Below are 203,652 nucleotides of genomic sequence, written 5' to 3' on the forward strand. Positions count from 1 at the left end.
ATATTGAAAACTCATTGGCAGAACCACTAACCACAGACTTATATATATGAGTATTGTAACTCATAATGATTTGATTAAGTCTATGTTATTTTGGGTTAGTGGGAGTTTGTTACAGCATTTTTTAAAATGCTTGGGCTATTTAGTGACATATTCTTTTTAATTCAAACGTGTCACTATAGATTCATCATTTGTTAGAAAAGTGAGTCTTTGATCTGTATGATTTGTTTTCCCTATCAGATTCAATTTCTGCAGCATTAAAGCTTACTTCTCTTTTGAATGATTAGTGCTTTGACCATACATGTAATTTTAAATTTTAAATTCTTTATGACAAGTGAATTTTTATTCTTTTAGTAATTGAGTATTGTCATCCAAGTGGGAGATTGTTGGATTAATTATTTAATTAATCAATTATGGATTGGCAATAATCAATTATTATAAGTCGGTGTCATAATATAAATTATGGTCTATTGTGTTAAGCACTAATTATATGATGAATTTGAGTGATTGGGCTTTTGTAACTAAATGGACCGTGATGGGTTGGACCATTTAGATAAGCCCAATGAGAGGTCCCTGCCCTCAGCCGTTTAGCTATTTAAACGTCATCCCATTAGACGGTTAATTATTTTGAATGTCATGGTGAAAACCTAGAGCTAGACGGAATGAGGGTAGTTACCCTCTCATAGTTGTCAGCGTTGTCTACGGTTATCCTCATCAACCTAATTCAAAGGTACACAATCTCTTGTTCTTTCTTTGTTATTGATGATATGCTATAATTTGTATCTATTGATCCATGACTAAGCACTAAAACTTTCATCAAAAACTAGATAGAACTTGCAAATGCAGAAAAGAAATGTGTGCCTCATGAAACGATGAGTGTGAGTGTGAGTGTGAGTGTGAGTGTGTGTGTGTGAGACGCAAAAATATCAATTTCAAAATATTAAAAATACGAATATAAATTTTCATTTAAGTGAATAACAATATTTTTGATTCTTAATCAATTAAGTGATTAGAAATTCACTCATTAAGGTGAGTAAGTGAGAAATTCAGATTTAAATTCGGAATGACATTGTTAATTGATTTATCTTCACAGACATTGTGAATAACAATTTCAATCTAAAGATAAAAACCTTGAGATCAGATTTATTATTTAAAACACTATAATGAAGTCGCTTGTCAATAGCACAACAATTTTTTGTTAATCAATTAAGTGATTAGAAATTCACTCATTAAGGTGAGTAAGTGAGAAATTCAGATTTAAATTCGGAATGACATTGTTAATTGATTTATCTTCACAGACATTGTGAATAACAATTTCAATCTAAAGATAAAAACCTTGAGATCAGATTTATTATTTAAAACACTATAATGAAGTCGCTTGTCAATAGCACAACAATTTTTTGTTATAAAGACAAATTCTTCGTCTGATTGTTTGCTTAAACATTTCCTTAATTGGTGTCTTTATTTTAAATGTTGCTAAGGCTTTAATGACCTCCTGAAAATTAGCTTCTCTTTTCCTTTTAACAATTTCACCTCCATCGTCGTCTTCGGGAGCTTAACTCAGTTGGTAGGGACAATGCATAATATATACAAGGTCTGGGCTTCAAACCCCGGCCACCACCAAAAATTTCACCTCCATCATCGGTATCTCATTGTCATCATTTATCCCCGTCGAGTTTTCACCACTTTCTGCCAACCTGGCATCTTCCAGTTTTCTAAGTTCCTGTTGTTTTAATAGAACCTCCTCTTTGAACTTTCAGTAAAACAAGATCTTTCTCCAAAGTTGCCACAAGGGAATAGTTACTTCAACATCCTTCAAGATATCTATATTAGTTGCAATTTTTTTTATCATTATTCACTCCCTTGTTTGGTAACTTAGATGAGTATTGTTACCTCCAGAACAATTCTTAATCGGTTTACCATCATTTTCCAACCTGTCCTTAATCTATAACACACAATGAGACCAACTCAAGGAAATTTTAGTAAAGTAGAAGAAATATTAGAAATTTTTTAATATATACGTAACTTTTCTAATCCAAACAAGACTATCCTAAATTAAAAAGCTATCACACTAACCTTATCTAACATAATATTGTGAACATAGCAGGAAACCTAAAAGAAAATCAATAGTTACCCTAATATATAACAACTACGCTAAGAAAGAGTTAAACGATAAAATAACAACTAACCTAGAAGGTAGAAACTAGCCTAATCTAATTTTTTTTTTTGAAAATAAAAAAAAAGAAAATTGAAATCTAATCCTAGTAATAAAGAAAATTAAATAAACTAAATAGGTAGAGAGATTTGCCTCATTGAAAATACCAACAATCTCTGGCAACGACACCAAAAACTTGACGACTAAATATGGTAAGCGCATCAAACTGTTTCCCACTAATAAAGTAATACGTAAAATCGTCTTCACAGGGACATTTTTTTTTTTTTTTGGGGGGGGGGGGGGGGGGGGGGGGGGGGGGCGGGGGGGGCGGGGGGGTTGGATTTTGCAAGTTTTATTTGATTGTTCAAAAAATCAGTTGGATTGATTGCAAAAAAAAAAAAAAAGGTTTGATTTCAGAGTTTAGTGACGATTAGGATTCTTTGAATCCCCTCTACCTATTTGTTGAGATTAATGTAAATACGATTGCCAGTTATGAAAGGACGGTTCTTATTTAAGTGGTTAGTTCGGTGTGATCTACCATCCCTCAAGTTGTAATGTTGCTCCTCAATCAACTTAAAGGTCATACGTGCAATACGGGGTACATGGTCATTAATCCTCTAGAGTTCCATACATGGTCGAACATTTATTAAGGTGGAGATTACCCTCTCAAAGGTGATTGACATGTAGCATAGTTGGAATTTATAAATTGTCTTCCTCTTTAACCGCCAAGTTCTGAATGAATCATAAAGTGTGCGATCCTTCGGCACTGATGTAGGTTTCTAAACTAAAGTAGCGAACTTAGCAGTCCCTACCCGAGTCAAGCTTCACCCTTAGAAGAATATAATTGTGAATGAGAGGTGTTGTAATGATACGCATATTTCCAGGTGAGGTTGGGTTGGAAAACTTGGCTTTTTCTGAAAACCCGTAGAGAAAGTAAAACAAAAAGTTGTATTTTCCTAGAATCGTACGTGAGTCGCGGGTAGAGGGGGAGCGAGGTGCGTGGCAGCACACATAGATAAAAAAAAGCTCTCTGTCCCACACGCTTGGGGCACGTGGTCTCAGCCTCCAGTGCTAATTTCACCTTTTTCTTTGTCTTTTTGAGTGTTTTCCTTCTCTGATTTAGTCTTCAGACTTGAGACAGAATTTTCCCAACTTGTAATTGAAGATGAGAAAAACACAAGAAGATGGGTTGAATTGTGTTAGCTTTTTCTTATTTTTAAACTAAGTCCAGAGTTCAAAGTCTGAAATAATGTTCAGAGTTCAAAGTCTGAAATAATGTTCAGAGTTTAATGCAGCGGATAAAGTAAAGATAGAGAGAGAGAGAGGGGGAGAGAGAAGAGAAAGACACAAAGCAATTATGCAGGTTCCTTCCACAATCTGGAAGTAATCATGTCCCTCTTGTACTTCCAAGGAAAGTTCACTAAAATCAAAATCTGATTACAAAAATGCTCAAGCACACAAGCAAGAGACTTCCAATACTCAAACACACAAGCAAGAGATTTCCTATGCTCAAGCACAAAATCAAGAGACTTCTAAACAACCAAAATTACACAGAAAAATGTTTGGTTTGAACACTTGATATACAATCAATGGTGTTTACAATACAAATCAGATACAAACTCTTAAGACACTAGAATTTCTAAAATATGAAAGTTGTTAAGAAATTCTAAGTGTTTGATGCGCAACAATTTCAGCAGAGTTTTGGCACAATTAAAATGTTGTTGAGTCTCTGCAAATCTTCAAGTCTTCATTTCTTGATATAGAGGTATGAAAGATATGTTGTAGAGGTGCCATCACATCAAAAGAGTCGTTATAGAAGCTTGATCATCACCAATGATCTGTTGCTTGATTTGGTTAATGTCCTACGAGGGGAATAAATTGAAATCCATACTTTGATTAGAAAATTAACCAGCGTAGACACAGTTGTAGCAGTACTATGTGCAGACAAGAGTGAAGTAGTGGTTGTACAATTGCGTTCTTCAAGTGATAAGCATCCAATGTCTTCTAATTCATCTGAAATAGTCGTTGCTCCAGGCTTCTATCCCCTCTGCAAACTTGTGTCTTTAAATAACCAAATTTAACTAACTTCAGGTTCAGACTCTGAAGGTTTTAGACTCTGGTGGCTTCAAACTTTGGTTGTAAGCTTCTGATGGTCTTCAGACTCTGACTTGCAACATAAGATTCCCTTGTAAATTCCTTTGCTCTCATTTGTTATTTCAGAACCAATACTTTGTTTAAAGAATTATAAATTTTAGTCTAAGGTCATGCACACTTGAACAAATATTAGCATATCCAATTGAATTTTTAATACATTGTTATCATCAAAACTTAAGGTGACAATGTTAAACACATTTTGTTCCAACAATAATGTTTTGATAGGATTCTTGAACTTTGTTATATGTCTTCCAAAACTTCCATGAGGCGTCTTGATTTACTGAATTATATGATTTTTCAATAAAATACTAAAAAACACCTATGAAATTTTATTTGTAGATGTGGAATAACTAACATATCAAATATTCATATTTTTAAAATTCTTTGAAAACACACATTCTCAAAATGAATTGATCGAAAGTAATGCCCAATCCCATTAGCAAAAAACATTTAAATAGTCAATATAAATATAAGTCATTTAAAAATATATGAAGCAATAAAAAAAAGTTTAAAATGCATACATGATCAGAAAGATGGATGAAACACTACTCATAGAAAGAATTTGTCCATCAAGATCATAAACACTTCATATATTTAGCCAATTTTAAAAAAATCTCACATGTAAATAATTAAACTCTAAATCTTGAATGATCAAAACAACAATTCTTTAAAACATTACTTACACAAGAAGGAAAATTTTCACATTACCCGCACTGTTTAGAAATCTCACACAAATAAAAGGAATAAAATTCAAAAGAAAAATAAGAGATTAAGCAACATAAACTAATACAAATGAAGCGTACATGTTGACATGAAACTTATAACATATGATATCGAGAAATCTTGTGGAGTGATATTAAGAAAAAAAATCTTTTCTTACTAATTGATTTACTAAGTGGGGTGTCCGGGATTCGAACCCCAACCCCTGCATATAATAATACATGTCCCTGCCAACTGAGCTATGCACACGGGGACGTAGATCTTTTTTAATGAGTGTCATAATGCATATCATTAATTAAATACATACATGGATGAAAAAGCATTAGTTAGGGAGAGCAACCATTGGCAAATATGGATGTTATTAGATGTATCGAGTCACATATTAAGTTGATACATTTATCATTTATTGTGTATTAAAGCATGACAATAAAATCATATCACGTGCCAATGAGGGTATTATGTAAATAAAGGCAGGATAAGGGTCTTGAGAAGACACATTTGATTGGTTTAGAGCCTTAGGGTTAGGGTTTGTGGTAACAAAACTATGTAGAATTTATAGATATAGATAGATAGATATAGAGATAGATAGATAGATAGGTAGATAGATTTCACTGTACTTTTTCCATTAATTTATCTAGTCAAACAATTAATAAAATTTGAGAATGAATTTAATATTTAATTCTGCATTAATTAAGTAAATGATCTCTAAATATTTATAATTTTGTTTTTAGTCTCTACGGAAAAAATTAATTTTTAGTCTCTGTAACATTTTCCTTTAGCATTTTTAAGGACCAAAAGTGCTAACGAAAAATATCACAACGGCTAAAAATGATGATCAAAAATTTTATAGGAACTAAAAATGCTCATGGAAATTGTTACAAGGATTGAAAAGTGCAATTATCTTTCGTAGGGATTAAAAATGAAATTCTGAATACTTATAGAAAAAAAATAATTAGGCTAAAACAAGCCTCTAATTTTAACGGAGGAACTGATGAGACTTTGATTGGCCCAAAAAAAACTTTCAAGATTACTTCACCACCTCAATATGCATAAGTTTTAGAGTTTAACAATTGTTCACAACACAGGATGTCAAATGAGGGAGACCACATTTTAAATCTACGTTATGCACAAAACCTAAATATCTCATTGTTCTTTTAAATTTGAATATGATGAAGTAAAAAACAACTATATCAAAGACTTTAAATAATTCATTAATGTAACGATCTGACCATAAGGTTGAACATCCATCAAAGGGTCAAAGCAAAAGAACCCCATAATCAATAATAATACATTTAAATTTATTAACACAACCGAACAACATGTTTAAACTCAAAGTAATTGTTAGGTGTATTGGTGTTTCAAACCCAATAACAGGTACAAGACATATCATTTTCTTGATAATGATGACCCTACAATATCATCAATTCATCCTCTACCTGCTTCTAAAGGAACTCGGTTCACCCCAACATTCTCATGTAACAACAGTACCAACCTCATAGTTTTTGGATCATCCTGAAATTGAAACAATATCTAGTATTAATAAATGTAAACAAACTAACAATTGAATTCTCTCTTTACAAAGGCAATTGAAATTTCTCTAGATATGAAACTGAGTATTTAAGAGACTAAAATCCTATAGTTAGTATCCACTTTGAAAATACCATAAATGTGTCACAAAACTTACTAAAGAGGTATCTCTTCTTAAATACAAATCATTTAATTAGTTAATAATAAATCAATGGTCATCTTCACATATGTGTATGATACACACATTCAATAGGTTGTGTACCTAAAAGCCACCCTAATAGCATGTCTTGTAATATTTATTTTGTTGATAAATAGAAGATCTTATAATATTAAATTATATCATATCAGGTGTATCAAAAAAATTCTAAATCAAATTTATATTTATATCACAAAAAGTACTTACACGAAAAAAATTGATGAGATTGGCATCTTTGAGCCTGTTTGGAAGATAAGTTGTTAATGCAACTCTAGCCCTGTTTTAAGATTAAAAGTTTAATCAGGACGTTTGAAACAAGAGAAAAAGCATATTCAACAATTCTTAAGATCATGTAACTTCTCAAGATCTTCCAACCAACCTGCAATTTTGAGATAAGCGAGAATAACATGAAATCAAAAGCCTCAACAAACGAAGTGAGGGTGGATTCTCAAGATCTTCCAACATCATGTTCAAAACTCGACATACTCCAAAAAAATTCTCTGTTGTAGCACAAACACGAGCCAAACCATCGTCGTCTAATATAATTTTCAGAATTATAAATGTTGCAACCTGTGGAGATATACAACTTTCATTAGCAGGTATTGGTAACAAAAATGGATGTCAAAATACTCTATAATAATAAATTGGCAAAACAATAAGAATAGAGAAACTAACATTTTTTGTCAATTCATTGCCGTTTTGCATATTAGACAAACATAGTGAAATTATCTCACTTGAGAGATAGAAACCTATGACTTCTTTGGTGTTAACCTGTGAATATCAAATACCACAAAACGAAATAAATAAGCACGGTATACATGTAATAAAAAATCAAACATAAAGTGAATTTAAGCAATCGTTTAAAAAGAATAAATAGTTGTGACATTTTAGTTCCCTTCGTGATGTAGATGAACTAATCCTAACAAGTTGGGTTTGTAAGTCCCAAATACCTAATATCAATTTTCATATAATTAGTTGTGCAACTTAAACAGATGTAGTTGAAAACATAACAAGAGTATGATAAGATTGAAATTAAACAAAATATTTCACTACAATAATATCTAATTTTAGGGATAATACAAGTGACCGTTAAAATTTTTACCGACAATTAATTTATTATAACTGGTGAATCCAATGTTAGTAAAAGTTTTAAGGACAGTTATAAGGAATGTTGGTAAAAACATGTTTAATTACCGCTAAAATATATATCTTTTAAAATAACTAGATATTTGCCATACAGTTTTTTTTTTTTTGGAAGAAAGATAATTGCCATAAAGTTTAGAGAATCCTTAATTAGTTTATTGTGTGAATATAATCAATAAATAATTACTATACAACTTCAATTTAATGACATATATAATTCATTGCAAAATATATTTTCACATTGCAAGGTTTTTTACATTATTTTTAGTAACTATACTCTCTTAAAAACTTATTAAATTTGTAGTCAGCTGCATTAAAAAACAAAGGCTAAAATATGGTTTTAGTCCCTGCAAATATGTCTTGTTTTGGTTTTAGTCTCTGTAATATTTCTTTTTGTAGTTTTTGGTCCCTGCAAAATATTTTGTTTTTGAAAATAGTCCCTCCACTATTTCCAAAAACAAAATATTTTGCAGAGACTATTTTTCTACCGAATAGGTTCAATCATCATGTGCCACGTGTGCAAATCATCACAAAAGTGGGACCAAGGACCAAAACCAAAACGAGACATATTTGCAGGGACCAAAAACTACAAAAAAAAATTACTGGGACTAAAACAAAACGAGGCATATTTACAGGGACAAAAACCATATTTTAGCCAAAAACAAAAGTTAGAAGGATGGAATACCTTCATCGAGCCACCAATGACTCCAAGACTAGCAACCCTCAAATTCTCAAACTGTGTTAACTTGCTTGTTGTTTTAAGGAATGGATATAAATATAAAGGCATATTAGCTGCATATAATAACAAAAAAGGTATGTATAAATAATAAAAAGAGTAATACTTTTTCTTCTATAACTTTCCCATTTTTAACATAATGGCCTGCAAGTTATTGCAACCAAAAGCTGGTCATAGAGAATCCAAATTCATCCCTCTTATTCAAAACACTTTTCACGTTATTATTACTCATATGACATCAAACAAATCTCACCAAATAGTTATATATCTCCATAGTATTTTCACAAAAGAACTATTATTCTAACATTAGTTCTATCATTGTCAGATTAAATATTGTCAACTTGTTACATACAACCTTGGATTGTAATTCAGAATAATATAATTAAGATTAATAATAAACTTAACATTACCATTGAGAAATGAGATCCTTGTATCAGGGTGAGATGCCACACACTATAAAAAAAACATTAGAAAAGAGTGTTAGAAGAATTAGTTTCATATATATTTTTTACATTAAGGAAAAAAGTATAATGTTTACATATGTATTCATTTTAACATGATTGATTTTCATGTATTTTGGGGGTATAATCAAAGTTTCGATATGCTAAAATAATATTCAAAACTTGTAGCGACAAACTTGTCTCACCTGAAGTAGTGCAAGAACATTGCACACTCGAGTTGATTGTGAGGGAGAGAGATTCGGTGGTGAAAGAGTAGGATATATTGAAAGTATTTCCTGAAAAAAAAAACAGCACAACTCAATAAGTGTATGAAAATCAATAGACGTCTTTGTAAAATACTCTTGAACCTTAAACAAAAAAAAAATATTCATAAGAGTCACACTAATGGTCATTTTACAGTTGTTTGAGGAGATTTGAACGTCTTTCCTAGAGGTTTAAAAACTAAATTTTTATCGTTGAGCTAATATTCCCTAAAAAAAATCCTTGAGCTAACATCTCTTGAAAAATTATTTTAAAAAATATCTAAATTGAATCATACCATCACCATATATTTTCTAAGTCTCCCTCGTAAAAGTTGGAAAAATAAAAACATAAATTTGGAGAAAGATATACATGGTAGGAAAATATATATTATAGATTCATAATCTAAAAATGGTGAAATGATGATTGTTCTGAAGGATTGTAATACGACAAAGGACAATGACTAAATTTTCACCCAATACCATTGTGTGTTTCATCAAATATATAATAACTATTTTTTATCCACAAGTAAGATACATGCACAATATTTTTTTCATTAAATCTTGTTTGTAACAAATAGTAAAGCTCTAAAAAAATATTACGAACAAAAGAAGATGTTTGCTAGAGTTGCTAAAGAAAAGAAATCCAGCTAGAAAATAATATGTAATGACAGTCACATGTAACATACCTGTAAAAATACTGCAATAGTACCAACAGTATTCCATAATAAAGGTCCAAGTTCCTCAAATAACTTGGTGCTCTGAAATATAATAAATGCAACATAATGTATTGATTGTATGAGTTTCAGCAACATTAACGAATACTACCGAAATTTTAGTATAAAAGTTCCAAAATAAAACAAACATGGTAATTAACTATGCTTCAAATTATATAAGTAATTATTTTATATAAAAAATCTAATGAAAGTTTTTGTTTTTCTCACTGATATTCTAAACAATGAAGCTTTAAGAGCACACATAAATCATCATAAATCATTTTGTTTGAGATCGATACGCTTGATGATAAAATCTTGTGATACACCTGTGCGATAGTAATCTTGATTTTACCATAAATGGATTAGATGTCGTCAAACAATGATTATTTCAGTCAATCATCTCAACCATTAAAAAAAATCACACTATCAAATGTCGGTGGATTAATTCATACAAAACTTTACTTTGACTTTAAATGAGGCTACACACAAGCTTCTAAATTTTTTCAATGGTATTCCGGTCCTATGACCGAATACCAAGTTTTCGACAAAAATTGATCCAGATGCATTAAAATTGAAAAGAAAAAAAAAACTTCAAATTATACATGAAAAATATTGATTATTTATATAAAAAAAGCTAATTAAAGTTTTCTCCCATGATACACTAAACAGTGAACCCTTTCAATAACGAAACAATTAGGCTCTAGTGGTTAATGTGCTCCACCAAAGACAAATTATTCTAGAGAACCTAGGTTCAATTTCTGGGTGGACTAATTCTGAGCCAGATTTTATTGACCTACCAGACGAACTCCAAATTATCAGGTCTCATTTCCCCTAAGAAGTGAAGCGTAAACACACAAAAAAATTGAACCCTTTCAATTCAATTATAAAAAAAATCAAAAAAATGAGAACAAAGATGTTATTAGGTCTAGCAAAAGGGTTTAATGTTGGTAGAGGAGCACGCAGACAATTTAAATCACAGTATAAGAGTATCACAACGCCTCCAAGATTTGTATTACTTGTGAATCCCATGAAAGACATTAAAAATGAACAAAAAATGAGAGATAGATATGTAAGAACCTTGGAGAGCACATAGAGAGCATTTTCTCTAAGATCCGGATTGCTGAGTTCAATAACAAGGCTTTGCATGTAAGCCATCCTATGATCAGTGGTGTTAGAATCACCAGGAAAAGCTATAAACGATGCATTGTTCTTTGTTGAGAGCGATTGAGGAGTAAAGTGTGCCATCGATCAGGTAGGATGAGATTATAGGATAAGCATTCGATTTTATCACTTTGATTTCGGTTTTATGTGATGATGTTATTTGTTTTGGCTTGAATACTTTATAAAATACTTTTTTTCCTATAAAAAAAATATATGAAAACTTCAAAAGATACATGAACCTTGACCAAAGTTAATTTATTTATTTTTTTGTTCTTTTTACATTTTAGGAAACATTTGACATTTTTTATGGCGTAAAAAAATTAACTTGACTTTTTATTAATTTAAAATATATTTTAATTTTTAGGTTTAATAGGTCATTTGGTCCCCCAATTAATTTCCACTTTTTATTTTGGTTCCATAATTAATAAAATTCACGTTCGTCCCTCAATTATACGTCTGTCAGTTAAATTGGTCCCCTCTGTTAGTTTTTTAATGTCTAATATTTTTTATATGATTTTAACTGTTTAATTGCATGTCTATTGTATCTCTAGTGAACCATCAACACCTAATGTTTTTCACTTTTGATCATCTTCCCTCCCTCGTCTTCTTCCTCATATCTTCATCATGTTCAAAAGGTTCAGCCTTTTCTAGAATTTTTTTTTTCCAAAACAATTTATTGAAACTCAATTTTCTCCACTACAAAATCAAACACACAGTAACTCATTTCTCAAGCACAATTTTTTCATCTTTAACGAACCTTCCTTCATTTGTTCCCTTCCACTTGGAAAAGTTAATACTCACCTTTGATCACTTTCACCAAACTCAGTAACTCAGAAGAAATTGGAATTCATGTTTTGGGGAATCTGAATCTAAAAAATATGGAATGTGAAATTTGAATTCGTGTGAAAGGGTTTTGAGGAAGAGAGAGACAAGAGAGAAGAAAACTTAAAACTGAATTAGGGAAAATGAATCTTAATGAATCTTGGTGTGTGTTGTTTTTTCTAAGCTTGGATAGAGAGAAAGAGATGAGTAGTGTGAGCCAAGAGAAGATAGAGAGATTGATATGAGCAGTGTGTGTTGTTTTTTTTCTCTCTTAAATAATAGTAATAAGTTTGTGTTGTTTGATGATGGGATGATGAAAAGTTGTGTAATGAATTTTTAGATGATTATAAATTTCAGTTTTTTTTTGGGGTATGTTGATGAAGATGTATGAAGAATATGATGAATTTGATGAAGAAGATGAAGAAAGGGGAAAATAATTAGTTGTTGATGGTTCACTGTATGATACAATAGACCTCTGTGATCCAACAGTTCATGTTCTGAAAAATAGATCAAATGGTTAAAATTAAAAAGTTAATAAGGTCTATGGTAGACCACCTACAATGTTGGTCCATCTTAAACCATTTGTTGTTAAAATTAACGGAACGGGACCAATTTGACTAACGTACGTATAATTGGGGGACCAAAACGTAAGTTTTATTAGTTATAGGACCAAAATGAAAACTGAAAATTAATTGGGGCACTAAATGACCTATTAAGCATAATTTTTAAACGTGAACCACTTATATAAAGTTAAATATGCTTTTCTTTTCGATGAACTAAGAGAAAGGACGAACATCAAGAAAAAACTCAGACATTCCAACTAGGTTGACACCTCTGAGAAACCCCGTCCTATACCGCCTTACTCATAAATTTTATTAAAAAAATGGAAAAGTATATACAAGAAGGGGAACCAAATCAAAATCCTTGAAAGGCCATAGGAAAGCGTGGAAAAGAAAAGAATCTAAGGGAAGCAAAAATTCGGCAAACCACAACGGTCCCTAAGAAAAACATCACAATTATTAGAGGCCAAAGCATCAAACCAAACATATCCCTGAAGAGTATGACCCATATTGCTGAGCTTGTCGGCACAACCATTGCCTTTACGATAGATGTGTGAATATACAACCTATAGGCCTATGCGAAGGCAGTTGGGCCACCGGTTTGAATGACAGATATGGATGATAGCAGGATTCTTGAATGCCAAAATAACACTGAACAATAATTCTCTAACCATAAATTCCACCAGCCATGTTGAGTTGTATACTCCATAACCCAAATGTATCCGTAAATTCCCGATTCAAAAACATTTAGGCTACCCAAATTGCAAGGAAATCATCCTAAAAAAGTGCCCAAGTGATCTTAGAAAATGCCCCCACAAGAAGCATGCTTACTAATGACTGAACCATCCGAATTAACCTTGACCCAAGGCGTCGTAGGGGTTTTCCAATGAACTGTGATAATATTCATGTACCTCCGGTGATGGGGAGACACCGAGAAAGGATGATACCAGCAACAAAAAATCTGATACCACACAGAAGGGATGCATGAAAGCAGAGCTGAGAGAGATGGCAAATCCACCACACAATGCAGTTTAGCGCCTGCCATAACGCCACCACAAACGGGCACATAAGAAAATATCGCGGAGTCTAATAACCCTTCATACAAAGAATACAAACAAAAACAACATTACAACCACGATTTTTGAGATTCTCATCCGTGGGTATTTTATTGTGCATGAACCGCCAAAAGAAGAATAAATGGGAAGACTTCTAAATGCTGTGTTTAAGGTCCTATAAAATTACTAAATTTTTCTTTTCCACCAAAGAACATACCTTTTAGTCATTCAAGAATTATCATGCTTACACTTTTACTCCTTATTTTTTCAGTTAAACATATATTTTACATTATTTTTCGTAGGTATATTTAGAACATTAAAAAAAAATCTTCCACAAAAAACAAGCTTTATATAACACTAGACTCTTGACGCGTGCTACCACACGGGTCCTACCGAGTAGAAGTTAAACAAATAATTCGCAACAATTTAAACATATATAGTTAGCAACATCAACCTATAATTTATATTATTTTCACGATTTTCTTTGCTTTATAACATCTGTTTTTTTAAAAACAATCTCAACCTATAATTCCTCTGAAAATTTTAATTTAACAATATCAACCTATAATAACTTCTATTAGTTTCACGATTTTGAGTGCTCGCCAACTTTTGTTTGTCAAATAACAAACTAAACCTATAATTCCCTCTGGAAATTTTAATTTATAATTTCTATTAGTTTGACGATTTTGAATGTTGGAACTACATCTGTTTTTCTAATAACAATATAAACTTATAATTTCTCAGTTGAAAACTAACTTGCTTAAAAAATGGAGCCCCCCTTAAGAAATAGTAACCTATCACTTAGAATATGTTATTGTTTAACGATATCAATTAACGTATTATGTGTTGTACATCATACCTCGTCTGGATGTGGTACTGGACATGATAGGTGCGCCATTTTAGTTTCAACAGCATCATATATGTCGGGTCTTCAACGTGATATTCCCACAATGCAACATCTGCAGAAGAATGATTTAAATAAAATTGTGAATAATTGCTGTCAACAAATTATAACACAAACACATATAAAAAATGAACTTACCTCTGCATGAGTAAAGAGCGAAATCAGTAAGATTTTTGGCAGACTTAAGATATAACATTCTTGATTGACAGTTTGACTACTGTATTTTTTGTTGATATGAAAATCTACCACTAAGGTAGAAGAAAAAAGACATCAATATATAAAAACCTCTTAAATAGCAATGATCATTCACTTCATGAAGCAATAAATCCTCTTCATTGCAGAGATAAATTGCATTAATGTTAATTGCATAGATGAAGGTTGTACCGTTAATATACATGAAAGGTTATGAGATCTACGATTGAGATGTAGGGATGGTTGACTGAGTTGATTAACATTAATCGATGAAAGGTTATGAGATCTACGGCTGAGATGAAGGGAGTGGTTGACTAAGTTGATTAGCATTAATTACGTATTAAGGAGGGAAAATGAGTATGATTAACACTGTTACCAATTGCCATTATGACGTTTCTGTATGAGAAAGAAAGTGAGGAGTTTGAAAATAGAGTTTGAATTAACGGCTGCGATTAAGTGATTAAGTGTGTGGTTGGGAGATTAGGTTAGCAATAATTACATGCTTGGGAGGGAAAAACGAAAGGGATTAGGGCAAACATGCTAGCTCATCAAGTCTAGCTTTTATAATAAAGGATAAAAACGATAGTAGGAGAGGATAATAGTTGACTGATTTGATTAGCATTAACTACGTTTTCAATTGCCATAACTACGTTTTCAATTGTCATTATGACGTATCTGTATGAGAGACGAAATGAGGAGTTTGAAAATAGAGTTTGAATCAACGGCTCAGATTAGATTAACAATGAATTTGAATCAACGGCTGAGATTAGATTAGCAATAAATACATGCTTAGGAGGGAAAAAAGCTAGGGATTAGGGCAAACATGCTAGCTAATCAACTCTAACTTTTATAATAAAGGATGACCCCTCGTTTCATTTAATTTAGTATATTTTTATGATTGTTTATTTTGTTAATAAAAAAAACTTATTTAATAAAAATAATGATTAATATATTAAATACAAAGTATAAAGTATTAAATGAATATTTTTTTTGAACAAGCCAAAATAGTATTAAATGAAATTATGGAATTGTTTAAAGGAATATTTATAAAATTAAAATAAAAGGTTATTATGCATGAATGTAAAGACTTGTCGTGAGCTTGACTCAGGTGGTAAGGACAACACATAATATATGCAATCCGGAGTTCGAACCCTGGACGCCAAAAAAATAAAATAATAAAGACTTCAAAACATTAAACTTTAGTAAATTTTAATTTACAGTTGCAAATAATTTATTTTTTAAAAATTGTTCATAAACACTTTTTTTTTTACACAAGGTAGTCTCTATCTCGCAAATTATATCCTCCTCGCGAAATTTCATGAATGCAGTTCTACCATTTATTTTTAAAGATATTTTACCTTTCTAAGACTAGGCATGACAATGGGGCGGGGTGGGGACGGGTTTTACATTCCCCGTCCCCATACCTAATTCTCGTATACTTACCCGTTACCCTACCCATTCCCAACGGGGATGAGAAATTGAACCTCATCCCCGCCCCCGACGGGTTCGGGTATCCCCGCCCCATCCCCGTCCCCGCATTGAATATTTTTTTTAATAAAAAATAGAAGTTTTTTTGCAACCCATAGAGAAATATTGTAATACATTATCCATCAATATGATCACTTTAACATTTGTTAGACCGATTGATTTAGTTGCTCCTTTAAATATCAATGGTATTTTTTACAACACGGCAATTATCAAATAAAATAACATGGCATATTAACATAAAGTATTTTTCTGCATTCGGGACGGGTTTGGGTATGGGTTCGGGGTGGGTACCTATATACCCGTTACCCGTCCCATACCCGTGTTTTGAAATCGGGGAAAACCCAAACCCATACCCAAACCCATTCAAAACGGGGAAAACCCGTCAAATTGGATTTGGTTCGGGTGGGTAACCACGGGTATGGGTTTTGTTGCCATGCCTATCTAAGACCCAAAAGCTTGTAATTTTCCTCCCATTAATCTAAAAAATACCCCTCACTCTCAAATTGAAATCGAACCAGGAAACTCTCCGAAGGTTAACCAGTGACTTCAACATCTATTTTTTCTTTTCTTTTATAACTAGGTGAACCACTTAATTTTAAATCTTAAGAAATTAATAAGTTCAATTGAGTGAACTGTGAAGCATATGTCCAGTTTGCTATTAAGGAAGACAAACAGGAAAGGAATATGAAACGATGGCCCTGCCTTGAGGTGCAGGAAAAGATGTTGTCTCTAATTTTAAGAATCTCGCCGACCTCGAAAACGACTCCAGCGACACTTAAACCGAGTTCCTTAACTCGCATTCCAAATCTGAGATCGTCGACGTCCTCGGGAAATACACATGAGGTTGAGGGGCTTCTTGGCCGCTTGATTTAGCATAAAAACATAAATGTTTCAGATTCTTGCTGTGGTTGATGGCGCGCAACAATAGAAGCGGCAATCATGGATTCGACACAAAGAAAATGCCATGGAAATTGCAGACGAATGAGGATGAGGCTGGTTTGTGTTTTGCATTGGAGAATGTTTGTTTTCTTTGGAGATGTATAATGCTGCTGGAGAGAGCAACCAAAAACGCGGGAATTGTCATTGAGCATTATCCTATGCAAAATTTTAGACAAATTATTTTATAACATGATACCAAGATTCAATGGTTACATTCACATTTCACAAAATATACATGTTAATGAAAGTCCAAGTAATCTAAAATCTTAGAAGGATAACCATGATTTAATGGCTAAAGGTTTAAGTATACCAATTTTGATACCTAATGCAAAGGGATCCTCGACTCCCCACACACACACACCCGTCATCCATGTTCACAGTTTACTTACATTTTCCTATTTCCTAATAAAAATTATGTTCCAAACTCTTGACCATTCTCCTCACGGCTTTCATTGTCATCGTCCATCAACTATTGACAGTCTTCAAGGTCACACAGAAAACGCAGCATCAACTTCAACCATAATCCTAGACTATTTATGGATTAAAGATATGATTATTTAGCCCTATTAATTTCATAGGCTGTGGGCGGGGTCGAAAACAACTTAATGAACACTTATTTTTCAAACATTATCGGAAATGCCCTCAATGTACCTCCAAAATCATGCCAAGTATTGACTTGAAATGCAATCAATGTGAAATGAGGTGACAGACCGAGTAAACTCCCCCTATAAGAATGACAGTCACCCTGAAAATTCAAGTAATTGATATGAAGGCAAATATTGGTTGAAACCAAAGAGTCATGTGACTTTCTTTAAATGGTTAATTAACATTTAATCTCAATCATCTCACTTTCATAAAAACTAATACTCTTATTAGATATATTTCCCATACTTAAATCCAAAATAAAAATCATAGGTTTATGACTTTATCTCTAATGGTAACGCATAAATCATTGTTGCATAATAAGGACAAGCATGTAAAGTAGAACATAGAGAAATATGACACAAACTTTAAAGCATGGTCTAAGTCAGGCAGTGCAGACATGCTTAATTTGACATATGAGTGGCTTTGCTGCACATATTTAATGTAGTTATGATTAAAACAGCTTATCACTTGCGACCTTAAGTATGGTCAGATAGACATACACCAATATACATATCGTTTAAAACATAAGAAACACAAATATTACTGATAACATGCAAGCATGAAACTGGTTCTCAGGATTCTACATGGATACTTGAGCTTGGTTATGATCCAGAAGGCTGACAATAAAATAAAACATTTGAATTACCATTAAATTCATATATAAAATTGAATAAAGAAGCACGGCAATGAGCATGGAAGGAATAAGGTAGGAATTACCTTCGTGTTCTGCAGAACATCTTTCTTCATTGAGAGGCTTCAAGCTCCAGTGGGTTAGATGCATTTTCTGAAGTACCTATGCTGAGACTGTTCTTAGTCTGATCCATAGGTTGGACCTCAAAAGATGGACAAGGATTCTCTAACCCAATGTGAGAAAGTTGTTGATTACTTCTCAAGTTCTCCTCTTGTAAGCACCTCACGGGAAAGTTCACATGGTTAGCAGCTTTGCTTTCACATTGCAACTTAGTTGAAATGTGCGACTCCAGTTTGTCAGAATAATTTCCTGTTAACTCCACAGGTCTATGAAAGAGTAAACGGGCGACAGTTCGATCAATGGAATTCGTCTCTGTTTCAACATCAGGCATCCTGGCATATCTGTGTGATACCAGCATGGTACGTACGGGAAAACTAGTTATTAGGTTAACATGTTGACAGCGCAATCAAGGTAATATACATCACAAAAATTGTTTTTGCAAGACAAACACACTTAACAGTTTTACTGGAGAAGATACAGTCCTCTCAAATAAGATAACTAGGACACCGAAGTCCTACTTTAGTCACAAAATGTGATCATTTAAACAACAAAGGCTGTGTCCATTCTGCACAGCCCGAACCAACAGTTTACTTAGCCTAGCTAACGGTAAATCATCTAAGTAAAACTGAATCTGATGTAAATGTAAGGGGTAGTGAATTTGAACAGTATTTGTGTTGTGAGATTATCAAATAAATTTTATGGATATCAAATAAATTTTATGGACATGTATATTCAAATGACTTTTTAGCCCCTATAGTAAAACCCATTTTCAGTTTAGTCCCTATGAAAACCTAGTCAGTTTAATTCCAATAATATACACTGTTTTGGTTTAGTCCCAAACGTACTTTGATCCTTGTTGTTTTGACTTTAGTCCTTATTCCACGTACTAAAATCAATATGTTCCATGTATTACCAGGATTGATTCAATATGAGCAAATATTACGACACTGAAATATTATGAATCACTCTTGGTTCTCCAATGTCTTATACTCTTATTTAGCCTTTAAAATTATCAACCATAGATAAAGTAATCATACTGAATTTACAATAATAAGTGCTTTACTTATAAACAAAAAGCAAGCAGTCACAGTAATTGAAGTAGTAGGTAGTATTTTACTGTAGGTTTTCTAACCTGTTTTGGCTACTGCTTTCTTCTCTTGCAAAAACGGCATATTCTTCTTTGTTATTTTTGTTTGTACTGCTTGTGTCACTAGCATAATGCCGTTGCGTTGCACTTTGTGCCAGCCGGAACAAGCTATCTCTGATGCAGAGTCTTGTTGTGACATCTAACTGTAAAAAAAGTTTGCCTCGGGATTGAAGCCGTGCCCAAATTAGTATGCAAGGAAACAATTACACTGTAAAGCATATATTAGCAAGTAGCAACTCAACAATACCTTTGATATAACATCCTGAAGCCTGCACAATATGGTTTCTTCAACAAAATCATCATCAGTTGCAAGAGATATTGTATTAGAATCATCTTGTTCAATTAGAGGAAGAGTACTAAGATCTTCAATTTTAGGATCAGTCCCATCACTAGAATGACTTTGAATTTGTGGGTGGCATATTTGAGCGACGGGTTTACTAGTGCAAGGAACTTGGTGGCCCAGTACTTGCTGTTGTTTCTGAATAGCAAGCATTGCCTGCATTTGCTGCCGCCGCCTCAATTTTTCAATTTTCTCCTGAGGAGTCATAGTTTGAGGCACGGCTGAGCCCGCATAACTTTTCAAAGGACTCAACGGACCAGCAGATGTTTCATACCCAGAGAGCACATGCTGATGCCTAAGATTTCCTGACTGAAACTGTGTTAGCATTGGCATAGCAGGGAGGTTACCATAAAACGAAGGTGCCACATATGGATTTATGATGTTCTGATATGTTTCAGGTCCTAGGAGTTGATTTGGTTGCCCAAGAATTGAAGAGGGAGATGATTGTAACACAGAAGGTGTCAATTGACTCTCAAATTGTCTTGCCGATGTTGCTGAAGAAGACCAATTACCATAAAAATCCTGCAAATCTTTCCCCTCTTGTTTTATCTTTGACTTTTTCCGTGTTTTCAACTGGTACTTTTGGCTAAAACTCTGCATATACATAAAATAACAGAATAAATTCTTGGATGGCTTTGAGAAGGAAACAGATGAAATCCTTGACACAATATTATGTCAAGGGTGTGCAATCATGTAGAGAAAATCATGAAAAGTTAATCAAACAGATTGCACACAGAAGGATACAATACAACATAATCAATGCTTCCATAAGATGCTGAAATGCAATTAGAAGGTTGAAAATACAACACAATCAAAATTCTTACTCTTGCATGAGAGGGCATGTTAGATACAAAACCACTCATAATCTATTGAGAAAAACACAAGTCTCACACATTGACTATAAAGAAGGCTTGGAAAGAGTATATAGAGAATAAGCATCCCTCACCTACAAGTCGGTTTCGTGGGTTTGAGTAAGATCCTAAATTTAAAATGGTATCAGAGTCTATCCTAGATTCATAAAGCCCTCACCAATAGTGTTGGACATGAACGGGTGTATTGAGAAAACAACTCAAGTCTCACGCTAACTAGAGATAATGCCTGAAAAGAGCTTATAAAGTATGAGCTTCTCTTATCTAGTTATCTTACAAGGCGGTTTTGTGGGATTGAGTTAAGCCCAAAATCTAAGATAACCCAATAAGTTTATCTTTTGGAAAATTTGGTTCATGACAAGATTGATAAACTAGATAGCATAAACTAGGAAGCAATTATAGAAGGTAGCAAAGTGAGCAAAATAGACAGGTTCCTAACATATCTGGATCATACAACTTCCTAACATATCTGAATCATACAGTCTAAAGGACAAAATAAAAAAAGTTATTTGCTCCACTATACAAATAGAGAACTGAATAATAGACAGGTGGTTGAAAATTACTTGACATACCTGCTGCTCGTGACCAATAGGCTTACTTCTATCTCCAGCACATTCCACATTATCAGCGGTTGTGTGTGAATTTTCTATACTCTGACAAGCAGGACCAGAAATCTTTTCGTAGTTAAGAGAAAATGATTGATCACTACAGTGAACATGTTCTTCTTTGATTTCCAAAGGCCCTGATCTATTCCTTAAAGCATCAGTGGGACTTGGTGTGTTCAATGGCACTGATGCTTGATTGCTACTCACATCTTTAGCAGACCAGAGGTCATCAGAATTATCAAGACTTGCATGGCCAAATATAGGGTCATCATTGCTGCAAAATCATAACTTGTGAGAATATTCAATCAGATAGATGCCGTTGTAAGAGACAAAGACTAACTATAAGATAGATGCATGTCTACAATTGTTTACTCTTTACTCCGGAACTTTTATTTATTTTTTTCCAATGTTACCCATCATGGGCACATATAATGAAAGTCAAGGGGAAGGAAAACTACCCACTGACAATCATAACTTTTAAAAATTAGAAACATGAAGCCCCGTTTCCTAGTTTAAGTAGTAAAGGTCTTGCAAAATTTCACATCATAATCATTCCTTTTTCACTTTGAATGATTTTACTTTATTGTTGCAGCTACAACGGCATAGCTGCACATAGGTTTCACAGGAATAAATTTGAAGGAACTTAAACTAAGATGGAGCAGTCTGTAAACAGTTGTAGAAAGTGATGAATACAACAGTTAGGACGGCAGAGTTTGGTCCATTTTAGACTTCGGAAATTCAGATAGAAATGAATCCAAATAAATCCAAGACTTTTATGATCATAATGCGACCATGCTATCAGACATATGCTTATATTAGATATAGAATAATATAGGCAATCTTCTTTACCTGAAAATCCGATCAAGGTCATCAAAACTTCCTATGTTAGCCCAGTCATAATCAGTAAAATCACCCTGTTCTTTACCTTCATCGGCATTTTGATAAAATTCAGCATCCCTTCCATTCTGTGTGGTCTCTTCTGTCAAACATTTATACAATTAGGAATGGAAAAATATAGCTAATATCATGCATGTTCATTATTTTTCATATTATGACGGTGGGATGCAAGCACAAAAAAACATCAGCAGACAGACGCCTGCACAAACAAAAACGCATAGGCAAATATGAGACATGCTATCTACTAATCATTCCAGTAATTAGCAATTTTATCACCTCCTGATGTACCGAGTTTGCTAAGTTCACCTCGATATTTAGAAAGTTCAGTACTCAGAGAATCCTGATCAATTTTAGCTGCACTGGATAAAGACAAGTCAGAGCATGAGTTTGCCACATATCCTGAGGTGAGTTGTCCTCCATTATTGTTAAGGTTCGAACTGCTTCCTAGTTTTCCATCAAAATCAGCTTTCGTCTCGGGTTGCTTCCGCTTATTAAGCTTACACACAGCTGGTTCCTGATTCACTTCTTTCTTGTTTTTAAGATCTTCACTTGCCTCTGGAAACGGCACAATATGATCATCGCCCTCACCTCCCTCATCCCATATTATATTAGCAAGCTGAAAATTTTCCATTATTAAACAATGATATTATTGACGGTAAGTAAAAAATAAGAGTACTCTTTAGATGCTGATAGTAGCAACATAAGTAGGCACAAGGAAGAAGGGAAATACATGAAGAATGAGGATTAGACAATAGAAAATTCTATTTCCGTTTTATTACCAGGTTTGACATATACTGAGAAGGAAAAGACATTATGGGTTTGTGTGTCTGAAATATAAAATCAGATAATATTACATATACACCTAACATGACAGTAAGGGAAGCCTTTCCTTCAAAAGTCCAAACTCTCTAAACAAACATAGACAAGGTCGAAACTAAAGATCCCATAATACTTTGTAACAGACATATTTCCTAGTTTAGTGTTGAAATTTTTGTTTTCATGTCATAGCCAGTAGAAAATCCTACTTCATGGAGAAAGATTGCTAAAGATTATCAGTCATGAGTTCCAAAGTCCATCACAAAAATGAGTCTTCATCATCCAAACGCGCAGATTCTGGGTTCTTCTTCTTTGGAACACTAATTCTATTATTATATGAACTAATCCTATGAAGTGATAATCCCAAAGTACGAATAAAATATGGGTTAAATATGTCTTTAGTCCCTATAAATACACCAACTTTTCGTAGCCCTCTAAAATTTTCCTTCAACTTTTAGTCCCTATAAAATTTTCAATCACTACTTTTAGTCCCTATTTTGAAGTCAATATTTTTATTTTTTAATGAAATTGTGCAGAAATGTGTAGAATATTGTAAAAATCACTCCCAAAATTTTTTAGAATTAACCCATAAAATACTGTTCCAATAATTACAGGCTAACGCGATGATATGTACATAAAAGGAAAAAAGCGAAGAAAGAAATATTATATCATAAAATAGTGTTATTTACATATTAACAATAAAAATGGCAAAAGTGTATATTACAAACTTACATATTTACAACAAAAATGGCAAATGTGTATATTACAAACTCAAATGGCACACTGACTAAATATAAGAACCCACAAACAATATATTGGATATAGTAGTGTATATAATAGTGTACCAACAGCCATACATATAAAAAAAGTATTGCATATAAGGTAATATGAGCTGGACTCTCCCTGAGTAAATCTTTTCATAGAACACTTGCTTACTAACTTTTTTGTTCGCTGTTTGTTATTTCCTATCAACTATGATTAATTTCCTGAGGATGACCCCTTATATATTTTCTCCTGTCAATTACAATTCATTATCTGTGGGATGGTCCTTATTTTTTCTCTACTGGTTACTACAATTAATTTAATTATCTATGTATTGAGCAATTTCTATTTATTCGCTCACTTACCTGTTTACTCACTACATATTCCTTCAATTGGCTGCTAGTAACAGCTTTGATTCCTAATCCAGTAATCCTCTACTTCAATCCCTGCTCCTCTCAACATAGACCTAGCTTGCTAACAGGATGCTTTTTCCCATCTTTGTATTTGGCCTCCTACTTTCTCACTTCTGATAGGAAATGATAGCAACGAAATATTTTCAATTTGACTCCATGCATGAACTTTAAACATTTCCCTCCCAAAAAAAAAATAGAGCTGCACATTAAATTTCAACTGACAAGAAAATGCTGGTTGTAGAAGCCTTGACTGCCAATGGGAACAACGGAAGGATAACAATGCTCAAAAATCATGGAATCAGATGTAAGGATGAGCAATAAAAATCTATCCGTACTTTTTTTTTAGGGAATAAAAAATTAAAATCCATCAGTACTTGCCGCTTATGTCCATGTTTTATAAAAGGACTGATTCTAGTTTTTAAGCATGCAACTTTACTATATGTAATAAACAAAGGTGACAAATCTAACAGCACCTCTGATAAAGTCCCCCCCCCCCCCCCCCCCCCCCCCCAAAAAAAAAAAGATGTATATCATCACATGACACACTGTTGATTTTTCTCATCTTTCTTTGGACTCCCTAACAATTATGATAACCTCCGATCTCCATTACACTCCATGACTACAAAACTTGATTTAGGGCATCTAGTAGTGACTATAGTCATGAGATACTAACCATCTTGTATGCTCTTTTATTACCATTCCCACATCAGAAACAAAGCTCACAAATTTAGCATAAACCTTCAGTCCTTCACTCAGAAGTCTACTGTCTGAAACCCCATTCTTAACCTACTGTCTGGCGCAATAGTAAGATATAGGAAAATCAGTTCCCACGATATTGCTTATTGGATAAGTCTAGTCTATTGTATATCCCCGTCTCTTTTCACCATATAAACCTATATCAACTATATTCAACTTCGGAAAATTCTGAACTATCACAAACAGAATGGCAAATGCAGAAACTGAATAACATGATTTTCCACATCTGAAAAAATACTTTCAAATAATTTCCTAACTGAGAGGAACCAAATTCAAATTCAAGACCTTCTCAATTATTTCCCCTTTGACTTTCTGTACTTCGTCATTAACAAATATAAGCCTAAATAATGCTATTACCATAAAAAAAAAAAAAAGGCGGCTTTTAGGACAAGGAATTATAAGAGTTGTTAAATGGCGGCGCAATACCACTATAGCATAGTGAAATTCGGACAAACCGCTATAGATCCACGATATGCTATTTAGTATAAAATGTTGCCAAATAGTTGCTATAGCACCATTGTGTCGCAGATTTTATCAATCCTATATTTTCCGCTATCCGTGATTGACAACATTCGAAAGTATCACATAAGAAGAAGCACCTCGTATTATTCATCCTAACAACCAAATGAGACGGTAACCTAGTCGGTGCTGGTTCGGCAAAAAAAAAAAACAAACAAAATACTAATGCCTCAAAAATCAAATTATAATTGAATCGACACTAATCACTCAGGCCACTATGTACTGAAGTGATGATATCAACCGACATCAAAGTTTCAAGCGATTATCAATCATTGGTCCACGGTAGACCTCATAGAAACTTGCCCACTAGCAATCACCTCAAAACTAATTAAGAACTATCCAAACTCTCTCTCTAGCTCAGAGGTTTGTTATACCTCCCAAAAATTGCTCCTTAACTATACAGCTCAGATACTCTTCGGATTAGGCGTGTCCCCGTGTCAGATACTTATCTTGTCTGACACTGACACGACACTAATGATTACGTTAAATTGTCATTTTCTCAAACTATTATCGGTGTCGACGTGTACGAATCTATGCTTCATAGCTCCTTAAGATCTTTAATTACCAAAAACATAATAATTATTTTACAAAAAAGTAAACCAATCATCAAATTTTCCAACTACACAACAACACTTCAATCACATAATTTCATGTTTAAACCAAAAACAGATAAACACGCTACAAATTTATATCAATAACACCGAACAAAACACAAAAAAAAAAAAAAAATAGACATAATGAAAAAAATTCCAAGATTAAATACAAAAAAAAAAAAAAAACTTAAAAAATGTACTAACCTCTTCGTCGTTCCAATCAAACATTTCTTAAAAATTGAGCAAAGCAATCCACAAATAAAAAACCAGAATCAAACTGTAGACGTAGAATTAGCTCAATCATCGCCGGATTCAGCACAAGCTCAGAGAGAAACGCACACCATGAAACAAAACAGCGTCGTTTCACAGTTTTTACACAGTGAGAGAAGTAGAATGAGAAAGAGAAAGAATAATACGGTAATTGATTGAAAGAAAACAGAGAGAAGAAGAACAAGAAGAAGAAGAAGAAGCAGCAGCAGCTTTCAGTTGCAAAATCGACAAAGAAAACGGTAACGGAGTTTCTAGAGGGAGAAAGAGAGGAAAGCCTTACACGTGGAGAATTCCAAATAATATTATTTTTTTTCTAATAAATTAGTTTAAATTAGTTTGATAGGATTAATTTATTGACTTATTTTGTCAAGTAGCTTATGCATTGTTTGCGAGATTGGAGGGGAAGAGAGGGGGATCTTGGAAAAAATGAAGACGCAAGTGGAAGAAATAAAATACATTTGGATATGAGGGTTTCGGGGTTAATTTTTCTTTATAATTTATAATACAAAACTTTACTCATTTGAGAAACTAAAATGTTGTATTGGAGGAGGGTTTTCGAGGGATTTTGAAGGGTTTATATGAATTCTTCAAATTTATTATATGTTGCTAAAATATTCTTAAAATTAAACATATATGAATCATAAGCATTAGTTTATTAATCTCTAAAAAACACTCTTTTAAAAAAATGTGAAAGATTTCTCCATATCCTTATATATTTCTCACCCTCCAAAGTATTTCCTTCCCCTCCCCTCCAAACTCTCAAACAAAGTCTTAGTGGTCGGAGCTTACACATTTTAATTTTAAAATGTGAAGAAGTGGGTGTTTGAGGTTCGAACCCCGACTCCTGAATATATTATGCAATGTTCATACCAATTGAGTTAAGCTCGTGGTAACATTGATATTTTTTTCTAATAAGTAATATAACTTTTTTAGAGAGTAAGTGATATAATTTAAATTCAAATTTATTTATTTACTAATTAAATACAATTTTACAATTTTTTTAAAGGAAAATAAATACAAATTTATCAGTAGGTAATATAATTCGAAATCTAATTTAATTAAGATAGAAGATGTTTTTTATTATCTCATCCGAATGCATTTGATCTTGTAAAATCAAAATGTTTTTTAATTTTTTTATTAATACAATTTTTGTTTTTTTAAGAAAAGATTATTATTTATTTATTTATTTGAAGAAGGAAAAATTATCTTTGTTTATTTGCAAATTTGAGGTTATAATGTTTGAGTATTATTATAATTGGAGGGGATTTATGATTTCCTAGAGAGAGAAAATAAACGAAGCGAGTGTGAAGTGTGACTGGGGTCAAGCTCAAGTGACGCCACGTGGCACGTGAATGGTGGAGAAACGGAGAGTAGGACCCACACGTGAGGAACGTTTGCGTATCTAAAGTAGTGGCTTGAAATTGCTCTATCAAATGATGAAATTTCATTGGTTCGTTTTTTGCGTTTAGGGTTTTTTGGATGTCGTTTTGGAATTGTTTTAGTTGGTTGCTCATGAGCTGTGTGGGGTCCATTACGGACGTGTTTGGTGGCTCTAATCGTTTTTTAGGTCACTTTCGTGGCTGCAAAGCCTTTTAATTTGAGGCTGTGATTATTCGATGACTAATAGACAAAATTCAACTTGCACATTTTGGTCTACAATGGGAAAATTCATCCTACTCTTTAAGATTTTGAACATAAAAACAAAAAAAAAACCAATTTCCAATTCAATAAATTTAAATAAAAATAAGTACTTTCAAATGTGTGATTTTTTAAGCTTGTTTTATAAGAATCAAAAAGTTATTCCAAGATAAAGTTTATATTAATTTAAGAGAATTTTATGATAGACATCATCAATATTTTTTTGGAGTTTAATTCTTCAGATGAATGGCAGTAGAGGTTTGATCCAAACAACGATTATTCGGTGTGTATACTTTGTTAACTAGTCAGGAGTCTTAACACTTAGATGATACTTCAGATTTAATTTGGTAGGTTCTCCTGAAAGTATCTATTTTGGCATGAAGACTTTTGCAGAATAGGTTGTCGACAAAGGATAATTTGGTTACTCGATGCATCATTCCTCAAGACTCGCTATTTTGTGTGACTGCGTGTGGAGCCACTGAGACGGCTCATCATGTGCTCCTATCTTGTCCCTCCTTTGATTCCCTTTGGTGTCTTGTTGGGTTGTGGATTGGTGTGGCATCAGCTGATCCAAATCATTTACAAGCTCATTTTGTTCAATTTGTTCATTCGTCAGGTGGTTTTCGAGCTCGCCACTCCTTTATGCAGCTTATTTGGCTATGTTGTATTTTGGTTATATAGACCGAACGCAACAATAGGTTATTCAAGAATATGGACATCTATGCTCACCAACTGTTAGATAAAGTTAAACTGCATTCTTTTTGGTGGTTGAAGGCATATAATACAAATATCGGTTTAAACTTTCATATGCGGTGGTCGAACCCTTTTGTTTGTTTAGGCATCGACTAATTGGTTTTGGTTTTCTTTTGTTTCAACTAGGTTGTTTGTAAACTTTTGAGGTCCTTGTTGACATAACTTGTGCTTATAAGGACTCTTTGTTGGTGTTATATTCCATTTTCACTTGTTAAAAAAATAAGAATAGTGAAAGTATATATGTGTGTTTTTTATGAATCTAAGTTATATGCTTATATTTGGCAGGAAAAAATATGAATTGTTGTTGAATTCGAGACTATAGTAATGAGTAATATATATTTTTAAAAATTTGTGGGATTAGGGGTCGGGCTTTTATAGTAGGACAGACAACTCTAAAAGTTGTGCTAAGGAAAGTGGTCAAATATGAAAAAGATGAAGGTGAGAAAAACACAAGAAGGGGGGTTGAATTGTGTTTTGAAAAATTCTTCGTTTCTCCTAAAAACTGAACACACTGATCAGAAGCTAAGTGAGACAGCTTCTGAAGTGATGATCAGAATCTAAATGCAGCGGAATAAAACAGAGAGAGAGAAGAAGAACGACACAAAGCAATTATATTGGTTCCTTCCACAATCCGGAAGTAGTCCAGTCCCCCTTGCACTTCCAAGGAGATTTCACTAAGAGTAATATCTGATTACAATTGCTCAAGCACACAAGCAAGAGACTTCCTTTGCTCAAGCACACAAGCTAGAGACTTCCTTTGCTCAAGAACACAATCAAGAGACTTCCTGCTCAAGCACAACTGCAAGAGACTTCCTAACTAAACAAAATTACACAGAAAATTGTTTAAGGTTGAACACTTGATATACAATCAGAGGTGCTCGCAATATAAATCAGATACAGACTCAATGGACTTAAGAATTTCTAAGATATGACTTTGAGACACAGAAATTCTAAGTGAATGCAGAACAATTTCAGCAGAGGTTTGGCACTTGTAAAAATGTATGAGTCTTTCGTTCAGCGTTCTTGCATTGCCAAAACTCTAAGTCTTCACTCCTTTATATAGAGGTGTGAAAGAGACGTTGTGAAATTGCCAGCACACCAAAGAGTCGTTGTTGAAGCTTGATCTTTCACCAATGATCTTTTGCCTGATTTGGTTGTTGTCCTATGAAGAACCAATTTGAAATCCATTCCTTATCCAAAGGAACATATATGCAGGCGAGACCGTATTCTGGAGCTGTTTTCTTGTCTTGTAGCGTGGACACAAAACAGAGTAGTGGAGAACGTGGTTGTACAATTCGTACAAAGTACAATGTCAACGCTTTCGTCCAAATTGCAAGCACATGCCTTCAAACACCTTTGAAATGACCGTTGCAATGTTCCACTAATTTTCTGCTGTGTTTTCGAATCCAATAGACAGCTTTTGCAATGTAGATTCTTCAATCTTTGAATGTTTTGCAAATCCAGTTGATCTTCAGCTTCTGGTGAAATGACTTCTGATGAGGCAGCTTCTGATGATGCAGCTTCTGATGGTGTAGCTTCTGCAGCTTCTGATGGTGCAGCTTCTGATGATGTGGCTTCTGGACCTCTTGTCTTCAGGAGCACTATTCTTCAGGAGCAGCTTGACTTCAGGAGCGCTTTTACTTTCAGGAGCGTATTGCCTTCAGAATCATCTAAGCTTCATTTTCTTTTGCTCTTTATTTGCTCATTCAGAACCAATTAATGATGTAACTTTTTTAACTGTGGTCCTGTACACTTGAGCAAATATTAGGTAGTCCAATTTACAATTTTTAATACCTTGTTATCATCAAAACTTTCTAAGGTTCATTGTTAAACACATTTTGTTCCAACAATCTCCCCCTTTTTGATGATGACAAACAATAGTATTTAAAAATTGATCAATTGTTGTTAATCTAATTAACAAGTTGACCTTGGGGTTCTGAGGTTTGTAAGCTCAGAGTCTGATGTTTGTAAGCTCTAACTCCCCCTGAGTCTGATAGTCTTCAAGGTGAGGTTTGTAAGCTCCCCCTAAGTTCTATCCAGGTTAATTAAATTCATTTTTCGCACAATAATATCAGAGCTATAAAAAATTGAAAGAATTGACTTATAGATAAGAAGAATGGTTCAATTAATTGTTATTTGAAATTTGATACTCCCCCTTTTTGATACACCGATAAAAAAGATAGAAATTTTCAAAATTTTCAAACTTCAATTAATGGGGTTCAGAGCCTTTAAATACTATCACATATACTCCCCCTTTTGTCATTAGCAAAAAGACATAAACAAAAAGAAGAGATGAGAAAAACGTAAGATTAAAGGTTCAGATCATAATTCAATATAAATTAAAAGCATTGTAACCATCTTCAAAGATTAAATAAACAGTCATAGTAAGCATTATTATCAAAGCAAATAATGACATACAAGGTATAAACAGTTAAAGATTTTCAGAAACAGGAAAAATTCAGAAGCTTATAATATCAGAAGCAAAAAGAACTAATTCAGAAGCAGAAATGAACAAAGAATATCAAAAGCCTAAAAAGACAGAAAAATAAGCTAAAAGTGTGCAACTATGGGTTTGGCTTATTTCTCTAAAATCTTCTTCAGAAGCTCTTGAACATCAGCATACTTCTTGTCCATATCTTTTCTGTAGTTGTCTTCTCTGATCTTGGCTTCTTGCATATTAGCTTCCAACTGTGATATCTTCAGCTTCTGCTCTAGTAGCTCTGTTTCCAGCCTGTCATTTTCTTCTTTGAGCACCTTGTTCTCCTGAGCTAGAGCCAGGTTAGGTGCATCAATCTTTTCCAGAATCTCAGAAGGAATGATCAGATTCAGCTCCTTAGGCAGGAATTCATCAGGTTTTCTGCCTCTGATACTGAGTGGATTCTTCACCCAAGTACCAAGAATTTCTACATCTCCATCATTCTCTTCAATGCCATTCAACCAATCTTCCAGCTTCTGCTTGGCTTGCTCTTGAGCCTCAATGCAGGAATCATGCAGAGCTGAAATCAAGTTGATGACTCTTTCTTTGATCCTTCTCCATTGCTTCTGATAGCTTATTGTATGACCCAGATCATTTCTACTTGCTATCAGTCTGAGAACTTCAGAAGCAATATCTTCCCACACATCCTTTAGTACTTGAGAATCCAGGTAAATGGTGGGAGGTGAAGGTTGTTTAGAGGGTTTTGGAGGGGCTAGGGGAACAATTGGTAGGTTTGGTGATGATTGGTCATTTGTAGTTGATGATTGGCTGGTTGATGGTTGGTCAGGAGTGGGGTCAACTACCATATCAGAGGCATGATCATATTGATCATCCTCAGAGTCTATGTCCATATCACATACACCAGTATGGTGGATGATCTTGATGACTTGAACTGGTGAAGAAGATATGGAAGCAGAGGTTAGCTCAGGAACAATGTGTTCAGGAGCGGTAGTTTCAGGTTCAGGTTCAGGAGTGGGTTTAGTAACTGGTTGTTCAGGAACAGAATGTTCAAGAACGGTCTTTTGAGGAGAGACTTGTTCAGGAACAGATAGTTCAGGAACAATTGGGGGTGATGAAGTTGTAGGGGGTGAAGAGGCTTTTTCTGGTGAAGGTTTTTGTTGTGGGGGGTCTTCTGAAACAACTTTATCAGAAGCAGCTGCTTCTGAAGTTGTCTCAGAGGCTTTCTCTGAGGTTGTGGTAAAGCCGGATTGGGGTAGTTCACCTAGGTAATGACTTTCTAGGTGATCTAAAAGAGATGTGTCTTCAGAAGGAATAGAGTATGTGCTATAAGATGTGTGAGAAACTTGAGATACCTTAGATAACATTGCTGAGTTATCTACTGCTTCTGAAGTTCCAAGATTCTGAACTTGCTCCACATTTTCAGCAACAGCTTCATCCACTATTAGAGTCCTTTCTCTTTCCTGTTCTTTTTCATGTTCTTTCATGGCTTTCCGTTCTTTCCTATTTGCCAAATAGTCATCAGAAAGTTCCTTAGCCATTCTCTTCATGGCTGGAGTCATTTCAACCATGGAACTTTTCTTGTCAACAGGAGCCTTCTTCCTTTTCAGCTTTGGCTCAGCCTCTTCTTCTTCTATTTCTTCAAGAGCTTCCTCTAGATGCTCTTCGGTGATTACCAAATCTGCCTTACCTTTTCTTCTTTTCTGAGGAATAGAAGCAGCATCAACCTTCTGTATCTTTCCTTTATCCTTGGCAGAAACAGATTCATCTTCAGACTTAGCAACTTTTTGCTTTTTGGTTTTAGCAACAGCAGCTTCTGACTCAGTGCTAGTTCTGGCCCTCTTTCCTTTAGTAGGAGCAGCATCAGATTATGAACTAGTTCTGGCTCTCTTCCCTTTAGGTGCATCAGAAACAGCTTCTGACACAGCAACTGCCTTGGCCTTCTTGCCTTTCCCTTTAGCAACAGCAGCTTCCTCCTGAGAGCTCGCATTTTCCTCCAAGACGTACTCAGCTACTAATTTAGCTAAGTGTTCAGGATTACTTTCCTTAAAGATGGAAGGAAAGTCCCTGATAATCTCAGTTTCTTCTGTGGTCATCTCCAACCACTTTTCATCTTTAGGGGCTGTCTTGAAAACATGCATAGAATGCAATGTCTTGCTACTGATAGTGTTCTCAGCAGTAGAAACTTCGAAGCATTTATCAGAAGCATCACTTGTCTTTTTCAAGAAATCCAGCACTCTTCCTTGATAAAAGATTTCTGATAACAATCTTCCACAGGGCACTTGTTTCCTTCCTTTGACAGTGCATTCATTAATATCCCAGCAGAGATAATCCATGACATATCTGGGGAAATTAATCTTCTCAAGCATGGCCATGAAGTAGATTGCCAGTTTCTGTTGATGATTTGGTTGGTCAGACCCTCCTGCTCTTAGAAAGAAGCAATCAGTACAGAATTTCACCAACATCCTGTGATGAATCTCCATTTCAGAAGGCTTAGCATCTTTGTTACCACCCAGAAGAGTGTTGTAGTAGCTTTGCAGCAGGACATCATCCTTCTTAACTATTTCTTGAAACCTTCCTTCTGCATTCATTCTACAAGCTTTAGCTATTATCTCCTCTGTGATGGTTACGGGAATACCCATCACTTCAGACCTTATCTCAAGGCTACTGAAGGAAGTGGGATTCAACTCTATCTCCATCTTTCCTTTCTTCGACCCAGCTTGTTTACCTGCTACCTTCACAGGCTTTTCATTGTACACTTCAGCTTTTAACCAAAAGTCCTTGACCAAGTTCACATAAGTTGGTCCATTTAGCATCTTGAAATACTCAGACAGCTTCTGAGTTTCTATCAATCCTTCCATGTTCACTTTGTACTTCTTAAGTGAAGTGAAATCCACCGGTGATTCTATTTGAACTATTAAAGATTTCCATGGAATATCCATAGTCTTCTCTTTGTAGACTGACCCAGATCCTGATGCGCCTTGCTTGCTTGATGATGCCATTTGATGATGATTGAAGAAGATTTAGAGAATTTAGGGTTCTAATGTTTTTGCGCTTACTTCGCAAGAGGTTTAAGAGCAAAATGTGTTTGTTGTGAGTGAGAAGTGTGTGAATTGACAAAGTGTTAAAAGTAAAACGATTGCAATTCAAAAGAGACAAACAAACATAACATTAATGACAAAATTGGGGGCGCGTGAAAAGTACTTTCAAAGCTATTAAATCATCATTGCCCTTTTAGTTATACACCAACACATACAGGCCACGTAAGAAGTTCACAGAGTAACTACCAAGTTAGTGGGCCAGAAGTTACTTTTAAAAAGTAACTCCCAACGTTTCCACTAATTCAACTATTCGAAAGCAATAAATCCAGCTTCTGGACTTCAGATGCTGACGTTATCATCAGAAGCGAGTTTTCCTCAGAACCTCAATAAAGAGCTTCTGATGGACTACTGCTTCTGAACTAACTTCAGAACCTAAAATCCTATTCAGGAGCAAGCAAACATCTAATCAGACACGTAGTGCATGTTCAAATTTTTCTTTATAAAATCATATCTTTCAACAGTTAAAGGCTTAGTAAATATATCAGCCCATTGATTTTCAGTATCAATGAATTGTATATCTAAAATTCCTTTTTGAACATAATCTCTGATAAAATGGTGTTTGATTTCAATGTGCTTAGCTCTTGAATGCAAAATTGGATTTTTAGACAAACAAATAGCAGCAGTATTATCACAATAAATGGGAATACTGTTAGCAGTTATCTGATAGTCTTCCAACTGATGTTTCATCCAAAGTAGTTGTGTACAACAACTTGCAGCTGAGATGTATTCTGCTTCTGCTGTAGACATAGCAATAGTTGTTTGTCTTTTGCTAGCCCAGGATATAAGATTATCACCCAGAAATTGACAATTGCCACTGGTTGACTTTCTTTCAATCCTATCACCAGCATAATCAGCATCACAGAATCCAATTAGCTTATAATCTAAGGATTTCCTATAAATGAGTCTAAGATTAGTTGTTCCTTTCAAATACCTGAAGATTCTCTTGACAGCAGTCATATGAGATTCTCTAGGATCTGATTGGAATCTTGCACACAAGCATACACTGAATAAAATATCTGGTCTAGATGCAGTAAGGTATAACGAAGAACCAATCATACCTCTATACAGCTTCTGATCTACTTTAGCTCCTTCATCTTCTTTGCTTAAGGTGCACGTAGGGTGCATTGGAGTGTTCATCACTTTACAATCTTCAAGTTTGAACTTCTTCAGAAGCTCCTTTGTGTACTTTGATTGATGAACATAGACTCCATCTTTGCATTGATTGATTTGAATGCCAAGGAAGAACTTCAGCTCTCCCATCATGCTCATTTCAAATTCATCCTGCATTAACTCAGAAAATTCCTTGCAAAGAGATGCATTAGTAGAACCAAATATTATATCATCAACATATATTTGCACAACAAGAATATCTTTCCCAAGGGTCCTTCTGAAGAGTGTAGTATCAACCTGTCCTCTTTTAAAATCATTCTTGATTAAGAAATTACTTAGTCTATCATACCAAGCTCTGGGAGCTTGTTTCAAGCCATATAGTGATTTCTTCAGTTTAAAAACATGGTCAGGATATTTAATATCCTCAAATCCAGGAGGTTGCTTGACATACACTTCTTCTTCTATGACACCATTTAGAAATGCACTCTTGACATCCATTTGATATAATATTATGCCATGATTGACTGCATAGGAAAGAAGTAACCTGATTGCTTCCAATCTTGCAACTGGAGCAAACGTTTCAGTGTAATCAATGCCTTCTTGTTGACTATACCTTTGTGCAACAAGCCTGGCTTTGTTTCTTGTTACTTCACCTTGCTCATTCAGCTTGTTTCTGAATACCCATTTTGTTCCAATAATGTTCTTGTGCTGAGGTTTGGGTACCAGATTCCACACATCATTTCTTTGAAATTGATTCAACTCTTCTTGCATAGCTAGGATCCATCCATCATCTGAAAGTGCTTCATCAACTGTTGTAGGTTCAATCATTGAGATTAGTCCAATCATTGACTCTACTTGTCTGAAATGTGATCTTGTTCTTCTTGGACTATCTTTGTTTCCAATGATTAGCTCCTCAGGATGTGAAGACTTGTGTTTGAATGTGTTTCTGGGAGGATCTTCTTGATGTGAGCCATCTTGTGCTTCATCAGAAGCAGCTTCATCCTGCGCTTCTGATGTGGGTTCAGCTTCTGGACTATCTTCAGATTCAGCTATCTGATCAGGTTCTGGAGTAACTTCAGGAACCTGTATCTCTGCAAAACTTTCATCTTGCTTTGAAGTTTTATCTTAAAGCTCCTTGTCATCAAATTTAACGTGCATAGATTCTTCAACACAGAGTGTTTCTGAATTATACACTCTGTATGCCTTTGACCTTTCAGAGTAACCTAAGAAGATTCCTCTTTGGGCCTTGGCATCAAATTTCTTTAGGTAGAGCTTGTTGTTCAGAATGTAACATGTACATCCAAATTGATGAAAGTAAGAGATATTGGGTTTTCTTCCTTTAAAGAGTTCATATGCTGTTTTCTCCAAAATAGGTCTGATATAGATCATGTTTTGAACATAGCATGCCGTATTCACTGCTTCTGCCCAAAAATGTTTTGGTAAATTGTTTTCATGAATCATGGTTCTGGCCATTTCTTGTAAAGTTCTATTCTTTCTCTCTACAACCCCATTTTGTTGTGGTGTTCTAGGAGAAGAGAATTCATGGAAAATTCCATGTTTTTCACAAAAAGCTTCAAATGGCTCATTTTCAAATTCTCCACCATGATCACTTCTGACTTTCAAAATTTTTGATTCTTTTTCAGATTGAATTTGAGTGCAGAAGCTACTGAATACATCACACGCAACATCTTTACTCTTTATGAATTTTACCCAAGTACATCTGCTGTAATCATCAACAATGACTAATCCATATTTACTTCCATATAAGGATGCAGTACTCACTGGTCCAAATAAATCAATATGGAGTAATTCTAAAGGTCTTGAGGTTGAAACAATGTCTTTGGTTTTAAAAGATGATTTCACAATTTTCCCTCTCTGACATGCACCACAGAGTGCATCTGAATGATAGTCAATGTCTGGTAGCCCTTTCACAAGTTGTAACTTACTAAGCTTAGAGATTAACCTCCAGTTAGCATGTCCCAACCTTCTGTGCCACATCCATTTCTTATCATTCACTGATAGTAGGCAAATTACCTTCTGATCAGCCAGTTCAGAAAAATTGATTTTATAGACATTGTCAACTCTCTTTCCTCTGAACACAATGGATTTGTCTTCCTTGATGATTACTGTACAGTTGGGTTTTTCAAAAAGCACATCATAACCATTATCACAAAATTGACTAATGCTCAAAAGGTTATGTTCAAGACCATCTACCAACCATACATTATTAATTGAGGTAGAGGAATTACCAATAGTTCCTGTACCTATGATCTTGCCTGACTGGTTGCCTCCAAATTTCACATTTCCTCCCTCTTTCATTGTTAGGCTGAGGAACATGGACTTGTCTCCTGTCATGTGTCTTGAGCAACCGCTGTCTAGGTACCATGATCTTTGCTTTGGCACTGCTCTTAGACATACCTGCATCATTGACATTTTTAGATTTAGGTACCCATTGTTCTATGGGTCCTGGAAGGTTAGTACTTAAGGCTTTACTCTTCACTTCTTGTACCTTATGCTGTAAGTTGGGTTGCTTCTGATTAACCATCACCTTAGGTTTTGGTACTTCAGAAGCAGTAACTGTCTTCTTCTGAAACTTAGACTTCAGAACCCCAGATTTTGGTTTCACCAGACTCTGAGGAATAGGTTCTGATCTTTTCAGGATCATAACCTTTGAAGTCCTGGAATCAGATTTGATCATAGCCTTTGACTTAGAGTTCTTTGGCTTTGAAGTGATCTTAGCCTTAGAACTAGAAGCTTCAGGTTCTGATTGAACAACAGTTTCCAACTCAGCCCCTTCTGGTACAAAGAAGGTTTTCAGACCTTCCTTGATGCATTCACAACAAGATTTTAGATTGGTTTTCTCAAGTTTCACTTCTGGAAAACCAATTCCTCTGCCATTGTTCTTGTAAATGCTATAAATCATAGAAGCTACTCTGCTTCTGTCAATGCCAGATATAATAAAATCTTCAAGAGCAATTTCATGGTTACTTAAAGGTTTTTCATTACACTTTTCTTGTAGCTTCTGACATAAGAACCTGAGCTGATCTTCATATGTTTTACACATGAAGTCAAAGCCCCTAAGTCCTTGTTCAGAAGCTTTCAGATCCAATAGAGTTGATTTTTGCTGTTGTACCAACTCAGCATATTTTTCTTTTAAATCCTTCAACTCATTGGTTCTTACTTCAAAATGTGTAAGAAGTTCTTTAAGTGACTCAACAAGTTCATCTCTGGGAATTTTGGAATATACCTCGTTTTCATCTTCTGAGTCTGAATCTGATTCAGCTTCTGAAGTTGCTGTTGCTACCAACCCAACAGCTACCTTTGCATCTTCATCAGCTTCCTCTTTATCAGATCCAGATTCACTACCCAAATCATCCCAGGTTGCCATTAAACTCTGCTTAATCTGCTTCTTGAATTTGCTTGGTTTGAATGTAGACCTCTTTGACTTGTCCATTGACTTTTCTCTTTGAAGATCAGGGCATTCAGCAATGAAGTGTCCCGGCTTCTTGCAGTTGAAGCATCCCTTCTGATCTTCTTTCTTTGAGCTTCTGGAGTTACCCCTTCTGGAAAGAAACTTTCTGTTCTTCTTGGCCAGATATTGAAGTCTGTTTGAGAGCATGGCCATTTCAGCAGCATCTGGTTCAGAATCTGAACTTGACTGTGAAGGTGAGAAAAAACACAAGAAGGGGGGTTGAATTCTGTTTTGAAAAATTCTTCGTTTCTCCTAAAAACTGAACACACTGATAAGAAGCTAAGTGAGACAGCTTCTGAAGTGATAATCAGAATCTAAATGCAGCGGAATAAAACAGAGAGAGAGAAGAAGAACGACACAAAGCAATTATACTGGTTCCTTCCACAATCCGGAAGTAGTCCAGTCCCCCTTGCACTTCCAAGGAGATTTCACTATGAGTAATATCTGATTACAAATGCTCAAGCACACAAGCAAGAGACTTCCAATGCTCAAGCACACAAGCAAGAGACTTCCTTTGCTCAAGAACACAATCAAGAGACTTCCTGCTCAAGCACAACTGCAAGAGACTTCCTAACTAAACAAAATTACACAGAAAATTGTTTAAGGTTGAACACTTGATATACAATCAGAGGTGCTCACAATACAAATCAGATACAGACTCAATGAACTTAAGAATTTCTAAGATATGACTTTGAGACACAGAAATTCTAAGTGAATGCAGAACAATTTCAGCAGAGATTTGGCACTTGTAAAAATGTTATGAGTCTTTCGTTCAGCGTTCATGCATTACCAAATCTCTAGGTCTTCACTCCTTTATATAGAGGTGTGAAAGAGACGTTGTGAAATTGCCAGCACACCAAAGAGTCGTTGTTGAAGCTTGATCTTTCACCAATGATCTTTTGCCTGATTTGGTTGTTGTCCAATGAAAAACCAATTTGAAATCCATTCCTTATCCAAAGGAACATCTATGCAGGCGAAGCCGTATTCTGGAGCTGTTTTCTTGTCTTGTAGCGTGGACACAAAACAGAGTAGTGGAGAAGGTGGTTGTACAGTTTGTACAATAGTACAATGTCAACGTTTCGTCCAAATTGCAAGCACAGGCCTTCAAACACCTTTGAAATGACCGTTGCAATGTTCCACTAATTTTCTGCTATGTTTTCGAATCCAATAGACTGCTTTTGCAATGTAGATCCTTCAATCTTTGAATGTTTTGCAAATCCAGTTGATCTTCAGCTTCTGGTGAAATAGCTTCTGATGAGGCAGCTTCTGATGATGCAGCTTCTGATGATGTGGCTTCTGGACCTCTTGTCTTCAGAAGCACTATTCTTCAGGAGCGCTATCCTTACTTCAGAAGCGACTTAACTTCAGGAGCGCTTTTTCTCTTCAGTAACAAGTTGCCTTCAGGAGCGTCCAAGCTTCAAATTTTTGTTGTTTCCTTTGCTCTTTATTTGCTCATTCAGAACCAATAATTATGATCCTGTACACTTGAACAAATATTAGCTAGTCCAATTTACAATTTTTAATACCTTGTTATCATCAAAACTCTTTAAGGTTCATTATTAAACACATTTTGTTCCAACAATCTCCCCCTTTTTGATGATGACAAACAAAAGTATTTAAAATTGATCAATTGTTGTTAATCTAATTAACAAGTTGACTTTGGGGTTCTGAGGTTTGTAAGCTCAGAGTCTGAGGTTTGTAAGCTCAAACTCCCCCTGAGTCTGATAGTCTTTAAGGTGAGGTTTGTAAGCTCCCCCTAAGTTCTATCCAGGTTAATTAAATTCATTTTTCGCACAATAACAATTATCAGAGCTTTAAAAACTTGAATCATTGAAAGAATTAACTTATAGATAAGAAGAATGGTTCAATTAATTTTACTTGAATTTTGATACTTCTTCGTTCATTCATAGCTTATACCAATAAGGTAAAAATGATAGAATTTTTTCAAAAATTTCAAATGCCATTAATGGGGCTCAGAGCCTTTAAATACTCGTCACATATACTCCCCCTTTTGTCATTATCAAAAAAATAATAAAAAAACATAAAAGACAAAAAGATTTGAGAAAAACTCAAACAGGAGAGAGTATACAAGAAATTAATTAATTCAATCAGATCAAAATATATGAGCATGAATATCCAATTATCAGAAGCAGCTAAGCAGTCAGAAGCAGTAAGCATTCAGAAGCATAAAAATAAAACAAGATGGTTTCAGAAGGAAGGACTAAGAATTTTAAAACAAACAACAAACAAAAATAACACAAAGGTGTGCAACTAAGGGTTGGTTTGTTGTTGTTTCTTCATCTCCTCCATTTCTTCAGTTTTCTTTTGCAACAGTTCTTCAAGCTGTTGTTGCCTCTGGAGAAGAGCCTGTTCCCTTTCTCTAGCTTCTTGCTGCTGCTGTGCCATCTGTTTCTTCAGAAGCTTACACAACCTTGCTTCTCTGGTCAAGTAATCCGTTTCTAAGAAGAAAGGCTGGTTTGCCAGGAGCAGTGTAGAACTTCGTACTCTGAGACTCTGATTCAAATGCTCCATTAGCCTTCTGACTGAAGCTTGCTTGACTCTGATGCATTTAGCCTTTATATTTTCAATAAGCTCAGCTGCCCGGTTCTGAAGAGATGCCCAGGAGTCTTCATATGCGTTGGTGAGATCAATTGACCTTCTTTGATTCACCAGATTATGCATTTGACTAAGGATTGTCAGAAGCTCAGCATTGATATATCCAGATTCCAGGATGTTTGTGGGTGGTTGTTCAAGAGTTTCAAGATCAGAATCACTGATCTCCAAATCTTGAACAGGGTTAGGAACTGGAATGGTAAAGTGTGTTTGTGTGTTTGAAGATGAAGGCTGGTCAGAAGCAATGTGTGTGGTTGAGGTTGAGGCTCGAACATTGACTTGAGATATGTCAACATCCATAGGAGTTGGTTCTGGGGAGTGTTCAATTTCAGTTAGTGGTTGTTGTGGTGAAGTTGATGTTTGAGTGTTGAGTTGGGGGTCAATGGTAGCTATTGGTGATTGTGGGGGTGTTGTGGGTTTATGTGGTTCAGGTGTTTGTTGATGGGGGCTTTCTGAAACAACATTTTCAGAAGCAGCTGCTTCTGGAGTTGTTTCAGAGGCTTTTTCTGAGGTAGATTCAACATTTTCTGGAGGAATCATGTTGAGAGGTTGAATGTTAAGGGGTTGAGGGTTAAGGCGAAAGATAGTATCAATGACTCTTTCTCTCTGCTCAGCCATTTCGGCCAACTTGTCATTAATTATGTGACCAACTGGTTCATAAGTAGTTGACTGAGAGGGCTTTGTGTTGGTTTTGGTTGATGTTGACTGGCTTTTTACTGGTTTTTGAAAAAGTTGGGCTAAGGGTATATCATCATCAGAATCTGAAGATGATGATGAGGATTTTGAAGAAGGTGAAAGAGAGTCACTGGATATCTCTTGTACTACAGGTTCTGAGTGTGTGAAAATATTACCTGTAGTAGAGGGTTCTGAGCAATCATTTTTAGTAGTGTCAGGGATTTTAAGAAGTTGTGATGCTTCTGTTATTACCCTCTCTTGAAGCTCAGAAGCAATCTCCATAGCTTTTTCAATAGCTTCTGACACATTAGTAGCAGCTTCAGTCTTCTTAGAAACATGAGGAAAGTTCTTGGTTCTCCTTACTGCTTGCTTTCTTTTCTTCTTTGGTATAGCAGGTTGATCAAGAGTAATGCCAACATCCATGATCATCCTGGAATCCATGTCTTTAATGGCTTCTTCAATTGAAGGTACTGATGAACTACCAATCTTGAGCTTGTCAGTAGCAACTTTTGCCTTTTTAGCAGATTGTTCAACCTCTAGATATTGCTCTGCAGTCATCTTCCTTTTTGACTTTCTGCCTCTGGCTCGTGGCAGAGCACCACCATACATTTCCTCTGGAATATCTTCCAATCTGATTCTCTCATTGGTTGCCTCAAAATGTTCCTTGATATAGTACATTTGCACTTCAATGGGATCCTTCTTGCAGATGGGTGGAAAGTCCTTCATAAGATCAGACTTAACAAGTGATTCACTCAAATCTGTATGAAGCTTGGTGACAGCAGGGATCAACTTCATATTCTTGAGGGTTTGTGCATTAATGAACTTTCCAGTTTTAGTATCAAGCAGCTCATCTGTGAAGGCTTCAGCACTGCTTAGCTTGTCCAAGACTCCTCCTTGATAGAATATTTCTGACAAGAGTCTTCCATAAGGTACCCAGGTTCTATTCTGCAGCTGACTCTGTTTCAGACACTCTATCAAGTATTTGAACATATATTTTGGCACGTTCACTTTCTCCTTCTTAATGAAGTGTTGAAGAAAGACCTTTTGTGCCAAATTGGGTTTCTCACTACCACCACATGGAAGTAAGTCCTCATTCTGAATCTTCAGAAGCAGCTTCTTATCCATGCTTAGATCAGCATACTTTCCTGCTTGTGTTGAGTTGTACAGGGCCAAGTTTACTTTCTCTTTCCAGAGGCGTTCTTCAGCTGTACTTGAGAGATCAATTCCAGAGTATTTTCCAGAGGCCTCTCTACAGAGTACAGCTTCTATCTGCCATTCCGCAATTCTTACTGGAATACCACAAATACTTGACCTGATTTCAATACCTGTAAATGGCTCAAGTCCCATTTCTTCTCTGGTCTTCCCTTCCAGTTCAGGATAAATCAACACCATCTGACTTTCTTCAGTTATAGACGCAGCTTTGTCATAAACCTTAGCCCTCACCCAGAAGTGTCTTACCAATGCTTCGTATGTTGGTCCATTCAACATCTTGAAGTAATGCATAAGTTCCTGCTTTTCATAGTAGCTTCTGATCCAACACTCATGGAAGGCGAGTGATTCAAAATCCACCGGATTTTCTATTTGAACCTGTAGTTCCCATTCTTCCAATTTCATGCTTCTTCCTTTGTAGTCAAATTCAGGGACCATCCGTGAAGTAGATACTGAAACTTCTCGTTGCGAGCTTGATGATGCCATTTGATGATGATTGACGAAGATTTGAAGAAGATGAAGATTTTAGGGTTCTAAGGTTGAGAGAATGCGCTTACTTCGCAAGAGGTTTGAGAGCAAATGTGTTTGTTGTGAGTGAGTAGTGTGTGAATTGTCAAAGTGTTAAAAGTAAAACGATTGCAATTCAAAAGAGACAAACAAACGTAACATTAATGACAAAATTGGGGGCGCGTGAAAAGTACTTTCAAAGCTTTTAAATCATCATTGCCCTTTTAGTTATACACCAACACATACAGGCCACGTAAGAAGTTCACAGAGTAACTACCAAGTTAGTGGGCCAGAAGTTACTTTTTAAAAGGTAACTTCCAACGTTTCCACTAATTCAACTATTCAGAAGCAACAAATCCAGCTTCTGGACTTCAGATGCTGACGTCATCATCAGAAGCGAGTTTTCCTCAGAACCTCAATAAAGAGCTTCTGATGGACTACCGCTTCTGAACTGACTTCAGAACCTAAAACCCTATTCAGGAGCAAGCAAGCATTTAATCAGATACAAAGTGCATGTTCAAATTTTTCTTTATAAAATCAAATCTTTCAACAGTTAAAGGCTTAGTAAATATATCAGCCCATTGATTTTCAGTATCAATGAATTGTATATCTAAAATTCCTTTTTGAACATAATCTCTGATAAAATGGTGTTTGATTTCAATGTGCTTAGCTCTTGAATGCAAAATTGGATTTTTAGACAAACAAATAGCAGCAGTATTATCACAATAAATGGAAATACTGTTAGCAGTTATCTGATAATCTTCCAACTGATGTTTCATCCAGAGTAGTTGTGTACAACAACTTGCAGCTGAAATGTATTCTGCTTCTGCTGTAGACATAGCAATAGTTGTTTGTCTTTTGCTAGCCCAGGATATAAGATTATCACCCAGAAATTGACAATTGCCACTGGTTGACTTTCTTTCAATCTTATCACCAGCATAATCAGCATCACAGAATCCAATTAGCTTATAATCTAAGGATTTCCTATAAAGGAGTCCAAGATTAGTTGTTCCTTTCAAATACCTGAAGATTCTCTTGACAGCAGTCATATGAGATTCTCTAGGATCTGATTGGAATCTTGCACACAAGCATACACTGAATAAAATATCTGGCCTAGATGCAGTGAGGTATAACAAAGAACCAATCATACCTCTATACAGCTTCTGATCTACTTTAGCTCCTTCATCTTCTTTGCTTAAGTTGCACGTAGGGTGCATTGGAGTGTTCATCACTTTACAATCTTCAAGTTTGAACTTCTTCAGAAGCTCCTTTGTGTACTTTGATTGATGAACATAGACTCCATCTTTGCATTGATTGATTTGAATGCCCAGGAAGAACTTCAGCTCTCCCATCATGCTCATTTCAAATTCATCCTGCATTAACTCAGAAAATTCCTTGCAAAGAGATGCATTAGTAGAACCAAATATTATATCATCAACATATATTTGCACAACAAGAATATCTTTCTCAAGGGTCCTTCTGAAGAGTGTAGTATCAACCTGTCCTCTTTTAAAATCATTTTTGATTAAGAAATTACTTAGTCTATCATACCAAGCTCTGGGAGCTTGTTTCAAGCCATATAGTGATTTCTTCAGTTTAAAAACATGGTCAGGATATTTAATATCCTCAAATCCAGGAGGTTGCTTGACATACACTTCTTCTTCTATGACACCATTTAGAAATGCACTCTTGACATCCATTTGATATAATATTATGCCATGATTAACTGCATAGGAAAGAAGTAACCTGATTGCTTCCAATCTTGCAACTGGAGCAAACGTTTCAGTGTAATCAATGCCTTCTTGTTGACTATACCCTTGTGCAACAAGCCTGGCTTTGTTTCTTGTTACTTCACCTTGCTCATTCAGCTTGTTTCTGAATACCCATTTTGTTCCAATAATGTTCTTGTGCTGAGGTTTGGGTACCAGATCCCACACATCATTTCTTTGAAATTGATTCAACTCTTCTTGCATAGCTAGGATCCATCCATCATCTGAAAGTGCTTCATCAACTGTTGTAGGTTCAATCATTGAGATTAGTCCAATCATTGACTCTTCTTGTCTGAAATGTGATCTTGTTCTTCTTGGACTATCTTTGTTTCCAATGATTAGCTCCTCAGGATGTGAAGACTTGTGTTTGAATGTGTTTTTGGGAGGATCTGCTTGATGTGAGCCATCTTGTGCTTCATCAGAAGCAGTTTCATCTTGCGCTTCTGATGTGGGTTCAGCTTCTGGACTATCTTCAGACTCAGCTATCTGATCAGGTTCTGGAGTAGCTTCAGGAACTTGTATCTCTGCAAAACTTTCACCTTGCTTTGAAGTTTTATCTTCAAGCTCCTTGTCATCAAATTTAACGTGCATAGATTCTTCAACACAGAGTGTTTCTGAATTATACACTCTGTATGCCTTTGACCTTTCAGAGTAACCTAAAAAGATTCCTTTTTGATTCTTGGCATCAAATTTCTTTAGGTAGAGCTTGTTGTTCAGAATGTAACATGTACATCCAAATTGATGAAAGTAAGAGATATTGGGTTTTCTTCCTTTAAAGAGTTCATATGCTGTTTTCTCCAAAATAGGTCTGATATAGATCATGTTTTGAACATAGCATGCCGTATTCACTGCTTCTGCCCAAAAATGTTTTGGTAAATTGTTTTCATGAATCATGGTTCTGGCCATTTCTTGTAAAGTTCTATTCTTTCTCTCTACAACCCCATTTTGTTGTGGTGTTCTAGGAGAAGAGAATTCATGGAAAATTCCATGTTTTTCACAAAAAGCTTCAAATGGCTCATTTTCAAATTCTCCACCATGATCACTTCTGACTTTCAAAATTTTTGATTCTTTTTCAGATTGAATTTGAGTGCAGAAGCTACTGAATACATCACACGCAACATCTTTACTCTTTATGAATTTTACCCAAGTACATCTGCTGTAATCATCAACAATGACTAATCCATATTTACTTCCATATAAGGATGCAGTACTCACTGGTCCAAATAAATCAATATGGAGTAATTCTAAAGGTCTTGAGGTTGAAACAATGTCTTTGGTTTTAAAAGATGATTTCACAATTTTCCCTCTCTGACATGCACCACAGAGTGCATCTGAATGATAGTCAATGTCTGGTAGCCCTTTCACAAGTTGTAACTTACTAAGCTTAGAGATTAACCTCCAGTTAGCATGTCCCAACCTTCTGTGCCACATCCATTTCTTATCATTCACTGATAGTAGGCACATCACCTTCTGATCAGCCAGTTCAGAAAAATTGATTTTATAGACATTGTCAACTCTCTTTCCTTTGAACACAATGGATTTGTCTTCCTTGTTGATTACTGTACAGTTGGGTTTTTCAAAAAGCACATCATAACCATTATCACAAAATTGACTAATGCTCAAAAGGTTATGTTCAAGACCATCTACCAACCATACATTATTAATTGAGGTAGAGGAATTACCAATAGTTCCTGTACCTATGATCTTGCCTGACTGGTTGCCTCCAAATTTCACATTTCCTCCCTCTTTCATTGTTAGGCTGAGGAACATGGACTTGTCTCCTGTCATGTGTCTTGAGCAACCGCTGTCTAGGTACCATGATCTTTGCTTTGGCACTGCTTTTAGACATACCTGCATCATTGACATTTTTAGATTTAGGTACCCATTGTTCTATGGGTCCTGGAAGTTTAGTACTTAAGGCTTTACTCTTCACTTCTTGTACCTTGTGCTGTGAGTTAGGTTGCTTCTGATTAACCATCACCTTAGGTTTTGGTACTTCAGAAGCAGTAACTGTCTTCTTCTGAAACTTAGACTTCAGAACCCCAGATTTTGGTTTCACCAGACTCTGAGGAATAGGTTCTGATCTTTTCAGGATCCTAACCTTTGAAGTCTTGGAATCAGATTTGATCATAACCTTTGACTTAGAGTTCTTTGGCTTTGAAGTAATCTTAGCCTTAGAACTAGAAGCTTCAGGTTCTGATTGAACAACAGTTTCCAACTCAGCCCCTTCTGGTACAAAGAAGGTTTTCAGTCCTTCCTTGATGCATTCACAACAAGATTTTAGATTGGTTTTCTCAAGTTTCACTTCTGGAAAACCAATTCCTCTGCCATTGTTCTTGTAAATGCTATAAATCATAGAAGCTACTCTGCTTCTGTCAATGCCAGATATAATAAAATCTTCAAGAGCAATTTCATGGTTACTTAAAGGTTTTTCATTACACTTTTCTTGTAGCTTCTGACATAAGAACCTGAGCTGATCTTCATATGTTTTACACATGAAGTCAAAGCCCCTAAGTCCTTGTTCAGAAGCTTTCAGATCCAATAGAGTTGATTTTTGCTGTTGTACCAAATCAGCATATTTTTCTTTTAAATCCTTCAACTCATTGGTTCTTACTTCAAAATGTGTAAGAAGTTCTTTAAGTGACTCAACAAGTTCATCTCTGGGAATTTTGGAATATACCTCGTTTTCATCTTCTGAGTCTGAATCTGATCCAGCTTCTGAAGTTGCTGTTGCTACCAACCCAACAGCTACCTTTGCATCTTCATCAGCTTCCTCTTTATCAGATCCAGATTCACTACCCAAATCATCCCAGGTTGCCATTAAACTCTGCTTAATCTGCTTCTTGAGTTTGCTTGGTTTGAATGTAGACCTCTTTGACTTGTCCATTGACTTTTCTCTTTGAAGATCAGGGCATTCAGCAATGAAGTGTCCCGGCTTCTTGCAGTTGAAGCATCCCTTCTGATCTTCTTTCTTTGAGCTTCTGGAGTTACCCCTTCTGGAGAGAAACTTTCTGTTCTTCTTGGCCAGATATTGAAGTCTGTTTGAGAGCATGGCCATTTCAGCAGCATCTGGTTCAGAATCTGAACTTGACTGTTCTTCCTCTTCAGATTCAACTACTTTGAGAGCTTTTGATGACTTGCCTTTGGATGGAAGAGCTATTGATTTACTCTTCTTAGTAGTCTCATGTTCATTAAGACTTAACTCATGAACTTTGAGAGAACTAACAAGATCTTCGACACTTAAAGTGTTTAAATCTTTAGCTTCCTCAATGGCAGTCACTTTTGGTCTCCATCTTGCAGGTAAGCTTCTGAGTATCTTGCTTACATGATCAGAAGCAACATAGCTCTTCTTTAGAATCTGTAGCCCAGAAACTAAGGTTTGAAACCTTGAGTACATCTCCTCACTAGTTTCATCATCCTTCATCTTGAATAACTCATACTGATGTACAAGCAGAAGAGCCTTTGCTTCTTTGACCTTCTTGCTCCCTTCATAATTTGAACAGAGAGAAGCAAACATAGCTTTAGCAGTGGATTTGTCACTCATTTTCATGTACTCTGCTTTGGGTATGGCAGTGACAAGAGCTCCTCTGATAATATGATGCTTCTTGTAGAGTTTCCTCAGTTCTGGAGTATGTTTCTTTCTATCCACAGCAGCTCATTCTTCATCAAGGACTAAATCACCAACACCATCTTCCAGAATATCCCATAATTCTTCATCTAGGCTCATGATGTAACTGTAAAAGTTGGTCTTCCACCAAGAGAACTCTTCAGCATCTCCATTGAACTTTGGAACTTTTCCAACGCTGGTTTTCTTACTATCACTATAATCATGTGAGACATTCTTATAGCTAGTATCACTAGGACCAGTAGGAGGAGGAGTAGACATGTTTTTCTCAGATGTTTGACTGTTGCACGGTTAAGTGTTACACAACAGACCAAGGCTCTAGATACCAATTGAAGGTGAGAAAAAACACAAGAAGGGGGGTTGAATTGTGTTTTGAAAAATTCTTCGTTTCTCCTAAAAACTGAACACACTGATCAGAAGCTAAGTGAGACAGCTTCTGAAGTGATAATCAGAATCTAAATGCAGCGGAATAAAACAGAGAGAGAGAAGAAGAACGACACAAAGCAATTATACTGGTTCCTTCCACAATCCGGAAGTAGTCCAGTCCCCCTTGCACTTCCAAGGAGATTTCACTATGAGTAATATCTGATTACAAATGCTCAAGCACACAAGCAAGAGACTTCCAATGCTCAAGCACACAAGCAAGAGACTTCCTTTGCTCAAGAACACAATTAAGAGACTTCCTGCTCAAGCACAACTGCAAGAGACTTCCTAACTAAACAAAATTACACAGAAAATTGTTTAAGGTTGAACACTTGATATACAATCAGAGGTGCTCACAATACAAATCAGATACAGACTCAATGAACTTAAGAATTTCTAAGATATGACTTTGAGACACAGAAATTCTAAGTGAATGCAGAACAATTTCAGCAGAGATTTGGCACTTGTAAAAATGTTATGAGTCTTTCGTTCAGCGTTCATGCATTACCAAATCTCTAGGTCTTCACTCCTTTATATAGAGGTGTGAAAGAGACGTTGTGAAATTGCCAGCACACCAAAGAGTCGTTGTTGAAGTTTGATCTTTCACCAATGATCTTTTGCCTGATTTGGTTGTTGTCCTATGAAAAACCAATTTGAAATCCATTCCTTATCCAAAGGAACATCTATGCAGGCGAAGCCGTATTCTGGAGCTGTTTTCTTGTCTTGTAGCGTGGACACAAAACAGAGTAGTGGAGAAGGTGGTTGTACAGTTCGTACAATAGTACAATGTCAACGCTTTCGTCCAAATTGCAAGCACAGGCCTTCAAACACCTTTGAAATGACCGTTGCAATGTTCCACTAATTTTCTGCTATGTTTTCGAATCCAATAGACAGCTTTTGCAATGTAGATCCTTCAATCTTTGAATGTTTTGCAAATCCAGTTGATCTTCAGCTTCTGGTGAAATAGCTTCTGATGAGGCAGCTTCTGATGATGCAGCTTCTGATGATGTGGCTTCTGGACCTCTTGTCTTCAGAAGCACTATTCTTCAGGAGCGCTATCCTTACTTCAGAAGCGACTTAACTTCAGGAGCGCTTTTTCTCTTCAGTAACAAGTTGCCTTCAGGAGCGTCCAAGCTTCAAATTTTTGTTGTTTCCTTTGCTCTTTATTTGCTCATTCAGAACCAATAATTATGATCTTGTACACTTGAACAAATATTAGCTAGTCCAATTTACAATTTTTAATACCTTGTTATCATCAAAACTCTTTAAGGTTCATTGTTAAACACATTTTGTTCCAACAGACTGTTCTTCCTCTTAAGATTCAACCACTTTGAGAGCTTTTGATGACTTGCCTTTGGATGGAAGAGCTATTGATTTACTCTTCTTAGTAGACTCATGTTCATTAAGACTTAACTCATGAACTTTGAGAGAACTAACAAGATCTTCGACACTTAAAGTGTTTAAATCTTTAGCTTCCTCAATGGCAGTCACCTTTGGTCTCCATCTGGCAGGTAAGCTTCTGAGTATCTTGCTTACATGATCAGAAGCAACATAGCTTTTCTTTAGAATCTATAGCCCAGAAACTAAGGTTTGAAACCTTGAGTACATCTCCTCAATAGTTTCATCATCCTTCATCTTGAATAACTCGTACTGATGTACAAGCAGGAGAGCCTTTGCTTCTTTGACCTTCTTGCTCCCTTCATAATTTGAACAGAGAGAAGCAAACATAGCTTTAGCAGTGGATTTGTCACTCATCTTCATGTATTCTGCTTTGGGTATGGCAGTGACAAGGGCTCCTCTGATAATATGATGCTTCTTGTAGAGTTTCCTCAGTTCTGGAGTATGTTTCTTTCTATCCACAGCAGCTCCTTCTCCATCAAGGACTAAATCACCAACACCATCTTCCAGAATATCCCATAATTCTTCATCTAGGCTCATGATGTAACTGTAAAAGTTGGTCTTCCACCAAGAGAACTCTTCAGCATCTCCATTGAACTTTGGAACTTTTCCAACACTGGATTTCTTACTATCACTATAATCATGTGAGACATGTTTATAGCTAGTATCACCAGAACCAGCAGGAGGAGGAGTAGACATGTTTTTCTCAGATCTTTGACTGTTGCACGGTTAAGTGTTACATAACAGACCAAGGCTCTGGATACCAATTGAAGGTGAGAAAAACACAAGAAGGGGGGTTGAATTGTGTTTTGAAAAATTCTTCGTTTCTCCTAAAAACTGAACACACTGATCAGAAGCTAAGTGAGACAGCTTCTGAAGTGATGATCAGAATCTAAATGCAGCGGAATAAAACAGAGAGAGAGAAGAAGAACGACACAAAGCAATTATACTGGTTCCTTCCACAATCCGGAAGTAGTCCAATCCCCCTTGCACTTCCAAGGAGATTTCACTAAGAGTAATATCTGATTACAATTGCTCAAGCACACAAGCTAGAGACTTCCTTTGCTCAAGAACATAATCAAGAGACTTCCTGCTCAAGCACAACTGCAAGAGACTTCCTAACTAAACAAAATTACACAGAAAATTGTTTAAAGTTGAACACTTGATATACAATCAGAGGTGCTCACAATATAAATCAGATACAGACTCAATGGACTTAAGAATTTCTAAGATATGACTTTGAGACACATAAATTCTAAGTGAATGCAGAACAATTTCAGCAGAGGTTTGGCACTTGTAAAAATGTTATGAGTCTTTCGTTCAGTGTTCTTGCATTGCCAAAACTCTAAGTCTTCACTCCTTTATATAGAGGTGTGAAAGAGACGTTGTGAAATTGCCAGCACACCAAAGAGTCGTTGTTGAAGCTTGATCTTTCACCAATGATCTTTTGCCTGATTTGGTTGTTGTCCTATGAAGAACCAATTTGAAATCCATTCCTTATCCAAAGGAACATATATGCAGGCGAGACCGTATTCTGGAGCTGTTTTCTTGTCTTGTAGCGTGGACACAAAACAGAGTAGTGGAGAACGTGGTTGTACAATTCGTACAAAGTACAATGTCAACGCTTTCGTCCAAATTGCAAGCACATGCCTTCAAACACCTTTGAAATGACCGTTGCAATGTTCCACTAATTTTCTGCTGTGTTTTCGAATCCAATAGACAGCTTTTGCAATGTAGATTCTTCAATCTTTGAATGTTTTGCAAATCCAGTTGATCTTCATCTTCTGGTGAAATGACTTCTGATGAGGCAGCTTCTGATGATGCAGCTTCTGCAGCTTCTGATGGTGCAGCTTCTGCAGCTTCTGATGGTGCAGCTTCTGATGATGTGGCTTTTGGACCTCTTGTCTTCAGGAGCAGCTTGACTTCAGGAGCGCTTTTACTTTCAGGAGCGTATTGCCTTCAGAATCATCTAAGCTTCATTTTCTTTTGCTCTTTATTTGCTCATTCAGAACCAATTAATGATGTAACTTTTTTAACTGTGGTCCCGTACACTTGAACAAATATTAGGTAGTCCAATTTACAATTTTTAATACCTTGTTATCATCAAAACTTTCTAAGGTTCATTGTTAAACACATTTTGTTCCAACAAAAGAGTGTTCTGACAATCGACACGCTTTTATACCATTTGTTTTTACACTTTTGGCTCTATAACACTGGAGGTTGTTGATCTTCTATATAGAGATCAAAGGGTCATGCGTAACAATGTCATATTTTCTAGGTCCATAAATGTTATGTTTACGAGAATTAGTTTTGTTCTCCAAAAAGGTCTAACGACGCAGCTTATTGTTCGTTTTTCTTCTATTCATGTTAAGTAATCATTTCATATCTATTTAAAAACAAATCTTGTTTATGATGATTTTTGTTAAAAAAATTGAAATAATCAATGTTAGAAATTGTTGATACTACGTGGGAGTGAGAATCCTTGATCTCCTTGTGACTTCTTTTTTTAAATCTCCTTATCACTGTACTTTTTACCCCTCTTAATCACAAAATCAACTTTATATCTCTAATTTTAGTTAGGGTTAATTAAGTAAATGGTCCTTGTAAATATTCAGAATTTTCTTTTTAGTCCCTATAAAATAAAATCACACTTTTTAGTCTCTATAAAATTTTCCATCAGCATTTTTAGTCCCTACAAAAATTTTCCATCAACATTTTTAGTCCCTGTCAAAAATTTCCATCAACATTTTTGGTCCCTAAAATGCTTAAGGAAAATGTCTAAGGGACTAAAAAGTGTGATTTTATTTTGTAGGGACTAAAAACAAAATTGTGAATATTTATAGGGACTAAAAACTTAATTAATCCTTTTATTTAATATTGTAATAGTTTCATACTTGAATTAACATTTTAAAAATCGAACAAATGAAATTTCTAAATTATGTTTCAGCTATTTTAAAGTGTTGAAACTAAGATGAAACTATGATAAAATCATTCAAACATTCAAATGATAAACAATACTGATGTTGATTCACAATTCAATTGATTAGATTGTAAGATTTGGTTCAATTTTGAGCGATGGTTCAATTTTAATAGATGAATATATTTTTTTTTTTAGCAAAATAGATGAATATATTTTTTTTAAAGGATAGATGAGTATTTATATTAACTCATATTTCCCTCAAAAAGAAAATTAATAAATAAATCAAGATCAAACCAAATTTATTTTATCCATAAGTGTTTCAAGTTCAATTTGGACATGCAACAACATTTAAACTCTTAGAAGGAGTTTTGTTGGTCATTTATGCTTAACAAGATTCAGCGGATTTATCTCTAAAACTAGTACTTTTACCCGTGCTACCGCCCGGGACATTAACAATGAGAAGCTGATATATTGCAATTTTACATCGAAAACAAAATGTTTCAATATTTTATGTCCTTAGATCACACATCCGTGCATCGTACGGGCGAGATATATGTAAAATATATTACTGTAATGAATTGATATAGATAAAATTATCATTAAGAAGAATCCAATTCAAAGACAATGTATAGTAAATAACACATAAAACACTATTAAGATAACTAACATGATCCATAATTGGATAGAAGTTCAGATTGTGAAATCTCACTCTAAATTTGTATCTAACTGAGTATGAAGAGTTGGAAGGTTTGGATAGAAGCTAGCGTTAAACCTTTTTGTTTTATAAAAAAATTTACTTTTTATCATCAAGTTAGTAGATCCAACTTTTAGAGTTATCTTGGTAGAGTGGATGTTGGATTCAAGAATATCAAATCCCAAAAATCATACACTTTAGAGATTTCTTATGAAGCTTTCTGTTTACCTCATCCTTGCAACTATATCAGTTTGTTTGATTGTAAAAAAATAATCAAGTTTGCATTCAAACGTGGCTATTTAATGAAAAATTAACATTAGTAATGAAAGAAGCATGGAGACAGCATAATTGTGCCAACACTACCAATTACAATACTCATTACAACTTTTCACAAATTGCCATACTACAAACCTTTGTCATAGTAAATATCAACATAAGTCCCCTAAGTTGTTTTAACGATCATCAAATCTCTACCACTTCCATCAACATATGCCATAAAGTGTACTTTATTGTCTGTTGAAGTGTTTAGCGCTTCCAATTCCTTTATGCATATTCTTGGTTGAGATACCTATAATTTTGAAGGCATGTTGGCTCCACACCAGTCCGGAATCGATATAAATACACGCCACATCTACCAAATTATGTGCAACAAAAGAATAGCTCTATCAACGATTCGATATACAAAATCAATCTAAATTAGCTACACAAAGTAATGCTCCTTGAAAAATCATAAAACCAAGCAAAGAAAGAACTTTCAAACAGTGGTTGATACCTTACAAATTGATCAAAATGGCCAAAATAGACTCAAAATCCCAATATTTACTTTTTACTTACAACTCAAAACAAACTGATATAGTTGCAACTTGCAATCAACATACATTTATAGCGCACTGCAGAATATGTGATCCTTGATTTTACAAAGACTTTAATTGTTAGATTGATAAATTGTCTTCTTGCTGGTCAATTTCACATTTCTACAACATTTAAAATAACTACCAGCAGGGTCACATTTATTTCAATTAAGCATAGAAAAATTGTAGACTTTTAAAAACATAACACAATGATCTATATAATATATGTAAATTATTTGATAAAGCACTATGAATGAGTTAAATTTAATCTCTTATAAACGGCGAATGGCTATGAATACGTTAACAATGCGCTTAGCAATAGTAAACATACACAATCACTATTGGAGCATATAATAATGTCTCAACAATGTCATAAAACATATAATCAAAAAACATATTGACGGAAAGGTCCCTTAACGATATTAGTCATAAACAGTCTCAAATAAGTTGCATACTTAGTGAATAGAAATTATTTTGTTATCGGTGGGACAACCCTTTTAGTGGCTGATATGAACCTGATCACACATCCATAGGATTTAGCAATGTTTCATTTATAGACTATAAAGCTTAAATATGATATCTTTCACATATCCCTCATCTACACACCAGCACATAACTTATTGTTATTACACCTGGTTCGCATTCATTATGAATGTAATTCTTACTCCAATATCTTGTCTGAATTAATAGGCTTATAATCAAATCCTCAAAGCACTAATTCTCAAACACAAATGACTTTGCATATAGGTAAAACCGAAATCAGCAAAAGTATTAATATCAGAAAAAACTTTGATTCATTCAGACAAATTATTTGACAGCAACATGAAAGGATAGTATATGAGACACTTGGGTCTTAGGTTCAAAAAAGAGTACACCGAAAACAGCAATAGTTTCAAGAAAATAAACTAAACATCATGATCCGGAACAGAGACAAAATCTGGTATCAGATAAAACAGAAATAAAAAACATGGTCTTTTATCATCCTAGTCAAGCATCCTTCTCAATCTTGACGTATTTCATCTTATGTGGTTTGTTAATAGATCTTTCTCCAAGGTTATTACATAAGAAACAATTAAACAAAAATCACCATGTTGTTCACAATTCAATTTCTACTATCAACCTTAGAACACAAAGAGGACTGTTGAAAACACAAATTATAGATTATTACTAACATTGACACAAAATCAAACTTTCAACCCCCAAAATATATAAATCAAGATCGGTGGGCATATAAAATCAAACTCAAAATAAAAAAATTTCATAAGCTTTCAAAATATCATGATTATCCCCTCAAAATCCCTAAAAACAAATAGAAAAATGAAATTCAAGAGATACCGTTTAGCTTGCAATCACGACGATACACCGTCATCAATGAATCCAGTCTTCCTAATATAGTTATCTGGATGCACCTATATTGAATTCATTCAATCATGTTCTTCCTTTTCACTGAACACAGAGGGTCGTGACTCTAGGGTCCTTTCCTTGATGTAGTCTCTACATGTACACTTTTACGGTAAAACCCTTGAAAACCAAATTGCAAAATCATATTCTAAAACTAAAAGAAAAAACCAAGGTTTCAATTGCTTGAAATAAAAATCCATATATGAATAGGATAAAAAAAAAATAATAATTGAAGATGGAATTTAATCATGCAAAGAAACAAAGGAAGAGAAACGGCATCGTGGGGAAAAAGAAAAGGCAAACCCAAAATTCAGACGGTCCCTGCAAATCCCATTTTCAGATTAAACAACAATAATACCTAATATATACTATTTTGATTTAAAACCTAGTTTTACTAAATATTTTTGAAAAGTTCTCTTGAAGCCATTCATTCATTACCGTATAGCTCTACAAAAAAAAAATTGGATTATTAGCAAAACACATTATTTTTATGTCAAGTTATAATTACCAAATTCACAATGATCAAGTCCATCGAGAAATGTTTGCTCCACATCCTAAGGTAGTAAATAAAGATAAGGACCTGTCACAAAAAAGAACAAAAATAATCACATATACACAACCCGACTTCCTTTCTTTGTTTGTCAAGTGAAGATCTTGAAAATCATTGAACTACACTCTCAAGCTTGTCTTAAAGAATTATGCTATATTAGCTAAAAAAAAGTTTGCCAAATCAGTTTCTATAGGCAAATGGAATTGAGGACGTCATGTGAGATCCTTACACATTGCTAGGCAATTATAATGAAATCCACCACACATGTGTGAAAGCCCTCATCAAATCAACCAAAAACATCTTACAGGTGATTCTCAAAAACAAATTATGGTACCAATTTCTCAAATCACGTCATAATATCAAATATTGTATATCATCATTTTCTAGCATACCTATAATTTTCTATCACCGTTAACAAATACTTCATTCTAGTTGTTAGTGATGTATACACATAAAACAATGAGAGTTTAATATTTGTAGCATACAAACAAACATGAAGGAAAGATGTGTTATTATAAGAAAAGCAAACTGAAATTATCTCTGTATCACAATAATTTTAAGCCTTGAGTCAGAATATTATACAAACACCTTGTGGGTAGAACAACCCAGCAATACATTTACAATATTAGAAAGAATAGAACAAAGAGCATTTGAAAGAAAAAATATTTCAGAGATTGAAATAAATGTTGAGAAAAAAATCAATTACCTGAATAAAACCTAAGGGTGTTGAAGACGTCATCATCCGCCAAAACTTCACATTCCCTTAAAATGGTGGATGAAACTGCTCAATGGGATCATAGGAATGGTCTCGACTCAGAGTGTGTCTGAAAATTGAACCTTACTTTCAAATTTTGAATTTCAATTATTGAGGATGTGTAGCAAAGATGGATTTAGAAAGTTGAAAAGGGGAAATTTTGATAGAGGATGGAAAAGTTACTGAAAGAGGCAGACAATAGGGATTGGAAATTTGGAATGATGTTAGAGAGAGAAAGTGTGGAATATGAGTATGAGTAGGGGTGTGCAAAAAAACTGGATCATGTGAACTATATCTGGAAATCCAGTAAACTGTTTTGGAAAAACCATTTTCTCTTGAACCAAAACTGACCCAGTCCATTTCATTGGAAACAGTTATAAACTGTATCCACTTAAAAAAACCATATTCAATTCTTTAACTGCATCCTGCATTTCAGAGAACAAGAGTTACTTCTCTGTTGTAACAAAAAAGGTGAGATTGAAAAAACAAAAAAAGTCGCTCAATAATTGTAGAAAGAGAAGGAGAAATTGAAAGAGAAAAGCAGTATTTTCACAAGGCTGCAACAACCACGATGGAGACAGAGAAACGGAGACGGCAACCGCTACGACGGCGGTGGAGACAACGACTGCAAAGACGGCAATAGAGACAACGACCGCAACAACGGCGGAGACGACAACCACATTGAATCGACGATACACTTTGGTGAAAACTGGAATCGGAGAAGAGTATCAATTGAATGAAAACTGGAATCGGAGAAGAGTACCAATTCAGTACCAATTGAATCGGAGAAGAGTACCAATTCGACGATACCCTTTTATCATTCTCTAACTTTGGTTTTTATCAATTGAATGAAAAACTATTCAGTACCAATTCAATAAAAGTTGTTTCAAACTAAATTCAAGAAAAAAAAAATCAGATTTTGTAACTAATCCATTGTAAACCAGCAGTTTTTAATCAAATCCAGTTTAAACCGGTTTTGAGCCATATGGGAACCGGTCTGTTCATGAACCAGAAAAATGGTTTGGATCTCAAACTAGAACCATTTAAGTGGATTGGTTCTTATATTTGGTTAACCATGCACACCCCTAAGTATGAGAATGGAGCCTTTACTGTTCATTGGAAATTTAATACAGTTAAATGCTACCTCCACGTTGAGCAGTGTGTTGTTATTAAGGCTTTGGAAACCAACTACTCTAGTTGAGAAGTCTTCATAGGAAAATAGCAATTAAATGGTAAGACACTTTGAATGAAATAATAATCTCAGGGAGCAGCTCAATAGCTTGGAAATCAACCGTTGAGATGTGTTTGGTGCCTTAATCAACGGTCAGCATTCATTCCCGCCCAAAACATTAGGTTTAGGGTTGTGGAGGGTTATTTGGAGTGTTAACTAGGATTAGGAATAAGTTAGATTAGATTAGATTACCAATTCAATAAAAGTTGTTTCAAACTAAATTCAAGAAAAAAAAAATCAGATTTTGTAACTAATCCATTGTAAACCAGCAGTTTTTAATCAAATCCAGTTTAAACCGGTTTTGAGCCATATGGGAACCGGTCTGTTCATGAACCAGAAAAATGGTTTGGATCTCAAACTAGAACCATTTAAGTGGATTGGTTCTTATATTTGGTTAACCATGCACACCCCTAAGTATGAGAATGGAGCCTTTACTGTTCATTGGAAATTTAATACAGTTAAATGCTACCTCCACGTTGAGCAGTGTGTTGTTATTAAGGCTTTGGAAACCAACTACTCTAGTTGAGAAGTCTTCATAGGAAAATAGCAATTAAATGGTAAGACACTTTGAATGAAATAATAATCTCAGGGAGCAGCTCAATAGCTTGGAAATCAACCGTTGAGATGTGTTTGGTGCCTTAATCAACGGTCAGCATTCATTCCCGCCCAAAACATTAGGTTTAGGGTTGTGGAGGGTTATTTGGAGTGTTAACTAGGATTAGGAATAAGTTAGATTAGATTAGATTACCAATTCAATAAAAGTTGTTTCAAACTAAATTCAAGAAAAAAAAAATCAGATTTTGTAACTAATCCATTGTAAACCAGCAGTTTTTAATCAAATCCAGTTTAAACCGGTTTTGAGCCATATGGGAACCGGTCTGTTCATGAACCAGAAAAATGGTTTGGATCTCAAACTAGAACCATTTAAGTGGATTGGTTCTTATATTTGGTTAACCATGCACACCCCTAAGTATGAGAATGGAGCCTTTACTGTTCATTGGAAATTTAATACAGTTAAATGCTACCTCCACGTTGAGCAGTGTGTTGTTATTAAGGCTTTGGAAACCAACTACTCTAGTTGAGAAGTCTTCATAGGAAAATAGCAATTAAATGGTAAGACACTTTGAATGAAATAATAATCTCAGGGAGCAGCTCAATAGCTTGGAAATCAACCGTTGAGATGTGTTTGGTGCCTTAATCAACGGTCAGCATTCATTCCCGCCCAAAACATTAGGTTTAGGGTTGTGGAGGGTTATTTGGAGTGTTAACTAGGATTAGGAATAAGTTAGATTAGATTAGATTACTCAAAGATGATATTCAATTTTATTTTTTTTATAAAAAAAAATACTTTTTTTAAGTGTAGAAGTCAAAGAGGCAAAACATATGAGTATCAACTATCAATTGCTATTAGTATTGGCATTGATTAGTTTCTTTGGTCATAGTCAAATTATTGAACATTTTTTTTTTGAAGGGATTGAACATTTTTTTTTGAAGGGATTGATCATTTCTTTATTTCTAGTCAATTTTTAAGACAATATATACAAAGTCATATTGCTTTCAGAAATTCATTTTCATAATTTTTCGTGTTTATTAACGGTTTCGATTTGATTGGCAAATTGATTTGTTGGATCATACAAATAAACTTGTGGTGTTTTAAGACAACCAGATAATTCAATTTTGTTCACGTGTCGCTGGATTTTTTATTTTTGACCAAAACGTATCACTAGATTTTATAAACGGGTTTATCGGGTCTGATAGGTCATAAATTATTATCTAACTCAACGTCCAATAAGTATTTCCAACCATTGTCAAATGTGTATATATACATATATATCAATATCAATCAACATATAATTAAAAATGAACTTGTTCCTCGTTTCGATTGATAAGTCTATGTTGTGCTGTGTATGCGTAAAAAAAATGATAAAACTGTGCTTTTCGCCCCCTAATTTTCAAAATGTTGTGATTTTAGCCTCCTATTAAAAAAAATGAAAATTTTGCCCCTCTATATTTAGCGAAATATGCACTTTTGACCCTCTAAATGTATGGAAATATGCTCTTTTAACCCTCTATCTTTAAGAAATAAACTATTTTTTTTGAACAAACTAAAATGATATATAATATTAACAAAGTGGAGTGCCCCGCACAAGGTATGCAAAAAGCAAACCACCCAAAAGTATTTACACAAACAAGGTGTCAATCACGGATCAGCACCACTAGCGAGACAAAACAGAGAAAACTAAATTACAAGTGAACACCCATACAAAGAAGGGGATGTTTCCACCAGTCATGGTAACTGTAACTAAATAGCCCCTGTTTTGATTTCAACCATAAGAAAGAGTTTAGTTTCACCTTTACCATTAGAGTTGAAAAATCAGAAGCCGTGTTTTGGAAAACACGGTCGTTCCTTTCCTTCCAAAGAACCCAAACAGCAGCACACCAAATAATTCTAAAGTATAAGTGTGTTGATCTAGGCATCCCCGCCAAATTAGTAAACTGGATGAAATGTTGGCGAAGATCACCTGCATACACGAAATCAATGCCCAACCAAGTCTTGACATGATACCATAGAGAGCTAAATATGTCACATAATAAAAACAGATGAGTTGCTGTCTCCAAGTGCCCACACCCAGACACACAAGCCGCCCCATCAATATGAATAATGCGTCTTCTCACCAAATTGTCCCTTGTGGGGAGTCTGTCACGAAGAAGGCGCCACACAAGCATAGACACTTTTTAAGGAATTTTCTTATGCCAAACGTCAGCTACTAAGGACCTATCCACCAACTCACCTGAAGTAGTGAGAAAGTGATAAGGTCCCCGCACCGAGTTACCGTGGTAAGGATTTAACAACCAGCGCCAAGTATCATCGATGTTTTCCTGCAAAACAATATTATGTAATAACATAGAACACTCCCTCACTTTCTCCTCCTCCCAAGCCAATAAACGACGATGCCATAAGCACTCCCTCCCACCATTCGCCCCCATAACCCTCACCATCTCCTCCACCGAACACTCCTTATTGACAGACAACGCAAATAGGCGGGGAAATTTTATTTTCAGAGGAATTTCCCCCATCCAAATATCATGCCAAAATAAAGTCCCTTTCCCATCACCAACCACCCTACGAGTATTGTTTTCAAACCAGCTCCCGACTCCCTCACCCATCCCTTCTCTAATCCTACACAGAAACTGCCACTAAGCTGAACTATGCCTACCTCCCTCTTTCAACCGCCCTCCCTCCTCACCATAACTGGCTTTCAATACACGGTACCACATTTTACCATAAACTATTTTGACCCATGATCTTTACAAAAAGTTGCAATTTTTGCCTTCTGTTTTGGGACACATGGCGTTTTCTCATTGGCTTTGCAACATTCTGTAAAATAGAGGGGCAAAAATTTTAATTTTTTAATAGGAGCCAAAATCACAACATTTTGAAACTTAGGGGGCGAATAATGCAGTTTAGCCTAAAAAAATAATCCCTCCGTTTCAAAATGAGTGTCGTTGTAGGTTTTTACACATGATAAGTGTTTAAAAGTGATATATTTCATATAGGAGTTTAGGCATTTTAGTGACTTGTTTTGCAAGATTCTCTATGGAAAACTCCAAATATTGTGTTAATATGTCATTTATGCTTTTGAGCCTTATTCTACCCTTTTTGTGCAGGAAAATACAAGCAAGGAGCAAGAAAAGTCAAAATTCAAGGAAGCCACGCCATTAGCGTGTCCTACGCTATTAGCGTGAGGAAGAAAAGCCCAAGGTTAGAAAGGTACGCCAATGGCGCACCTGGAGCGTGAATCTGGAGCACTTGTGAAGCAACACGCTATTAGCGTAAGCTACGCTATTAGCGTAATCACTCCCGAAAGATACGCTAATAGCGTACCTGGAGCGTAGCAGGCCATGAAGAAACACGCCATTAGCGTGAGACACGCTATTAGCGTAAAGAGTCCAGAAAGCCACGCCATTAGCGTGGCTGGAGCGTAGAAGCAGGGCAAGGCCAACGTGGCAACAGCCCATTGGCCAGATTATAGGCCAACATACCACGCTATTAGCGTAAATGGCGCCATTAGCGTAGGTACAAAAACACAGGCCCATATAAATAGCATTCTTACCTCTCTTTTATTGACTCACTGTTTTATTAAGATATTTTCATACATTCTAAGAGAGAGGTTAGAGCTATTTCAAGAGAGAAACACAAAGCAAGTTGTTGAGGAGTAGATTCAACTCAAGATCACTTTGGACACGAAGGATCTTGACATGGAATCTTCATCTTTCCTTCATCTTTTGCATAGTTTACATGTCTATGTGTAGCTATTATCTACTCTTGTAGTATTGAGGTAACTAAACAAGCTATTATGTAATCTTTTGATCTTTTAATACATAAGGTTCTAGCTTAATGATTCAATATTGTTGTTATTATTATGTTTAATGCTTTCAAAGAGATTCAAGATGATTTGGACACAAACTCTTGAATCTAGAACTATAATAACAATCTATCTTATGTTATAACACTCTTGACAAATTTGTAAACCTTTGATAATTGCTTTTAATCAAGAACTTAATGCTTTCGGATACTTAATCAGGCTGGACACGGTCGATTAAATTATCCGATCGACTTTGTTATCGTTTAAGGAATTTAGACACGAATGTTTAAACGCTAACTTAGAAATAACGATGTCGCTTTGGACACGAAGGATGTTGTAGAAATGATTGTGATAATATTGGTTCTAAAGCTAGAGTCTGTTAATCGATCGAGAGATTGCTGCTGTTATGCTTGGTTGTTATCTTATACCGCAAACGAAATAGTTCAATCTCCTCTCGTTTTTACTTTTATGTCATGTAGGAATATAGTTTTACAAACAAACAATTTATATCCAAACCCTTAATGTGAACTATTGTGAAAATGCTTATGATTAACGTAACTCCCTGTGGAAACGATCCTATACTATATTAATGTATATATAGATTTATGACATGTATAAAACAAACTACATCAACACACATATTAAGAAATGCAATAATGTTGTCCATAGACATGACACTTTTACTAAAATAACCTTGTTAACTATTGGTGCATTTCCCATCATTATAAATTAAAGTAAAATGTGATACTTTGGAAGTAGTGTGCATAGTAGTAATTAAGGGGTAATATTGAGAAAAAGTAATTAATAGTGCATTGGAAACTGAAAGTGACATTCATTTTGAAACAATTTTTTTAGCTAAAACGACACTCATTTTGAAACGGAGGGAGTAGTTCATAGTAAAAGATCATCTCCATTTGATTCCTTACGATATACTTGCTTTCTAATTTTAACTAAAAACAAAAAGGGAGTGATCTAATCAATGACTATGTGGGGCATTGTTTGTCTTTCTCGTTTGTAAAATTAACTTTGAATTAGTGTTTATTCAATCAATGACTTTGGTGTCGTCAACGTTGCAGATTCGGATGACTGGGTATTTGAAGACTTGAATATAATCATATTTGTAAATAGAATTAAGTATTTTATTGTTCTATGCTATTAACATGAATGTTATGAGTTTGTTCGTAGATTCACCATTTTTAATTTTAGCAAATTTGTATTGTATTGATGTACTTTGTCAATTTGAATGAATGAATATCGTTTAATTTTAGAAAAAATGAAAAGAAAAAAATGGAGTGATATTTTATCTTATATATAAAAGTTGTGTTTTTGACAAAGATATATAAAAGTTGTTAAATCTCATGAAAACCTTGGAAACCAAAAACAGAGTTAATATTGTAATTATATATATATATATATTAAGTAAATGGTCCCTATAAATATTCAGAATTTTGTTTTTAGTTCCTACAAAATAAAATCACACTTTTTAGTCGTTGTGACATTTTCTTTTAGCATTTCAGTCACAAGGGTTCCACGTGTTAATGGGAGGAAGCCCTGCCTGTTACAAAATTTCTTCATCCTCACCTTCTCCTCCTCGATCTCCATCTCCTCCCTCGCGACCTTCCTCTCCAGAACAACCACCAACCTCACCAGCATGCTCAGCTTCATCCAATAACCAAACCTTTGTCAAATCACCACCATAAACAACACCTCACTCCTCACCACAATCTAAACCCAAAGATGACTTTTGACCTCAATCGACACCAAAAACAAAAACATTCAAGTCTAAAACCACATAGAAAATTTCAAAACCTATCACGAAATCACTTCCTCCAAAAAACCCTAAACCTAAACTACCTCTGACAAGAAGTGAAAGGGGAAAAGAAAAGGCAAGCCTTGGTCTAGAAGGTTCACCTGTCAAAAAAATCAGTTTTAAAAAGGGTAAGTTGCAAAAATCTTTCTGTGAAAAAAATACCTGGTTGCTCTTGTTTGGGTTCCTTTTTTTAAAATCAGAGAAATACATTATCCAAAAGTTGTTCAAGCCTTGTATTTTATGGCTGAACGTTTTCGTAAATGAATCTAATTGTATCCAATATTAAGGGGTTGAAATTCGTCTTACTCCGGATGATATTTTAAAAATCCTCAAAATACCTCTTGATGGTCCTTCTGTGTTTGGTGATAACTCGAATGTTGATCTCAAACTTGATCATGATATTGTGTGCAAATCCATTTTTAAGCCTGACTCGCAAGGCCTAAATGCTTCAAACCTTCTACCCATTGAAATATAGAACTACCTTCCTATGAGTTTTTATTTTTTAGGTAATCCAATTAAAATGTCCAAATAAGTCTATGTGTAATAGTTCAAGGGGTCTTTCCGTTGAAATAAAATCTTTTGGATGAAAACTACTTTTAACTTGTTTTCCCTTGACACATCCTTCACATATCTTATCCTTCTCAAAATTAATCTTAGGTAGCCCTCTTACTAGATCAAGTTTTGATATTTTAGAAATGGTTTCCATGCTTGTATGTCCAACCCTCTTGTGCCAAATCCATTTATCTTTTTCGAGATATAAAACAAGATTCGACAGAGAGTTCATCTAAGTATAAAACATAAACATTTTTGTTCCTTGATCCGGTAAACAAGATATTTCCTGAAGATTCTTATATTACTTCTCATGTGTGAGGTTTGAATGTTACTTCAAAACCACTATCACACAATTGACTGATGCTAATCAAGTTGTGTTTTAAACCTTCTACATATTGAACATTTTCAATTTTTGCATAATTTATCTTACCAATAATATCTTTGCCCTTAATTCGAGCATGTTCATTATCACCAAAAGTTACTAAGCCTCATTCTTTTTCGATGAAAGATAGAAAATTTTGTTTATCTCCAGTCAGATGTCTTGAGCATCCTCTGTCCAAGTACCAAGGCCTTTTCTTGACTCTTGGTTATCTGAATTTGCCATTAGGAATAAATTTTCTTGTTGATCTTCATTTGTTGGTTCTTCTGATTCATCCCACGTGGTTGAGAAGGATTTTTTATTTGACTGAAAGTTGTTTGATTTTCTTTTGTTTAGTGGACATTCAAATTTGTAATGTCCCAATTTGTAGCATCCATGACAGACAATTTGACTTTTGTCAACTTCAGCTTTTGAGTTTTATTTTCTTGCTGGAAAGTTTCTTTTGTATTGATCTCTTCTTTGTATCATGCTGTGAAGTTTTCGAGTGAGAAGAATGGTTTGATCTTGACTGTCTTCTTCGTCAATTTCTTATTGTTGGTTATCAAGATTTATTTCTTATTCATGATTTGTTTTGAACGCAATCAATTTACTTTTGTTTGAGGATTTGTCCTCTTGTAGAAGAACTTCATGAGCTTTTAGAGATCCAACTAGATCTTCTAATCTGAGTTTACTCTGATCTTTTGCTTCTGTTATAGCAATTATAATGTGTCTCCATGATTTTGGAAGACATCTTCGAATTTTTCTTACTCTTTCATGAGTAGTGAAATTCTTTTCAAGAGAGCGCAACTCATTCATAATGATAGTAAGCCTTCCATGCATTTCATCTATGGTGTCGGTTTCCTTCATTTCGAATAGTTCAAATTTGCGTACAATTATATCAATTCTTGTTTCTTTCACATGAATTGTACCTTCATGGTGTATTTTTAGCTATCCCAAATTTCTTTGGCAGTTTTGCATTCTTGAACTCTAACGTATTCTTCCCTGCTTAAAGCCATGGTTAGAAATAATTTAGCTTTAAAGTTTAATAAAACACGTTTACCTTCCTCTTCTGACCAATCTTCTTGTTTTTTTTTTAATATTTAGATCTTCATCATATGGAATATAGTTTCCGCATTCTATCACAGACCACGTGTGGTTATATTGTGATTGTAGGAATAGTTCAATTTTTCCTTTTGAGTAGTAGTAGTCAGCATTCTCAAAGGGAGGTGGTCTAGTTAAAGATCCTCCTTAGGACTTGAACTTTACTTTACAAATTTTTTATTTTTCCTGGATTTTTTTCCTAGTGCACTGTTAAGTGCTCAAACCTTAAAACCAGTCTCTGATGCCAATTAAAGTAAAATAATATCATTAGAAAGGGGGTTTGAATTGTGATCTAATAAAAATTACCGCTAAAAATTTCTCAAGTGAAAACTTGGATTAGGTTAGTTAGTCAATTTATAAAACAATAATAATTGTGTAGTGCGTGATATTGCTAAAATGAAAAGAGACAGAGACAGAGAGAAATCACACGCAAAAAGTTATCCTGTTTAACCCACACAATAATGTGAGATTTTCCAATATGTAGTTGGGGTATTAACTATATCTGAACTATGCCTTTTTCTTAGATCACTTCCTTGATCTATACAATTTCTTTCTTTTCACCTCTTTGGGCTTTACACCAGCTTCACTCACTAGCTTTTACAAACAACTATCACTAAACACTATTAATGGTTCATTTGAAATCTTTTGCTATTGATTTACAATGTTTTTACCTTTGTAAAGAACTCAAGTAAAAGAGTTGCTGCTGGATTTTGAGGTGGTGCACACAATGAAAGAGTCTTTTGAGTGTTCTTGATGTATTGAAAATCAAGTAAGAAAATTTATGTTTAATAACTCAATGCCTTTCCTCTTTGCAAGCCCTTGTATTTATAGATGAAAGGATTCCCTTGTTGTGGTAAATAAAACACACTCCTGAAGGCAAAAGTGGATGAGAAAAGTTTGCCAACTCATCTATGTGAAATACTCTTGTGTAAAAATACTTGGCAGAATGTTTTGGTTGTTATGAGAATGTTTTCACAATTCTGCTTGGACAACTTGCAATAAAGTGTGACATCATGAATAATATCACGCAAATTTTGTATGCAAGTTGGCAGGCAAGAAAGAAGGTACAAAGAGATTTGATTTTATCCCATTCTTTTAGCTTGATGTGTTGTCCATTTCTTATTGGCTTTGTACTTCATTCTCGATGTGTGGTCTAATGTTCATGGGTTCCTTTTTGTTTCTTCATAGGATTTATATTTATTTAATTATTTTTATTCCTTTGAAGGTGCATCATAATAAATACGTTCCTTTTGTAGCATAGAACTCTTGATGCTTTTGGTACCACATTTTCAAAAAGATCCTTGACAAATAAATTATTCTTTAAAAACCAAAATCTTTGTACCGATGATTAATAATAACTTCTAAATGTGCTTTGTTTTGAAAATGTTCTTGAAAATATTTGCTTGCTTTGTAACCTATATTTAAAATTCACTCAAGAACAAATGTTAAATAACAAATAATCTCATAATTCATTAAATATAGTTTAAATGTTTAGTTACCATTAAAACAATTGAAAGGGATTTTTTTGAATTTATGTCAACAATCTCCCCTTTTATGATGATGACAAACATTTGAATTATATTTTGATATTTATTTCGAATTCTGAGTTTTTTAGAGCTTTGTGATTAGTGCAATTTTTATCATAAGCTCCCCCTCAAGTTAACATTCATTTTCAATGATGATTTGAAGTAAGCATTAATAATAATAATAATAATAATAATAATAATAATAATAATAATAATAATAATAATAATATGAATAATAATAATAATAATTAATTGCTCCCCCTTAATTTTCGAAAACAATATTAAGGTATAAAAAAGAAACAGAATTTGTTTGAACCAAAATATTTTCCATTCATTTCTAATTCAGAGTACATGATGATATTTCAATGGTTCAACAAAAAAAAAATCCTAAAAACTTAAAACATGAAAATGAAACATAAGGCCAGAGCCTTTGAACAACAGACAAACATAACTTAAAACATAAGCATAAATTAAATGCATTTTTGCCAACAACAAAATATCATTCAATTCTCCCCCTTTGGCACATCAAAAAGGAGGGAGGTGACCTAATTCACTGGAATGTAGCTCAGACACGATCTGCAGGAGCCCTGAAGTCTGGAACAGAAGGGAGATCTTCAACTATGGTTGCATGAGGACGGACCAAACCATAAGGGGTCTTGGGACAATATTCCTCAGCTACCCATTTGCGAAACTTTGTCATATCAAACTTGATGTAGGAATTCATAGTTTGCAGAGTCTAATTAAAGATGTTCCAGAATGAAAGAGAGAGTTGGAACAGATTAAATTGTATGGGAGACATTTTGTGGTGTAGAGAAGGGATCAAAAGCAGGAGCACCAAAAGCTTGGAATGTTTGAAACGGTGGTGGTTTTGGAGTGGCACCAATGGATCCAAAAGATTCGAAGGAGCCAAAGTTGGAATTAAATGAATACAAGGAGGTATCAAAATTTAGATTTGGACCAGATGGAACAAAGCTAGGGGTTGGAGTCTTGAGCAGATTATTGATGAAATCCGAGCAAGTTAAAATCTATAAAAAAAAAAAGGAGATTTTGCCAATTATACCATAAAACAAATTTCATATAAAATACCGTTATTAACTTACACGCATTAGCGTAATAATAACATGTGTCCGTCTTTTCACTAGTAAAAATCTATAAAGAAAATAGGAGATTTTGCCAATTATACCATAAAACAAAATTTTTTTCTATAATAATGTTATATTGTTGGTGTCATTCAAAAGGATAAGTGTTTATTTTATATTTACTATATTGTTATGTGATTGAAAAAGATAAACATAATTTGTTACAAGAAGTCACAAATATATCTTTCGTAATTTACGGGCGTGAGCGTAATAAAAAAGAGCGGTAAGATGAGCACGAAATATCTGAACATTAGTATAGTGTAAAATAGATTAATCTATATTATCTATACTATATATAAAGAATATAACCCCTTTCGAGAGGATGTTGTGGGCTGTCATTTTTGTTATTCTAATTATACCTTTAAATGAATTGGTGTTATTAAAAAATATAAGAATTTTTATTATATTTGTTATATTATTGCTGACATTGAAAAAGAAAAATGTGGTTTGTTGAGTTTGTTACATTTTTTTTTTGAGAAAGAGTTTGTTACATTTGAAAATCACGAATATCTATATCTATACTTATAATTTTAATATATATATATATATATATATATATATATATATATATATATATATATATATATATATATATATATATATATATATATATAGGGGGCTGCTAACTTACACCCACCTAAAAACACTAAGGTGCAAGTTAGCAAGTTACACTCACCTAAAATTATTAAGGTGCAAGTTAGCAACCTACACCCACTTGATTATTTACTTTCATTTTTATAAGTATTATTAAGGTGCAAGTTAGCAGCCTTCACTAATTTACACCCACTTTCATCATTCCAAATATTGTTTCCTTAAAAGTTTGTCTTTATTAATGTTTTGTACCTTAAGCATGTAATTGTCTTTTTTGTTTCTTTTTTTAAGGATCTTTTTTAAGCTAGTTACAAAATTGCCCTTCTATTTAAAATTAATTAGAATATAAACAAAAGGGTGCTTTAGTAAATTATAAGTGGGTGCAGCTTGCTAACTTGCACCTTAGTATTTTTAGGTGGGTGTAAGTTACCAGCCCTATATATATATATATATATATATATATATATATATATATATATATATATATATATATATATATATATATATATATATATATAACTACACGCGTTAGTACAATAAAAAGAGCGAAAAGATGGACATGTGAGTGCCCGTGATTTCGCAAGTATATAACAAAGAAAATAGACTGTTTTGGGCTATTTTTTCTTTTCTAATTATACACTTAAACAAATTTGGCCATAAGAATACTTTTTTTTTTTAATAAACCATAAGAATACTATATTTAAGGTCTCATTCAAAAAATGTTTTTTTTTTAATTATATTTGTTATATTTTTTTTTGAAAGATATTATATTTGTTATATTGTTGGTATCGAAAAAGATAAGTATAGTTTTTTTTTTTGTCGTTAAAGACAATTTCACAAAAGTCTGACAATAAATCAAATGCCGAGACTGCAGAAATACAAGACGGAGTTTCTTCAATCCATATGCAATCTAAATTCTTAAGAGCATATGTTGCTAAATAATGAGCAGGTCGGTTGGCTTCATGCCTAACATGCGAAAAATTTAAACAACAAAAACTACCCTTAAAACTAATACAATCTCGAATAATTATTTTTTTTTGTGGTGGCCTGAGTTCGAACCCCGGACCTTGCATATTTTATGCATTGTCCATACCAACTGAGCTAATCTCACGAGGACACAATCTCGAATAATTGATCCAACATAGCAAAATATTTATACCTATAATTTTAATCAAAATTAAAATAAATTTAATGAAATTTTCATAAAAACGATCGTAATTTATATGCATTATCGCAATAAGAAGCCTAGGTGTCATTGTCAAAAAATTAAAATATCTTTTGAAGTTTTATTTTTGATTTTTTTTCACATAATATTTTTAAGTTAAACCTAATTCCTATAAGGCTTTAATGGTATCTGATTTCTTGATAAGGCTTTAATGGTATTTGATTTCTTGCGGCACAAGGCATTCAAACCCCTATTTAAAGAAGGCAAGACGGTTGCAGTATTGTATTGCACACAATACGATTGCAAAAGATGGGAAGAAACAAAAGAAGAGCAACGATTCTCCACGAATCAATCACCAACCAAACAAATGTTTCCCTCGGCATGGCCAAACATCTGTTCTCGAAAGAATCAGACAAGAACATCGTGTTTTCGCCATTGTTGCTCCAAGTTGTGCTAAGTATCATTGCGGCTGGCTCTGAGGGTCCCACACAACAACAGCTTCTCGACTTCCTCCGTTCCAAATCCACCGATGATCTCAACAACCTCGCCTCTCACCTTGTTTCTATCGTCCTCTCAGACGCCGCTTTCACTGGCGGGCCTCGCCTCTCTTTTGTTGATGGTGTATGGGTTGAACAAACCCTTTCTCTTCAACCTTCCTTCAAAAGAATCTTGTCTTCCAATTATAAATCTACTTTGTCCTCTGTTGATTTCATAACCAAGGTTTGTGTTACACAGCTCCCTTTTTTTTTTGTTTTTTTCACAGCAATCTGTCTTGTTTTTTCCATCAAAAATAAAATAAAAACAAATGTCCTGTTTTTATTTCATGTAAATTAATTTAAGGGTTCTACTTTCAAAAACAATCCTAGTATACCAATTCTACATTGATTAAAGAAATTCCATGTATGTGCCATGTGACGAAACACTTTGTTAGATGCCTCTTCAAAAAAATCTATAGTACTAAGGAGAAATAAACTTACCTCCCTTTATTGTTTTCTAGCATCAAACTAATTTTACAACGTATTATGTGAAAATTTAATTAAACCAATAAAAGGTTTTCTTATGTTGAAATTACTTGTGAAAAGAATTTATCTGTTCTATTCACATGACTGATTTTTAAATTTGATATGGTTTTATAGTCTGCTGAAGTGATTAAAGAAGTGAATTTATGGGCTGAAAAAGAGACGAATGGCCTTATTAAAGAACTTCTTCCTCCAAGATCGGTTGATAGCTTAACCCGCCTCATCTTTGCTAATGCACTCTACTTTAAAGGAGCATGGAATCAGACGTTTGATGTATGGAAAACGGAAGACTATGATTTTCACCTTTTGAATGGAAGCTCAGTCAAGGTTCCCTTCATGACTACCGAGGGGATGCAGTTTATTCATGAATACTATGATTATAAAGTTCTTCGTCTTCTTTATAAGAAAGGCGTAGACAAACGTCAATTTTCTATGTACATTTTTCTTCCAGATGCCAAAGATGGACTGTTAGCATTGGTGGAGAAGTTGGCATCTGAACCTGACTTACTACACTATAGTCTTCGTCCTGCTGAAGTAGAAGTAGATGAATTCAGAATTCCAAGATTCAAAATTTCATATGAGCTTGAAACTTCTCATATGTTGAAGGAGTTAGGAGTGGTTTTACCTTTCACTCCTGGAGGTTTAACAAAAATGGTGGACTCTTCTCTTGTGAGTGATAGCCTTTCTGTTTCTAATATATTTCACAAATCTTTCATTGAAGTAAATGAAGAAGGCACTGAAGCTGCTGCAGCTAGTGCTGTATACTGTGACGCTGAGTGTGTCGCGATAGACTTTGTAGCTGACCACCCTTTCTTATTTCTGATTAGAGAAGATTCGACTGGAACCATTCTCTTTGTTGGACAAGTGCTCAATCCTCTTGATCAGTGATCTTAGCAGTAGATTGGATTGCCACTAGATAAATAGGGAACCTGTTTTCTAATAGAAATTCATTTATGATGAAAGTTTGGATTTATGTGTTCATACACCGTAATGGATACGATGCGTGAGTGGCATGTAAGGAAGGAGAAGTGTTTATTTGGATTTATTATATAACATATAATTACTTTTGCAATTTTTTTAAGCTATGATATTTTCGATGAGTTTATTAACCGCCACTTGATCCCATGTTTATGTATTTTAAAAAGATTCAATGAGTTCATATATATATATATATATATATATATATATATATATATATATATATATATATATATATATATATATATATATATATATATATTTGTGCATTCTACAAGTTGTTGACAGACATCATCTAATTTCTTCAACAAACTCATGATATCTCAAAGAGCCACCAAGAGCTAGTCAATTCGTAAAATAAGAGCCCTAACAATATCACAATCACAAGGAATACATTTAATCAAAAGTTTCTTATGTATTGTATCCAAGCCTAACTAAACTATTTAAACTAGTGAAAACCGTTTAAGATGGTTCAAAACATGGAAGTGAAGGGACCTACACATAACAAAACTTTAGGTTCATAGCAACTAGTAACCTTAAGTAGTAGTTCTTAATGGAGGCCTAACTAAACCATAGATGGAACGAAGTGGTGACTCAGTTGCATTATAGAATTAAGTTTTTTAAAATTTTATTATTACTCTGTAACTAATTCTGTTATGGAATGTTCTTAGTATAAAATCTTGTACTCGCTAAACTAATTCCAAAGACTGTGATGTCAACAAACTTTCTTTTCTTGATATTTGTTGTGAATTCGATGAGAAAACACACCAATAACAAACTTGATGTGTGGAGCAAGGGATAATTAAGCAACTAAAATCAAAGTGTATGGAACAATTATAAACACAAGCCAAAAGTAGAAAACAGCGAGAGAGAAAAGAAGAGAGAACACAAAAGAATTTGTTGACCCAGTTCGGTCCAAATTGACCTAGTCTGGGGGAGAGAGCAGCCCTCCGTTGCACTATATGATGAGTAACGTTACAAAAGAGATATCAATGGGTTACAAGAATAAGTCTCCCGCCTAATTCTACTCAAATCCCAGCCTCTTCCCGTAACCAAGAGACTCAATCCTAATAGTGTTTCCCAAGGTGAATCAACCGTCAAACCCTAGTTTGTTGCCAAGAGACAAACTCTATATAAACCCTAGTTTGATTTCTAAACCCTTGTTTCAGCCCCCTCTATCTCCCGGTTTACACTGATACAATGCCTATATTTATAGTAAAAGTAACTCCCATAAAATTGTAACAAATCTGGCCCAAAATTAATACGTTTTCGGAAAAAACCTGCACGCAAAATCGGGCCCCGATTTTACCAAATCGGGCGCTGATTTTTCCAGCACCAAACTGCTCCAACCTGCAGCCAAAATTGGGCCCCAATTTCTCAAATCGGCCACCGATTTCCACTTCCATCAAACATCAATTTTGGCCTCCAAACTCCAATTTTGAGTCACTTTCACAACAATATTTAGGATATAAATTTTGCAATTTCTATCAAGGGTCATAGCTGAGTATATGGAGCAACAAGTAAAGGCCTCGAGAATTCCCCCAATTTGAGGAGGACCATTTCAAATACAGTGGATATTGGAAAGGCTTTGCAAGCCACAAACACGCTGAATTGTGAGGGTGTTCATGCTCAATTTTCTGCACCATACAAAGAACCTTTCTTCCTAAATTTGCAAGCCAATAAAATCCCCATAGGCCTTTCACGAGGAGGTACAACTAGTATCTCCAACATAGGAAGACTAGTAGAAAACAAGGATCATATAAGAAAGAAGAAAATACGACAAGTTGCGTTGAATACGGGAAAATATGGCTTGGATTCCTTGATAGCGGTTGATTTCAGTTGATGATCTTTTATTTTTCATAAGTCAGCCACAAACACACTGAATTTTCAGGGTGTTCATGCTCAATTTTCTGCACAAGACAAGGGAGCTCAACACAGTGATAGATATCTAATCAAGTACTTTAGGAGGATTGTAGAAAACAAGGATCGTATAAGAAAGAATGAAATACATCAAGTTGCTTTGAATACGAGAAATCAAGCTTGGATTCCTTGATAGCGGTTTGATGAACCTTACGGTATTTTTTGTATGTTTTTGAGCCAGTTTAGTAGACAGTTGAGTCATTGTAGAGGAGTATTAGAGAAGTAGTTCATTGTTTAAGATACATTTTGTATCATTTTGAATTGAGTCATGTAATTCAATATTTTTTCCTAACCTAGACAATTTCATAGGTGTTGAGTCTGTTATTGATAAAATCATATAATGAAACTTTTGCAAGACATGGAATGAAGATGATCAAGGTTTAATAAGGCTTTAAATATATTACAAGTTGGAAATAGAAGTACCCACCCCGAACTCATACTCAAACATGTCCCGAATGTAGAAAATTAATTTATTATCCCTTTTGTATAAATAGAAACTCAAATCCTATATCATTTCATTCACACAATCAAAGTCTCAGTTTGTCTGACGACACTCACTTATATGAGTTCTCTCTTATTCATTCATATCTCGTAGGTATGGCAACAAAACCCATATCCGCGGCTACCCACACGAACCAAACCCAATTTGACATGTTTTACCCGTTTTGATTGAGTTTGGGTATGAGTTTGGGTTTTCTTCGATTTCAAAACACGGGTACGGGACGGGTAACGGGAATATAGGTACCCACTCCGAACTCATACCCAAACCCAACCCGAATGTAGAAAATCAATTTATTACCCCTTTATATAAATATAAGAAATCAAAACCCTAAATCATTTCACTCACACAGTCAGAGTTTCGGTCTTTTAGATTACAAAATCAATTTATTACCCCTTTATATAAATAGAAATCAAAACCCTAAATCATTTCACTCACACAGTCAGAGTTTCAGTCTTTTAGATTACCCTCACTTATCATAATTCTCTCTTTTCTCCTTCCATATGTCACACTCTCGTCCTCTCTCTTCTCTATCACCATATACATCGATCGCCATCATCTCTTTGTTGGATAATGCATTACAACATTGTACTCGGAGCTGAAAAATATTTTTATTTTTATTAAAAAAATTATCCACTGCTGGGATGGCCGGGGATGGGGCGGGGAAGGGTAACGGGTAAGTATATGAGAGTAGGGTATGGGAACGGGGAAGATAAAGCCCGTCCCCACCCCGCCCCACTGCCATTCCTCAGTCTCTCTCTTCATCATCACCATAAGCATCAATCAAATATCATGTCTTTGTTGGATAATGCATTATAACATTGCGTCGTGACTGAAAAATACTTCTTTTTTTATTAAAATAATTATCCACTGCAGTGATGGGGATGAGACAGGTATACCCGAACCCGTCGAGGACGGAGATGAGATTCGATTTCTCATCCCCATTAGGTATGGGTAGGGTAACAGGTAAATATTTAGGAATAGGGTATGGGGACGGGTTGCCATGCCTATTCATGACGAATTTAAAACAGTTTGGCGAATACAATCCAAAAGGCGGTTCGGATTATATTTACCAAGCAAAAGGTAATTTGAATAAGAAAAAAAATAGGACGTGTGACTAATACATACAGTTTAGAAAAGTAATAACCATTTTTTAATAGGACATTTTACCTTGCACCCTACAATTATACCTTCACCCATACAATTTATTAAAAAATCCAATTTTACCCCTTTTGCCAAAATTTCCATATTCCTAGTTCACCCCCACATAGCATTTAAACACTTTTTTTTTTTTTTGGAAAACTTTAATATACATTTCTGGTTAGCTATTTAAGTTCGGAAAACTCATATTGACATTTTCGATTTTTTTTTATCAAAAGCAAAAAAACCTACCTAATCACTCCCATCTAATCTTGGCCGATTCTCACCCAAATCTTAGAAAAAGGTTTCATGTGCCACCATCAATTCTCTTGATTTTTTGTATTTGTTTCAAAAGAATCAAAGATTTGGGTGTTAAGATAGTAAATCCAGATTATGAGTAATCCAACGAAAACCATGGCATGAATCAAATAATTAGGTAGTTTTTTTGTTATTTTTCAGATTTTGGGTTTGGCATGCTTCTCGATCCTTCTTGCAATTCCCAATTCACTTATCTCCTCTTTTAATTTGATTGTATTTATTTTAATTAAATTTACTTTTAATCCAACAATGTGCAGAGAAGGGTTGCAAGAATTGATGCATGTTAAAGAAAAAATCAAATCGAACGTTTTGAGTAAAGAAGGGTTCTTACTGTTTGCTATGCGAAAAGGTGGGGGTGAACACTTGTGCGCTTTCCGGAAAAAAGGTGGGGTGTGATTGGGTTTTATTTTATATAAAGGGTAAATTTGGTACTTTAAGTTAATTGTTGGGGTGAAGGTATAACTGTAGGGGTGTAGGGTATAACTTCCTTTTTAATATCGTGACGGATGAAGTTGGAACTTAACAAGTATAAAAGCCCATTCACAAAAAGTATAGACAAAAAAAAAAAGAAATATATTAGTATAAAAGAGAAGTTTCCCTCTCTCGTTTCGCTTACATTCACTCACATACTCTGGTTCTCTCTCACAGCAGGAGTCGCCACCACTCTAAGCCCTGCCTACTTCTCTATTCACCGCACAATCTGTTCTTCCGTCATACTTCTCCTCATAATCACTGGTTAGTTACTATTGTTCTCTTTTTAGGGTTTTGTTCTCTATTTAGGGTTTTTCTTCTATGTTGTTAGGGTTTTGTTCGTAGGGTTTTTCATCTATGTTGTTAAACATTGTTCTCTTTTTAGGGTTTTGTTCTCTATTTAGGTTTCTTGTTCTATGTTGCTAGGGTTTTGTTCTTAGTGTTTCTCTTCTATGTTGTTAAACATTGTTCTCTTTTTAGGGTCTTGTTCTTTATTTAGGGTTTTTCTTCTATGCTGCTAGGGTTTTGTTCATAGGGTTTTTCTTCTTTGTTGTTAAATATTGTTCTCTTTTTAGGGTTTTGTTCTCTTTTTCCATAATTAACTATCGTTTCTGTGATTCCACCTCAAATCTCTTACTTATTTAAAGCTTCGTTTGCCATATTCATAAAGGAAGATGCTAAGTTAACTAATATGTATATAACATAATTAGCCTATAATAATTCTACTTGTTTAATGCATCTGGAAATTGATTTAGCGATAAATTATGTTCAAGAGAGTAAATTGTTGTAATTTATTTGAAATATAGTTGTTATTTAAATCTATCTTGTGATTTTATTTTATCTTTTACATCTAGTGAACTCCTTCACTAAGCTTTCTCTAAGAAAGATGTTGCAGTCGTAAATTACGTGATTATGTCTTGATTTATTTATTTTTATAACCAAATCAATATTTAATTTGATTTGAAAAAACCAAGGTATAGTTTTTTTTTTTTTTTATATATAAAACGAACCATCGCAATAGATTATAAGGGTTTAACGATATCTGATTTCTTGCAGCACAGGGCATTCAAAACTCTTATTAAAGTCATAGTCTTTGGTCTTAGTCAGTTGAAAAATCAGAGGAAGCAAAAGAACAATGGCTCTCCGTGAATCAATCACCAACCAAACGAACGTTTCTCTATGCATTGCCAAACATCTGTTCTTGAAAGAATCAGACAAGAACATCGTGTTTTCACCACTGTCTCTTCAAGTTGTACTAAGCATCATCGCTGCTGGCTCTGAGGGTCCAGCACAACAACAACTTCTCGACTTCCTCCGGTCCAAATCCACCGATCATCTTAACTGTCTCGCCTCTCAACTTGTTTCTGTCGTGCTCTCGGACGCTGCTCCCACAGGTGGACCTCGACTCTCCTTTGTCAATGGTGTATGGGTTGAACAAACCCTTTCTCTTCAATCTTCCTTCAAAGAAATCGTGTCTTCTAATTACAAGGCCACTATGGCTTTTGTTGATTTCAAAACCAAGGTATGTTTGTATATCCCCCCACTTTTTGCTGCAATCCATGCCTTGCTTTTATATTTCATCAACAATTAATGGATCTACCTTCACAAACAGTTTATTTTGTTTTATTTCATATCCTAATTTATAGCAAATGTTATTTTACTTTTGAAGCATTGATAACTTTTGTGTGCTCTTCACTTATAAGTATAATGCTCTTGGAATTTATTTGATGGTGCTCTGATTCTAGTGTAGAAAGTAGGTTCTTCTTTTAAAGGATGAAGTGTGTGATTCATGGAAATATCAAATCACTCAACTACCTTCAATCATATAGTTATGATATATTTGGATTGGTGGTATATAGTATAATGGAGTGGAATGAAGTGATTTGGGATAACATAAATTTTCTGAAAACATGCTCCTTTTACTCAATAACACCAATCCAAGTATACCAAAGCTTCTAAATACTAATTGTTTATTTCAGCACAAAGTAGAGTCGTAGTTATAATGTATGTCCATCTTGTATATTTGGAGGTATGAATTACTTTATATTTTGATAGTACAACTTCATGACTTCGATAATTACCAAAGCTAATTGATTTTTAAATTTTATATGGTTTTAAAGGCTGTTGAAGTGACTAAAGAAGTGAATTTATGGGCTGAAAAAGAGACAAATGGCCTTATTAAAGAACTTCTTCCTCCAAGATCAGTTGATAGCTTAACCAGACTCATCTTTGCTAATGCACTCTACTTTAAAGGAGCATGGAGTGAGAAGTTTGATGTTTCGAAAACGAAAGACTATGATTTTCACCTTTTGAATGGCAGCTCGGTCAAGGTTCCCTTCATGACTAGCGAGGAGATGCAGTTTATTGAAGCTTATGATGACTTTAAAGTTCTTCGTCTTCCGTATAAGAAAGGCAAAGATAAGCGTCGATTCTCTATGTACATTTTTCTTCCAAATGCTAAAGATGGACTGTCAGCATTGGTTGATGAGTTGGCTTCTGAACCTGACTTACTACACTATTGTCTTCGTCCTGCTGAAGCAGAAGTAGGTGAATTCAGAATTCCAAGATTCAAAATTTCATATGAGCTTGAAACTTCTCATATGTTGAAGGAGTTAGGAGTGGTTTTACCTTTCACTCCTGGAGGTTTGACAAAAATGGTGGACTCTTCTCTTGTGAGTGATAGCCTTTCTGTTTCTAATATATTTCACAAATCTTTCATTGAAGTAAATGAAAAAGGCACTGAAGCTGCTGCAGCTAGTGCTGGAGACTGTGACGCTGAGTGTGTCGCGATAGACTTTGTAGCTGACCACCCTTTCTTATTTCTGATTAGAGAAGATTCGACTGGAACCATTCTCTTTGTTGGACAAGTGCTCAATCCTCTTGATCAGTGATCTTAGCAGTAGATTGGAATTGGATTGCCACTAGATAAATAGGGAACCTGTTTTGTCATAGAAATGCATTTCTGATAAAAATGTTATACTGTTATGGATATGAACCATGTGTGAGTGGCATGGGTTAAGGGCGGAGTCTATAAGTTTTTATATGGATTTATTTTATAACATATAAGTACTTTTGATATTTTCAGCTCTTTTTTAATCAAATGATATTTCAGCATATCTTTTCTAATAATATAATGTTAAGAATATATGAATTAAACCTGTAAAAAAATATAAAATGTGAATTGAAGGAGTTGATTCACCTACGTTTTCAGCATATCTTTTGTATTTTAATAATGTTTTCTATGAATGATGTATATTTGTATTTTAATACCACAACAATTATGACTCTCATGACCTATTGTGTTTGAATGTGTATGATCATTGTGTTTGAATTTGCTTAAATCTAACAAATTTTATTTCATTTTGAATGTGTTCTTTTTTAATAAATTTTGCGTGTTTGGATGTGTTTTGTTTTGAATTTGGGTCTTGTTAACCAGTGCCCCCGGGGCACTGGTTAAGGAAGCAAATGTAGTAATATTTGCCTTGAAAGCTGTGTAATCAATGCATTAAAAGATTAAAAAGTGTCTTTTTTGACTTTCACTTTCTTCTTTTAGCTTCCTTAACGGGTGCTCCCGGGGCACTCGTTAACATTTTCCTTTGAATTTTGAGTGTTGAATGTTGCTTTTGTCATGCACCCATTATGTGTTCTACTTATAGTTATGTGTTCAACACATATCAGTTCACAACTCTTGATTTTGGATAATGAGTTGATTCCCGAACCTAGATCGGTTTTAACTCCTGAACCCCAACGGTTTGGAGTTACAAACTGAGGAGGGTATTTTGGATAGTTTGAAGGGCTTGTGAGCAAATGAAGAGGTAAATGAACAATTTTCAAAGGCTATTACTTTTTCCAAAATACCCTTTGATTTTTTTGGATCATATTTTGCGAACTATCCCAGAGTTTTGCAAAATGCATGATATGATTTCTTGTATGTATGGTTTCAACAATTTTTCAATATATAAAATAATATAAAAGACAATGGGCTTATAAATATGTCAAAAAATCATCAAATATATCATTATATAAAAAAAGTGGAATTTATATCATTACACATTTAAACTAATGATATACATTTCAGCTAGTCTCTTCAGGATCAAGGTTTCCAACAATTTATAAATCATCATCTCATACTACCTCATAACCCGTCGTCCGACTTAGTTCATTAAAGGCAATCATCCTACCGACATATCCTTCATCCCATTTTTCTTAGTCTTGTCAACGGTGTTGTCTCCATATCAAGGAAGTGAGAGGAATCAGACAACCATCCTTCAAATATACCATCATAAAATGGTTGTCGTTCACATGTGCTAAACATGTCATTTGGTTTCTATGAGACGGTGCACCACATAGAGGGAAAAGGTTTCTGATTGCTCTTTCTCGATGGACATTAGAACAACAACAAGTTTGTATCTTTGTACACTGAGGAAACTCATATCCGACATGATCATCCATTTATTTGGTGGTGCAGAACAAATACCATCACCGATCAGACCATATAAGACCTCGCTGTATCGATTATCTAACCCAATCAACCACTGATAACACTCATTTTCTTCACTGATAAGATCTTGTTGAAGTTGGCAACTGATCATCTGATAATTATCAACATACATGTTTCGTAGGCCATCAACTACACTAAACCCACAATGACCATCACCATATACATCCACCACATTATCGATAATTTCATGTGTTAACGACGAGATTTGGTGTTTGTGTGGGATGTTGGCTTTAACCTAAAGTGAGTTAGGGGGATTAGGAGATTTATTAATTTTATGTGCACTTTTTCTACTTGTCCCTTTTGACTTGGTCTGCGAAGCATGTGTTTGTGGAACTCGTGAGTCAACAAGTTCCTAGAGTGAAGGTGATCGCTTTGTTGATCATACTATATGTTTATCCTTTTTTGGTGCGCCCTTTGTATTGACCTTTCTTTGAGGCGGACGCATAGAGGTGGTCTTCGGTAAACTGCCAAAACAGTTCTTTAATATGTACGTTCAATTTGTAGTCAGCAACATTGAATCGGGCCTGCATTTTTTAACAATTTGTTAGTTGGAATGCAAAAATTTATGCATTATGTTCTGATACTCACTAGCTTGGATTATATTTTCCGGAAACTTATTGCATATTTCATAAATTATAATCCGAACAACCCCCTTTCACCATACATCCGTGCAATGGAAGTACGTCTGTATGGGGCGAGGGACCACACTTTTCAGATTATATAAAGCAAAACATTTATATGTTGCTTGACTTATTAATTTGAAGTGCACAAATTTTTTCTATAATAATGTTATATTGTTGGTGTCATTCAAAAGTATAAGAGTTTATTTTATATTTACTATATTGTTATGTGGTTGAAAAAGATAAAACATAATTTGTTACAAGAAGTCACAAATATCTATACATATAATTTTAATCAAAATCTAAATTTAATAAAAAAAATGGCTAAACTGCACTTTCGCCCCCTAAATTTCAAAATTTTGCGATTTTGTACCCCTATTAAAAAAAATGGCAAAAGTGACCCCCATGTTTAGGAAAGTATGCTCTTTTGAGCGCTAACATAAGAGAAATATGATCTTTTGACTCCTTATCTTCTAAATAAGTTGTGATTATGGCCACTGTTTTGGGACACGTGGTGTCTTCTCAGCAATTTTGGGACGAAAGGGGCCAAAATCGCAACATTTTAAAACTTAGGGGGCGAAAAGTGCAGTGTAGCCTAAAAAAATATCTTTCGTAATTTACGGGCGTGAGCGCAATAAAAAGAGCAGACAAATGAGCATGGAATACATGAACGCTAGTATAGTACATAATAGATGAATCTATACTGTATCTATACTATATATAAAGAAAATAGCCTCTTTTAGGCTAACTTTTTCTCCTTCCAAATTACCCTCAACTTTCAATGCAAATAACACATATAACAAATAGATAAGAGTAAATTCAAATATTAAAACAAAATGTAACAAATTGTATATGTCCGATTTTTTTGTCTTATCATTTAAAAAAGATAATAGATGAAGTGAATTAAAATATTAAAAAAATGTAACAAACACAATTTTTTTTGTTACCACACAAAATATATCGTGTAACAAACACGATATGAATGCATGTTCAGTTTTTTTCTTTAACCTTAAAAAAGTGTAACAAATTATATCAAGTATTTGTCACTATAAATAAAATCAATAATAAAATGATCGTTATTTTATTTTTATTTTATATACAGACAAACTAAAATATGTCGAGTTGATAAATAATTTCGTTATATGCTTTGACAATAATTTGTAGATAAATCGATGTACGAATAATTTCCACTAATATTTAAAAATTTAAAAACTGTAATCAAAATTATACAAACAAACATAATAAAATATACACACGTTAGCAAGGTAAAAAGAGTGGACAGATAGGCACAGCAGTGTCCGTCTTTCCGCTGTATATAATAAAGAAAATAGACTGTTTTGGCTGACTTTTTCTCCTTCTAGTTATACCCTTAAAAAATTGACCATAAGAATTCTTTTTTTTAATAAACCATAAGAATACTATTTTGTAGGTCTCATTCAAAAAAAAATTATATTTGTTATGAAACTATTAGAATAAGAACATGAATAAAGAGAAATAGAGAAGAAGAGAGAAAAGGAGAGAAGAAAGATGGTTCTATTATTCTCTTGTCGTGTACAATATGTTACATGTGGTCTCTATTTATAGAGAAGTACAATGATATGACTTAAGAGTTAAGTACTTAAGGGATAAGTACAAATAGGTGTGACTTAGCGGATAAGTAATATGGTGTCACTAAAGAGATAAGTACAAGGGTTTGTGGACATCCACTTATTATATTCATAACACTCCCCCTTGGATGTCCATCAAGGATATGCCTCATTAAAACCTTACTAGAGAAAAACCCAGTGGGAAAAAAATTCTAGTGAAGGAAAAAGAGTACAACATCCTTTTGTGTCATAATCTGCCTCGTTAAAAACCTTACTAGGAAAACCCAATGGGATAAAACCATGGTTAAGGGAAAAAGAGTGCAGAACACATTTGTGTCTCCCCCTCATAAAGCCAATTATATATGAGATGAAGAATGACATATAATCTTTTATGCTGGTTATCCAAAATCTTTACTTGACAGTGACTATGTAGAAAGATATGTTATATCTCCATGCTCTTCTCCAAATTAGCAATTCTTGAGATATTGTCTTCATATTGAGTTGTAGAAAGAGTCTCCTTATAAATTTAGAAAACCAAAAGTTTCTTCTATGTGCGAAATCATAATCCTTAATAAATAACATTCTCCACTTGATGTAGTGCAAACATTTTCAAATGATCGGATGATATTGTTGTTTCTCTAATATACAAATTGTATGCTTGACTTTGTTGCAACATCTGTATTTACTAATATTGACAAAAAAATACCATGATATATATATATATATATATATATATATATTATAAGCAAAATACATTCGTGCCCTCACCTGACCAATTCAAATTGTTCATAATTTTCTTGAGGACGTGATCTTTACTCACATCAAGTGACATCACAATCATTCTAGTACATAATCAATTAGATTTGTCTAATGATAGATATCTGCAAGTGTACCAAAAACTATCGAAGTAGTAATAAATATCGATCCACAAGGACTGTGTTAATTCCAATTCTAGCAAGCGCATTATACGTTAGGATATAAAGTTTGTATTTGGTTGCCCTAGGCAGAAAAGTTTGGTTTTATCAGACTTAATTAAAATAGAAAAAGTGCGAGAGAAAATTATATTGAGATGAATGGTTAAGCCGGTGAATCCGCTATTGCTCTATATGAAAAGTCTACCTCTCTCTACTCTCAATTACTACTCAGTTTTTACGATAAATTGACTAAGTGGTTTTGATCAATCTCTTGACTCAAAACCCTTTCCTAAGTTATAACCCTATTAATCTCTTAACGTGATTGAATAACCTGGAAGCGATGTTGGAACGTTAATTCATGTATCATAACTCTCAATTTCCTATCTCTAGGTTCCTAGTGTTGAGTTAAACAAAACTACTATTTCAGGATTAAAAGCTAGGGCTAGTAGTCATTCAATTCCTAAGATCAATTCATGTGATTGCAATAAGCTAGGGCTAGTAGTCATACAAAACAATAACATGAAGAGAAATAAACACAAGTAATTCTGAATAAAAACTGAATAGCATTGATTATAGAGAGAGTTCAACTACAAAATCATATATTACAAGAGTTTCATCATGGCTTAACCAAACTAAAGGTTTAGCTACTCATAACTAAACAATCATAAGCAATAACAAGAGAAAACATACATAAATCTAACCAACGGAGTGTTGGTATGAGATTCAGAGCGTGTTCCTTGGTCTCCTACCGTCCTTAGTGCTCAAAATTGCAATAATAATCAGTACCCTAACCCTTGCTAGCAGCTGGATATTTATAGAAAGAAATTAGGGTTTCAAAAAAAAGCCCATCATCGTGCCACGTTATGGGCTGGTCGTGGAACGATGGTTCATTAATCCTACGTGGCAGCAGACAAAATCAACCATCGTGGCACGTTGCATATTGCTTCGTGCCACGAAATTTCCAGAACTGAATCCTTTGTCCCACGTTCATTAATTGTGCCACGAAACTCCTCAACGTGGCACGATGCTTCATTCTTAGGCAATTTCTTCTTGTTTTCTCAAAGTTTCTTCTCTTGAGCTCTTGTTCCTGTTTTGGTTTGATTACACCATGAATTCGTTGCAGTTGACTCTCTAAATGCTATTTATAAGGCATAAATGCACCTAAAAACTAATGTTGATGCACCGTCATCATCTAACAATATATATACGATTATCATAAAATCGATTATAACAAATTTATTTTAATTCCTTAAAATGGACAAATGATGTCATCTTTTCAATAGTTTTGATGGTGAGTCTCACTCAAATGAAATTCTTCAAGGAGTTTCATATAATCACCACTATCAAGTGACTCATACAAATAAATTGTAGCACATCTTTCATATAATTTGAGCCTTTCATGTGCTACTGAACTTAATCAAGTATGAAAAAGTTCTTAAATTCACTTCTGGTGAATATGTCTTTTATGGTAGACATATATCAATTCACTTCTGGTGAACATACCAAACTCTATATATGTATTTTGTCATTCTAATTCTCTTTTCGCGCGAAAAATCATATATATCCATTTAACTTCACACCTTCAAGTGTGCGGACTACAAGTCCAAACAAATTTTGCTTTATGAAGCGAGTTTGATTTCAATGGAATTGTCTCTTTCCACTTGTAGATATTTTCTTTATCTATAATCTTTAATAGACTTTAACTCATGATCTTCATTATTGTCAAGAGTATTGATTAGGCTTGTAATATTCTGCTATTGTGGCATTAAATTAGTTTAACACATAGTTTAGCTATAGCCTATAAGGCAGTGACATGTGTCACCTATTCTTTGCACTTAGCATGTGCCTATAAATACTTGTATACTCTGTTATTCATCATAATGAGAATTCACAATTTACATCTCTTATCTCTACTCTCTTCTCTCTACTCTCTTCTCTCTCTCTCCTCTAACTGAATACAGTTACAACCTTCAAGGTTTAACAATGGCGGTTTCAACTTCTAATATGGTATCATAGAGCGAATTTTTTTTTCTGATCCAGATCCATGGCTTCCGCTTCGTCTTCGTCTTCCTCACCTACGAACAACACCGCAACTCAGATGCACACCAACGGCGCTCCACACGTCACTGCGGCGGCTTCGCGCACCTTCAAACAAGTCGTATCCGTCAATCTCGACGATACGAACTATCTCCAGTGGAAACAACAGGTTGAAGGCGTTCTGCGCGGTACAAAAATGGTTCGCTACGTCGTTTCGTCGCAGATTCCTCCGGTTTTCCTTTCTGATGCGGCGCGTGAAGCCGGTACAGAGAATCCGGCGTACACCACTTGGGAGGAACAGGATTCTCTACTGTGTACGTGGATCCTACACTACAAGAAAAAGGCCCATTTGCCAGGGATTTTGACAGGGGCATGAAACCCCTGGCAAATTTGCCACGGAAAATGCCAAGGAAAACCCCTCACAAAACGAATTAAGGAAAGCTGGGACCACTTACAATTACACAGGGGTTTACCCCTGGCAAAAATACATAACCCCTGGCTTTGGAGAGACCGCGAAATTCAAATTCAAACAAGCTGATAAGGAACAGCTTTTTCAGACCAAAACCGAGGGAATTAAACAGGGACTGCCCCTCAAAGCAGAGAATCTCTGGCCAAAGTCCAGTTGAAATGACCATGCACTGCACCAATCTGAAAAAGCTGTCGTGACAGGGGTTTAACCCCTCGGATTTGTGTATAGGCCCTGGCAAATGGGCACCAATGTTACTGTTCTGCCACACCTATCTGCCACCTAACCTAGCTAGGATTTGACTATTTTTGAGAGGGGTAGCCCCTCGGTTTACCCCTGGGTTTATTTCTTTGCATATATATATATATATATGTGAACCGTAGGCATCATGAAGAAGTGTTTAAGACTTGGAAATATTTTTTCTCCATATATATTTTACTCCTCCATTCCTTTATACACTCTACTCTTATTCAACATCAATTAACTTCTATAATTTGATAGATCTCCCATCACTTCTTTTATTTTGTGTTTTTATGTTTTACTACTTGTTATTCATATTTTGTATTGCATATCAGTGTCCAAGAACTTGCCTCCTCTTGTGGTTCCTTGCTAAGTTTGGTTTCTGGATTTGTTATTATCAAGCTTCAAGAGGTTAGTGTTTTTTAGTAGTTTGAAATTTATGATGTTTGTTTTTTTTGGATATATATGATGCTAAATTTTTTCATGATCTGTTTTAATTTTGTGCAAAGATATTTCGAATTTTAAATTTTTTTATTTTCAGATTTTTTTTTTATATTTCGAATTTTTTTTAAATTTTAAATATATTTCGAATTTTAAGTTTGGTTTCGATTTTTTTTGGATATATATGATGCTAAATTTTTATTTATACCTTTTATTTTGTTATTATCAAGCTTCAAGAGCTAATTTTTTTTTTTATTTTATGGAAATTCGTTTTTTAAATTTCTGTAGTAAAAAATCTGACTTTTTTTTCTGTTTGTTAAACTAAATCTATTTTGAAATTAAAAAGATGGTTTTAAAAAAAAAAATCATAAAAAAACAATATACTAAAAAGGTTTATTGTTGGAAAACAGTTTTTTAAATTAGTGTATTCAAAATTAAAATCTGTTTTTCAATTTACTATGATGGACAGCAAAATGTGAGAGCTCCTATCTATGATGATAATGTCGACCTGTTTGAAGTGTTTGGTGAAGACGATGACGATGTCGGGACCGAGGAGGACGAGGAAGAGGATAGATTATTATGATGGTTGTTATATTGTGTGTTCTAATTATTTTCTTTTCACTAATGGTTTGTAATATTTTGGGAGGTTTTCGATGCTTCCCGAAACAATTTTTTTCCCCTCACGGTTTGTAATATTACTTAAGGACTCTTTTAATTTCATGCCTATTAGAATTATTATTGTATGTGTGATGTTGCTTTAATTATATGCCTTTTAATTATATTTTAAAAGCAATTTTGGTTATTATCTAAATGAAATTTTATTAATTAAAATGATTTTTGAGCCATTTATTTGTATTTAAAAAACAACTTTTAAAAAAACGATTTTTTTAATTAATTTAAATACATTTTATTAATTAAAATTATTTTTAAAATATTTAATTAATTAATAAAAAATACGTTTTTATAAATAAAACATTTTAAAAAAAAAATAAAATGGACGTTTGCCAGGGGTTAAACCCCTCGCATGTCCCTGCTATTTTTCGAATTGACTTGAGTCAGTCAGAGTCAGTCAGAGTCAAAGTCAGTCTGGTTGCAGAATAAAGTGAGGGAAAATACCAGGGCTTATGTCAGGGAAAATGCCAGGGCTTTTACCAGGGATTATGGCCCTCGTTTTTTTCCCAGGGGTGGAACCCCTGGCAAAAGGTTTGCGATGAGCGGTTTTGCGATGGCTTATGCCCCTGGGAAATTCCCTCACAAACGTCCAGTTTGCCAGGGATTCCGCCCTTTTGCCAGGGATTTTGCCCCTGGCAAAATGTAATGTTTCTTGTAGTGCTATCTATTGTTTCTCCTTCTATGCTCTCGTGATTTGTTCATCTGCGACATTCACATCAGGTATGGGATGAGATTCATACTTACTTTTCTACGCAAATGCGAACACGCTCACGACAACTTCGCTCTGAGCTCCGTGGAATTACTAAAGGCACACGTTCAATTTCTGAATTTATTGCTCGTGTGCGTACAATTTCTGAGTCACTAATGTCTATTGGAGAACCAATTTCACACTGTGACCTAATTGAAGTGGTTTTAGAGGCTTTGCCTGAAGAATTCAATGTTGTTGTTGCAACTGTGAACAGTCAAGTTGCTATAATTTCACTAGATGAACTGGAATCTCAGTTACTTTCACAAGAAGCTCGTAATGATAAGTTCAAGAAAGCCTTGACTGGAGATTCTATTTCTGCTCATCTCACTCAATCTGCTATTCCTGATGGAAAATTTGGTAACAATCAGGCTCAGGTTGATCCCTATTATGATCAGAATCAAATTGTTCCTTCAAATCCACATGGAAATGGTGCTTCTCAGTACTTTAACTCTAACTATGGAGGTAGAAATGGACCTAGAGGTAGAGGTTTTCGTGGAGGACGCTTCAGAGGAAGGGGAGGACGCAACTTTGGAAGAGGAAACTCAGTCCAGTGCCAGATATGCTATAAAGTTGGTCATGATGCTAGTATCTGCTACCACAGACTGTCTGTTCCACCTCAATATGAAGGTTATGGTGCTTATGGTGGTAACTTTGGTGGTCCTGGCTCTTCGGGTGGATACACTCCTCACCCTAATATGTGGATGCAAGGTGCTCCACCTCAATCTCATGTTTGGATGCAAGGTGCCAATCAGAGGGTTCAATCTGGTGCTGCACCTAGATCTCCTTTCCCTACCCAGTTTGGCAACATCAGGCCCTCACCTCCACAGGCTTATTTGACTGGTAATGAGTCTATTAACTCCAACTCCTTTAACACTGGGTGGTACCCTAATTCTGGTGCCACTCATCACGTTACACCTGATGCCACCAACCTCATGGATGCAGTTTCCCTGTCAGGTTCTGACCAAGTTCACATTGGTAATGGTCAAGGTCTGCCTATTAACTCTATTGGCTCACTGAAATTTACTTCTCCCTTTTCTCCTCATACTACTCTTAAGCTTCATAATTTGCTTCATGTCCCTTCCATTACTAAAAATCTTGTCAGTGTAAGTCAATTTACTAAAGACAACAATGTCTTTTTTGAATTTCATCCTAACATCTGTTATGTAAAATCCCAGGATTCTTCTAAAGTCCTTCTAACAGGGCATCTTGGTGATGATGGGCTCTACTAATTTGACTCTCATTCTGTGCCCAGGGTTGTTGCTGACTCTTTCTGCTCCAGTTATCCTCACAAATCTCAGTGTCATGCTAATCATTGCTTTTCCTATTCTAGTTTCCCTTTGTCTCAAATTCAATGTAATAATGTTGAAAGTGTGCCCACTTCAACCAGTAGCAATAGTGTTAGCAGTAGCAATCCTAGTTTGTACAAAGTTTGGCATAGCAGACTTGGTCATCCTCATCATGAGGCTCTCAAATATGTAATGCACCTTTGTAATCAACATTTATCAAATAAAACTGTCTTTGCTTAGGAAAGTCTCATAGACTTCCATCTGTTTCTTCTACTACAACCTATAGTAAGCCTCTTGAACTTGTCTTTTGTGACTTGTGGGGTCCTGCCTCTGTTGAGTCTCATGAAGGCTACTCTTACTTCTTAACTTGTGTTGATGCCTATTCTAGATATACCTGGATTTTCCCACTTAAACTAAAATCCCATACTCTTATCACATTTCAAAAATTCAGAAGTATGGTTGAGCTTCAATATAATCATCCTATTAAATCTGTTCAAACAGATGGAGGTGGTGAATTTCGCCCCTTAACTCAATTTTTGAATACTTTAGGCATCACTCATAGACTGACATGCCCTCATACTCACCATCAAAATGGAACAGTTGAAAGAAAACACAGGCACATTGTTGAAACTGGCCTAACTTTATTAGCTCATGCTAAAATGCCTTTCTAACTGCCACCTATCTCATTAATAGGCTACCTTCCCCTGTTCTTGGTAACAAATCACCCTTCTTTATGCTTCACTTCCAGATTCCTGATTATAAATTTTTGAAATGTTTTGGTTGTGCCTGTTTCCCCTATACCAGACCTTACAATTGTCATAAGCTGGAATTTCGCTCAAAAGAGTGTATTTTCATAGGGTATTCACCAACTCATAAAGGATACAAGTGTCTTGATTCTTCCGGCAGAGTTTTTATTTCAAAGGATGTCATCTTCAATGAGCATAAATTTCCTTATGCTAATTATTTTCTGATGGTGTTTCTCCTGCAACCCAAAATGTCAGTCCCACTTTTACCACCTTCCTTCCCACTATGATGTCTCCTTCTACAACATCACCTACTGCTACCTTTCAGCCACTTTCTAGTGTCACAATGCCCTCATCTGCTACTGGTTCACACACTCAGTCTTCTCATCCCTCACCTCATCAGTCTGTTACCAGTCAGCAACATCACAACTCTGTGACTCCTTCTGTTTCTCATAATTCTCAGTCTTCATCCCATCATCATCTTCCACCTGGACCAATTTTGAATCCCATTCCTATTACTACTTTATCTCCCTCTACTTCAGGCCATCAAACTGTATCCATGGAGTCTCATCATAGCAGTCATCACAGTGCATCTTCTGCATCTGTTCGTAGTCATCCCTTACCATATGCTCCTCCTCATCGCATTCATCCTCGTAACACTCACACTATGGCCACTAGAGGAAAGAATGGGATTGTTCAAAAGCGAATTCAACCTACTCTTTTACTCACTCGTATAGAGCCTACCAGTCATAAGCAAGCCATGCAAAGCCCTGAATGGTTGAAGGCTATGCAAGCTGAGTATGATGCTCTTCTGAACAATCATACCTGGACCCTTGTCTCCCTTCCTGCTCATAGACAGGCAGTGGGATGTAAATGGGTTTTTAGAATCAAGCAAAACCCTGATGGGAGCATCAACAAATACAAGGCCAGACTTGTGGCCAAAGGATTTCACCAACATCATGGGTTTGATTATAATGAAACATTCTCCCCTGTTGTAAAACCTGTAACTGTGAGGACCATTCTTACTTTGGCTGTCACTAAGAAATGGGCTATTCAACAACTGGATATCGATAATGCCTTCCTTAATGGTCTTCTCACTGAAGAGGTATACATGAGCCAACCTCCTGGTTTTGAATCAACTGACAAACAACTGGTTTGCAAGCTTCATAAAGCTCTATATGGACTAAAGCAAGCCCCTAGAGCTTGGTTTGAGAAATTACAAGCTACTGTGCTTAGTTTTGGGTTCAAGCCTAGCAAATGTGACCCTTCTTTGTTCACTCTTCATACCACAACTCACTGCATATATTTGTTAGTGTATGTTGATGATATAATCATCACAGGGAGCTCAAAAACTGTCATTCAGAATCTGGTGTCCCAACTCTACTCGAAGTTTTCTTTAAAAGACTTGGGAACACTTAACTATTTTCTTGGCATAGAGGTTAAGCACTCTCCCAATGGCTCCCTTCATCTTTCTCAATCCAAATATATAAAGGATCTGCTGGCTAAAGCCAACATGGAAAATGCAAATGGCATGGCCTCTCCTATGGCATCCAGTACTAAACTCTCAAAGTTTGGTTCAAATCAGGTGCATGATGCTACTTACTTCAGGTCAATAGTTGGTGCTCTGTCAATTTCTCTCTAATCCTTTGGAAGATCACTTGAAGGCTGTTAAGAGGATTCTAAGATACTTAAAAGGAACTATCAATCATGGCCTGGTTATTGAAGCAGCCAAATCCTCAGCCCCAATTGCAATCACTGGTTTTTGTGATGCAGATTGGGCTTATGATCCAGATGATAGAAGAAGCACTTCTGGTGCTTGTATATATTTGGGACCCAACCTTATTTCTTGGTGGGCAAAGAAGCAAACACTTGTTGCCAGATCAAGTGCTGAGGCTGAATACAGAAGCTTGGCTCAAGCTGCTGCAGAAATTTTATGGATACAGTCCCTTCTTCAAGAGTTGAAGGTTCCTACCAGGGTTCCTCAGATTTATTGTGACAACTTGAGTGATGTTTCTCTAGCTCACAATCCTGTTCTACATTCTAGTACTAAACACATGGAGTTAGACATCTTCTTTGTGATGGAAAAAGTTTTGAACAAAACCCTTGTGGTCTCACATGTGCCAGCTCATGATCAGTGGGCAGATGTTTTAACAAAGCCCTTGTCTACATCCAGGTTCACCTATCTCAGAGACAAACTCAGAGTGTTTGACAACACCCTCAGTTTGAGGGGGGACTGTCAAGAGTATTGATTAGGCTTGTAATATTCTGCTATTGTGGCATTATCTTAGTTTAACACATAGTTTAGCTATAGCCTATAAGGCAGTGACATGTGTCACCTATTCTTTGCACTTAGCATGTGCCTATAAATACTTGTATACTCTGTTATTCATCATAATGAGAATTCACAATTTACATCTCTTATCTCTACTCTCTTCTCTCTACTCTCTTCTCTCTCTCTCCTCTAACTGAATACAGTTACAACCTTCAAGGTTTAACAATGGCGGTTTCAACTTCTAATAATTATTACTTATAACATATAGCGCTGTATTATATATATCCAAAAATACGTCGACGTTGACCTCATTTCGGTTCCATCTCGTTCCATTGAGATCTTTCATTCATGACATAATTTATCGATATTTTATAAGTTTCAGGTACCTGGTCAGTTCTTCTGGAATCGAAAAAAAAATCAATTATGTCATAAAACTGTTTTAGAGTTTCTATATCCTTGTTTGGGTTATCATTCCTTTAAGCTCCTTTTCTTATTCGATATTTTTTATATTTGGAACCAAATTTTCTACCATGCTTCAGGCACGGTTAAGATTCATTTGCAATACTAGATTATCCTACATGGATATCTATTTCATTTGGAGCATTAGCAGCTGATATTCAAATTTTTTAATTTTGCAAATGAGTTATATTTTGAGGATCAAGATGAGACAATAATATTCCTTTCAAATAATTTATTTGAACATCAGGTTCACAATTTTTAGCTGCTTATCATCTCCCCCTAATATTGGGAAAAGTAATCTATCAATTGATAATTAGCCTACCAGGCAATAAACAGATTGGCTTAATATAATATATGATAGATGGAAATTCATATCAAATATATTTTCCCAATATTCTTTCAAGATTTATCATAGTGCATTATATTGGAGCAATTATGACATACACAACACATCCAAAAATTCACTTAGATGAGAAATATCAGGTTGTTAACCTTAAACCAATGATAAATTAAGGGGAGGATTTATATATAGTTATGTGTTGGCTTGATGCAAATCAATGTCTCAACATACAAGATTATTTCCCAAAATAGAGTTTATAAGACATAACCAAACTAGAGTTTATAAGGTATGATTTCATAAGTATCAATCATACAATTAACTTTAGACGTCTAAAGAATGGATCTTCAAGTCCGTTTTTATGAGCATATGCTACCGGTTGCTCAATATCAATTTTCATCGACAAATGATACTTATCAAATGTTTTCTGAAAAGTTCAGAAAATAAACTCTTAGTCAAATTTGTTGACAAAATAATCTCACAAACTTCTGGTTGTGAGTTGACAATAATCATACATGCGATCATTTAATTGATGCATTGTATTGTTTTACAAATATCACCTCATATAAGTGAAAGGCTCATTCCTTAAATTGTCAACTTTCTCTGGGAAATAGTAACACACAATAGTTACTAGATTGAAGAATCTTCTAGCTCTTCAATATATATATCCATTTTTTTCCAACTAGTTTCTGCATCATAATAGATCCGCGATAACCCGACCGGTCTTGCCAATAATTTGTAAACTTCAGGTTTACAATAATAAGTGCTTCCATTGCACTAATAATATAAATTGTAAACTTCAGGTTTACAATAATATATGCTTCCATTGCACTAATGTAAGTGTAGTATAAATCAGAGATAATTTTTTTTCTAACTACACTTATTTTCTCCAGAATATATCTCGTAATATAGAGATATTTAACATTTCTTTCTTTCTTTCAATATGTTATCAATTTAGATGGATATCTTAAATCTCATTAAAATTTTCAAGAGAATGCAATCTCATTGTGTGACTTTGTTCCTCAATGTAACAATAAGTTATAGCTCTTAAGGAGCCTTCATTGATCTTGTAGTTCTTCAGGAACTATATCATAAATGAACAAGATGAATCATTATTTAAGCAATCCTTCGGGGATTGTTTAATACACTTGTAATTCAAGCCTTCTAGAAGTCTTATGCAATAAGAAAGAAGAAAATCACAACTAAACTTTGATCATAGAATAAGGAAACAATATTGCACGTTTCAATCCATATAATAGAAATATGATTTTATCAAAAAAATCTTTGATCAAATGATGTAAGTTCATACTAATTGAATTTTATGATATTGACATGTATCATATCAATAGTAATCTCTACTAAATCAATTATCATAACCATTATATTGGTTATATAAAACAAATAGTATAAAAAATAAGAAATTTAAAAGATAAAATTAAGATTTACAAAAAAAATGAAATGTGTTTACCGAAGAAATTTTGCTAATAAAAGAAAAATTGTATATTTGTTACTAATAAAGAAATTGATCCAAAAAAAGTCATCTGAGCTGTTATTTATAAAGTTTGTTACTAAAAAAAAATTCGGTTGTTAAAAACTTTTGGGTTGTTACTAATTCATCCCATAAAACTTGTTCCGATCCTAAAAAATTGTAACAAAGTTTAGGTTTGTTTTTTGAAGGAAGGAAAAGTTTAGGTTTGTTACTATATATCCTTTGTTCAAACAATTGTTAATTTGTTTCGTGAACTAAGTGTACCCTTTTTCCATAAACAAATGTAACAACACAACAAACATATGAATTCTTCAGGATTCATGGAGAATAAAACTAAAAGTCCTTTTTTTTTAAATTTTTTTTTCAGGAACTATACAACTCATTTAAATAATACAATCAATTCTCTCAGCAATCTTTCATAGTTTAACGTTTTTGAATTCTTCAGGAATTCAAAGAGAAAAATATTAAGTTCTTCAGGAACTACGTTATTGAATTCTTCAAGAATTCACAGAGAATAATATTGAGCTCTTCAGGAACTACGGTTTTGAATTCCTCAGGAATTCACAAAGAACAATAGTAAGTTCTTCAGGAACCACATTTTGAATTCTTCCGGAATTCACATAGTGTAATATTGAGTTCTTCAGGAACCATATAATAGATCTCTTTGATTTAATAATATGAGATCAATCCTTATGCAATACTTCAGGATTGCATATGGAATAAATAAACACAATAATAGGGTTCATATAATAATTAATTAATGTATCTATAAGGCACTGATTCCAATTGATGGAATCGTAACAGTATAGTCTATAATTACCAATACAAGAAATAAATTTTGTTTACACAAAAAAATTGATTAAGAAGAATTACATACCTCAGTTGGTTAGAGTTTCGTGCTGATAACGTGTTATGAAACTATTAGAATAAGAACATGAATAAAGAGAAGTAGAGAAGAAGAGAGAAAAGGAGATAAGAAAGATGGTTCTATTATTCTCTTGTCGTGTACAATATGTTACACGTGGTCTCTATTTATAGAGAAGTACAATGATATAACTTAAGAGTTAAGTACTTAAGGGATAAGTACAAATAGGTGTGACTTAACGGATAAGTAATATGGTGTCACTAAAGAGATAAGTACAAGGGTTTATGGACATCCACTTATTATATTCATAACAATATTATATTTGTTATATTTTTTTAAAAGATATTATATTTGTTATATTGTTGGTATTGAAAAAGATAAATGTAATTTGTTACAATATGAAAGTGCAAAATATTTATAACTATAATTTTAATCAAAATCAAAATAAATTTAATCTAAATTTCATAAAAAACTATCGTAGTTTATATGCATTAACACAATAAGATAACGTGCCCGTCTAAACGCTAGTTCTAATAAAAGCCTAGGTGTGTCATTGTCAAAAAATTAAAATATCTTTTGAAGTTTTATTTTCACATAATCTTTTTAAGTTAAAACTAATTCCTATTTTAAGGCTTTAATAGCATCTGATTTCTTGCGGCACAAGGCATTCAAACCCCTATTTAAAGACAGAGGGCAAGACGGTTGCAGTATTGTACTGCACACAATACGATTGCAAAAGATGGGAAGCACAATACGATTGCAAAAGATGGGAAGAAACAAAAGAAGAACAAGGATTCTCCGCACAACGATTCTTCGCGAATCAATCACCAACCAAACAAATGTTTCCCTCGGCATGGCCAAACATCTGTTCTCGACAGAATCAGACCAGAACATCGTGTTTTCGCCATTGTCAATCCAAATTGTGCTAAGTATCATTGCTGCTGGTTGTGAGGGTCCCACACAACAACAGCTTCTCGACTTCCTCCAGTCCAAATCCACAGATCATCTCAACTATCTCGCCTCTCAGCTTGTTTCTGTCGTGCTCTCCGATGCTGCTCCCACAGGTGGACCTCGACTCTCCTTTGTCAATGGTGTATGGGTTGAACAAACCCTTTCTCTTCAACCTTCCTTCAAAAGAATCTTGTCTTCCAATTATAAATCTACTTTGTCCTCTGTTGATTTCATGACCAAGGTTTGTGGTACATATCTCCCTTTTTTTCACAGCAATCTGTCTTGTTTTTTCCCTCAAATAAAATAAAAACAAATGTTTGTTTTTATTTCATGTTAATTAATTAAAGGGTTCTACTTTCACAAACAACCCTAGTATACCCTAAATTTTCTGGTTAGTTGGATTTTTGTGTGATACCAATGCTTCTACTTTATTTCAGCACAAAGTAGGGTCATAGTAAGTTATAATCTGATAGTAAAATTTCATGACTTTGGTAATTACCAATTCTACACTGATTAAAGAAATTCCATGTATGTGCCATGTGACGAAACACTTTATTAAATGCCTCTTCAAAAAAAAAAAATTATAGTACTAAAGAGAAATAAACTTACCTCCCTTTATTGTTTTCTAGCATCCAACTAATTTAGCAACGTAATATGTGAAAACTAGACTAATAAAAAGTTTTCTTATGTTGAAATTAATTGTGAAAAGAATTTATCTGTTCTATTCAAATAACTGATTTTTAAATTTGATATGATTTTATAGTCTGCTGAAGTGATTAAAGAAGTGAATTTATGGGCTAAAAAAGAGACGAATGGCCTTATTAAAGAACTTCTTCCTCCAAGATCAGTAGATGAATCAACCTGGCTCATCTTTACTAATGCACTCTACTTTAAAGGAGCATGGAGTGAGAAGTTTAATGTTTCGAAAACGAAAGACTATGATTTTCACCTTCTGAATGGCAGCTCAGTCAAGGCTCCCTTCATGACTAGCGAGGAGATGCAGTTTATTGAAGCTTATGATGACTTTAAAGTTCTTCGTCTTCCGTATAAGAAAGGCAAAGATAAGCCTCAATTCTCTATGTACATTTTCCTTCCAAATGCAAAAGATGGCTTGTCGGCTTTGGTTAAGAAGGTTGCTTCTGAATCTGCTGAGTTACTTCACCACAAGTTTCGTCTTCCTAAAGTAGAAGTAGGTGAATTTAGAATTCCAAGATTCAAAATTTCATTTGAGCTTGAAACTTCTGATATGCTGAAAGAGCTAGGAGTGGTTTTACCTTTCACTCCTGGAGGTTTGACAAAAATGGTGGACTCTTCTCTTGTGAGTGATAGCCTTTCTGTTTCTAATATATTTCACAAATCTTTCATTGAAGTAAATGAAGAAGGCACTGAAGCTGCTGCAGCTAGTGCTGGATACTGTTTCGCTGCGTGTGTTTCAGAAGAAACGATAGACTTTGTAGCTGATCACCCTTTCTTATTTCTAATTAGAGAAGATTCGACTGAAATAATTCTCTTTGTCGGACAAGTACTCAATCCTCTTCATGAGTGATCTTAGCAGTAAATTGGATTGCCATAAGATAAATAGGGAACCTGTTTTCTAATAGAAATTCATTTATGATGAAAGTTTGGATTTATGTGTTGATACACCGTAATGGATACGATCCATGCGTGAGTGGTATGTAAGGAAGGAGTCTCTAAGTGTTTATTTAGATTTATTTTATAACATATAATTACTTTTGCAATTTTTTTAAGCTATGATATTTTCAATAAGAGCCCTAAGAACATCACATTCACAAGGAATATATTTAATCAAAAGTTTCTTATGTATTGTATCTTCATTCAAAGATTGTGGACTTCCCATGTTTCCTTTGTCCTTGATGAATCCAAGCCTTTAAACTAGTGAAGTAGTGATAAAATCCTTGTCCTTGATGAATCCAAGCCTAACTAAACTATTTAAACTAGTGAAAACTGTTTAAGATGGTTCAAAGCATGGAAGTTAAGGGACCTACTCTAAACACATACAAAACTTCAGGTTCATATAACCTTAAGTAGTAGTACATAATGGCGCTGAAGTTACTGTTGAGTTTATCTCGTTAGATCAAGAACAAAACTTTGATTGTGAAAAATTAAATGTAGGAAAGTTTAGTCACAATGCTAGTCTCTCTAGATATGTTTCTCTCCTTAGAGGTTCATGAAGGTTAGATTAATCCAACTTTTCCTTCGTTTAATTCTGTCCGAATTCTGTCCCTGCCAAAACTAAAACAACAAATGGATTTGATCACTTTTCCTTCGTTTCATTCTGTCCGAATTCTTTTGTACTAATAAAGAGCATAACAACATTCTGTCCGAATTCTTTTGAACTCAGAGCATAACAAGGAACTATACATTTAATGTACTAATAACTAAACTCATACATGAAAATTAAGTTTACTTATAGCATTGCATTTAATGTAGGAACTTATTCTGTTATGGAATGTTCTTAGTCTAAAATCTTGTATTGGCTAAACTAATTCCAAAGATTGTGATGTCAACAAACTTTCTTTAATTGATATTGCAAATTTCTATTAAGGGTCATTGCAAATTTTATGGAGCAACAAGTAAAGGCCTCTAGAATTCTCCCAATTTGAGGAGGACCATTTCAGATGCAGTGGTTATTGGAAAGGCTTTGAAAGCCTCGGTTGATGATCTTTTATTTTTCATAAGTCAGCCACAAACACACTGAATTTTCAGGGAGTTCATGCTCAATTTTCTGCACAACACAAGGGAGCTCAACACAGTGATAGATATCTAATCAAGAACTTTAGGAGGATTGTAGAAAACAAGGATCGTATAAGAAAGAAGGAAATACATCAAGTTGCTTTGAATACGAGAAATCAAGCTTGGATTCCTTGATAGCGGTTTGATGAACCTTACGCTATTTTTTTGTATGTTTTTGTGCCAGTTTAGTAGACAGTTGAGTCATTGTAGAGGAGTATTAGAGAAGTCGTTCATTGTTTAAGATACATTTTGTATCGTTTTGAATTGAGTCATGTAATTCAATATTTTTTCCTAACCTAGACAATTTCATAGGTGTTGAGTCTGTTATTGATAAAATCATATAATGAAAGTTTTGCAAGACATGGAATGAAGATGATCAAGGTTTAATAAGGCTTTAAATATATTACAAGTTGGAGATAGAAGTACCCACCCCGAACTCATACTCAAACATGTCCCGAATGTAGAAAATTAATTTATTATCCCTTTTGTATAAATAGAAACTCAAACCCTATATCATTTCACTCACACAATCAAAGTCTCAGTTTGTCTGACGACACTCACTTGTCTGAGTTCTCTCTTATTCATTCATATCTCGTAGGTATGGCAACAAAACCCATATCCGCGGCTACCCACACGAACCAAACCCAATTTGACGGGTTTTACCCGTTTTGACTGAGTTTGGGTATGAGTTTGGGTTTTCTTCGATTTCAAAACACGGGTACGGGACGGGTAACGGGGATATAGGTACCCACTCCGAACTCATACCAAACCCAACTCGAATGTAGAAAATCAATTTATTACCCCTTTATATAAATATAAAAAATCAAAACCCTAAATCATTTCACTCACACAGTCAGAGTTTCGGTCTTTTAGTTTACTAAATCAATTTATTACCCCTTTATATAAATAGAAATCAAAACCCTAAATCATTTCACTCACACAGTCAGAGTTTCGGTCTTTTAGATTACACTCACTTAACATAATTCTCTCTTTTCTCCTTCCATTTGTCACACTTTCGGCCTCTCTCTTCTCTATCACCATATACATCGATCGCCATCATCTCTTTGCTGGATAATGCATTACAACATTGTGCTCGAAGCTGAAAATATTTTTATTTTTATTAAAAAAAATTATCCACTGCTGGGATGGGGATGGGGCGGGAAGGGTAACGGGTAAGTATATGAGAGTAGGGTATGGGAACGGGGAAGGTAAAACCCGTCCCCACCCCGCCCCCATTGCCATGCCTCAGTCTCTCTTCATCATCACCATGAGCATCAATCAAATATCATGTCTTTGTTGGAAAGTGCATTATAACATTGTGTCGTGACTGAAAATACTTCTTTTTTTATTAAAATAATCATCCACTGCAGGGATGGGGATGAGACAAGGATACCCGAACCCGTCGAGGACGGAGATGAGATTCGATTTCTCATCCCCATTAGGTATGGGTAGGGTAACAGGTAAATATTTGGGAGTAGGGTATGGGGACGGGTTGCCATGCCTATTCATGACGAATTTAAAATAGTTTGGCGAATACAATCCAAAATGCGGTTCGGATTATATTTGCCGAACAAAAGGTAATTTGAAGAAGAAGAAAAAAAATAGGATGTGTGACTACATAGAGTTGAGAAAAGTAATAACCATTTTTTAATATCGTGATGGATGAAGTTGGAACTTAACAAGTATAAAAGCCCATTCACAAAAAGTATAGACAAAAAAAAAAACGAAATATTAGTATAAAAGAGAAGTTTCCCTCTCTCGTTTCGCTTACATTCACTCGCATACTCTGCTTCTCTCTCACAGCAGGAGTCGCCACCACTCAAAGCCCTGCCTACTTCTCTATTCTCCGCACGATCTGTTCTTCCATCATACTTCTCCTCTTAATCACAGGTTAGTTAACTATTGTTCTCTTTTTAGGGTTTTGTTCTCTATTTAGGGTTTTTCTTCTATGCTGCTAGGGTTTTGTTCTTAGGGTTTTTCTTCTCTGTTGTTAAATATTGTTCTCTTTTTAGGGTTTTGTTCTCTTTTTCCATAAGTAACAATCGTTTCTATGATTCCACCTCAAATCTCTTGCTTATTTAAAGCTTCGTTTGCCATGTTCACAAAGGAAGATGCTAAGTTAACTAATTTGTATATAACATAATTAGCCTATAATAATTCTACTTGTTTAATACATCTGGAAATTGATTTAGCAATAAATTATGTTCAAGAGAGTAATTTGGAATGTAGTTGTTATTTGAATCTATCTTGTGATTTTATTTTATCTTTTACATCTAATGTACTTCTTCACTAAGCTTTCTCTAAGAAAGATATTGCAGTCCTAAATTAAGTGATTATGTTTTGATTTATTTATTTTTATAACTAAATCAATATTTGATTTGATTTGAAAAAATCTAGGTATAGTTTTTTTATATAAAACAATCCATCGCAATAGATTATAAGGCTTTAATAGTATCGGATTTCTTGCAGCACCAGGCATTCAAACCTCTATTGAAAGCCATAGTCTTTGGTCTTAATCAGTTGAAAAATCGGAGAAGAAAAAGAACAATGGATCTCCGTGAATCAATCACCAACCAAACAAACGTTTCCCTATGCATTGCCAAACATCTGTTCTTGAAAGAATCAGACAAGAACATCGTGTTTTCGCCACTGTCTCTTCAAATTGTACTAAGCATCATCGCTGCTGGCTCTGAGGGTCCCACACAACAACAGCTTCTCGACTTCCTCCGGTCTAAATCCACTGATCATCTCAACTATCTTGCCTTTCAGCTTGTTTCTGTCGTGCTCTCCGATGCTGCTCCCACAGGTGGACCTCGACTCTCCTTCGTCAGTGGTGTATGGGTTGAACAAACCCTTTCTCTTCAACCTTCCTTCAAAGAAATCGTGTCATCTAATTACGAGGCCACTATGGCTTATGTTGATTTCATAACCAAGGTATGTTTGTCTACCCCCCCACCCCACTCTTTCAATCCATGCCCTGCTTTTATTTTCCATTTACAATTAATGGATCTACCTTCGCAAACAGTTTATTTTATTTTTTTCATATCCTAATTTAGAGCAAATGTTATTTTACTTTTGAAGCATGGATAACTTTTGTGTGCTCTTCACTTATAAGTATAATGCTCTTGGAATTTATTTGACGGTGCTCTGATTCTAGTGTAGAAAGTAGGTTCTTCTTTTAAAGGATGAAGTGTGTGATTCATGGAAATATCAAATCATTCAACTTCAATCATATAATTGTATATTTCAGCACAAAGTAGGGTCATAGTTATAATGTATGTCCATATTGTATATTTTGAGGTATGAATTACTTTATATTTTGATAGTACAACTTCATGAATTTGATGATTGCCAAAGCTATATTGATCAAAGAAATTCCATGTATGTGACAAAACTTTTGTTATTCAAATGCCTCTTCAAATTTTATAGCACTGAAGAGAAATAAACTTTCATGATCCTTTAGCATAATTTCTTCCTGAATGAATCTATTTGTTCTATTTCCATAATTGATTTTTAAATTTGATATTGTTTTGAAGGCTGTTGAAGCGACTAAAGAAGTGAATTTATGGGCTGAAAAAGAGACAAATGGCCTTATTAAAGAACTTCTTCCTCCAAGATCAGTTGATAGCTTAACCAGACTCATCTTTGCTAATGCACTCTACTTTAAAGGAGCATGGAGTGAGAAGTTTGATGTTTCGAAAACGAAAGACTATGATTTTCACCTTTTGAATGGCAGCTCGGTCAAGGTTCCCTTCATGACGACCAGCAAGGAGATGCAGTTTATTAAAGCTTATGATGACTTTAAAGTTCTTCGTCTTCCGTATAAGAAAGGCAAAGATAAGCGTCCATTCTCTATGTACATTTTCCTTCCAAATGCAAAAGATGGCTTGTCGGCTTTGGTTAATAAGGTGGCTTCTAAATCTGAGTTACTACACCACAGGTTTAGTCTTCCTGAAGAAGAAGTAGGTGAATTCAGAATTCCAAGATTCAAAATTTCATTTGAGCTTGAAACGTCTCATATGCTGAAAGAGCTAGGAGTGGTTTTACCTTTCACTCCTGGAGGTTTGACTAAAATGGTGGACTCTTCTCATAGCCTTTCTGTTTCTGAAATATTTCACAAATCTTTCATTGAAGTAAATGAAGAAGGTGCTGAAGCTGTTGCAGTTAGTGCTGCAATATGTTCCGAGGGTATTCGATTTCGAACTGAGCTTGACTTCGTAGCTGACCACCCTTTCTTATTTCTGATTAGAGAAGATTGGACTGGAACCATTCTCTTTGTTGGACAAGTGCTCAATCCTCTTGATCAGTGATCTTAGCAGTAGATTGGAATTGGATTGCCACTAGATAAATAGGGAACCTGTTTTCTAATAGAAATGCCTTTATGATAAAAATGTTATAATTTTATGGATATGAACCATGTGTGAGTGGCATGGTTTATGGTAGGAGACTATAAATTTTTATATGGATTTATTTTATAACATATAAGTACTTTTGATATTTTCAGCTCTTTTTTAATCAAATGATGATATTTCAGCATATCTTTTCTAATAATATAATGTTAAGAAAATATGAATTTAACCTGTCAAAAAAAAGTGAATAAAGAGATGATTTACCTACGTTTTCTAATGGGAATATGTTAAAAAAAAAATCATTTTTCATAGAGTTCATGTTTGTGTATTTTATAAATTGTTGACAGATATCCTCTAATTTCTTTAGGTTCATATCAACTAGTAACCTTAAGTAGGACAAATTAGTCACAATGCTAGTCTCCAGATATGTTTCTCTGCTTAGAGGTTCATGAAGGTTACATGAATCCAACTTCATGAGTTGTATCTAATGTCCCTCACATTTTCTTAGATAAAACATATCTGAGCTCATTTTACCCATCCAAAACTAAAACAACAAATGGATTTGATCGCTTTTCCTTCCTTTCATTCTGTCCGAATTCTTTCATAGTAATAAAGAGCATAACAACATTTTGTCCGAATTCTTTTGTGCTAATAGAGAGCATAAAAAGGAACTATACATTTAATGTACTATTAACTAAACTCAAGTATACAAGTTTAGTTCTAATATTGCCTTTTCGACATACAAAAATCTACATTTTAGGTTCATTCAATAAATGATGTATATGGTTTATATTAAAGATCGCATACATCATTTATTAAATGAACTTAAAATGTAGATTTTTTCTTCTTATAATAGTGACCGAAAGATGTACAAGATTGTGCCACATAGGTAGCATTCTTGGTGTAAATGACTCCTATAAATCCTCATCGAAGATTGTGCTATACATAAATATTCACTTTGTTTTTAAATTGTCTTTTTCAGAAAGGACTTTGTTTTGTTAGGAGTTAGTGCTTACCTGTTAAGCATGCTTAGTGAGAATTAGGGTTATTTTTGCTTAATTACTTGTAAAGCAAGCTAACTTAGATACTTGGATACTTTACTATATACATGTATTCATTTGATGTATTTTCTCAATTGAATGAATAACAAATTACTCTTCTCCTATCAAGTGGTATCTAGAGCCTTTGTTAGGACATGTACCAAAGAATTAGAAGCGCAACTTATGGCGGGTAAGTTTGTTACAATCAGCTACACGCATTCCTTCATCTTCTTCATCTCAAAACTCCAAGAATTCGTTCATGGCGGATTCTGCAAATTTCGCTTAACCTTCCATTCCTAAGTTTGATGGCTGATGACAGTCCGTCATACCGTATTTTTAGAGTCTTTTTAAATAAGTTTTCAGTCTATTTTTATTAGTTTAGTATTTAATTTATAGTCATTTTAAATAAATTGTCGTTTTTTATTTATTGAGTCAAAGTGGTGTATTATGTGTATTATTACCTATTATTACCACAAGGCAGTGGCTACATGACCAAAGAGTAAACCAAGATTTTATTTGGATGGATAGTTAGCAAAAAGAATAAAACAAAAACATGGTTTCTAGAATAAATGTGATTGGAATCTAAACTAACTGGGCTTTGACAAAAATTGATATGTTGACCCAAGAGAAAAAGAAAACGTGATGGCTGCACGTTATCAATTTAGAAGGAAATAGGTTTTGTGGGATATAAAAGGAACGGAAGACACACGAGCTGTATATCACGTTTTGGAAGGGGAAAATAATCATTCACGCGACATAGGAGTTCTATCGGTTTATTTATTTTCTTTACTTATGTTGTTTATTCCATTGATCATGTCTAGCTAATTTCCTTTGATTAGGTAATTTGATCTGTTTGAACTAAGTGATTGTATAAACTCTTTTCAATACAATTATAATCCTAGTTTTATTCAGAATTGTTTGCTCTTAATGTTTTTCGTATACTGATCACATATAAACTGAATTCAAATATCAATTGACTACTGACCCTAGCTATTGAATTGGATCTAATAATTCTGGTTAATCTAATGGGTTAGTCTAGGGATAAATGATTGTTAGATTATGACATAAAAATTAACGTTTCAACGGTTACGAACTCACCTAAGGGATTAAGGTGTTGTAGCTTTAGAAGTGTGTTCTGAGTCAAGGGATTGATCAAAACTATTTTGTTAATTTGTTGTAAGTCTAGGAGAATAATTGTAAAGACTAGGTGCAATTTACCAAACAACGATAATTAATTGATTCGAAAGACCTGATCACTTTTTATCTCTATATTTTCCAAAACCATTTAATTTTATTTTTATTTGTTGTTGAACTCAATCAAATATATGCTCTACATACTCGCTATTTGTTAAATCCTTTATTTTAACGCTTTTGCCGAGTAGAAGTTGAAAAAGTCCTTGTGGATACGAACTTATAAATTTTATTACTTCGATATATTTTTAGTTCACTTGCTAAAAGTCTATCAATGACTTCTATGATCACTGGGCAATGTTAATGGAAAACCGGTTTCATTTGAAGGAATGTTGGAGCTTGATTGAAACTGGCATCAGCAATGCTCCTGAGAATCCAACACCAGAACAAGAAAAAGCTGAGAAGGATAGTAAGTTGTGTGATCTTAAGGTGAAGAACTATCTCTTTCAATCCATTGATAGAACAATCATGGAAATAATCTTGGTTAAAGATTCAGCTAAAGATATTTGGGATGCAATGCGTAGGAAATATCAAGGTTCTACAAAAGTGAAATGTGCTCAATTGCAAGCATTACGCATGGAATTTGAGATTCTTGCTCTGAAAGAAGGCGAATCTATTAATGAATACTTCGCAAGAACACTCTCCATTGCTAACTAGATGACAACTCATGGTGAAAAGATGGATCAAACACTGGTTGTTGAGAACAACTTTGAAGGAAGAATGCTTATAGTTAGTTTATATGTAGATAATCTCATTTACACTAGAGATGACATCACAATGTTTGAATCATTCAAACTTTCAATGCAAAGGAACTTTGCTATGACTGATTTAGGAAATATGAGGTACTTTCTTGGAGTAGAAGTTAAGTAGTATGATGAAGGAATCTTCATCAGTCAAGGTAAATATGCTATTGAGATCTTTGAGAGATTTGGCATGGAAAATTGCAACATCGTGTAGATGCAAGCAAGTATAAGCAAATTGTTGGGTGCTTGATGTACTTGCTTGCTACCATACCTGATCTTGCATATTCAGTATGTTTGGTGTCTAGGTACATGTAAAGACCTACTGAAATGTACCTATCAACTATTAAAAGAATTCTAAGACACATTTATTTAAAAAAAGAAAAAAGAATTCTAAGACACTTGAAGGGAACTAGTAACTATGGAGTCATGTATAAGAAACAAGAAAAGGTGATATTAACTGGATGGTCAGACTCAGACTATGCATGTGACATTGATGACAGGAAAAACACTTCAGGTTATGTGTTTATGATTTGAGATGGTGCAATATCTTGGTCATCCAAGAAGCAACTTATAGTTACTTTTTCCACTAATGAAGCTGAGTATGTTGTAGCAGCTTCATGCTCTTGTCAAGGAGTTTGGCTAAGAAGAATTTTGAATCATTTGAATGAAGATCAGAAGGAAGCAACTGTGATACATTGTGATAACAGTTCATCAATTAAATTGTCTAACATTCAAACACTAATTTCTTCATTAACCTATCTGATTATCTACTCTTTTTGGGGTTATAGACTCAATTCCAAAACCCTAAAATAGATTCTCTCAATTCTAATCTTTCAACATCATCTTTCCATTCGTTCGTCATCATTCTCTCATCAATATTCACATTATAACCACCACAACATATTAAAATTTAAGACAACTCTCCCATCATAGATTAAGATACCCTAAAGTGTAGGAATTCTCCCCCTTACCTCGAATTCTTCAGAAGTTACAACTTTTGGCTCTATTCTTGGCGGCTAGGTTTTCTCCTCCTCTTCTCTCCGCTTCTCTTGTTTCTACGATTTAGCAAAAGTGTGTATTCTAATTTTCTATTTCTCTATTTATACTAGAGAATTGGGCTGCGGTTATGGTGCATAAGGAAAATCCTTATGCACCCTGCATAAATCCAGAAATGGTTTTTATGAGTTGTACTCCAAAACCATTATATGTACTTAATGGTTTCCAGCATCCTGCATAAAATTATAGTATGTTGTACTCCAAAACCATTTTTTTGTGGAAATGGTTTCTGTGAGTTGTACTCCAAAACCATTTCTGGATTTATGCAGGGTGCATAAGGATTTCCTTATGCACCATAACCGCACCCAGAGAATTGGGATATTTATCATACCATTATTATTCTTTCTCCACTCATCAAAATATTGCTCCCTTCTTCCCCACTTATTTGATTACTTCTAATTTACACCCCCTACTCATATTATCTCATTCTCCATCCTATTATTCCTCGACCAATAATAATATTAATATTACGTATAATTAATATTAAAAATCGGGGTGTTACAATATGAGTTTCAACTAAGACATTAGTGTTCTATTTTACATAAACATGACATTGAACCAAGAAATTAGTCTTGGTATACTTTGTTAAAAGTCGTTAACATATGCATCGAGAAATCCTAATCGGCTTTCATCATTCTGAATTCAGTCTTATTTAACTGTCAATTGAAACCGAACTCTTGAATCCTCCCGCCAACATGCGCGTGCACACACACACACACTTAATGTCTTTATTAAGTACTAGCGAAAAAACGGAGACACACGCGCGTGTCCGTCTTTCCATTCTTTTTACTGCGCTAACGTTTGAAAATTATGAACGGTATTTTTTTTATAAAATTTTGATTTTGATTAAAACTGACAATATAGATGTTTGTTGTTTTCAAATTATAACAAACCAAAGTAACCATGATTATCTATTTCATTGGCGCCAACAATATTACAAATAAATAAAAGCTAAGTTCTTATTTATTTAATGACACCAACAACGATCTTTATAATAGAAAAATTTGCCTAAAGGTATAATTGGGATAACGAAAAATAAGAATAGATATACTCATCTAGTTTGTTACACTTTTTAAAGGATAAAATAAAAAAGAATTGGATATATATATATATATATATATATATATATATATATATATATATATATATATATATAGACACACACACACACACACACACACACACACACACACTCATATCATATCGTGTTTGTTATACTTTTATTTTAATATTTCAATTTACTCTTATCTATATGTTATATGTGCTATTTGAGTTGATGGGTATTTTTGGAAAGAGAAAAAGTCAGCTCAAAAGAGTCAAGACATGATATTTTCTTTATCTATACTATATATAAAGAAAACTACCCCTTTCAACACTCTTTTGGATTGGACTTTTCTTTCCAAAAATACCCTTAATTTTTAATTTTAATTTTAAATACAAATAACACATGTAACAAATAGATAATAATAAATTTAATTTAAGGAGAAAACTTACACACAAGTCCTTATGAAATGTTCTTACTGTTAGTCAATTATAAAATAACACGTGAATTACTAATCCATGTCACTAATCGTCCCCGTTAACCCTCTTTTATCTCTGTTAACCACAAATCAAACTCACAAAAAACTAGCACAAAACAAAAACTCATATTACTTTTTTATCAGCCGATTTTATGTTGTACATCTGTGTTATTCTCCTCAATACAACCGACAAAGATTGCTGCCAAGTATTTTAATATCTCTTCCATAAATAACAATATTTCCATATTATTTTATTACTTCCACAAAAAACAGTATTTCCATATTATTTTATTAATATAAGTTACTATTCCTTAACCTTTGATCAAACGTGAGCAAAAAATAATTGTAAAGATTGGACTTTAAATCCTCTAAAAAAAGATTAGTAACAAATGTGAAAAAAATATTGTTAAAGACTGGACTTTAAATCCTCTAAAAAAAGATTAGTAACAAACGTGAGCAAAGAATAATGTTAAAGATTTGACTTTAAATCCTCTAAAAAAAGATCAGTAACAAACGTCAGCAAAAAATAATAATGTTAAAGATTGGACTTTAAATACACTAAAAAAAAGATTAGTAACAAATGTGAGCAAAATATAATGTTAAAGATAAAAAAAGATTAGTAACAAACGTGAGCAAATATTGGATGGGAGCCATGGGAGCAGTTTATCAATTATATACATGCAGAACATTTGGAATCACAAAGAAAAAATTGATGTTTTTATTCCTTTTTTTTTTGGTAGTGTGATGTTTTTATTCCTTTAAACGGCAGTGGAAGGAGCTTAACGGCAGGGGAATTATTGCTTATTTTCCCTTTATTTAATAATGAAAAAAACCACGATTCTCTTTATATACAAATGCGAGTACATGACTTCCCTTTGTGTTTAGTAGAAAACAGTTTTCCGTTAGACTAAATTTTGCTATTACCATAAATATTAAGTCACAAGGGCAGTCCATTCCCAACGTCGGAATATATCTTCCACGACATGTTTTCAGCCATGATCAATTATATGTATCTTTATCAAGATGAGTTTCTCAAAATTCAAGAAAAGTTCTCATTAAAGAAGGGAAAATAGAAGGAGAAGATGGAGATTTTACGAAAAATATAGTTTTTAAAGATATTCTTTTATCACAATCATAACAATGTTTCTTTTATATAACATGTCATTTATACAGTTATGTTATGATGTTACTAATTACTATTAGAATAAACAATAAATGATCATTATTTTATCTTAATTTTATAAGCATGCAAACTAAAATATGTTGAGTTCAAAAATGATTTTGTTATATGCATTAACAATATTTTGTTTATAAATCAATATATCAATAATTTCCATTAATATTTTAAACTTTAAAAAATTTAATCAAAATTAAACAATCAAACATAATAAAATAATAGTATAGAACATATTTAGATTTTTTCATTGAATAATATTATTTTAAATTTTAATTAAAAAAATAAATCTCATTAAAATAGGAAATATCCCAATACCATGATACCATCAGGTAGAGCTGCCAAAACGAGCTACCCGACCCGTTTAGAGCCAACCCTAACGGGCTTTAAGGTCCGGGCCAAAAAGCCCGGTTGGTAAACAGGCTTGAAATATACTACTCGAGCCCGGCCCTACACGGGGCGCGAGCTAAACGAGTTGGCCCGTATTAAAAATTATATATATTTTTTTAAAAGTACTATAAAATACTCCTATAAAATTTCTTATAAATATCCCAGTGAGCTTAGCTCAGTTGGTAGGGATATGCATGGGCCAGGTTCGAACCCCGGACACCCCACATCTCCATATTTAATTGTGTGAGCTCTAGTCATTAGGCTACTTGACCAAAAAAAAAATTCTTATAAATAATATTTTTTTCAATATGTTTAAATAATGTCTAGAACAACAATAAATTGTAAACATTTTTGTACAAACGTCATAAACTAAAATGGTGAGGAACACAATTTTAAATAAATTACATACGTTATAGTTATAGATATTTATATATTCGATCTTTAAAATTATAAAGAACAAAACGAGTAAATATAATTTTATATTACTTTTATATTTGTGTGTTAATTCATTTAATTTTCACTTTTAGTTTTTTAATTTGATAATCAACTAAGTAAAGAATTATTTGAAAAATATATATAATTTATATGATTTTTTGTTGTTATGCGGGCTAACAGGCTACCCGCGGCTCGTTCGAGCTAGCACCGGGCTTTTTAGGGCCGAGCTAAAAGGCCCAATAAAAATTCAGGCTCGAGCCCTATAGTTAATCATCCAATATTACAAAAGATAATGATTTATATTACATTTGTTATATTATTGTTGTCATTGAAAAAGATAAATATTGTTTGTTAAGTTTGTTACATTCTTCTTCAAATTAGTTTGTTACATTTCAAAGTTTGTTTCTAATTTATACACTGACCAAGCGTATATAAATAGTTTCTCTCACTCTCCCCAACCCTAAATAAAACAATATCGCGGCTCTGCAACAACAGAGTATTCTCTATCAGTTTACCTTCCACGCTTGGAAAATTGTGGTAATCCAATCTCAGCTCCTGTATTCATTCTATGGCTTCCAATTTCCGTAGCAGTAACATTGTAAGTGGATGCTATATTCACAATGATATTGCCTTCTTTATTCTATCAAAACTCCCTATTAAATCTTTGAAACGATTTGAATGCGTAAGTAAATCGTGGTCTTGCCTTACTGAAGACTCTCGTTTCATGACAATGTATCGCAAAAATCTTCTTTTATCTCAATCTTATGACGGTGATACATCTCTCCTCGTAAATATCTGCTCTGACAGTGAAAAGTTCCATTTTCTATCAGGTGAAAGGTTTGAGAATAGGGTCAGTTTCATTTGTCCAGTTAAATGCTATTGTGCAGTTGAAATCAATAGCTTTGCGAGTGTTAATGGCATACTTTGTTTGAAACACTATAAAAGTTTCTCACTGTGGAATCCAACTACGGACGAAGTCAAGGTTATTCCTCCTTCTGGGACACTTCTTCCACCTATTGTTCATAAATATAAGGCGGATTACTTTCACCATCGCACTATGATTCATGGATTTGGTTATGACTCTATTGCTGATGACTATAAGGTGATTTGTCTTGAAACATTTGAACCGTTAATTGGTGATGATGGGCTAGGCAAGAAATTACAATCATTGTTGTTGCAAGATGAATCCCTTAAACCCTTTTGGCAGATTTATAGCCTAAAAAGTAACTCGTGGAAGAAACTCAATGTCAATATGCCTCATTCTTCAACTTTGCTCGTGGCCAGTTTGCATGGAAATTTCCGAGTGTATATGAATGGAGTGTGTCATTGGTTGTCTATGCCTGGTTGTCATTGGACTGTTCCTTTTTCTGCAGAAGCATGTATGGTATCATTTGACTTAAACAATGAGACGTTCTTGGTCACACCCCTACCCTCGTACGTTAGACTGACATGGACACAATTGACAGTGTTGAATAATTCCATTGCCTTGATCTTCTTCTCTATAATCACAAATATTTTTCACATATCAATTTTAGGTGAAGTTGGTGTGAAGGAATCATGGATCAAACTCTTCACTATTGAAAAACCTTGCGCTCTAGCTACGTTGTGTCCTATGGGAGTCGGTATGAATGGTGAAATAGTCTTTGCAAACGACGACAACAAACTACTTTTGTTTGATTTAAATACCAACAAGATTGTAGAGCTTGGACTTAAAATAAGAGATAAATTGACTCTTGGTCAGATTAAAGTTTACAAGAAAAGCCTTCTTCCAATCGAAAGGATAAATTAATTATTATCAAGTATTTGAAAGACATTTTCTAGTTGACTAGGCCATTTGATTTGCTTTCTTTTCTTATGCCTGCATATTCTTCATTGTAGTTTCAGAATCCTGATATGTTATCATTTGGATGGATAAATGCCATTAATTCAATATTAATACAAAGTTCTTTCTTTTTACGTCTTTATATATTGTTTATGCCTATTAAATTCTTTAAACGCATGACCTTGATCCATGCAATTTGGTCAAATGAGTCACACTTATGCGATTTGGTTTCAGTACCTTGCTCTTGATTAGAACTCGTGATCGACCAGATTGAAAATTTTGTTGCTATTAGATTTCTGTTTAGTTCTCTTCACTCATAGCTCTGATTGCACCACAATTTTGTTGCTTTTGCATTTGGATTGAACCTTCATGTTTCCTTCTGAGTTGTAGTAATTTATTTTCAGAATTTATGATTTGATAAAATTCAAACGTTTGATTCAGAGAAATTATTTATACAGATTAACTTTAATAATTGTGAAAGTTGCACCTCAATTGGATCTCTGCAGTCTAATTAAAAACATTCAGCCCATCTCCCTTCCATAACTTCCCTTTTCTTTGTTGATATGCATTTCCGGCATGGTTGACTTCCTGATTAGTATTAACTAAACAAACATTACACAATACGACCGGTAAGTTAGCGATTTATTACAAAATAACCTCAGTTGCCAAAGACACTGATTCATATTTCTTCCCCAAGCAATGGAAATTTTAGAATCCGACTTCTTTTCAGCCACTCATCGTCCAAAGACACCTCCAAGGAAGAAAAAAATTCCGGTTCATTTGAATCTCTTACTCATACGGACAATGCAAATTTAGCCGAATTTATCTTTAACATAATGCCTCCTATACCAACAAACTCCGGTTTACCCTTGGCCCATGAGGGGCTCCGCCCCTGATTAGCACTGGATGAAACCGTTATTATGCATAATGACTTTGTTGGCTGTAACTTATCTTCTTCCATTCTAGCAGATGGATATTCTTATCTAACCTTATTCAAGCCTCTTATAATCCATTATTTGTCTCTTATTTTTATATCCCTTTAGGATTTTCACTCAAGTTTTCTCTTCCTGCATCTCTACCTTGCTTCCACCACAAGGTAATATTATCAACATAAGTGCATGTATTGATGAAAAATAGTAGTTTTCTTGCTTAAATGCTTTGATAGGTCCAATAGGATTTTATTCATTTAACTTAGTTTACTGATGCGAAGCATAATTATATTATGAACAACCTTTAGGTATTTCATGCTCAAATTGTTTGGAACTCTTTATTGTGACCCACTGAATTATTTTTTCCATGCTCATATATGCAAAGATTGCACAAACCCAAAAGCTTTAGGTGAACAAGTTTGGATAATAGGATGACAACCATTAAAATACCCATTGTTCGTCCTAATAGTTGGGGAGACACCGGGGCTATTTTCCATAAGTATGTGTTGTGAAAGTGACTCAAAATTGGAGTTTGGAGACCAAAATTGATGTTTGCTTAAAGTAGCAAAATCGGGGCCCGATTTTGGCAGTCTTTCGGAGCAGTTTGGCTCGTAAAAAATAGGCGCCCAAATGGTAAAAACGGGGCCCGATTTTGTGTGCAGATTTTTTTTGGAAACGTATTTTTGGGCCAGATTTGTTCCAATTTTATGGGAGATACTTTTACTATAAATATAGACTTTGTATCAGAGTAAACCTATGATAGAGGGGGCTGAAACAAGGGTTTAGAAATCAAACTAGGGTTTGTATAGAGTTTGTCTCTTGGCAACAAACTAGGGTTTGAGGGTTGATTCACCTTGGGAAACACTATTAGGGTTGAGTCTCTTGGTTACGGTAAGAGGCTGGGATTTGGGTAGAATTAGGCGGGAGACTTATTCTTGTAACCCATTGATATCTCTTTTGTAACGTTACTCATCATATAGTGGAACGGAGGGCTGCTCTTTCCCCAGACTAGGTCAATTTGGACCGAACTGGGTCAACAAATTCTTTTGTGTTCTCTCTTCCTTTTCTCTCGCTGTTGTTTTCTACTTTTGGCTTGTGATTATAACTGTTCCATACACTTTGATTTTGGTTGCTTAATTATCCCTTGCTCCACACACCAAGTTGTTATTGGTGTGAGTTTTTTCATCGATTTCGCAACAATTGGCGCCCACCGTGGGGCAAAGGTCAAAGGATAATCAAGTACCATGGGTTCGAAGTGGGATATTGAGAAGTTTACCGGCGATAACGATTTTGGGTTATGGAAGGTAAAGATGGAAGAAAGCTTTGAAGGGTGAAGGTTCGTTACCGGTCACCATGTCACGAGCAGAGAAGACCGAGATGGTGGACAAGGCCAGGAGTGCCATTGTCTTGTGCCTTTGAGATAAAGTTTTGAGAGAAGTAGCAAAGGAACCAACCGTGGCATCGATGTGGGCAAAGTTGGAATCTTTGTATATGACAAAGTCTTTGGCTCATCGGCAATTCCTAAAGCAACAACTCTACTCATTCAAGATGGTGGAGTCAAAGGCCATCATGGAGCAACTTACGGAGTTCAACAAAATCCTTGATGACTTGGAGAATATTGAGGTGAATCTTGAGGATGAAGATAAAGCTATACTCTTGTTGTGTGCTATACCTAGATCTTTTGAATCGTTTAAAGATACCATGCTCTATGGAAAGGAAGGCACTGTTACCTTGGAAGAAGTTCAAGCGGCTTTGAGAACCAAGGAGTTGACTAAGTCGAAGGACTTGAGAGTTGATGAAAACAGGGAAGGTGTAACACCCCGTTCTCCCAACAACGTAATATTAATTATTATAATCAGAGTAAACTATACAACGGAGTGTCACACTGCTAATCAAAATTTCATAAATAGAAATATCTATTTATTTAAATCCAACATTTAGAATATCTGAAGGGGGTTTAAGTTTTCACATCAGCACGAAAAAAATCTGAAGGGAAAGATACACACTATGAGTTTTTACATCAGTTGACATAAGCATCTGAGGGAAATTCCTGGTAGCATATAACATTTACATCAGTGGATAATTGAAATGAGGGGAAAAACACGCGGTGGCATTTTCGTAGTTTGTGTGAAAACTTTGTCTAACTTCTTTTACATCAGTGGTGAGAACTGATGTTACCCCTTTCTCTTTACCTTATCCCTTTCTCCAACGTAAAGCACATCCAAAGAACAATGTTATCCATTCCTCTCACCGTCCAAAGCCACTCTCAATCGTAAACCTCTCACCACCGTCCAAAGCTCACTCACCGTCCAATGCCAAAGCACAATTCATTCTCCGGCAATCGAACAACAAGATCTGCGGGACCTTCAATCCCAACCCGGCAACAAGATCTGCGTCGATTGCTCTCTCGCTCGTAATCGAACAATCTCATCCTCACAGTTTCGTATTCTTCCTGATCTCACCACCACTGTAAGTCTTCATCATCCACTTCCAATTCCTAACCCTAATTTCTAGATTCAATCCTGATTTCACAGATCCCTAATTGTTTTTGATTTCATCGATCGTTTTTATACCGAATAATTCAGCTTGTTTTTTTTTCATTCTTAGATTCATAATCGAGTGATTTATTTTGAATTTTGATTTTGTTAGTTTTGAACTATTAGGATTAGGTATTGAATTTTCATTTTTTCGCTGTTTATGTCATCGACCATTTTATAGTTCGTTATCAGCTTGTTTTTACTGTTTTTTATGCTTAGATTCATAATCCACTGATGTATTTTGGCTTTTGATGGATTTCGATTTTGTAAGTATTGGATTTTTAGGATTAGGTGTTTTGATTGTTAATTTTACTGATTTTGGATTTCGTAGAATTTTGATTTTCAGTTTTAAATATTAAATAATTTGGTTTAGGTTTTCGATTGTTAATTTAATCCATCATATGTTCTGATTAGTGTTTAGTTGATCTGTTTATGTGCGAGTATATGGATTTAAGCTGTGTTTATAGTTGTACTTTACTCCTCTAATCTATGATTTTTCATGAATTTTTCAGAATCATCTTAAAGTGACTGTGGTACACTAGTTTTTTTCACGGAAGTATCAAATAAACATGTACAACAGTGAAAATAAATAGGTTTTAAATCACGGTCATGCTATTGAAGAGAATTATAGTTAAGTGAAGTTGACGTGGTTTTGATGGTGGAGCAGTCCTAGAAACAAAAAATTTGGTGTATGTTTGGATTCGTCGTGACTTTGACAGAATCTTGACCGTAATTTTGCAAAAGTTACCCTTTTAAGAACAAAATCACAGTGACCGTGACACTGTGATTTCGTCAAACCCATCGCAATCAAACATGCACTTGATGTCGCAACCCTTTATCGCGGGTGTGGTTCTTTTTTTTTAAATCATGATTGCATAAATGTGTGATTATTACATACCTGAAGTTTTTTTTATGAAAAGGATAGAGAGAAAATAACTAGTCCGTGTTATGCAATTGGTTCAAACCGCAATAACTGTCCTTGTTTGGGTTGTTTCTTGTTTTCTAACCTAGTCAGGTTGTTTTTGAATGACGTTTTATTCAGGATATGTGGGTTTATCTTACCGAGAATGACAAGTTCAACGAATTTGGTAATGAAAGTGCTCTTGTATGGCACGAAACCAATATTCTGTATGCCGTATGGGGACCTGAGAGTACCAGGACTCTTACTTTGAACTATCCCCCGACTGAGGTACCTCTCTCTGAAATTGCTACTGCTACTTATGTGTGGTTTATTTACATACAACTCGGACTTTATAGTAGTTCTTTTGAAATTGAATTTTATGGTTACAATATTCTTTCTACAGTCCTTGAAGCACAACGGGAGTTTATATGCTCATGTTTTCTTTGCACAATCTGGATATTCGCCTGACCCTAGTGATCCAGAATACCAGCCTCAAGTAGCATTTGGAAGGACACATCGTATGTTTATTACTCGTTAATAAATAATGCTAAATATATTTAACTTAAGGAAAGTGGTTTACTAAATGCCTCTCTTTTTATGGGCTTCAGCTGTTGTGATATACAAGCCAAAGTCTAAAGCAGATAAAAGGAAGAGTCTGTTGGGAGCTGATTCAAGTGAGGGTCAAGTGACACCCGAGGTTTGTTATTTATTCAAATAATTTTATAATCAGCTTTACAAGATTTTTTTGATGATGTTACTTCGGATTGAGTTCAAGGTATTTCTTGTTGAGTTTTTACGTAATAGATTTATTGTATTATATTTTGTACAATCTCTAGGTCAACAACAACATCCAAAATATTTTACCATGATCTTGTCATTATTCATTAATATCATCCAGTGATAAACTGTTTAAATCCAATCCTTAATATTTATGCCTATAGTTATTGCTAGTCTTCATCTATCGATAACTACCAAACTATCTTTCATCTCATTTACCCTCCTAACATGTGATTTTACACATGAAAAAATCACCTAAGCCATGAGTATCATATCGCATTTTATACAATAACTACTTCCTTGGCTCTTTCTTTCTTTCGTAATCCTGTCTTGATACTTTCATAGAAAACATATATTCTCTCATATCTTGAATGCCAGGAAGATCTTTCAAAGCAGTTTCTTAAGCTTCCCTCTTGCAAATTTGTCCTCTATGCAAGCTCACAATACAGTGATATGACCATATGTGGGACAGATAACATCTTGTCTCTTGAGGAAGTGTTATTTTTTTTCTTTTATTTTTTTCATTTATAAAGATAGATACTTGTTGAGAACAGCGAAACTTGGACACATGCTTATAAATAACAAAGGCCCTCATAGGCCATCTCATCGAGGATGTATATGCTAGAAAATTTGTAGGAGGTTGGCAATTCAATTAATTCAAAATGGAATTTTTCTGCTCCTTTCCCCCTCATTTGGCCTTTAAACAGAGGATATGGTTTAGTAATTCTATTCGTTATGCTCAAATCAGTGTTTAAAAGTTTCGATAATATTGAGATATGGTTCGGTAATCTCATTCCTACTTCGTAAGGTCCCAGAAGAGGTACCCCTAGATCTAATCATTATGCTATGACTAGGTATGTGTGCAGGGAACAACTCATACCAGTCAGTGTTAAATTTGTGGATTTAACTCATATGCACTTTCAGTGTAAAGATTTTTTTATACTATCAATGAATCATAATCGTTAGATCTTTAAAAACAGCTTGACTTTTATTATAACTATGTTGAAAGTCATACATATTGATTCTTGTGATTTGTTGACAGCGTATCGATATTAAACTCAAATTTATTTGTTTGTTGCATTAGGGGCTAGATGATTGTTATAACTCATATTTGTGGATTTCTAGGTAAAATTGTATTGTTGGTTCACCGAGTGTAGGAAGTTTCTTTTATATCAAAAAATTAGATGCAATAATTTCAAGATGAAGTTTGTTGTTTATATTGTTTATAATGTTCCTTTGTCCACAATATTTACTCTATAGTGTGATGTGTGTTTTCTGATCTACTGGTTTTTTCCCAGAGCAATCATGAGTGATGAAGGAGAAAGGACTTGTCCTCTTTGTGCTGAAGAGATGGATTTGACAGATCAGCAATTGAGACCATGCAAATGCGGCTACCAGGTTCGATTCTATTTCTATGTTCTTTTTATTAGGCATTAATCTGAAGGTTTTTATATAATCTGTTGGATGCTGTGTGTTTTTTGAGGTTACTTAAATTTCTTTAGCAATTGTGTCACTTGGTTTTTTGGCCTATGAGATTAAGTTATAACATGAACAAAAAAGGTTAGATGCAAAGCTCCAAATTAATGACAAATTTACTCAACAATACCAGTATTCTAAGTTTCTAACTCATGATTGCAATAATTTTAATTTCTGAATGTCTTACAGGGTCATTCAATCTGTGCAATATTAAAAGGCTTATATTAAGATCTTGTTAGATGTTAAGAACATTGTTTTCACCATCCACAGCTATGCACTTGACTTCATTGGAAGAATTGATGATAGCCAAATGCCATGAGTTGATATATTCAGCCTATGAGCATGGTGTTACCCGGTGTTGTTGGGTTCAAGTTGTTTGGGAAATTGCGCAATGGTGTTACATCAACTGACTTGGTTCTAACTATCACACAAATTCTTAGGAAACATGGTGTTGTAGGGAAATTCGTTGAATTTTATGGTAATCAAGATCTCTTGCATTTCCTCCTTATTATCAGCTTGTGTCTGTCTATTTACCTGGTTTCATGGTCTCTTTGCTCCAGGCAATGGTATGGGTGAATTATCGTTGGCTGACAGGGCCACTATTGCCAATATGTCTCCTGAATATGGAGCAACCATGGGTTTCTTCCCTGTATATCATGTAACATTACAAGACCTCAAGCTAACCGGAAGAAGTGACGAGACTGTGAGTACCCGATCATTATTGTTTCCCAATGGTGTGAAATGCTTATATGACTACTTGACCTATATTTTTGGCTGAATGTAGGTGACAATGATAGAGGCCTATCTCAGGGCAAACAAATTGTTTGTCGACTATAATGAGGTAATACCAGTTGAATACACACTCCATTTGAACAAAACGAACGTGTGCATAGGTTATGGAATGCTGATTTCTTTTTGCATTAATTCAGCCTCAACAAGACAGAGCTTATTCATCATATCTTGAATTGAATCTTGACGAAGTCGAACCATGTATCTCAGGACCAAAGAGGTAAGATACTGCCCTTTTACACACTTCCTAATAGTTTAATCTGACTATTGTATCATCTACATAATAATTCATGCTAAATTATACTCATGGCAGACCTCATGATCGGGTGCCTTTGAAAGAAATTAAGTCTGATTGGCATTCTTGTCTTGATAACAAAGTTGTATTCAAGGTCAGTAATGATGTGTTAATCAAACAATTTTTCTCATGTCTTGAACACAACATCCTTACTCTGATGTGCTCCACATTCCTGCCACTAATAAAAAAGACATTGTCTTCCGTGTATGTTGTCCTCGTCTTGATCGTAACTGTAGATGTTTTCACTGTTTGTCAGGTTAAGCCTTGGGTAAAAACAAGTCTTGCTCCTGGTTCTGGAGTTGTTACCAAGTATCTACTTCAGAGGTATTTCACGCTTATTTATATTAGATCATTAATTCTCTCATTTGTAGCATAGATTTATAATGTACTTTTCCCTCTGCTGTCTTCACAATTTTGCAGAGATGTATACTGAATTTGAATTTGTTTATTTAATTTTTGCACAGTGGTCTACAAAAATATCTGAATGAGCAAGGTTTCAATATTGTTGGATTCGGCTGTACCACATGTATTGCCAATTCAGGGGATCTTGACGAATTAGTTGCCTCCGCTATCTCAGAAAATGGTATCTGAAAGATCATATGAAATACAATGTCTATATCTAAAGCTGATTTTTATGCATTCGTTACTCTTTTTTTCTTTCTTGTTTGTAAGTTGTAGATCATATTCCGCTTTAAATAAAAGACAACAATAAAAGATGCAAACGTATTCGCACGGTACCAGTTGGATCTTTAGATGTTTTTTGAAGGAAAATGTTTAGTTGTTGTTAGTGACTGATATTATTACGTGTACGCACGGGTGTATAACACTTTGTTTTATTTAACGTGTCTAATATAATGAATCATTAATTCCTGTTATTGTTACTCATGTGATTTTGTAATGAAATTTCAATTAGATTATATTTAACATGCTTTTAATTTACTGTGTTCATTATCGACCCGAGCGAAGCGCGGGTGCACCATCTAGTGTGGTAGTACATGGTCTCAAGCTGATTTTGTAAGCAGTGTTAATAAAGCATAATATTTTTTTTAATAAAAGTCTAGATTTCACATCAGTGGGATAGAAGACTGATGATAAATATAATTATTTTACTTCAGTGTCTAACGCAAAACTGATGTGAAAACCCTCATCTTAAATCTTAAAAAGAACGTATCACATCAGTGGGAAAAAAGCCTGATGTGGAAATATAGTTATCACATCAGTTCATACCTGATGTGAAATGACGTGCACATTCCACATCATATCACTTTACATCGGTTGCCACCTGATGTGAAAAGTAGTTTCCAACTGATGTAAAAACTTATTTCTGTAGTAGTGTTATGCACCATAACCGCACCCAGAGAATTGGGATATTTATCATACCATTATTATTCTTTCTCCACTCATCAAAATATTGCTCCCTTCTTCCCCACTTATTTGATTACTTCTAATTTACACCCCCTACTCATATTATCTCATTCTCCATCCTATTATTCCTCGACCAATAATAATATTAATATTACGTATAATTAATATTAAAAATCGGGGTGTTACAATATGAGTTTCAACTAAGACATTAGTGTTCTATTTTACATAAACATGACATTGAACCAAGAAATTAGTCTTGGTATACTTTGTTAAAAGTCGTTAACATATGCATCGAGAAATCCTAATCGGCTTTCATCATTCTGAATTCAGTCTTATTTAACTGTCAATTGAAACCGAACTCTTGAATCCTCCCGCCAACATGCGCGTGCACACACACACACTTAATGTCTTTATTAAGTACTAGCGAAAAAACGAAGACACACGCGCGTGTCCGTCTTTCCATTCTTTTTACTGCGCTAACGTTTGAAAATTATGAACGGTATTTTTTTTATAAAATTTTGATTTTGATTAAAACTGACAATATAGATGTTTGTTGTTTTCAAATTATAACAAACCAAAGTAACCATGATTATCTATTTCATTGGCGCCAACAATATTACAAATAAATAAAAGCTAAGTTCTTATTTATTTAATGACACCAACAACGATCTTTATAATAGAAAAATTTGCCTAAAGGTATAATTGGGATAACGAAAAATAAGTATAGATATACTCATCTAGTTTGTTACACTTTTTAAAGGATAAAATAAAAAAGAATTGGATATATATATATATATATATATATATATATATATATATATATATATATATATATATATATATATATATATATATAGACACACACACACACACACTCATATCATATCGTGTTTGTTATACTTTTATTTTAATATTTCAATTTACTCTTATCTATATGTTATATGTGCTATTTGAGTTGATGGGTATTTTTGGAAAGAGAAAAAGTCAGCTCAAAAGAGTCAAGACATGATATTTTCTTTATCTATACTATATATAAAGAAAACTACCCCTTTCAACACTCTTTTGGATTGGACTTTTCTTTCCAAAAATACCCTTAATTTTTAATTTTAATTTTAAATACAAATAACACATGTAACAAATAGATAATAATAAATTTAATTTAAGGAGAAAACTTACACACAAGTCCTTATGAAATGTTCTTACTGTTAGTCAATTATAAAATAACACGTGAATTACTAATCCATGTCACTAATCGTCCCCGTTAACCCTCTTTTATCTCTGTTAACCACAAATCAAACTCACAAAAAACTAGCACAAAACAAAAACTCATATTACTTTTTTATCAGCCGATTTTATGTTGTACATCTGTGTTATTCTCCTCAATACAACCGACAAAGATTGCTGCCAAGTATTTTAATATCTCTTCCATAAATAACAATATTTCCATATTATTTTATTACTTCCACAAAAAACAGTATTTCCATATTATTTTATTAATATAAGTTACTATTCCTTAACCTTTGATCAAACGTGAGCAAAAAATAATTGTAAAGATTGGACTTTAAATCCTCTAAAAAAAGATTAGTAACAAATGTGAAAAAAATATTGTTAAAGACTGGACTTTAAATCCTCTAAAAAAAGATTAGTAACAAACGTGAGCAAAGAATAATGTTAAAGATTTGACTTTAAATCCTCTAAAAAAAGATCAGTAACAAACGTCAGCAAAAAATAATAATGTTAAAGATTGGACTTTAAATACACTAAAAAAAAGATTAGTAACAAATGTGAGCAAAATATAATGTTAAAGATAAAAAAAGATTAGTAACAAACGTGAGCAAATATTGGATGGGAGCCATGGGAGCAGTTTATCAATTATATACATGCAGAACATTTGGAATCACAAAGAAAAAATTGATGTTTTTATTCCTTTTTTTTTTGGTAGTGTGATGTTTTTATTCCTTTAAACGGCAGTGGAAGGAGCTTAACGGCAGGGGAATTATTGCTTATTTTCCCTTTATTTAATAATGAAAAAAACCACGATTCTCTTTATATACAAATGCGAGTACATGACTTCCCTTTGTGTTTAGTAGAAAACAGTTTTCCGTTAGACTAAATTTTGCTATTACCATAAATATTAAGTCACAAGGGCAGTCCATTCCCAACGTCGGAATATATCTTCCACGACATGTTTTCAGCCATGATCAATTATATGTATCTTTATCAAGATGAGTTTCTCAAAATTCAAGAAAAGTTCTCATTAAAGAAGGGAAAATAGAAGGAGAAGATGGAGATTTTACGAAAAATATAGTTTTTAAAGATATTCTTTTATCACAATCATAACAATGTTTCTTTTATATAACATGTCATTTATACAGTTATGTTATGATGTTACTAATTACTATTAGAATAAACAATAAATGATCATTATTTTATCTTAATTTTATAAGCATGCAAACTAAAATATGTTGGGTTCAAAAATGATTTTGTTATATGCATTAACAATATTTTGTTTATAAATCAATATATCAATAATTTCCATTAATATTTTAAACTTTAAAAAATTTAATCAAAATTAAACAATCAAACATAATAAAATAATAGTATAGAACATATTTAGATTTTTTCATTGAATAATATTATTTTAAATTTTAATTAAAAAAATAAATCTCATTAAAATAGGAAATATCCCAATACCATGATACCATCAGGTAGAGCTGCCAAAACGAGCTACCCGACCCGTTTAGAGCCAACCCTAACGGGCTTTAAGGTCCGGGCCAAAAAGCCCGGTTGGTAAACAGGCTTGAAATATACTACTCGAGCCCGGCCCTACACGGGGCGCGAGCTAAACGAGTTGGCCCGTATTAAAAATTATATATATTTTTTTAAAAGTACTATAAAATACTCCTATAAAATTTCTTATAAATATCCCAGTGAGCTTAGCTCAGTTGGTAGGGATATGCATGGGCCAGGTTCGAACCCCGGACACCCCACATCTCCATATTTAATTGTGTGAGCTCTAGTCATTAGGCTACTTGACCAAAAAAAAAATTCTTATAAATAATATTTTTTTCAATATGTTTAAATAATGTCTAGAACAACAATAAATTGTAAACATTTTTGTACAAACGTCATAAACTAAAATGGTGAGGAACACAATTTTAAATAAATTACATACGTTATAGTTATAGATATTTATATATTCGATCTTTAAAATTATAAAGAACAAAACGAGTAAATATAATTTTATATTACTTTTATATTTGTGTGTTAATTCATTTAATTTTCACTTTTAGTTTTTTAATTTGATAATCAACTAAGTAAAGAATTATTTGAAAAATATATATAATTTATATGATTTTTTGTTGTTATGCGGGCTAACAGGCTACCCGCGGCTCGTTCGAGCTAGCACCGGGCTTTTTAGGGCCGAGCTAAAAGGCCCAATAAAAATTCAGGCTCGAGCCCTATAGTTAATCATCCAATATTACAAAAGATAATGATTTATATTACATTTGTTATATTATTGTTGTCATTGAAAAAGATAAATATTGTTTGTTAAGTTTGTTACATTCTTCTTCAAATTAGTTTGTTACATTTCAAAGTTTGTTTCTAATTTATACACTGACCAAGCGTATATAAATAGTTTCTCTCACTCTCCCCAACCCTAAATAAAACAATATCGCGGCTCTGCAACAACAGAGTATTCTCTATCAGTTTACCTTCCACGCTTGGAAAATTGTGGTAATCCAATCTCAGCTCCTGTATTCATTCTATGGCTTCCAATTTCCGTAGCAGTAACATTGTAAGTGGATGCTATATTCACAATGATATTGCCTTCTTTATTCTATCAAAACTCCCTATTAAATCTTTGAAACGATTTGAATGCGTAAGTAAATCGTGGTCTTGCCTTACTGAAGACTCTCGTTTCATGACAATGTATCGCAAAAATCTTCTTTTATCTCAATCTTATGACGGTGATACATCTCTCCTCGTAAATATCTGCTCTGACAGTGAAAAGTTCCATTTTCTATCAGGTGAAAGGTTTGAGAATAGGGTCAGTTTCATTTGTCCAGTTAAATGCTATTGTGCAGTTGAAATCAATAGCTTTGCGAGTGTTAATGGCATACTTTGTTTGAAACACTATAAAAGTTTCTCACTGTGGAATCCAACTACGGACGAAGTCAAGGTTATTCCTCCTTCTGGGACACTTCTTCCACCTATTGTTCATAAATATAAGGCGGATTACTTTCACCATCGCACTATGATTCATGGATTTGGTTATGACTCTATTGCTGATGACTATAAGGTGATTTGTCTTGAAACATTTGAACCGTTAATTGGTGATGATGGGCTAGGCAAGAAATTACAATCATTGTTGTTGCAAGATGAATCCCTTAAACCCTTTTGGCAGATTTATAGCCTAAAAAGTAACTCGTGGAAGAAACTCAATGTCAATATGCCTCATTCTTCAACTTTGCTCGTGGCCAGTTTGCATGGAAATTTCCGAGTGTATATGAATGGAGTGTGTCATTGGTTGTCTATGCCTGGTTGTCATTGGACTGTTCCTTTTTCTGCAGAAGCATGTATGGTATCATTTGACTTAAACAATGAGACGTTCTTGGTCACACCCCTACCCTCGTACGTTAGACTGACATGGACACAATTGACAGTGTTGAATAATTCCATTGCCTTGATCTTCTTCTCTATAATCACAAATATTTTTCACATATCAATTTTAGGTGAAGTTGGTGTGAAGGAATCATGGATCAAACTCTTCACTATTGAAAAACCTTGCGCTCTAGCTACGTTGTGTCCTATGGGAGTCGGTATGAATGGTGAAATAGTCTTTGCAAACGACGACAACAAACTACTTTTGTTTGATTTAAATACCAACAAGATTGTAGAGCTTGGACTTAAAATAAGAGATAAATTGACTCTTGGTCAGATTAAAGTTTACAAGAAAAGCCTTCTTCCAATCGAAAGGATAAATTAATTATTATCAAGTATTTGAAAGACATTTTCTAGTTGACTAGGCCATTTGATTTGCTTTCTTTTCTTATGCCTGCATATTCTTCATTGTAGTTTCAGAATCCTGATATGTTATCATTTGGATGGATAAATGCCATTAATTCAATATTAATACAAAGTTCTTTCTTTTTACGTCTTTATATATTGTTTATGCCTATTAAATTCTTTAAACGCATGACCTTGATCCATGCAATTTGGTCAAATGAGTCACACTTATGCGATTTGGTTTCAGTACCTTGCTCTTGATTAGAACTCGTGATCGACCAGATTGAAAATTTTGTTGCTATTAGATTTCTGTTTAGTTCTCTTCACTCATAGCTCTGATTGCACCACAATTTTGTTGCTTTTGCATTTGGATTGAACCTTCATGTTTCCTTCTGAGTTGTAGTAATTTATTTTCAGAATTTATGATTTGATAAAATTCAAACGTTTGATTCAGAGAAATTATTTATACAGATTAACTTTAATAATTGTGAAAGTTGCACCTCAATTGGATCTCTGCAGTCTAATTAAAAACATTCAGCCCATCTCCCTTCCATAACTTCCCTTTTCTTTGTTGATATGCATTTCCGGCATGGTTGACTTCCTGATTAGTATTAACTAAACAAACATTACACAATACGACCGGTAAGTTAGCGATTTATTACAAAATAACCTCAGTTGCCAAAGACACTGATTCATATTTCTTCCCCAAGCAATGGAAATTTTAGAATCCGACTTCTTTTCAGCCACTCATCGTCCAAAGACACCTCCAAGGAAGAAAAAAATTCCGGTTCATTTGAATCTCTTACTCATACGGACAATGCAAATTTAGCCGAATTTATCTTTAACATAATGCCTCCTATACCAACAAACTCCGGTTTACCCTTGGCCCATGAGGGGCTCCGCCCCTGATTAGCACTGGATGAAACCGTTATTATGCATAATGACTTTGTTGGCTGTAACTTATCTTCTTCCATTCTAGCAGATGGATATTCTTATCTAACCTTATTCAAGCCTCTTATAATCCATTATTTGTCTCTTATTTTTATATCCCTTTAGGATTTTCACTCAAGTTTTCTCTTCCTGCATCTCTACCTTGCTTCCACCACAAGGTAATATTATCAACATAAGTGCATGTATTGATGAAAAATAGTAGTTTTCTTGCTTAAATGCTTTGATAGGTCCAATAGGATTTTATTCATTTAACTTAGTTTACTGATGCGAAGCATAATTATATTATGAACAACCTTTAGGTATTTCATGCTCAAATTGTTTGGAACTCTTTATTGTGACCCACTGAATTATTTTTTCCATGCTCATATATGCAAAGATTGCACAAACCCAAAAGCTTTAGGTGAACAAGTTTGGATAATAGGATGACAACCATTAAAATACCCATTGTTCGTCCTAATAGTTGGGGAGACACCGGGGCTATTTTCCATAAGTATGTGTTGCGAAAGTGACTCAAAATTGGAGTTTGGAGACCAAAATTGATGTTTGCTTAAAGTAGCAAAATCGGGGCCCGATTTTGGCAGTCTTTCGGAGCAGTTTGGCTCGTAAAAAATAGGCGCCCAAATGGTAAAAACAGGGCCCGATTTTGTGTGCAGATTTTTTTTGGAAACGTATTTTTGGGCCAGATTTGTTCCAATTTTATGGGAGATACTTTTACTATAAATATAGACTTTGTATCAGAGTAAACCTATGATAGAGGGGGCTGAAACAAGGGTTTAGAAATCAAACTAGGGTTTGTATAGAGTTTGTCTCTTGGCAACAAACTAGGGTTTGAGGGTTGATTCACCTTGGGAAACACTATTAGGGTTGAGTCTCTTGGTTACGGTAAGAGGCTGGGATTTGGGTAGAATTAGGCGGGAGACTTATTCTTGTAACCCATTGATATCTCTTTTGTAACGTTACTCATCATATAGTGGAACGGAGGGCTGCTCTTTCCCCAGACTAGGTCAATTTGGACCGAACTGGGTCAACAAATTCTTTTGTGTTCTCTCTTCCTTTTCTCTCGCTGTTGTTTTCTACTTTTGGCTTGTGATTATAACTGTTCCATACACTTTGATTTTGGTTGCTTAATTATCCCTTGCTCCACACACCAAGTTGTTATTGGTGTGAGTTTTTTCATCGATTTCGCAACAATTGGCGCCCACCGTGGGGCAAAGGTCAAAGGATAATCAAGTACCATGGGTTCGAAGTGGGATATTGAGAAGTTTACCGGCGATAACGATTTTGGGTTATGGAAGGTAAAGATGGAAGAAAGCTTTGAAGGGTGAAGGTTCGTTACCGGTCACCATGTCACGAGCAGAGAAGACCGAGATGGTGGACAAGGCCAGGAGTGCCATTGTCTTGTGCCTTTGAGATAAAGTTTTGAGAGAAGTAGCAAAGGAACCAACCGTGGCATCGATGTGGGCAAAGTTGGAATCTTTGTATATGACAAAGTCTTTGGCTCATCGGCAATTCCTAAAGCAACAACTCTACTCATTCAAGATGGTGGAGTCAAAGGCCATCATGGAGCAACTTACGGAGTTCAACAAAATCCTTGATGACTTGGAGAATATTGAGGTGAATCTTGAGGATGAAGATAAAGCTATACTCTTGTTGTGTGCTATACCTAGATCTTTTGAATCGTTTAAAGATACCATGCTCTATGGAAAGGAAGGCACTGTTACCTTGGAAGAAGTTCAAGCGGCTTTGAGAACCAAGGAGTTGACTAAGTCGAAGGACTTGAGAGTTGATGAAAACAAGGAAGGTGTAACACCCCGTTCTCCCAACAACGTAATATTAATTATTATAATCAGAGTAAACTATACAACGGAGTGTCACACTGCTAATCAAAATTTCATAAATAGAAATATCTATTTATTTAAATCCAACATTTAGAATATCTTAATAAACTGCAGCGGAATAATTCTTTAAAAATATAATTTCAACCAAAATTCAACATCAATGAAAATCTTGGCACAAAGGCCCCAGCATAATTCAACTTTATTTTCAACAACGATAAACTCTAATAGCAAGTCTTTTCCCAAAATATGTGATACATAAAAGAAATGAGAAGACATTCGCAACGATTTCCCCATCCTAGTATGTATCAGAGCCCTAGGCACTGAGCCGACCAAACCTACAAGTCATCAGTACCTGCACATTACCCACGGTCGAGGCAACATATACGCAGAAGGGGTGAGAAACTTATCCAATAATAATAATATATAATTCATCAAATTAATGAAAACAACAAGCATATCACCATAGACATCATTAATAATGTATATAAATAAACACATAAGCAACGACATAATTATTTTCAGCAACAAGGTACAGCAACAACAACAACAACAACAACAACGTTATCACAACGACACCGACAACTCGACAATGCGACAACGACAACAACTCGACAATGCTACAACGACTACAACAACTCGACAATGCTACGACAACAACAACTAATGCATCATGCAGGTGGTACCAATCTACGCGCGTTGAATGCTAAGCATTCCAGGGCATAAGCCCCCAACAAATTGGATGGTTAAAGCATCCCAGGGCATAAGCCCCCAACAGGTGAATGATAAACATTCCAGGGCATAAGCCCCCAACGGGTGAATGATAAACATTCCAGGGCATGAGCCCCCAACAGATGTGAGTATGCAAATGGACTCAACTTGTGTATATCAACATACAACTCCAACAACGACTACAACAACGACATATGTGCCTACAACAATTATGACACACTCCCCAACTTCGACATTAGATGATACAACAACGTCAACAACGGAGAAAAACAACATATGTGCCTACAACAATTATGACACACTCCCCAACTTAGACATTAGATGATACAACAACGTCAACAACGGAGGACAACAACATAGCATATATATAAAATCAATTACATTCATCTCAAGGTTCAAAACATCCTTCAAAAGCAATTAAGTTTTGATCAATATCACATAATCCAAATACTCATAAAACATCTCAACTAAGTCCCTAACACTTAAGTTTGAAGTTGGGAAACCAACCATAAGTTTTGGACTAACTTGGGAATAGTTATGCTAAGTTTTCTTAAATTTTTCTGAAGACCCACCTGGACTATTTTTATCATAACTAAAAATCTACAAATAATTTTCTAGTCACTCCAAAGCCTTTAGAAAGCTAACTCAATTATCTATAACTTTCATGTTTACATCAAAAGCCAATTCAAAACAGAAATGGGTGAAAAAGCACAAAAAACGCAGAAACCGAAGTTCTGTCAGCACGAAGAAAACAGAACGTTGGCACGGCCCGTGCCATGCACGGCACGGCCGTGCTCGATTGACAGCACAGCTTTTTCTTCGTTTTTTTCCGTTTTCACCATTTTGCGCATAAAATTCAAACCGTTAAGCGGATTTCAGTGCCGTTTTCGCCTACACGCTCCTGACATTTCCCTCTATCATAATCTACAGAAACATTCAATTTTCCACCACTCAAAAAAATCGATTTTCCAAACCTCACATAATCACTTGTCTGTAGAACATTCAGACACCGACGTTTTCAATCGAAATTCCCAATTTTCAATCCCTGGTTACCCAAAATACGTTTCAACAGAAGTTTTCAGGTTCAATTAGGCAATATAACAATCAAATAACATAGAAACATGCATCAACAACACAATTCATCATATTATAGCAATTAACCTAAAACTTTCTAACCCTAATACCAAAACATCACAATCATCAAAAATCAGAATTATACATATTATTAGTGAAAGGAATCCCACCCTTACCTTATCTCAGCAAATTCTACAGCAAAAACGGTTGGATTCTCTCTTCCTAGCTCTTCTCCTAGCTTTCTCTTGGTTCTTCTCCTCTTTCTCTCCAAAAACCAGTTTTTCTAATGTTTGTACGTGAAAATGTTTCTATCTCTTTTTCTTTCTTTTACTCCCAAAAATATAACTCTTTTCTTTTCTCACTTAACTCCCTTAATTTCTATTTAATTTCTACTTAATTCCCATTAACCAAAAATAAATACTAATTCTACCTATTTCTATTTCTCCTATTATTTCCACAAATAATAAAGTCATATTCATTTAAATAATATACAACCACATAAATCATATATTTCACATAAAATCACATATAGATATAACAAATAAAATTATATAAAAATACTCACACATCTACTAAAATATTAGAACAAAAATGGGGCGTTACAGAAGGCCTAAGTGTTTCAAGAGGGAATGGTGGAGGTAGAGGTAACCGGGGAAAGAGTAGTAACAAGACAAAGTTTAAATGCTTTATGTGTAACAAGATGGGTCACTTCAAGAAGGATTGTCCAGAGATTGGTAAGTCCGTACAAATTGTCTCTGAGGGTTATGAGGATGCAGGTGCTTTAATGGTGTGTTGTTTGGAGGATGAAGGTGATGTTTCTCACCTTGGGGGTGACGCCTGGTAGAGCGGTGGTCGTCTGGAGAGACGTTAAACACTCAACATCAGCCTGGAGAGGCGGTGGTAAGAATACTCATGATCTACCTGTTGAGGTGGAGTTTCAAGGTGGAAGACATAGTGGGATGTACTCATTTGCTAGTTGAGAGGTTGGAAGCTCAGCTTTAGGTGGAGTTGAACACATCGGGTAATGGTACGACTATGGAGGACCTTGGGTGCTATGCTCTAGTGGTGAGAAAGGGATTTCTTCATGAAGACGGAAGGCATTCCGGAGGTTGAAGAATGTATAGCACGGCTTGTGGAATTACCCTAAAAGTCCAAGGGTGATTGGATGCAAGGTGATCTTCAAGGAAGCGGGAGATGTCTCGTATTGAAGAGGTATGGTGTAGTCTTGTAGAACTACCTGAAATTCCTAGTGTAGTTTGGATACAAGGATCTTCGAGAAGGCGGAAAACATTCCGATGGCTGAAGAGGTTAAGGTGTGTACTTGTGGAGCTACCTAAAATTCCTTGAGTAGTTTGGACACAAGGATCTTCAAAAGGGCTGAAGGCATTCCTATGGTTGAAGAGGTTAAGGTGTAAACTTGTGGAGCTACTTGGTGTAGTGGGAAGCAAGGGAAAGAGCAGCAAGGTGTTGATGTTAAATGGGCATCATCACTAATTTGGAGTCAAGGTGGAGATTGTTGTGAAAGTGACTCAAAATTGGAGTTTGGAGACCAAAATTGATGTTTGCTGAAAGTACAAATCGGGGCCCGAATGGCAAAATCGGGGCCCGATTTTGGCAGTCTTTCGGAGCAGTTTGGCTCGTAAAAAATCGGCGCCCGAATGGTAAAAATCGGGGCCCAATTTTGCGTGCAGATTCTTTTCGAAAACGTAATTTTGGGCCAAATTTGTTCCAATTTTATGGGAGATACTTTTACTATAAATATAGACTTTGTATCAGAGTAAACCTGTGATAGAGGGGCTGAAACAAGGCTTTAGAAATCAAACTAGGGTTTGTATAGAGTTTGTCTCTTGGCAACAAACTAGGGTTTGAGGGTTGATTCACCTTGGAAAACACTATTAGGGTTGAGTCTCTTGGTTACGGGAAGTGGCTGGGATTTGGGTAGAATTAGGCGGGAGACTTATTCTTGTAACCCATTGATATCTCTTTTGTAACGTTACTCATCATATAGTAGAACGGAGGGCTGCTCTCTCCCACAGACTAGGTCAATTTGGACCGAACTGGGTCAACAAATTCTTTTGTGTTCTCTCTTCCTTTTCTCTCGCTGTTGTTTTCTACTTTTGGCTTGTGATTATAACTGTTCCATACACTTTGATTTTGGTTGCTTAATTATCCCTTGCTCCACACATCAAGTTGTTATTAGTGTGAGTTTTTTCATCGAATTCGCAACAGTATGGGTATGTTACCCGGTACTATACGGGTACCGGTACTAGAACATGGCTATTTTACAAATATTAAGGTACGGATATGCCAAAAAAATCACGAGTTTTGTTATATAATACTAGTAAAAAGATGGGCACTCACTCGTCTGTCTTTCCGCTCTTTTTATTGCGCTAACGTTTGAAAATGATGGGTGGTGTTTTTTTTGTGAAATTTTGATTTTGATTAAAACTAAAAATATAAAAAAAAAATTGAGGGAAAGAACTGAAAATATAAATGTTTGTTGCTTTCAAATTATAACAAACCAAACTAACCATGATTATCTATTTCAATAACACAAACAATATAACGGAAAAAAAATATAATCTAAATTCTCTTTTTAATGACACCAACAACAATCTTTATTATAGAAAAAGTTGTTTAAAGGTATAAGAGGGATAATGAAAAAGTAAATATAAATATACTCGTTTAATTTGTTACAATTTTTAAATGATAAAGGAAAAAAACAGACATATATATTTACATTTTTTTAAACATTTAAATTTATTCTTATCTATTTGTTATATGTGTTATTAGTATTGAAAATTGAAGACATTTTCGAAAAGAGAAAAAGTCAGCCTAAAAGAGCTCGAAATTGGTTATTTTCTTTATACAGCATAGATTGCTTGATTACCGAGTAGTAACGAAAATCTCTGTAGAGATGATTTCACTTACTACTTTACCACTTGTGCGATTTGGTACACTTTCCGAATTGTTCATCAAGTACGCGAGACCAATTCTCGTTAACAATTTCATGGGTGTCAGAAGACAAGTCATCCCTCCCTTCTACAAAAATGCCAGAGGGGCCAACTTCCTTCATCAGGATTAGAATCCAGGCGATTGGTATCCAAGTCATGGTAATGATCCGCTTGAACGCAAAGGCGTAAAGATTGGTAGTATCTTGAAAAGCAAAAAATGTATTTCTTAAAGATGTGTCTACAATATGTACCAACATAGGATTAAATGGAGGAAGTGGAAAATGTAATAAATACAACCTTTTTTTTTTAATCGGCAAAATATTATTAGCCAACAAGCCCGTGTAAGATGCACTAATAAGCTTCGGTGGAAAAAAAACAAAAACAAGGGGAAATCGGTTGCCACAATAACACTGGCTCGAACGAAAACCCCCTTAAAAACCACCCCAGAACAAATAAACCAAACTGCTAGGCCTTAATAAGAAAAAAACCCAGCATCATGTGCAATTAGATTGATGCCACACGAAAACAACAACAGCATAAGGCAAGAAAATCACAGGCGCACACCACCACAGAGGAGAAAAACAGCAGCACTCCATAGAAAAAAAACAGCATCCTTAAACAAAGCGAAGAGTGCTAAAACTAGAAGAAAACAACTGCAAACCATGACTGCCAGCAGGACCAGCAGACACTACTGGCAGCATCTAACACAGAAAAACAATACCCCCTGCAAGCCACATCTGAACCAAAAGAATGCTTCTGCATACATGCCAAAACACCAAGCAAAATCAGCCATTCAGCAGCAATTCAAAGACCACACAGAGACAACAAAAAACGAACCCCTGCACACCAGAAACCAGATGACAGCAGGCTGATTGCAGACCCCAAATCAACGCAGTAAACAATCCTTCGGGCACCAACACCATTCATAAAACATACACGCCAGAGTACTACCACGGCTCAACAACCACCGCCAAGTCAACACCTTGACCTTCTCAACTAGATCCTCCCAATTAGTATTCTCATTATTAAAAATGATTCCATTTCTCGCATTCCAAATCACCCAAATAACCACTTGCCAAATCATGCACGAACCCTTTCTCCATTTTTTATTAAAATGCCCCCCACCCAACACTCCCAATGGACAAACAAGTTCGGAGGCATTACAAAGTTCAAATCTAGCCACATCATAATATTTGACCAAACTATCGTAGCCATATCACAATGAAGGAAAGATGTTCCAAAGATTCCGGAACCGTCGTACACCAAACACAATTTGAACCTATATCCGGAGGTAAGCAATTTCTTTTCAACAAATTAACCCTAGTTGGAATTCGATCAAGAAGCGCCTTCCACACAAAAGCTATCACCTTTGAAGGGGCGCCGGACTTCCAAATTTTGCTGAAAACTCTCCTTTCACCATCCGGCCGTAACACCTCCCCTAACCCTCTCCCTTCCAACTTAACATACAAGGACTTCACCGAGAATGTCTCACTGTCCTCCAACTTCCACCTCCAAATGTCATCATTAGGATTCCACACAAAGTCATTCAAATCGCGTAATAATTCCCTAAGAAGGTTATTTTCCCACAAAAACAATACACGCCTCCAGCTAAAGGCCCACCTCTCTCCACTTGCATTGGAGTTCCATATGTCTTGAACCGTCACCTCTTGATTGATAGCAATAGAGAAGAGTCTTGGGTATTTAAACATAAACGCCACCTCGCCTTTCCACGGATCTCTCCAAAAGCTAGTCAAGGCCCCATTACCCACTTTCCTCACCACCTCCATATTAAACCAATTCCCTTCCTCACACTTCGCAATCGACACCAAGTCTTTCCACCACCTAGAAACATTACTTGGCCACCCATCAACCCCTCCACCCATTAAATCACACACCTTATGCCCATATCTTTCAACCAGAACATCCCTCCAAAGGGTATTATCACCTTGAAGCAACCTCCACCTCCACTTAGCAAGTAGGCATAAATTAACCAACCTCACATCTCTAACCCCAAGACCTCCATACTCCTTTGGTTGACAAACTACCTTCCAACTCACCCAATTTATTTTCATACCACCCTCCGAACCCCCCAAAGAAAATCTCTTTGGATTCGAACAATCTTCTTCATCACACTAACCGGCATCTTGAAAAAAGATAAATAGAAAATAGGAATAGCTTTCAGCACAGAGTTTAGGAGAACAATTCTACCTCCAAGACTTAAGTACTTATTCCCCCAAGAGGATAATTTATTAGAGAATTGCTCTAATAAAGGTTCCCACATACAAACTCTTCCCGGATTTCCACCAACCGGCAACCCCAAATATTTGAAGGGGAAGGAACCTTGGCTACAATTTTGGAAGTTACACGCCATATCCATAAAATCGGGCTCCACGTTTATTCCTAACAAACAACTTTTGTAAAAATTAACTTTCAAACCGGACACCATTTCAAAACCTCTAAGCAAAACCTTCATAGTCCACAAGTTCTCCACCGTAGCTTTCCCCACACAAATAGTATCATCGGCATATTGAAGATGAGAAAAAACTTTCCCCTCTTCCTTCAACGAAAAACCCTCAAACAAGCCTACCCTCTCCGCATTCCTCATTAACCCACTAAAACCCTCTGCCACCAAGAGAAAGAGGAACGGAGCTAAAGGGTCTCCTTGTTTAAGACCTAGATGAATATTTATCTCTTCCATCGGACACCCATTGACAAGAATGGACATACTTCCACCACACACACAAGCCTTCATCCAAGCTATCCATTTTGGATCCATCCCCACTCTCACCATCATATAGACCAAAAAACCCCAATCAACATAATCATAAGCCTTTTCAAAGTCAACCTTAAGGATCAAACAATCCGGCTTAGATTTTTTAGCAAAGTCCACAATTTCATTCATCACCAAAACCTCATCCCCCAAACACCTCCCTTTAAGGAAAGTCGAATGATTTGGTGATATAATACGATTCAACACCCTTCCCAATCTCCTAGCTAAAACCTTAGCCAAAAGTTTGTAAAGACACCCTAAAAGAGAGATAGGCCTATAATCTTTCAACTCCATAGGTGTTGAAAGACTTTTCTTAAGTTTATTTGTAAAGGTCATTTCATATAACTATCTATACGTGAGTATAGTATAGGATCGTCTCCACAGGGATGTGTGTTTATCTTAAGTATTTCCACAATATCTGTCATGTTAAGGTTCTCAATATAATTTGTTTGTTTGTATGAAACTAATTTAATTAAATGACATAACATAAAATGATAAGAGATTAGAGCCATTACACTTGAGGTCAGAGACATCAACCAAGCATAACAACTGTAATTTCTCGATCAATTAACAGGTTCTAGTATATTTAACAATATTATCATAATCATTTCTACAATATCCTTCGTGTCCAAAGTGATATCATTAATTCTAAGTTATCGTTTTAAACATCGATTTCCCAAACACTTAAAAGATAACAAAGTCGATCGGATAACTTAAACGACGATTTCTCCATCGATTAAATGCCCGAAAGCATTAAGTTCTTGATTTAATGTGATTATCAAAGATTAGTCAAGCTTGTCAAGAGTGATAATTTAAGATAGATTATTATTCCAGTTCTAGATTCAAGAGTTCGTGTCCAAATCATCTTAAATCTTATTGAAAATATTAAAGACGGGAATAATAACAATATTGAATAAATAAACTAGAACCATATATTAACAATCAAGAAATTACATAATAGCTAGGTTGAATACCTTAGAACCACAAGGTTTAGAAGCAGCTGCATATGTCTATGACAGCCTTACAAAGGATGGAAGAATATGAAGGTTGCATGGCAAGACTCATGATGTCTCAATGAATCAAGCAATAAACCTATTTCTAACTACCTTGTTTTATGTTTCTCTCTTAGAATGGAACTAACTCCTTTCTTACAAAACGTAAAACTATCTAAGAATATGAAAGTATTGAGTACAAGATTGAATGAATTGGAAGAGAGGAGAGCATTGTATTTATAGGGCAGGAAATTTTGCTATTAGCGCCAGTTTCGCTAATAGCGAAATTAATTGGTGACGTGCCCGGCAAGATCTTATGAGTGGCATGATTTACGGAGTGGGCATTATCTTCTGAGTGGCGAAAACAGTATCTGACCTAACAAATTTCGCCAATAGCGTCCATGTCGCTGATAGCGACTTTCTTCAAGGTTTGGCTTCTGACTTCGTGATGACTTCGCTAATAGCGTAACTCTCTAGAGTTATTTCGCTATTAGCGCCAGTTTCGCCAATAGCGACCTTCTTTTGCATTTTTGCCACTTCCTGCTTCTTGCTTGCATTTCCCTGCACAAACTTGAGTAGAGTGAAGTATGTAAAGCATAAATGGAGAATTTACAAATATTAAATGCTTTTCCTTGAATAACTTGCATAACAAGTTACAAAAATACTTCTTTTGACACATGAATTTAATCACTTTTGAGCACTTATCAATAGGCGACTTGATTTTCGGAATTAAAGCCACAAAATACGCCAACATAGCCTTTGGAATTCTCTCATTCCCATGGAATTGATCAAACATGATTCTCACCTCGTTCTTTATCATGTACCAAAACATTTTCACAAAAGCAAAATAAAAACCATCCGGGCCCCGACTTTTATCAACATCACACTCCGCCAACACACCTTCAATTTCCTCCATAGAGAACGGAGCCTCCAAACTCAGCTTATCCTCCAAACACAACCTATCAAAAGGAACCCCATCAAGCTTAGGTCGTTCCCACTCCAATGCCGCGACCTGATTAGAAAAGTACTCCACCACCGCACTCCTAATTTGTAACGGATACTGCGCCCATTCCTCCCCTAACTTCACCGCCTTAATTGAATTCCTATTATTCCTTAATATCACACATTTATGAAAATACTTAGAATTAACATCCCCATCTTTAAGCCATCTAGATCTCGCTCTTTGCACCAAATTAGAATCCTTCGCCTTAAGGAGTTTCCACAAATCACCAAACAGATTTTTCCGACAAAGAATTTCCTCAGCACATAAACCCATATCTTCCCCTTTAACATCTAAAAGACGAATCTTTTCCACCATCTTATCAATTTTAGCTTCCATGTCCCCATACTCACCTTTGTGCCATTCCTTGATCTTCATTTTCAAACCCTTAAGCTTTTCTTTCAACACAAAACCCATCCATCCCTCACTAGGGAAGCCTCTCCACGCCTCCTCCACCACCCCTTTAAAACTCCGATTATCCAACCAATAGTCATTAAACCGAAAAGGCCTAGGCCCCCAATCCCATCCCCCTTCTTTCAAAACAAGCGGACAATGATCGGATACATCTCTAGGAAGCACCCAAAGAGAAGAATCTCCCCACAAAGACACTCATTCCTCCGAAACAAGCACCCTATCGATACGGCTCATAGAACGACCATTAGGATTATACCACATATACCTCCTTCCCAACTCATTCAAATCCTCCATCTCCACATCCCTCACAAAATTATTATAACCAACCATTTTTTCCCTTTGTCTAGACGAAGCCTCACCATTCACCCCCCTTCTTTCTTCACCACTCCCTACCGTATTAAAATCCCCTAAGATACAACAAGCCCCATCACCCAAACTCCTTCTCAACTCAAGAAGCCTCTCCCACAATCTTCTTTTAGCCGATAAGTCGCATTTGGAATACACATTAATTATAAAGCAACGATGATTTAACACCCCCCAATCCAAGCACACACCAACATAACCGTCCCCAATAAAAGAGAAATTGAAACTTGCACTTGACTTCCGCCAAATAGAAAGAATACCTCCACTATTTCCGACTGAGGGAAGAAAAGCCCAATCACGGTCCTCCCCTCCCCAAACAGCATGACAAGTGTTTTGATAAATCACCTCCATTTTCGTTTCTTGGATCGCCAAGAACTGCACCTTTTGAAGACGAACCAACTCTTTAATATTGTTTTTCTTGATCGCCCCTCCCAAAACTCTAATGTTGAAAGTTGTGATAATCATTGATCACCCTCTAATGTCTCCATTATTACTTTCTTCTTAGCATCAATAACTTCTATTCCCTCCAATCTATCGGAATTTTCTACTGCTGGTGTAGTGAAAGAAATGCCAAGGTCATTTTAACGTCCAAATAAAAACCCGGCTTCTACCTTCTTTATTGGATCCACAATCCGCGTCGAAATAGGGGTATCCGGAACTTAGGTACCTTACTCATCAAGAATCAAATGTAGGCCCGAAGGAGGGGATGCCATCACAATAGGCCCCCCCATCCCCATTCAAAGAATTCATTGCCAACCCATCATCTTCCACATTACAGTTACTAGAGACCGTTCCACTTGAAGTAGAGGTGTCACGCTGCTTAGGAGTTCTCTTACCTCTACCTTTAGCCAATTCCACCAAATGCACCAAATTAGAAGTTACCAAAGGTAAAGGTTTCACACCTCCACATGCTTTTTTCTTATGCCTCCGCTTAACCTTCTGAATCGCCTTCTGTTCTAGGACCTCCCTTAAATCCTGAACTGAATCGCTGAAATCCGAAAGATCGGTATCTTCCAAAATAAAATGCAAGTGAGTATTTGCTTTACGTACCTCTCTATCAAAAGGAATCTCTTCACCTTCATTACATTCTTCCTCACAACAATCCCCCAAAAGAGGCCCAATAACATTAGTCTGCTTCATATGGCCATCCACACGCACTTTATCCCCCCACTGACAAGGCTGCACTTCGACCTCTTCGGACCCTACCAACTCCACGCCCCCATCAACACAGACTTCACTTGCTCCCCCACATCCTGGGACTTCTCCACCTCAAGCTCACCAAGGTTCCGTATACATCCTTCCACACTCTTCCCCACTACCGCACTCAAAGACGCCACTTGTCCCATCTTCACAGACTGCTTCTGTTGCATTGGGAGAGAAACACTCTCTTTTGCCACCTGAACATCCGCCATTTGTTCACTTGAAAAAGGATGTTTTAAAGGTGGGAAAATTTGTTGGTCCTCTAAAAAGGTCTTCTCTGCAACACCCTTATAAACACTCAGCAATAAATTTTGACATGTCAATGTTGTACGAACTAAATCCCCTAAATTTACAGAGCTAAACTTTCTAGGACTTGCGTCACTACAATCCTCCAAAAAGTCAGCCTCTTCACCACCCCCATGACCACCATGTGAGGACGCTGATGACACCTCCTCCCAGTCTTGAGCACCCTTCTTCATCACACCCATCATCAGATTAACCTCTTCTACCACCCAGATATTGAAAACAACACCCATAACCACCACCTTGAGATGTTCACTAATCATATCCATATGTGTCGTTGATACTAGAATCCGAGCAAATTCCAACCAATTGAAATCAATAGTATCGTGATCAAAATCCAAAAACTCACCAAAGAGAGCTCCTAGCAACTTGAAGCTTCTTTCCTCCCAAACATGCAAGGGTAGTCCCGAGACTCTCATCCATACACGCCTATTTCTAACCACCATCTGCGGAGCCCACGGAAATACCTCCTTGAACAATCCCCGCCACCACTGATCATGCTTCCGTTCTGCTTCAACCACCTTAGAAGGATTGTCAATGTGAATCAACACCTTGTTCTCACCAAAGGATCTGACAACAATATCAGAAAAACCACCTAAGACCAAGCAGTTTTGTACATCTACAGCCCCCTTTTGAACGCCAAGACCACCACGAAACAGTGTTCAAGATGATTCAAACGGTCTTCCGATGGAAGTAAATCTAGCTTCCGGTACTCCGCCGCCGGAACCTGTTGCCTCACAGAGTTATGAACCCCCTTATAAGAAGGCCACAACATAGCATCAACCATCTCCTTCCCTTGCACTGCACCTCCTAGACGCACACCGACAACCTCTTTCCCTCTCGGTGCTCCTCCAAACGTATCACCGACCACCTTCTTCTCTCGCTCCACCTCCTGCACCTTCTTGAATTCGCGACCGAACCGGGCCATATTCACCTTCAATCTGGAATCTCCCAGCCAAACATCCTGCAACTTCCTCCCCACGCCTCCACGCCGGCCACCTTCTGAAACTTCACGAACCCAAATCTTCTCCCTCTCCGATCACGCTTCAAAGGAACGTAGATCTTACCCACCTTCCCAAACGGCATGAACACTTGATATAACTCAGAGACATAGCATTCCTCAGGGAAATCGGTGAAAAAGAAAGATGTAAAGCTCTTATCAATATTCTGGACAAATCCATTTATGTGAACAGCCGCAGAACTCCCTCTCCCATTGACCCATGTTGACCCTTTCCCATTCTTACTTTCTCTCTCTAAGTACCGCTCTATATCACTCATCGTGTTTTAAAAAATACAACTGAAGCCATAAATAACCAACTTAAGCAACATAGGGAGCTACCCATGCATTTGCAGGTGTATCAAGTTTTTGACACCATTGTGTGAGACTAGTCATTAATATCAATTTATTTTTCTATTCAAACTAGACTAATTTTTTTTTCTTAATTTTTTTTTTTGAAGATAGTTTTCTTAATTCATATGAAAGCGGAAATTTTGTCCCTAATGCAACTGATTAAATCTTTAAAATGGAAAGATCAAACTAAAAACCCCAAACAAACGTTTTGTGGGACGAAATCCACAATATTTTTCCCTAATAAAATTTTATTTTGTAGATTCTAGTGAAACATGAAGTGACGAGGAAAGTTGAAGAATGGTAGTGAAATCACTATCAACCACAAATCCAATCCAAAAACACAAAAGTATTTCACCAAAAATAAGACACTTTACTTCGAAACACACTACGAGTTTTCTTTACTCTTACTTCATATAATTATTTTAAAATGATAGAAATTTAAAAAGTTTTATTTTTTGGTCAAGTAACTTAGTGGGGTATCCGAGATTGAAACCCCAAACGCTACATATATCATGCAATTTATTTTTGTTAAATTTGGAGAATTTAAAACGACACCAAAAAGCTAGGAATTTGAATTTTTTTCCGTATAACATGATTCTCAAATAATTTTTAGAATTTTTAAATTTAGCAAGTTAGTCCATATTTTTTTTCAAATTTATTGAATTGACCCTATAAATTTAAAAAAGTGCAAATCAAACCCTAAAACTTTTAAAAAATACATACAATCCCCATATTTTTTTATAAATTGCAATTGGTCCCTTAAATTTCACCTAAACTTTTAAAATTTATAAAAGTAGCCTAAAACTATTAACAATGAAAATCTCATTGGTTCTAATTTATAAAAGTAGCCTTAAATTGCAATGAAAATCTCATCGGTGCAAGAGAGGATGAGAGAGACGACGAAAAAGGGTCGGAATCGGAGCTTACCGGTGGATCCGAACGTCCCTCGATGGGTTTGTCAGAACTGCCGCAATCCACTTTGCATCGTTGGCGTCGATTCTTACGCCGAAAAGTACTTCAACGATCCTTCTCGTTCTGGTTAGTTTCTTATTACTCTCTTTGGATTTTCTTAATTAACGTTCCTCTGCAATTCGCTGATTCTTTCTTTGAATTTGGAGCAGTTTTATTGCAGCTATTATTCTTGTTTGTTTATTCAATTTTTGTATCAAAAATGAATTTTATGGTTTTTGTGTTGAGTGAATTAAGGCTCTGTTTGCGGGTTTGGAGGGGAGTAGAGGGAAATATAGAGAAATCTTCCACATTTTTTTAGAGAGTTCTTTTGTAGAGAATTATAAATGAATGTTTATCATTAATACATTCTTAATGTTGAGAGTATTATAACAACATAGATTGGATTTGAAGAATTTATTTAAAACTTAAAAATTCGTCAACTTTTTGTGTTCCCCTATTTTTGGGGGATTTTGTATTATGAAGGAAAACAAACCCCCTTATTCAAGTTGGGGGACTATCCTATCTTCCATTTCCCTTTCCTCCTTTCCTTTTACCTAAAGTCCTCCCCTCTGAACTTGCAAACAGAGCCGAAGTGTGCAAGGATCATCAATTCATGGTGACAACTGTGTGTACTGATTACAATTAGAACTAGAATGGATTGTGTTGTGTTTTTTAGTATGAATGGATTTTGTTGTTTTTTGTTGATTTAGTAGACAGATGGTGTTTTTTTTAATGTGAATTTTGTGGCATTTTATTGCAACGATTGCAAATGAGAATAATTGCGATGATTTATTCATGACGAAGAGGTAAATAATGGCGACTGTGTTTGCTGAGTAGTGATTACAACTTGAATAGATATTGTTATTGTTGATTCACTATCGGTGTTGCTTCAATTGTACGGTTCACCGGTTCTGTGTGAATATTTGTCGTTGGTTAGGCTTATTCTCTGTTTGCAATTTTTAACCTTTTTTGTTGGTGTGCCGTTGTTAATTTTGATTTTGAATAGTATTAACAGAATGGTTTTATTTTTGCGAAATGAAGATTATTGATGCATTCATCTTGTGATTATTTTAATTATTTGAACAGAGTTAGTGTGATGATATAGAATGGTGATTTAATAAATGTGTGTAGGGATGCAAGGGTCATCCATTCATGGTGCTAGCAGTGTGATGAGCACAACTAAAATGGACAACTCATATGTTGTGTTGCCAAAGCAAAGACCTCAGGCTCAAGGAGTTCCTCCTCGGCCTCGTGGTGATACATCCCATCCTGGAAAGACAATGGAAGAGTCTTTTGTGGTAGTGTACAAGTCGGAATCTGCGTCTGATGGAGGCGGGGGAAACTCATTGTCTCCGGGGGTTGATCATGGTGGTCATTTGCCACCTCATAACTCTGGATTCAATTCAACTATTACTGTCCTGACTCGAGCATTTGAGATTGCCACTACACAGACACAGGTGCGCGTACTGAATTCTGCATATTTGCTTCAACTTAAATTGGAAATATACTAGTTTATACATGGCAGCATCTTGAGCAAACGTTTGGAAAAATTTTGATTATTTATTAATATATCAATATTTGGAGTGTGTTAGATCATAGTTTGAATGTTTTATGTATATGGTTTCAGGTTGAACAGCCTTTATGCCTTGACTGCATGCGAGTTTTGTCTGATAAGCTTGATAAAGAGGTTGAAGATGTAAATAGGGACATTGAAGCATATGAAGCCTGTCTTAAACGCTTGGAGGGGGAGGCTAAAGATGTCCTCAGCGAGGCTGATTTTCTTAAGGAGAAATTGAAGGTGCTCATCAGGTTTACTATCTACAATGTGTATATTACATAACTGTTACTTTAGGATTGAAGATCAAACCATTGGTTGTATTCATAACCTCTGTTTGCTTTGTTTGAATTTATGGCCGGTATGTGTTTTCTTGCTATATTGGTTTGTTCTGAATGTTGTATTTGAAAACACATTCCATGTTGGAAGCATTTTACCTCATAACTCTGGAGAACGGTTTAACATCACACCATAAATAATCTGTTGTGAAATGTTGTATAGAATAAATAATTACATGATTTTTGCAACAATAAATACATACCAGACCAAATTCACTCGGATACATTTTTGTGTTATTGAGTTTTGTCAAAGCTTCAAAACCTTTCAAGAGCCATGACATATTTGATTTGGAAGTTGCACTCTCTCATGGTGTTGTTGTTTCAAGATTCAGCGTGACATCTAAACTACCGTCACATTTTAATTTGTCTTCTTGTATAATTCCAAAAGATGATTCCTATGTAGGAAATATATATGTAATATTATGTATACCTGACAGCCAGAAAGTAATTTTTCCTCTTTCCATAACTATTAAAAATTGATGCTACCCTTTTCAATCTTGAAGTTTTAATTTGTGTTAGCAACAGGCACCCAATTGGAGATGTGTATGTTTGATGAAAGAGTGATGTGCCCAGAACTGTGTTAGCTCTGTTGGTTAGGTCTTGTTAGCAAAAGTCGAGTTAGTTAGCCCTCTAACTTTGGTAGCTGGATATAAATAGAGGTAGAGAATGTAAATGGGTTCAGTTAGTTGGTTATTTATTAGTTTCTTTTGGAGGGAGACACACCCTTTGGTATAGATTTATAGAGGGATATTCAATTTCATTCCCATGTTCTCTTTCTGATATTCGCTAGTTTATGGTCCAGTTCTATCAAAATGGGTTACACCTGCTTTGAATTTTAAAGTTATGGCTATCATTGTTTGTTTGGAGATTTGGAGTTTTTTTAAATAAGAAATCAGAAATGACTGTATTCTAATTTTTGAAAACACTGGTCTGATTAACATCATTTTGTTAAGTGTGCCATTATGTTTTCTTTGAAAGCCTAATTAATTATTTACTACTTAAAATGATATTCAAGATTGAAGAAGAAGAAAGAAGACTAGAAGCGGCAATTGAAGAAACAGAGAGACAGAATGCTGAAGTAAATGCTGAACTGAAGGAACTTGAGTTAAAATCTAGCCGCTTCAAAGAATTGGAGGAGCGGTATATTTTCACTGTACCTTTGTCCTTAACAATATTATATTTTCAAATAAAACAATGCCATAGTTCAAGATACTGAAAAATCTCTAACCTCACCCCTCAACCCCCAAAATAAACTTTCTGTGAATATTTTTTCTTTTATTCTTTAGTGCGTATGGATGCTTGATGTCAATCATTAATTTTACATGTCTGAATGTGTAGCAGGTATTGGCATGAGTTCAATAATTTTCAGTTTCAATTGATTTCACATCAGGTTTGTAAGTTTTTTATTTATTTATGTTTTACCTTTCATTTTATTGAGTCTTTAGATGATTTTGTATGAAAAAATTGAAGCAACTTGCATAAGAACATCTGTGTCCTGTCTGTTTTTTGGAATAATCATGAAACTTCTAAGTCTGAGCATTGTGCAAAAATATTTCAATCAACAGGAGGAGAGAGATGCAATTTTGGCCAAGATTGAAGTTTCACAAGCACATTTAGAATTGTTGAAGAGAACAAACGTGCTCAATGATGCCTTTCCCATTTCTCATGATGGAGAGTTTGGTACAATTAACAATTTTCGGCTTGGAAGACTCCCCAAAATTCCAGTAAGATGCGTCACATGTTGTTTTATGGTTTTTAGCTGTGTTAATATGTTGTTAAGCTCAATATGTATGATTTGATTTCATCATTGGAAGCTTATTCATTTACAATAATTGATGAGCTACCTACCCGCATATGCGAAAATGTTGTTTAAAATAGTTGATTAGCTATCATAGTAGTCAATCCCAGATTGCGGCGCGTAACGGCCGACCCCAAAAGGGGTTTTGCAGGATAGCGTATAGTGGGATGACTGCTATTTAATCAATATTTTTTTGGACAAATAACATGAATCAAAACACTCAAATCCCATGAAACATTCATAAATCAAAACACTCCAACATTCACAAGTCTTAATCAAAACATTACATTCAAATCCAAATTCCAACAAAAGACAAATATAAGGACGGAGAGAGAAGCAAATGGCAAAGAAACAAAGACAATAAAAGGAAGAAAGAAAAAAAGAAAATTAAAGAACAGAACAGAGGAACCCGAACCATAAATGAAAAGACAGAGGAACAAAGAAAAAAAGAGAACAGAGGAAAAGAAAAATCGTAAAACAAAAAAGTAATGAAGAACAGAGGGACTAAAAAGAGAACAATGAACAGAGGAAGATAGATGGAACCCAAACAGAGGAAGATAGATGGAAGCCAAACAGTGGAAGATAGATGGAAGCAGATCGTGTGAGAAGGAAGTGAAACCCAGATCGTGTTTTCACTTCTGATCATGTGTTTTGTGGCGTGAAAAGAAAGAGTTAAGAAAATTTTAGGGTTTATACAAAATCCCCAAAATACCCTCAAAATGGTTTTAAAGTTAGGGTCAATTTGGGAATTTACTTGCTAAAATTCAATAGTGGATCAGATTCCGCTACTGCTCTAGCAGCTATAGTGGCTGCTATCTTGAAACGCACCGCTACGCTATGCCGCTATAGCTATTGACTACTCTGTGAGCTACTAGCATATGCGAAGATGTTGTTTATAAGGTTGCTAATTCGAGTCACTTTCTTTGTAATAATTTCATTAATAACTCCGTTTCTTGCTTACTGTCAGTTTTCATGTCTAAGTACACTTCTTTGTTTACAAAAATATTTAGGTGCGTAAATTAAACTTATTTATATAAATGTATATGGATAACTAACTGATCACATGTTCAACTTCATGGTGTGTGCCATGTTTTGCTATTTCCTTCATAAAATAAATTGTAGTGTAGCTGCGTTTGTCCTTCTCTCATTTGATGTGGTTATAATTTTTTATCCTGAGGAATTTTCTCCTCTTTTGTTCTTAATCTTGAGTCCTTTTTCTTTCTAGTTTAAGATTTACTGTTTTGATATGATGTATACTATTCTTGATTTTTAAAACATTTAGGTAGAATGGGATGAGATAAATGCTGCCTGGGGCCAAGCTTGCCTTCTTCTGCATACAATGTGCCAGTATTTCCGACCGAAGTTTCAGTATCCTTTTTTCATTAAGTATATCAGATTAGTAGTTAGTACTGTTAATATGATAGAATTTCTCTTATGTTTCAATGTAATAAAATAATCATGAATAAATGAAACTTGTTCAAAACAGAATTTTACATCCGACGGTGGGCATGCTAAGTGCTTGAGATACCATGTTATAGTGATAGAAATCATCTGCTAATTAAGTTGATTTTTGTTTTTTTGAGGGAAGTTAATTTTTTCTTATATTTTTGCAAGTGATACGTACATGAAAAAATCGTAATAATGAATGATTTTAAGAAGACAGAGGTCATTGTCTTCATGGTTCATAGGCAAAATATTTGTTAAAATCTTGCATGGTAGTTAAGCCAAAGTTTATTAAGTGTTGTCACTTGTGTTGAATTGCACTACATGAACATTTAAGTCTAATTCAAATTTATTATTTTCTAGACAGTATATAATATGGTGGCAGATGAACTAATTTTCCAATCATAGTTAATTTGGAATTATTTTAGTTGATTTTCTTACTCTACGTTAGTACAAGATGGTATCTAGTTGAGTTGAAATTTTACATGAAGTGAAACTTACAAGATGGTATTTGCTTTTGTGTCCACATATCATTTTACATTTTACATATAATTTATTGGGAATGGCTTGAAACATGCCCTTAACTCATTACTTTTTAGATATCGAATAAAAATAATTCCAATGGGTAGCTACCCTCGAATCACAGACACCAGCAACAGTACTTATGAGCTGTAAGTGCGCCTTCTGTTTCTACTTTTGTAATTGTATTTATGATGTATTACTTTTTTTCTTAAGTATATGGCTCAAATTGAGCGAAAATCATAAATATCATGCATGGAAGAAAATCAGATGTGCTCGCTGATTTGTTTGCAGCAATTTCAATTTGTCTGCATTTTAGTTTTGTTAATTTTTTTAGTTAAACACCAGAGTAACCTTTGGAGCTGCATTCTTGTTATTTTTAAAATATTTAGGGTCGTGCCCTTCCCCTGGCTTGGGTTCTTTATGCCTGTGGTGATAAATGTTGCATTAGGGCTGTGACTTTGCCCTGGCTCGGGTTCTGTATGCCTGTGGTGATATTGTGGTTGGTGTTCTGAGTCGTAATAATATAAAATGTTGCAGAAAAAATGATACAGAGTACTTGTTGCCTTTAGGATTGTTGTTAAACTTGTGTACCATCGCCGTGCATTATTAATGGCTACGGTTTTGCAGGTTTGGTCCAGTCAACTTGTTCTGGAGCACTCGATATGACAAAGCAATGACATTGTTTTTAGCATGCCTCAAGGATTTTGCAGAATTTGCCAAGTCTAAGGATCAAGAGAACAACATACCACCAGAGAAATGTTTCAAGCTACCTTATAAGTAAGCATTGTTACATATGGTGCAAAAAAAAGTATCATTGCATATAATATATTTATTAGTTCAAAGATGCCATATTTACTAGTTCCCTCTTTTCCTCTTCCCCTAACTAAACCGTACAATTTAAAAAAAATAAAAATTCTTTTTTTTCATGAGTTCAAATATGCCCTTTTCTATCATATCAAAATAAAAGATGCCTTTTCCTTTTTGATGTTTATCATACTAGGTGGTTTTGCTAATTTATCTGTATATATACCATACTCTGTGAATCATTTATCAAACCGTTTATGTCTATGACTATCTTGTGTTAGTTTGTAGCATTGAAAATAACAAATATTTGTGCTGGTTTGTAGGATTGATAATGACAAAGTTGAAAACTATTCCATCACCCAAAGCTTTAATAAGCAGGAAAATTGGACGAAAGCACTCAAGTACACACTCTGTAATTTGAAATGGGCTCTCTATTGGTTTGTTGGAAATACAAACTTCCAACCTCTTTCAGCAATGGTATCTTCACATGCTGAAGTGCCAGCTGTAGGATCTTTGTACCCAAAGCGTGGTACTGAAGCCAAATCTGAATCCAGAAACTGAACATAACATATTCTAGGATTTAGGTAACACAGATATGTACATAGAACTATTTAGCTGTTAAAGGTTCATACAAGTTTAGTCAGATTATTGCAGTTCTTGTGAGTAGTACTTAATACCAATAGCTTATGTCCTCTTGTATTCTTTAGTTTTGAAACTTTTACTATACTCGAGTTTGTTGTCAAAATACATTACTGTTCATATATTTATTGAAATCTATATGTTATTAGATGCTTAGTATATATTCGAATAATGTCCTTTTCAAAATCCAATTTAGAGTATTCCTTGTCCCCTTTTCCCTTTTGACTAGAGGTTATAGATTTTCATGAATTGTCGAAATGTACAACATTGGCTGCCTTTGATGGAGGTATAGACATGTTTTTGTTTGAAAATATACATTCGGAAGGTATAAAAATTGTGCTTTTTCAGGAAATATATTTCAGGATGTATTATTTTTTGAACAAATCAAAATGGTATTTCAGGACGTATTAAAGATTTGTGTTGCAATTTGCGAGTTGATGAAATCAACTAGGAAAAAAGTTAGTTGTTAGATTAGTGGTTATTAGTTGTTAGTAAATTGTTGTTAGTAAATTATTATTTAGTTGTTAGTAAATTGTTGTTAGTAAATTATTATTATTAGTTGGTTGTTAGTAATTAGTTGTTAGTAAACTGTAATTAGTTGTTAGTAAACTATAAGTTATGTTAGTTTTAGGTTTCGAACCGTCGAACTCTCGGTTAGAAGTTTTGAACGTCCCTCAGCTTACCAACTGAGTTATCTGATTGGGACATTTATCTTTTTATATAATTTTAACACTATTTTTTTTTGTTAGATTTCTTTCATTTGAGGTAATATTATTTGAGGTGTGTCACATACTAAATGTGATTATCTCTTACAGCTAAAATTCAAACTTTTTTTTTTCTTGCAAATAATCTAGTGACTAGAAACTTCACCCTTTAAGTTGAATAAAATATGGAATCTGGTGTTTGAACCCTTCTTACATATAACAATGTCCCTTTCAACTGAATTATGTTCTTCAGGGGAACATGAAATCCAAACCTTTACTCATCATGTTGTAAGAGTACCTAGATAACAATTTGAATTTTAATTCATTTCTTTATTGGAAATTGGGAGTATACTATATGGAAGGAAGAGAGAATGCTAGTCATATTTTGCCATTTGTTCACTTTGTAAGAGTACGTGTATAATCTATTTCGTTAGACTCAACCCTTTGATAATAATTTGTATTGTAATTATTTTTTTTAGGGTTAATTGTTTAAATTGACCATGTAATATACACGAAGTCTAAAAAATGAATCTGTACAATAAAAAACACATATTTCGCCCTTGTAATTTAAGATTCTTTTAATTTTTGACCATTTAATATACGTGAAGTCTAGAAAAGTGATCTAGAGGTTGAAATATGTCTTTCCACAAAAATTAAAATTTTTTTGACAAGGGAAGGACTAAATTTTGGTGGATTCTTCAATTAAGTCGCTCACCGGTAAAGCACCAAAAACTCATCATTAGATTGAATTAATGGTCGAGATTATTTGAAAATAAAAACAAGAAAATATATTCCTTTCCACACTCAATTCTACCCTTATCTCTTCCATTTGCATCATTTTCAATTCACCACAATATGCATATGCTTTCCAAAAATAAAATGGAACCCGTGTTGTTAATCAATAAAATTTGGCCACACCATGTTGCGATTGAACAAAGATTATAGTTGCCTTTATGCTTTTATTGTTTTTATTTTGATTGGGTTAAATAGCCAAGGTAGAATACAGGTTTAATTTTGACCAGCAACTTCAATTAACTTTCCATTACAACCGTGAAAAGAGAAAATGCAATCAATTTGAATGAATGTTTGACGATTATATGAAGTGGCTTTAGACTATAATTTTTTTTTTTATAAGCGGCCTTCGATTTGGAACGGTTTGGTCTCATCACCCTCAATTTGATTATATTAATGTGTTATTGTTTGCCAATGGATACTTCTTTTATTGATTTGATGAAAAATAATAGTTCTCACTTGGTCTCACCGAGAAAATAAAACCACACACTAGATTTGCAACTTCTAAAACCGGAGAGGATGCGTGAAAATCAAAATGGAAGTTGGAGAGGATAGAGATATGGACATAATTGTGTGTGGAAAAGAATAGATGTTCTTGTTTTTATTTTCAAATAATATCGACCATTGATTCAATCTAATGATGAGTTTTTGGTGCTTTACTGGTGAGGGACTTAATTGAACCCTCACCCTAGAACCCACCCTAAATTTTAGTCCTCGTAATTATGAATTTCTTAAACAATTCATCATTAATTCATCCATCATTTAAAAACTCCAAAATTTCATGGTGACGCTTTTTATGATTCTCTAAGCATATGCCTAATTTTTGACCCGCGAGTGTATGTTTACTCAAAACAAAATTACAATTTTACACGTTTTGCTTGAAAAATCTACCAGCTCTTAATTCTATGAAACTTTGCATATCTTTTCTTTATATTTTGTAAATGTCTCTAAAAACAATTAGCTCATAATTCAATTTCTAATTTTTTTTTTGTGTTTTTGGTAATTTAAAAATTCATAATAAATCCAGCCTTTGGCGGAAAATTGTAATTTTCATATATTATAAGGTCCAAATTACCAAGATATAATATGTGTGTTTTTTTAAATTACAAAGTAGTTTTTAAGACTTCACGTAATATTACATGGTCAATTTTAACCGTTAAACTTTTTTTTTTTATTGGAAATGGAAATGATACTATATGGAAAGAAGAGAGAATCCTAGTCATATTTTGCCATTTGGTCTCCATGCAAACAAAAAAGGACAAAAGAAAACACCTCACTAAACGTGATGACCATTCATTCATTGCATTTTTTTACACCAAAACAAGTCTTAACAACAGAAGCCAGCTTTACTTTCCGTAAACTTCCTTTACAATTTTCCCTCTTTTTTTTTTTTTTTGCCTTTATTGAATAACATTTAATGTACATTAATTAAAGCAAATTTACATGCAATATTTGGAAAGAGCGTTAACTCCTAGGAGAAGATAAATGACACTATAAAATGTGACAAAAGCCAAAGTTTAGTGATCACATATTGCATTGCTTTCATAGTTACAAATTTGAGAGAGAAAGGAAAACTTGATTAATCAAGCTAACTATCACTCCAATGGCCACCATTGTTGTTCATAGCCAAACATCTCCTGTTCAAGATGCTGAGGCTCTCCGACTTGCTTTCAAAGGTGAATCATACTTACACATTTTTGTCTTATTTATTTATTTTTTATTTATTTGATGATGCTAGGTTATAATTGATTAATCATAATAATGTGGTCATAAACTTTAAACTTGATTTTAACCATGCTAGATTATGGATGAGTTTGTTTAAACTTTAATAAAATCCAGAGATATATTTTCTTTAAAGAAAAAATCTAGAGATCTGTTTTTTATATATTTAAAAAACATGAAGCTATTCCTGTTTGTTTACTACCCATAAAAATCAAATTTTAAAAAAATAATTGTAACTTGTTTTTGTGTTAGCTCCTTATTTTCGGAAAAAAAAAAGATTTTAGGAATAGTTAATCGTGATAGCTTTTCATTTTGTAGTCAAAAATGATTTTTTTAATAAATTGATATACTTTAAATCATAACATACACTTTTTTTTAAGGTCATAAACAAACACTTAAAAATGTCAAAAGTAATATTTTTTATAAAAACATAATTTTTTTCAAAAAAAAAAAAATCTAAAACAAACGCACCTTATGTTCTTTACTTGCAGCAGATCTAGCATCTTGAGCTCTCATCTTATCCATTTTTTTTTATAACATTTAATGTAATTAATTGCTACATTATATAATATACCCTTTTACAAGTTTAATTTTTTATAGAACATTTTTACCGGTTTGATTTCTCAAATTGTAATTTTTTACTTTTATTTGAGATACCATAAGCTTTTTTTATGTTCCTCTCAGATTTGAGATACCATAAGCTCTTTTTATGTTCCTCTCAGAAAAAGTTAACCTTTTTTTATAGAAAAGAAAACCATTTTTGTTAGCTAGGATATGCTCATGACAATCCCAGTTCAACTAAATACCAAGACCTTGGTATTGATTATTCATTCAATAATAACGCCAGGTAGGAAAAAACAACTTAGTACCTACTACGTAACACCATTTATGGGGATAAGGCTAACTTCGGATTCTTTAATTTTCTACTTACGTAATGTCTAAATATACAATGTGACAAACTCTTCCTACTAACATAGCACTATAGCTCAAATCATTTTGATACAAGCATTGACACAAACATAAACACTTCTATTGACACTGACACATCTGACACGAGTAATATTTTTAGACAATAATAAATTGAAATTGAATTAATCACATGTGTTAGTGTTTTGTGCTTCAATATGAAGTGTCGATGCTGTTCTTATGATTGATCAATGTGATGGCACGACATCAACTTTTTACGAGTCTAGATCCTCAGTATCCGGAAGTCACATTAGACTCCGACCAGTCTAATGAGTCGGTGGGTTCATATAGGCGATGACAAACTCTACAATGCTTATTTTTTTATTAACCCGAGACTTTGCTTAAAAGAAATGAAATTCATTAACTAGATGTTTTATTTATTTTTCAAACTCTGCAGGATGGGGTGCTGATAACAAGGCCATTATTGCAATTTTGGGTCATAGAAATGTTCATCAGAGGCAACAGATTAGAAAAGCTTATGAGGGGCTTTTCGAAGAGGATCTCATCAAACGTCTCGAGTCAGAAATCTCTGGTGACTTTGAGGTATAGTATTCAAACATTAGATTTGTCTCCTTTAAATTGACCAACTCACTTTAGACGCTAAAGCGAATAATATCAACCGTTGATGAATAAATTAATGGTTGATAACTTGATATATGCATATATATAACGCATTGCGAGTGTATTGAAATATCAACTATTGATTTTCTTACTTTAAATGCGATAAATCATAAAACATGACCTCTTTTTACCTATTATTTGATGTACTTTTTGTATAATCTTGTTATACAGAGGGCTGTGTACCGGTGGATGTTGGAACCTGCAGACCGTGATGCTGTTTTGATCAATGTAGCAATCAGGAATGGCAACAAAGACTATCATGTGGTTGCTGAAATTGCTTCTGTGCTATCAACTGAAGAGCTCTTGGCAGTGAGGCGTGCCTATCATAACCGCTACAAACGTTCCATAGAAGAAGATGTGTCTGCTCACACCACCGGTCATCTTCGCCAGGCAAGTCATTCTTTATTGTCACAAATGATGTTTAAGCGGTTGACAACCAACATCAAACTCAGTCGAATCGGATTATGACATAATGGTAGCTTCATTATTATTGTCTCCATAATGTATTAGTGCCTCAATGCTCAATAATTTTTATTGTTGTTGCAGATCACAATTTAAAACCATGGTTTTTATTATAGTTGTACTAACGATATGAATGTTTGCGTGATTTTGAGCAGCTTTTGGTTGGATTGGTGAGCTCATTTAGGTATGAGGGAGATGAGATCAATCCAAAATTGGCACAAACTGAGGCTAATATTATTCATGAAAGTGTCAAGGAAAAGAAAGGCAACAATGAAGAAGTCATTAGGATTCTTACCACAAGGAGCAAGACTCAACTTGTGGCAACTTTCAACCGTTATCGAGATGAACATGGCATCTCCATTAGTAAGGTACAAAATAAATAACTTTTTCCATTTACAGATAAGGTGCCAACATAGTTGAGATATCTGTTGTCTATACCGACATCTTTGCATGCCGAATGTCTTTTATGAAACCATTTTTTTAATTTGGGGAATGATGAAAATTATTATTAAACAAAGCGACACTAATAACCATTTTACATTTGACTTGAACCCTGTCGCTTTAGATTTACAACGTCAAATTGTTACCATGGCACGACAGCAATTTGCCTTGTTCATCAAAATTGTTGTTATATTCTTAATTAATTGTTATCCACACCTTTGACGAAAAATAATTGAAAAAAGGTGTACTTATAAGTTCTTCATCTCTGCAGAAATTGCTGGATCAAACATCTGATGACTTCCAAAAGACATTGCACACAGCTATTCGTTGCATCAATGACCACAAAAAATACTATGAGAAGGTTAGGTTCTTATTTCCTTTCCATCATCAAATATCTCATTTTATAATGTTTTTTTTTTTTTTTTTTTTCATTTCATAGATCAAATTGTCACTCTTAAAAATTTAGTAACTATATTGATAAATCACTAAATTTTCTCCATGGCTACCAAATAAATGTCCTATATGACAAAATCATTGAGATTTCTCAATTCTTATACATGAACTCATTTTGATAATTTTCCAATTATGTGTAGGTTTTGCGCAATGCGATCAAGAAATTTGGAACCGATGAAGATGGACTGAGCCGCGTGATTGTCACAAGGGCTGAAAAGGATCTGAAGGACATCAAAGAGCTGTACTACAAGAGAAACAATGTTCATCTTGAAGATGCAGTCTCCAAGGAAACCTCAGGGGACTACAAGAAGTTCATCCTCACTCTTTTGGGGAAACATGATTAAAGTAATTGAGCTAAGGGCATATCTATAATGAGTTTGGGTCATGTTGGCTTATGATTATGTGTTTGCATTAAGTTATTTTCTCAATAAAGTATGTTTTCTTAAGTATTGTCTTGTTATATTGGTTGCTTTGGACAACTTGAACTTTTATGCTGTGTTGTTTCCTTTGGGATATGCTTTTATGTTGTTTATTTAGGGTAATTAATGGAAAGTTATGAATATCAAAATTATATTGGGGTATGTTGGTATGGTATTTTACTTCACCTTGTTCACTGATTAAATGTTTAATTTAGTATTCAAATCTTTAGTGCATGCAACTATAAATTATTTTTTTGTCCCTGAAATATGGAATAAGTTGCTTTTGGTTCTTGGTTATGATTTAAGTCCATTAGTATTGGTTCGTGTCAAAATTTAATCCTTATATATAGTCCATATTTCAGAGACCAAATCAACAAAGGCTTTAAATAAGTCCCAAAATTAAACAATATTACGCATTTAAATAGCCATTGCATCACATATGACTCGAGAATGAAAATATAAGCAAAAAAGATTTTGACATAAAATTATTTAAATATAAAAAATCTAAATAAAACTAATTTCAGTCAAATGGTAGCTGATTATTTTGATATTTGCTACCATTACATTCCATAGCATAGATATCCTAGCATCTCTTATATTTTCTTGTAGTGATATAAGCAAAAAGAGTAATCGGAAATGTGATGTATGTGGTTAAAAATTTAGTTCATATAAATCAATTTTTAATTACAATTTTTGCTTATATTTGAAGAGAAAATTTTATAAATATGTTTTTGTAGAATTAACTCACTCGTAATATTATGTGTTCGTTCAACCTTGAGGTATATGATGGTCGAGTTTCACTTGAGTGACTTTAAATTTTTATGATATTGGTGACTTTGTCTATATCTCTCTCATAACCAACCATTCTCTCTAATCAAAATAATTTATTTTAATCCTTTATCAATCATTTTATCCCATCAAAATTCAAAGTCGTCCAAGTAATTTCCATCGTGACTATAGTAAGCATCCAAACCTTAACACCTAAGCTTTCACTCATAAGAAAAATATTTAAATGTCACTCTCTATCTTTTTCATCAACTATTCTGACAACTAATATTTTTATTTTATTTGGTCTTCTATATGTTTGTCCATATCGCCTGCGTTTGGTTGGACCCTTAAACCTAACACAATGACAATATTAAATCATATTAAAGTGAAGGGTGTAATGTTAATTGTACCATAAGTTGTTTTGTAGAGCTCAATATCATATTTTATGGTCTAAACAATAAAGCTTTTGTTTGGAAACATAAAATATGTCGATGATTTCAATTAAAGTTATCTAGAAAGAAACAAAGTTATATGAATTAATATATATGTCATTCATTTTCATATATAACACACAAACACACATTACAGCTGATTATCCATGGCTTCCCTTATTGCTCCTTCCAACCACTCTCCAGTTGAAGATGCAGAAGCTCTTCAAAGGGCTGTTAAAGGTAATCACAACCATATCCATCTTTTCATTTCTTCTTTGAAAAATTCATTATTGTTTGTTTATTCCATCTTGAAAATTCATCAAACCTTTCATTCACACATAAGAATATTTTTTTTAATTAATAGTCATTATTCTTTTCCCAAATTTTAATTAATAATTAATAATAATTAATTAAGGTCATATTTGTTGCGATCTCAAGTTAGCTTTGAATCTCATACAAGTCATCACGATGTTGTTCTTAGTTAAAAGTTGGCTCATTGATTTGAAGAGAGTAAATACATAAACTATCTTTAATCTCGATTTTCAAATAATGTGAGACTTTTTGTTGTACCGAAATACTAATAGCCCCATCGAAGGTAAAGGACTAAAGGGTCTATGATAAGCTTTGTGCATAGCTTAAACCCTTTTTCCTTGTGCCAATATTCTGACATGTTACACCATTTTTCTAACGTATTGTTGTCTATTTTGAATCTTATATGTGCTCTTATGTTATTTGTTAGTCTATGTAGATTAAATCGTACTTAGTCTTGATTCTCAAACAATATGAAATTGTTGTGTAGCGAGACGATTCCATGTGTTATAATCGGTGAGTTTATATGGGATATTTTTTAAAAGATGTGCAAAAAGAAATAGTAATAATATCTTGAAATTGATTAAATTACTGGGCTTCGAAATTTTGTAGGTTGGGGAGCTGATGAAAAAGCCATTATAGCAATATTAGGTCATAGAAATGCTACCCAAAGGACTCAAATCAGACAAGCATACTATGAACTCTATCAAGAGGATCTCATCAAACGTCTTGAGTCTGAGCTTTCAGGTGATTTTGAGGTACATCCACGGTAAAAAAAAAATGACAATTAAATATATTTAAAATAGAAATTTTGTTGAAATTTTATTGTGCATGTCGATGTTTTTAATGTATACATTATTGTATTTGTTTTTTTGTTAAGTATGGTTAGAAATTCACTTTTTTACAGTGAATAAACGTGTTCGGAGTTCGAACCGATCTTTGCATATATTAATGTCCGTAAAAGTTGAGCTAAACTCACAAGACATACATCAATGTATTTTATTATGTATATTGTTGATATACACACACACGATTATCAACAAAAGTTAATTTTTCGGAAAAAAAATTGATAACCAAATTGGTGACTTAATCAGTCTCTAAAACTAATCTCTGAATCAATTTCTAAAACCTAAAGGACAAACTGATCTCTTAAAATCGGTTAATAAAATCATTGACTTATGCGCATTTGATGTGGTTGCTTTAAACTCAACGTGATAATCGGCGGATTTATTTCATGTATTACATGACATTACAAATATAGATTACTTGAGCTCCAAGTAATAGGCTTTAGTGTTTTTACTTACACAATAAGCTACTGTAGGTCCATAGTATGTTATGGTACTCATGCATTTAGCTATATATAGCCTTGTAACCATTGATCAATCATAATAATAGAATCATATTTTCAGTTTCATAATATGGTATCAGATTTTCCCTCAAGGGAAAGTTTGTTACGGTCCTTGTAACCGTTTCCCGTTGCGCCTTGTAGATGAAACTTTGTTGAATCTTCATCTTCGTCCTTCGTTTTCCGCCATTTTTGTTGCTTCGTTCTGCAACAACTAGACCATCCACCCGTGCTGCCGCACGGGTCATATCGATTGGAAACAAAACATGCACATAAGCTGACATTAAAGTGCTTGCGGTGCAACATAAAATTTTTGTAAGAAAAGTAAGATAAAAAAAATCCTTCATGTGGGTAGATTGCGGAAAATCTCCTTGTAAGCGAACTCAGCCATGCAAAACACAACAGCTACCAACCGGAAAACCAACTCCAGAAAAATTTCACAACGGACCTGCAGTGCGCAACACAGAGCTGCAAGAAACAACTCAAAATGCAGCCAACACTCAAAAAAAGGTAAAGAGACCTACAGCCAAAACAGAAACGCACAGAAAATACATGCAGCCATAGTTAGAAGTTCACTCACGGTATTTCATCTAGATCATAAAAACTCACATTTTGTAGCCCTTGTTTTTTATCACTTGTTTTTCCTTTTGAAAGCTCAATAATGGAACTGACATGACACTTGACTTTCGGTTGGTCCAGGATCTGATTTGAATTTGTTTTAGGACCAACTATAAAATCTACAAAGATAATAACCAATACACGACAGAGACTTGAAAATACCAACAAAAAAAAATCAGGACCAACTTCAGCTCCCACGTTTTAAATATTATCTCTAGCAAAACAACCACATGTGCTTGTAGAGCTAAACAAAAGCAGGGGAAAATGGAAGTTTTGAGGAGATCTCACCTAAGAAAAACAAATGTCTCAAATAATTTACCAAAGCAAGCTACTAAAATAAGTTATATTAGTATTTGTAAAGGAACGTAGAGTAAAAATAATACATCCACAGAGATTAACTATAATTAGCATTATGAATTTAGGACTACTGATCTAAAGAGCTTTTGAAAGGAAGATATCATTATGAGGGCAATGAGTACAAAGTGAGACAAATGGCTCGTTAATTGCTCTCCTCATCTCAAACATGATCATTTTTCACTATAAAAGGTTTAGAAAACATCATTTATCAATTTAGCAACTATAGGTGACAAACAAAATATTGAGCTCATACACATTTGATTAAGATACTAATGCAGATCCTATGATGTATTATTTACATTTATGAAGAAAACACCATTGTCCAGTGCAATTGGATACATAAAAACTCAACTTCATATGGACAAAATAATGTTGCATACCTTGTGTCATGGTGGGCTATTGTTCAGTACAATTGGATATATGAGTAAAAGTTTTATTTGGTCCTAGATAGTAGCAGAAGAAATCATTGAGCATTGTTAGTTAACTCAAGTATTTCTATCACCCTATGAAAACCAAAACTATGCAAAGAAGTATAGGTAACATCATAAAAGGTGGGAAAATTATATTTGGACACCATCATAGATTATAGAAGATTAATAAAACAAAGAGCTATTAATTAGACAAAGAGCTATTAAGCACAAACAGAGGGAAAAATCAATGTGTATAATTGTTATGTACCATGAAATTGAAATCATATGAGAAAGAACTATGGTGAATTTACTATCATGAGTATAAATTACTTGCCTCTATTCAAAGCTTAATTTGCCCATATTTCTAGTTGTTATTGTTAGCATAAGAAAGAACATTCGTATCTTTAATTGAACCAAGTAGGTTTGCAAAGCCAAAAACGATACTTATACATTGATTGGTTAAAGATTCTCTCCGTGATATAGCAGGCCAAAGCAAAAGTTTAATAGCGAAAGTTTAATTGAGCTATTATATAGTAGGCCAAAGCCAAAAACGTATCCTTCCACCCGTGCTGCCGCACGGGTCATATACATTGTAGATATAGTAGGCCAAAGCAAAAGTTTAATAGCTCAATTACAACTTGTAAAAATTTCTTTGCATATTGCCCATTTTAAATAAATGGTTTGCCTTCCAAAACATCAAATATTTATTTGCATATTGCTAGCCTTTATGTCTCAATGAATCACAACTTACACCTATTCTTCTTTTTCTTTTTTTATGTCAACTTACATCCATTCTTCTTGAAGCTAAAAGAGACACGGTGTTATCACCCTTTTGACAATTCAAAATATGTGGCTAGTGGTTACCATTTGGAATACCAAACCAGCAAGAAGATACCAAACACAATATAGTAGAGGAGGAAATGGTCAAAATAGAATTGATAGCAAATTGTGACTATTGAAGAAAATGAGTAACAACCATTCTAGAAAAATCAATTAGCAATGCCGAAAGTTATTCAATATCAGTTCGCAATTCACAAAGAAAAAAATGTCAAATAATCCACAATATGTGGACTAAATATGTCATTGGTATTTAAAATTACATTAGACAGCCCTTTGCAACAACACATGGACACTAAATTGGTCCTTCATGACATCTTTCCTTGCTTTTGTCTTTCCCCTTCATAACCCTTACATGTACAAAAGTTGTTCGATTTAGAAAATAATGTTAAAGGGATAAAAAAGTATAGCAGAACTTATATATCTTACCTCTGCAACTTCTCCCACAAATTGACAAAAATCGCTCAAGTCTTTTTCAGAAAATTCGTAAGGAATTAATTCCCCCCAATTGAGACCCATGTTGTGGAAGGGCACAAAGCATAGTGTGTTTCTTCTACTCAACCTCATCTTCACCATCTAAAGTATGCACAAACAGAGAGTAAATTAACAATTACATTACATGGATCAAAATTTCATACTAAGTACTTATAAATTTAAAAAAAAAAATAAAAAATTCTATTGATAATTGATATGGTTGAGAAGTTCAAGAGTGAAAGCCATCAAAACCTACTTGTTTAATCGTCATGAATAAGATTCTCAATGACCATTTATTTTCATGGAGAGATCAATAAAGTTTAATATTACATATCAATCACTAATTCTACTGTGTGAATCTATTTATATACTGCAGTGGCTTTTCAATACAAACATCATCACCCATACCTCATGTAAGCTGCACCATATGAAAAAAGTTGATTTCTTCAAGCATATTAACCATTAATATATCATGCAAATTGAAAAATCCGTATATACTCGTATTCAAGAGGCTCATAACTCAACTTTGAAAAAAAACAATATACATCATACCATTAAAAATAAAGCAAATTGATTACATTAACAAAGAAAAAGTTGATAGATTGAGTACCTGGAATAAGAGAATAAGTGTAGGTCAACAAATTAAAAGTGTTGACATGGGTTGAAAGAAACCAGCAAATTGAGACCTGGACAATAGGAGTTTTGATGTGGATTACTATTCTCTTCTAACTCTGTTCACTCTCTCTGTCAATCTCACGTTTCTCGTTGTGGTTTCCGGTGAGGCGGCAGAATCGGACATTAAACGGTGGAGAGGGAAGATCAGGCGAAGAGGATGACAAAAACCGGTTTTCTCTCCTCCACAGGTAAACATTATTGATTGTGCACTTCAGGATCAAGTCTGTTCAGGGCAAGCTACTCGGAAGATGAAGTCGGATGTATTGTTAACCGGAAGTGGAGGTGGAGGTGTTTAGAATTATGGGTGAAGGATCAGGTGTACATGTTTCAGATTTTTTTTTTGGAAACATCCCCTCAAAAATTCATAATTTTGAACAATTATGGGTGAAGAATTGGGTGAAGGATTCTCTTCTCTTCTCATTCTGTTCACTCTCTTTTAATCTTCACGGTTCCTCTCTCATCAAAATAAATCTTATGAGAAATCAGCCTCGTTCTTTAGAAAGGGATGCATCACCGTTTCTTTCAAAGGTAATGCAATAGAGTTAGTTGTCTTTCACAATGTTCATTGGAAAGTGATGAAACTAAAAGTTTCTATTTTTCAAAGCACTTAGTAAGTAGGCGCTAGGGGTTGGAAAACGTGTATAATAAATGGAGTGGGTAGAGTTTAGATGAGAGATTTGAATTTCAAATTCGTTATTAAATGATGCTTGAAAGCATAATTCCCGCCAAATGTTTAGGTTTAGGGTTTTTCAAGTAGTGTTTGCATTGTACCTTAGGATTATATATTAAGATTCTCGTTGTTTTTGCGAAGAATTTTCTAATTCTTCTTTGTTGTTGAGTTTGTTTACACTCAACTTGTCTTTCTTGGTTCGTTGATTTTCTTTCTCTTCTCTGTTTACTTTTCACCATTAATGCTACTTCGTCTTCTTCAATTTCTTTACCATGGCACGTAGCAACAATCAGCAACAACAATCTGACTCTGAATATGCGTATTTCGTTCATCCAAGTGAAGGTCCAAACTCTGTTGTAGTTTCCCCCAAATTCAATGGTTCCAACTACCTCTCATGGAGTCGTTCTATGCAACGTGCTTTAGGCGCCAAGAACAAGCTTCCTTTCATCAATGGAACCCTACCTGTGCCTGATAATTATGATCTGAACCGTAATGCTTGGGAACGTTGTAATTATCTTGTTCATTCCTGGCTTATCAATTCGGTTTCAGACTCAATTGCACAAACCATTGTCTTTCATGATAATGCCTTTGATGTATGGGAAGATTTAAAAGAACGTTTCTCCAAAGTTGATAGAATTTGCATTGCTCAATTGAGATCTTCACTGAACACTCTTAAACAGGGTACCAAATCTGTATTGGATTATTTCACAGAGATGAAGGCTTTGTGGGAAGAATTGCACTCACATAGACCTCTTCCTAATTGTCATTGCCCTTTTCCTTGCAAGTGTGATGTTGTGAGGGTACCAAAATCTTATAGAGTTGAAGACCATATTATTCAGTTTCTCACTGGTCTTAATGAACAATTTTCAGTGGTTAAGACTCAAGTTCTTTTAATGGATCCTCTTCCCACATTGAACAAGGTTTTTTCATTGGTTATTCAAGAAGAGAGAAATAATGCTTCTGTTCCTTCTATGGCAACTCTTGAAGATAGCAGTGTTTCAATCAATGCTTGTGATGCAAGAAAGTCTCAGGGGCGTGGTAAAGGTGGTTACAACAAACCCACTAGACATTGTACTTTCTGCAACAAAACTAATCACACAATTGATTACTGTTATTAGAAGCATCGATTTCCCAATGTGAATAAATCAAATTCATAGGCTAATGCCTCTTCTAGTGATGTATCTGAGGTCAATACTTCTTCTGGTGTATCTAGTTTGTCTCAAGACAAGATGGATCAACTTGTAGCTTTATTGCAACAGGCAAATTTGATTCCCTCACCTTCAACTTCTTCTGGTTCTGTCACCAATCATGTTGCTGCTCCTCAAGTCTCTTCCAGCTACACCACTCCTTCTTCCTTGACTCCTACTTCTGCAGGTATAATCAATTCCACTACTTGTTCTTCTTCAAATTCCTATTGGTTAGTTGATTATGGTGCCAATGAGCACATATGTTGTGATTTAAATTTGTTCACTTCATATCATTCCATTTCACCTACCACAGTTACTTTACCGAATGGTTCAACTGTCACTGTCACACATGCTGGCACTATCAATTTTAGTCCTCAATTTTATCTTACAAAAGTCCTATATTCTTCTTCTTTCAAATTGAACCTTATGTCTGTTCACAAAGTTTGTGAGTCATTATCTTGCATTATTCAGTTTTTGCCTAATCAATGCATCATACAGGACTCAACATCCATGAAGATGATTGGTTTGGCTAGTCAGCAAGATGGATTGTACAAGTTTCATGCATCTTCTGTTTCCCCTAATAAAGTGTCAACTAGTTTAAATTCAAGTACTTGTAATACTTATGTTTCTTGTAATTCTAGTATTATTCCAAATAAAGCCATTTGGCACTTTAGGCTTGGTCATCTTTCTCATCAGAGAATGAATATGATGTCTTCATCGTACTCCAATATTGTTTCTGATAATAAAAATTCTGTTCGTGATATTTGTCACTTTGCCAAACAAAAGCATTTACCTTTTTCTCTTAGTACTTCACATGCTACTTCTAATTTTGAACTCTTACATCTTGACTGAAGGTGAGAAAAACACAAGAAGGGGGATTGAATTGTGTTTTGAAAAATTCTTCGTTTCTCCTAAAAACTGAACACACTGATCAGAAGCTAAGTGAGACAGCTTCTGAAGTGATGGTCAGAATCTAAATGCAGCGGAATAAAACAGAGAGAGGGAAGAAGAACGACACAAAGCAATTATACTGGTTCCTTCCACAATCCGGAAGTAGTCCAGTCCCCCTTGCACTTCCAAGGAGATTTCACTAAGAGTAATATCTGATTACAATTGCTCAAGCACACAAGCAAGAGACTTCCTTTGCTCAAGCACATAAGCTAGAGACTTCCTTTGCTCAAGAACACAATCAAGAGACTTCCTGCTTAAGCACAACTGCAAGAGACTTCCTAACTAAACAAATTTACACAGAAAATTGTTTAAGGTTGAACACTTGATATACAATCAGAGGTGCTCACAATATAAATCAGATACAGACTCAATGGACTTAAGAATTTCTAAGATATGACTTTGAGACACAGAAATTCTAAGTGAATGCAGAACAATTTCAGCAGAGGTTTGGCACTTGTAAAAATGTTGTGAGTCTTTCGTTTAGCGTTCTTGCATTACCAAATCTCTAGGTCTTTACTCCTTTATATAGAGGTGTGAAAGAGACGTTGTGAAATTGCCAGCACACCAAAGAGTCGTTGTTGAAGCTTGATCTTTCACCAATGATCTTTTGCCTGATTTGGTTGTTGTCCTATGAAGAACCAATTTGAAATCCATTCCTTATCCAAAGGAACATATATGCAGGCGAGACCGTATTCTGGAGCTGTTTTCTTGTCTTGTAGCGTGGACACAAAACAGAGTAGTGGAGAACGTGGTTGTACAATTCGTACAAAGTACAATGTCAACGCTTTCGTCCAAATTGCAAGCACATGCCTTCAAACACCTTTGAAATGACCGTTGCAATGTTCCACTAATTTTCTGCTGTGTTTTCGAATCCAATAGACAGCTTTTGCAATGTAGATTCTTCAATCTTTGAATCTTCTGCAAATCCAGTTGATCTTCAGCTTCTGGTGAAATGACTTCTGATGAGGCAGCTTCTGATGATGCAGCTTCTGATGAAGCAACTTCTGCAGCTTCTGATTGTGCAGCTTCTTCTGCTTCTGATGATGCAGCTTCTGATAATGTGGCTTCTGGACTTCTTGTCTTCAGGAGCACTATTCTTCAGGAGTGCGTTTTACTCTCTTCAGGAGCAGCTTGACTTCAGGAGCGCTTTCCACTTTCAGGAGCGTATTGCCTTCAGAATCGTCTAAGCTTCATTTCCATTTGCTCTTTATTTGCTCATTCAGAACCAATTAATGATGTAACTTTAACTATGGTCCTGTACACTTGAACAAATATTAGCTAGTCCAATTTACAATTTTTAATACCTTGTTATCATCAAAACTCTTTGAGGTTCATTGTTAAACACATTTTGTTCCAACAATCTCCCCCTTTTTGATGATGACAAACAATAGTATTTAAAAATTGATCAATTATTGTTAATCTAATTAACAAGTTGACCTTGGGGTTCTGAGGTTTGTAAGCTCAGAGTCTGAGGTTTGTAAGCTCTAACTCCCCCTGAGTCTGATAGTCTTTAAGGTGAGGTTTGTAAGCTCCCCCTAAGTTCTATCCAGGTTAATTAAATTCATTTTTCGCACAATAATATCAGAGCTAAAAAAAAATGAAAGAATTGACTTATAGATAAGAAGAATGGTTCAATTAATTGTTATTTGAAATTTGATACTCCCCCTTTTTGATACACCGATAAAAAGGATAGAAATTTTCAAAATTTTCAAACATTAATTAATGGGGCTCAGAGCCTTTAAATACTATCACATATACTCCCCCTTTTGTCATTAGCAAAAAGACATAAACAAAAAGAAGAGATGAGAAAAACATAAGATTAAAGGTTCAGAGCATAATTCAAATAATTTTAAAGCATATTAACCATCTTCAAGGATTAAATAAACAAGCATAACAAGCATTATTATCAAAGCAAATAATAACATACAAGGTATAAACAGTTAAAGATTTTCAGAAGCAGGAAGAATTTAGAAGCTTATAATATCAGAAGCAAAAGGAACTAATTCAGAAGCAGAAATGAACAAAGAATATCAAAAGCCTAAAAAGACAGAAAAATAAGCTAAAAGTGTGCAACTATGGGTTTGGCTTATTTCTCTAGAATCTTCTTCAGAAGCTCTTGAACATCAGCATACTTCTTGTCCATAACTTTTCTGTAGTTGTCTTCTCTGATCTTGGCTTCTTGCATATCAGCTTCCAATTTTGATATCTTCAGCTTCTGCTCTAGTAGCTCTGTTTCAAGCCTGTCATTTTCTTCTTTGAGCACCTTGTTCTCCTGAGCTAGAGCCAGGTTAGGTGCATCAATTTTCTCCAGGATCTCAGAAGGAATAATCAGATGCAGCTCCTTAGGCAGGAATTCATCAGGTTCTTTGCCTCTGATACTGAGTGGATTCTTCACCCAAGTACCAAGAACTTCAACATCTCCAGTATTCTCTTCTATTCCATTCAACCAATCTTCCAGCTTCTGCTTGGCTTGCTCTTGAGCCTCAATGCAGGAATCATGCAGTGCTGAAATAAGGTTGGCGACCCTTTCTTTGATCCTTCTCCATTGCTTCTGATAGCTTATTGTATGACCCAGATCATTTCTACTTGCTATCAGTCTGAGAACTTCAGAAGCAATATCTTCCCACACATCTTTTAGTACTTGAGAATCCAGGTAAATGGTGGGAGGTGAAGGTTGTTTAGAGGGTTTTGGAGGGGCTAGGGGAACAATTGGTAGGTTTGGTGATGATTGGTCATTTGTAGTGAAGGATTGGCTAGTTGATGGTTGGTCAGGAGTGGGGTCAACTACCATATCAGAGGCATGATCATATTGATCATCCTCAGAGTCTGTGTCCATATCACATACACCAGTATGGTGGATGATCTTGATGAGTTGAACTGGTGAAGAAGATATGGAAGCAGAGGTTAGCTCAGGAACAATGTGTTCAGGAGCGGCAGTTTCAGGTTCAGGTTCAGGAGTGGGTTTAGTAACTGGTTGTTCAGGAACAGAATGTTCAGGAACGGTCTTTTGAGGAGTGACTTGTTCAGGAACAGATAGTTCAGGAACAATTGGGGGTGATGAAGTTGTAGGGGGTGAAAAGGCTTTTTCTGGTGAGGGTTTTTGTTGAGGGGGGTCTTCTGAAACAACTTTATCAGAAGCAGCTGCTTCTGGAGTTGTCTCAGAGGCTTTCTCTGAGGTTGACTCAACATTTTCTGGTACAATCATGTTGAGGGGTTGAATGTTAAAAGGTTGAGGGTTAAGACGAAAGATATTATTAATGACTCTATCTCTCTGCACAGCCAATTCAGTCAACTTCTCATTGATTATATGACCAATGGTTCATAAATGCTTGACTGAGATGGCTTTGTGTTGGTATAGGTTGATGTTGACTGGCGTTTTACTGGTTTTCGAAAAAGTTGAGCTATGGGTATATCATCATCAGAATCTGAAGATGATGATGAGGATTTTGAAGAAGGTGAAAGAGAGTCACTGGATATCTCATGTACTACTGGTTCTGAGTGTGTGAAGATATTACCTGTTGTAGAAGGTTCTGAACAATCAGCTGACTTCATTTGATCGTCTTCAGCAATGTCAGAAATTTTAAGAAGTTGTGATGCTTCTGTCATTACCCTCTCTTGAAGTTCAGAAGCGATCTCCATAGCTTTTCCAATAGCTTCTGACACATTACTACAGGTTGATTACCAGAAATGCCAACATCCATGATCAACCTCGAATCCATGCCTTCAATAGCTTCTTCAATTGATGGTACAGATGAACCACCAATCTTGAGCTTGTCAGCAGCAACTCTTGCCTTCTTAACGGTCTTTTCAACCTCCAGATAATCTTCTGCAGTCATTTTCCTTTTAGATCTTCTGCCTTTTGCTAGAGGCACTGCACCACCAAACATTTCTTCAGGAACTTCATCCAATCTGATGATCTTGTTGGTTGTCTCATAGTGATCCTTGATGTACCTCATATGCACTTCAATAGGATCCCGTTTGCAAATGGGTGGAAAATCTCTCATAAGATCAGACAACACATGGGATTCACTTAAATCAGTTTGAAGTTGGGTGACTTTACTGATTAGCTTCATATTTAAGAGAGTATGAGCATTAATGAACTTTCCAGTCTTAGTGTCAAGTAGCTGATCTGTGTAACCTTGAGATCTACTGAGACTGTCCAAGACACCTCCTTGATAGAATATCTCCGATAAGAGTCTTCCATAAGGAACCCAGGGTTTATCCAGTAGCTGACTCTGTTTCAGACACTCTATGAGGTACTTGAACATATATTTGGGCACGTTAACTTTTTCCTTTTTGATGAAGTGCTGGAGAAGGACCTTCTGAGCTAAATTTGGTTTCACACTGTCACCACATGGAAACAGGTTCTCATTCTGAATCTTCAGAAGCATCTTAGTTTCCATGCTTAGTTCAACATATTTCTTCTCCTTCTCAGAATTGTATATTACCAAATTAGCTTGCTTTTTCCAAATGCGTTTTTCAGCAGCATCTGAAAGATCAATTCCAGAATAGTATCCAGACGCTTCAACCTTAAGAACAGCTTCTATCTGCCATTGAGTAATTCTTACTGGAATACCGCAGATACTTGATCTGATTTCGTCTTCAACAAACGGCGCAAGACCCATTTCTTCTCTTGTCTTCCCTTCTAATTCAGGATACATTAACACCATCTGACTTTCCTCAGCTAGGGATGCCGCTCTGTTGTAAAATTTTGCTCTTACCCAGAAGTGTCTAACCAGAGCTTCATATGTTGGTCCATTCAACATTTTGAAGTAATGCATGAGTCCTTGCTTTTCATAGTAGCTTCTGATCCAACACTTATGAAAGGCCAGAGAATCAAAATCCACTGGATTCTCTATCTGAACTTGTAAATCCCATTCTTCCAATTTCATGCTTCTTCCTCTGTAGTCATATTCAGGGACCATTCGTGAAGTAGATACTGAACCTTCTCGTTGCGAACTTGATGATGCCATTTTGATGATGATTGAAGAAGATTTAGAGAATATAGGGTTCTAAGGCTTTTGCGCTTACTTCGCAAGAGGTTTGAGAGCAAAATGTGTTTATTGTGAGTGAGTAGTGTGTGAATTGAAAAAGTGTTTAAGAGTAAAAACGTTTGCAATTCAAAAGAGACAAACAAACATAACATTAATGACAAATTGGGGGCGTGTGAAAAGTACTTTCAAAGCTATTAAATCATCATTGCCCTTTTTGTTATACACCAACACATACAGGCCACGTAAGAAGTTCACAGAGTAACTACCAAGTTAGTGGGCCAGAAGTTACTTTTAAAAAGTAACTCCCAACGTTTCCACTAATTCAACTATTTGAAAGCAATAAATCCAGCTTCTGGACTTCAGATGCTGACGTCATCAATATCAGAAGCGAGTTTTCCTCAGAACCTCAATAAAGAGCTTCTGATGGACTACTGCTTCTGAACTAACTTCAGAACCTAAAATCCTATTCAGGAGCAAGCAAACTTTAATCAGACACGTAGTGCATGTTCAAATTTTTCTTTATAAAATCAAATCTTTCAACAGTTAAAGGCTTAGTAAATATATCAGCCCATTGATTTTCAGTATCAATGAATTGTATATCTAAAATTCCTTTTTGAACATAATCTCTGATAAAATGGTGTTTGATTTCAATGTGCTTAGCTCTTGAATGCAAAATTGGATTTTTAGACAAACAAATAGCAGCAGTATTATCACAATAAATGGGAATACTGTTAGCAATTATCTGATAGTCTTCCAACTGATGTTTCATCCAAAGTAGTTGTGTACAACAACTTGCAGCTGAAATGTATTCTGCTTCTGCTGTAGACATAGCAATAGTTGTTTGTCTTTTGCTAGCCCAGGATATAAGATTATCACCCAGAAATTGACAATTGCCACTGGTTGACTTTCTTTCAATCCTATCACCAGCATAATCAGCATCACAGAATCCAATTAGCTTATAATCTAAGGATTTCCTATAAAGGAGTCCAAGATCAGTTGTTCCTTTCAAATACCTGAAGATTCTCTTGACAGCAGTCATATGAGATTCTCTAGGATCTGATTGGAATCTTGCACACAAGCATACACTGAATAAAATATCTGGCCTAGATGCAGTAAGGTATAACAAAGAACCAATCATACCTCTATACAACTTCTGATCTACTTTAACTCATTCATCTTCTTTGCTTAAGGTGCACGTAGGGTGCATTGGAGTGTTCATCACTTTATAATCTTCAAGTTTGAACTTCTTCAGAAGCTCCTTTATGTACTTTGATTGATGAACATAGACTCCATCTTTGCATTGATTGATTTGAATGCCAAGGAAGAACTTCAACTCTCCCATCATGCTCATTTCAAATTCATCCTGCATTAACTCAGAAAATTCCTTGCAAAGAGATGCATTAGTAGAACCAAATATTATATCATCAACATATATTTGCACAACAAGAATATCTTTCCCAAGGGTCCTTCTGAAGAGTGTAGTATCAACCTGTCCTCTTTTAAAATCATTCTTGATTAAGAAATTACTTAGTCTATCATACCAAGCTCTGGGAGCTTGTTTCAAGCCATATAGTGATTTCTTCAGTTTAAAAACATGGTCAGGATATTTAATATCCTCAAATCTAGGAGGTTGCTTGACATACACTACTTCTTCTATGACACCATTTAGAAATGCACTCTTGACATCCATTTGATATAATATTATGCCATGATTAACTGCATAGGAAAGAAGTAACCTGATTGCTTCCAATCTTGCAACTGGAGCAAACGTTTCAGTGTAATCAATGCCTTCTTGTTGACTATACCCTTGTGCAACAAGCCTGGCTTTGTTTCTTGTTACTTCACCTTGCTCATTCAGCTTGTTTCTGAATACCCATTTTGTTCCAATAATGTTCTTGTGTTGAGGTTTGGGTACCAGATCCCACACATCATTTCTTTGAAATTGATTCAACTCTTCTTGCATAACTAGGATCCATCCATCATCTGAAAGTGCTTCATCAACTGTTGTAGGTTCAATCATTGAGATTAGTCCAATCATTGACTCTACTTGTCTGAAATGTGATCTTGTTCTTCTTGGACTATCTTTGTTTCCAATGATTAGCTCCTCAGGATGTGAAGACTTGTGTTTGAATGTGTTTCTGGGAGGATCTTCTTGATGTGAGCCATCTTGTGCTTCATCAGAAGCAGCTTCATCCTGCGCTTCTGATGTGGGTTCAGCTTCTGGACTATCTTCAGATTCAGCTATCTGATCAGGTTCTGGAGTAACTTCAGGAACCTGTATCTCTACAAAACTTTCATCTTGCTTTGAAGTTTTATCTTCAAGCTCCTTGTCATCAAATTTAACGTGCATAGATTCTTCAACACAGAGTGTTTCTGAATTATACACTCTGTATGCCTTTGACCTTTCAGAGTAACCTAAGAAGATTCCTCTTTGGGCCTTGGCATCAAATTTCTTTAGGTAGAGCTTGTTGTTCAGAATGTAACATGTACATCCAAATTGATGAAATAAGAGATATTGGGTTTTCTTCCTTTAAAGAGTTCATATGCTGTTTTCTCCAAAATAGGTCTGATATAGATCCTGTTTTGAACATAGCATGCCGTATTCACTGCTTCTGCCCAAAAATGTTTTGGTAAATTGTTTTCATGAATCATGGTTCTGGCCATTTCTTGTAAAGTTCTATTCTTTCTCTCTACAACCCCATTTTGTTGTGGTGTTCTTGGAGAAGAGAATTCATGGAAAATTCCATGTTTTTCACAAAAAGCTTCAAATGGCTCATTTTCAAATTCTCCACCATGATCACTTCTGACTTTCAAAATTTTTGATTCTTTTTCAGATTGAATTTGAGTGCAGAAGCTACTGAATACATCACACGCAACATCTTTACTCTTTATGAATTTTACCCAAGTCCATCTGCTGTAATCATCAACAATGACTAATCCATATTTACTTCCATATAAGGATGCAGTACTCACTGGTCCAAATAAATCAATATGGAGTAATTCTAAAGGTCTTGAGGTTGAAACAATGTCTTTGGTTTTAAAAGATGATTTCACAATTTTCCCTCTCTGACATGCACCACAGAGTGCATCTGAATGATAGTCAATGTCTGGTAGCCCTTTCACAAGTTGTAACTTACTAAGCTTAGAGATTAACCTCCAGTTAGCATGTCCCAACCTTCTGTGCCACATCCATTTCTTATCATTCACTGATAGTAGGCAAATCACCTTCTGATCAGCCAGTTCAGAAAAATTGATTTTATAGACATTGTCAACTCTCTTTCCTCTGAACACAATGGATTTGTCTTCCTTATTGATTACTGTACAGTTGGGTTTTTCAAAAAGCACATCATAACCATTATCACAAAATTGACTAATGCTCAAAAGGTTATGTTCAAGACCATCTACCAACCATACATTATTAATTGAGGTTGAGGAATTACCAATAGTTCCTGTACCTATGATCTTGCCTGACTGGTTGCCTCCAAATTTCACATTTCCTCCCTCTTTCATTGTTAGGCTGAGGAACATGGACTTGTCTCCTGTCATGTGTTTTAGATGATCTTCATATGTTTTACACATGAAGTCAAAGCCCCTAAGTCCTTGTTCAGAAGCTTTCAGATCCAATAGAGTTGATTTTTGCTGTTGTACCAACTCAGCATATTTTTCTTTTAAATCCCTCAACTCATTGGTTCTTACTTCAAAATGTGTAAGAAGTTCTTTAAGTGACTCAACAAGTTCATCTCTGGGAATTTTGGAATATACCTCAATTTCATCTTCTGAGTCTGAATCTGATTCAGCTTCTGAAGTTGCTGTTGCTACCAACCCAACAGCTACCTTTGCATCTTCATCAGCTTCCTCTTTATCAGATCCAGATTCACTACCCAAATCATCCCAGGTTGCCATTAAACTCTGCTTAATCTGCTTCTTGAATTTGCTTGGTTTGAATGTAGACCTCTTTGACTTGTCCTTTGACTTTTCTCTTTGAAGATCAGGGCATTCAGCAATGAAGTGTCCCGGCTTCTTGCAGTTGAAGCATCCCTTCTGATCTTCATTCTTTGAGCTTCTGGAGTTACCCCTTCTGGAAAGAAACTTTCTGTTCTTCTTGGCCAGATATTGAAGTCTGTTTGAGAGCATGGCCATTTCAGCAGCATCTGGTTCAGAATCTGAACTTGACTGTTCTTCCTCTTCAGATTCAACCACTTTGAGAGCTTTTGATGACTTGCCTTTGGATGAAAGAGCTATTGATTTACTCTTCTTAGTAGACTCATGTTCATTAAGACTTAACTCATGAACTTTGAGAGAACTAACAAGATCTTCGACACTTAAAGTGTTTAAATCTTTAGCTTCCTCAATGACAGTCACCTTTGGTCTCCATCTGGCAGGTAAGCTTCTGAGTATCTTGCTTACATGATCAGAAGCAACATAGCTTTTCTTTAGAATCTGTAGCCCAGAAACTAAGGTTTGAAACCTTGAGTACATCTCCTCAATAGTTTCATCATCCTTCATCTTGAATAACTCGTACTGATGTACAAGCAGGAGAGCCTTTGCTTCTTTGACCTTCTTGCTCCCTTCATAATTTGAACAGAGAGAAGCAAACATAGCTTTAGCAGTGGATTTGTCACTCATCTTCATGTATTCTGCTTTGGGTATGGCAGTGACAAGGGCTCCTCTGATAATATGATGCTTCTTGTAGAGTTTCCTCAGTTCTGGAGTATGTTTCTTTCTATCCACAGCAGCTCCTTCTTCATCAAGGACTAAATCACCAACACCATCTTCCAGAATATCCCATAATTCTTCATCTAGGCTCATGATGTAACTGTAAAAGTTGGTCTTCCACCAAGAGAACTCTTCAGCATCTCCATTGAACTTTGGAACTTTTCCAACACTGGATTTCTTACTATCACTATAATCATGTGAGACATGTTTATAGCTAGTATCACCAGAACCAGCAGGAGGAGGAGTAGACATGTTTTTCTCAGATCTTTGACTGTTGCACGGTTAAGTGTTACACAACAGACCAAGGCTCTAGATACCAATTGAAGGTGAGAAAAACACAAGAAGGGGGGTTGAATTGTGTTTTGAAAAATTCTTCGTTTCTCCTAAAAACTGAACACACTGATCAGAAGCTAAGTGAGACAGCTTCTGAAGTGATGGTCAGAATCTAAATGCAGCGGAATAAAACAGAGAGAGGGAAGAAGAACGACACAAAGCAATTATACTGGTTCCTTCCACAATCCGGAAGTAGTCCAGTCCCCCTTGCACTTCCAAGGAGATTTCACTAAGAGTAATATCTGATTACAATTGCTCAAGCACACAAGCAAGAGACTTCCTTTGCTCAAGCACACAAGCTAGAGACTTCCTTTGCTCAAGAACACAATCAAGAGACTTCCTGCTTAAGCACAACTGCAAGAGACTTCCTAACTAAACAAATTTACACAGAAAATTGTTTAAGGTTGAACACTTGATATACAATCAGAGGTGTTCACAATATAAATCAGATACAGACTCAATGGACTTAAGAATTTCTAAGATATGACTTTGAGACACAGAAAATCTAAGTGAATGCAGAACAATTTCAGCAGAGGTTTGGCACTTGTAAAAATGTTGTGAGTCTTTCGTTCAGCGTTCTTGCATTACCAAATCTCTAGGTCTTTACTCCTTTATATAGAGGTGTGAAAGAGACGTTGTGAAATTGCCAGCACACCAAAGAGTCGTTGTTGAAGCTTGATCTTTCACCAATGATCTTTTGCCTGATTTGGTTGTTGTCCTATGAAGAACCAATTTGAAATCCATTCCTTATCCAAAGGAACATATATGCAGGCGAGACCGTATTCTGGAGCTGTTTTCTTGTCTTGTAGCGTGGACACAAAACAGAGTAGTGGAGAACGTGGTTGTACAATTCGTACAAAGTACAATGTCAACGCTTTCGTCCAAATTGCAAGCACATGCCTTCAAACACCTTTGAAATGACCGTTGCAATGTTCCACTAATTTTCTGCTGTGTTTTCGAATCCAATAGACAGCTTTTGCAATGTAGATTCTTCAATCTTTGAATCTTCTGCAAATCCAGTTGATCTTCAGCTTCTGGTGAAATGACTTCTGATGAGGCAGCTTCTGATGATGCAGCTTCTGATGAAGCAACTTCTGCAGCTTCTGATGGTGCAGCTTCTTCTGCTTCTGATGATGCAGCTTCTGATAATGTGGCTTCTGGACTTCTTGTCTTCAGGAGCACTATTCTTCAGGAGCTCATTTTACTCTCTTCAGGAGCAGCTTGACTTCAGGAGCGCTTTCCACTTTCAGGAGCGTATTGCCTTCAGAATCGTGTAAGCTTCATTTCCATTTGCTCTTTATTTGCTCATTCAGAACCAATTAATGATGTAACTTTAACTATGGTCCTGTACACTTGAACAAATATTAGCTAGTCCAATTTACAATTTTTAATACCTTGTTATCATCAAAACTCTTTGAGGTTCATTGTTAAACACATTTTGTTCCAACATTGACATTTGGGGTCCCCTTTCAGTCCCTTCTATGCATGGACACAAATATTTTCTTACAATTGTTGATGACCACAGTAGATTCTTGTGGATTATTTTACTCAAAACAAAATCCGAAGTTTCCCATCATGTCAAATCCTTCATTAAAATGGTTCAAACCCAATTTCATGTCACCCCCAAATGCATCAGATCTGATAATGGCCCAGAATTCCTCATTCCAACCTTTTATGAATCTCTTGGCATTTTACACCAAAAATCTTGTGTTGAAACCCCCCAACAAAATGGTAGAGTTGAAAGAAAACATCAGCATATTTTGAATGTTGGGAGGGCCCTTTTGTATCAATCTAAACTTCCTGCATCTTATTGGTCATATGCTCTTTTGCATGCAGTTTTCCTCATAAATAGAATACCTACTCCTTTACTTCAGGGTCAGTCTCCATACTATATTCTTCATCATAAACTCCCTGACATTGATACTTTCAAAGTGTTTGGTTGTCTTTGTCATGCTTCTTCTCTTCAATCTCATAGAACCAAACTTCAACCTAGAGCAAGCAAAACTGTTTTCTTGGGCTATAAGTCAGGCTACAAAGGCTTCATTCTTCTGGACATTCATTCCAGAGAAATATTTGTTTCTAGGCATGTTGTTTTTCATGAATATTTTTTGCCTTATCCAAGTAATAGTGAGTCTGTCACTTCTCAATGGGAGTATTTTTCACCTATTCAACCTGTTGTTTCTGAGTCAGTTGATACTCCCCCACATATACCTATCATTGATGATGAGGACTACTCATCATCACCTTCACACATACAATCACCTGACATTACAAACTCACCTCCTCCTTCACTGTCCATCATTCTCCTGATATTCCTGATATTCATGATATTCCTTCTTCACCAAGAAAGTCCACTAGAAATAAAATTGCACCTGCTTATCTACAAGATTATGTTTGTCACCATTCACACACTGCTTCCTACCCTATTTCCAATTATGTTTCTCATAATAATTTGTCTAACACTCATTCTCATTTTGTCATGTCTTTACACTCCCAAAATGAACCCAAAACCTATGCTGAGGCAAGCAAATTTGACTGTTGGAATAAAGCTATGCAAGTTGAATTGTCAGCTATTGAGGCAACATGTACTTGGAAGATTGTTGATCTACCATATCACATCAAGCCTATAGGCTGCAGATGGATATATATAAAATCAAGTACAATGCTGATGGTTCAGTGGAGAGATACAAAGCCAGATTGGTTGCCAAAGGTTACACTCAAATTGAGGGCCTTGATTATTTTGACACATACTCTCCTGTTGCCAAGATGACTACTATCAGACTTGTAATTGCATTAGCATCTATACATAATTGGCACCTTCACCAATTAGATGTTAACAATGCTTTCCTTCATGGTGAATTGCAAGAGGATGTTTATATGATGCTCCCTCCTGGTGTCACTTCCACAAAATCAAATCAGGTCTGCAAATTGCTTAAATCATTGTATGGTTTAAAGCAGGCCAGTAGAAAATGGTATGAGAAGTTAAATTCCATCCTCAGAGAGCAAAATTTCACTTAGGCTTCTACAGATCATTCCATGTTCATCAAACATACTGATTCATCTTTTACCATCCTTCTGGTTTATGTGGATGACATTATCTTGGCAGGCAATTCATTATCTGAGTTCCAACACATCAAATCCATTCTGCATTCTTCTTTCAAGATCAAAGATTTGGGACAATTTAAGTATTTTCTTGGTCTTGAAGTAACTAACTCTAAGCAAGGCATCTCTTTATGTCAAAGAAAATATTGCTTAGATTTATTATCTGATTCAGCACCATCAACTCCAAACCTGTTTCTACGCCTTCATATGCCTCTCTTAAACTCCATAATGATGCATCTCCATTGTATGAAGACATTCCCTCTCATAGAAGATTGATTGACATGCTTCTTTACCTCAATTCTACCAGACCAGATATCACTTTCATCACACAACAGTTGAGCCAGTTTCTTTCTAAACCAACTCAGACACATCATACTGCTTCTTTAAGAGTGCTCAAATATCTCAAAGGTTGTCCAGGTAAAGGTTTATTTTTCCCCAGAAACTCCTATCTTCATTTACAAGGATTTTTTGATGCAGACTGGGCTGGCTGTGTGGATAGCAGGCGCTCTATTTCTGGTCAGTACTTCTTCATAGGCAACTCTCTGATTTCATGGAGGACAAAGAAACAAACCACTGTTTCTAGATCTTCCTCTGAAGCTAAGTATAGAGCTTTAGCTTCAGTGGATTCTATACTTGCTCAAAGATCTCAACATTCAAAGTTCCAAGCTTCCAGTTTTGTTTTGTGACAATCAGAGTGCCCTTCATATAGCTGCCAATCCAGTTTTTCATGAACGTACAAAGCATTTGGAGATTGATTGTCATCTTGTTAGGGAAAAACTCCAAGCTGGCATCATGAAACTCTAACTTGCGGGGGCTATTACATGACATTACAAATATAGATTACTTGAGCTCCAAGTAATAGGCTTTAGTGTTTTTACTTACACAATAAGCTACTGCAGGTCCATAGTATGTTATGGTACTCATGCATTTAGCTATATATAGCCTTGTAACCATTGATCAATCATAATAATAGAATCATATTTTCAGTTTCATAATATCATGATCCAATATGAAAGAATATTCATTCATATAGGGAAAAAAATATATTTAATAAAACCAATCCCATGTAGTTTTGCCAATGACATTCTCAAAAAAAAAAAAATGCTTCTTATTATGAAAACATTTTGATTGCTTTTTACCATGAAAACTTTGCTTTTTAATAATAGTGAATTTGACTTGTTGGTATGTACAGAGAGCAATGTATAGATGGATATTGGAACCAGCAGAACGTGAAGCTTTGTTGGCAAATATAGCACTAAGAAATGCAAACATAAACTATCATGTGATTGTGGAAATTTCATGTGTCTCTTCACCTGATGAACTTTTCAATTTGAGACGTGCTTATCACAATCGATATAAACGTTCCTTGGAGGAAGACGTGGCTACCAATACCAATGGCCATCTTCGTCAGGCAAGTCATAATATATACTCCCTCTGATCTTATTTATAAAAGACGTTTTCTTCAACAAAAACTGATGTATCTAGTTCAAATATTGGTATAGATATATCAATTTTTGTCGACCCAAATGTCTTTTATAAAACCGATTTTATTCATAAGAGATATTTGTGTTCATAAAAGGTGTTGTGATTATTTTTGGAGCAGCTTTTGGTGGGGTTGGTGAGTTCATTTAGGTATGGTGGGAGTGAGGTCAATGCAAGTTTGGCACAATGTGAAGCTGATATGCTTCATGAGGCTATTAAAAACAAGAATCACAATCATGAAGAAGTAATCAGAATTCTTACAACAAGGAGCAAAACACAACTTGTAGCAACTTTCAATTGCTATAGGCATGACCATGGCATTGCTATCACTAAGGTACACCAATATCCTTAAATGTTTTTATAATAATGTAAATATATAGTTTCAGTTGAAAAGATAGAACTAACTGGATTCATATAGTTAATGAATTTAACGATAAATAGTTCAAGAGAGATAGTATAGAGAAGAGAGAAAGATAAGAGAAGTTAGAGATTTCTCTTATTTGGCAAGAAGGGTAATTGCAAAGAGAGAAGAGTAAAAGATGGGTCCCATACCTTTCTGTTTTCTCTTCAAAAGGGAGAAGAAAGACGGAACAACACAAAAAAGTCTAACATGCCATTGGTTTTTTTGAATAATTATAAATTATAATATTGTCTTATCAACATTATTTTTGTCATTGATACCAAAGTTGATAATCTTATTGAAAAGTCTAATAATCTTATTTTTCCCTCCCATATGCATGTTTTACCATATGGGGGGAACAAATTGCTTGCTTTTTTAATTGTCTCAATATTCCTTCCCAATTCCCACAATCCCACGTGTTTGTCTTTTACCATGTCGGTGTTTTTACCCTTTTCGTACTTTCATAGAATTTTACCTAACTTGGACAAACCTAAACCCACGAATGTTGGTGTTTTGAACAAAACTGACAAAACTAAAGGTATGCGTTTTGTCCCACAATGGTACTTAACCATATTTGGCAAATTATAAAACCCTCCCGTTTTCCTAGATTTAGCAACAACCTTTTATATGGAATACAATCTTTTTATTTTACAATAATTAATTTTGAATTTTAAAAAACATTTATCTATAATTAAATTTCGTAAAAATAATGAAATGGTTTTCAAAAAATAATATTTCAAAAAATAATGAAAACATTTATATAAAATAATGAAAAACATTTGTCTTAACACCAAAGAACACGACTCTTGGCGGTATCAATTTGTGAAAAGGTTTTCAAAAAATAATATTTCAAATTTTGAAATCAACATGTCGCTTCATTTTGATTAGGTTGCAATCATCAAAGCCATTTGCTAAAAAGTAATTAATAAATAGTAACACAGTTTCATTGCAAGTCACTATCAATTCTCTCATATACATATACACATATACATAACCTATGAGCGGCGAAGTAAGCCAAGGGGATAATTTCTCATTCTCCAACAAAATTGACATAATTGTTGGAGATGGAGAGATTATCCCCTTGGCTTACTTCACCGCTCATGGTTATGTATATGTGTATACGTATACGAGAGAATTGATAGTGACTTGCAATGAAACTGTGTTACTATTTATAACTTTTTAGCAAATGGCTTTGATGGTTGCAACCTAATCAAAATGAAGCGACATGTTGATTCAAAATTTGAAATATTATTTTTTGAAAACCTTTTCATAAACTGATACCACCAAGAGTGGTGTTCTTTGGTGTTAGGATAAATGTTTTTCATTATTTAATATAAATGTTTTCATTATTTTTTGAAATATTGTTTTTTGAAAATCTTTTCATAAACTGATATCACCTTTTCATAAACCTTTTCATTATTTTTACAAAATTTAATTATAGAGAAATGTTTTTTAAAATTCAAAATTAATTATTGTAAAAAAAATGATTGTATTCCATATAAAAGGTTGTTGCTAAATCTGAGAAAAAATGGAGGGTTTTATAATTTGCCAAATATATGGTTAAAGAACCATTGTGGCACAAAAGGCATAACATTGTAACCAAAAAAAACAAAAGGCATAACATTAGTTTTGTTAGTTTTGTTCAAAACACCAACATTCGTGGGTTTAGATTGTCCAAATTAGACAAAATTCTATGAAAGTACAAAAAAGGCATGTAAGGATCCGAATTTTTGAGACATTAACTTGTGTAGTTCTTGGCGGAAAAAGGTGAACGTTTTTGTTTTTCTAAAATAATAACAATAACATAAAACTCCATGACTTCAAAATAAAAATAAATGGGATTCTCTTTGAATTTTCAAAATAGTAAATTAGAATTGTTTTACTTCAAAATACAAAATTCCTAAGAACATAGTCATTGGCCTTTCACTACCAAAAACACACCCTAGCTAGTCTTAACTTTGAACGCATGTCAGACTATAATTCAGGCATGAAAACAACAAGTTATACTCACAACCAAGCAATCCAAAAGCAAGTTCACATAGTATGTAAGCATGGTACAATACATAAACATGACAAAAACATCATCATTTTAACAAGTAATACATATGTAAAATAAAAAAAAATGGAGCGACCTTTCCCTTACCTTGACAATAGCAGCATTTAAATTTCAATCAACGGTCCTTGCTCCATTACCTTTATACCTTCACAAGTAAGTGTTTATATTCTAATTCCTCTTCTAATTCTTCCTCGACACTTAGGTTTGGTTAAGATATGATTTACAACTAAATCCAATATAACCATTTAGTTAAATTTATTTTCTTAGTCAAATAGACGTCACAAAACTAATTCCCAAAGTCAATTAAATAAAAATTGTTTTAAATATAAATAAATCTTTCTAAACATAGACTAGTGTAAAAGAAAAATAATGAGTTTCAAACCTCTATATTTTCTTAGAAATTCTCAGACTGCACGTTCAAGTGTACTCTCATTCTCAATTACTAGATGCTCGACCCGTGCAACACACGGGTCTTATGTTTTAATATATGTTAAATAAATAAACATTTCGTTAAAAACATACAAACACTAAAAACAATAAATTAACTACTTATATTGTCATACCAAGACATCTGTTTAAATTGCACAATTGGAGTATATGATTACATGATTTTGTTGAATCATCTGTTTAAAAACTCTTCATTTGCTACTAATATTCATGGTGTTAACATATTTGTCTATGTTGGAAAATGTTTCTGGATCAAATGCTACTACAAAAATAAATTACAAAAGATTAACTCATATAAAATCATAATGAATATCAACTGAGATCGAATTAAAATTACACGTTGGAAGTAAGCAAGATGTGTAAAGATATCATACCTTTCAAATAGTGTTTCAACACATTGCATTGTGCGTTTAAGGTAAATGAAACTTCAAGCCTTCAAGGTAACCCGATTAATTAGTGACTGTTTTATAAAGAAACATATAAGCATTAGTCTAATATCATAATTGCCTAAGAATGAATGCAGTATAATGAAAGGAAATTGTTGCATATACTATTGACTATCAATGGTGGAAACATATTAGATTATAACTGCAAATCAAATAGAATGACAACTATTTAGAAGCGGAAATATTGATTCCAACTACTCACAAAAGTACTCACCTATTTTGCCATTTAGAGCTTTTTTTCTTTCTTTGGCAAAAGAATTTAGATCCTTTGTACCTAAAAAAAAAAAAAAAAGAATTTAGATTCTTGATGATGTTTATTATTATTATTATTTTAGAAACTGAAGCATTAATTCATGCACTAAGTAGCAATTGTTAAATTGGAGGGCTAATTCACGTTGATGTTTATTACCGCTAAAGAGTAGAATTGATTCATCCAATTAGAATATAAAGTGGTTCTAAGGAATATAAAAAGGTTCATTAACCTGAAAATCTATTTCATAACATCATATGTACTAAAGACTATATTATGGCACTAAAGACATGACAGCAAAAACTAATTATGAGATATGCTAGATTAGAGTGAGAGGGCAAAATTGGAATAGGGTGACAAAAAATAACAAAATAGTCATTTTAAGCAATTAGGGTTGAGAATTTAAAGCTGAAATGGTGTCAATACACAATGCATCAATAACCATCAAGACAACATTTTTCAATGCATGCCAGTCAACTTATCAAAACTACAACTGCATTGGTGGTGTCAATATTTAGGATTCCTTTTTTACCTTTTCTTTTCTTCAAGACTAAAACAAAACCACATGTTTATGTTTCACATAGCCATAGAGAGTACATGAAACATAACATAAGATGAATGAAATTTTACCTTTAATATAGCTCTTTCAGCTTCCATATTCCTCGTCAAATTACTGATCGAAAAAAAAAGTAAAATATAAAATTTAAAATAAGTTAGAACTGAAGGAAACGAATAAGAAAATTTGCAATATTAGTGCTCTTGCATCAACTTCTTATGTGAGAGTGAGATCAATTGAGAGAGAGAGAAAGGGAGAAGGCTGAATTTCTAAATGAGGGTGTCTTTCTCAGCATCTTTATGCAGTCAAGTCTATAATAAAAAGTAACAAAGAAGAAATGAGAAAATGGCCAAATATAATTGAAGATTAAAAAATTAAAACACATTGTTATAGCATCACAGAAAATTGAGCTATCTTTAAATTTCTTCTTGGAGTTTTTTGCTGCAACATAAAATACATACAAAGAAGATAGTAAATTGTTATGGAAAGCAAAATTGATGGAAAATTAAAACGTAAGAAGAAATGAGAGGGATATAATAAGTATAATGGATTGTTACTAATTGAGGGAAAATAAAAGGGTTAATGGTGGCTAGTAACTAACTGATGGAATTGAAATTTTATAGTTCAAACAAACAAAGAAACCAATAAATGAAATGGAATAGGAAGAATTAGCAACATATCTATTAATTCATTAAGGGAATAGTTGTTGTTTATTTTCTAAATAAATTATGAATGGAATAAGATAATACCACAATTAGGGCCCCACCACTATGTGATTAAGGAGGAAAAATTAGGGTAAAAAGTAGGGTTTAGGTTAGGAGACTTAGTAGGATTTCGATATATATATATATATATATATATATATATATATATATATATATATATATATATTACTATTTTCAATTCTCTTAAGTTTTTCTTTAAAAAATATAAAAATACAATTCTCTTGAGTTTTAGCAAATCCGATTTATGCCTGCTTCCAAATATATCATTTTTTTTTAACAAATCAAAATGGAATATATTGCCTAAAAGAAGAGTGATTCACCCCGCACAAGATGTCCTAAAGCATGAATCACCCAAAGTCTGTTACAATGGCTCTGTTTGGTAAAAAGAAGCTATAAGCTAGGTGATAGCTGATAAGCTAGCTGATAGCTGAAAAGCTAGCTGATAGCTGATGACTGATAGCTGATAGCTTATAGCTGAAAAGCTTACTTATTAAAAATATTGTGTTTGGTAAAATTTACTGTTGAAGTGGCTGATAAGTATAAAATGACATAAAAGTACATGTATGTTTGCTCTTCGTATAAATTATGTTTATAAAAAAAAAAAAATTCCTTACAATGCTATATGTGATATATGAATTTAAATTATATATTTGTTTAATTAACTTCATTATCGTATTTTTTTAGGAGATAATCGTATCTTTTTAGTTTACAATTTTTTATGGAAAATTATATATTTTTCTTTAAACTAGCACTAATAAATATGATATATGTGTGCAATATTAGTATGATATATGTGTGCAATATTAGTATGATATATGTGTGCAATATAAAGAACAACATACTTTATACTCTCAATTTGTAAAAAAAAAAATTAAAAAAAAAACGGTAAAAGAAAAGATATAAGAAGAGGCATTGGCAAAACGTGGGCGGTTTTTTCTTGCTAGTGGGTAGGTTTTTTCTTTTATAAAAAATAATAAAATAAAATTAAAGGTTAAAAATGGTAAAATGTATAAAAAGCTATAAGCTACAAGCTAAAAAGCTACTTGAAATAGCTTCTCAAGAAAAGCTATAAGCTCGTGAAAAAAGCTTGTTGCCAAACACATCATGTTTTCATCCAACAAGCTTATAAACTGGTCCAACAAGCTATAAGCTAGCTTTTTTGCGTTACCAAACACAGCCAATAACTAGACACCTTACACAAATGCCTTTACCAGGAAAAAAATGAAAAATTACACGACACCAATACAAAGAAGTGGGTGTCTCCACCAATCATGAAAACCAAATGCAATTGGTACAAAATTCGACGATAGCCATAAAAAGGAATTCAGCTTCACCTTTTCAACAATATTGTGAGGATCAATTACCGCATTTTGGAAGATACAGTTATTTCTCTCCTCCCAAATAGATCATTATCTTGAACAATAATAGCTTCGACCAATTAATAGTTCATAAAAAGAATTAACTTCAGCCTCTAAAACTTTCAAGATTCACACAGTTTGTCTCTAGCATTCTATTATCATCCAATCATTTTATACATAATCTTCAGACCAAAAATTTGTTTTCTAATCATTTCAACCCTTAAATCATTCCTAAACATTTTATATACATTTATATACTACAAAAAATTGCTTACGTCCATATTGTTTAAGGAATCTATCTACATATTTAGGAAGAATTTTCAATTGAAATTTGACTTAAGAACATAAACTTACAGCTTTCTAACAAGAGGTTAATAATGAGAAAGAATGGCTAGAAAATAGTCTTACCGATGAAGTCTAATTGCTAGTCCTTAAGGTTGATCCTTTGTCCTCTTTTCTACCTCTTCCAAGACACTCTCTAATGTTTCCTTCCTCCCTCAGTTTCTCTATTTTCTAAGTGTAGAATTAATAAAGTGATGAATGAATAAAATGAGGAAGATAACCGGTTGTTATTAGTAGTGAAATACTCTTACCACTAACTCCCTAAACAAGTGGCACTATTCTTAAGGAGTGGGAAGTGAAACTGACCATATAACTAGGAAGGAGTTGCATTGCATTGAAAAAGAAACAAAAAGAATGAAAGCCAAAGCCTAGTCATGCTATGATACTCTAACTACTAGTACATGTGGTAATTGAATCAAGACCAAGTCATTTCCGTTTACCATGATAATAGGCATAAAATAAAATTTAAAGGGTACACAATCAAAAAATATTTAACTATAAAGAAACAATATATTTAGTCAAACATTTATTTGCCACATAAATTTTGTCGTCCACTCCTTACCTTAACACATTTTTTTTTAAGGATACCTTAACACAATTTGTCATGCTAGTTAATTAATTAATTCATTAGTCATAGTCATAATAGCAAAATAATGCAACCATTTAATAATTAGTAGAAATGATTTGCCTAGTCCCGTGATAGCTCAGTTGGTAGGACAATGCATTATTATATTCAGGGGCCGGGGTTCGAACCCCGGACACCCAGCTATTCATCTTATAAGGTGAATTCTAGCTACTAATAAGCTACCTGATAAAAAAAACGATTTGCCTATATAATTCAAAAAAACATAAGATAAAACAATCAAAAAAACATAAGATAAAACAATCACTTAATAAATCATAAACACAATATTGTAATAATCAAATTATAATAAAATAAATCGGAATTAAGATAGATAAAATATCCATATATTATAGGGAAAAAACACCAACATGGTGTAATAATCAAATTATAATAAAATAAATCGGAATTAAGATAGATAAAATATCCATATATTATAGGGAAAAAACACCAACATGGTAAAAGACAAACACGTGGAATTGTGGGAATTGGTAAGGAATATTAAGACAATTAAAAAAGCAAGCAATCTGGTCCCCCATATGCCATTGTTTTTGAAAAAGTTAAAATTTATGTTAAAATCCGAATTGCTTGATCTTGATCCAACAACTATTGATACACCGAATGCGTGAAAATCTTGACAACCGGAAATTCGATTTCGGTCTTTAAACACCAAAGCAAATGATAAAAAAATCCATACAAACTTGCAAAAAGAAAAGAAAAACATGAGACATGAACTTGGTGAGATTTATTAAAGATTTGTGTTGCAATTTGCGAGTTGATAGTTATTAATTAGATTAGTGGTTATTAGTTGTTAGTAAATTATTAGTTATGTTAGTTTTAGGTTTTGAATTGTGGAACTCTCGGTTAGAATTTTTTAAGCGTCCATCAGCTTATCAATTGAGCTGTTTGTTTGGGACATTTATCTTTTTATACTTCCTCTGTTTTACAATAAGTGTCACTTTAACCAATAAAATTTGTTTCAAAATGAATGTCACTTTACATTTCTAATATAATTTTAATTTTTTTTATCCAACTTTACCCTAGACTTTTGACCCGTGCGACGCACGAGTCTTCTCGACTATAATAGAGACCAATAAATATTCTTTAACCGTAAGATCATGGGTCGTTCAATAAACGCAAATTAGATTATTAGATATACAATATTACAATTAAATGATAATAAAGAAAATTATAAAGAAAAAAGATAAAAAGAATACAAAATTAGTCAATTTTATTTATTACTTTTATAGTTAAACATCAAAAATTAATGCAGTTCATGGTTCCTAACAAATTATTTACGGTAGCCGAGTTTGAATGAAAATTAGGGTATTCTGTTTGTAAATGTATTAAATAAGTGTACAACAACTTGTCAAAAAAAATCTACAGAAACAATAGGTTAAGTTGTTGCAGACCTAATAAAATTAATAAATAATAAGGATAAGGATTAAGATATCTATTAAATTTTTGCTTAGAAAAATATTCACGATTATTAGAGAGAGAAATATTTAGGGCAGCCGAGTTTGTATGAAAATTAGGGTATTCTGTTTGTAAACGTATTAAATAAGTGTACAACAACTTGTAAAAAAAAAAAATCTATAGAAACAATAGATTAAGTTGTTGCAGACCTAATAAAATTAATAAATAATAAGGATAAAGATTAAGATATCTATTAAATTTTTGCTTTGAAAAATATTCACGGTTATTAGAGGGAGAAATGAAAAAAATTTTGCATTTTTTTAGATGTAATTTGTTAAGTTAAATAATTGCAAACCTAATTTGTAAATGAGCGGGAAAAAATTAGGTTAAGTTGCTGCAGACTTAACAAAATTAATAAATAAGGATAAATACTCCAACTTTTCTCTCATACAATTTTCAATGCAACTTTAAGTTTGTCTTTTTTTTATAAAGTAAGGGAAGTTTATTAAAAGTGTTATGTCCAATGATTATTTCATTATATTTTTTAATCTGTGTGCCAAAACCGCCTTAAACGACATTCATTGTGAAAACGGAGGGAGTATGAAACAAATATGTAGATTATAGTTGGATATACTATAATTTTAACGCTTTCTTTTTGTTTTTCCATATTTCTTCAGTTGAGGTAATATTATTTGATGTGTGTTGCACACTAAATGTGATTATCATTTTTATCTGAAATTGAAACATTTTTTTTTTTCCGAAAGTAATCTAGTGGCTAGAAAATTCACCGTTTAAGGTGAATAAATGTGGAATCCGAAGTTTCAACTCCTTCTACATATAACAATGTTTATACCAATTAAGTTATGCTCATTCATGTGAACCTGAAATCCAAACCATTAACCAAGTTGTGAGATTATAGTCTCTTATGTTAGACTCAACCCTTTGATAACAATATGTATATTTTAATTCATTTTTATTATTGGAAACTGAAAGTATACATTGCTAGTCATATTTTACCACTTGGTCACGTTGTAAGAGTATAATCTCTTCCGTCGACACTTTGATAATAATTTGTATTTTAATTATTTTTTACGGTTGATTGTTCAAATTAACCCTATAATATACACGGAATCTGAAAAATAATCCAAAATCATAAAAAACACATATTTCACCCATGTAATTTTAGATTCTTTCAATTTTTGATCGACGTGAAGTCCAAAAAAATGACAGAGGTTGAAATATGTCTTCCAATTAAGGATAAATAGTTCAAGAGAACTCAAATTCCAAGTCTGATTGAGATAATTTTTAGTGAGACTTTACTTTATCTCTTACCAAACTCCAAATTACTAAAAAGCCAGTTAAGATTAAAAAAAGAATTTCTTGCTTGTGTGTTATTTCTTTGCAGAAATTGTCCGATGAAGGATCTGATAGCTTTCACAAGGCAGTGAGAATAGCCATTAGCTGCATCAATGACCATAATAAGTACTATGAAAAGGTGAGATTAAGAAAGAAAAACAAACACATTCATTTTTTAAACTAAATTGATTAATCTTAAAAGGACTCATATAGTAAGAGATTAATAATTTTGATTACTTTTTTCAAATATAAATAATTTTTGGACTTAAATTTCAAAGGTGGTTGGTTGTTGTGTTGGTTATTATTATTATTTTTTTTACAAGATTGTGTTGTGTTGGTTCTTGACGTTGCTATTTTGGGGGTTGTGTGCGAGCAACGGATTGTAGGTGGTGGAAGTTGTTTTTTGTGGCAGATTGTGATGTTGGTTGAGGGTTTTTTTTTTATGTATGTTGGAAGAGGGTGTTGGGTACAAATTTTGTTTTCCTTTGTATGTTGCTACTTAACGACTCATAGTCTAGCATTTCTTGTGCTGGTTAGGACTCATTGTTATTTTAATAAATTCCATTTTGACTTCTTAAAAAAAAAAGGAACAAATTGATAATTGACTCATAATTCTTACTTTGAGTCTATTATATGTAGGTTCTACGCAATGCGATGGAAACTGTTGGAACCGATGAGGATGTACTCACCCGTGTGATTGTCACCAGGGCTGAGAAGGACTTGGAGGACATAAGAAAGGTCTATTACAAGAGAAATAGTGTCCAACTTGAGCATGCAGTGGCCAAAAAAACTTCAGGAGATTACAAGAAATTTCTCCTTACTCTGATGGGGAGAGAAGAATAATACATTTTTAGGCTTTGTTTGCGAGTTTTGAGGTGGGGTGAAGGAAAGGCTTAGGAGGGGAAGGAAAGAGAAGGGAAGGAAGGGAGAAGGGAGGGAAAACCTTCCCCTTGTTTTGGAGTTAAAAAACCAACAAGGAAAGGAGATGGAGGACTTATGTGATAATTTTACTATTTTACCTTTTTTCTTTTAAAAACAATACATTGTGTTATACTTTGTAATTTATCTTATAATTTTTTTTTTTACCAATTTGATAAAAAATCTTGAAAGCATGAAAACTTTTTTTAAGTATTTTTTCATAAATCTGATTTTTTTTTGATAATTTTATAAAAAATGGATACAATAATAATAACTTAAATTATCTATACATAAAAAACCATATTTGATATTTCCTTTAATTTGAAAATTAATGTTTTTTGTACAAATTTCATTATTAATTTTAAAAATATAAAAGAATGAAAAAATTCACCATGTATGTTTTTTTTTCCCATTTATTAATTAAAACAATAATAATATAAGTGTTATATGATTTTCGTTCAATCATTCATGCTTTGCGCCGCGAAAATGAATTAGCTTCACTCGTATTTATTTTCAAATAAATTAGAGAATGTTTTTGACAAAAAAATATATAAAGCATAAGAGAAGCAAACATATTAAATTTGAAATCCAAATATTTCACTTGTAAATAAGACATTGAAAATGCAGCATATCATGTTATATCAATACATGACATAAAATTGACAAAATGTGTCAAATATGCTAGTTACTAAATCCCAATAGAAGATTACAAAATTCTATACTAATGTCATAGTCTAGGACCTCAAGATCCTCATTAGAGACCAAAACAATATGTAGAGATTACCTGCAAAACAAAAAACATGAAAAATTATAATTATCAATCAAATATAAATTCAACAAGTTTATCATACATGTTGTGAATTCGTTGTGAAAACCACACCAATAATAAAACTGATGCGTGGAGCAAATTAATACCAAGCAATCAATTGAAGCGGATGGCAAAAAAAATAATTCAAACAAAAATAAACAGCAAGAGATAAAAGAAGAAGAAGAAGAACACAAGAATCTGTTTACCCAGTTCGGTCTAATGATGACCTACTCTGGGGGAGAGAGCAGCTCTCCGTTCCACTATAATGATATGAGTTTCTTTACAAAGAGATTTTGAAGGTTACAAGAATTAGTCTTCAAACCTAACTCTACCCTCAGTCCCAGCCTCTTCCCGTGACCAAGAGACTCAATCCTAATAGTGCTTTGTTCAAGGTGAATCAAAAACAATCCCAACCCTAGTGTTGTTGCCAAGAGAATTTCTCTATAAACCCTAGTTTGTTTGTTGGCTTCTAAACCTTGTTTTTCTACACCACATAATCATCTGATACAAGGTTTATATTTATAGTGGAAAGCATCCCTCAAAAAAACCAAACGGAACAGAACCGGCCCATGAAAAAACCGTTTTTTTAACTTCTGCAGCGCAACAAATCGGGCCCCGATTTATACCATTCGGGCGCCGATTTTTACAGTATCACAGGCCTTCAGAATTAGCTCAAAATCGGGCCCCGATTGCACAGTGTTCGGGCGCCGATTTTGACAGTTCCAGGATGCATTATTTTTGAGTCATTTTCCAACAATTCTCCACCTTGACTCCAAAATGGTGATGATGCCAATTTAACCATCAATCACCTTGCTGCTCTCTCCAACCTTCATCTATGCTTCAATGAAGTTAATCAAGTCCAAGCAATGCTTGAACCTTGATCTCGGTAATGATTTGGTGAACATGTCTGCTGGATTTTCTTCCGATGCCACTTTCTCCACCATGATCTCCTTTGTCTCAATCATGTCTCTAACAAAGTGCAAACGAATGTCAATATGCTTTGTTCTTTCATGATAGACCTGATGATTTGCCAAATGAATGGCACTTTGGCTATCACAATGTATCTTCACACACTCTTGACTAATCCCCATTTCTCCAATCATACCTTTCAACCATATGGCTTCCTTGACCCCTTCAACAAGGGCTATGTACTCTGCTTGAGTTGTTGAAAGAGCTACAACTGATTGTTGATTTGCCTTCCAAGTTACTACTGTACCGAACAAAGTAAACACAAAACCTGATAAAGATTTTCTAGTGTCTACATTACCTGCATAGTCCGCATCCACATATCCCTCCAAAGCATCCCTTCCTGGTTGTGACCTTGTATACTTCAGACCACCTTTCAAAGTCCCATTCAAATATCTCAGAACCCACTTCAAAGCTTGCTAGTGCGCTTGACCCGGATTTGCCATAAACCGACTTATCACACTTATTGCATAGGATAAGTCCGGTCTACTACAAACCATACCATACATGATGCTTCCAACCCCACTTGCATAGGGAGTACCCTCCATCTTGCTTTTCTCTTCATCGGATTGAGGACACTGCTTTATTGACAACTTTGTGTGATGACCAAGAGGAGTGCCAACGACCTTAGAATCTCTCATTCTGAACCGCTCCACCACTTTCCTCAAGTAACCTTGCTGAGATAAGAACAACTCACCTTTGTTTCGGTCCCTTATGATATCCATACCAAGTATCCTCTTTGCATTACCAAGATCCTTCATCTCAAATTCATCATTCAATCTTTTCTTGAGCTTCTGAATCTCTTGCATGTCAGAACTTGCCATAAGAATATCATCTACATAAAGGAGAAGGTAGAGAATGACTTTCTCATTTCTCCTCATCATGTAAACACAACTATCATAGTTGTTTCTCACAAAACCAGCCTTTACTAGGAACTCATCAAACCGACGATACCACTGCCTTGGACTTTGCTTCAACCCATACAAAGATTTCTTCAACAAACACACTTTTGTATTATCTTCCACGAAACCTTCTGGTTGTTGCATATAGATAGTTTCTTCCAACTCTCCATGTAGAAATGCGGTCTTCACATCCATTTGTTCTAACTCAAGATCATACATGTTAACAATTGCCATAAGTACCCTTATAGAACAATGTTTTACCACCGGTGAAAAGATTTCATTGTAATCAATCCCTTCCACCTGAGTAAAACCCTTTGCTACAAGTCTTGCCTTATACCTTGGTGCTTCGACCCCTGGTATACCTTCTTTCTTCTTAAACACCCACTTGCTTCCCACTACCCTTTGATTCTTAGGTAATGAAACAAGTTTCCAAGTTTGGTTCTTTTCCAATGAAAGCATTTCCTCATTCATTGCCTTCAACCAATCCTTGCTTTCGTTGCTTTCTAATGCTTCCCTGAAGTTCTTTGGTTCCGAGTCTTGCAATTCTTCAGCTGCATTCAAAGCATAACAAATGAGGTCAGCATAACCGTATCTAACAGGTGGATTAATTTGTCTCCTTATCCTATCTCTTGCTAGCTGATAGTCAGGATCAATTGTTTCTTGGCCTTCACTCTCATCAGGTACTGGAGTCTGATCCTCCCCTTCCCTTTCATCAGTGGTAGGCTCCACCTCAAACTGAATTTTCTCTACCCCCGTTTCTGAGCTTGTATCCAGGTCTTTGCACTTCATCCCCATACGAGTCTCATCAATAGTAACATCCCTACTTATAATAAATTTTGATCCTCCAGGTTCCATCTTCCACAGTCTGTAACCTTTCACACCTTCAGGATAACCCATGAAAATACACTTCACAGCTCTAGCATCAAGTTTGTCCTGTCTCACATGAGCAAATGCTAAAGCTCCAAAAATTTTCAAATTAGAGTAGTCTGCCGGTCTCCCACTCCAAACCTCCATAGGTGTCTTAAGATCTATCCCTGTTGATGGACATCTGTTAATCAAATATGCTGCAGTACTAACAGCTTCTCCCCAGAAACTCTTGGACAGTCCAGCTCCCAACAACATACACCCCACACGCTCCAACAAGGTCATGTTCATTCTTTCAGCAAGACCATTTTGTTGAGGTGTGTATGCCACGGTTCTATGCCTCTTTATACCTCGTTTCCTGCAAAACTCATTAAACTGCTCTGAAACAAACTCCAGGCCATTGTCAGTTCTCAACACTTTCAGTTTAGTTCCAATCTGATTTTCTATAAGTGTATGCCATTCTTTAAATTTTTCAAAAGCGTCACTTTTATTCTTCAGAATGTATACCCATACCCTTCTAGAAAAATCATCAATAATAGACATGAAATATGAACCTCCCCCATGAGTTTTAACTGATGCTGGACCCCAAAGATCCGAATGAACATACTCAAAAGGCCTACTAGATTTATGAACACCCACCCCAAACTTCACCTTGTGTTGTTTGCCTAATGTGCAATTATCACAGAAATCTAGTTTGTTCAATTTTTCATTCCCTAGCAAACCTTGTTTAGCTAGCTCAACTAAACCCCTCTCACTGACATGACCAAACCTCAAATGCCACAGTTTAGTTATGTCCAGAGTGTCTACACTAGCAACCGATGCATGACCTATAACAGTGGAACCATCTAAAATATATAAACTATGTATTTTAGACCCTTTAGCTATAACTAATGCACCATGAGAAATTCTCATCATACCACGTTCAATTCTAGTACAATATCCTAGACCATCAAACATGCTTATAGATATTAAATTTCTCTTAAGTTCAGGAATATACCTCACATCCTTCAAAAGGAAATCACGGTCATCAAACATTTTGAGACGGATAGTACCCATACCTTGAATTTTGCAAGCCTTATTGTTACCAAGGCGAACAACTCCACCTTCTTTCAGCTCCAAAGTTTCAAAGTACTCCTTTCTCGGACAGATGTGATAAGAGCACCCAGAGTCCAAGACCTAACCCTTTTCAGGTTCCCAACTTGTCACAGTTAGTGCTCCAGCACTCTCATAACCTTCCTCTTCACTTGCAATCTGAACGGATGGATTGCCACTTCCATTGCCCTTTCTCTCCGGACAATCCTTCTTGAAGTGACCATAGTTGTGACAAAGAAAACATTTGTACTTTGTTATATTATCACCACCCTTTGGCCTAGACTTTGACCTGGAATTCTTGCCTTTCCCCTTTCCTCTGTTTTCACTTCTCCCCCTTGAGACATTCAAGCCTTCTCCACTATCATCAACCTTCAACTCTTTGAACTTGGTCAACTCTTTGGTTCTCAAAGCTGCTTGAACTTCGTCCAAAGTGATAGTGCCCTCTTTGCCATAAAGCATAGTATCCTTGAAATTCTCAAAGGACCTAGGTAAAGCACACAGTAGGTGTAAGGCTTTATCCTCATCTTCCAGATTTACATCTATGTTGGCCAAATCATCAATAATCTTATTGAACTCCGTCAGTTGCTCCATTATAGGTTTTGACTCCACCATTCGGTAAAAGTAGAGTTGTTGTTTCAGACATTGTCTATGTGCCAAGGACTTGGTCATGTACAATGAATCAAGTTTATTCCACATAGACACAGCAGTAGTCTCCCTTGATACTTCTCTCAACACCTTATCACCAAGACACAGAATGATAGCACTGACCGCTTTATCATTCATCTCCGTCTTCTCAACAGGTGTCAGATGCGCAGGCATCTGTGCTTCTCCCTTCAATGCTTCAACACACTTTTGTTGAATTAGAATTGCCCTCATCTTTACCTTCCACAACCCGAAGTCGTTACTACCGGTAAACTTTTCAATATCCCACTTCGAACCCATGATACCTGGTTATTGATTTGACCTTTGCCCCACGGTGGGCGCCAATTGTTGTGAATTCGTTGTGAAAACCGCACCAATAATAAAACTGATGCGTGGAGCAAATTAATACCAAGCAATCAATTGAAGCGGATGGCAAAAAAAATAATTCAAACAAAAATAAACAGCAAGAGATAAAGGAAGAAGAAGAAGAGCACAAGAATCTGTTTACCCAGTTCGGTCTAATGATGACCTACTCTGGGGGAGAGAGCAGCTCTCCGTTCCACTATAATGATATGAGTTTCTTTACAAAGAGATTTTGAAGGTTACAAGAATTAGTCTTCAAACCTAACTCTACTCTCAGTCCCAGCCTCTTCCCGTGACCAAGAGACTCAATCCTAATAGTGCTTTGTTCAAGGTGAATCAAAAACAATCCCAACCCTAGTGTTGTTGCCAAGAGAATTTCTCTATAAACCCTAGTTTGTTTGTTGGCTTCTAAACCTTGTTTTTCTACACCACATAATCATCTGATACAAGGTTTATATTTATAGTGGAAAGCATCCCTCAAAAAAACCAAACGGAACAGAACCGGCCCATGAAAAAACCGTTTTTTTAACTTCTGCAGCGCAACAAATCGGGCCCCGATTTATACCATTCGGGCGCCGATTTTTACAGTATCACAGGCCTTCAGAATTAGCTCAAAATCGGGCCCCGATTGCACAGTGTTCGGGCGCCGATTTTGACAGTTCCAGGATGCATCATTTTTGAGTCATTTTCCAACAATACATTCTTAGCAATAATTATTTTAGAGATGAAACAACCATCAGTAGCATGATATATCATAGGTGGGTTCAAATCTGTCATATATGTGACAGACAAACACTATCAATCAAAGTATAATTTCAACAAAATTTGGTATCAATTTAACTATATATTGCAATATGCCTAAAACTAAACTGACCTGCTGACATTATGCTATCACAGACACAAACTATACTCATGAAAATTCATTTCAAACTTAGAAAAGAAAGATAACATACAAACTATTGCATTATGCCTAAAACATGAAGCACCAAATAACACACAAAACACATGACAGTACCATCAAAACTGCAAGAACTAACACAATATCATAGCAAAGAAAAGCAATGAGTAGAGAGACCAACAATCCAAATGAAAAAACAAGTACATCAGTAACAGGTGATATCACAAGTTTAGGCTAAAAAAATTGATACAATCCAAATGAAAAGCAATGAGTAGCCAAAGCATGACAACAAAGCATGACAGCAAGGAAAATATAGGCTAAAAAAACCAAATCAAAATATTCATGACAGAAGAAATCAATGAACCATGCCTCAGAAAACCCACAATAGAGAAAAGACTATTGTCCCTACACCAATATAAGAAAACCCCCAATTAAACCCATCAAAAGCATCGTTGCTCCCTCCAAAACCACCGAGAAGACCACCGTACAGAAACTACTCCCCAAAAGCTAACAACAGCTTAGGCACAAGCACTAGCTGCTACTAGCGAAAACCCGACAACCCCGTAACCGTTCCCCTGCCAACTAATGAAAACACACAAACAGAACAAACTAAAAAATCAACTACAACCAAAACAAAAAATAACCAAAGCAGCTACTAACTACTACTTACATAATCATATATGTTATCAATCTAAATATCAACATGAGATCAACATGTTATCAACATCAAACATCATTTGTTAGGTGAGATCCATAGAAGAAAAACAACACAACCTCAACAAATAGACTTAAACCAAATTACCTCGACGTACTAACTTGTTTGAGCATCATCTCCATTAGTGAACAAATGGATCTCTAGTTGCAACTCCTCCAAAAGCTTCCAAACCTCGTGCAAGCTATCCAAAGTCACCTCCTCATTTGTTCCAAGCGACTCATACTCCATGGTACGTGGCCTTTTTTGTATATCCTCAACATTCTCAACATGCAAGAAAAACTAATTTAGACCATAGTGAGAGCTTACAAGGAAGAAAAACTAGTTTGATAGCAAAGACTAAATATATAAAAAAAAAAAAAAAGACAAAATGCAAGAACACTCTCACAAATCATGACTTCACCTAAACAAGCAAATGAAAAGGATCAATCTAAACTACATAGAATGAAAAACTGTAAAAATCATGTTGAAACACAAATCATCAGAACAATATCCATGAATCCACCATCTTTAATCAGCAATCTATTGTATCAATCTAACTGAACTAAGAAATGAATAAATGAATAGCAGAAAACACAAAATTGATCATAGAAAACACGAAATTGTATCACTGAATCATTGAACAACCATTCAACAACATTCAAAGATATAGATAAGATTCAAATTCAATTCAAGGTGTCAATGAACTATACAAAAACTAAATTGATAACAGCAAGCGTGAAAATCATGTTTAAACACAAAAATCGTAAGAATAAATAATGGTTTATTCCTCCATAAGCCTTCCCTTCCCCTCCCCTTCCCTCCAAAACCCAACTCCCAAACAAAGCATTAGTCAAAAAAAGAGAATAAATAATGTACTTCTTTTAAAGATATATATGTAATTTGTTTAATTTAGAGAAGCCGTAACACACTCTTGTCAACACACTATTTTATCCGCCAAAATTTACTAGCATCACCAAATGTATGTGAAACCTACATGTATTCATTCAAATCTAATTGTTTGATTTCTTAAAAGATAAATTCTGTTCAAAGACGAAGGGGGGATTCTAGGAAACCTAATTGGCGTTAGTCATCTGAATCTCAAAACCTAATCTCGCATTGGGCAAGACAATTAAAACCCTGCAATTCTAATCATATTTTCTTTACTTTTATGATTAAAATAAGTTTTGCTAATTATTGAGTTGAATGAAAATCCCAGTAGAAAACAGCTGAAAACACACCTAACGGGCTGCCTCATGCGCCCATGTGTATGAGGCCATGTGCCCTATGCACGGGAGCAACTTTAGATGTTGTCCCATGCTCCCCGCGCATGGAAACGACCAAGGAGTGCTGTTTGCTTAATTTTCAAGTCGTTTTTAAAGGAAAAACCTTATTTTCACTCCCTTAACACCTAAAAAATCATGAAATATAAATAGAGACCCTTGCACACTATTTTATTCATTTAAAAAGCTAGCAGTACAAGGAAAGGGTCAAGC

The 203,652-nt window shown here is 34.6% G+C and overlaps 14 protein-coding genes and 2 long non-coding RNA genes across 33 annotated transcripts; 11 read left to right on the forward strand and 5 right to left on the reverse strand.

Moving 5' to 3' along the window:
• Positions 1-6,230: 6,230 nt before the first annotated feature.
• LOC146935791 (uncharacterized) lies at positions 6,231-11,289 on the reverse strand. Its single transcript, XM_085757646.1, has 9 exons — positions 11,122-11,289; positions 10,018-10,089; positions 9,275-9,364; positions 9,039-9,081; positions 8,578-8,684; positions 7,425-7,520; positions 7,129-7,319; positions 6,957-7,026; positions 6,231-6,538 (listed from the first exon to the last, which is right to left on the reverse strand). The coding sequence occupies exons 1-9, from the start codon at positions 11,287-11,289 to the stop codon at positions 6,452-6,454; spliced, it is 924 nt and encodes a 307-aa protein (XP_085613772.1). The 3' UTR covers positions 6,231-6,451.
• A 6,033-nt stretch (positions 11,290-17,322) lies between these two features.
• LOC146935792 (agglutinin-like protein) lies at positions 17,323-26,789 on the reverse strand. 8 transcript variants are annotated; one of them, XM_085750876.1, is made up of 8 exons: positions 26,483-26,789; positions 22,726-23,035; positions 22,372-22,498; positions 21,490-21,796; positions 19,956-20,642; positions 19,694-19,851; positions 18,528-18,902; positions 17,323-17,910 (listed from the first exon to the last, which is right to left on the reverse strand). In XM_085750876.1, exons 1-7 carry the CDS (start codon positions 26,504-26,506, stop codon positions 18,554-18,556), a joined length of 1,962 nt encoding a protein of 653 aa, XP_085607002.1. In that variant the 5' UTR covers positions 26,507-26,789; the 3' UTR covers positions 17,323-17,910; positions 18,528-18,553. The 8 variants fall into 8 exon arrangements, with proteins under 8 accessions (XP_085607002.1, XP_085607000.1, XP_085606998.1 ...); XM_085750874.1 differs by having other exon boundaries at positions 22,372-22,501; XM_085750872.1 differs by having other exon boundaries at positions 22,696-23,035.
• Positions 26,790-55,237: 28,448 nt separating this feature from the next.
• Positions 55,238-58,701, reverse strand: LOC146935793 (uncharacterized). Its single transcript, XR_015030361.1, has 4 exons — positions 58,398-58,701; positions 57,650-57,721; positions 57,076-57,261; positions 55,238-55,520 (listed from the first exon to the last, which is right to left on the reverse strand). It is a non-coding gene; the product is annotated as an uncharacterized LOC146935793 (long non-coding RNA).
• A 13,750-nt stretch (positions 58,702-72,451) lies between these two features.
• Positions 72,452-74,376, forward strand: LOC146935794 (serpin-ZX-like). Its single transcript, XM_085750877.1, has 2 exons — positions 72,452-73,005; positions 73,422-74,376. Exons 1-2 carry the CDS (start codon positions 72,595-72,597, stop codon positions 74,190-74,192), a joined length of 1,182 nt encoding a protein of 393 aa, XP_085607003.1. The 5' UTR covers positions 72,452-72,594; the 3' UTR covers positions 74,193-74,376.
• A 5,319-nt stretch (positions 74,377-79,695) lies between these two features.
• LOC146935795 (serpin-ZX-like) lies at positions 79,696-81,744 on the forward strand. Its single transcript, XM_085750878.1, has 2 exons — positions 79,696-80,152; positions 80,751-81,744. Exons 1-2 carry the CDS (start codon positions 79,766-79,768, stop codon positions 81,519-81,521), a joined length of 1,158 nt encoding a protein of 385 aa, XP_085607004.1. The 5' UTR covers positions 79,696-79,765; the 3' UTR covers positions 81,522-81,744.
• Positions 81,745-99,115: 17,371 nt separating this feature from the next.
• On the forward strand, positions 99,116-100,988 carry LOC146935796 (serpin-ZX-like). The gene is made up of 2 exons (XM_085750880.1): positions 99,116-99,498; positions 100,021-100,988. Exons 1-2 carry the CDS (start codon positions 99,160-99,162, stop codon positions 100,801-100,803), a joined length of 1,122 nt encoding a protein of 373 aa, XP_085607006.1. The 5' UTR covers positions 99,116-99,159; the 3' UTR covers positions 100,804-100,988.
• Positions 100,989-104,483: 3,495 nt separating this feature from the next.
• On the forward strand, positions 104,484-106,508 carry LOC146935797 (serpin-ZX-like). Its single transcript, XM_085750879.1, has 2 exons — positions 104,484-104,945; positions 105,548-106,508. Exons 1-2 carry the CDS (start codon positions 104,559-104,561, stop codon positions 106,319-106,321), a joined length of 1,161 nt encoding a protein of 386 aa, XP_085607005.1. The 5' UTR covers positions 104,484-104,558; the 3' UTR covers positions 106,322-106,508.
• A 2,380-nt stretch (positions 106,509-108,888) lies between these two features.
• Positions 108,889-109,248, forward strand: LOC146935798 (uncharacterized). The gene has a single exon (XM_085749100.1). The coding sequence runs from the start codon at positions 108,889-108,891 to the stop codon at positions 109,246-109,248; it is 360 nt and encodes a 119-aa protein (XP_085605226.1).
• A 5,229-nt stretch (positions 109,249-114,477) lies between these two features.
• LOC146935799 (F-box protein CPR1-like) lies at positions 114,478-115,698 on the forward strand. The gene has a single exon (XM_085749101.1). The coding sequence runs from the start codon at positions 114,478-114,480 to the stop codon at positions 115,696-115,698; it is 1,221 nt and encodes a 406-aa protein (XP_085605227.1).
• A 3,181-nt stretch (positions 115,699-118,879) lies between these two features.
• On the forward strand, positions 118,880-124,320 carry LOC146935800 (aconitate hydratase, cytoplasmic-like). Of its 7 annotated transcripts, none has more exons than XM_085750886.1 (12): positions 118,880-119,129; positions 120,240-120,386; positions 120,502-120,616; positions 120,707-120,795; positions 122,174-122,273; positions 122,541-122,829; positions 122,912-123,054; positions 123,136-123,192; positions 123,281-123,360; positions 123,454-123,529; positions 123,692-123,759; positions 123,900-124,320. In XM_085750886.1, exons 6-12 carry the CDS (start codon positions 122,688-122,690, stop codon positions 124,024-124,026), a joined length of 693 nt encoding a protein of 230 aa, XP_085607012.1. In that variant the 5' UTR covers positions 118,880-119,129; positions 120,240-120,386; positions 120,502-120,616; positions 120,707-120,795; positions 122,174-122,273; positions 122,541-122,687; the 3' UTR covers positions 124,027-124,320. The 7 variants fall into 7 exon arrangements, with proteins under 7 accessions (XP_085607012.1, XP_085607013.1, XP_085607009.1 ...); XM_085750887.1 differs by having other exon boundaries at positions 122,622-122,829; XM_085750883.1 differs by having other exon boundaries at positions 123,454-123,759.
• Positions 124,321-128,569: 4,249 nt separating this feature from the next.
• LOC146935801 (F-box protein CPR1-like) lies at positions 128,570-129,790 on the forward strand. Its single transcript, XM_085749102.1, has one exon. It carries the CDS (start codon positions 128,570-128,572, stop codon positions 129,788-129,790), a length of 1,221 nt encoding a protein of 406 aa, XP_085605228.1.
• Positions 129,791-141,541: 11,751 nt separating this feature from the next.
• Positions 141,542-143,246, reverse strand: LOC146935802 (uncharacterized). Its single transcript, XM_085749103.1, has 3 exons — positions 142,798-143,246; positions 141,810-142,686; positions 141,542-141,679 (listed from the first exon to the last, which is right to left on the reverse strand). Exons 1-3 carry the CDS (start codon positions 143,244-143,246, stop codon positions 141,542-141,544), a joined length of 1,464 nt encoding a protein of 487 aa, XP_085605229.1.
• Positions 143,247-146,573: 3,327 nt separating this feature from the next.
• On the forward strand, positions 146,574-153,985 carry ATG6 (AUTOPHAGY 6). 3 transcript variants are annotated; one of them, XM_085750888.1, is made up of 10 exons: positions 146,574-146,787; positions 147,832-148,157; positions 148,328-148,498; positions 149,609-149,733; positions 149,932-149,983; positions 150,159-150,317; positions 151,674-151,759; positions 152,434-152,505; positions 152,984-153,133; positions 153,484-153,985. In XM_085750888.1, the coding sequence occupies exons 1-10, from the start codon at positions 146,610-146,612 to the stop codon at positions 153,719-153,721; spliced, it is 1,557 nt and encodes a 518-aa protein (XP_085607014.1). In that variant the 5' UTR covers positions 146,574-146,609; the 3' UTR covers positions 153,722-153,985. The 3 variants fall into 3 exon arrangements, with proteins under 3 accessions (XP_085607014.1, XP_085607015.1, XP_085607016.1); XM_085750889.1 differs by having other exon boundaries at positions 149,935-149,983; XM_085750890.1 differs by lacking the exon at positions 149,609-149,733 and having other exon boundaries at positions 148,328-148,509.
• Positions 153,986-156,650: 2,665 nt separating this feature from the next.
• Positions 156,651-160,541, forward strand: LOC146935804 (annexin-like protein RJ4). Its single transcript, XM_085750891.1, has 6 exons — positions 156,651-156,971; positions 158,381-158,526; positions 158,776-158,994; positions 159,222-159,434; positions 159,779-159,868; positions 160,101-160,541. The coding sequence occupies exons 1-6, from the start codon at positions 156,899-156,901 to the stop codon at positions 160,302-160,304; spliced, it is 945 nt and encodes a 314-aa protein (XP_085607017.1). The 5' UTR covers positions 156,651-156,898; the 3' UTR covers positions 160,305-160,541.
• A 1,200-nt stretch (positions 160,542-161,741) lies between these two features.
• On the forward strand, positions 161,742-195,130 carry LOC146935805 (annexin-like protein RJ4). 3 transcript variants are annotated; one of them, XM_085750893.1, is made up of 6 exons: positions 161,742-162,403; positions 162,500-162,645; positions 183,749-183,967; positions 184,160-184,372; positions 194,062-194,151; positions 194,652-195,130. In XM_085750893.1, exons 1-6 carry the CDS (start codon positions 162,361-162,363, stop codon positions 194,853-194,855), a joined length of 915 nt encoding a protein of 304 aa, XP_085607019.1. In that variant the 5' UTR covers positions 161,742-162,360; the 3' UTR covers positions 194,856-195,130. The 3 variants fall into 3 exon arrangements, with proteins under 3 accessions (XP_085607019.1, XP_085607018.1, XP_085607020.1); XM_085750892.1 differs by having other exon boundaries at positions 161,742-161,818; XM_085750894.1 differs by lacking the exon at positions 194,062-194,151 and having other exon boundaries at positions 161,742-161,818.
• A 375-nt stretch (positions 195,131-195,505) lies between these two features.
• LOC146935806 (uncharacterized) lies at positions 195,506-202,961 on the reverse strand. The gene is made up of 2 exons (XR_015033104.1): positions 202,268-202,961; positions 195,506-195,714 (listed from the first exon to the last, which is right to left on the reverse strand). It is a non-coding gene; the product is annotated as an uncharacterized LOC146935806 (long non-coding RNA).
• Positions 202,962-203,652: the final 691 nt, after the last annotated feature.

This window comes from Medicago sativa, chromosome 3, assembly GCF_051527215.1.
Source record: "Medicago sativa cultivar Bolivia chromosome 3, Bolivia_mono, whole genome shotgun sequence".
NCBI classification, from domain to species: Eukaryota; Viridiplantae; Streptophyta; class Magnoliopsida; order Fabales; family Fabaceae; genus Medicago; species Medicago sativa.

Coding starts and splice junctions, on each gene's coding strand:
- LOC146935804 (XM_085750891.1), top strand. CDS start 156,899: ATGGCCACCATTGTTGTTCATAGCCAAACATCTCCTGTTCAAGATGCT. Junction 158,527..158,775: donor AAATCTCTGGTGACTTTGAG/GTATAGTATTCA, acceptor CTTGTTATACAG/AGGGCTGTGTACCGGTGGAT. Junction 159,869..160,100: donor ACAAAAAATACTATGAGAAG/GTTAGGTTCTTA, acceptor AATTATGTGTAG/GTTTTGCGCAATGCGATCAA.
- LOC146935798 (XM_085749100.1), top strand. CDS start 108,889: ATGTTAATGGAAAACCGGTTTCATTTGAAGGAATGTTGGAGCTTGATT.
- LOC146935797 (XM_085750879.1), top strand. CDS start 104,559: ATGGATCTCCGTGAATCAATCACCAACCAAACAAACGTTTCCCTATGC. Junction 104,946..105,547: donor ATGTTGATTTCATAACCAAG/GTATGTTTGTCT, acceptor ATTGTTTTGAAG/GCTGTTGAAGCGACTAAAGA.
- LOC146935800 (XM_085750883.1), top strand. CDS start 122,688: ATGAGCATGGTGTTACCCGGTGTTGTTGGGTTCAAGTTGTTTGGGAAA. Junction 122,830..122,911: donor GAAATTCGTTGAATTTTATG/GTAATCAAGATC, acceptor TCTTTGCTCCAG/GCAATGGTATGGGTGAATTA. Junction 123,361..123,453: donor TGTATCTCAGGACCAAAGAG/GTAAGATACTGC, acceptor TACTCATGGCAG/ACCTCATGATCGGGTGCCTT.
- LOC146935795 (XM_085750878.1), top strand. CDS start 79,766: ATGGCTCTCCGTGAATCAATCACCAACCAAACGAACGTTTCTCTATGC. Junction 80,153..80,750: donor TTGTTGATTTCAAAACCAAG/GTATGTTTGTAT, acceptor ATGGTTTTAAAG/GCTGTTGAAGTGACTAAAGA.
- LOC146935791 (XM_085757646.1), bottom strand. CDS start 11,289: ATGGCACACTTTACTCCTCAATCGCTCTCAACAAAGAACAATGCATCG. Junction 7,320..7,424: donor GCAATGAATTGACAAAAAAT/GTTAGTTTCTCT, acceptor ATATCTCCACAG/GTTGCAACATTTATAATTCT. Junction 7,027..7,128: donor CGCTTATCTCAAAATTGCAG/GTTGGTTGGAAG, acceptor ATCTTAAAACAG/GGCTAGAGTTGCATTAACAA.
- LOC146935796 (XM_085750880.1), top strand. CDS start 99,160: ATGGCCAAACATCTGTTCTCGACAGAATCAGACCAGAACATCGTGTTT. Junction 99,499..100,020: donor CTGTTGATTTCATGACCAAG/GTTTGTGGTACA, acceptor ATGATTTTATAG/TCTGCTGAAGTGATTAAAGA.
- ATG6 (XM_085750888.1), top strand. CDS start 146,610: ATGAAAATCTCATCGGTGCAAGAGAGGATGAGAGAGACGACGAAAAAG. Junction 151,760..152,433: donor TATTTCCGACCGAAGTTTCA/GTATCCTTTTTT, acceptor ATTACTTTTTAG/ATATCGAATAAAAATAATTC. Junction 153,134..153,483: donor TGTTTCAAGCTACCTTATAA/GTAAGCATTGTT, acceptor GCTGGTTTGTAG/GATTGATAATGACAAAGTTG.
- LOC146935805 (XM_085750892.1), top strand. CDS start 161,746: ATGGCTTCCCTTATTGCTCCTTCCAACCACTCTCCAGTTGAAGATGCA. Junction 183,968..184,159: donor CCAATGGCCATCTTCGTCAG/GCAAGTCATAAT, acceptor TTTTTGGAGCAG/CTTTTGGTGGGGTTGGTGAG. Junction 184,373..194,061: donor ATGGCATTGCTATCACTAAG/GTACACCAATAT, acceptor ATTTCTTTGCAG/AAATTGTCCGATGAAGGATC.
- LOC146935799 (XM_085749101.1), top strand. CDS start 114,478: ATGGCTTCCAATTTCCGTAGCAGTAACATTGTAAGTGGATGCTATATT.
- LOC146935792 (XM_085750870.1), bottom strand. CDS start 26,506: ATGTTTGATTGGAACGACGAAGAG. Junction 23,036..26,482: donor TTGATTGGAACGACGAAGAG/GTTAGTACATTT, acceptor GAAAATTTTCAG/CTTGCTAATATAATATGGGA. Junction 20,643..21,489: donor CTATTGGTCACGAGCAGCAG/GTATGTCAAGTA, acceptor ATGTATATGCAG/AGTTTTAGCCAAAAGTACCA.
- LOC146935802 (XM_085749103.1), bottom strand. CDS start 143,246: ATGGAGGTGATTTATCAAAACACTTGTCATGCTGTTTGGGGAGGGGAG. Junction 142,687..142,797: donor TTGAATGAGTTGGGAAGGAG/GTATATGTGGTA, acceptor GGTGCTTCCTAG/AGATGTATCCGATCATTGTC. Junction 141,680..141,809: donor CTATTGATAAGTGCTCAAAA/GTGATTAAATTC, acceptor AAGTTTGTGCAG/GGAAATGCAAGCAAGAAGCA.
- LOC146935801 (XM_085749102.1), top strand. CDS start 128,570: ATGGCTTCCAATTTCCGTAGCAGTAACATTGTAAGTGGATGCTATATT.
- LOC146935794 (XM_085750877.1), top strand. CDS start 72,595: ATGGGAAGAAACAAAAGAAGAGCAACGATTCTCCACGAATCAATCACC. Junction 73,006..73,421: donor CTGTTGATTTCATAACCAAG/GTTTGTGTTACA, acceptor ATGGTTTTATAG/TCTGCTGAAGTGATTAAAGA.